Source organism: Juglans microcarpa x Juglans regia, chromosome 4D (assembly GCF_004785595.1).
Source record: "Juglans microcarpa x Juglans regia isolate MS1-56 chromosome 4D, Jm3101_v1.0, whole genome shotgun sequence".
NCBI lineage: Eukaryota > Viridiplantae > Streptophyta > Magnoliopsida > Fagales > Juglandaceae > Juglans > Juglans microcarpa x Juglans regia.
The window spans coordinates 32,045,808-32,276,030 of NC_054600.1; the positions used below are offsets into that span (position 1 = coordinate 32,045,808).

At 35.6% G+C, this 230,223-nt stretch overlaps 13 protein-coding genes and 2 long non-coding RNA genes across 21 annotated transcripts; 8 read left to right on the plus strand and 7 right to left on the minus strand.

Annotated features, from left to right (window-relative positions):
- The first annotated feature begins 16,355 nt into the window (after window positions 1–16,355).
- On the plus strand, window positions 16,356–20,823 carry LOC121261092 (protein SMAX1-LIKE 4-like). The gene is given in 5 exon segments (XM_041163266.1): window positions 16,356–17,938; window positions 18,742–18,952; window positions 19,130–20,615; window positions 20,618–20,646; window positions 20,649–20,823. Coding segments are annotated over 5 exon segments (3,090 nt in total). The 5' UTR covers window positions 16,356–16,658; the 3' UTR covers window positions 20,733–20,823.
- A 3,283-nt stretch (window positions 20,824–24,106) lies between these two features.
- On the minus strand, window positions 24,107–35,163 carry LOC121261093 (protein TRANSPARENT TESTA 9). The gene is made up of 21 exons (XM_041163267.1): window positions 34,722–35,163; window positions 33,450–33,501; window positions 33,282–33,358; window positions 33,066–33,199; window positions 32,857–32,953; window positions 32,659–32,716; window positions 32,408–32,516; window positions 32,172–32,295; window positions 31,898–32,084; window positions 31,412–31,734; window positions 30,661–30,749; window positions 30,515–30,585; window positions 29,961–30,071; window positions 28,476–28,541; window positions 27,158–27,295; window positions 26,472–26,577; window positions 26,308–26,379; window positions 26,145–26,203; window positions 25,746–25,905; window positions 25,047–25,213; window positions 24,107–24,792 (listed from the first exon to the last, which is right to left on the minus strand). The coding sequence occupies exons 1-21, from the start codon at window positions 34,772–34,774 to the stop codon at window positions 24,463–24,465; spliced, it is 2,583 nt and encodes an 860-aa protein (XP_041019201.1). The 5' UTR covers window positions 34,775–35,163; the 3' UTR covers window positions 24,107–24,462.
- Window positions 35,164–40,540: 5,377 nt separating this feature from the next.
- Window positions 40,541–41,103, plus strand: LOC121261094. Its single transcript, XM_041163268.1, has one exon. The coding sequence runs from the start codon at window positions 40,682–40,684 to the stop codon at window positions 40,892–40,894; it is 213 nt and encodes a 70-aa protein (XP_041019202.1). The 5' UTR covers window positions 40,541–40,681; the 3' UTR covers window positions 40,895–41,103.
- Window positions 41,104–46,628: 5,525 nt separating this feature from the next.
- On the minus strand, window positions 46,629–50,252 carry LOC121261095 (60S ribosomal protein L7-2-like). The gene is made up of 7 exons (XM_041163269.1): window positions 49,990–50,252; window positions 48,912–49,101; window positions 48,718–48,815; window positions 48,580–48,637; window positions 47,352–47,431; window positions 47,149–47,251; window positions 46,629–47,075 (listed from the first exon to the last, which is right to left on the minus strand). Exons 2-7 carry the CDS (start codon window positions 49,095–49,097, stop codon window positions 46,860–46,862), a joined length of 741 nt encoding a protein of 246 aa, XP_041019203.1. The 5' UTR covers window positions 49,098–49,101; window positions 49,990–50,252; the 3' UTR covers window positions 46,629–46,859.
- Window positions 50,253–52,158: 1,906 nt separating this feature from the next.
- On the plus strand, window positions 52,159–59,138 carry LOC121261096 (suppressor protein SRP40). Its single transcript, XM_041163270.1, has 8 exons — window positions 52,159–52,490; window positions 53,003–53,067; window positions 53,629–53,669; window positions 53,850–54,532; window positions 54,611–54,688; window positions 57,518–57,607; window positions 57,692–57,753; window positions 58,799–59,138. Exons 1-8 carry the CDS (start codon window positions 52,344–52,346, stop codon window positions 58,902–58,904), a joined length of 1,272 nt encoding a protein of 423 aa, XP_041019204.1. The 5' UTR covers window positions 52,159–52,343; the 3' UTR covers window positions 58,905–59,138.
- Window positions 59,139–83,647: 24,509 nt separating this feature from the next.
- LOC121261099 (calcium-transporting ATPase 10, plasma membrane-type-like) lies at window positions 83,648–110,325 on the plus strand. 3 transcript variants are annotated; one of them, XM_041163278.1, is made up of 39 exons: window positions 83,648–83,804; window positions 84,006–84,168; window positions 87,001–87,003; window positions 88,412–88,480; window positions 89,964–90,130; window positions 91,239–91,355; window positions 91,480–91,519; window positions 92,392–92,504; window positions 92,610–92,741; window positions 92,872–92,961; window positions 94,370–94,439; window positions 95,170–95,240; window positions 95,341–95,424; window positions 95,756–95,833; window positions 95,917–95,988; window positions 96,438–96,521; window positions 96,599–96,681; window positions 96,771–96,879; window positions 96,964–97,019; window positions 97,604–97,646; window positions 97,773–97,856; window positions 98,105–98,239; window positions 98,325–98,390; window positions 98,477–98,575; window positions 99,350–99,460; window positions 99,733–99,895; window positions 100,558–100,631; window positions 102,786–102,950; window positions 103,067–103,183; window positions 103,781–103,879; window positions 104,160–104,297; window positions 104,385–104,485; window positions 105,203–105,248; window positions 105,352–105,486; window positions 106,355–106,462; window positions 106,543–106,648; window positions 106,908–107,002; window positions 107,099–108,300; window positions 109,735–110,325. In XM_041163278.1, the coding sequence occupies exons 5-37, from the start codon at window positions 89,966–89,968 to the stop codon at window positions 106,916–106,918; spliced, it is 3,165 nt and encodes a 1,054-aa protein (XP_041019212.1). In that variant the 5' UTR covers window positions 83,648–83,804; window positions 84,006–84,168; window positions 87,001–87,003; window positions 88,412–88,480; window positions 89,964–89,965; the 3' UTR covers window positions 106,919–107,002; window positions 107,099–108,300; window positions 109,735–110,325. The 3 variants fall into 3 exon arrangements, with proteins under 3 accessions (XP_041019212.1, XP_041019211.1, XP_041019210.1); XM_041163277.1 differs by having other exon boundaries at window positions 83,649–83,804; window positions 99,733–99,903; window positions 100,572–100,631; window positions 106,543–106,634; XM_041163276.1 differs by having other exon boundaries at window positions 83,649–83,804; window positions 106,543–106,634.
- Window positions 110,326–111,243: 918 nt separating this feature from the next.
- Window positions 111,244–120,439, minus strand: LOC121261105. The gene is made up of 2 exons (XR_005939826.1): window positions 120,331–120,439; window positions 111,244–111,468 (listed from the first exon to the last, which is right to left on the minus strand). It is a non-coding gene; the product is annotated as an uncharacterized LOC121261105 (long non-coding RNA).
- LOC121261106 lies at window positions 112,499–113,581 on the minus strand. The gene is made up of 2 exons (XR_005939827.1): window positions 112,712–113,581; window positions 112,499–112,639 (listed from the first exon to the last, which is right to left on the minus strand). It is a non-coding gene; the product is annotated as an uncharacterized LOC121261106 (long non-coding RNA).
- Window positions 120,440–120,830: 391 nt separating the features above from the next.
- Window positions 120,831–186,559, plus strand: LOC121261098 (calcium-transporting ATPase 10, plasma membrane-type-like). Of its 4 annotated transcripts, XM_041163274.1 has the most exons (38): window positions 120,831–120,841; window positions 127,345–127,348; window positions 153,484–153,517; window positions 154,079–154,242; window positions 160,616–160,732; window positions 160,819–160,858; window positions 161,891–162,000; window positions 162,099–162,230; window positions 162,378–162,467; window positions 163,513–163,582; window positions 169,967–170,037; window positions 170,137–170,220; window positions 170,310–170,387; window positions 170,464–170,535; window positions 171,538–171,621; window positions 171,705–171,787; window positions 171,861–171,969; window positions 172,080–172,135; window positions 172,759–172,801; window positions 172,907–172,990; window positions 173,480–173,617; window positions 173,702–173,767; window positions 173,852–173,950; window positions 179,920–180,030; window positions 180,286–180,456; window positions 181,063–181,122; window positions 181,977–182,141; window positions 182,229–182,345; window positions 182,929–183,027; window positions 183,416–183,553; window positions 183,634–183,734; window positions 184,212–184,257; window positions 184,401–184,535; window positions 185,360–185,467; window positions 185,550–185,641; window positions 185,969–186,063; window positions 186,189–186,310; window positions 186,349–186,559. In XM_041163274.1, the coding sequence occupies exons 4-36, from the start codon at window positions 154,081–154,083 to the stop codon at window positions 186,060–186,062; spliced, it is 3,225 nt and encodes a 1,074-aa protein (XP_041019208.1). In that variant the 5' UTR covers window positions 120,831–120,841; window positions 127,345–127,348; window positions 153,484–153,517; window positions 154,079–154,080; the 3' UTR covers window position 186,063; window positions 186,189–186,310; window positions 186,349–186,559. The 4 variants fall into 4 exon arrangements, with proteins under 4 accessions (XP_041019208.1, XP_041019207.1, XP_041019206.1 ...); XM_041163273.1 differs by lacking the exons at window positions 120,831–120,841; window positions 127,345–127,348 and adding an exon at window positions 147,768–147,859 and having other exon boundaries at window positions 153,400–153,517; XM_041163272.1 differs by lacking the exons at window positions 120,831–120,841; window positions 127,345–127,348 and adding an exon at window positions 153,123–153,218 and having other exon boundaries at window positions 153,306–153,517.
- LOC121261101 (choline monooxygenase, chloroplastic) lies at window positions 179,581–191,549 on the minus strand. The gene is made up of 11 exons (XM_041163280.1): window positions 191,034–191,549; window positions 190,574–190,619; window positions 190,181–190,316; window positions 189,029–189,103; window positions 188,713–188,925; window positions 188,268–188,363; window positions 187,951–188,072; window positions 187,751–187,844; window positions 186,937–186,987; window positions 186,680–186,841; window positions 179,581–179,591 (listed from the first exon to the last, which is right to left on the minus strand). Exons 1-10 carry the CDS (start codon window positions 191,341–191,343, stop codon window positions 186,692–186,694), a joined length of 1,293 nt encoding a protein of 430 aa, XP_041019214.1. The 5' UTR covers window positions 191,344–191,549; the 3' UTR covers window positions 179,581–179,591; window positions 186,680–186,691.
- A 3,865-nt stretch (window positions 191,550–195,414) lies between these two features.
- On the plus strand, window positions 195,415–199,055 carry LOC121261103 (plant intracellular Ras-group-related LRR protein 6-like). Its single transcript, XM_041163283.1, has 3 exons — window positions 195,415–195,749; window positions 196,499–196,668; window positions 197,977–199,055. The coding sequence occupies exons 1-3, from the start codon at window positions 195,570–195,572 to the stop codon at window positions 198,659–198,661; spliced, it is 1,035 nt and encodes a 344-aa protein (XP_041019217.1). The 5' UTR covers window positions 195,415–195,569; the 3' UTR covers window positions 198,662–199,055.
- Window positions 199,056–200,717: 1,662 nt separating this feature from the next.
- On the minus strand, window positions 200,718–203,261 carry LOC121261104 (oligosaccharyltransferase complex subunit ostc-like). The gene is made up of 2 exons (XM_041163285.1): window positions 203,128–203,261; window positions 200,718–201,588 (listed from the first exon to the last, which is right to left on the minus strand). The coding sequence occupies exon 2, from the start codon at window positions 201,409–201,411 to the stop codon at window positions 200,890–200,892; it is 522 nt and encodes a 173-aa protein (XP_041019219.1). The 5' UTR covers window positions 201,412–201,588; window positions 203,128–203,261; the 3' UTR covers window positions 200,718–200,889.
- A 177-nt stretch (window positions 203,262–203,438) lies between these two features.
- LOC121261102 (nucleotide-sugar uncharacterized transporter 1-like) lies at window positions 203,439–206,829 on the plus strand. Of its 2 annotated transcripts, XM_041163282.1 has the most exons (8): window positions 203,440–203,578; window positions 204,044–204,111; window positions 204,273–204,424; window positions 204,531–204,739; window positions 204,813–204,906; window positions 205,188–205,354; window positions 205,472–205,642; window positions 206,247–206,829. In XM_041163282.1, exons 3-8 carry the CDS (start codon window positions 204,413–204,415, stop codon window positions 206,530–206,532), a joined length of 939 nt encoding a protein of 312 aa, XP_041019216.1. In that variant the 5' UTR covers window positions 203,440–203,578; window positions 204,044–204,111; window positions 204,273–204,412; the 3' UTR covers window positions 206,533–206,829. The 2 variants fall into 2 exon arrangements, with proteins under 2 accessions (XP_041019215.1, XP_041019216.1); XM_041163281.1 differs by lacking the exon at window positions 204,044–204,111 and having other exon boundaries at window positions 203,439–203,578.
- A 2,977-nt stretch (window positions 206,830–209,806) lies between these two features.
- Window positions 209,807–213,604, minus strand: LOC121261100 (auxin efflux carrier component 2). The gene is made up of 6 exons (XM_041163279.1): window positions 212,167–213,604; window positions 211,649–211,940; window positions 210,999–211,084; window positions 210,538–210,695; window positions 210,294–210,370; window positions 209,807–210,188 (listed from the first exon to the last, which is right to left on the minus strand). The coding sequence occupies exons 1-6, from the start codon at window positions 213,410–213,412 to the stop codon at window positions 210,122–210,124; spliced, it is 1,926 nt and encodes a 641-aa protein (XP_041019213.1). The 5' UTR covers window positions 213,413–213,604; the 3' UTR covers window positions 209,807–210,121.
- A 6,317-nt stretch (window positions 213,605–219,921) lies between these two features.
- LOC121261107 (probable WRKY transcription factor 17) lies at window positions 219,922–221,456 on the plus strand. Its single transcript, XM_041163286.1, has 3 exons — window positions 219,922–220,682; window positions 220,787–220,912; window positions 221,046–221,456. Exons 1-3 carry the CDS (start codon window positions 220,042–220,044, stop codon window positions 221,206–221,208), a joined length of 930 nt encoding a protein of 309 aa, XP_041019220.1. The 5' UTR covers window positions 219,922–220,041; the 3' UTR covers window positions 221,209–221,456.
- The last annotated feature ends 8,767 nt before the right edge of the window (window positions 221,457–230,223 follow it).

The following is a 230,223-nucleotide window of genomic DNA, read 5'->3' on the forward strand; positions in this document are numbered from 1 at the left end:
GGTGATGGGTTTTTCAGTGGCAAAGAGAATCCATGTTGGAGCTTAAAAAGGTGAGCCACGAGAGAGAGAGATGGTAAGGTTTTATTTGTTTGTGTGTGGTGGGTGTCAGCTTGGTAGGGGCATGCGTTCTTCAAACTTCCAAGGGAGTTACTTGTTGCATCAGACACCAAGGAATTTTATGGCATTGGCGTTTCTTTGCTTTTGGCGTTTTCCCACATACCCTTCTATTCTCATTTGTCAAGCCCCAGGCTTATTCCATTATTCTTTCCATCTTTATGATCTATATTTTATTATTTGATGTGTGCAGTCTTTGGGTATAAACACTCAAATCAACAAACAAATCCCCTTACTCTGTCTTCTTAGTGGGAATTCTTTGTTTTTCGTGTTTGAGAGAGAGAGAGAGAGAGAATTAAGTTGGCAGTAAGAGGCCAATAGAGCCTCAAAGACATAAATGTGAGATACGAAAAGAACTTTTCTTGATACGATCCTCAATCCAATGATTTAAATTCTTAAACAAATTCCTCTTTACCGAATAAAGCCATCCATAAAAGGTGTAAAAGGTGGAGAAAACTTTTGACCATAATAGTGGTGTGCGTAGTGTCTACACTCAACTTTTTCTCTTAAATTTATTAATGTGACTTCCGAAGCTTTTTCCTCAAAGTTATTGCAAATGTGCAAGTACTACTGCTAGCTAGCTCTCCAAACAAAGATCAGCTCTCTCTCTCTCCCTCTGATCTCTCATTTTTTTTCCTTCCCTTTTTCTTTCTCTTTCAGGGCTGGGCGGGGGACAAACCACAGAGACGCTTGAAATCATTATATATTGTTCGTTGTGTTATATTTCCGGGAGACATGTAAGAGCTTCATTGGTTTCAAGTACTAATTTCTTCACAGTATGTTTCGATGGAGGAATTGGAAAGAAAACAGAGGATTAGTTGGCCAGTGTTTGATAAGGAGTACTCAAGAATACCCTTTTTTTATATTCGTAATTAAACTTACTCCATGATATTATTTTAACACTACGTCAAGAATGGCCTCCATGCATGCATGCATTGGATTCATTTGATATTCGGTTTTTGTTAAAGACCTAACCATTGATCCAAAAGTTTTAGAACTGTTGAATACTAATTTGGTTAAACCTTCAACCTCTGAATCCGACTTCCACAGCGGCTCACTCTATCAACACTGATCCGGTGGTAGCCATTTCCCTTTTGGCAGCTTAACTCATCTATCGACATTTAATGACTTAACACTATGTCCATATAAAGTACCAAGACATTTTAATCTAGCCTATAGGTCGCTCCCTTCATGACATGGTCCTTGCTCTGATATCAATTGTTAAAAACTCAACCATTGATCCAAAAGATTTAGGATTATTGAATACTAATTTGGTTAAACCTTTAACCCTCAGGATTATAACTATTTTTGGCTCTTCCACCTTTGTACATATACACCCATTTTCTAGCAACTGTTCTTAACATCCGACCTAATTTAGGATACCAATTAGATCTGATACTTTTTTGTTCTCGGCAAAAAAGGGTTGGAAGGGGCGACCAGAGATGACTTCCCTACCAGGACGTGACCATAGTAGCACCCAACCCGCTGGGGAGCTAGACAGGAGGGGCATTGTGATACCCTATATGATAAGGATAAGGGTAGGTGGTGTATGAGATCCCACATTACTTGGGAATGAGAAGTTGTTGCTCTTTATAAGGTTTCAATGAGGCTCCAATTATATCATTGACTAGTCTTTTTAGAGTATAGGCTATGTGGTTTGGGCCTTCTATTGGGACATTACAAATTGTATCAGAGTCTATCCCAACTAGAAATATGGGACTTGAGCTGTGTCATCTATGACGGACTGGCCCGACAAGAACGTCGGGAATTTAAAGGGGTTAGATTGCGATACCCCATATGATAGGATAATGATAGGTAGTGTATGAGGTCTCACACTGCTTGGGAAGGAGAATTTTTTGCTTTTTATTGGATTCTAATGAGACTTCAATTGTATCATTGACTAATCCTTTTAGAATATAGGACCATGTGGTTTGAGTTTTCCATTGGGACATTACAGGCCTAGACGGTGAGAACCACAGACGTTCCCTACAAGCCAAAATTTAGCCATAGCTTGACTGCAGAACCACGAAGGCATCAATAGTCTATGAGCCAATATTGAGTCACCAATAATTCTGAATGTTTCTCGTTGCGGGATTCGACCCCAAGACCTAGTGCCCACTGTCAAACTCATGGATCACTGAGCCACCACCCTCAATGGTGGATTAGATCTGGTACTTGATTAATAATATTTGCATATTAATTTCCCCATATATTAAAACTAATCTCATTATAGAGTGAGAAAATAAAAGAAAAATGTTACTTTGCCTACTTAACTTGCTCTCTCGTTTTGACACCTCATGTATTTTAATTTTTTTTAAATTTTTTTTCTTTACTTAATAGTTAAGGAAGTGACTATTAGTGTATTGATATATTTTTATATTTTAAAAAATATTTTAAAATGATAAAAAATTAAAAAAAATAAAAAAATAAATTTGGCCTAGCGGTAACTTGCAGCTAGCTACTCTGAGCACCGCTCAAAATAAAAACATAATTTACCTTGAAATTTATTACGTACCTCTTGATTAACCAAGTATTTCAAATTTGAAAATAAATTAAGATTTTCACATGTATCGACGGTGTGATTCATTAATTATTAATATTTATGTCAATGAAATGATACGACTAATTAATTTCAGGATTCCCTTAGTCAGGTATAATAATAAGTCAACATGCAGGAATCATGCACCCTAATGGCAGTACAAGTACAAATTATTGCTATTTTCCCTTACTGATCATGAAGCAGTACCCGATCGCGATGAGGCCAGTGAATATATATATATATATATATATATATATATATATATATATATATATATATACGTACAACGTGCATGCAAGTTCTTATTCCCAAACGGAGATTGAAATATTTCACTTCTTGTCTCTGTTTTTCTTCCTTTACGTACGTAATTCTTCATGATCTGCTAGCTTCTTTCATTTCACACACTTAGATTGAGAAGAAAGAAAGTATGATATGGCATATGCATTGGGATGTTGCAGCAAACACAACTGGCATATCACATGCACTCGGAATATATCCATATTTTATATACCTCTAATTATAAGTTTATTACTTCATTTTTTTTGGAGAAAAACAAAAACCAAATGGTCTTAATTAATCTTAGATAAATGTATTTATATATTGGGCGCTTTAATGAGTCGAGCCAAGGTGCAGAAGCAATATATAATTAAAAGCCCGTATATTTCTTAAATATTCTGACAAATAATAATTAATTAACCAACCAGATATATATAATTTTGAAATCATCAACATCTTACGAGTAAAAACTTGATCCTTTGGTTAGAAATTTCATACTGTGGTTCTTAAATCTTTGAACTGGGCAATGAATGTGGGACAAAAGTGGCTGCTAATTGTATACAAGTGCATATATATATATATATATATAGATCATGTGCAGATGCATGCATGCGACAATTCGCAGTTTGTCAAGCATCTAAGCAGAGTGAAGGTTTGTGAGAAGTCTATTCCAAAACCAGCAGTACTGAAAAGGGCATTGTCCAAGAGTACTCTAATATTTGAAACCCAGGCCAGCCATCATCACTCGCAGGCAGTTTGAAGAGTCTATTTTAAACCCAACACAATACCCAGTCAGGTTTTGTTTGTTTCGGCCCTAGCTAGCATGCAGCTGGTACTTATTCTGGCCTTTCTTTCTTTGTTTGTTTCCTTCTTTCTTTCTCATACGATATGCTAGCTACTGGCCTGCAGCTTCTCTCTGCCAAAGTACCCCCAGAGTTATTTTGAAAGGCAAAGCCTTTTGTCCATCAATAATATCAAGCTCAGTGTAAGCTTTATTCCATCAATTATCAGCTCCCTTCATATCCGGACATATATATACGAACGTGACCACATCTCTGTGTAATTATAATATATAATGCTTCCTTTCCCGTCAGAATAAAAGGAAGAAAGGATTGCCTGATAGAGAATAAAACAGTCACGACCGGAAGGACAATTATTAAGGAAAAAAATAAAATAAAGAGAGATCAGAACAAAACATGTTGCCTGGTTTTACAATCTGAATTCACTTCGGGTACTCCGATGCTTTTACTTTCTTTTAATTAACGTTTAATATATTAATTCTTAGAATTAGCTAGCCCACCAGCCTGCAGACTGACATGATTCTGGAACTTCCAGACAATAGAAACCAGCTGCTTGGAATTACTTGAATTTAGTATATATGGGTAACAAATTAACAATATGTGTACCTGTGGGATCTCAAGAAATGATCAGATATATTAATTGCTATATCTAGCTAGCTAGCTCGAGCTACTCTTCAACTTAATTAGAAGAAAGGCACCAAATATATAGGCAGGAACGACGAAGGAACTGGCCGGCCGGGGAACAAAACAACTTTGATCGTACTGATCTTTCATATGTATCACGTGTCTAACCATGAACTTTTTTAAAGATATCTTTAATATTTAAGGCCTAAAAGGAAAAAGAGAATAAAAAGATATTATATATACAGTAACTAATTGGTTTGGCTAATATATATAAAGGTATCGTACGTTCTGGGCTCTGGTCATGATCAGCCAATAGCAAGTTAAAATATATTATTATTAGATATATAGAGTACCTCTAATATTGCAATCCATAAAATTATTATAAGCAGATGTTTAAACTGCAGCGATCCACTCCCCTGCAGATTCCACAGTGAATTATAATTTTGAGTACGTACTCGATGTATCTGAAATCAATGAAGAAAATAATGGAGCGCTGCAGTGGAAGCATGCTGGTGGGTCATAATTTTCATGGGATATTTTTATCCAGGGCTTTGGTTACTCGTACTATTTTCCCGCAATGCCATGATTAGAAACTTCATCTTCTTGATTGGTACGTAGGAATTAATCAGAGGAGGATTGTAATGAATGTGGAGTCTGTTGGGGTCGAGACTGTTTTTGAAGTTGAAAAATTGAGAAACAGTAAGTTCGCTCGACCGTCGCTTAATCTAGTACTCGAGTGAAACTCAACCGTGAGTTCGCTCGATATACGCTAGACAGTGGACTCAGGCGAAACTCAACCAATGAATTCGCTCGAGTTTCAATCGACAGTAGGATCGAGCAAGACACAAACCCTAATATTCGCTTGAGCCATGCTTGAGCCAATGTTGATTGACTATTCACTCGACACGCAGCTCGAGTGAAGGACGTATTTTTGCTAGAATTAGGATTTTTAGCGTTGTTTACTATAAGATTGTTCGGCTGATCTTGTCCAGAACAGTGACACACAATGTCAGTAAGGAGAGAACTATATTGGATCTCATGACGGCTTTATCAGTTATGCATGAAAAGTCGTCAACGAATAAAAAAGTACACATGATGAAGAAATTGTTTAATCTAACTATCTAAGGATGTCAGAAGGTATATCTGTGGCCCAACATTTGAATGAATTTAATACGATCACAAAATCAACTGTCTTCTGTAGAGATTGAGTTTGATGATGAGATCATAGTGTTGATTCTATTGGCATCATTGCCAAAGAGTTAGAAGGCCATGAGGATGGTTGTGAGTAGTTCACCTGACAAGATGAAACTGAACTACGGCGACGTACGTGACATAATTCTTGCTGAAAAGGTACGTAGAAGAGACTCGTGTGAGTTCTCGGATTTGGAATTGGCCTTGAAAGTTGACAATTGGGACAGAGGACATGACAGGTCAAGCTCTAAAAGCAGAGAGAATAGCAAGATGAGAAGATCACGTGCTAAAGTTGTGGCAAGCCGGATCACATCAAGAGAAACTGCAGGAATCCAGAAAGTGGATGATGCGGTGAATGTAGTGGCTGAAGAAATACATGATGCCCTAACTCTTGCAGTGCACAATTCGATTGATGACTGGGTGGTTGACCTAGAGGCTTCGTTCTATAGCACTTCACATCGAGAGATCATGCAAAACTATGTTGCTGGTGATTTTGGAAAGATGTATGTGGCTGGTGGAGAGGCACTGGATGTAGTGAGAGTGGGTGATGTGCGCATCACACTTCCAAATAGGAGCATGTGGGCTTTATAGCAAGTCAAACACGTTCCAAATCTGAAGAAAAACTTGATCTCTGTGGGAAGCTTGATGACAACAATTATGTAGTAGCATTCTCTGGAGGAGCTATGCATGACAGTGCAAATTGGGTAAAAGATATTAGCACAAATTAGCACTTTCTTCCTGATCTGTGGTATTTGATCTAGGAGAGAGAAACATGTCAAATAGATCCCATAATATTTATTAAATCTTTAATAAATATAACAATTTCCAAAATAAGACGTAAGTGATTATACAGCCTCTAAAATAAGCATTAATAATAATAATTGAAAGAGAAAAAAAGCAATATATATATATATATATATATATATATTTTATCCGAGGTCAAGTGATCATTATCGGCCCTAAGCTTCAAACTTAAGGGAGCCCATGCAACGGGTTATTCAGCCCACATATAGTAAGTAGTACTGTGTGCCATCGACAACGATACAGAAAACACAGCACTACTAATGACCTTTGTGGCTAGTCATGTGTAGCTTTGGTTCCAAACGGCATGGCTTTAAAAGATCAGTACGCACCTTCAACCATTGAAATTCCTTACACCGCGAGAGTACTATATACATATACATATATATATATATATATATATATAACAGCATTAATACTTTTATGCATAAATTCATGTTATGCATATAAATATATATCAGCATTAATAAATTATTAATAATTAATGCAAAATTAGGGAAAAAGTGTGATTAAAAAAATGAAGGAAAAGAGTGAGTAAATAAAAATCAGCTACATGCAATAACTCGTCGTCGACATGCATTAATTAATGATTTTTCAAAAGATTTTATGGTTAGATCTTTTATATTGCTTAATTATATATAATTATTACACTTAGTAAATGTGCAATATTCACCAGCTTGGAGATCTTAACTCTATGGATCGATCGAGTTGATCTTCCTTTTCGATCTTTTTTTTTCTTTTTCTTTTTTTTTTACTAATTTGTATAATATATAATTAGAGAGTTTCTAATTTTCTTGTTCAAAATTGTGGTTCTTATAAAGTTGAGAAAGAGATTCATGTTCATGGGGATTAGAGAACAAAGACAGTGGCAGTAATGATGGGTTAGGTTGTCATTGTATTGCATGCAATAGGAAAGAGCGAAAGAAAGGAACATACTTTCATACCCTTTTCCTTTTCCCTGTTTCTTTCACTTTCTTGCTTTGCGGTGACCACTTTAATCAGACTCTTAGATTTCAGTAACAAAAGCTTCCCTCCTCTTTTTCCTTTACCACCTTTACACTGTCAATTGATCTGTCTACCACCGGTACAATGCATTAAATTCTAACTGGCCCGCCCGGTCATATATATATATATATATATATATGTATAATCAACTAGAAATTGCTTAAAAAAAAAACTAGAAATTGCTTCTAATACATTTGCCATAAATTGCTAATTAACTTCGAATCATGTAATGCAGCGTATAATTAATGTGCATAACCTCATGATGTATACTGGGTTTTTCTAGAGAGGTCAATTAGCATGCAAGACGATAAGCTTCGTTTGAAGAATGCAAAGTGGGTTTCGAAATGAGAGTCATCGGATTGCCATTACGATGATATATAAAGGCCGACTAAAGCCATTCTTAGGGACCTCCTCCACTACTAGTACTACGTACCACTGCTAGAAATTAAGCATATCGACCGACGGACAAGTTTCTTTCGAAAACTTGGAGGATTAATTGTGGGTTCGGTTTTAAAATGAGGGTCAGGTTGTGTTTTAAGTAAATGATCATGAGAATGAAAATGCGGAATTGAATAGGATAGCAGATCATCATCCATGGGATCAGCAGGATTAATGACAACTACCATCCATATACATATATATATATATATGTGTGTGTGTGTGATTATATATATTTGCTGCATGCTTTAATTGTTGATCATTGCAGACGTATTTGGGTAATGATTTTGGTAAATCATGTACGGCAATGAGATGCGGAGTCTATCGATCATTCATTTGCCTGTCAGTGTGATTATTGCAACACCCCCCACATCGCAATAAAGAAGTGTAATTCAATCATTTAGACGAGGGAAAAGGTCAGAATAATTGCACAGCCCCACAAAAAAAAAAAATTTGCAATGTAACCTTATCAATATTGTACTTGAAAGATATTGTTCATGTCATGAGTAACGAGTGGATTTTGTAGTATATAAGTCCGATGGTTGTGAAATAGATGACATATTTATTTTTGTAGATAAATAATTTTATATTACTTGTAGACAAGGTCTTAGACATGTTTATAAATAATAAACAATCATCTCTTGTTGAAACGGTTTTATGAAATGAGTTAAACCCTTGAATTTTTTCATGATATCATAACCTACCACGGGACTAATGGAGCCTATTACACTACTTATCTCGTGACAAAGATCGAAAAAAATATTAACCTACACATGAGGGAGGGTGTTGAAGAATAATCTCACATTATCTATAAATAAGGTCTTAAATATATTTATAAAAAATAAATAATTATCTCTTATTAAATCGACTTTATAAAATGAGTTAAGTCCTTAACTTTCTTCCGTTTTCGTTATATCACTTTCAAGAAAAATAAATAATTGGTTGCTCTCAAATTAAATTTTCCCTTCATTAATGGTGGGTTCATGACTAGTGTACTTAAAATACGATCTACTACTCCACACGTCTAAAACAATTCATTTTAATTTATTTATTATTTATTTTTTCGTCATATATGATATTAGATAATAAATTTATAAATAAAATATAATAAATAATTTTTAATAATATAATATCACATTATAAAATAATAAAAAAATAATAAAAATTAAGATGATGAATAATATTATTTATAAATATATATTTATATCACATATTTTAATTGATAAAAATAAGAAAAGAAGCGGCAGTCCCCGAGGAGAAAAAGAGGACTTGGAATGTTAGAAGGGGAATTGGTTTTGGGAAAAGAAAAGCAAGCAAAGCAAAGGCAACAAAAAAAATAAAAAATAAATAAATAAATAGAGAGAGAAGAAAACATATCATATGATAGGATGCGTGTCTGGGGACATTTATTGTATAAAGTTGCACGCTATGCTTTCTTTTCACCTCCCCAAAAAATCTCTCTCTCTCTTTTTGAGTCAGGTGTGACTGGGAATTTTTGATGACCAGAGGACTAGTGTACGGGAGGTGTGTGTGAGTGTGAATGAAGGGGATATTTTTAGACCGAATTTTGCAGCTTGTTGGGGGACCCGCTGAGCCAGTCCTCGTCATTGTAGGACCCATGCAACGACGTCCCTTTGCTTTCTTTTCCTCACATTCCCCCCCTTTCCCTAAAAAAGGTAAGAGTTTACCTTTTGATCATCATCATCCATCCATCTCGTTCAAACATTTCATATTGCTTACATCAAGTATCTTGAGATCATTATCCACTCTATGAGAAAGATGTACGTGTGAAATCCGTTTTGATTTTCAGTTGACAGGATTAATATTTCATGCATATATAAAAAATAATAATTACAATTGTGAGTATATAAATATTATGTAATTATTTTAAAAAAATAAAGAAATATGAGATTCATATAAAAAAAAATTTTTTTTAATAGTAGACTCCACTCTTTTTCAAAACGATTACACGGCGTTTACATATTCACGACTGCATGTAACATTTCTCTTTATATATATATATATATATATATATATATAAAAGGTTAGCATCGTACGTACGTGTATGGTGATAATTATTGAAAAATAAATTAGATTAATTAGTTTACGTACTGATCAGAGTTCAGATTCTAATTGGGTATATATATATATATATATATATATAATACTATAACTCTCCAAATCTCCTCACTTTTCTCCCATTTCGTTTTTCTTTCCCAATATATATGTAAAAGGGAAATTGGGTAAGGAGGGAGTCGTAGCAACACAATATGATGATGGTAGTTTATTAATTATACGTATAATATACTTACTTGATCAGTATGAAAAATTAATCTATTATCTATATATATCATCCATGCACCTATTTTTCTGCATTCTTATGAATCGACGTCTTGATCTCTACATGGAATATATATATATAGGTTTTATACACCATGTGTGTATATATATATATGGATCATGTCTTCTAATTTATGTTTATGCCTTTTTCTCCCTTATGAATGAGAAAAAACATATATACCAACGCATACGTACGCTTGTTCAAACGTACAATAATTAGTACGTCGATCGATAATGCCATGCAAAATAAAAATAAAAATAATAATAATAATAATAATAATAATAATAATAATAATAGTAATAAAGAAATGAAATCCCATTCACATAATATTTACGTATAATTTCACTATTAAGCTTCAGTTTGAGTACTAGTATTTTTTTTTTTTTTAAATAAATAAATAACCTGACACGTTGAACCGGTGTATCCAAAAAAGCGATTCTTGACTAGTACTAGTACGGTGGGGGTATTCTCATGAAGATCATTATGGTTCGTTGTTAATTAATCAAGTTATTAAACTTGAAAATTAATGGAAACTCTCTTACCAAATTAATGTGTCATGGAAAGATCGATCATTTATTCCGTCTATAATATTTATTCAATAGATTCTAGAATTTATCTGTTAATAATTTATCAATGCATGAGCATGATTAATTCGGAGCTAGCCCCCAGGCCAAGTACTATTAATGGTCGGAAATCATGAGAGGTCATTAATTTGACTACAAAATATATAATTATTATTAACCGAACCACAATTAATAATTATATATATATATGAGAGAAAAATGTTAAATATATTTAAAAAAAACTTATAAAATATTTATTTCTTCACACGTCAGCTATATCAGATCATCTTAAGAGAAGTCTAAAATAAACATTGGTAATTCATAAATATATATTAAATATTAATTAGAAAGATCGTAATTAAACATTAATAGATAGATATGAGGGCTTTATTGGAAGGAAAATATTTTGTCTTGGGAGTATAGTATATAAATCCTGCAAGCAAGCTAGCTATGATCTCAGCTCATCTTTGTCAGCTCTGTGCATACAAATTAAGAGAGCTTAACCAACATGATTAATTTCCCTTATTCAACATCTCACGGTCAAATGTATTTATCTTTGACACATGCTCCATCTGATAGATCTGTATCTTTTGGTACGCCTTTATCCTTAATTTGATACCATAGGGGCCGACATAATCATTACTCTTCACATCTACATATAATATATATATATATATATATTATATATACTGTACACTCCATATATCGATCGTATCTATATATCTATGTTCTAACAGTACTACTTTATTATACTGATCATGTGCATGTTATGTCCACCAATATTACATGACATGATCTGTATATATATATAATATATATATATAGATCTATATGCATGCAATTAATTATATTAATTATTGCTTCGAGGGTTAATTTAAACTTTATTAATGCTTGCACAGTACTTATGAATTTATTCGATCCACATACTCATGAGCATAACAACATCATGAATAATATCGTCAATATCGCTTATATTTCCTGCAAAGTTCGATCGTACGGTTTTCACCGTTTGATCATGAATATCTATGCTTTGGCTCCAGAAAGAGCGCCTTTATCGGATCCATGGTCTGATGCACTCGCGCAGAGACAGTTTCATTATTGTTGGTTCTTAATTATAACTAGCAACGTACGTATAACAGGCCGGTTATGATTTTCTTTTCAAAGGCGGATCGATGGCCGAGATCAACCGAGAGGCGCCATATATATATATATATATAGCTAGGTGATCGATGATAATTAGTCTTTAATTTGTATAGTGAAAAGCTAGAAAACATATATATATATATATATATATATATATATATATATATATATATATATACACGCTCACGATCGAAGACCAATAATACTAATAAAGGACAAAATAACTTTGATCTATTTAATTTAATTTAGATGAATTTGTATAATTTCAAAGCAAAACATGGTAAACGAGGTTACTATCAAGGTAAGACCATGACGTTCCTGGCCTAAGCTAGCTAGTAATTGGCTTTTTCTTTGTGGGCCTCCAGCTTGTTCCGTATAATGTAGTTTGTGATTTTTATTTTTTCCACTTTGTTGAAAATTTGTTAGGCAAAATGTAAACTCAATCATTCACTCCGAAAGATCACGACACATTCATTCATTTTCACAAAAGAATCTGCGTACAATCTCATGAATTAGTTCATAAAGGGATACTTTTCTTCTAAGTAGAGAAACCCTAGCTATTCTCTCTTTAATTTGCTCGATGATCCGGCCATGATCACTTTTTAACTTTGGAATATAATGTTCCAATGATTTGGGCACCTCCTTTGAAAGGAAAAGAAAAAAAACCCAACACGATGATCATGATCATCTCTTTAATTAGATCAGTGCATGCACAATGAACCAGCTCATTATTGTCTAAGCATTAAGAAGAAGAAGTGCTCGATCCACTCGTATATATAAAATAAATAAGCTAGCTAGCTAGCAAGGGTGCTCTCAGAGAACAAACAAAAATGCCCTCGACTCATCACATTATGATGATGTTACGTACTGTTTTTGCTTTTTATCCTTTTCACAGTAAACAATAGACTATGAAGCTTTCAATCATGAGAATATATATATATGTAAATGAAAAAGAGTCACTACTTAAAAGCATGATCACATAATTGATTAGAGAAATTATATTTGCAATCCCCACTTGGGGATTGTATGTGCAGGCCTTTTATTAAATGAAAAAAAGTATCATTTTATGAGAGATATTTTTGTAATTTTAAAAAATTTTAAAGATAAAATTGCCTAGGCTTGTATTGCAATCCACATTTGGGGACTGTATGTAGCATTGCTCAATTGATTAATTTGATACTAATCTACTTTGCAGTACTGTTATTAACTTGGACGATATCTCTGACTATGACTCATGCAAAATTGCTCGATCCATTTAATGTTTAGCGAAGCCCTAAAACATTTATAATTAGAAAAATTCTAGACATAAACTCTACATTCCTGTACACCACTTAAAAATATATGATTTTACTCTTTTACCCTTATATTTTATGAAATATAAAGATAACAAAGTAAAATCACATATTTAATTGGTATGCAGGAATGTAAGGCTTTTGTGTAGTATGGCTCTTGTAATTAATAGGCAATGTTATGTACAGTCCTTAAATATGTAGTTCATCCCCGCATACTCCCTTAGAAAAAAGTAGAGGTCACTATTAAAAAAATAACTTTTTTATGTGAGTCTTGGATTTATCACTTTTTTTAAAGAGAGTGTAGAGATTGAACACTCTATGACTGTAAATATAATTTCTCATAATTAATTAATGAAGAAATCCATGACAATAATCAGCACCCATGCATTACTGTTTGGGGATATATTATATATAAATGCAGATAATAAACTTCTAATTAGACCTTGTTTGAATGCGAAATATATAATGGGCACAACTTTGTTCGATCCTGATTAATGCTTCTGGTGCATGCTTCTGAAGTTTTAAAATTTGAAATTACTCCTTTTAATTAGCAGTACTGGCTAGCTTCAGCAAAATAAAGCCTCCGCTCGTGTTTGATCCCATTCCGAAATTGAATTCAAGTTCAAAGGTCAAGCTAGCTTAAGTGATTGATATTCGCATTACAAATTGAAGCCCCATGATTAATGCACTGTGTACAGTCAGCGGTCAAATTTGTGTTACTACATCAGGTCCCACTTCTGTTTACAGAAGGTCAAAATTATGGTGCAATCTTAAAAGGACAATGCTACTTGGTCGTGCATGCCTAGTAATGTACATATATATATATATATATATATATGATCATACATATACTTAGCTTGGGAGGATCTGGACATCACATATATGTTAGACGTTTATCATGAGTCTACTGCATGCATGCATGGTAAAAAGTGATCATCCATAGAACATAAAACAGTCAAAAGAACGTAAACAGTCTTCTGAATTGGTCTTCTGATCAAATATTCTGAAAGAAAAAGGTTAATCTTAAAGGCTTCTATAGCTAAACTTTCGTTTCTATATCAGAAAGAAGCTTAGCATATCTACATATATATTCTCACATATTTTCAGATGCAAGCCTGTAAGAGCTTTTACTCACATCATGTTTACAAAGGTGATTAAATGGCGAGAAAAAAACAGAAAACAAAGGAAACTGGAGTCTGGAATTTGGACAATTGGTGGTTAAAGTTCAGATGAAAGTGTAAAAACAAAAAAAAAAAAAAAGTAAGTTGCTGAAAGTCCATTATTAAACTCATGCAGAACAATGTTTTCTGGTCTTCAAAAAATGACAAACCGTGATACACAAGCCCTACAGGAACCACCATATGTTTGAACGCAATCCTGGTCCATTCAATCTGTAGATCATGTCTGTTTTACTTCCTTTATTGGTAACAAAAAGAGGTTATTAAGTGGGTTGTTGGAAATGAGATGGGATTATAAGACAAAAGGTTTTTGCAGTTTGCAGATAGAGAGAGAGAAGCTGAAAAAGTGCCAATAATGCTATGTAGGATAGCAGACAGAGGGTTGCTTTTTGGGTACTTCGCGAATAAAATTCTGTCTCTCTACGAGGAATGGCGTGATGAGAGAGACTCCTTTATCCCTTGACTACAAGCCAATTTTGTACATATATACATTTTTTTTTTTAAAAAAAAATTACAAATGATAAACATGGGAAAGGAAATTTTATCCTCTCATATTTTATGATATGATATTAAATAAGTTTATAAATAAAATATAATAAATAATTTTTAATCATTTAATATTAATATTTAATCCTCTAGTATTACATCGTAACGATAAAAAATGGTAAAAAACAAATGATAGTAGCACTTTTTTTTTTTTTTCTTTTCTCACTCACACACTCTGGCTTGCACCTTTTCCCTTTATTTTTTTGAAATTCTGCTGCTCTTGTCTGTCCATTCAAAGGGTGACGTGGAAAAGGAAAGACGCGCTGTGATTCTGAATGAAAATATTTTGAATTAGAATAATGCTAGAGTCATGGGTTCCAGGTTTTTTTTAGTTTTTTTTTTTATATAGATTTTTTTAATCATTTTTAATATTTTTTAAAAATAAAAACAATTCATAAAATTATTAAAAAATATTTTCTTAATCACTAAATAAAATAAAAAATTATAAAAAAATATTTTTTATTTTACTTTGTGATTAAAAAAATATTTTTTAATGATTTTTTTAACTTTCTAATTAAAGAAGTATTTTTAATAATGTTTTAAATTTATTTTATTTTTTAAAATACTAAAATATATTAAAAAAACTCTATGTAAAAAATAAGTTAAAAAAAAAACACATGCTAAAGTTAATGGGAGCTCTAAGCGAGCTCCAAGTAGTAGCTTTAGCATTGTCCCTAAATTAAATGCCAAGTGGCAAGACCACATCATTCGGTAGAACTCTTCGGTAGTAAATCCTCGGTGGCCGTAGCGCTTTGCCCTTTGAATTATGGCACATTTGTGGACCCTTATTATTATTATTATTTTTTTATAAAAATCCATTAACATTAAAATAACACATTGAAAAGGACTGGAGACCCTTACTGTATATATAAGAATCATATCGTTTTGGTTTTGGAATATTTTATGATTTAACAGTACTTTGCTGCAGATTAATTAAAAAAAGTGTGGCAATAGATCATCAAAATCTTCTTTTTAGCTTTTCAGCATAGTAAGAAAAATTTATCTGATAGGTGCACCATGCCATCAAAGTTCTTCTATTTATATTATTTTTTGCAAGTCCCAACAAAAATAATATAATTATTAAAAGCAACCTTTTTAGATTTTAATTGTGATCACGACAAAATTAATCAAGTGAAACATTAGATTAGTATATACCCTTCAATAAAATAAAACGATTCGAACAATTAATGGTGTGGCGATAATTAATGCATGTAATAAAATATATAATATATAGATAACAGGCAATTAATCATCATTTTATTTTATAACGTGAAATTAAATAATTAAATTTTATTTATCACGTTTTATTATTTATTAATTATTAATATCACATTAAGTTTTTTATGGTCTTATTAGCCATCTAAATTTTTAGTTTATCGTAACAAAAGTTGAAAAAAAAAAAGAAGTTATACAGGATTTCTTTAAACAAAAATTTTTTTAAAAAAAAAACGACAATGAGATGTATAAAGAAGGTAGTTCGTTCCAGTCTGGTATTTCTAAAGCTGAGCTAAGCTCCCAAAGCTCTCAAGGCTCTTCCTTCAAAAACCTGACCATCTATTTCCTCTTGAGGTAGTGTGATATCATTCAAGCCTTCAAACTCAGGTGGGTAGTTTCTGTTTCCTCTAAGCACAAGAGAGGAAGGAAACCAGTTTTTCCTAAAGCTTCTCAGGTTTAGAGTGAACGGGGGAAGGGGGTGGTGTTGAGGAAGAGGAAAAAACATAAGAAAAGAAAGAAGAACAAGAAGTTTAGTCCTTAAAAGAAAGAGGTCTAAAACAGGGGGTGGTGGGGGGTGGGTTTTGGTCAAGTGATGCGCTCAGGAGCTTGTGCGGCGCCGCAGACCCTCACAGCAGAGGCTGCTTCAGTCTTGAAGCACTCTCTCAGCTTGGCAAGGAGGAGGGGCCATGCTCAGGTCACTCCTCTCCATGTGGCTGCCACTTTGCTGAGTTCAAGGGCCAGTCTATTGAGAAGGGCTTGCCTCAAATCTCAGCCTCACCAGACATCACATCCTCTCCAATGCAGAGCTCTTGAGCTCTGCTTCAACGTGGCTCTGAATAGGCTGCCAACCACGCCTGGTCCTCTGCTACATGGCCAGCCTTCTCTCTCCAATGCTCTGATCGCGGCACTCAAAAGAGCACAGGCACATCAAAGAAGAGGTTGCATAGAACAACAGCAACAGCAGCCACTTTTAACCATAAAGGTCGAGTTAGAACAGCTTATCATATCCATCTTAGATGACCCTAGTGTCAGCAGGGTTATGAGAGAGGCTGGATTCTCTAGCACTGCTGTCAAGAACAACATAGAGGACTCTTCAGCCACTTCTGTGTTTCAGTGTTACAATAGTTCCGGTGGGGTTTTTTCCTCACCTTGTTCACCTTCTCCTACTGAAAATCAGAGAGATATCATCAACCCTAGCACTTTCTGGCAGACGCATTTCTTAACTTACTCTTCTGAACAAAACCCAGTTCTCTTCTCCCCTCAAAAGAAAGTTCCAACCAATCCCAATACAGGTTCAGCCTCCGTGAAGGAAGATATCAAGCTGGTCTTTGAGGTCCTTCTGAGGAAGGATAAGAGAAAGAACACCGTGATCGTTGGTGACTCGGTGCCGATCACTGAGGGCCTGGTAGCAGAGTTCATGTCAAGGCTCGAGAGAGGAGAGGTCCCTGAAGAGCTGAAATCGACCCATTTAATCAAATTTCAGTTTGCACCAGTTTCTTTAAGATTCATGAAGAAGGAAGATGTGGAGATGAGCCTTTCAGAACTGAAAAGGAATGTGGATTCTCTTACATCAGGAGGGAGTGGAGCCATTGTTTACACTGGCGACCTGAAATGGACGGTCGAGACAACTTTTAACGAGAGAGAAGGAGATCAAATGTCAGGTTATAACCCAGTTGATCATCTTGTGGCGGAAATAGGAAGGTTAGTCTCTGGATATGGCAGCTCGAACACAAAGGTATGGTTAATGGCGACTGCAAGTTACCAGACATACATGAGGTGCCAAATAAGGCAACCCCCACTTGAGGTTCAATGGACTCTTCAAGCCGTTTCCGTTCCTTCGGGAGGACTTGGTTTAAGCCTCCACAGTTCCAGGTATTATCTTGCTCTATAATATTGAATGTTAAGATCATTGTTCATTTACAGACATAAATCCGCCAGTGATAGTCTTTCTTGAAGCTTTGTGTTTTGAACCTTTTTGCTGGTTTTAGTCAGTATTAGGCACTGAGAAAAAAGTATGGTTGGTGAGACAGGCATGAAACAGTACTGCTCTGTTTTTATTTGTCTTGTCAGCATGTAGCCACGGATGTTAACAGAATTGAATCAGTAGATATTAACAGTGAAAAAGAAAAGAAAAAAAACTAAGGTATTGAATTGAAAGCTCAAAGCTGGTTTTTTTTTTTTTTTTTTTTTTTTTGAGGAGCAAAACTGATAGATCAACTTTGATTAATCTAGTTTTAGAACTAATTAAACATGGTTTAATTGGTAATGATCCATACGTTCCAACAGTGTCTGGATTTATGAAAGCGATAGATTTGAACTAATTCCACCAGTACAGTACCATAATAACAATATATTGAAATTATTTAAGCTACCAGGAGGATTTAGATTGTGACCAAATGCCCTTTGAAATGAAGGTACCGACCTATACGTGTTATATTTTAGATGGGTCGAGAACAACTTTTGAGATGGGGGTGGGGGCCTGGCCCCACACAAATTCATATTCACGTGTCACACTCCTTTATAGTCTACTTGAATAGTTGAATCTGTCTTTCAATTAATCCTGTAAATTAATGAGGCTCACTATATAAGAGGATTTAATTTAACACAAAATCATGGGCTTGTAAACTGTCTGTCGGAATATTGTTTAATTTATTGCTCGCACTTCTGGTTTGCAGTGTGCTTGATTCAAATATAACATTCTCCAAGAACAAATATCAAGTGCTGGAAACAAAGCCATTTAGTTGCAAGGAGGAACAAGAAGATAAGCTCACTTGCTGTGCAGAATGTGCCTCCAGTTATGAAAAAGAAGCTGATTTGTTCAAAACTAGCCAGCAAAAGCTCTTACCTCCTTGGCTGCAACCTCAGGGAACTGAAGCCCGTCAAAAGGTAACAAATCATGTTCGGGTTTAACTTCCAACCACTGGTCTCATTAGCTTGGGTTCTTTAATTTCATGCATGAGATCTTTCTTGAAACTTTCTTTGTTTCAACGGAAATGACATTTGGGTGTCTCTTATATTCGTAAAATTTGAACTTATAATCTGTGCGTTTTTATGCCTTGCCAGGATGAAATGGTTGAGTTGAGGAGAAAGTGGAACAGGCTATGCCTGAGCCAACACCAGGGCAGGCATTCTCGGAACAACATGACTTCTGCTTTGTACAACAATCAAAGTGTAATTGGAAAGAGCTATACTTCACCCTACCCTTGGTGGCCGAGTCAGAACAGCGTCTTCCCTCACTCGAATTCGATTTCCTTTGCCAATTCAGCTTTGAAATCCACCAACAGCTCCAATCTCGTGCCTAGATTCAGAAGACAACAGTCCTGCAGTACCATTGAATTCAATTTCAATGGTGGTACCCAGAAACACCAATCGGCGGAACCGAGCTTGCATTCTCTAAAAGACACTGATGGGAAGGAAGTAAAGATCACCCTTGCTCTGGGAAATTCTCTTTTCTCTGATTCAGCAAAATTGGTGGAGCAGAAAAGTGAAAGAACAATGCAACGAGCTGATACATGCAAGCTACTACAAGAGAATGTGCCATGGCAATCTGAAACCATTCCTTCAATAGCAGAGGCCATGATCGACTCCAAGCTGGCAAAGCAGGAGACGTGGTTACTGATTCAGGGGGAGGATTCGATAGGAAAAAGAAGGTTGGCACGAGCAATTGCAGAATCCATTTTCGGGTCTGCTGATTTTCTACTCCATATGGACATGAGGAAAAGAGATAATGAATTGATCCCATGTTCTGACATCCTTACGAAAGCCTTGAAGAACCACGGACAGCTCGTCGTCTTGGTGGAAGACATTGATCTGGCCGATACCCAATTCATGAAATTCCTAGCTGATAGATACGAGGCAGGAAAATTCGGAGAATCAAGCAAAAGTGAGAGAAGTTTAGGCCGAGCAATATTCATATTGACTAAAGGTGGTTCAACGAGCTATGAAGATAAGAAGAACGTCCAAGATTTTGTCATCAAGCTGAACTTGGAAATCGATGAAACAAAACCTGTTTTGGGGACACCTAAGTTCGATCTCAAGCGAAAACCTAAGTGGGATTTTTCAAGCAGCACAAAGAGTCCAAGAATAGAAGAAAAGGAAGATGCAACTTCGGCGGCGGGAGAGACAGGCAACGGCAACAAAGACTTCTCTAGGCAATCAAGCTTCAATACCCTTGATCTGAACCTTATTGCCGATGAGAACGATGAAAGCGAGGACAAACCAGGGGAGCATAGCCCCATCTCGAGCGATTTGACTCGTGAAACCACAACCGATCCCCGAAGCCCACATGGGTTCCTTGAGTTGATCGAGAACCGCTATGTTTTCGACCGAAGCCCCGCTCGGGATAGAGAGATGATAGAGCTTTTCATGTCGAAGATCAGAGGGTCATTCGAGGAGGTTTGTGGGAAGCAAAACATGGGAAGTTTTAGCGTAGAAGAGAGGGTGTTAGAGGAGGTGTTAGTTGGGTCTGCTTCTTTCCCCAACAGCTTGTTTGAGAAATGGCTGAAAGACATTTTTCAAACGAGCTTGCAAACGGTCAAATTTGGCGGGAAGAGGGCATTTCTGTTAGGCTGTGTTTGGATATTGGCAAAGGAGGGGGATTTTGGTGGATGGCTTCTTGGGCTCTTGTCTGCCTAAGAAAATCCAAGTTTCTAATTATATGGACTAATTAATTAAGTGGGTGGGTTTCTTTTTATTTTTCCCTCTGTAAAATCTTTCACAAATGGAAAATGCATGGCAAGAGTATCCTTATCATGTAACTGCTCATTTTCGTAATAGGATGTGTTTTTTTTTTTCCTCTTTATTTTCCATTTCTCGATCTCTCATTTAGATTAATTAATATTCTCTCTTCTCTCCTCCTACATAAAATGCCCAAAAACATAGTAACTTAAGTCCAGAAATTATAATATATATGAGTAATGCTACTCATCATCTTAATTTTTATCATCCTCTCATCATCTGACATTAGATAGTTAGAGACTATTTATTATAATTCACTCGTGAATCTATTATCTAATACTACATCATAGATAATGAAATGATGATGAATAGATTTTTTTCTATATATATATATTACAAATTTAAAGTCGTAAGAAACTAACAACTTAGGTCAAGAACATGATAATAAGAACCTAAGCATAATTTCTCTGATTATTGCTAACATATATATCAAATTGGTAAGATGACTTGTAACAAATCTATGATGATGACATGCCTAAACAATAATCATAACACGTCGACTTTCATATTTAGTATCGTGTCATCAATCAAGAAAGGTCCTAGCGATCCATTCCATTATGATTATCTAATAATAAGGTGTTTTTGGTTCCAATCACTTTTTAAGGCATCTAATAATATTTATATATAGTCGGTATATATACACAAACAACTTATAGTTATTCTTTAAAATTTATGTACTTGCAATACTTTCTTATTGGTGGCATTTAGCGTGTTTAACTCTCTTTAGAATCTTGGAATTTAGATTCCTAGAATGAGAGAGTAATCATATAAAGTAAATCATCCAATATTTATTACTCTTTGTATGAATCTCTCAAACGTCATTTAATACTCAATAAATAGTGTGAGGCTCATTTTATTTGTCTATATGTCTCCAATTATAGGCTTAAAATTTGGACAATAATTCTATAAAATCATAATCTTGAATTCTAGATAATCCAACTTGAGTCAAATCCTGAAATTTCTTATTTACGGAAAAGAAAATAGTTATTTGTTTTTTTTTTTTTTCCTGTTCAATACTCTCAATTGAATCTATAACTCTAGCATGCCCTCCAACATGATAAGTGGAATCATCCATCGGATGATCATTCCACCATATACTTTTCAATGGTACTTCCTAATAATAAATAATAATAATAATTTGATAGTCAAGTGAAAGAGTAAAATTGCGTTTGGGTAGTGAGGTATTCAGTATTTTGAGGTATTCTGTGAATAGTTGTGAAAAGTAGATGAAAAATAATAAATAATAATAATAATTTAATAGTCAAGTAAAAGAGTAAAGTTGCGTTTGGGTAGTGAGGTATTCAGTATTTTGAGGTATTCTGTGAATAGTAGTGAAAAGTAGGTGAAAAGTAATAAATAATAATAATAATTTGATAGTCAAGTGAAAGAGTAAGGTTGCGTTTGGGTAGTGAGGTATTCAGTATTTTGAGGTATTCTGTAAATAGTAGTGAAAAGTAGGTAAAAAATAATAATAATATAATGAATAGTAGTGAGGTATTCTCATCGGTACGACCTTAAATAGGTAGAGGTCTTTTCCAAACAATAATTATCATTTGACGCATTAAAACCTAAACAAATCCCTTATAACTTTTATTTTTTTTTTAATTTTTTGGTTGGTTTCTTTGCCAAAGTAACTGCAAGAAGATAGTGAATATATAAATCATGATGAGCTACAAATAAAGAAAAATTCAATAGAGGGAAGTGGAAGATTATAGTAAAGGGAGGAGGTGGAAGTGGAACTCACTCACCACAAATTAAAAAGGTTTCTAAAAAACCTTTTCCTAAACAATGCTATCCCCATTATTGTTTATCCTTGAATTCAAACACTTTTGACTGCAATCGAAGGCCACGACGGATATATGACTCACAATAATTAATTAATACAAAATTCATGTGGCTTCCATGAAGATAATAAAACACACCCTCCCCTCCACTAAAGCCAATGACCCTTTTTGGTTCAAATGTCTTGTTTATATATATATATATATATATATATATATATATATATATATATAATAGAAAATTCAGTATGATTACTTTGACCTAAAAGAGTCAATAATAGCAAAAGATAATAATTGAATCAAACGGCGGAAGTGGGTCCTGTCTTCCCATGATAGAACATCATCATGATTTTCCATGTTTGTGTGTTAGCTCTCTCAAGTGTCCTAATTTATTAGGTAAAGTTTGGTCTATGATAGGGGAATGATGCACATTGTTATCATTTCATCGTATTTTCAACATCGATACTCAAATGGCCCAATTAAATTCCTTTTTTTCGGCCATATATGGCCCATTTTAATTGATGGATCTTAGTGCACAAAATTTAAATATTCTTAACGTTGATAAAAATATTTTTCTATCATTTGAAAAAGATAAAAAAATATATATATATTAAAAAAATAATGTGAGTCATTTTCTTGCTGATCATCTACCTCCACCATACTAAAAAGGCGTGCGAATGGCCACAAAAGCAGCTCTGAAGAAGAATTTCTTCGGGTTTGAGGTTTCATCATGATGAGCACCATTTTTCTCTGGTGTCAAGAGACTCATTTTCAGTAGTCGAGAGCCCTTGCTTTTCGTGCAATTAGTGCTAAAAAAGAGCCATCGATTTTACTTCTTCAATAAGGGATACTGTTTAAGAAAGGCAACAATTACAACAAAATTAATGGAATAAAGGCATTAGAATCATTGTTTCTGTAATCTATGTATATCTTGCATTTTAAAAATTAAAAAACAAATGATTATACCCTCCGTGGAAATAGATATCTATAAATTCCAACAATAATTTTCACGAAAGCCATCGATTCTTCTCCTAATTTATTTAAAGCATTCTAGCAAAGACATCTTCTTCCATGGATCCGATTTGCTCCCCAGATTCAGATTTTCGGGAATATGAACTCTAGAAATCCGTTTTTATGGAAATTTACTCAGGTCCTGTTTGGCTATATTATAAATATAACAAGATTTTCAAGAATTTAAATTCCTGTAACTGATAGGATTTTGTTTTTTCAAAATATATGCGTGCACATAAAAAAATCCATTCTTATTGGTAATAAAAATATCAGATGAAAATAGTGATATCATATCTGAAAAATTTAAGGTTGTTGGAATATATAGACATCCTTGATCCATCTCTTGTTTTCTTGAAAAAACGAAAAAAGGTCTCTTGGGACTCCAAATTCGGAGTTCAATTAGATATTTGCAACAAAACAAGAAAACATTCAAGAATCCTTAGGTTGGGAAAGGTGACCCAAAAACCAAGGAAGAAATTTTGAATGGGAAAGATTGGGAAGTATGTTGTCATTGCAGAGATCAAAAGAAAAAAAACTTGCACTATGGGATCGCCTCAAATATACAACGTTTTTACACAGCTTACAAATAAAGGAAAGAAATAATTTTTTTTTTCTTTTTTTTTTTTCCAAAAAAAGGCCTAGGGTTAGAACTGCCAAAGAATGAGAGCAAAAAAAGGCTGAAAACATACAAACCAGGGCAAGGGAACCTAGTATACAAAGAATGGAACTAAATTCTGGTTCTAATCTAAATTTTTGGGTATTTCTAAGGTTGCCTGAACCTATACACGAGGGTGACTAGATATAATATATTGCCACCCCATGAATAAAGCAAACTATAAATGGAAAAGAGCAAAGTAATTGGGGGACTTAACACGAATTCAACGGTGTTTCACCTGAAGAGGAAGCCTGAGGACGACTAACAGAAAGCTTTGAAGATTCCACAGATTTTTCAAGGTCAAATAAAGGTTTCAGTCTTCTCTCCACCTCATCACTTTGTCGCTTAGTCTCGTCAAGAATCATAGACAAGGCAGACTTGCAAGATTCCTCGTCCCTGAATGCGAGGGTCCATCTCCCATCAACCAAAGCTTTCGCCTTCACTTTTCCATAAGCACCAGATTTGACGGGATCCAGAAAAGGTAAAGTGGATGGTCGGATCCTCAAGTGCAACCATCTTGAATACTTATCATCAATTTTGGGCTGAAGGCAGAAAACATGATTAAAATTAACAAACATATATCATCTTGAACATGCATATATCAACAAAGTACCAATATTCAACAACAAGGCATGTTGCCTGTACTAATAGGAACAGAAATAAATTACACATGGAAAAAGTTGCATCAATGCCATAAATTTTCTAAGCAAGCATAATTCTATAAAGAAAATCAGCATGGAAGCCCAGCCACCATGAAAAAAGAAAAGGAGCAAGGAAGCATCATAGCTATACTTACATTGGAGCCAGCCAAAGGTGCAGTAACACGAACAACTCCAAAATGATGCTTCAGGGGTAATTCTTCTGCAAGCACAAGCCACCCAGATGCTCCCACAGAGATTGCTAGAAAACAAAAATGACGCTCTTTACCCCTTTCAAATGCAATTCGACATGGCACAGCATCAGCTGCAAATGGCAGAGACCAGAATATTGAACCACAAAATACTTGAACCATGTAACTCTTAAGATAAAATTAGTATCTCTAAAAATATTGACCAGTATAAAATCCATCTTTTTACAATTTGAAGAGAATGGTATAACATTAGTTCAAGAAAATATAGAGACTGGCACCATTGTGGAGCCTTGCCCTTTTATATGAATTCATGGAATCATTGTAAAACAAAAATATTCATAAAAATATAAATATGGATTAAGCAAAAAAATGTTCCATAATTTCCAGTCAAAATCTTGTGTACAACAAAACAAAAAGATTTGTTCATTTTTTAAGAGGAGTACCATTAGATTGATACCTTTTACTTCGTTAGCACTTTAAAAGAGGTTCTCACTTATATCAAATGGCTTAAATTGTAATAAAGCCCCACCAGTTTATAAATTGAGGAAACCCAACAAATCTTGATATGCCACCCCACTATCCAACTGTTCTGATATACCGGATCATTTAATAGGGGAATCAGTAAGTTCAGGATAGAAGACTGACCAAGTCTTAGTTCAGTGCCAAGCTTTGGATCTGAAGCATTGAGACCAGCAGTTTTGGCACGTGAAATTTCAGGAAAATTGGCTGGTGGAAATATAGGAGGTTGGTCGGGCAAAGCTCTACCAAGGGAGAATATTTGAAGTTGATGTAGAAGTACAAACACCTAAATTTGAAAGATAATAACAACAGAAACAATTGATAAGTAATCACCATAAAGTGCTGGCAGAGATAAATGCATGATGTGTAAAATTGTTATTTTGTTTCCTTTTTGGGTTGAAGTACAACATATGCTTCCTATTTTTCCCAAGGATTTACACGTCAGTGATAATGTTTTACTAACTCTATCTGAAACTTCTCAAACAAGGTAAGAAGAGATCGATATTAAAAAGTACACATACAAACCTTCACCAACTCGCACATTCTTTCACCAGCAGCAAATGATGATTCAGATGGAATAACATCTGTAAGTTCAACACTTACATCAATTGAAAGAAAAAAAGGAGGACCAAATCCAATGAACAAACAAGAGTTTATTTTGAAACTTAAAATAACCAATTAATAATACCGTCATAACAGGACTTCTGTGATGGCAAGAGAATGCACTTGGGCTCTTTCTGAGGAGATGAGGCTTCAATTGCTACATGTAGAAATTGTCATTGTGCAATTATATCATAAAAACATTTAACATGCCAATTTAACAGCCATAAAATCAAATACTGATATCAATACCTCTTTTGCACTTCTTCCACTCATCACAAAGGACTGTAATAAGTAGATCAGGCCAGAGTCCTCTAGTTTCTTGTTGAAGAGCACTAGAACAGTTCTTGTATGAACCCTGTGTGAGGAGGATAATAAATAAAAGTTTTGATAACATAATAAGTGATTGCAATAGAAGATGTGAAAAGTGTAGGGATGGTACAAGGATGGAATGAGAAACAATTGTTCATGGATGCTTATTCAAAAAAAAAAAAAAACAATGATCCATGGATGTGATGACAGTTGAAAACCACAACTTTATTTTATTTTATTTTATCTTTTGATAAACAAACGCCACAATTTTTTAATGTTAAGTTTCTACACTGTTATTTTATAATTTACAGCTCCTAGCATAAGTTTTCATACTGTCTTCACCCCACAACTCCCCATTTCTCCGTAAAAATGATCTTATGTGAGAATGCTTTGTATATATTCTATGCTCTCATATTTTGATCACGGCACTCCATGAGACAAGTTGCATTAGACCAATTTCTTTTTCCCTAAAATTTACACACATATATTTGTATATGTTCCATCAGTATAGGAGCGTGAAAATGCCATGGAAACTTTGACCGATAAAAAATAACTTAACAATAAATAAATTGAAAGGTGCCGTGAGATTTTAAAAATCTATTGAATCACCTTAAGTTTTAACTTACCCTCAACAAATTAAGGTGATGGCTATTAAATTCAGCCTCACTGTAAGGGAGCAACTGCCGCAAAAGCCAACCACCATCCCACAAGGTCTCTGCAGATATATTCGAACGGCAAAAGAGGTTGACCAGTGCATCGAGCACCTAAAATTGGCATTCCCATTTTTAAAAATAATAACTAAGTTTCAAATTGACAGAAATTTGGAATCTCTAACTTGAAGAAAATGCATCCAAACCAATTGTACAAAGTAAATAAAGATCAGAAGCAAGCAGTCTCCATCCATATCGTTAAAGAAGCTTATTTTATAGCACTCTTGCACAGTGCAAATTATGTTGCCTAAATGTGCAGTGAAGCTAGGGATAGCAATTGTAGAAAGTGGGGGGTGGGGGGGTGGTTGTTGCCTTCCCCATTCCCCAGCTCCAAGTGTAAAGCCTCCCTCCATTCCCACCGCAATCAAGAGCAGCGCGCAAAATAGTAATCCTCATCCCAGTCCCATTCAAAATTTTCAATGCCCAACCCAACACTCTTGCCTCATTTAGAACATCATGATAGAGGTAAAAGTGAACAATAAAATAAAGCAAAACATCAAAAAACCTTGACGATGCGTTGTACATCTTGTACTAGAGATAATCCAGAACACATTCTTCCTTCTTGAAAAAAAAAACAACAAAACAGAAAAACAGAAAAAATTCTACATCAATAAATTAAGAGGCAAAAGAAATTTTATATTTAAAAGATCTAGAAACCAAAGCTGCAGCTGAGAAATAGATCAAGAAGTAAAAAGCACCATAACAATTTAGATCACTCCCATAAATGGCATTAAAGAAAATAACCTTGGAAAAAGATGGAGATCTGCGTGTATGTGTAAGGGAACACAAAAAAATTTTTAGCTTAGGCCTTGTTTGTTTTCACAAACATTCTCATCTCATCTTATCTAATTATTACAACTTTCTCAAATTCCCACACAAAATAAAATAAACAATTCAACTTTTTTTTTTTTTTATAAACAACAATTCAACTTTTTCAAATCTCAAAACAAAAATAATATTAAAAAAATATATTATAACAATATTTTATTCAACTTTCAACTTTTATCTCAACTCGTCTCATCGAAAACAAACGAGGCCTTAAGCACCAACTTCATTGGGCACTTCATACACCAGCAATCAGAAGTGAAATATCCAACATATATTTAATAACTTTTTTTTTGAGATATCCAACATATAATTAATAACTTGAAAACACAAGCTTGAATAAAAATTTGCCCATAAAATAGAGAACTCTAAACCTAGAATAGATTGGTATCCACCATACAGAAAGTACCTGAAATCTATATACACGAGGGCTTGTTTCCACTTCTGGAGAAGAATACAACACTCCATACTGCTCCTATTAACATAAGGAAAAAAACCAGCATATCAGGCAAACTACAAGTAAGTGACACTTGAAACAAGCTAAAAACTTGCACAACAACAGAAAAATAAAAATAAATAAATAAACAATTGAGCTTCTATATTTTTTTCGATAAGTAAAAATATTATATATATATATATATTAAAATGAGTAACCAAGTACACTGAATGTATAGAAGAGAACACATTGCCCATAATAGAAAGCCCCTAATAACCCAAAAAGCCTGTGAAAAATAACCCAAAATACACAAAGCCCGACCCTGACCCGTTGCTTTCTGTAGAACTAAAACTCTACCCAAAAACCCCACCCCAACCCCTTGTTTTCCCGTCTTCAAAATGCCCTCCCTTTAGACTTTCGTCTAGATGAGCTACCACCCTTAGCGTCGTAGTTGATTCCCGAAAAAAGACGACGTAACTCCCTGCTTTTTTTGAAAATTGATTTGGTTTCAAGCGCGTAGCTTGCCTCGATCGCCGTAATTAGTTCTTTAAATTGGTCTTCACATCCTCCATGTGAAATTCTCACAAACTGCTGAATCTCGTTAACTTTAGGTAGAATCCAATCCGCTATTGAAGGAAGAGAGACCAGGGGAGCCACAATATCCCCAGACACAGTATCCAACTGCACCAACGCCAAATCCATATTCAAATCCTGTACCTCCTCAGCAACTCCATTGGTTCTCTCCAATGGTATGACATCAAGTCCCTTTACTCTGGTGACCCTTCATGTGCAACTTCAGCGGGTCCCTTTACCAATGGTATGAGACCATTTTCCTTCAACTCCGATGAGGGAGCCATAGTCTCTTCGAGTACAGAAGTCACCTAAGGCGAATGACATTCCATTGCAGATGTCTCTACGCCGATACCCGACGTAGAACCCACTTCAAACAACAATTGAGCTTCTATATTTTTAATTATGAAATGATAATTCAGAAGTTTTGTTCAATCTGAAGCCATGAACTTTGTCAAGCATCATTACAAGTCAAGCCCATGTAAACTTGAATAGGTATACTTCCAATTGGATTGGAATACTATACATGCAGGCAAGCAACAAAGGAATTTCTCATTTCCTGAGAAAATATAAACCTTTCTCAAGTGGCAAAAGGGATGGTGGTGTGGAGCGAGAGAGAGTGAGAAAGTTCAAAAAATTTATCCACAAATTGTCCATCCAAGAGCATAAAATGTTTCTCTGGGTGTTTATTCTTGAAGATCCATTGAATTCAACCTTAGCCATATTGGCAACAAATCTAATTTTGCTTACTAACATCAATTCATGTATGATACAGATACTTTAAAAGCTACTTTCCTTTCTTCTTAGGTCTTTTCTGTCATCAACAAATTAGCATTCCTCCATGTGGCAAGTCAGAGAGGGAGCGGGTGAGAGAAATTGCATCATTACCTTAAGCTTTTGGAGATATCCATCAAGCTCACTGCCAATACCATCTCTTATTGATCTACTTTCAGAAGAAAAAAGCTGCTCTTCACCTGAGCCCTCACCAACCAAAGCTTGCTGGAGGAATAAAACAAAGAAAGTACAATATTGCAATTATCCAGGAATGAACACGACAGTCTTTTTCTGAAGCTTATAAAGAAGAAAGGATACCATTCAATTGATAATAGGACTCGTGAAAATCACAACCATCATCTCATAGTTGACATTAAGTTATCACTTGTAATTAACCAATAGATGACAGATAGTTCTCAACAAAGGGGAAAATAATAAAATAATATATATATATGGCATGTGTGGGCCCCTGATTATGCAGAGGAACAAATTCCAGGCAGTATCTCAGATTCAGATGTACAGTTTGCCAGCATACACACCACAATAACATCTGCTAATTTACAGAGAAAAAGGTACCAAACAATCCTGTTAAAGCATTATAGAACATTCCAAATGCTACTTAAATTTCACAACCAATAACAGGTTTTTAATTTTTACAAGTTATGTACCAGTAGGAGTTTCTTGTGCTGTTTGCGTTGAGGAAGAATTCCAAGGGCATCTAGCATTGATTCGTCCAGTTCTACAGAATCAAATACTCAATAAGTAAACAGTAAAAGAAACAGTGGTTTAGGGAGCCAAATTTCAGTAAGATAACCTTTTGTTTGCAACAAGGTAGACAGCACGCCCAAACAACCCAATACCAGTGCATCATCCCCACTTGAGAGGCAAGAGAGCAAAGCCTCCCTACACAAAGGACAACTATGGTGATGAAAAAGAACACAACATTGATGAGATGATGATCTCTGTAATAGACCATAATAGAGACAAGACAACTAGCGATTAAAGAATTTAATTCTGAGTCAATGGCTGAATGCACATAACTCATAAGAGTAAGGTTGGGATTTCTTATTATGTTATAAATTTATAACCCTGGCACTACGTCATCTTCAGTCAATTATGATGAGGGACTTTTCATTGGACAAGTGATCTGGACAGGATTTTTAATGGAGGGTCCTACTAAATTAACTTCAAGTGACACAAGTAGGAATAGTCGAACTGGTTCAAATATCCTAAAATGTAGATAAAGGCTAGGCTATATTGGATCATTGCCTTTTGAAAATGAGATCAAACCTAGTTCAGAGACAATGGGAAAGCAGAAAGATGTAATGTAGTGAAAGGCGAGCTGGGTGCTGCTTTGCAAAGGCACCTTAACAAAGCAAGAGCAACTTGTGATGGTTGAGACAAGGCTTTTTTATTGAGAGAAAGGGTCTTGGTGAAGAATAGTGTTATTAAGAAGACTATCTTCTAACCAACATTGAACATGCAAAATTTGTGAACTCGTCATATAACAACCCCAGAAACAAAGTCTGAAGTTAGCAGTGAAGTGATTGCAATCAATATCTTACCTCAAACACAAATGGGAACCAATACAACCATTTTGAGCAATAACTGCTGCATGAATATGTGAAGAGCTAGACAAGTTTGCCACATCAACTGTTAAGTGCCCGGTATCAACCTCGTTTAGATTTTCATCTCCTGGAGGTTGACTTTCATGTACAAAACCAGGACCAGGCATGTATCCATTAAGTTTAGATTCAGAGTTGTGTTTGAAGGCCTCCACTGGAAAGAAAAGAGCAGCAGCAATGGTATTTGCTAAATCTTTGATCTTGACAATGTGCAAAATGCAGCAAATTAAATATAGAGAAGTCACAGCACCAATTTGTAGTTCCTGGATTTATAATCCACCAACATTAATCAGGAACAAAGTGCATTGAAAAAAGGTTCGATAAAAAGTTGATAAAAAGGACAAGTGACAGAAAGAACTAAAGAGTTGCCCCCTTCCTCTCAAAGTATAAAACGAAAGAGAAAATGGAAAAGAATAAATTACATACATCAACAGCTTCTATCCTTAGAGAAGGAAGCAGCAACGGAAATATCAATAGCTGCAAAATGTTGTCTGTTATTAACCTTCCAACATCAGGAATCCCAGCAGAAATAACGTCACTAAAATAGTAGAGATTGTCCTCAATCTCATCTACAGCAGCAAGAATTGTAGACGTTGAGTCGTGCCCCGGGTTTCTGTCTCAGTAACCAGAAGATACTTTTTAGGGCAAAGAAACATATACTGCTCATTGTTATAATTCAAAACTGTATTCTGATTCTTACTTCACAGCACCAGAGACCAATCCAGTTAGAGTGACGCACTGCTTATGGAAAAATGTAACCAAGTTTGAAAAATAATCCGCATGAATGGCACTGGTCACATATCTATTTACACCATCATCACCAACTGAAGAATGAGAACAACTATATTATTATTTTTTTCCAAATACGTAATCACATAGAGGACAAAAAGAAAATAAGACAAGAACATAAAAAGAGAGAGAATAATAGAAACTCACCATGATAAACATTTAGTGTCAGTGCACGTACTGCAGTGCGGATCATGTTCTCCTCATGAAAAGCATATCGTATTGCCTCAACATACAATGGAAACGAAACAACTTCATCCTAGACACATGAGAGAGAACAGAATTATTCAAATAACACAGCAGGCAGAGAACAGGATAATTAATGGATATTAAATCAAGGTTATCCACCTGTAAAAGAATATCAAATAAATCGAGCATACATAAAAGAGCAGAAAGCTTACATTCTGAGTCTTCACAAGCAGAGAGATCGTGTTCTTGTTCAACTTTCCACTTATTGCTCTTCAGAAACGATAATACAGACAATTGAAATACCACAGTCAACAATAGAAGATCAGGTAATATTAGGGTTGCAGAGAAACAGTGTTGATAAAGGAGAATCATCAATTATAATGAGGAAATAAAATTAGCTAAAAACAAACCTCAAGAAGGATATATAGTAAGACAACAACTCTTCATTGCTGAAGTCAAATGAATAAGTTATTAAATAGTTCATGTGTTCATTACTGAACATATAGTCTGCAAAATTCCAAGAGGGTAGATCGTTAAATACATCCAAAATAGCTCTAGCTTGTAACTAACTGGAGAAAGTACCTACAAACTTAGGTTCACTCCTTAAGAGTCAACTTACATATAGCATGTTCCCCTTTTAGGTTCTGAATCATAATGCTAATTGTCTGCAGCAGCTGAAGTGAAACAGTCACAGTTCTGCTGATCTTTAGTATGCGTACAAACTCCCCCATGACTTGCTTCTCCATGAAAAACCTGCCAAGACCCAGTATCACAAAAAATTGGTTACAACAAAACAAAGGTATATCAAGGAACTCAAAGCGTTGAGAATTCTCACTCGAAAAAAGACGAGTCATGCTGGTCACCATATGTAATCAACTCTGCTATTGATCTCAGAGCCTCAATAACAAAGTCCTTCACGAAGAAACACCATTAGTAATATTGGTGCATAAAAGGAAATGACAGCATTCAGCTAAAGTACGCTACAGAAAATTAATATCAGTACCTTGTTGACTTCATTCACAATTTGAACTTTCGCAAGCTGCTCAGTTAAATACCTGTACTTAACAAACAATCAGTCGATGGAAAAATAAAGATGAAGGGAATTTTTCACTAGCACCATCACATATCACATTTTTCAATGAATTTTTAAGATGCTGCCAGCCCAGAAATGATGCAGTACTTCTAAAGCACAAGAACTGTTCTCGGGGTGGCTTGCCATTTAAGCCTCAATCAGAAATTGAATAGTATGATATTAGTGAAGGGAAAATCTGCAGTATACCATTATACATCATGCACATCCTTTGTTCAAAAGGATCGGTTCACATTCAGTATGATCTATTCATGTTTTCCATTTCTGAAAAATATAGATTGGCCGGCTAACATAAATACTGTTTCATCAAATTCAGCCTCAAATGTTTTATTTTTTCTTACCAAAGCCCCTTATATTTTTTCTTTTCTCGTAAGAAAGTCAGATGGTCATAATTTTGAAGTTTAAATTTTGGCATAGAAACTCCTCCAACCAAGAACATACATTTTCTTTCGCAGATAAATTACACGGAGACAGTAAATCTTGAACCCCATAACTTCTCCCTCCACCCTGCTCTTACAAGGATAGGAGATGCAATTTGAAGCCCTTAGGCATAGAAACTACCCAATACCCATGTCCGAACCTAAAAGCTCATGGCCCCTAACACCCTAGTCACTCAACTAAAGTGCAACTCGCAAATGCTAGAACTGAAAACTCGAGGTCCCTGACTTTCTTTTGCACACGCCAACAGGCTCAAACGATTGAGACAATATACACATATGATACTTGTTCGCACTACTTCATTCCTAGGCAGTGCTAAACTACAAGTTTAAAGTTCTCTCTCTCCCATAATTTCACCGAAATCAAAGGGAGGTTAGCGTCTATGACAATGACACATATCATTTAAAAAAATAATAATCCCACCAAACTTCCAAAACCAGAAAATGGCTTTGGTCTATTATTAATCAGTATTCTAAAGGGAAGAAAAAAAAAAGAGAGAGAAGAAAAGAAATTGACTTTTTGGTCTTTTCCTAAAGTTTTCAACACCAATTGACTCCAAAAGTCTAAAACTGAAAATTCCCAGTCGCAGTACACTCAAATTGATCGGTCCGAAAGCGTAACACCCTTTCTAGCACATAACTACCCTAATTTGAAATTAGTTTAAGCCTACAGATAAAATAAGCGACAGAAACACGAGAATTCGACAAATTTAAACAGAGTTCAGAATAATCGAGAGGCTAATCAGACCTGAGTTCGTCCAAGGAGAACCGATCCCTTGATCTCCAGAAGGAACGCCACATGATGGGGGGGGGGAATCAGAAACCTGAATTAAGCTCACTGGAATTCATTCTGAGCCGCAATCGCAAGTAATTCCTGGGACGAAAACTAAGAGTGATTCCAATTGGATCGGAGCGGCTTCAGAAAGAAGCAGAAAAACGTGTACACACACGCTCCGAGAGAGAGGGAGTATAGCGTCTGTTTTGTCGTGATCGCAGTGGGGGGCGCGGGGGGTGGGTGTGAAGTGTGTTGGGAAATTAGGGAAACACACTATCTCTGTATTGCGGAAGTAAGAACAAATGATTGGTACGGTTTGTTGATGGAACGAGAGTGGACGTGAAACAGAGAGGAATTACCAGGAAAGCACGGTGAAGGCATTGATGGAGGTGGAGTTAGAGCTGGCAACGTCATGTGATGTCAGGATGTGGGCACGGCCTCGGTCGATTATGGGCTCGGGTCGGGTTGAATTTGGTCTCGCACCAAAGAATTGGACATAAAGCCCGGTACGAGACTTATGTCCAACCCATTCACGAAAGAGAAAATATATTTATAATTATGAATTATGTAACTGTCGTGTAATCATTTTAAAAAAAGTAAATAAAATATAAGATTCACATGAAAAAATAATAATTTTTTAATAGTGAACATCATTTTTTTCAATACGATTACGCAACGTTTACGCATTTCACGTTTGTATGTAGAATTACTCTTCACAAAATATGACTGAAAGGTCCAAAACCAGACAAATGATCCCAAGCCGATAGAATTTGATCTATAATGAGCGGTGTTGAAGTTATTAGAATAGAAAATAGGCATAGTCAAGTATGTTTACAAAGGTATTAAATATCTCAAGAGTTATGGATGATATGGTATTCAGTATTCACATCATATCATATCAAACGATGTCGTATGAATCATAAAAATAGCACATAGTCCTACTCTTAAAATTATTTAAGAACTACTCGATATGTTCGAGAAACTCTGTATCTTCGAGACAGGGTTGTTGCACTTGCACTAGTCAATTGAACTTTATATAGTTTTTAAACCAAGCTTCCGTATCTTTAAATGTTAGAATTATCAGATTCTTTTTTAATGGTGCATGAAGGGTAATTCGGCCTCATAGTATCAAGAGAGGCATATGTCTTCATTTTTGGTTTTATGGCCATTTATATTTTAAAAAATATTGAATGATGTTGGGCCGACTGGTGGATCAAAGGGTAATTAATGGGCCAGATGTTAAAAGGCCAATAAGTAAGTTAAATGACCCGAATACAAAGTTGGTACCCAGCTTTTCAAATTTGATTCAAAGATATACAGTATTCTCCATGACTCAACGGATAAAAGGCCCACCAATCTTCCAGAATGAAAGGTCTCGGGGGAAGTAGTTGAAGTTTGAACTCAACGTGTCACTAAGATAGATTAGTAATGAAATAGTTTATAAATAATAGTGAAATTATTTTAAGTTAAAATATTTTGTAGAATTTTGGAAAAGAATAGATAAAAAATTAATAAAAAAACTATAATTTTATATTTTTATTTTTATTTTGTAATTTGAAAATTTTGAATTATTATCTTTTTTTTCTAAAAGTTTAAAAAATATGTAATAATTAAGTAATAATTAGGTGAAATTTTTAAAAAATTAAAATTAAAATATATTCGTATTTATAATATTTAAATATTAAAATGAGATGACAGTAATTTACCATCCAAATAAGGCCAAAACCTCCCGAGAAAAACGTTGCAAAAGAGCACTATAGAAGGCAGCACCAGATAGTTAAAAAGGATCCTGAGAAATCCTTTCCCAAGAAACACGTGACATAGAAACGGTAGACGTAGAGGCAGAATCTTATTACAGTATTTCTTTTATTTTATAATCATACTTTAAAAATGACATCAATCTTGTGCACTCACGGGAACCACCCGGATTTTGTTTTATATGTGCACCGGAATTAGTCAGAATTTTGTTGTTGATCATCCGGTGACAAAAAATAAAAAAATAAAAAATGCTACATATCAATCTATCACAGGATTGTAAAAGGAATATAAATTAAGCTCATCCATTAAATTAGAATCCGAGTTATTTTATATACAGTTATTTTTATATATTTTTTGTATATTTTATTAATGTGATTAGTTAAAATAATTATTTTATATTAAAAAAATGACGTAATCAATTATATTAGTAGAATATGTACACAATACGCAAAAATTACTGCACAGAAGTTTTTGTTAGAACCCAAACACCAACCAGAAAAAAAGTTTCTGGAAACAATAATATTTGCATTCTACGGAGTGGAAAGCAAGCTTTGTTTACTTCTATTGAAGTGAAGAATAATGTTACTCCCATCCAGAGTGGGATTAGAAAAAAGTTATTGATGGTGTTTTTTTTTTTTTTTTTAAATCTCAATAGTTAAAAAAGTATTTTTTAATAAATTTATGATTTTTTTAATGTTTTAGTGGATTTAAAAAGTGTTTAGGAAAAAAAATTACACCATCCATAAGAGATAGGTTGTGGCATTACCCTTGATGCGAATTCAGCTAAAAGAAATTGGGGAGAGGTGGGCCTCAAGCTTTCCAAGCGGTCAAAAACGTGCAATTAACATGATTTTCACGATGTTAATGAAGACATAATGAGTTTCACGATGTCAATTAACATCTTGACTTCTGAATTACCGAATATTCCCTCCCCTTTTTGACCCAATCAAAATCGTCTAACAAAACTTGAAACGGAAGAAATGAAGACATAATGGTTATTGATGAAAAAAAAGAAGAAGAAGACATAATGGTTACAGGGCTTCTCTTGAACAAAGGCAACAAAAATGAAAAGGATAGACGGGATTTAAGGAATTTTTTTTGTGTTTTTAGACATTATTTTGTTTTAAATATATATTTTTAAAATTTTTAATAAGCCACAGGCCAAGCCAAGAGATAAAGCGAGAGCATTACTTTTTATTTTATCTCATTTTCATATAATTTTTTTATAAATAAAAATCAATGATATGTATTCAGTCACAATTAAAAATAATAAAGATATATATAATCCTCAAATTCTATCTTCATTCTTCTCTCTTCTCCATCTCATTTTTTATTTTGCTTTTACTTTCTATCAACATGGGCTCAAATATTCAATTGAGCCTGCCTTTTTAGACCTCGTTTGTATTTAAAATCTACCTCAACCCACTTCAACTCATCTTATCTCATTATTATAACTTTTTCAAATTCTCACACAAAATATAATAAACAATTCAATTTTTTTAAATTCTAAAACAATTTTCTTAAATTTTTACTCAAAATATAATAAATAATTCAACTTTTATTTTACTATTCACAAACTATCTTAATCCATTTAAATGCATCTTTCTAACATTATCGTTGGGCTGAAATCATGTTTGGTGTTTTGTTCTTCCAATGTGACCTCGCGACTGTTGTTGAAGAAGGAAGGAAAATGCTCTTGATTATAAAATATAATTTTAAAAAAAAGTTGCAAATAATTTTGTCAAGGAAAAAATGTTACGCCGTTCACTTTAATGCGTGGAGGAATATAATATATGGTATTTATATGTCAAGACTTTCATCCTGAGAAGGTAAAGATAAAGACATTTTTACTACTTCTTCGACTTTGTCCTTTGAATTATTTTTCAACGGCAGCGGTAGTATGAAGAGAGCTTATTGTAGGGAGAAATATTATAAAAGAATCTTATGCCATACACTTTCATATTACTAATATGTAATGTATTATTTTTATCATTTTATTTAAATATATATATTTCATTTTTATTCTATTGTCGTTCTCAGTTTCCATTAAGGCCCATGACATGGGCCTTATATCCGAAAGGGTCATCAGTCCTAACTCGTTTCTACTTAATTGGATGTTTTCAATATAAATTAGTTGGATTGATCCAACTAACTATTTTGATTCATTTAACACATTCTTCTATCTTATAAGCACAACGAACAAAATCAACATTGATAATTATAATGAATAAAGGTAACCTAACTTATCAATACATATATAACTAAAATAATATTAAAATCAAACAATTTTTGTCGAACACAATCAAACACACACGACAACTAAACGACGTTTAAATTTAAGATTAAAACCTGTAAAAACATAATTTATAATATATTCAGAGTTATACAATATTAATTGTATTGAATTTAGTCTGACATATTTTTATCTGACCTAATAACACCGAACTATAATTATTTAATTTGAAGTTGAAAATTCGTATCGAATTGATGAATCTTGTGACTGACTAGTCCCATCGTTACTCATCATGAAGAGTCCGAAGTGATAGTAATTTAATAAAAATAATGCTCCGTGAAGTGGGTACATATTGCCTAATCGTTTTGAATTAGTCTAGCTTAACTTGTTTATTTTTACGACACATTTTATTTTATCTAATAATTATAATTTTTTCTAAACTTTCATATAAAATAAGATAAAATAAATAATTTAATTTGTTTAATCTCAAAATGATAATAATATTAAAAATATATATTATAATAATATTTTATTTTATTTTTAATTTTTATCTTAACTTATTTTATATATAAAAATAAACGAGGTAAATCAAGGATAGAATCTTCCTCTTTATGTAAAAAAGAAAAGAAAATTTTGAATTAAATTTTAAAAATTAATAAAAGAAAAGGAAAAAAAGAGATGTATAATCCAGATTCGGTGGGGCCAGACGCCGACGTGGCCGTCGTGATTTTACTGGGGGCGGGCGTTGCCGCGTTAAATTGGGGCTAAGCGGCGAGCGATGGCGTCAACCTTTCTTTGTTGTGATGCTTTTAACGTGCCGTGTAAAGGCATCATTCTGAACATGCATACTGTTTATGTTTTTAGCTACCCTTTAGATTTGGAGATAAATTGAAATAATTTTATTTTATTTTATAATCTTATTATTATTTTAAAATTTTAAAAAATTAAATTAGTTATTATATTTTATGTAAAAAATTTTAAAAAATAATGATAAAATAAAATTAACTGAAATAAGTTTTCAATCAAATCGAGGCCAGTCGTTTTCACCCTCTCTCTGTCTCTACTCTTTGAACGCCTAGGTAGAGGCAACTGCATTCAAATATCTGCAACATGTACAGGGGACCAGTAGGCTGCGTCATTTTTCTTTTTATTTTGTTTTCTACAACATGTTTGATAAATTCTGGATTCAGAACAAAAAGCATCATCCGTTGATGTCCCACACACCCTTTTTCTATGGCCCCTACTTTTATTGGAATCCACTTTTTCTATGGCCCTACATATTATTATAATATATTTTTACTCTTCTAGAACATTTCTCACCTCATTTATATAATATTTATTATCCTCTCTTGTAAAAATTTAAAATAGGTTTATTATTTTCTTATTATCTTTTTACTGTTTTTTTAATGTATTTAAAATTTAAAATTTTTTGATTATTTTATTTTAAATATTTTTTTATCATCTTTAATCATTAAAAAAATATACAACTTCATTAATAATTAATTTCTTAACCATTAATTAAAAAAATACAAATGATAATAAAAATAATAAGTCTATCATTATCTATTTCTATAAATATACTTAACATAATAAATTAAAAATATTTTGAATTATAATACGTTTTTACATGAATAAATAATGTGTACTTTAAGCAACATTTTTTTTTTTAATTGGGTAGGCTAATTTTTATTTGTTTTTTAGAATTTTACTTTTTACTTTGAAATCGAAAGAAAAACCTAGAACTTTGTCCTGGGAATATTCTTTCCAAATAATCACGCCTACTCTATAAATAGTTTCTTGACACAGGCTTCACTTTCCCAGCCTCAATCCAACTTATTATAAATCTCAGTTCCAAGCAAGAAAATCAAAGGCTGCCCCATCTATCTAAGGTTGGTCAAAGAGGGTTGAGTCGACAGTGAAAGAAAGTAAAAGCGAGAAGGGAATGTGGTTTCTGTTCGTGTGCGCCGACGAGGAAGAGAGGGAGTTGGGCAGGCAGCAAGCTCCAGGATCATGTCCTCACTGTGCAGGTAAAGTGCAGGCCTTGGACGTCGAGAGACAGTGGAAGTTCTGTTTCCTCCCCATATGTTTCAAGGTCAAGAGGAAATATATCTGTACTCTGTGTTCCAGGCGCTTGGAACTCTGTATTACTAGCTAGTTCCGGAACCTAAATAAATATATAGCTAGCTTCAAAACCCAGAAGAAGAGCTGCTTTTGCCGCTGAGGATGAGTCTGTCGATGCTTCACTCGCTCGAGGAAACAGGGTTTTTTGTATATTTATGATTTGTTTTTTAGCAGATTTTCTTGAATGGATTAGGGTTTCAGTGCCATTGGATGCTCTAATATATCGGACCTTCATGAATTGTAGATGAAGATGCCCCTGTTTTTAGTGTTGGATTTGTGAAAATACCAGAATTTTTCGTTTGAAATTAAACCGGATTTTCCAAGAAAGATGAGAGACTCAAAGATTGGTTTTATTTTTTGGTCTCTCTTCTGCTCTTTTCATTTTTTAATTGTATGCATGAATGCCAAATGTCAAATGTTGGGAGCTGTCCTTACTAAAGTCGGATACCGGCAATTAATAGATAGAGTTCTGCTGGGGTGCGGCCAGAAGACTGCTGGCGTCCTACGCTAAATTTTACTTTTTTAAATCTTTTTATAAAGTAAAAAATATTAATACATTAATAATAATTTATTTAATTATTAAATTAAAAAAAATTAAATATATTAACGGTAAAAAATGAATTGACAAAAATAAAAAGCATTCTATCATTTTCCTAATTGGTATTTTTTCTTTTTTTTTTTAAAAAAAGGGAGGTTTTGCTTGCGATATTTTGAAAATAAACCAAGACAATTTTTCTACCCATATTTTTCTACTTAATTGTGTAATCTGTTTTTCAAATATTTTTAAAATTTTTTAAAAATAAAAAAATTATTAAATTATTAAAAAAATACTTTTTTAATATTAACAAATGGTTTGAATTCAGAAATTAGTTGAGATGAGTTGAGATGGATTAAGATGGTTTGTGAATAGTAAAATAAAAGTTAAATTATTTATTATATTTTGTATGAAAATTTAGAAAAATTATTTTATAATTTGAAAAAGTTGTAATAATGAGATGAAGAGTGTGTTTGGATGTTGAAGTGAGTTGAGTTGATAAAATATTATTAGAATATTATTTATTATTATTATTGTTGTTTTGAGATTTAAAAAAATTGAATTGTTTAGTATATTTTGTATTGGGATTTGAAAAAGTTGTAATGATGAGTTGAGATAAGTTATATTTCCAAACGAAGTCAAAATGAGTTGAGATGAATTGAGGTGTATTTTTAATACAAACAAGTAATAAAATTTTAAAAATTAATAAAAAAAAAATTCAGTACAAAGTGTCACGGATGTACCATTTCTCTTATTGTAATGCTATTAAAAGAAAATAAACAAATATAAATTAACTAAAAGTACTATTTTTTTTTATGGCTAAATTACCTTCGTTGATTATCGAAGAAGCGAGAGAGATTGAAAAAACAATATTAATGGAGTGATTTGATGGGAAACCTTGAATAAAATTCAAGATTCCAGATCATGGGGCCTAGGCTGTTACATCATGGCCCCCATTAAGTATCCAATAATAATCCCTCGCCCAACACCTCTACCAGATTCCCAACACGTTTGCCCAGTCGGAAAATGTTGTCCCGATTAAAGGTTCCAACCGATTTATTTATTTATTTATTAATTAAAAAAGTATTTTTTAATGATATTGAAAGTTTTTTAAATATTGAAGGGATTAAAAAATAAATAAAACTACTCTTCCCTCCACTTTTGACCGCTTTACTTGACTGCTGGTCAATATTTTTTTTATTTAATAATTAAGAAAGTGATTTTACGTATATTAATGTATTTTTTTATTTTTTAAAAATATTTAAATATATTAAAAAATTTTGAAAAAAAAGGCCGCTGGATAAGAGTGGGGCGGCAGAGTAGCCCCACTCTTAAGAAAATACATGAAAAAAAATACACTGATGGAAATAATTCTTCAAAAATTCTCGATAGATGTAGTGCCCAACTTTTCCAATCTCATATCTTCTGTTCTCGTTCCCAACTAATGTTCAATCATTTGGTTAAGAAGGAAACAATGAAATATTCGAATTTAAGTGAATTGGGGATGTCTTTGGGCCGGTCTGCATATGCATACTATGATTCTGTTAATAAGGAGATCTCCCCCGTTCACATCCTTGAAAGTGTCTCACCCTCTTTTATCAAGGAGATTCATAAAAACCATATATTTCAAAGAGACCACGCCTACACATTCGGATAGACAGAGTACCTCCAAACTCTATTATTTTGGTAATCCCCACAATTGTTCTGGAAAAGAGGAGAAATTTGGGATCAACACAGTGATCCTAATCCTATAGTATTTTGGAGCCAATAATAAGGAGAATATAATAATATCTTGTGCCTGAAAATCCCTCCATTTTATTTTCCGATCTTGTTTCGTTTCTTTAGGTAATATTTCTGTTACGATCTCTCATCGACTAAATGTGAGATTGGTTAATGGTTTATAAGTCTCTAGACACCCTTCTCTTATAAACCAGTTTTTAAGTATAAGTTCTATCTAGTAGATTCATAATAAATGGTATTAAAGTCACTCAACGTCTAAGATCATGTTGCGATGGTTGCAATTGTGCGGTACAGAAAGTGATGCTGGCATAGCAGTGTTCGTCTGGGGTCAGGAAAGACATAGCGCATAGCTAGCCCATGTGAGCACTGTGACCGCCGTGGATGTCAGCTGCAAAGCGTGATGGTTGTTACGATCCCACATTAACTAAGTATGAGATTGGTTGATAATTTATAAACTCTTAAGTACCATTCTCTTATAAGGTAATTTTTAATGATGGATTCTATTTAACGAGCTCATAACACTTAGAAATTCTAAGTGCCAAAGTCCTACATGTTTATTGTAAAGCTCCAATGTACCACATGCTTTTACACCTAACAGTAATTCATTATTTACACTGCTATCACATGCTTTTCACACCTAACAATGCTTCCATCATTCATAACACTGCCGTCGACACTTCGCAATGATTCCAAAGATGGATCTTTCTAGCCATTTCAGGAAGTGTTCTGTTTCGTTTGGGAACGGACCCAATCGGATTCGCGTTAGGTTGTGCTCTCTATCCAAATACGAGATAAATTGGATCTAAATTAGTTCTTTTCTATCCAGGAAGTTCTTATCCCCTTATCTTCTTGATTACGTGTTCACGAAATATTGCTGAAAGGAAGTGTTAAACTATACTTAAGATGTTGATGTCTGAGCTGTCTCATGTGCGGTTTAAATAGTAAAATAAGATGAGATAGTTTTAGATAAAAATTAAAAATTAAATAAAATATTATTAAAATATTATTTTTTTATATTATTATTATTATTATTATTTTGAGATTTAAAAAAATTAAATTATTTATTATATTTTTTATAAAAATTTAAAAATATTATAATAATAAAAGAAAATAAAGTGAAATAAGGCGAGAGGAGAAACTTTTCCTATCGAAACGGGCTTCAATGTGTTTGAGAAGTTCACGATGTTGCCTTTATTGATGTGATGCCATTTCGTTTCAAATTGAGTGTTTTGCGGAATTAATGTTCATCACCTCAAAAATTTGGCCTGAAACGATTTTCTGTTTTCTCTCTCTTTTATTTATTTATTTATTTATTATTATTTGGAAAATGTTTTTAATTTTCATCAAATAATAAACTAAGGGATCCACTCCCGAAGTTGCATGATGATTTCTGGTAGTTCAAGAACCTTTTGTATTCATGAGTGAACATTATGGGACCATAATGTTTGGCCACAAATTCGGTTGGGCACATATTTTCTTCCAGAAGGTTTTGTTTATATCTATAATTCATCTCAACTCATTATTATAATTTTTTTAAATTTCAATATAAAATATAATAAATAATTTAACTTTCTCAAATTTCAAAATAATAATAATATTAAAAAATAATATTCTAACAATATTTTATTATCTCAACTCAACTCAACTCACTTTAATATCCAAACTCAACCTAAAAGGATTAGGGATCCCAGACATCCTTTCCCTTTTTTCATATTCCGACTGAGTTGAGTAGTTTCATTCTTGTCTATGAGGAGAATAAACGGGATTCAGTGTCACAAAATTTTAGATTTAAGTAATATAAATGGGTGAAATTATAAACATGCGCATGTTCCAAGAACAACCACTCTTGATAGAAACAATGGCGTCTTGCTCTCATTTTCATGTCCGAGTCTGACACATTCAATTAACAAGGAGTGTAATCACCCCGTCCAGTAATTTTAAAATTGAAAAATTGATAATTTTTATTAATCCTAAATTATATTTAATAGATTATATTAGATAAACTTACGAGTAATAAATTAAAAAAATTAATTAAAAGTTTTAATTAAACTTAATAACTAAGTTAAATTTTATTTATTATTTATTTAACAAGTTATACTCATTTAAGAATTTAAAGATTGGTTATTAAAAATTTATTTCAATTTAAAATCATTACTGATCGAAGTTTTCTACGGGCCTACGCAATTTCAGTCACTACCAATCTTACATTAAATGAACTACTAGATCATGTTTTAAAATTCAAACTCTATTTTTAGATAATCACGATTGAGTGTTCAGTAGATTAGTGTCACTACATGTATTAACTAAGTCCAACTCAAACTCGTCGACACCATCTCCTAAATCTCTCTATAAATATATCATTTTCGTATGTTATTTGAAAAAAAATATAAACCTCCATAAGTACAACTACCTATCCCAAAATACCCAATCTAGCATCGTGCGTGTCTCAAATTCACCACGCCAATAGCTGACTACCTTATTCCTCTCACAACACATCCCTCACGTTTTCCCTCTTCTTCAGGCTCATGTGATTGATTTCATGCTAAAAATATTTGATTAGCGCTGCAAGGTAAATAGTTTGATCATAAATTACCATTAACATATGTTAGCTAGTTATATATATTATTATTAAAGCCAGTTCTTTAAAGACCAATGTTTATGTACCACGCATATCATAATATTTACAAGCACGTCATTCATCATGTTTTATTCTACATATTATAGTTATGTATGTATTATGCATTTCACGTTGCATAAGATACATAAACTTTCATAAGATCAAGTGTAAGATAAGCTCTTAATAGTTAATCAGATAGTCATTCAGATGCATGATACCAATGTGATTTATGAGTGGATGTACAAGCTACGGACCTAAACATAGTCCACCATAGTATGCTATAATACTATTAGTAACTCCCATTGAGGCCGCGAGATGTGGAGCAGGTGAACAACCTTACACATAAGGTTAAGTGTATAGACTAGTATAATAAGTAAAATAAGTCATATAAGCCAATATAAATCATGCATGTCATAGCATGCATATAAACAGTCATAATTTTAAGTTTTCGACATGATATATTTTATAAAAGAAATCTAATATTAAGTATATTTACGTTATGATGAATTTCTTATTGATTCATCAACTCATTTTAAACCACTCCAAATCAGAATATTTACGAAGTTAAGAGCTACAGGATAGAACTTAGTTCAAGGAGAAATAACGGTAGCCTAGATCATGTATACAAATATTACATAGAAATTTTAATAAATGATTTTTCATTCTCTTTTATGATTTCTGTATTTTTAATAAAGAATTACTGTATTATAAGGAATTTTTGTATCCTTTAGAATAAAAGAAAATATTTTTAAGTCAATTTCAGTAGTAGCACTCCAACTCTCCAGATTTTTAAAAAAATTACTTTATTATTAAATGTGGGGAGTGGGCAATGGGTGCCACAATCACTGCAAAAAATATGCAAACCAAATATATATAAGAGGAAACCAATGTAAATTATCAATAGAAATTAAACCCGAATACCATGCATGTCAAAACTAACAAACTGTAATGTGCCTTTGCGGACACAATCCTGTCTGGTTGGCTAAAGATAGGGAACTTAAGTCTTATAAATTCGTTGAACAGAAAACATGGCAGCAAGAAACTCAATTTTTTTATAAGTAGGTAGAACCTCAAAATTTTGAGAGGATAATATCCTGCTGCATGGACCTAATTCATCCTCCGGATGAGCTCATTGATGTAATCTTCACGGTTTCCGGCATCACCTCCTTCAACATAGTGATTTCTCTTCTTCTTCAAACCACCCAGGGGTGCCTTAAGCTTGAATGGCCATAAGAAATTGTTTGCCTCCTTGAAGTGGGGTCCAACCGTCATAATCTCATGGATAAGATCTTCCGTGCAAATGATTCCTTGCTTACCCAAAGCCTGTTATTGCGAGTAAGGCGTAAACATGGTGTAACATACATATTTATTTCCTCCAATCAAAATGGCCACAAACCTGTTCAACGATGGAATTATCAGTCAAAGCAATTCTCTGCTTGTTGAGTTTTCCATATCCCCTTTTGTAAATCAATTCTTTGACACTCTTCAAATTCGGATACCTGAAATAATATCCTTCTATTAACAAGACATTTGAGTATTATAAGATGGGCACTGATGTTCTACAAACAAAAACAAAAGGGAAGGAATACAACTGCATACCCGTAGGTCACATAAGGCTCAACTCTGTGCAGCATATTCATCGTTGCCTTGTTTACTTTCAGAAAGACACCATTGAATATCTACAACCATAAAAAGGTCTGTGTAATTCGATATGACTAATTGTTATTTGTTTAAAACAACAAATATTAGAGAAGGGGCAACAAAAATGAGGGAGGAGATTCCATCCAATATGAAAAGTGAATATAAAAATGCCAAAAAACCATCAAAGGCAAACTCCTAATACATGCATCCTCAAATGTGGATAGCATTGCTTAACATCCCAAAAAAGATCATAATGCATTGCACCAAAACACTAAGGCCCCGTTTGGATAGTGAAAGTGTTTCATCTCATTTCATCATTACAATTTTTTCAAATTCACACCAAATATAATAAACAATTCAACTTTTTCAAATCTAAAAAAAATAATAATATTTTATTCAACTTTTATCTAAAACTATCTTATACGATCTCACTATCCAAACCACACCTAACTATAGAGTCTAAAGACCAAAAAACAATATTGGTCTATACTCCCCGTTTAGCCCAGGTCCCTCAAAGCACAAAATCTGATTCTTGCCATCCTATTTAAAAGCTTAACATAATAAGGGGGTTAATTACTGTGAAGCCTAGGGGTGGAAAATCGTATTAATGGGTTGTGTTCGTGTCGTGCCAAATCGTGTATATTATAAGATATGAGTCAACCCAAACACGACCCATTAAGCTTACCGGACCAGATTTTCAAACCCTAACACAACTCATTAAAATAACGAGTTGACACGACACATTTTGACCTGTTATGAATTAATTAAAAATGTATTGACAAGACACGTTTCGACTCGTGTCAATCCGTTTATGAAAATGGGTTGAATTGACCCAAATAATCTATTTGATCTAATTAACATAATTTCACATCAAAGTTAAAAAGGATATACTTGTAATTTTGAGTAAAAAATTTAACGGGTCTAAATTGGTTAAGCAGGTTGACCCGTTAATGAATAGCGTATTAACAAATCAATCAGCTTTGACCCGAAATCGTTAACGTTAAACTCAAACCTGCTAATTTCGTCTCGTGTTCATGCTGGATTAACGGGTCGTGTCGCATATTGCCACCCCCGGGGGTTATAGCAATGCTACATAATTACTCTTTTAAATACATTCCATATACTGAAATTTCTGACAGAAAAAAGAAAAAAAAAAACCTAATAATAATTTGAATTGCAGTGTTACCTGTCTCAAACGCAGAAGCTGCAAAATCTTCCTGGTCTTTGGGTGCATTGCATTGATACTGAGGTTTCACAATTTACAATAATTAGAATCAACATTCTGGTATCAACAACAAGAATTGCAGGACTGTAGATGACATACCCACGGATCCTGATAATGAACAAGAGCTTAGCTTGTGGGTCAACATAAAACCCTCCCTTGAGTTTTGCCTCACGCTTCAATCGAATAAGCTCTTTTTGCTAATGAAAAATATTTGTAGAACCATTTCAGCAAAACATAACACCACGACAGACATTGAATAACCTATCAAGCACTTATGATTACTATGTCTTCACCTGCTCATCATACTCCTTTGCATAGAGTTTAGCTCTGCAATAAATCAGCTTACGGCTTTCAACTCTTTTTTTCTTCGCAGCTTCGAGCTCCTGCTTCTTTGCCAGAGCCCATTCCTCATTCCTTTTCTGCTTCTTCAATACCGACTCTGGAACCACGGGTCCTCCCTTGACTTCCTCTTCACCCATCTTTCTGTAGCCAAAAAGAGACCGCACCAAATTGTGATGAGCTAAAACACTCGAGAGCTTTAACTTCATAACAAGCTACAATGCTGGTACAAAAATATTTACCACAACACCGTTTGTTTTGAGAGAAAATTCTCCCACAAACCACAAGTTCTTCTAGCAAGACTTATTACCCTTGTCCATTTATCTTCGTGAAAGCAAAATAGGCAAAAATAGCCAAACAAAGACAGATAAACAGGACTAAGTTCGAAATAAAATCCATGTCAATTTGTTTGGATCCAAACATATGGTTCCCTTAGGACTAAAAAGAATAGGACTTGAGGTTTTAGTTCCCGGGTAGTTAACCAAAGTTCAAATACAACTTTTTCAGAATACAACTAAAAAGACGTCACCATCTTTCAAGTTTAAGATGCTTTCATTTCCATTCCTAAGCACAACCCAGAAAACAGAGAGACAAGCATCTCCGGGAAATATTCTCAATGAATTACCTTCCAAAGAAACTAGCATGCATTGCTTTCTATTAAACAGCACAAACCCTTCAAGGGTCTGTCATTTCTCTCATAAACAACAAACTAAGATCCCGAGGGCCGTGACTTCATTTCACATAAAGGACCGGTTTGGGTGCTCAGATAACTAAACACATATTTTCTTTATATATAACCAGATATGAATTTCGTAAGATCAAAGCATCCATCTGAATGAAAAGAAAAGAACTCGCATGTAGCAATGACAGTACACAAACCCTTAAGAGTAATTTTGTATAACCAACTGAAAGCCCATTTCTAGCTTACAAAAACAGATTTTATTCGGAAAGCAGGAGGAGCGATTCAGAAATTCAAACAGAACTATCGCAATAAAAGAAACGCAGGAGATGTGAGAGTGGAATGAGAGTTACTTTTGGATCGTTGCCGCTTAAGGTCTTTGGGAGTGCTGGTAGGTTTCGCCGCTCAGAGAAGCTTGACCGAGCGAGAGAGGCCGCTTGATATAAGATTGAGAATTAGGGTTTTTGGAGGTCGCTTGAGATTGTTGATCCTATCGACGGTCCAAGTCGGCTACGATTCTATAATAAATCCAAGCCGTTGGCGTGCAGCAAATGACGAGTTTGGCCTAGCTTAAGGTACAGTTTGGATACACGAAATTATTTTATTTTATTATTATAAATTTTTTAAATTTCTATTCAAAATATAATAATAAATTCAATTTTTTTAAATCTTAAAATAAAAATTATATTAAAAAATTATATTCAAATAATATTGTATTTAACTTTCAACAAAACATCTCATCTAAACTGCATAACCAAACGTTTTCGCTATATTTTTAGAGAAGCTAATATGATGGCTGTTTTTTTTAGCTAAGCAAGGATGCAAAGGGTCAATTCAGATTTTGGTGACAATACATCCATTCAAGGCCCTATTCGAAAAATTATTCGTATGGACAAACTTAACATCCCTTATCTTAGACATTGATGATTTATTGGTTTTGGGGGGTGTTTTGTTGGGTTTTTTCTGGGATTTTTTTGATACCTGAGGGTTTTATCATTATGTTCTTAGGGGCTATGTTTTATGGTATTCTTCCACCATAAGTAAGGGTTTTGTTAATAAAATTAGAAATTTATTACTATTGTATATGTGACCTTAGCTCTTTAAAAAAAAAAAAAAAAAAAACTGCGTAACAAAACTAGACCTAAGTGTGGTTAGGGGGCTATTTGGGAAACATGTACTCCGATACAAAATTTTTATATTAAGTCAATATTTATTGGGTTAAATCGTTGATATGTAATTTTTTTTTCTAAGAAAGTAAATTATCATTCAAATATTGAAAAACAAGATACTTGAGGAGGGGGTGAGGTTTCCTAACAAATATCTCATTACAACAACCACGACGTTAAATTGAAGAAAAAAAGGGTATTAGAACCAAATACTTGGTTTCACCCATGCCCTACAAAAAGAGTACCATCTTAAAAAATGATATTTTACATTTTGTATAGTCATGAGAACTATGGAGCAACCGCTGAAGTCAATGGAAGTTGAAAGTGCATTGCGGTTTGTTATCTTGAGATGTTTCTTTGAGAGATCCATATTTCTTTTTTCGAGATTATCAGTTAGGGAAAGTGAAAACATAGTAGGAAGACCGGCATTGGATGGATTTGACTGTAGCGAGCCAAATTTCTTCATGCACACTTGTGGTGGCGCGTGGAGACCACGCGTGGTGAATTCGAGATGAGGTGGGGCATATCTAAATTATCTTAAAGAAGAAAATCTACTAGTGCGATGCGTGTAGTCGGCATACTCATTACGATGTGGAGCGCGTGAAGGCCAAATAGGAAACAAGTCGCGCATGATGGTCATGTGTAGAATAAGCCGCGTGTGAGGGCCAGACGTTGAGAATTTTGCTGCAGTTTCGCTTCATCCCGACAGATAGGCGGTTGAAGAGTTGCGTGTCAACAGGCAGTTGCCGTAGTGCGGTAGATCTAACCAAAATTGAACTAATGAAAAATGAGCGGAAAAAAAGTATCACCATGAAAGCATATACACAAAACAATACTAAAAAATAAACAAATAGGAGAGTGGGAGGGCGGAAACACTCCAAAAAGATTGAGTTTTTCTAGAGAGAATGATAAGCTTCTCTTTCTAAAAACCAGACTGATTGGTATGCGTGAAATATGGTTGCCTTGAAGTTCGATTGTTAATATTGTTATACCTCAATAAGTAATAATAAATGATAGAGCGAAGTCGTGAATTATAATTTAGATAAAAAAAAAAAAAAAAAAGAAAGAAAAGAAATGAATGCACTACCTCAATTTACCATATGATACACGACATTCTAGTATTTTTACTGTAATTCGTGAATTTGGCACAAACTCTACGTGCAAAATTATTAATAATAATTTCGAGTGAAAAATCTATTTTCATTTGATTTTTCCATTTAGTATATGCTTATAAGAGTTTAGAGATTAGCAAAAGAATTGCGTTTTTACTGTCATTTCACATGAAATGTTCAAGGTGGATTAAAGAAATACATATCTGACTATATGTTTTTTCTGAGATGGTTAATGCTATATATTTTCCTCAATTAAATTTCTGAGGCTGCGGACAGTTTTTCGGAAAAGGAACTGTGGCGACTGGCGAGTTCAATCGCTCGCGTGCCCAAGGGCCAAAACCCTAGTAAGTCACAACCCAGACGTGGACCCTACCCTTTATATTGCCCTTGCTGCTGCCTCGCCTGCTTCTGCCTGCGAACCCAAACACCATGACGAAGCCCAGCTCCGACAAGGCCGCCTCCGGTTCCTTAACTGTGGACCAGAAGGCCTTTCTCCACGAGGCCGTGGCTCAGTTCTTGGACCGCAACGGGTTCTCCAAGACGCTCAAGAAGTTTCGATCCGAAGCTAAAGTCGAGGTATGCGGATATAAGGTTCTGTTTGCTTGCCAGTAAAGCGAAGGGGAGAATAGATGATGCCATATGCACTACTCATGTTATTTTAATTCTTAATGGAGAGTTCAAATTCAAGGTTTTCTTAATGGCAATAGAAAAAGCTCCTGTTTTGTAGCGGTGAGTTCAGTGGGGTGGAAAAATGGAGGAAAGTTTGTGAAAACCTTAAACTATATATTACTGCTACATATAGTAAGCTTCGCTTACTATCCGTCTTATCAAGTAAAATCATTGTTAACATTCTGGACTTAATTATGTAAGTCACACGAATTTCTTTCTTGATAGGCCTGCGCTCCGTATTACAAAGTGAGCAAACATCATTGCATTGTAGTCAGTGAAATTGTGTTTCCATATGGTTTATATCCTCTATTCTTTACTGATGGCGTCGCATTAAAAAGTTGTTCATTCTTTTACGGCATATCTATGTGGTTCAAATTCAAACCCACGTGTCAATATATTGGTCTTTTTTATTGCTGCAGAAAGATTGTTTGAAGGGCTCGACTTTGGATTTGGAAGAGATGTACTATAAGTATTTGGAGACGTGGTATGATAAGAAATTTTCCGTTCTTATGTGTTTGTTATGATGCACAGACACACAAATTAGTCTATTATGGTATTTTCATTTCTAACGGCTCCAGCATACTATCTTTGAAGCCTTTTAATAATGAATCATCCGTCTGGAGTTTGCAGCAAGATTATTGTTTTGCTGTTCCTTTCAGCCAAATATCCCTTGGTCTGTTGATTATTCCAAGTTCTGTTTACATTTCATTAATTCACCTTTAAGTAGATATAGCCTGGGTGCGGAATTGCAGTGCATTAAAAAGTTTTGAAAAGCCTTAAAAAGCCACCACATCTCTCACTATCATATCAATAACGATCTCCTGAATGGGATCTGATGAACAGACTTTTTTTTTGATAGGTAGGATCTGATGAACAGAATGACCCTACCACCTGCTAGCTGCCAATCTACCTTTTGCATCTTGTATTTGACACAAACACACTCACGCCCATATATATGTTTTTTGCATGTTATGCTATTTTTTTCCGTAGAACATTGGATTCAAGTTTCTATGCTCATGTTATTTGAGCTTTCTTTTTTATGTAGGAATCATCCCAACACTAAAGTCAAGAACCAGAATGAGCAACGTATGATGAAATTTCTTTCATGCATTGCTTTCTGACATTTAATGATTTCAGAGGCAGTTATTGCTTTCCTCCTCTCCCTCTTCCTCTCTCTCTCCCTCCCACACTGACACACTTTGGTGGCAGGATTGACTTCATTGTATATTCTTGATAATCTAATATTCTAGTTCTGTTAAATTTCAGATACAAAGAACAATGACGTGGGTCAAAGAGATGGAGAAGGGGACTCCACTGTGGCCGTGGAAACAGGGAGTAAGAAAAATAAGAAAAGTAGCGAGAGTGATAAATGTAATGTTGTCAGTCAATTCGGAGCCACTGTTGAACTTCTTGATTCTAAAAACTCCAAGGAGCAAATAACAAATGGTGCAACTCCAGAATCAAATGTAAAAGACTCTGAATTGCATATGGAGGAACATGATAAGAAAAACAAGGAGAAAAAGAAAAAGAAAACAACTGAAGAAAAATCTAAAGAGATGGTAGCTTCAGAAGGCCAAAGTGTTGGTGGTTCTGACACGGGGAAGAGGGCAAAGGATAAGAAGAAAAAGAAAGATAAGCCTATTTATGATATACCTGATGATGCTAAGCAATGCAACTTGGATGATAAGCTAGGGGAAGTTTCTGCAAGGTTTAAGGATGTGGAGTGTTCAAGAGATCCTCAAATCAAGAATCATGGCTCCACATTGGAAGAGAGTACAACACTAGATGCAGATGCAGCTAACAACAAGAAGAAAAGTTCCAAAAAAAGAAAACGATTGGCTTCTGAGGAAAGTAATTTCCAGCTTGTTGACAAAGAAACATCTGAAGCACTGAAATGTACGAAGGCAGAAGGTTTGGAAGAATCCAAGAGAAGTGAGCAGCAAGCAAAGGTGAATGCCAAGGTGAAAGTGTTTTAAGGTACTTCAAAAGATTTTTGAAAGCCCTCTAACAAACAGATTAATGAGCAGGCAAATGGAAATCTCGAGGAAAGTGGAGAGAAACCTGCCTTTCAGAAAAGCAAGAAGCAACGTAATGGTTCGGTGGAGGTATGGTTCTAACTACTCCTAATCAATATTACCACACGAGTGAAAAGGGCACAAGTAAACCACCTTCAAAATTAAAAGACATATCCTTCAATTAATCAAATGCCTCCCGAGGTTTAATCTGTTCCCATGATACTATCTCATTACATATCCTTTCTCTAGGAACCATCATGAGCATAATGTGTGGCTTTATCTAGTAAGCATGAGACTATTTAAAGTGTCAAATTTTCATCATTTGCAACATGCATATGCACAGTTATAAGGACACCTCATTTTATCTGTTTTGCAAAGTGGAATTGTTACTCTAAGTTCGACTCAATATGTTACCAACCATCCACTTCGTCAACAAAAGCATCTTGTTAAATATCTACCATAACACATGAGAGAATCGTTTATCTAGAAGGAGAAAAAATACAAGAAAAACATGAAGCCCTTTTAAAGTCTAAAAGGTGTTTGTTGATATTGCTAAACTTTGGATGCAATGTGCTCCTTACATCGCACGTATTTGTAAAATGTATTTCATGTGTAATGATCCTAAATATAGAAACTAGTTAATCAGTTTTGATTTATGTTTCTGCTTATCTGAACTTTGCAGAATTCAGATTTTAGGTTTTTTCGAAAATATAGCTGCACCGAATGTGCAAAAACAACAAACCAAGAACCTTTTCTGTATCACAAAATTTAGTTAGCAAAAAAATTTGTAAAACCAGTTGCTCTATGTACAGGCGGCCTGGTTCTTTAATTTGTTGAACATCTCCCTATTTGTAATAGTAAACATCGTTTACCTAGTTTTAGAAAGGCGGTAGGTTGACTTTGATTAAAAGCACTCTTTCAAACTTACCCACTTATTTTCTATCTTTGTTCCTGCTTCCCACAAAGGTGGCTAACCACATTGAGAAGTTACAAAGGGATTTCTTATGGAGTGGATTGGAGGATGAGTTCAAATTCCATTTGGTTAATTAGTCAACAGTTTGTACCCCAATTTTTGGGGGAGGGTTGGGATTTGCCACTTGATGAAATTCAATTAAGCTCTTTTGGGTAAGTGGTTGTGGAGGTACCAAAATGAAAGGGAGGCCTTTTGGAAGTCTGTTATAGACTCGTAGTTTGGGAAAACTTGGGGAGGATGGTGCTCGAATGAGGTACGAGGCACTCATGGAGTGGGTTTGTGGAAAAACACTAGGAGCCTTTGGGGGACCTTCCGAGGACATGGACATTTTATTATAGGCGATGGTTCGCGTGTCCCTTTTTGGTTTGATATATGGTGTGGTAACCTTTGTCTACGAGATATCTTCCCTGACATCTTTGCGCTTGCTAGAGTAAAGTAGGCATCGATTACCAAACTTCTGGTCTTTTCAAATGGCACCCCTCAATGGAATATTGACTTCATTAGGGCAGCTCATGATTGGTAGTTGGAGTCTATTACAGAGTTCTTTGCGATATTTTTTTTTTGATCGGCAAACAAAATTTTATTGATCAAAAGTAGGCAAAAAGCCCAAGTACACGGGACATATACAAGAGCAACGCCTGTGCGTACTAGTTTAGAGATCGGAGTTCTTTGCGACATTATATTCTGCAAGTATTCCAGAGGGCACCGGGGACAAGATGCTTTGAAATCATTCTAAGAAAGGTATTTTCTCTGTCAGTTCTTTTTATCTAAAGCTCGTGAACTCCGGATTGTCTATGTTTCCGTGAAAGAGCATTTAGAAGATGAAAGCTCCCTCAAAAGCAACTTTCTTTGTCTGGACAACATCTTTGGACAAGATTCTCACTACAGATAATTTGAGGAACTGACGGGTTATTGTCCTAGATTGGTGTTGTATGTGTAAGAAGTATGGGGAGTCAGTTGATCATATGCTTTTACACTGCGAGATGACCAAGGTTATATGGGATGATTTGTTCTCAAGAGTCGGATTGTCTTGGGTTATGCCTTGTAGATTGGTGGATTTCCTCGCAAGCTGGAGAGGACTATACGGCGATTCTCAGGTAGCGGCAATTTGGAGATTGGTACCAATATGCTTGTATTGGTGTATTTGGAGGGAGAGAAATGCTCGATGTTTCGATGATCAAGAGAGAACAATGGATGAGTTTAAAATTTTCTTTTTTAAGTCATTGTTCTTATGGGCGGGGGGCTATAATTTCTAACAGACTTAGTGTCCATGATCTTCTTCTTTCTATTGTAACCGCTAGGCGGTTTTCATGTATACTTCCTGTGTACTTAGGCTTTGCCTATTTCTATGAATACAATATCTTTGATTACCTATTAAAAAAAAAAAAGAAGGCTTGGAGATATATGCTTTCATGGCATTATAGCTTGGTTTCGGGAAGATGATTGGAGGCATTGCTGCAAGGTTTAGGGAAGTTTGAGACTTATTCACTTATTTAGAAAAGGGACTTATTTGCTGCAAGTTGGGAGCATATTTTGTAGGATGCTGTGATGATGACAGTTTTTTTTTTTTTTTTTGTAGCACAGATTCCCACTATGGGTTGTTTGGTTTCTATTTCTCTTATATTTAAGTTGTTATTCAATCAATTATAAAAAAAAAAAAAAAAAAAAAGAAGAAGTTGTTATTCAATCAACACACTGGTTTTGGGCTTGATGGTTTTTACTATTTCCTTTCCTCTCTTTTCCTGTTTCATTCCCCCCCCCCCCCCCCCCCCCCCCCCCCCCCCCCCCCCCCTCTTCTTTCATGATTGAGGTTGTTGCTCCTGCTGCTTGGATTGGTGATATAGTTTGCTGATGTTTGTGGTTCGTTTGTCTTTTATATTGAGTGTGATGATGAGGATGCTTGTAGATTCCTTTGATATTCATATTGATGGTTTATTTTATTGCAGCCAAAGACAGTTAATGCATTTCAGCGGGTAAAAGCTGATGAGGTGGTATTCACTGATGACAGGCTTAAAGATAATTCATACTGGGCAAAGGTGTGATAAACTGGTACTTTTATTGTCCGTTCCCTTGTTTATATGTATTATATATGGACCATGTTGATTGTCAATTCTCTGCAGGATGGTGCAGAAAGTGGCTATGGTGCAAAAGCACAAGAAATTCTTGGGCAAGTTAGGGGACGGTATGTTTGCTTTATTTGCTTCTATATATAAATGTTTGTTCCCCTCTTAGATAGATGTTACCTCTTGTTTCCTCTTGTATACCATCTTGTGTACTTTGGGCTATGCCTCTTCTATTAATACAATCGTTTACTTATAAAAAAGAAGAAGATAGGTGTTACCTCTTGTATACCATCTTGTGTACTTGGGCTATGCCTATTCTTATTAATACAATTGTTGAATTCTAAAAAAAAATATATATAATGTTTGTCGGAGTTGGGAATAACAGTATCATTTTTTCAGTTGTGTAAATGATTTAGTTAAAAGCCGTCTTAATGCTGTTCTGCCAATATCATTGTTGGGAACTAAGCCGAGGTTAAGCTATTTACATGCTATCCAGTTGGCAGTTCACTTGGTCTCCCCTATTTACATGCTGTCCAGTTGGCAGTTCACCTGGGCTCCCCTTTTCTTCCCCTCCTTTTTTTTGTTATCAAACAGTTAGCTGTATTTCTGGCGTTTCAGATGACCTCATATATAGAAAGTTCAAGCGGGTGAGCACATAGATGCTAGTGCAAGGCTTGGCAAAGTTTACCAATACCCTTCTCATGTGGACCGTTTCTATAGACTTTAATTGACTGGATTTGCATGATGTTCTTGTATCTTTTCTTATTTTAGACAGGGGCCTCTCTTGTATACTTTCCATGTACTCGGGTTGCACCTTTCGTGTTTTTTCATTTATTTTCCTTGCGAAAAAATAAGGTGTGACCCTAGGCATCTGTTGAGGAGATGGCCTTTTGCACCTAGGAGAGTGTCTGTCAAAGTTACTTTCCTTCTAGCGTTACTTCTCTAGCATAATTCAAGGACTGCAAAATCAATGTGCTCTGCAACAAATTTTCCAAAAACTATTGAAGATGCTCTCTTTCTGTGTGATCAGTGATGTTTCTCGTTGAGGGATTCAGGCTTCAAGAGTGTGATTGCAAATGAGCATCAGCATTAGAATTTTTTGGTTGTATAGAGAAGCAGCCTAACTCCTCTCTCTCTCTCTCTCTCTCTCTCTCTCTCTCTCAGGGATTTTCGGCATGAAAAGACCAAGAAGAAGCGTGGGACTTACAGGGGAGGGCTGATTGATTTGCAATCACACTCGGTTAAGTTCAATTATTCGGATGATGAATGACCAGAAAATTTCTTTGCGAGACAAGTCCTTGCTTTTGGCCCTCATTGCTTTTGAGCACATAAATGGGAGCACTATTTTTTTCTAAGAACTACAGTAATTTTATGTCGCTGTGTTCTCCTGCCTTACTGCTCCATATTCAAACAAATGTTGAGTTAATTCAGGACACGTACATCTTTATTTAAAACAATTTTGGAACTTTGTATCATCCACCCACTTTAGTGCTTTTTTTCTTTTTCATCTTTTCTGCACATAAGCTTTGAACTTCCACAATTATAGAGGTTTTATTTTTATTTCTTGGTAAACAGTTGCCTACAACTATCACCTGTCATTGCTCAGTGGATTTTGGAGTAAATTTTCTTGGCAGGGAAGAAAGGAGATAAGGTTGGGAATCTAGATTCTATGCTGATTAAGAAAAGGTCATCATCAGATGCTCTGATTGTGGTGGCGAATAATTGCAATTAGCCACAGGGTTGGCACAATGTTTATATGCCCAGTTGGCATTTTTTTTATTGAACATTATTTGAAGGTGGAATTGTGTATAGATTTTCCCTTTTCCTGAAGGTCGGACAACAGCATGACCGAAGTGGTGACGGTGTCTTTGCATCTTACTCTGGCCCAGTAAGATATTGGGGTCAAGGTTGATTACTTTATATGGGGACCACAGATTGAATTTGTTGTGAAAACAAGACCAATTCTTCCAGGCTCGTTCGTGATTTTCAATCAAAAAGATTATGGGCCAGACTTGAAATTCCAAAGCCACTTAACTTGGTAGGTGGCAGACAAATTTCTCAAAAGAAAAACGATAACGTGATTGGCATATTCCGAAATCTGGAACATCAAGGGCAATGAAACTGCCATATTATCAATGTATTGATTCGAACCCCAAGCATTAGGAGTACAACTGCAATGATTATGATATGGGTCGTGCTATTGTGCCACTCATTTGTTACTGCTGAGCAATACCGCTAGTTCATTTTGTTTTTTTTTTTTAAATGTTAGAAAAAACATATAAATTAATTAGTGGTAATTTTTTAAAACATTTAAATAAAAAAAATACACTACCGGGGTGGGGGTGGGGAACTAGCATTATTCTTATGATATTCACTTGCAATATTATCTAGTGGAGAGAGAAATACACCAATATTATCTTGCAATATTTATTGTCACTAGTCATGTAATTTTTTTAAATAGCATTAAATACTGCATAACTTATTTTATATCATTTCTAATTATCTCTCACTTGAAGCCTTCAAATTTGAATAATAGTGCGAGAAAATCTTGATCTTGTTGGATTTGTTCTATCATTTATCATCGAGACGATTCATGCACCCATCTTTCTTTTTTTGGCACCTCGAGAAAAGGACTCATCGATCGACTTTCTTGCCACATGGTTTGAAAACCTGAGCCGCACTCGCCGAAAGCAAAAGAAACAAAGGTGAAAAGAGGGTGAAAAGAAAGGCAAACCCACCCACCGAAAGATGGATGAATTATGACATGATAATGTACACCTTTAGGACTATATTACCAGCAAATAAATCAGATAGAACTTCAAGCCACAGGATTCATGGCTCTATCTTCTTGAGCCCTCATTTCCTTTTTCAGATTTTGTAAGTTTTTCCGAAATTGTACGACTCAGATATCACCAAAAATGGTGTCTTTAGATGATCTTTCAAATCCAGTTTCGGGAAGATTAATCAACGCGTGTCAGTGCCATATTTCAGGTGACAAACAAGAAATCAATGATCTTGACTTGTGCAAGTGCCATCTCTCCAGTAACAATCTTGAGATTTCATGCCAACCTCGCAAAGGTAGAAGAGAAACATCTTTTGCATTAGACACGGTATCTGTCACTAGAGGTTACAAAATGGGGGCTGAAATACTGGAGAACAAGAGAAGGGATGTGCCTACCGACATTACCAGCACTAAGAATGCCGGCCACTGAGAATGTCCGGTTCCTGCAGTTGCTCTGCCAAGTGAAATGGGGGATCATGTAACGTTCATGTTGTTGATATTATTCAGATCGCATCAGCCACTTAGTGTAGTGTGCAAGTAATTAAGAGTACTTTTGGAATTAGTTATTTTGTGTTTCCATGTGTGGAAAGATTTCTCAAAATTATGATAATTACCGCTGGAGCTAGTTAAAGTTGATGGCAAGTACGTAATTTAGTCTACGTTTACAGGCCAAATGTACCAACATCAGCCAGCATCTTGCAATCTTGCTCTCCGGCATAGCCAGGACCTCCATGCTCTTTCAACTAAGAAGATTGGAGATCCTCAGTAATCGCTTCAACTCGATCGGTCTTCTACAACGTACATGCAAGTCCTGTTGTGCCAAGTTCTGATGACCTTAAACATGAGTACTACTTCTGACGTCTCTTCCAAGTTCCAAGCTGTTAACAATAGTTCAAGATAAAGAGTAATGTATTGTACAAATTCTAAAGACTTATTAAAAAGATAGATCTCACTTTAAAAAATTGTAAAAAAAAAAAAAAACTATTATTTATTAGTGAAACTCACTTTTTTATTAAAAGATTGCATGCGATTTATCTATTTGAAACTTGTACTTAGCATTACTCGTAAATTAGAAAAATTAAACATGCCTCTGTCTACCTCAGTTATTAAAGTTGCACATAACTAGCGATTGGCATGGTAGGCCTTTATCTACTTTCTTCATGAAATCAAGATCTTGAGGATTAAAAGTTTAACCAAATTAGTATTCAACAGTTTTAAGACTTTTGGATCAATGGTTGAGTCTTTAACAATTGGTATCAGAGCAAGGAGTACGTCACGAATTCAAGTCACAGAAGAGGTGACCTATAGGCTGAATTAAAATGTCTTAGTACTATGTATGAGCATGGTGTTAAGTCATTGAATATGGATTAATGAGTGAAGCCGCCAAAAGGAAAAGGGTTACCACCAGGTTAGTGTCGATACAGTGGATCGTCATGGAGGTCGGATTTGGAAGCATGATGGAATATTATGATCCTGAGGGATAAAGGTTTAACCAAATTAGTATCCAACAGTTTTGAGACTTTTGGATCAATAGTTGGGTTTTTAACACATGCATTTATCTTCAAGTTTGACAGCATCAAAATCACTGAGAACCCAGAAAACCAGCATCCCAGTTGGTCAGTATATATATGAATAAGAAATTAGTCCTGTAGCCGCGGCAACAATAGCGACAAAGCTGGCCTTAAAAAGTAAGAAATGTGGTTGTATGTCTGAGGTATGGAGTTTTGCAGAGAGCATCGTCGAATTATCGGCCATAATTCCAGTAAGGGAGTGTTTGCAATTGAATATCAATAAAGATAGAACAATACTGATATCATCGGCAGAACTACCTTCAGTCTAGCCCCCCCGCCCTCCCAAAAATAATAAATAAAAAACTAATAATTATTATTCAATCTCAAATAAAATTTGGTAAAAAGAATATTGATTATATAAAATTTGAAAACTTCTTGAAATCTTTTAAAATATGAAAGATCCTCTTTTAACCCGATCTAAAACTCTTGAATCTTCTTAAAAGTATGAAAAAAAACAGTTTCTATATTTCTTAAAGTCCATAAATCTTTCCTCCAAAATATAAAAAAGAATATATATACATATATTAAAAAAATAAAAAAATATGCCTCCAAAAATTAAAAAACTCGAAGATATGAGTTAAAAAATACCCAAAATTTGTGGCTAAAGTATGAATATATATATATTTATAAAACTTAAAAGTCCTTTAGTTATAAAAAAAAATTAAAGCGTCTATTTTAAACCTTTAAACATTTGCATATCATCTCCTATATTCCTTCAATCAATGTTTACTTAATGAAAAATACAGAACAAAAAAATAGTATGATTTTTTTATTTTATTTGGATTACAAATTTTAATATAACCTATTATTGAGTTGGATAAAACATGTTTGTTATAGATTGAGAAAATAGGAAACGAAATTGCCCCTATAATGCATTTTTTTTAATAATTATAAAAACAAAACGTACACATAATATAAACTCATATGCATATATGAATGTATGCAATCGCTTAAAAAAAAAAAAAAAAATGTATGCAATCATCGACGTCAAGGATACGGCTCCCCAAAGTCGAATCTCTGCTCTGTCACAGACTGATGAAGTGATACATCTTATTCACCGGTTGTTGTCATGTCACCTCTTAGCAATAAATCACTTGTCACCTCTGCAGAGAAATGTCGCATCCATGAGTGTTAATTGATCGTGTGCTGACATTAGTATGCATGTGCTTGACAACTACGTATCGCTCGAATATGAATTTAACCTAAAACTACAAACTAAAAATTTTGAAAATTTTAAAGACTTTTCCTCTCATCATTTTAATTTTTATATAAAATAAAATAAATAATTTAATTTTTTTAAATCTTAAAATAAAAATAATATTAAAAAATATATTCTTACAATTTTTTATTTAATTTTTTAATTTTAATCTCTACTCATCTCATCTTATTTTTAATAAGAGATCTTAAACATTTAATTTATAATTTGAAAACAATTGCAGATCGAATTCATCCCCCATGAATGGCGCTGTTTCGCACAACAATATCGTCGAAGAAAAACGTCCGAGTAAGTGTTAAAATGCTCATATAATTTACATGGATGCATATGCATGGGCTCATGATATGGGTGTAATTAGAGAAATATTTTAACTAAAAAAATTATATAAAAATAAATTTATAAATTAATATGCATGACTTAATACATATTATAACTAAGGAGACTAAAAACTAAAATAGATAAATTGAAAAGTCTAAGAATTGGAAATCTATAATACTCAAAAGTTCAACAATCAAGATAAATCCAAACTCAAACTCTAACGGTTCAAATCATTCATACCTTCTGTCTGAGAGAGAGATTGAGACACCGAGAGTGATAACTGAGAGGGCTGAGACTGCGAGAGGATTGAGTGCGAGAGGCGGTGTGTGAGAGGGTTAGGTGCGAGAGTGCGAGAGGCAGTGTACGAGAAGGCTGAGACTCCCTTTTGATAATGGCTGACTCGTTTTCTTTATCTTTTGTAACGTCCCTTTACAATTTGTCAATAAAAATAAGACTAATTAACAAAAATATTTAGCAACAGAAAAGTCTTATATATATTTATTATCTCTATTACAAATCCCGAGATAATTTCTTCAAATAACTATGCTGCGTTTAGATGTTGAAGTGAGTTGAGTTGAGATGATAAAATATTGTTAGGATATTATTTTTTAATATTATTATTATTTTGAGATTTGAAAAAGTTAAATTATTTATTATATTTTATGTTAAAATTTAAAAAAAAATTATAATGATAAGTTGAAATGAATTGAGATAAATTTAACTTCCAAACGAAGCCAAGTGTACGCGGTTCAAATGAAATTAATATTTGAACTAAAATAGAAAAGTAGAACTAGCCAAAGAGTTTTACTATTAGGTCATCTAAAATTTTCCTGTTCAGATGTCCTAATCTTGATATGGCACCACCATAATTTATTATAAAAATATATATATTTAAAAAAAAGCATCCGAAAATATAAATTAAATAGAAAGGTTGAAATCTTAAATTTACTCTCTCCCTTTTGCATTTATATTATTTTATTTTTTAAACACTTGAAGAGAGCTAAGGTAGCATTATTCATTGGTCAAAACTTCACTCTCCACTTGCTCTTTTCTTTTCTCCCTCAGAACTAAAGTTGTCGGGAAGTAAGACTTTCATACATAGAAGAATCTCGCTCTTATCTCTCTCTCCCCTATGCAACTCTCTCTATTCTTCCAGAAGAATCTTGTAGCTAGGGAAACAGACCAAAAACCACTTTGATCGGTTTCCTCCTCCTTATTGACCGGTTACGGTCAGTTGTTTCATCTAATTTTCTCTCATCGGTCGGCATTAATTTTGCCCAAAAATCATACCGAAAGGTTCGGTTTTCACCCCTACCTTTCTTTTCCCCCTCTTTTCATCTTTATTTTTTTTGCTTTCAGTGAGTGCGGCTTAGGTATTCAAACCATATGGCAAGAGAGTCGATCAATCCTTTTCTTAAGGGAAAAAACTACTTTGCCTCCTAAATTTGAAGCTCAAGTTGACCGCTTGATAATTTTTTTTACTTAATGATTAAAGAAATGATTTTAAGTGTATTAGAGTATTTTTTTATTTTTAAAAAATATTTAAAAATATTAAAAAAATCCAAAAACAATAAGCGGTCTTGAGCGGGCTACTCTGGGTGGCAGAGTAGCCCGACTCTTTCTGAAGGTGCTCTCATCGTCAACTCCCCGACAAAAAGAAAGATGGGTGCATGAATTGTTTCGATGATAAATGATAGAACAAATCCAACAAGATCAAGATTTTCTCGCACTATTATTCAAATTTGAAGGCTTCAAGTGAGAGAAAATTAGATATGATATAAAATAAATTATGCAGTATCATTTAAATATCTCCCTATATACAATGTCATATAATTATGTACTATTTTAAATTAATCTAAATTTATAAGCTAAACCAAAATATAAATTAATTTAAAAAATAAAAATAAGAGATTATATAATGAAAATATCTTCAAAATATATTATGAGAATATTCATTCTCGATAATTGTTATTTTATTAATTAATAAGTGATATGTAAGACTCAATTTTATTAAATATCACCACTAACCAAATAATTGATATCCACATTATTAAAAATATTACCATTCCAACACTTGCCTAGACGACGAGAATCTGATGATATGTGAACTTATCAACATGGAAGCATATTCCAACACTTGCGGCTTCCTCCAGATTCCTCTAGATATGTGAGAAATTAATTAAAAAGGTTTACAAGCATGAACAGGTTACTGCAGATGTAGCGGCTTCTTGTAGTAAAATGTAAAATATTTTTAAAATAGAAGATCCAATGGAAGGTAACTTTAGTAGCATTTCTTTATATATGTATATTTTTTAAAAATACATTATAGAGCATCTATTTGGGAGTGCTCTTAGTTGGATGCAAATATTTCAAAAAGAAAGACCTCCTGTCTGAAGTCCTCCATTTTAATAGGGCGGTGCTACTGTGCCGCTTGCACATTACCGCTATAAATCACAGCCTGACATGGCAGGTCACTTGGCATAATTTTAATTAAAAAAAAAGAGAGAGAAAAGTGGCTTAATGAAATCAGGCGGACGAGCGGAGGCAGAATCCTCGTGGGTGCATCGCCCTCCACTCGTCGTCCCGTCGCCGTCTCGTTGTCGTACCGTCGCCGTCACGTCTTCTTCCCGTCCTGAAATTATTCACCATTTTCCTGAAATATTGATGTTCAATGGGATCTTATCAAAACTTGGTTCATGCATGCACTTGTCAAAATCTAATCAGATTGTATATATGTTTGCTAGCTGTTTGCTCTTGGTTTTGGAATAATTAAATAAAATTATTCAGGATCAAAACTACTCATTCTGTGTTAAACGGAGCCATAAAAAATGATGGAATCTTCTTTTGGTCGTCAAAAAGCATTGCATTATGTGATGAGATTGAACAGAAGGTTTACTTTAGCCTTCATTTTTTCCCTAATATTTTTAAATATAGATGAAGATGGATGGATTTGGGAGAATAATGTCTGCAATGATATAAAATAAAAGCGGATATATTTGATACTAAATGTATATGAGGTCAAATCTCGCATTGACCAAAAGTAGTGGTTTTAGATATGAAAATAAATAATCGGTGAATTGAGAAGAGAACATGAACCAGCATGTATGTGGAGTTCTGTCGGTGCTCGATTGTCGGTGAGGTGGATGGATTTATGCTCAATTGTTGGTAATTGCTGCACTAGGTTTTTTCAGTGAAGGACCAAATCGAATGCTTTACACCCAGCAGATTGACCCACCAAATCGACTGTTGAAATTCTTTTTTTCGGTGAGGTAAGTGTTGCTGCTAAAATCTCCGGTAAGTGCTGCAGTTGTGTTAGGCCCCCACGTAGAGTGGCCCCTAAGGAAGACGCACATGCCCTATGCATGGTGGGGGGAGACACCTTGGCTAGCCCTCAACCATGCCTTGGCCCGTGGGAGACCACCCACGGGGCGCCCAGCATGCGGGCTAGCAAGGCCAGTGGGTCAATGCCCGCGCGCACAGCCATGCACAGGCCCGCGCGCGCGCTAGCAAGCCATGAGGCCCTGCGCGCAGCCATGCGCGCAGCGCAGCACGCACGCACAGACCAAACCGCGCGCGCAGCCATGCGCGCAGAAGACATCATGAACCGCGCGCGCGCTAGCGAGCCACGAGGCCCTGCGCGCGCCCAAGTGCCGCAAGGCCATGCGCGCACCATTGGGCGGCATGGCCAGACCTGCCAGGCCAGTCCCGCGCGCGCGCGCACATGCCACCTGCATGCCGCACGCCAGCACCAGCCCGAGTCACCTGCATGCCGCACGCCAGCACCAGCTCGAGCCACCCAGCCGCACGCCAGCGAGGTTAGTGGCATGCCTTCCAGGCATGCCATCCAGCGCACGGCCCCAGCCCGTGCCTTGCAGAGCAGGCCAGTGGCATGCCCCCAGGCATGCCATCCAGCGCACGGCCCCAGCCCGTGCCATGCAGAGCAGGCCAGTGGCATGCCCACCAGGCATGCCATCCAGCACCATGCAGCCAACCACACGGCACCAAGAGACCCTGGCCAGACCGAGACAACCATGCATCACCCAGCCAGCATGGGCCATGCATGCCACGGCTAAGGCCTGACCCGTGAACACCCACTTGAGTTAGCATACATTTTATCTTAAGTTAATTTATTTTAGGAAAGGGACCCCATGGGGGGTTTCCGAATTGTCTTTAGTATAAATAGAACATTATACATTTGACCTAGCATCTTTTAGCAAACACTCATAGAGAGAACACTTGTGAGAGATCACTCCTTCGGTGCAAGGGCACTTGGGCAAGTAGAGGTGCAATCCGTGAATCCTCTTCTTGAGTTATCAAACCTTCGGTGCAATAGCACTTGGACAAGTTGGGGTGCAATTCGTGAATCCCCACTTGGATTATCTAACCTTGTAAGTATCAACTCTTGTGCAATCCGTGAATCAAGAGTGGATTAAGTTTGTGGACATTTTTATTATTGAAGTGAAACTTTGCTCTAGTCGTGTTCTTGAAGTTCTACATTTCTTAATATTGAAGTGCAAATATTAATCTATCCGAGTTCTTGAAGTTCTTCATTGTTCATAATTATTTTCCTGCATTTCACCATTTCAATCCGAGCTACCCTAGCCTACGGCTAGCAAAAGGTGTTGGACACTTTCCCAAAGTGTCCCCAACACCATTAGGGAAACCCTAGCCGCCCCCCACACCTGCCCAAAGTGGACAACCTGCCACCCACTTTATTGTCCCCTGCCCATTTCGGCAGCCTTAACCGCCCACCACCTTACCACTTTTAGCCAAACCTCCATCTACTTTCTTGTCCCCCTTTCCCTTTTAGCAAACCCTAGCCGCCACTACCATTCCCAAGGAGGCCGTATCTTCATCCCTACCAATTGCCTCCTTTCCATCTTAGGACAACCTAGCCTACACCTAACTACACCTTTCGACCAGCCCTAGCCACACCTAATAACCCATTTCGGACAACCATAATTTATACAAGTGCCGAGCTTCCCAACACACTACCAAGCCGTGCACTATCTCCATCCATCTCCTTCCTTCCAACACCCATAATACCCTAAACCCTTAACCTCACATTACCTTAGTGGTCACCTTGACCATCCTTGGACGAGGACCAAGCAAGAGAGGAACCATCACTCGGTCACCTTGAGACAAGCTTCGGATTGGAGAGGCAAATGTTTAGGGACTAGACCGGGGTCCCTAACATTTATGGTGCTTTCATTGAGAGGATTCTTGTTTGGTTAAGTTTGAGAAGTGCTCACTTCTCCAAGAGGTAAACAACGCGTTAACTTAAACCTTTGTGAATTTGTTGGGGGAGACCCTCGTTGGATCCCATATATATTGTATTGTTTGTGAACTTGAAGTTTGGGGGTTGAGGTAGAGGACGGAGTAGAGTTCTTGAAGGGATCGACCACCCTTGAAGGTGGAGGATCCAAGGTTGGACCGTGTGTGTGCAAGAGGAGTTGCCCATCCTTGAAGGTGGACAACTCAAGGTTGGACTTGGTGGAACCATCCTATCGACCAAGAGAAGTGCACAAGCTGTCCAAGCTACTCCAACCAGAATTTTTCAGTTTGCAAGCACCCTCAAGACTAGTTTGCAAGCACCCTCAAGACTAGTTTGCAAGCGTCATGACTACAAGCCATCAAGAAACCGAAGGGCTCAACAACTCCAACCGGGAGCGTATTGAAAGGCTTGAAGAGCAAAGTGCAAGAGTTTTGGACATCTTAAGTGAGGTCAATACCAATATGGCCGAACTTAGAATGGCCATGAATGTCACTACCCGTGATAGTGAAGAACAAAGGAGGACCATGGAAGCCTTGAGGAGAGAGACTCATGAGAACATTGAAAGAATAGAAAGGAGGATTGTAGAGGGCCAAGCTTCACGACAAGAGGCTAATGGACAAAGGCATGATGCCTTGGTGGATGGAAGAGAGACTAGTGTGTCCGGATCAATGCATGAGCCTAGACATGAGCCCCCAAGACACGAGTATAGAAGAGAGGGGAGGATTGAGAATGATCATATTGCCGTGGAGAGGTGGGCCCGTGATGATGGCCACCACTCTAGAAGCCCGAGTACACGAGGGGAACATCAAGAAGTGAGGTTTGAAATGCCAAGGTATGAAGAAAGGCATGAGGCCGAATATGGCATGGCCCATGGAAGACCGAATGGGTATGATGACCAAGATCATAGGAGGCACCACAACCATGAAAGGAGAAGGGGCCATAGAAATGAATGGCATGAGGAAGACCACTATGACAATAGGAATGGAAACCGGGCACATGACCGGGGACCAAGGAGGCCAAAGGTGGACTTTCCCAAGTTTAACGGTGGGGATCCTTATGAATGGTTAGACAAGGTAGACCATTACTTCCGTGTGTATGAAGTCCCGAGAGATGAGAGGGTTTCTACGGCATGTTTCCATCTTGAAGGAAGAGCAAGCAAGTGGTGGCGTTGGCTACGTGACCAATATGACCAAGATAGGAGGCGCCTTGGATGGACGGCCTTTGAGAAGGAGTTCTTGATGCAATTTGGCCCATCACCCATTGTCAATCATCATGGGCAATTGGCCAAGTTAAAACAAGAAGGAAAGGTCCACCATTATGTGGATGAATTTCGGCAACTCCAAACTATGGTGAGGGGTTGGTCCGAAGAGGCCTTAATTGGCACTTTTGTAGATGGGTTGAAGCCTTGGCTTGCCAAGGAGATAAAGTTGAAGCAACCCACAAGGTTACAAGAGGTGATGAGAATGGCGGAGATTTTGGAAGAAAGCACTCGCATGGACAAGAACCATTCCAAGGAAGGGGGGAGCAAATTTTCTAAACCTTTGCAAACCAAAATTCCTTGGAAAGGCAAGGAGGTAGAAGGAAGTAGTTCTAAACCGAAGCCTTATGAAGTCAAGAAGTTATCAAGGGAAGAGGTCCAAGAGAGGATCAAGAAGGGACTTTGCTTCAAATGTGGTGACAAATGGAGCAAGGAACACAAGTGTAAGGCCGGTCAAGCATATGTGTTGCTTGAGGATGAACCAAATGAAGAAGAGGAAGATGATAGCAATGAAGAGACAACTAGTGAAGAGACGGATCGTGAAGAGGCCAAATCTAATGACCCAATAGAGGAGGCCGAATTGTCCTTGAATGCCATTTCGGGTATTCCTAGACCTACATCCATGAAAGTGATGGCATGGGTAGGGAAATTTGAAGTCACTCTTCTAGTGGATAGTGGATCCACTCACAATTTCATCAATGCCAATGTTGTGAACAAGATTGGATTGAAGCCGTGTGCCATTGAACCATTTGAAGTGAAGGTAGCCAACGGGAACAAGCTTAAATGTGAAGCTCTTGTGAAGGAAGTGAGGATGAATGTACAAGGTGTGAGAATAGTAGCCGATCTTCATGTTCTAGCACTTGTTGGCCTTGATGTAGTAATTGGCAATGCATGGCTTAAGGGCCTTGGAAGGGTCATTCATGATTACCAAAACATGACCATGGAATTCAAGCTTGGGTCCAAGAAAAGAATATGGAAGGCTTTGACAACGAAGGAAGTGAAAGCTTGTGAGGCCATCATGTTTGAGAAGTTGTGCAAAGGAGGAGCTTATTGCTTTGCCATTGTAATGGCCAAGGAAGAGTCCTTATGTAATGTGGAGAAGAGTGGAAGTGAAGGCGACAAAGATGAATTAGAGGGGCTGCCCGTGGAGGTAAGAGAGGTATTGGAGAGCCATCGGGGAGTACTAGAGGTGCCTTCCACATTGCCACCATCTAGACCCTTTGACCACCGAATTGTGCTTGTGGATGAGACCAAACCGGTGAATGTACCACCCTATAGATATGCCCATTTCCAAAAAGGGGAGATTGAGAGGCAAGTGGATGACATGTTGAAGAATGGGTTGATAAGGCCAAGCACTAGTCCATTTTCTTCTCCCGTTCTCTTAGTGAGGAAGAAAGATGGGACATGGAGGTTTTGCACCGACTATAGGGCTTTGAATGAGGCCACGGTGAAGGATAGATTTCCTATTCCAACCGTGGATGAAATGATTGATGAATTGCATGGGGCAACGGTGTTTTCCAAGTTGGACTTGAGGGCGGGTTATCACCAAGTGAGGATGAGAAGTGAAGACATTCACAAGACGGCCTTTAGAACACATTCCGGGCACTTTGAGTATCTTGTGATGCCTTTTGGATTGTGCAATGCTCCATCCACCTTCCAAGCCGCCATGAACACCGTTTTCAAACCATTCTTAAGAAAGTTTGTGTTAGTGTTCTTTGACGACATCTTGGTTTATTCTAAGACCAAGGAAGAGCACAAAGCCCATTTGAGGATAGTGATGGGAATTTTGGAAGAGCACCACTTCTTCATTAAGGCTTCCAAATGTGCCTTTATGGAGGAGGAACTTGAGTACCTTGGTCACTACATCTCGGGTGAAGGAGTGAAAGTGGACCAAAGGAAGATTGAGGCCATGGTCGATTGGCCTCTACCTAGTGACATCTCGGCACTAAGGGGCTTCTTGGGGTTAACCGGCTACTATAGGCGGTTTGTGAAGAATTATGGGCTTATTGCAAAGCCACTTACATCCTTATTGAAGAAGGATAATTTCACATGGACTCAAGAAGCAAGAGATGCTTTTGAGGAGTTGAAGAAGGCTATGACCACCACCCCCGTGCTTGCCTTACCAAACTTTGAGAAACCGTTTGAGGTATATACCGACGCAAGTGGGGAGGGCATAGGGGCTGTTTTGGCTCAAGAAAGAAGACCGATAGCCTTTATTTCCAAGGCACTTGGACCCATGAAGAAAGCTTGGAGCACATATGCTAGGGAAATGCTTGCGGTGGTACATGCCGTGAAGGTATGGAGACCATATTTGTTGGGAAGAAAGTTCACCATTATCACGGATCAACAAGCTTTGAGGCATTTGCTCCAACAAAAAATAGTGACACCCGAGCAACAAAAGTTCCTAGTGAAACTACTTGGGTTCGAGTATGACATTGTTTACCAACCGGGCAAAGAGAACAAGGTGGCGGATGCCTTAAGTAGGAAAGAGGGGAGTTCTCTTTTGTGGTTGGTACATGAAGAAGAAGGACCATCCGTGTTGGCCTTGAGTGGAGCCGAATGGCAAGTGTGGGACAAGATTCGGGAAGCCACAAGAATAGATGCAAGGGCCATTGAAATAGTAGAACTCCTTGAAGCCGAAGGTGATGGGGTTGTGGGGTTCAAAGTGAATGATGGGTTGATCTACTACAAGGGGCATGTGTATGTGCCGAATGTCCCTAACTTGAGGAAGGAGATCCTTGATCATTTCCACAATAGCAAGGAAGGAGGTCATTCGGGTTGGCTAAGAACCTACATTAGGATCAAACATTTCTTCTATTGGGAAGGAATAAAAGGGGAAGTGAAGAGACTTGTAGCGGAATGTGATGTATGCCAGAAAACCAAGTATGAGACCAAGGCCCCATCCGGGTTATTACAACCATTGCCCATTCCCAAGTTGATTTGGGAAGACTTGAGCATGGATTTTGTGGAGGGGCTACCCACTAGTGGAGGTTATGAGGTAATACTTGTAGTGGTGGATAGATTGAGCAAGTATGGGCATTTCATTCCACTCACCCATCCTTACACGGCCAAGGGTGTGGCCAAGGCATTTGTTGAAAATGTGGTGAAGCTCCATGGGTTCCCAAAGAGCATACTCTCGGATCGGGATAGGGTATTCATGAGCTCCTTTTGGAAAGAGTTGTTTGAGCTCCAAGGAAGCAAGTTGAAAGCAAGCTCATCGTATCATCCTCAAACCGATGGGCAAACCGAAGTGGTGAATAGAACACTAGAGCAATATTTGAGGTGTTTTTGCCACGAAGAACAAAAAAGGTGGGGAAGTTACTTGCCTTGGGCGGAGTATTGGTACAACACTTCTTTCCATGCTTCCATACAAAAGAGTCCATTTGAGGTGGTCTATGGGAGGACGCCCCCCACATTGGTGAACTATGAGAGGGGCACGGCCAAGAATGAGGAGGTGGAGCAAGAACTCATCACTAGAGACGAGGTCTTAGCCAAGGTGAAGAAGGAACTTGCTAGGGCCCAACAAAGGATGAAAAAGTATTATGATGAAGGGAGGAGGATGGTTACCTTTGAAATAGGGGACTATGTGTACTTGAAGTTGCAACCTTTTGGCCAAAAGACCTTGAGGAAAAAACTTAACTTGAAATTGGCCAAGAGGTATTATGGTCCCTTTAAGGTACTTGAGAGGTTGGGAGAAGTGGCTTATAGGTTGGAACTTCCCCCAACTTCCAAACTACATCCGGTTTTTCACGTCACGGTGCTCAAAAGAAGAATTGGGGACCCTAACCTCATTGTGCAAGAGCTACCCAAATTTGATGATGAAGGGCGGATGCTCTTACAACCCAAAGAGGCCATTCACTATAGGGTCATCCCAAGGGGAAGAAAAAGGCAAAGCGTATGGCAAGTGCTAGTTAAATGGAGTAAAGCTCCAAGAGAGGAGGCTACATGGGAAGATTATGATGACATGAGGGCAAGGTTCCCGGAATTTATCCTTGAGGGCAAGGATATACTTGAAGAGAGGGGGATTGTTAGGCCCCCACGTAGAGTGGCCCCTAAGGAAGACGCACATGCCCTATGCATGGTGGGGGAGACACCTTGGCTAGCCCTCAACCATGCCTTGGCCCGTGGGAGACCACCCACGGGGCGCCCAGCATGCGGGCTAGCAAGGCCAGTGGGTCAATGCCCGCGCGCACAGCCATGCACAGGCCCGCGCGCGCGCTAGCAAGCCATGAGGCCCTGCGCGCAGCCATGCGCGCAGCGCAGCACGCATGCACAGACCAAACCGCGCGCGCAGCCATGCGCGCAGAAGACATCATGAACCGCGCGCGCGCTAGCGAGCCACGAGGCCCTGCGCGCGCCCAAGTGCCGCAAGGCCATGCGCGCACCATTGGGCGGCATGGCCAGACCTGCCAGGCCAGTCCCGCGCGCGCGCGCACATGCCACCTGCATGCCGCACGCCAGCACCAGCCCGAGTCACCTGCATGCCGCACGCCAGCACCAGCTCGAGCCACCCAGCCGCACGCCAGCGAGGTTAGTGGCATGCCTTCCAGGCATGCCATCCAGCGCACGGCCCCAGCCCGTGCCTTGCAGAGCAGGCCAGTGGCATGCCCCCAGGCATGCCATCCAGCGCACGGCCCCAGCCCGTGCCATGCAGAGCAGGCCAGTGGCATGCCCACCAGGCATGCCATCCAGCACCATGCAGCCAACCACACGGCACCAAGAGACCCTGGCCAGACCGAGACAACCATGCATCACCCAGCCAGCATGGGCCATGCATGCCACGGCTAAGGCCTGACCCGTGAACACCCACTTGAGTTAGCATACATTTTATCTTAAGTTAATTTATTTTAGGAAAGGGACCCCATGGGGGGTTTCCGAATTGTCTTTAGTATAAATAGAACATTATACATTTGACCTAGCATCTTTTAGCAAACACTCATAGAGAGAACACTTGTGAGAGATCACTCCTTCGGTGCAAGGGCACTTGGGCAAGTAGAGGTGCAATCCGTGAATCCTCTTCTTGAGTTATCAAACCTTCGGTGCAATAGCACTTGGACAAGTTGGGGTGCAATTCGTGAATCCCCACTTGGATTATCTAACCTTGTAAGTATCAACTCTTGTGCAATCCGTGAATCAAGAGTGGATTAAGTTTGTGGACATTTTTATTATTGAAGTGAAACTTTGCTCTAGTCGTGTTCTTGAAGTTCTACATTTCTTAATATTGAAGTGCAAATATTAATCTATCCGAGTTCTTGAAGTTCTTCATTGTTCATAATTATTTTCCTGCATTTCACCATTTCAATCCGAGCTACCCTAGCCTACGGCTAGCAAAAGGTGTTGGACACTTTCCCAAAGTGTCCCCAACACCATTAGGGAAACCCTAGCCGCCCCCCACACCTGCCCAAAGTGGACAACCTGCCACCCACTTTATTGTCCCCTGCCCATTTCGGCAGCCTTAACCGCCCACCACCTTACCACTTTTAGCCAAACCTCCATCTACTTTCTTGTCCCCCTTTCCCTTTTAGCAAACCCTAGCCGCCACTACCATTCCCAAGGAGGCCGTATCTTCATCCCTACCAATTGCCTCCTTTCCATCTTAGGACAACCTAGCCTACACCTAACTACACCTTTCGACCAGCCCTAGCCATCACCTAATAACCCATTTCGGACAACCATAATTTATACAAGTGCCGAGCTTCCCAACACACTACCAAGCCGTGCACTATCTCCATCCATCTCCTTCCTTCCAACACCCATAATACCCTAAACCCTTAACCTCACATTACCTTAGTGGTCACCTTGACCATCCTTGGACGAGGACCAAGCAAGAGAGGAACCATCACTCGATCACCTTGAGACAAGCTTCGGATTGGAGAGGCAAATGTTTAGGGACTAGACCGGGGTCCCTAACAAGTTGTCAGTGGTCGACGTCGTGAGGAAGGGTGGCAGGTGGATGGAAGATTGGGGTTAGGGGTTTGGTTCAGTCTTCACTCTTCACAGTTCACACACAGAGTCAGGGACTCGGATACGAGTCACGTGAATCCCTCTAATTTTTTTTGTCTTTACATGCCATATAGAATCATTATGTCAGCTACCACGTCAAGCGGTCATATGAAGCGGACATATTGAAGCGGTAGACTAGCATTTCCCATTTTAATAATGGCTGACGTGAATCATGCCGTAAACAAGATGCACGATCAAACCACTACTGACAAACAAATTAAGACTTCATACATGGAAGTCTTTTTTTTTCCCTAATTTTTGTTACCGAATAATCATCGGCATGTGATTTTCGTGTCTTTGACGAGAATTGATCGAGCACATGTGATCTTACATTGCGAATTATGACAACCGGGAAAGAGTACTACTACAGCATTTTCCTTCAAATATTTCAAAGCACGAGTGATCTTACATGCATGCATGCACTTAGCGTGTTTTCTTTTCTTGCTTCCTGTTTTTAGTCTTCACTGTAAAAATATACTGAATATTTTTCAGTTAATGATTAACGAAAGGATTTTAAGTATATTGGAGTCTTTTTTTTTTAATATTTAAAAATATTAAAAAAAATCCAAAAACAATAAGCGGTGCTCTCATCGTCAACTCCCTGACAAAAAAAAAAAAGAAAAATAATACTTGCAATTGTGAGTGTGCAAGTACCGTATAATCGTTTTAAAAAAATAAATAAATATAGGACTCACATGAAAAAAAATTAATTTTTTAATAATAGATTTTACTTTTTTTCAAAATAACTGTACAATATTTATGTATTTCATGATTGTACGTAATATTATTAAAAAAAAAAAAAAAAAAAAAAAGATGGGTGCATGAATCGTCTCGATGATAAATGATGGTACAAATCCAACAAGATCAAGATTTTCTCGCACTATCATTCAAATTTGAAGGGCCCAGTAATTTGATGCGTTTCATGTGGGAGACAATGACATATGGGTCCCACCACCGGACCACGACAACTCTTTCTCCTTCAGCAAAATTAAAAATTAAAAAATAACAGCACTTGTCCTTTTTATCCAACTGCTTACGTCGCATATTTATTGTTATTTTAATTTTTTAAATTAATTGAATTATTTTACTTATCGTTTATATATTATATACTTTATTAATATATATTATATATATAATTCAAACTTAAACGAAAAATAGCAATATAATAACAAAAAAATAAAATATAACAATATTCTCCAAATACTCATAATATTTTTTTTTAATATAATCTATTTCTATTTTTATAAAAGTTGAAAAAAATTATTATTCTTTTATGACTATTTTTTTCTTTCATATAATCTTATTTGAGATATTTTTTGTTAATTTTAAATTATTCTTTATTCAGGATATATCTTTAGACATCGATTACTCATCCTACCATCTAGTATATCTGATGAATTCTCAAAACTTGTTTGAACTGAAATTAACAAATTATGACTCTCAGAATACGTGATTCTAAAAAATTACTACTTTCTCAATTAGTCAGTATGGCAGATGGAAGATGTCAGGAATATTATCTCCTCAAAAGATTGGTGTCAAAATTTTAAGATTTATTCCGAAAGATTGATGTAAGAACATATCTAAATGTATGATAATTAGATGGTATTGAAAAAAAAATAATGTGAAAAAGATCTTCTAAAAAATTAAAAAATTATTTAAACTGTTTCATCTACTTTTTAATCTAGAAATAACTAATAGAATTATTCTATTCAAAATATCCACGAGAAGAGAGCTAACTGCTGCTCCCTATATGGGCAGTCCATATGTAGAGGGCAAACTACTGTGCCCATAAATCGGGCACAAATGGCTGATTGCAAACTTCGTTAGATTACTTCCAATAAGTTTTTCGTCCTATATTTTAAAATGCATCATTATTTTTTTTATTTTACATATATATTAACTTTTACAATATATCATATATCAATTTATCTATTTTTTTATCTTATTTAAATATTATATTTTTTATTCATTTAAAATATTTTCTCTAACTACCAATGATATCTTCATATTTTTTTTTTTATATTTACAATATCTCCTTATACACAATATCATATAATTATATACTATTTTAAATTAATCTAAATTTATAAGCTAAACCAAAATATAAATTAATTCAAAAAATAAAAAAAAGATTAGATAATAAAAATATATTCAAAGTATATTATGAAAATATTCATTCTCGATAATTGTCACATTTTATTAATATATATGTAAGACTCAATTTTATTAAAATATCACCGCTAACCAAATAATCGATATCCACGTTATTAAAAGTATTACCATTCCAACACTTGCCTAGAATATTCCAACACTTGCGGCTTCCTCCAGGTTCCTCTAGATATGTGAGAAATTAATTAAAAAGGTTTACAAGCATGAACAGGTTACTGTAGATGTAGCGGCTTCCTGTAGCAAAATGTAAAATATTTTTAAAATAGAAGATCCAATAGAAGGAAACTTTAGTAGCATTTCTTTATATAATTTTTTTTTAAAAAAATACATTATAGAGCATCTATTGGTAATGCTCTTAGTTGGATGCAAATATTTCAAAAAAGAAAGACCTCCTGTCTGAAGTCCACCATTTTGATAATGGCTGACGTGAATCATGCCGTAAACAAGATGCACGATCAAACCACTACTGACAAACAAATTAAGACTTCATTGAAGTCTTTTTCCTTTTCTTTCCTTCTTCTTCTTCTTCTTCCTCTTTTTTTTTTTTTTTTTTTAACCGAATAATCATCGGCATGTGATTTTCGTGTCTTTGACGAGAATTGATCGAGCACATGTGATCTTACATTGCGAATTATGACACTGGGAAAGAGTAGTACTACTACAGCATTTTCCTTCAAATATTTCTAAGCACAAGTGATCTTACATGCATGCTTGCACTTAGCGTGTTTTCTTTTCTTGCTTCCTGTTTTTAGTCTGTAAAAATATACTTAATACTGAATATTAAGGAGTTTTAAATGCATAATCATGCACTGACCATTAGAGAAGGCATGCATGCATGCAACTGAATTATATAAAAGAATGGCACATATAATATATATGATGAATATATAATGGCACGTGCATTTTATTAAGTTATGCAGTACGCATATAAACATTGACACACTTAATTCGTACGGATAATGTCATTGACCACGAGAGAAGTCTTCAGTCCAGTTTGTAATTAAGATCAGGAGATTCATGATTAATTACTCTCACATTATAGCCTAATGGCTGTGAAAAATGATCGACATATTTGTTGTCCCTCACTTTTCGTTGGGTTGTTTAAGGTTTTAAAAAAATACTAATGCCTTTAGCCACAAGGGGATCTCAAAAAAAAAAAAAAATCTACAAATTAACGTAACTTAATGTGATACATTAGATAATAAAATTATTTTTATTGTAAAATAAATCTAACATATCATCATATAAAGTCACATTAATTTGTATGTTTATTTTTATAGGATCTCTTTATGGCTGTAGTATTTATCCAAGTGTGCGCAACGAGCCTATATTGAGCTTGAGGACAGTTTAAGCACTTGGTCCAAGTACTCCCTGTCAATAAATTAAGAAAAATAAGTAGACAACAAAAAGAGGTGCAATATTATAGAGTTTGAAGGCAGTTTTGTTGGGTTTTTAGAGCTTGGTTTATTATCCCGTCAGCCCGATTTGATGACCATACCTAACAATGATGCATTATGATTTTTTTTTGTAGATTTTCAACGAGGCTTTCGGCACTGTTTGTGAATGAGAAAGCGCCATATAGAAATTTTGTACGACGTTCGTGCGGCATGTTGCCCGGACGAAACTCAAGTAAAGAGTTCGCTCGACATATCGCTTGAATGAATGTCAAATAGAGAGTACGCTCGAGCGAATAATGTAAAAAAGTAAAAATTAAAACTTTCACCGTATAATCTTATAAACATACATGTTATGAATAATATAGCCTTTTGAATAGCGTATTTTCGCCCAACGTGTATTTCGTCATTCATGATCATAATAAAATCCTTTGTAGTCTACAACTTTGTAACATAAAGACATTGCTGAACCATGCACGTTAATTTTGCATCATCGTGTGATTGTTTACTTGTTTACCTTTTACTTTTCTATCATGATGGTTTTCACAAGAAGTTTCACCCATGCATTTTGGTTTCATACAGGTGTAGATTTACTTTTGCGATTAATTCAACAATTAGCTGAAAATTAATTTTAAAGTTGTCGGCAGGTACTTTGAGCATTGCCTCCCTTACAAGCAATGCTTGGTACGTGTAATTCAAAAAAATCTGACACATTTCATCATCTTCCATTTTTTGTCTTTCGTTGACCACAGTGTCGATCGTGACCATTATTTTGTGTGGAGAAAAACGTTAGTCAAATTTACTCCTTGAAACATCATAGCTAGCGGGCAACAAACATATCTTGGACAAGAAATTAACCAGATCTAGTTTTTTTTTTTTTTTTTAATGAAAAGATTAGAGCTGGCAGCTGGCAATCTGTAGATCATCAAAATGTTTTACGTACTGGCAGTAAAAAAGTACGCGTGATGCAGTTCTGATAATGCTTTAAAAAAGGGACAAACCGCACATGGATCTTCTTGACCAATTACAGCGACTGCAAAGGAGAAGGAAAGATGATGATGTTCACTGTAAAATGGACCATTCTATAGCCTAATTTCCTAGTCTATCATACAATTTCGGTGGATATTAATGCTACCAGCTAGCTGTAGATCATTGATCATATTAATTAGTACCACGACCATGATTTTTTTTAATCTTTAATTTGTGTTTTTGTGTTCGGAGATTCTCATGAATTATATATAGAATAAACCAAATTCTGAAAATGATCAGGCATGCAAGCAAACATATTGAATCATTCGAACCATGCACGCAAAAAGGGCGCGCAGCTAAACCCAGAATTAAGCTAGCTTATACATATATAATACTATATACACGATTCTGTGCACGCAAAACCCCATTTAAGTCACTCGAATATAGTGTGATGTATGTTAACTGAAGTATCCCATATATAAGCTACTAACTATTTATTCTTCTTTCTAATTATACCACTAATGGCATCAAATAATTAAATTCAGGCGTGTAATAAAAACTTATCACTGATCAATTAATTAAATATTTTACGAATTAAGCAACGGATGGATCTTGTTCACAAAATTAGCCAAACACAAGTCGTGCATGCAGCACTTTGCACCAAGATCGAACAGCAACCAATACCACATGAACAGCACAAAGCAGCACTAATCTAACTAGAATAAGGGTACAAACTAATTGGCAGGCAGCTTAATAACCGTACAACATGTAGTAGTTTTTGCGGCAACTAGTTTTTGCCGCAAAATACCTTTTGTGGCCAAAATATGTGGCTGAAGAATTGTTTTATAATTTTCGTCTCAAAAGCTCATTTTTAGTAGCCGCTAACATTTTCTAACAAAAACTTTCGTTGCAAGTAGTACTAAAAAGTTGGTAAAAAAAGAGGGCTCATGCTTATTTATTTCCGTATAAATGAGATGAGTTGACATAAAAGTTGAATAAAATATTGTTAAAATATATTTATTATTATTAATATTATTTTTAGATTTGAAAAAATTAAATTACTTATTTTATTTTGTATAAAAATTTGATAAAATATTTATAATAATTAAATGAAATAAATTGAGAAAAATTATAAAAACAAACGAGATAACAGGTTGTACCCAATCGCTGCGGGTCGTGCTAATACTCCTACGGGCTATTGTCAAGGGCTTGTTCAACCCACAGGCGAGTATGGCACATGCGCGCGGTTAGGACTTGATTGCCGGAACCCAGCACAATATTTTTCAAAACACGAGTAAAGTATTGATTCAAAAGGTAACTTGCAAGAATCGCACAATATATAATATGGTGGCAGCACTAGAAAGGCATACAGTACTGATTGGAAGCTTCATTCAGGTTAGATTCTCTTCAAAAGTAAAAAGAAGTGGAGGAGGAAATTTCAGCGAAACTTTACTCTCAATAGAATTTATTCCCAATAGCGCCCTAGATATACATGCATAATTCTATTATATTATACCTCTGCTTTATATCACTTGATCAGCGTTTTGTTCTATTGGAAATTAAAAAAAATTTAAAAAAATATATTCAAAATAAAATGACAATCGAATATATAAAAAGATAAAAATTAAAATCCGAGATTCCCTCTATATATTCTTTTATTATGTTTATATCTTTAATTTTTTATGTTTATTAAATACAATCCAATTACCTCATTCAGTACTCTTTTTTCTATCAGCATCGACCGATCGATGTTAATTCTTGGTTGCCGTAACTAGCAGATACCTGATCAACTTTGCCCAGAAAAAATCCTGGGAAAAAAATGTCCTCGTTAGCTTATGTCTACGTATGGGATTTATATCCGAAAATTGCAGGTAATCATGACTAGTCCATATCATCGAATAAATATTGCATCTATTTTATGAAAAAAATATTAATAAATCAACAAATAAAACAATAAAGAGTACTCGTCAATAAAATGCCCTTAAAAAATGAAGGTCCCTAGCTAGCTAGATTAGATACAACTACCACATGCAAGACCTAAATAATTAACACGAAAAATAGACATGCAATATAGAGTAGTGCTATAGAGCAGCTATTGTAACTGTGCACACATTGCACACACTACATGGCTGCTTCTCATCCTTTTGTTTTTTTTTTTTTTTTTTGCAAAACGCACCAGACGACTTATACCTCTCTCTCTCATCATCTCTCTCTCCATTGTCTCTCTCATCAGCTCTCTCTCTCATCTCTCTCATCAGTGGCTCTGTCATCAGCTCTTTCTCTCTCCTCGACTCTCTCTCCTTCGGTTCTCTCTCTCCTCGACTCTCTCTCTCATCTCGGTCTTTCTCTCTCGTCATCACTCTCTCTCTCATCTCCGCTCTCTCTCATTTTGGTCTCTCTTTCATCTCGATCTCTCATCGTCTCTCATCTCCGCTCTCTCTCTCATTGCCGCTCTCTCTCATCAGCTCTCTCTCATCGTCTCTCTCTAATTTCGAATTTAAGAGATGTATGGTTTAGACGATGCCATGTAAGGTGTGCAAAAATGGTTGCTCCCAATAGTGACTACTCCCAATATTTTTCCATGCGGTATATATAATAGAAAAAATTTACACAATCTTTTACTATTCACACAATCTCCACACACTATCTATTTTTAATTTTAATTTTTATTTTCCTTTATCAAATATTTAATATATAAATAATGAATAGAATAATTGAATTAGTTTAAAAAATAAACTCAAAATAGAAATTTTAAAAAATATTAAAAATTTTAAAAAATATGACGTGTGAAAGTTGAGATGGTTTCATAGCATTGCTCCATATAATATAATTGATGGTTCTGAGAATTCCATGTGCGCGCATGAAGTTTCTGGGAAATTTCGTTAGTCAACCCCACAGCCAAGTCGTACGTATAACGTAATTATTAGGAATCTGAACAAGCGTGTGTATGATCGCGAGCTAGTCTGCGGTCTGTGTCATTACTAGTAGTAGTACTACTACCACCATGCAGTATATTTTATTTAAAAAAAAAAACTGCATGATATATGCATATATATAATATATTATCATGTATGCATTATACATCAATTCACAAAATGAAACTTCTTCATCGTCATGAGTTTATATATTCAGATGATGTTGTAAGTTATTGATCCGTTTCAAGGGGCCGTATTATAAACAGATGAAGCTCGTTGTATGGGCCGGGATTTACGTACGTACGTATTCGAATCTGCTAGCTCTGATAATATATATATATATATATATATATATATATATATATATATGCTTTTGCAATCTGTGAATATTGCTAGATATACATGCATGCTATATTATATCTTGTTCTTATTCCTCGATAGTCGATCGATCTCTCGACGAACATGAATGATTTTGACAGCACGCGCGTACTTCTTAATTAGATTATTGAAGTCGATAATCTCTCAATTCCGGGGCGCCGCCGGGTATGCAGCTACCACTAGACTTGTACGTACGTAGATTCGACCAGTTTCTTTGATATATAATTGCAGATCAGCTGGATATATCTCTTTCCTTCGAGCTTTCCTACTTTTCGTTCTTGTCAAGGTAAGCATCTTTATTAATTTGCATTATTTTAAGTAAATATATGTGTGTGTGTGTGTATCCCTTTTTGCATTCTGGCATGTTAGCTGATGATCTCCACCTTCAACCTCCTAGCCAGTTTCCCTGGCATCTGATCTCTAAATGCTTGGAGAAGAATAAAATCAATCGTATTCACTACTACAGATTTATAATTAAGTTCGTCCTGACGATCTTTTGATTGAACATCACTACCTAAAAGAAAGAAGAATCAAGATGGAGGTTTTTTAACGTCGTTACTGCAAGTAATTTAGAGAGTAGTACTGAATTTTTCGTGTTTCGTTTATTATTTTGCACGAAGATTGTTTTTCCAAGCTGGATATATATTTGTGGATATACGTGTGTTTAACGAAGTTAAAACCTGCACAACCAAAAATAAATAAATAAATAAAGCTGAACAGAAAAGAAAACTTAACAGTACTAAACAAACATATGATTATGTACAAATAAAATACATGACCACATATATGCGTGAAACGGCCAATAACTTCGGTCATATGAACAGGATCAAACTCAAAGCAAGCGTGGGAAAGGTAGATAAAGTACGGGGTCTGTATACATATGACATAAAGATAAGGGTGGCTCTATGGCTACCGTTGGGGCTCTGTGTATTTTAGATTTTTATTTTTTTATTTTTTTTCACATGTATTTTTTTAATACTTTTAATTTTTTTTTAAAAAAATAAAAAATTTAGAACATTATTAAAAAATACTTCATTAATCACTAAGTAAAAAGAAATAAAAAATAAAAAATCCCAACGGAGCCGGCCCAGCGGAGCTCCAACGGGAAGATCAGCATTTTCCTAAAGATAAAGACCAGTCAAAAAAACAAAAATGATAAAGACCACCGTACTATTGGAAAGCCAATGCGTCGCCCAATTATCTCTCTTTCAGGTGTCCAAAAACGTTTCATTTTTCATTTAAACATATTTCAAACACTAATAAAGTTTTCAAACATACGTAAAATACTGATTTCTTTTTCTTTTTCTTTTTTAAAAAGAGACGGATTGTTCAAGGTTTATTGATTGCTCTCACCTTTAACAGAGGATTAATGCCTGTACGTGATAAACATATTTCGAAATATTGTAAAAACAATAAGAAAGTGCTTGGATAGAAAAATTAATTAAAGAAAATTTCAAACTAAAATTAAATGAGTCATACATGCAAAACATTTCATATTTAAAAATCTTATAGAGACAACAATAAATATTATAAGAATCACTTCATATATCTATTTTTCTCATGAAAACAGTATATTAATGCCAATAATATTCCATTAGATGAAATGGAATCGATGAAAATTAAGAAATAATAAATATCAGATAAAGGAAAATGTTATATATTATTAGTTAGATATTCATCCCATTTTAATTTTTCATAGTAATTTGTAATTGAGTTTGTATAATATGAGTCATGCCACGTAAATACGTAAACTGAAATAAAGATAAGAGGAGATACTATATAGAGAGAGTATTTGTTGCTAGTTGGGAGATACTCACCATATATATAGCTACTTTAAAAAAATGTGTGCAATATACCAAATCTCCCCGTTTAATACGTAACGCTAGCTTTGAACTAAAGGCAAAGAATGGGATAAGATATATAAGAATATGTAAGCTTTTCTCAAAAGATAAGAATATGTAAATTGCCATGAACTTTCCTAGCCGGCGTGGTCGACAGGATCGATGTTCAGTTTTAAGAAGATAAGAATATGACGTACAGTACTGACTTATATAATTTGCCAAGGAAAGAGATTTTTTTGGTCATAAGAAATCTTATTCTATTTTATTTACGTATTTCAACGTATCAATAACTGATATGTTAATACATATTGTTATATAATCGCGTAAAAAATATAGATACAGATTGTATTATATATAATTTCTGCGAGGGAAAAATTGTTGTCCTCCAAAACTATAATTTTGTTAATCATTTAGAATATAAATCTAAAATGTGACTTTAACTTTTTCTTAAATCCTCGTTGATTTATTTTGTAATGCCTAAATATTCATTTAATTAATTCGGACGTCAAAGTTATATAAACTGTAAAGGGGTCGATTAGTTGGAAAAAGGTTGCCCTGATCATGCCAAACAAGCTACCTAAAGTACTTTAATTAGGAGCTCGAGCGAGATCAAAGGCGCCATTCACGCTTTTGCTTTTGCTATACAGTCAATGCATGCTTAGGTTCTTCCAAGTCACTTTTTCTTTTGCTATATATTATCTGGTTTTTGAAACGAATGTTACCTACTTTTTTTCACCGAGGAAAAGTATTTAGTTGTTTTCCTTTCAACGAATCGAAGTATTCGGATTTGAAAATACAACTGTTTGAATATATTTTAAAACTATTTCATTATTATTTACAAACAGTTTATTAATATTTGAGATACTCACACTTTCACTCAAAAGGAGCCGTAATTTTCTTCCTAATTATTTTTTCCTTCTATTATACTTCCGTAAGCAAAAATGACGGGCAACAATCGTGAGCATGCTCTTTTGCTTCTTTCGAACAATGAAAATGATCTGATCACTTTGAAGTTAATACCGATCGAGTCATGCATAGCCTCTTTAATTTGCTTTTTATGTGGAGAAGGAATTAGCAGTACTCTTTCAGTTCAGGCATAGTTTACACTGTGCTCTTGTTTATACAGATGTGAGATGTCCGAAACCTAGATAATGTGGATTTATATTAAGTTGGTTTGCTTTCTGTCCGAAACCTATGCAGATGTGAATGCAGTACTGCGATCCTGTCCAGGCATGCATATAATATATATATATATATATATATATATATATATATAGGACGTTATATTTACTACACACACATATACATGGCTTTAAAGCGTCGAAGCTGTTCATAATTTCTTTATTGAGGAAAACACACAAGGACGGAGAAGTTTCGCATTATCTCTGATAGGTAGAATCTGTGGGCTTGATCTATATTATATATATCTTGGTCTTTGAATATATCCTAGAAAGAGCGCGCAGCCAATAGGCAAGGACGCTGCATGCATGCATCGCAAGCTAGCTTGATGCTTTTAAAAGATCATGTATTCATTAAAGGACATCGATGCTCAGAACATTACCGGTCAAAAAAACTTGCACGTTAAAGCGTAAAGCCATCGAATAAAAGAAAGCTCATTTAAAATAGAAGACAAGAGACATGACTGAGATCGTGATCTTCTTCTTCTTAAATAAGAGATACAAGCTGGAGAGATCAGGGAGTGATAGAAAAACTCAGTTTGTTATATTATTTTTCATTGACAGTAATTAATTAGAAAACGTCTCACCTTCAACTGCGCATTAAGATCAACAATTTATTTCCATTTTATCTAAATAGTTATCTAAAAAAAAAAAAAAAAGTGATGATCGTGTTGACGATAGTGATTTCAACGGCCTATTGCTTCTGATCTATTCCTTGCTTGAACCTCATCCAATAAAAGTATTCAAATAAAAAGAATAGAGAGTGTTAGAAACGCTTTAACATGGGACTAAAGGCATGATATCTTTCGTACGTTCTCCATCTTTTACTTTTTCCGAATTAGGTCTCAGCTGGTTCCTGTAGTACTCTATATAATATGGTTTTTCGCGAGGCGTTATAAGGTGCGCGCGGCTCGAAACAGCTCATTGTACGTTCTAACCTCTGCGGATGTGCGATCGAGCAGCAGTAACCTTTAATTCCCTTCCCTGTTCTAAACTAAGTCTTGTCGATCGATCGGCACCAAATAGAAAAGCAAAATACTTGAACGTGGTCATTAAGTACGTATTATTCTTTTCGCGGGAATTAATATTTATGTTGGTGACAAAATATGTCGATCGGGCCGACACTAATATCCAATTCCATCTATTCTAGCTAGTACGGTATATATATATAATTTCTTGTGCGTGTAAGTTCCGTGTGAATCTCCTTCTTTTTGCAATATTGTCAGCAAACTTTAATTAATTTCTTTCTTTAATGCGAGCATTTTAAGATCATATATATATGGGTGCATGCACTCATGGTTTTCCGATCATTTACATCGACTACCTCCCATTTAAGAGCAGTAACTAGGTAGCTAGCTATATTGGATTTTTGCAAATATATATATATATATATATATCTTGAGCATGAGATCAATTTTCATGATGAAGAATATATAATATACATGCATGCATGCTGGATTGCTAAAGAGGAAGAACTTTGATCTTAATTATGAGATATTTTCTGATGCAGGGGTTTTACTAAGTCGTCTTTTTTTACCAACGATCGAAGATAATCAATTCAAGCATCTGAAATCTCTTGGTACGTCTTTTTCTGGATTTTGTTTTTTTATGTGTGTTGCTCTAATCAGCTAATTTCCAAAGAAGATAATTATCAGTTCTATTAATGTCTAGTCGTCATGAGTTCCATTACCAGATCAAACCCATGTTTCTGATCTCCCTTTAACGGTGGACATAGAAATTATGAGCTGCGGGAGATCTTCGATCCTAGTAATGTTCAACGTTGTACATGCCGATCGAATAGGATAGATCACCTTGGATCGATAGTTTTCCTATAAAAAGTTATGTTTTGGGTACTCGTAGAACTGCTAGCTACTTAACCGCGTAATGATCAATATGACTACTGAATTTATGCAGATTTTCTCAAAACTCATTTTCCTTTTTTTTTTTTCCCCTCACTTTTCATCATTTTATATTAACTATTTCTTTATTCATATAAAATTCAAAAAAAAAAAAAAAATATCGATATAAATTCAGGCATAATTTGTTTGCTATTAAGTAGTATGCTCCAGCTTCCAATCTTTAGTACTGCCTCAAAAGGGAAGGGAGCGCTTTAATTTGCACCATTTAATGACATTTTTGTGTTAGAGATAGCCCAAGATCGATGGTAATTAAATAGAAGTCATGACGTGGAGTTTGATATTCATGTACGTTCACTGGGCCTCTACGTAAATATACCTGATACCCCTTAAAAAACTTATCAATCATCTGCAATAAAAAAAAATTTATTCATTATTTATTTTTTAATATAATATAATATTAGATGATAGATATAGAAAAAATATAATAAATAATTTTTAATTATTTAATAAAAAAATAATAAGAATTAGAATAATCAATACCATTCTTTGCAATAAATGGTATAGTTCTCCATATTTTGAAGAGAAATATTTTGAGTCCCGAATTCAGATTCAAAATGTGTCCCCAATTATTTTTTATTTTATTTTTTATCTTAATAATTAACAAAGTATTTTTAAATAATATTGTAAATTTTTTATTTTTTAAAAATATTTATAATAATTAAATACATAAAAAAAAATGCGATTTTCGAGACACCTATTCAGAACATTTTTTGAGTGCATACATTAGCCGCACTCTCTACATATATATATATATATATATTTTTTTTTTTTTTGAACTCACGTGGTGTGATGTGGCTCAAAGCTGACGTAAGTTTTTTTATTGGCCCTTTGCTGAAATATAAAGTCTGACTGCTGAAATATTCATTTCTTGTGAGCAAGATAGTGAGGAATTCTGAGGAGTTTTCTCCCCCGGGAAACAAGAACGTTTGTAAAGATGTAGTTAATAGAGAAAAGAGGCAGAAAAAATAAATCTGAGAGAAGAGTTTTTGAAAGCGAATGTCCGAAAGGAGGAGTTTTAATTGGATTGTGTTGAAGCGACAACTTGAGATTCTGTGAGAGGGATCGTTTGTTGATTTTGTTTTTTCTATGCGTGTTGAGAAGAGAGGGAATTAGAGTGTGACGGTGTCATCTCTCCTGCGACAGAAATGAGTTTCTTCCACAATTCGCCGCGCCATCGGCGCGACAACGATATGGAGGCCGGACCAAGCCGCTCCGGTGTCGGCATGAACGGTGGCGATGAATCGTCTTCGGATCCTTTCGATATTACCAGCACCAAGAATGCCTCAATCGAGCGTCTCCGCCGCTGGAGGGTACGTTTCCCTTTTCAATCCTCTCTTTCTCTCTGTTTTTACTTTTCATTTAGTTCTCCCTGAATTGTCTGTTCTTCAAGATGTTTTGACTATGTTTTCTGCTTTGGTGGGTTCTTGATCTTTTTGTTCTGCGTTTCTATTTCTTTCAACTGTCGAGGTGGTGTTTAAGAACAAAATTTCGTTAGAATTATAAAACTAGAGAACAGGAGCTGCTGTGCATAACCTTCCAAATATATAGAGAATTAAACATAATGGTTCTTAATTCAAACATTGTCGTTTGAAATCTTCAATTGGTCGTGTATTATGTTCCCGCCAAATACACCCCATCAACCACAAAGGGACCATCCTCCACATCTCTAATTTGCTACGACTACCAAATGGACTTGGCCAAAAGCTAACAAACCCACCATTTTCAGGGCATGGTTCTTAAATCAATGCCCATAAATTCCTAGCCATTTCAGAGTGAAGCAAAAGATGATCAATACTTTCACCACGCTGCTTACACACAGTTTCAATCTTTTACTTCAAAATGCCTCTTTATGAGGTTATCCAACTTTGAAATCTTCCCTAAACTTGTTGTCCAGGCAAAAAATGTGACCCTCAAAGGTGCCCTATTTCTCTAAATAGTTTTTATTTTTATTTTTATAAGTTTTCTATAAATATTCTTCCAAGGAATAGAATAGCCAACTCGAGGGAAGAGCCCATTGTAGAAGGATTTGACCTAGAATGTCTGTCCTATGAAAAGAATCCAACAAAGTTTATCATCACCACCTCCTCTCAATCTGAAAGAGTACAAGCAATTAAAGAATGAAGAGATCAAACATTTAAACTTCACTTTGCAATCAATTACTATTGACCGACATATTTTGTCCACACCAAATATTGAAATTTGTAAATATTTGACGTCAAAATAAGTGCAGCATTAATTTCATCATGTAATCTTACTATGTTCAGCATAATGACAAGTATAACACTGCATTTCTAATGTTATGTAATGTTCAGTGGCCGTTATAGTGAATATTGTTTCTGTTACTTGAGTCACTATGTTGTAATTTTGAAGATAAGGCTGCTTATAATGTTTGGCTTATCTCAACTTTGTCATATGTAGCAAGCGGCATTCGTGTTAAATGCCTCTCGTCGATTTCGTTACACCTTGGACTTGAACAGGGAAGCAGAGAGGAAGCAAAGTATAAGGACTTACAAAGCGCATGTTCAAGCCATACAAGTAACATTCTTTCTTGTACCTGATTTTTTGGGCACTCTGATGACTTAACAAAAAGAAAAAAAGTTTCTTGTGCACTCTTTATAGCTTGAATGTATTTTCTAATTCATGAAATTGGAAATGTTAGGCTGCATATCGTTTCAAGGCAGCTGGGGCAAAAAAAAATGGTACTTCTGCATCTGTTCTTTCTTGTGAAGATCATTTCCATGTCATTCTGGGTTTTAGAACTATCTCGCTCTGTTGTTATGTGATTTGTGCTTGTGGACATGAATCTTCAATGCATTTTTTTTTGTGTGTTTGAGCTGTACTGTCACATAAAATATTATATTTTCATGTCTGATACCGCAATGCAGTTTTTTTCTCAGCTGTTTTATACTTCTTCTTTCTTCTTTTCCTTTTAAATATTCACCAACTCATAACCTATTACTCACAAGCATTGTTAAATTTCTGCATAGAGGGTAGTTCTGTATACTTGAAATTATTTTTAATGAAGTGACACAATTACATCCATTAGTTGTAAATTGAGTTGTAAAATAGTTGTAGGTGCATCATTACCCTATATTTAATCTGACCTATAATATTTAATGAAGGTTTGGTTTTAACTACTTTGATTCTGTTGGTTTTTGTTGTAGGGTACATTAGTCCAATACATCTTCTTTCCCATGCTGGTTTAAGATGTTTTGTTTGTTGGCTTGCAGCCGATCGTATGCCCTTGCTCAAGTTTATGTTCAGCTAACATCTATGCTTGACATGTTCTCTGAACTTTTTTAATTAGTTGTTGCTCTAATCCTGTGTACTTGGGCTATACCTCTTACATTTTCTATTAATTTAGTTTTCTAGTACTTTTTTGAAAAAACACATTCTTTGAAATTTATGGGTGTGTTTTATGCCATGATGTTATTTTATCATTTTGTAAGTACCTTTTTTTAATACTGTGATTTGTGGAATACATCACGACTTTTTAATTGCATTCTTGTGGCATGGATAGTTGATTTAAAAATGTTAACATGATGATTTGTGTGCTGCGTTCAACTAACAGAAACGCTGAGACCACCTCCACCCCCCACTGGCGATTTTGCAATTGGACAAGAACAACTTGCTTTGTTAACAAGAAATCACGATGTTTTAGCTTTGCACCAGGAATATGGGGGGGCAAGTTTTCCTTCAAATTATCTTTCCTTTCTCTGATTTATGTATTATTTGTAAACAGTATGTATAATTTTTAACCTATTATATACTTCCCTACCTTTTCATCAGGTTAATGGGCTATCAAATTTGTTAAAAACAAACTTAGAGAAGGGGATTCAAGGAGATGATCCTGATTTACTGAAGAGGAGTGCTGCATTTGGATCGAACAAAATTCCTCTGAAAAAAGGGAGGAGTTTTTGGGTAAATTTAATTGCAAATTTGATCGTTAATAACACATTTGTTTTATTAATAGTATTTTCTTTTCCTTGGTTGAAGATGAGAGAATGAACTACTCTATTTACTTATTCTTTTTTATTGCTGTTTCTCCTAGATGTTTCTCTGGGAATCTTGGCAAGACCTCACACTGATTATATTGATGATAGCTGCGGTGGCCTCTTTGGTTCTGGGTATAAAGACTGAGGTGAGCTTGGGCAGGGGGCATGATACCTTATGCCTTCTGGTTCTTGTATTGCTGTAGAATGTGACTAGTGTATTACTTACGATGATCTTCTTTCATTGCAAGGAAATAGCCTTTGTTTTGATAAAAGACATCATTTTATTTGAGCCACATCCTCTTTTGCTTATGAAGAAATCAAATGTTTTTTTACAAAAGCTAAGAGTTGGCTATGCATGATTGGCTTTGGAGACAAAATACATCTTTATGCCATGTGACTACAATGTGGCAAGACACTGAAATTGACGTTTGACTCATTAAGTTGGACAAATGCTCCAGTCACATGTGATGATGATCTAAAAATTTGAATTATAACGTGGATAGCTTTCTTTGTATAGACAACGGCTCAAGATAAGATCTTGACCATGGAAAACTTAAGGAAGAGAGGCATCTTATGGTCAAGGATTGGCGTTCTATGTGCAAGAAGGGTGGGGAAACTATCAACAATTTGTTGCTCATTGTAATTCGACTAGGGCTTTGTGGGCATCTATTTTTCATCACCTTCTTGAAATTGAGTAGGCGATTCTGCAGAGTGGTGGAGTTATTGGCGCTTTGGGGAGGTAAACTGGGAGACAATTCGAACATAGATATTTGGTATGGCTCTTATGTGCTTAACGTGGTGCATTTGGACTGCACACAGTGCCCGCAATTTTGAAGGCCATGAGAGAACGCTACCAGAGCTGAAAACCTCTATGGTCAAGTCTTTGTATGAATTGTTAACAGTCCATGACAATACTAAGTTTCTTCTTTTGTGATTCTCTTGTTCTCTTTTCCCTTCTTAGCTAGGTGTTTTCCTACGTATTTTCTCAGTGTACATGAGTAAGGCCCCTTACGCTTTTTTTTTTCCTAATAAAATTTTAGTGTCATTCCTTATATAGCCAACTGAGGATGTGGTTTTCTTTCATTCTCCTGTCATAAGAATCTTGTAAAGTAGTACTAGTAGCCTATTACAAGTTGAATCCTATGGCTTTCACTTTAACCCACGTTCTCGATAGTTTGTAAGATTTAGGTTATATGTCACTGAGGATGAGATTTTGTTCCGACAACAAGAGGTGTGGAGGCAGAATAGTAGTGCAGAAGCCATCCTTCCTGCCTATTGCTGTTCTACTTTTCCTTCTGTACCCACGGGTTGTGCCCCTCTGCTAAAGTCTGAATAGATAAAGAGTCATTTTCAGTGCTTCTGGCTATATCTGTTGTGGTTTTGATCACTGTTTGTTAGTGAGATTCACTTTCTGGTTTGATTTTATTTCAGATTTGCTTTCCTTTCTCTCTTAACCTTGTGTTCTTACACTGCTTTTCTCTTAAAATATCTGAGACAAGATCTTTTTGCTTATCTCATGACATTATGCCTTATTCTTCATTTTTTGTACTATAGGGTATCAAGGAAGGGTGGTATGATGGAGGAAGTATAGCTTTTGCAGTTATTCTTGTCATTGTTGTTACAGGTATTGAATTAAATGTTTGATCAAAGTTTTATTTCCTTCAACGATTGTTCTATTTTTTGTGAGTAACTTAGATATGGTGTATTGTTACACCCGTAGTTTGCTCAACTGTACGGAGTTTTATTATTATTTCTTCTTTATTGTTTTTAGACATTATTCCTTATTTTTGGACAAGATCTTGGTAGGGACATGCAAACAAGAGTACTTTTTTTTTTTTTACAAGTATAAACAAGAGGACCTGAAAGCCGTGTAATTATCTTTGTAATCATGGGCCTAGGATAAATATAGCTGATAAAAGAACTAATCCGACGCCATGCATTGAGCTTTTTAAGATCTTGTTGGCCAAAAAAAGGGTAAATATTTAAGTAGTATTTGTTGACATATGCACATTTTACTTACCTGGTCGTGTATCGTTTATTTGAGAGCTTTATTTTTATGGCATGTTATAAATTCCCTCATGTGCAATATTGCTCTATGTATAATTTCTTAAGTAAAAGTTATTACCTGAATGCCTGAGAGCTGTTATAATTAAGTATTTAAATCTTAGTCTGTTCTACTTTGATGTACTGTATCTGAAATTCTCTATGAATCTTTAATTCTCAACCTGATTGTGAAATGTCATTTATTTATTCTTTACAACTCGGAGGGATTTAAGAATTGTGTCATTGTGGTCTCCTTTATTTGCATTATTTTAAGTTCTGGCCCATTGTCTTTGTAATTCTTTCTTATACAGCTATAAGTGATTACAAACAATCTCTTCAGTTCCAAAATTTAAATCAGGAGAAAAGAAATATCCATATGGAGGTATACTTTATGGCTTTATGTGCTTTATTCTTCTCTTTTTCATTTTCACATTGCTTGGTTATTTTGTCTTAGAATTTTTATTTGAAGATTCACTTTATAGGTTATTAGAGGTGGCAGAAGAATTGAGATATCTATATATGACATTGTTGTTGGTGATGTTGTACCTCTTAACATTGGTAATCAGGTACATGTTTCTTTTTTGTTGTTCTTATTATATATATATTTCGTTGGAGCTTTGAAAATCGGGAACGCTCTTTGGATGATTTTAGATGTTTCTTCTTTCACACCCTATTCCTTTGGGCTTCTGTTATTGTCCCCAATGGGGCTAGTTTTCATGATTCTCTTGTATTCATATCTAGCTCCTAACTTGTAACTAGGTGTTCTCTTTGTGTACTTCCTGTGTACTTGGGCTTTGCCTAATTACTTTATTCAGTAAAATTTTGTTTTTACCAATAAAAAATAATATATTACCATTGTTATTTAAAGTTGACTTGACCTTCTAAATCTTTCTGCAGGTCCCTGCCGATGGAATTTTAATTTCTGGTCATTCTCTCGCAGTTGATGAATCAAGTATGACTGGAGAGAGCAAGATTGTGAGCATTCCTACCCGTCTTTTCGTTTTAATTTATCAATTAATATTTCTTTTTTCTTTTTTGAAGAGTGAACTTTTTTCCAGGCTCACAAGGATTCCAGAAATCCGTTTCTGATGTCTGGCTGCAAAATTGCAGATGGTAGTGGCACCATGCTGGTAATATAGGATTTTCTTAGCTTTTTTAGCAAGTATATCTTATATATATTCTAATATCTATTAGTACCATATAAAAGATAGTGGGATATGAAACATTGATGCAATTGCCTAGATTAAACAATTTTCGGGAAAAGGGAAGCTTGTTTTGAAAAAAAAAACGTTATGTTGGAGTTTATTTTTATCCCCTGAAAGCATAAGTGTATAATTTTCATATATGGATCAGTTATTTTGATGTCTTTATATTTCATAAATGATTGTTTTCACTTTTATAAAAAATGCTGTTCTTTTTAGGGTTTACCTTTCTCTTGCTGGAGATGGAAACCACTTTTCTTTATGAATCTATACATGTATTTGAAACCTTTTATATATGGTTAGACTCTCACATTGAGCCAACTTGCTTTGTGGTATACCCATGTTATATATGTTGCTTTTATTTGTTTATGTACTAGGTGACTAGTGTTGGGATGAATACTGAGTGGGGATTGCTCATGTCTAGTATTTCAGAAGACACTGGTGAAGAGACACCATTGCAGGTCTGCTATCTTTTCGATGTTTTCTCTTGAAACTCATATTTTGCACATTATGTTTACTTTTAAATCATTTGTTTTAGGTACGCCTAAATGGGGTTGCAACTCTCATTGGTATAGTTGGACTTTCAGTAGCTGTCTCTGTCTTGATTGTTCTTTTGGTCAGGTAAATTAAACTTGGGACTGCTCTCTCTCTCTCTCTCTCTCTCTGATAGTGAATTATTGTGGATGACCTCATAAATTGAATATATACAGATATTTTACTGGCCATACCAAAAACTCAGTTGGACATCCTCAGTTTATAGCAGGCAAAACAAAAGCTAGTGATGCCATTGATGCTGCCATTAAAATTGCTACTGTTGCTGTATGTGTTTCTCTGTATGTAGATATATATTTATTATTGTGTGGAGAATTTTATTTTCCCATTACCTTTGTTGAAATCTTGTAGGTCACCATAGTAGTAGTTGCAGTACCCGAAGGGCTTCCCTTGGCTGTTACCTTAACGTAAGTTTGCCTGGCCTGATATATAATTTTGTTCAAATTCTTGACCTTCTTAATCTCTCCTACATGTCAATCCATGTCCTTTCATTTTATTATTTTCTTTCCGTAGTTCTTGTATTACCTTCAATTTATATATAGCTCAGATTGTTATTACCAACATCACCAATTTCTCCGTGGCTCAAGCAGTTGAGATATTCTAAGCCTACTTTCCCATTAACTTGCAGATGGTGCTGCTTCAAATTTCTTATTAGTGCAAACCATATCGATGTGCATATTGGAATGTATATACTTATATATCGGAGTTGGAAAATGATGAACGTTTTTGTAAAATAAAATAACATAAAAATATTCTTAAAGTTCCTTTAGGCTGTTACTTGGGATATTAAATGGTCAAATATTCTAATTTTAAACCCATTTATTTTCTGGCAGGAGTGTAATTCTTATACATGTATTCCCACAGTCTTGGCTACTTATTTCTTGTTTATCATCTTAGACATTATTATTGATTGTGTGGCTGAAAATGTTTTAATTTTTCAATGTTCCCATATGTTACCACGGACTTATTATTTGTTTTTACTATGATACAGCCTTGCCTATTCCATGAGAAAAATGATGGCAGACAAGGCCCTGGTATGTAATGTTGGGGATTTTCCATCCTTGTGCTTATGGGAGACCTTACTCACAGACGCTGAGGCACACACACATGCCTGTTGTGCGATTGGAAGTATACTGTTCATAACCGAAGTTATGCTGCAGGTGCGAAGGCTCTCTGCATGTGAGACCATGGGCTCTGCCACAACTATTTGCAGTGATAAGACCGGAACCTTAACTTTAAATCAGGTGAATTATTGGTATGCTTGTTTTGGCTGATAGTTAATTGTAGATGTTGGGAGTGCACATAATGTTGTGTGGGCCTGATGGTAGGGAACTACTCTGAGTGCTAGCTGGATGTTTTGGGGAAAAAAGCTCAACTAGATCCTTCTTTCCTTGTTCCCCACTTTTGTTTTTTTGGAGGAGGGGGAGTTATCACTTTTCTTTTTCTTTCAGTTATGCATTTTTTTAATTGTGACATTTCCTTTTATTGATAGATGACTGTGGTTGAGGCTTATGTTGGTGAGAAAAAAATTGATCCTTCTGATAAGTCACAGTTTTCTCCCATGCTTTCCACTTTACTTATTGAAGGCATTGCACAGAACACAACTGGCAGTGTGTATATGCCTGAGGTATGCTTTTTCTTGATAAATTATCCTGGAAAAACAAGTAGCAATCAGCACACAGTATGATGATTCTGTTGCTGGTTCCCTGCAGGGTGGTGGTGAAGTGGAGGTTTCTGGATCGCCAACAGAAAAGGCCCTTCTTTTTTGGGGAGTCAAGGTACATTTTCTAACCGCACACCATTTTCCAGTTCTCAGGTAAATTTATTTATCTTAGACTAACAAAACTGGTCTCTTTCTTCACAGCTGGGGATGAATTTCGAGGCTGTCAGATCTGAATCTTCAGTTATTCATGTCTTCCCATTCAACTCAGAGAAAAAACGAGGTGGCATTGCGCTTCAGCTGGTAATGTGAATGCACAGTCCTTTGTGTCTAGTGATCATAGAAGTATTGCAATCTCAATGGTGATGGTATCACTAGAAAGTGATCTTTCTATTTCTAGTTTTGATGTCATTTTTGAGACTCAGAATTTCTTTACCGGGAAGTAAAGCTTGGAATCTTTCTGTTGTTGCTTTCCTTAATCTTCCTTTATTCTTATCTCTGACTTTGGGGTTTGAATTTATGGGTGAGTAGATTTAAGGATTTGCAGATTGGTTTTGTCTCAACGTCGGAGTTATTACCTTGAAAGGTCAAGGTTATGATGCTGAGAGAAATCAAGGCAGAAACTGGATCAAATATCTCTTGTTTGAACTGCACTAATGCACCACATGTATTGCTGCCTGCGTGATAAAATATTTTGGTTGCTAGAGTTTGGATTTCACTTCAGTAGCAAGAATTTTAAGATGTTTAGTTTTGTTAAATCAACTGTATAATTTTAAGTTTGTTTCATATTGAATAGAATCAAATTTTATGTAGCTGATTTATATTATTAATATTTATTGACCTTTATTGCATCTAGGCTAGGTGAGTAATTCCCTTGACATTTATTTTTTTGCTTTCATTGTTATTTTCTCAATAAAAGAGTGATTGCTTCATACAGCTGAACCAGTAAAACTACTTTCTTGGTCCTTAATTTTTGAGAGTCAGGAATCTTTGTTAGGAGGTTCAGAAAGAAGTCTAGATATACTGTGTTTCGTATATTCAATGAAATGTTATTAATTTTCTTTGCCATATTTTCAGCCTGATGGTCAAGTTCATATTCACTGGAAGGGGGCAGCTGAAATAGTTTTGGCATCATGCACAATGTATATTGATGCAACTGATCGGGTGGTAATGATGGATGAAGATAAGGTATGACAGTGTAATAGCTTTTCAAGTACAGTTTGTATTTTAGTAGTTAACTGGGTTTTACCTTTGTGTCTCTTTCCCTTTTTTCTTTTACCAGCTTGGTATTGTCCTGGCATGTTATAATATGTATATCTTGAAAGAAATGTTTCTAAGAGTTTTATCTACAGATATAATAATACTTTTGCTTTTCTTAGTGTATATTCTGTGCTAGAATGCAAAACCTGCATGTATGCTTGTAGTCAAAGTATTTTAGTTAAATTCGATTTGTTTTGCAGATGATGTTTTTTAAAAATGCTATTGAAAACATGGCCACTGGTAGCTTGCGTTGTGTTGCCATTGCATATAGATCATATGAATCAGAGGAGGTTCCATCTGATGAAGAACAACTAGCTCAGTGGGCGTTGCCTGAGAATGATCTTGTACTGCTGGCTATTGTAGGTATCAAGGTAGAATTTCCTCAGAAATTCAATATAGATTCATATTGAGAGAGTTATAATGTCTGTATTTGGTTGTAGTTTCTAGATTTTGACATCATTTGGCCTTGTGCATTATTTCTCTAATGAATTTGGTTGCAGTTTCTTCTTGATTTTACATAATTGTTTCTTTTCATAGTTTTACATCCTTCTTGGCCAATTGGCTTTAGATCCATTGGCACCTTCTCCCCTATAATGATGGGTGAGGGGCTGGTTTTTAGTTCAGGATCCACTGGGTGGGTACATGGAGCAAAAAGACACATTCTATATCATTATCGGGATTGTATGGTCGGAGACATTGGATGAGATATAGGCATGCCAATTTGTTGTTATTCCCACTCACAGGCTTTGCACTCTGCCTTGAGGAGTTGCGTTAATATCAATTTTGTAGAATTCGTATCTATATTTATTTCATCTCTTCCCTTCTGTGTAATACATTTATGTAATTTGGCTGCATTGCTTTATTGTGGTGCTCTTAATGTTCAAAGTCCAACAATGATCTTGACACTTAGGTATGTCTACTTAAAGGGCTTGCCTTTGGGTCATTATCTGATATTTCTGGAGAAAATTTCACTCTGGCATCATTTTTTGAAAGTTAATCTTGTCTTGGTTTTTTCACTCATGTAGACAATGTAATGCAGGATCCTTGTCGGCCCGGTGTCAAAGATGCTGTGCGATTATGCCAAAATGCTGGTGTTAAGGTACCTTTTGAGTTCTAAACTTTTAGTTGCTGGTGATTTTTTTCTTTAAAAAAAAAAAAAAAAAAAAAAAACGTATTGATAAGCACTAGGGTGCAACCCAAGTACTACTTGTTGAAGGTCCGTTTCTGCAATCGATCCTGTAGTTGACACTATCATTGCCAATCTTTAGAGTCCTAGTGTGGGATAAATATGTTGCATTTCATTGTCATTTGGGATCTTCAATGTTATAAAAGAAATGCATGTGTCAGTTTCTTGTGATATTGCTTGCAGGTGAAATCATTCGTCTTGGGGCAAGCAAGTTTATTCCTCTGTAAAGAAAATATGCAATAAATTGGCAGTGCCCATAATATATAACTTGGTAATGCTAAAGGGGGAGCATTGGTACTTCCTTTCATATCCACCACCTCAAGTAAATCGGAATCGTCTTCCATAATGTTGCTGTGCTAACTCTGAAAATTCCATAAAGTTCTTGCTAACTCATGATGCGGTAAGAAATAATAAACAGATTTCCCAATTCTCATACACATACAACACTATTTGACCATCGTGACATGATGCTTTTGTATCTTGTCCAAGACCATGTATTGCCATCCAAGCAAAGAAAGCGGCGCTCAAGGGAGCCTCTCTCTTCCAAATCGTCTTCCATGGAAAGTAGTGCTGTTTTTAGAGGCCATGACATTACCTCTTTGATAAACTCCTATGCATCGTGTCTACCCCACCCAGTCTTAGTTGAAGAGAATACAGCTTAGCATACAAGGAGATGAATTAGTCTACCTCTTAATCTTATGGCACTCAAACAAGCTCCACTTCCGATTCAGGGGGGAGTCATTGGATAGATGTGAGTTGTCTGCCACCGATGTGTTCTTCTCCCTAGCTGTATTCAGCATCTGAGGAAGCCCATTTGAGAGGCTTACTGTCGCACCATACACTATCCCATTCCTTTATCTTGTTTCCATTCTCCATCTCATATCTGATGTGTCAAGAAAATTTCTTTCAGGCCTATGGCAAAGTCCTACTAACTCATCCCATCTCATCTCATATTGTGATTTGCATCCCATCTCATCTCAATATCCAAACACCAAAAACACAAATACTTTTCAATTTCAAATCTTCAACTTTTTTGTCTAATCATTACCTAATCATTACAACTTTGTCAAACTTCCAAACAAAATACAAAAAACAATTCAACTTTTTCAAATCCAAAAAAAAAAAAAAACTAATATCAAAAAATTATATTCTAATAATATTTTAACTCTATAATATTTTTATTCAACTTTTTCTCTCTCATTTCTCAAAACCCATAAAACATATTAATTCAAACCATTTTACCACTATTCACAAACCATTCCACTACTAGTCACATCTCATCTCATGTCACTATCCAAACGAGGCCTCAGTTTCCTTGAACATTCTTCCATAATTCAACCCCTAATTCCCAATCACCTCGTTGGATCTGCAAACACCCCACTAATAGTTAGATGATAGTTTTACCGCATTACAGCCCCCATTTGGACTGCAAATCCTACTTAGTTCGAACTCTAATTGGATTGTAGTACCAAACCCTTATACCGACATCTACATTGATGACTTGAATTCTAATTCATTCACTCTCTTTTTACAAATCTCGTATTACCTTCTACAGGAATTTTTCGCTTGATTATTTTTGTTGTTTTTTTAATGTGGGATTTAGTGGAATTTGATAAATTTAGTTCACATATTGAAATAATTACGTATAGAATACTTGCACTATGTCTGAGCACATTGTTTGTATGAAATCCTCAGGTTCTCAGTTTCGGTTCATATAGTGTTTTTATTTATCTAGAGGTATTTTTATACACAATGGTTTCTCATAATACTATCCATATGTATTATTATGATACATTACCTTACCTTCTAAAACAATGGCAATGCTTCATATAAATAGGTTAAAATTCTGGTCTAAGGATTTCTGTAGCAGAAAATATGTGAGACTACTCTAGTTTTATCTATCAAATTATTTTTTTTGTTGCTTACTTTTAAAGTGGTTCATTGAAAGATTTTTTTCTTTTTCTTTTTTTTCCAACGCTTGGTGCTGTTTTTGGTCTTCATTTTCTTGATAACTGTTGATTATTGCAGTACACTGTGTGAACAATTTTTTTTTTTCCTGACCTGTAGGTGCGGATGGTCACTGGTGATAATGTTCAAACTGCGAAAGCAATTGCCTTGGAATCTGGAATACTGGGTTTGGATGCAGATGCTACCGAACCAAATCTCATTGAAGGAAAAACATTTCGTGACTATTCAGATACCCAAAGAGAAGAAATTGCAGAGAAGATATCTGTACGATCTGCTACATTTGCATAATCACTAGATTAAATTCTTTTTTATGTTTACAATGACTAATTAAATTCTTGTGGGAAAACTGATAGAAAGAACCTTTCTTGTCCAATATATAGGTGATGGGACGGTCGTCTCCCAATGACAAGCTTTTGCTCGTGCAAGCATTGAGAAGGAAAGGACATGTAGTTGCTGTAACTGGGGATGGCACTAATGATGCTCCTGCTCTACATGAGGTTTGACAACTAATTTTCCTATTTCCTTTATCTCTTCTTATTTTCTTTTCTTTTCTTTTTGTTTTATGGAGTCATAAGTTTGGCCATGTCCTTTGCTTTAGTTTTTCCTACTTGTAGTGTCGTCTGTAGTTTTAACATACATGTGATGAAGTCTGTAGTGTTAAGATACATGTGATGAAGTCTGTAGTGTTAAGATACATGTGATGAAGCCTGTAGTGAATCTAATTGATCGTACATATGTTGATACTGCTGTGGCATAGACCATTCAATGCTGTCTGCTTGAGTGGTTCCCTATCCTCAAAATGCCTTGTTTAAATGTGCTTTTTCTTCAATGAAGGAGAAAAGGGATCCTTTGAAACTTTGATCATGTTGACTATGGGAGTGGAATAAACTAATTGTGGATCCAGGTGGCTGTTTCCATCATGCGATGGTGATTTGGCTGTAAAACCTGTACCTGCTGGTTTGAGTCTTGTTGTCTTGCCTGTAAACTTTGAAATTTATTAGAAATGAAATAATCTCCTTTTTATTTTCTAGAACACAATTTTCTATTTTGTTAGTCTTGATTGGTGTTCACTGTTCAATTATTTTGGAGTTCAGGCAGACATTGGTCTTGCAATGGGTATTGCTGGCACAGAGGTTGCTAAAGAGAGCTCCGATATCATTATCTTGGATGACAATTTTGCTTCTGTTGTGAAGGTATGTCTTGTCCTCTAGTGCCTCTTTAGGGTAAATGATGTTGCTTTAGTTTGTGTTTGTAGTCACTGACTTTTCTTCTTATAGAAGGTTCTTCTAATTAATCTGAAAGATTCTCTTATGTTTGTTGCTAAAGACACAATTGCATTGACAGGGACCCTAATCTGTGACCCTACTTATTTGGCATGCATGTATTTGAGATTATCCTGGTCGCTATATAATCAATTTTGCCTTTTTTATTTTTAAGAGGAGAATTATTATTTTTTTCTTCCTACTAATGTAGGTTGTCAGGTGGGGCCGATCTGTATATGCAAATATTCAGAAATTCATTCAGTTCCAACTTACAGTGAACGTAGCAGCTCTAATTATAAATGTTGTGGCAGCTGTTTCCTCTGGTGATGTCCCACTAAATGCTGTCCAGGTTTGCTCTCTCTCTCTCTCTTCCTCTCTCTCTGCACATTGGTTGTGTACAATACTGATGGCTTGACATTCTTTGCTCTTTGTATAGCTTCTCTGGGTTAATCTTATCATGGATACTCTTGGAGCTCTAGCATTGGCTACAGAACCACCAACTGATCACCTGATGCAGAGGCCACCAATTGGTCGAAGGTAGTAATTTTTCGATTATGGGAGCTTTTATTTTATTCTGGTTTTCTTCAAAACAGATTTACCCAGTACTTTTTCTCAATTTTAAGCATCATGCTATGCTGATCTGGCCATCTTGGAAAAGCTATGCTTTCCTTGGGAGTGGGAAAGAATTTCGATGTTGTAATGTCATTTAAGTTATATACTCAAATTTTCAATTATGGGGGCTTTTATTCTATTCTGGTTTACTTCAAAACAGATTTTACCCAGTATTTTATCTCAATTGAGTCTCATGCTATGCTGATCTGGCCATCTTTGAAAAGCTATGCTTTCCTTGGAAGTGGGAATGGATGTTGATGCTGTAATGTCATTTAATTTATGTACTCAATTCATCTAGAAGTTCACTAACTAGTTCTCGATGGTATATCAAATAAGGTTTTATTAATAATCAAATATTTTTAAAAAAACGTTGAAGGCATAGCCTAAGAACTCAGGAAAATGATAGATCAAACTTCTATAGTGGTCATATTGACCAACAGCTTTTTAAGACCGGCCTGGAATTGTGCTCCCTTTTCTATCCTTTCTTTTCTCTATCAACTTCATTCAGAGCCTGTCAAATTTTCCTTGTCCGGCATGGCTCCTGTATCTTGAACTTGTATCTGAAAATAATTAGATTGAGTATCTTGTGCTTGCTTCTTTGATAGTTTTGTGAAATATACTGATGACTTGTGTGTTTCCCAGAGAGTCTCTTATAACAAATATCATGTGGAGGAACTTGCTGATACAGGTACAAGGCTTTTCATGTTTCTTTTGTGGTCTGTAGTTCATTAGCAGTGTGTTTCAGCTGTCAGTGATGTATGCCGTCGATAATGGTGGTTGGGAAATTGTAGGCTCTATATCAAGTGACCATCCTGCTTGTTCTCCATTTCGGAGGTAGGAGTGTGCTGAATTTGAAGGGTGACACAATGGAGCATGCCAACAAAGTGAAGAACACTTTAATATTCAATTCCTTTGTTTTCTGTCAGGTAAGTTTTAACACGTGAAATTAATAGGGAAAGAAATTTAAATAATTTAATTTCTCTTACTTTGATTGTTTGATCTTTATATATTTTTTGGTACTTAAATTTATTTAAAACAACATTATCATTAGACTTCGTGGCTGACTGGATCTGGTCTTTTAGAGAAGTGAGATGAGATGGATTCACTCTTGCCTTCCTAGGTGAAGTTCTTCCTCATGCGTTTAAAAGTCTTTCATGCTTCATTTGAAGTGATCAGACAGATGTTGATCAAATCTTTCTTTATAAATAAAAATAGTTCTTTTGTTGCTAAGGAAAAGGCTGCTCTTGTAATTCCTTTTCTTATTTTGTGTATATCTCCTCCTCCTCCTCCTCCTCCTCCTCCTCCTCCTCCTCCTCCTCTCTCTCTCTCTCTCTCTCTCTCTCTCTCTCTCTCTCTCTCTCTCTCTCTCTCTCTCTATTCTTTTACACAAGCTTGAAGTCAGAAGTTAGTTGCCACTGACTAGCCTGTGAAGCTGTGCATTACGTAATGCATACTTGCATTACGTGAATACCGTACAGGTCATTGAAAGCTTCTTAGGGTATTGATGGCACAGTGCTGTGCTTCTGCCAAAACTCCATTCGCAATCCAATCAAGTACTTTTAGCAATTTTACTTGTTTGGGAAAACTGTCTAGACTTTTTTTCATTGTTATGCATGGTAGTTTTCCAGTATGATTCGTTTATGCCTTTAAATTTTACTGGCTAAGCTGATCTCACTCCCAGGGGATGGTGAACTTGTTCTTTTTTACTGATAAACTTTGGGTGGCATGTTGCTATGTCATGACGTTATCTTTTAACATTTAAGCACATGAATGACATGATTGGTCCAACTGCAGGTTTTCAATGAATTTAATGCTCGGAAGCCGGATGAATTTAATGTATTCAAAGGAATTACTAAAAACTATCTTTTTATAGGAATAGTTGGATTAACGGTTGTGCTTCAGGTGAGATTTGTATGATATTTTTATTTGCTGGTTATGCTTTACTATCTTGCTTGGACTAAGTATTTGTTGCTGTTCTTTAGGTGATTATCATTGAGTTTCTTGGGAAGTTTTCCTCAACAGTAAAGTTGAGCTGGTCAAAGTGGCTGATCTCCATTGTTATTGGTTTTATGAGGTCAGTTTGTTATGGTATGAATAGTTAAGAGGTAGTACTTCCAAGATGTTTTTGAGCGTCTTGAATCTCAACCTCTGTTTGTTTGGGAACTTTGCCCTCAAAGTGAATTTTTTTTGCTTGATGATCATTAGCAGAATTGGAAGGTCTAACCAAAAACTTTGAAAGACTTGTCCATGTGAAAACATAGGCTGTCTGATTATAGATTAAAGACCTTATCTCTACGTTTTCCCCTTATGGCTGACAGAACTAACTCTCTCTCTCTCTCTCTCTCAGTTGGCCCCTAGCTGTTATTGGAAAACTGATACCTGTACCAGAAACTCCCTTAAGTAAGTTTTTCCCAAGATTCCAGCGACGATGAATGTCTCAAGGTACGAAAGCGTAACTATTTATGTTCATGGTCTTTATATGTTCCGATCAAAGTCAGCTTCTTAGATTTGGTTAATTTTCTCTTTCTTGACTTACAGGTTAATGTTAGTTGATAGAATGCTTTAAGGAGTCTGAGCAATGCCTCTTCCACTGAACCCAAAAAAGTGCATCTCGCAAAAATTCTCTTCTCCACCATTTTTATTGACCCTACCAATTTCACACTAAAACGACGTATGAAATCTTTCTCATCCTAAACATATTTTCAACCAGCTCCAGCTCTTTCACAAAACTCCCAGAACAACAAATCTGCAATATTTTGTAACAAATAATATAAAATTGAAAACTTTTCACATCCCAACATGGCCTAAAATTTTCAAGAAGGAAACAGCAAAGGATGCGGCCCCATAATCAAATGTAAGATGTGAAGGCACAAAAAAGAGCAAGAAAATTTGTAATTTCTTGCGCAAGGAAATGAGTCTTTTATTGGGAAACCTGATAAGAAAAGCAAGTGGGATGGATTCTGGATCTTTTATAAATACCATTGGATGTCCCCAATTGGAATCAATGCCCTACGAACTTGAGAATAATTTAAAGAAAATGGTACTTCCAGAAGGCCAAGTTTTGGTTGTTCTGTCACATTGAAGAGGTTGAAGCAATTACAAGAAAAAAGAAATATAAGTCAATTTCTGATTCTGTAGATGATGCCAAGCAATGCAGCTTGGATGATAAGCAAGGGGCAGTTATATCTAAATTTAAGGATGTGGAGTGGTGGGAGATCCCTGAAACCAATAGTTTTGGCACCACTCCAGAAAGGGGCGGTGTCAAATCTAAAATTTAGATGAGGATGGTTCAGTTCTGAAAGTTCACTTGCTGGAATTTTGGAGGATCTCATAAAAGAGAATTCAGAGAATATTGAGATAAGAGATGTAAATGGAAACAGTTCTAAAAAGAATGAATGTAAGGAACCAGATCAGAATGTGGGTAACAACAGGGAAAAAAGGTCCCAAGAAAATAAATTTTCCAGGCTACCGACAGAAATGCCCCCAAAGAACTGAAACTCAACAGAAGGTTTGGAATCATACGAGAGAAATGAGCAACAAATGATGGTGAATGCATCACTTGGAAGTAATGGGAGTGCTGTTAAGTTAGGTCAAGGTGAAAGTGGTCAAGTTAGTTCAGAAGATTTTCTAAAGCCATCTAACTGACAGATTAATGGGCAGGCAAATGGAAACCTTGAGAAGCAAATGGAGAGAAACCTGTCTTTGCGCAATTGAAGAGGCAACGTGGTGGTTCTGTTGAGGTATTTCTGACTACCTTCTCAATCAATCTTACTATATGAGTGAAGCACATAAGTGGGCCCTCTTCAAATTAAAAAGAAAATCCTTGAATTTATTTGTTGCCACCACAGTTTGATTTGTTCCCTGAATACTAACAACACCTCCTTAGTAACCGTCTTGAGCATAAGATGTGCCTTTATCTAGCATGCATGAGAGACTATTTACTGTATCAAATTTCCACTGTTTGTAGTATGCACTTGCAGTCACAAGGGCACCTCATTTATATATTGTGCACACATAGGAGTGGTTACTTGGAATTAGGTTCAAAATGTTTCTGATCATCTTCTCCATCAAGAAAAGTATTTTGTTATTTCCACTGTTACGTACGCAAAGTGGTTGGGAATGATATTTCCACGTTTCACATCAGTTTCATTTAGGTGTCCTTTCAGTTATGTAATAATAATTAACTCAATTAAGCCTTTGTCTTAATTAAATTGAGGTTGATTTTATTGACCATTTTTCAACTAATTGAGCTTGTGATATGTTATCCAATATCATATATTATGCCTTATCTCTGTTTGTCGTACCCTTCTTCACCATGTTTACCCACATTGTTTTAGACTTTCTTCTTCTCTATCATACTTCCTGTATATTTAAGATACCCATCACATCAATTGTTAATGTAGGTAGGGGTTTATCTTTATCTATGGAATTCAAGGTGCATCTGAAAATTAATGCACATTTTACTCACTGCTAAAGATTATGATTGGTAGTATGTGGAAAAGAGAGGTATAGTAAATGTAAAATTCATGGATTCTAATCTTTGCATCCAAAACTGACAACAAACTGTGAAGGTTATGATTGGAAGTATGTGGAAAAGAGAACCCTTTCCTTGTTGCAAAATTCTTGAAAACAAATTTAGAACTGGTTGCACTATTTATGGTAATTCTATAATTTGCCGAAAACGGAACACCTCCCTATATGTAATCCTTAAGCCGTTAAAGATCTTTTTTACCTAGTTTTAGAATGCCTTCGAGATCCTATGATTTTATGGCCACATAGCCATCTTTAGGGAAGATGGTTGAGGAAGTGGAGAATATTTACTTTTGTTAAAAATGGACCTATTTACTGCCAAGTTGGGTGCATATTCTGTAGGATGTTATGACGACTGAGAGTTGTTCTTTTAGCATGGATCTCTTCTGGTGGGTTGTTTGGCATCAATTTATTTTATATTTGAATTTCAATATTCAATTGGTGCACTGGTTTTGTGCTTGATGTTCGTTTCTATTTCCTTTCCTCTTCAGTTTTATTTCATTTTCTTTTTTCTCCTTCCTTATTCCTTTCTGGTTATGATAGAGGTTCATGTTGGTCTTGTTGCTGGGTTTGATATGGTTTTCTTGATGTTTGTGGTTCACTGATTTTCTTTCTGATGTTTTTTATGATAATGATATTTGTAGATTCATGATAATATTCATGTTGATGGGTTATTTTATCACGACAAAGACTGTTGATGCATTTCGGCTGGTAAAAGCTAATGAGATGTGGTATTCGCTGATGCGAGGCTTATAAATGTATTCTGGCGAAGGTGTGATGAGCTGAAACTTCCTTGGAGGAAGACGATGGAAATTGGTGTTTTTATTTTGCCCTGGGTCCAGTAAATTGTTATTGTCGCGGTTGGAGCACAGATTGAGCTTTTTGTCACTGCATGACCAAGTTGTCCACGCCGTTGCTGATAATTGCAGCACCCCTTCTGGAAGGCAGATATGCGAGGTGGAGGAGGTGGTGCATGAAGATGGCTATGTTTAGCATCTTCCTTGGAGAAAGACGATCAAATATAATTGTCATTCAAAATAAAATGACAATGGTTTGCTGGGGCCAATGGTATTTAACATCCCAAAATAAAATGTGTCCCGACCGAAAATATGTGTCACAAGTACCCCCTCATCTCGGCTGCTACTGAAGTCTTGCGTGCACGTTTAAAGTAGATTGGATTGTACTGGACTTCCGAGATTTACCATTTAGATATTAAAAGTATATCAAATTATCTAGTGAAATAGTTTGTGAATAACAATAAAATAATATTTAATGGTTTGTAAATAATAATTAAGTAGTCTTAGAATATTTGAGAATAATTCAATTTCTTAAAAGATCTTAAAAATTTTCTGTATCGTTCTTTTTAGAGGAAGAGAGGTTTTGATTTTTGAGGGATAAATCTTTCTTGTTCTCACTTGTGATTGAATACAAAGTATTGGTCTCTATTTATGAGGAAATTGATTTGATGTTATCTTCAATATTGTTGAAATCTTGAGCTTGAGATATGATGAAAGTGGTGTTGGTGATTAAGTAATCAGCATTTGAAATATTGAATTAGGAGCTATGGTCAATAACGTGTTAATAATGAGCCAAAGCTAAGAAAGGATTAACAATACGTCGAAAGATTAAACCACCAATCGGCTATATATGGCCTTGGTCAACAATAGGACCAAAATTAAAAGATAAAAATGGATTTGAAGTCCTAAACAGTACTCACAACAAATCAAAATTCAATAAAAAAAATGGCCAAAATTAAAAGCTAAAAATGGATTTGAAGTCTTAAACAGTACTAACAACAAACCAAAATTCAATAAATAAAAAAGGCTCTAAGTTAGTGCATTGATCTGAGATGAAATATGGTTAAACAATGATGAAAATTTGTGGATGCAAAGCTTGCGAAATTTTCTAAAAGAAATAGTTAACAAAAACAAGTCTAATGTTAGTCAATGGCTTTGATACCATGCTAAAAATATAATTGTGACGCATTCAACCTCTGCTTGGGATGGAACAGAGATTTAGAGCATCAAGACATGCAATACAAAGTTACATACCCCCGTACATGATAGTTAATATGCAATACATCCTAATATGCAACTAGTAGTATGCAATAATCGTAGCAAAAATAAAGGTAAAAGTATAACTTATGCGAGAATAACTAAAAACATCTCAATTCATTAGTGATCATCAAATTCAAAGTACCAAATGTAGCATAATCTTAGTATAACTAAAGGTCAAAGTCAAATCATCCGCTTCATACGTTCTAGAGCATGAAGGACTTGAGCTATATACATAAGGATCAAATCTCGTCTCATCTCAAGGTCCGGCTCATCCTCAATCAGTTGGATCCGGTGCTCCATCTAGCTCGTCCTCCTCGAGATCTGATACAACTTCTACAATTTCGAGTGGAATGATAGTGATACCACAAGGAGTGAGATTTACTCGAAATCTCAGTAAGTTAAACAATCAACGTACACAAATATAAGTTAAGCATGAAAAATGATAAATATGCAATGTAGAAAATCAATATGCATGTCTCTCATCTAGATTCCTTAACATTTTTAGAAAAACAGAGACGCATGTTTTCATTCAGTGAACATTTTTACTTCCATTGTTGAAGACATGACTTCATCATAAACTTTCATCATTAATAGCAATTCATATTTAATTGTAACATCATAACATGTGGTAATGTCACAGTTCACCATGTGCGTAGTGAGTACCTGTCAGTGACTGTAGTACAACTCATGTTAAGACTACGTTGTTTGCAGATTCGTTCTCAATGCATAATATAACATCATCATAACATATACACTCATCAGTATTAGGTATCATAACATTTGATATTGCTCCGGCGTTCTTTAAAAAGAACCCATTCGAAACTTGTTGACTGTTCTTCGTCAACCCAGGGGTTACTGTTAACGTATATCACTTAGGAAGTTATACAATTTTGGACTCCTCTTTTAATATTAGCTATACAGATATATTACCGTATATATAGGTTGATTATTAGGAATCAATTAGATGTTTTCCCGTGTATAGCATATTATCCATTTTCCTTATAAGCATTTTTTTACGTTGTGAATGGGAAGGCTGAAATCAGATAGCCAGTTTTTTCCAAATATTCTTTGTTTTCTGAAGTGTTTTGATATGATATCGAGAGCAAGGTTCATAGTTTTGAATGTTTTTTTACCTTTTATGCGTTATTGGCGCTGTCTGAGTTCGTGTTCTTGGCTATCGGCGCTGTCTAAGTTTTCTTCTAGGGTTCTTATGGGTTTCGGCGCCATCTGAGTGGATTTTGGAGATTGTCGGCACCATCTGAGTTTGAGCTTGTGGATTTTTGGATTTTCGTTGGTGTGTTTGTAGCTTTCAGCAATTTCTGTGGGTGCCTTTGTGGGTTTCGATTTTTCTGTTTCTGGGGTTGTGGGTATCGGCGCCATCTGTTGTTGTTTTTGGTATTTCTGGTCGTGTTCTGCACTTCGGTGTACTCTGTCGTGTTGCTAAGGAGAGGTTTCTGGCCTCTATTGCTGTTTATGGCCTTTTGTCGGTGCCCTCTGTCACGATTTCTGGCTTCTTCAGTCTCAGTGCCTCTGTTTTACGTTTGGCTTCTACATGTTTTGGTACAATTTTTTTTTTTCTATTTCTTACGTGGGTCACTTTTTCGACAACTTTGTTTGTCTTTTCTGGTTGGGTGTTCTCAGCACTATATATATTTCTTCTCTGGGTTGCATCATGTCATCTGATAAGTTAGAATCGTTTCATATTCAATTTACTAGCAAAAATTATTCTGCTTAGGCATTTCAATTTCAATTATTTGTCAAAAGGAAAGAATTGTGAGGTCATATTGATGGGAGTGATCCCGCACTTCGCGATGTCAAGACTTTGTCAAAGTGGGAAATCAAGGATGCTAGAGTCATGACCTGGATCCTTGGCTCTGTTGAGCCTCGGCTTGTTCTTAACCTGCGGCCTTATAAAACTGTTGCTGACATGTGGAATTATCTCAACACGGTTTACAATCAAGATCACTCCGCTAGGCGATTTCAATTGGAATATGAGATGACTAATTTCACATAAGGAAGTCTTTCCATTGAGGAATATTATTCTAGTTTTCAAAACGTTTGGGCTGACTATTTTAATATTGTTTATACTAGTGTTTCCGTTGAAGCTCTCACTGCTGTTCAAGCAGTGCATGCAACCAGCAAGAGAGATCAATTCTTGATGAAGCTACGACCTGACTTTGACATTACACGTTCTAATCTGATTAATCATGATCCTATTCCATCTTTGGATGCTTGTTTTAGTGAAATTCTTCGTGAGGAGCAGCTTCTACTCACTCACACTTTCTTGGCACATCAGGCTCCTGCTAGTGCACCTGTTACTGTGGCTTATGCAACACAGGGGAGGAATAAGGGTAAAGACATGTGTGTTGTGCAGTGCTTTTGTTGTAAAACTTTTGGTCATATTGCTCGGGATTGTCCCAAGAAGTTCTGTAACTATTGCAAAAAGCAGGTCATATCATCTCTGCTTGTCCCATTCGACCTGAAAGGAAGCAGGGTACTGCTTATCATGCCTCTGTTTTTTTCTTTTTTCTATTTTTGGGCTCTCAAGCAATCATAAAGTTTCTTCTAAGCCATGATATTTTGCCTCTGGAGCCTCTTACTATATGACTAATACTATTGTTTCTCTTTCCAATATCAAAAATTATGATGGAAATATGAAAATTAACATCGCTGATGGCAGTTTTCTGCCTATCAGTGTTGTTGGTGATCTTTCCTCTTCCTTAACTGATGTTTTTGTGCCTCCTGACCTCTTCACAAATCTTATTTTTGTTGGTCAATTAGTTGATAATAATTGTAATGTTCATTTCTCCCGTTCTAGTTGTGTTGTGCATGATCAAGTGCTAGGGAAGATGATCGCGAAGAGGCCTAAAGTGGGACGACTATTTCCTCTTCACGATTCTCCTTCCACCATTATTCCTAGTTTTCTTTTATTTTCCTTTGCATGTAATGTTATTGGTTTTGGAAATAAGATGTGGCATATACGTCTAAGCCACCCAAACTCTTATGTACTTCATACTTTGTTTAATTCTGATTTCTTAGGAATAAAACATATTCTTTTCTTGATCTTTCTTTTGAGTGTACATCATGCAAACTTGACAAAAGTAAAGTTCTACATTTTCCTCTTCGTGCATCACAATGCTTCGATCTTATTCATAGTGATGTTCGGGGGATTGCACATGTTGTTTCTCATGCGCATTACAAATACTTTGTTACTTTCATTGATGACTTTAGTTGTTTTACTTGGGTTTACTTCCTATAGGCTAGGCCAAAGTTTTTCAATATTTAAGCACTTTCTTACACTTCTTAAGACTCAATTCTTTGCCAACATCAAGGTATTGCGCTCTGATTTTGGCGGCAAATACATGTCTAATGAGTTTCAGGACTTTCTTCAAAGCAAATGGATTATCTCTCAGCTTTCTTGTCCTTCGACACCGCAACAAAATGGTGTTGCTGAGAGGAAAAATCATCACCTTCTTGATGTGGTAAGAACCCTTTTACTTGAATCATTTGTTTCTCCTCATTTTTGGTGTGAAACACTTTCTACTTCGGTTCATTTGATCAATCACTTACCATCTCCTACGTTACATCATGTTTCTCCCTTCTTTAAGTTGTTTGGTCATTCTCCTTCATATTCTGATCTTCGAAAATTTAGTTGTGTTTGTTTTGTGCATCTCCCTGCTCATGAACGATATAAACTTACTGCTCAATTTGTTAAGTGTGCTTATCTTGGTTATGCAATACCTTAAAGGAGTTATGTTTGTTATGATCCCTATGCTCGTCGTATACGTGTTTCTAAGAATGTGGTATTGTTTGAAAATCAATATTTCTTTCCATCTCATGTTAAGCTGCTATCTGCATCTATATCTCTTCTGCCTAGCTTTTATGATTCTCCAGCAATTGTAGAAAGGTTCGAACCTGGTTTTGTGTATAAAAGACGTAGTCGACATAAGTGTGGTTCCACTTCTTCTATGCTTTCTCATGATCTTGACCTAGTGCCTGATCCTACTATTGTTTCCACCACTCTTCGTCAGTCTACTCGCCCTTCTCAACTTTGTAATTGGTATGGTTTTTTCTCCCATGTCTCTCTTGTGGCTACTTTATCCTCTATTTACATTCCCTCTTGCTACAAACAGGCCATGGAACATGAGTGCTGGCAAAATGCAATGCAAACAAAATTTCAAGCACTTGAAGAGAATCATACTTGGGATATTGTTCCTTATCCCCTACAGTCAAGTCTATTGGGAGTAAATGAATTTTCTCTGTAAAGCTTCGTTCTGATAGCTCTTTGGACCGGTACAAAGCTTGCCTAGTAGCTCTGGGAAACAAATAGGAGTATGGGGTTGATTTTGAGGAGACATTTGCTCATGTTGCCAAAATGACCACAGTTCGAATCATCTTAACTATTGCCGCTTCCCAGTCGTGGCAATTGCATCATATGGGTGTCAAGAACATCTTTCTTCATAGTGATATCCAAAAAGAGATCTACATGAAACTTCCATCTGGTATGACTACTTCTTCTCCTCATGATGTCTGTAAGCTAAAGCGTTCTCTATATGGGCTCAAGCAGGCTCCCCTGGCTTGGTTTAAGAAGTTTTGTAGTACATTTCTTTCCTTGAGTTTTACACAAAGTCAATATTATTCTTCTCTCTTCTTCTAAAAGTCTGCATCGGGTATAGTGTTTCTCTTGGTTTATGTGGATGATATTATCATTACTGGCACTGACTGTGGTTTGATCATTAAGCTTCAACAGTTGTTGCATGCGACTTTCCATATGAAAGATCTTGGCCGGCTATACTTCTTAAGACTGGAAGTACATCATCGGGCCAATGGTATTTTCTTGAACCAGCATAAGTATATTCAAAATCTTATTACCTTGACTGGTTTGGAGGACACTTCTTCTGTTGATACTCCTATGGAGGTAAATGTCAAATACAGAAAAGATGAAGGAGACATTCTGGATGATCCTACTCTCTATTGGCGTCTAGTTGGGAGTCTTATCTACTTGACCACTACTCGCCCCGATATCTCTTATGATGGCATCAGGTCAGTCAGTTTATGTCTTCTCATCGGCATCTCCATCTTGCTGCAGTTCGAGCATCATCCACTATCTTCGAGGTTTGCCTACTCGTGAGTTATTCTTTCCTACAAGCTCATCTCTTCAACTTGTTGCCTATAGTGATGCTGATTGGGCTGGATGTTCAGATACGCATCGATCTACTACGGATTGGTATATGTTTTTAGCTTATGCCTTAATTTCTTGGAGATGTAAGAAACATTATCGTGTTTCTAAATCCTCTATTGAGGCCTAGTATTGTGTCATGTCTACTGCTTATTTTGAAATTGTATGGCTACGTGGTCTTCTTGAGGAGCTTGGATTTCCTCAGACTACTTCTACCCTCTTCATGCTGATAACACTAGTGCTATTCAGATTGTCACCAATCCCATTTTCCATGAATGGACCAAGCACATTGAAATTGATTGTCATTCTATCCGAGAGACCTTGAAAAGTCAGGTGATATCTCTTCCTTACATTTCTTCGGATCTCCAAGTGGTCGATGTCTTCACAAAGCAATGACTCGACAGCGGCATCAATTTCTAGTTGGCAAATTGTTACTGATTGACTTACCAGCATCAATTTAAGGGGGATGTTAATGTATATCATTTAGGAAGTTATTCAATTTAGGACTCCTCTTTTAATATTAGCTGTATAGATATATTACCATGTATATAAGTTGATTATTAGGAATTAGTTAGATGTTTTCCCGTGTATAGCATATTATTCATTTTCCTTGTATAGCGGTTTTTTAACGTTGTGAATGGGAAGGCTGAAATCAGAGAGCTTGGTTTTTTCCAAATATTCTTGGTTTTCTGAAGTGTCTTGACATTACCACTTCATTTTTACTCACTCCAGAATGGATAGAGGAGTTCCACTACGATAATTCCTCATCCTAGACTTTGAGGTCATGACAAAATTCATTTTCATGCTATGATTGAAAAATGTATTTCATGACATGTGCATATGTAGCAAGTTTTTCATGTGAAAAATGAGATTTATATGCAATATGCTAAAAATGGTAAAACTTTCACATGTCATATAAGTATGCACTCAATGTATCATATAACATGATATTTTATGCTCAAAATGACATTTAATATGAATGAAACATTTATCAATAATTAATAAATAATCTATCAAGGTGTAAATTAGAAACCAACTTATAAACTTCCTGAGTAATCGAAAAAAATGTCGTAACTGCTGAAATCAAGTGTGTACTAAGTTATGATTAATACTACTATGGGTGAGGTTTATAAACAAATGTTTCAAAAATGAGTATTTACAAAAATACCCCTAATCTTTCAAAAATTGTCGCTAAGGCCCTAATTTTTCACTAATTGCAAACGAATTTCAAATTCAGCCAAAATTCATAGGCTCCATATTTTTGGCATTCTAAAACCATCTATACCCTTGAAATTTTAAAAATCAAAGTGGAATTAGCTCAAACAGTCTCAAACCCGTGGCATGCACACTAATTGATGTCTAAGTGTGTTTTCAACTATTGATCCCTATGAATGCATGCATATGAAATTTTTTTTAATATAAACCAATCACTAAAGTCATTAATGACATGTTGAAGGCTAATTCTTAGATAATCAATTTCATCCTAAAACTTAATCATGGATAAGAATCCGTAATCTCCAACTTATTCAAAATCGATACATGTTTTGATGATTAAAACACGATAAAGTTAATGCCTATCATGACATGCTTTTAATAAAAAATTAAACCTTCCATAATCATTCTAAGACAATGATAAATCATATCAAATGATACTTAAAACATGTCATAGCTATACTGAATTATGTACTCACTTAACTATATTTTCCATTTAAAATCATCTAAACACTCAAACCATCTTTTAATGACCCGATTTTGAAGTCAGCAAGATAATCTTCTCTAAACTAAACTAAAAATTACTCCAACACTTAAAACCTCAACTTTACATGTAAACTAAGATCAAGGACAAGAAAACTTACAGATTTCATAACCTTCGAAGCTCTTAAGACAACCTTGTTCAAGAACACTCAAGAACTTACAAAAGTCTACTTGGTTTCACTCTATTGCTCTCTAAATGGGAGAAGTGCTCTCAAGACTCAAGAGAAAACTTGGAGTTGAGGTGTGGAGGAAATGAAAAAGTAAGGGAGGTATTTATAGGTGACCAAGGGCGTGGAGACTTTGGCCTTGGTCTAAGGTGATTGGTGGAGGTGGGCGGTATGTAAGAGGCTGAATTTTCCAGCTTGCCTTCCTCAGCTTATGCCACCTTGTGCAGGAGAAATAGTGACATGAAACTATCATGATTTCCTCCTTACTGTGGCTACAATGGTCCTATAAAGGCGGATAGGTCTTGGGGCATGATTCAGTTGACAAAAAGTCAAGCAAACCACCTATACTAACTGGTAGGTTCAAGTGGTTTCACTTGGTAGTTTTGGGGCTTCAATTTTGGTTAGGTGGGAAAACTGAGTCAAATTTCTCATGATGGCCATGGGGCCTCTTGGGGATTGGGTGTGATAAGGGTGGCGTGGGGTGGTGGCTCAACCAAGGCAGATAGTTGGTTAAATCTTAACTCAACCGGTTCCCACACAATTAGCCTAAGGGTGCAATCGGTTTAGTCTCTTGAATTGGTTTGTGAAACCAATTTCGTCCAAGGCTTAGTCTGGGATTGAAGGAGTCTTATGAGGTGTCTAAGGACCATATTATCCATAAAGAAATGGCACAAAAATATTGGGTCTAAGGGTAAAACAGTCTATGCACTCAAAGGAAATACATATGAGCCGATTGATGCAAGTTTGGGGTTTCATATGTCATTTCCCTTAATGACATTTGGGGAGGTTTATCTAGGGTATTAGTAAGGTCTAAGTATGATGAAATGGAATAATAAATCAAGGAAATTTTGGATTAAAAGGTTAAGAAAAGATTAAAACAAAATTAAGTTTCAAAACATGGCATAAAGATCACTAATCTCATGCATGTTGATTAATGGTCTGAGCCAACTTTCAAAACTTAATTTGGGCATTTAGGGTATGATATCGGCTTAAGGAAACCCATAGTATGGTGTATTGGGCTTTCAACTTGAATAGTGAAATAAACCCAAACATGACTTTGGGCCTTGTGGGCTTAAGAGGGCCAAGTGTGTGGGTTGATGGCTTATAGGTTTTTGGGCTTGAATGAGAGGGGGTCTTATTTCCAAATTTTGAGGGATTAAAAGAGACCTCAAAATCCACTAAGATTGGCTTGACTTGACCTAATTGGGTCATGGGTCAACTTTTTACCAAGTTTGGCCCAAAGGCCTTGAGCCTTCCTTATGTTTGGGTCAAAGCTAGCTACTAAGTCTTGAATTCTATAAGGGTTTAGTTCAAGGCTTCTTGGGTTAGACCCATGAATATTCTAAGGTCCTAAAAGTCTCACTAAATTCACTAATGGACTTGCTTCTCTAATCATTTGCTTAATGATACTAAGTGCCAAGGTTAAGACTAACCTCATTATCAACATTGATGTAAGTAATAAATAAAAATTCAAACTAAAATTAAAAACTTAATCTAAAGCGTTGAGGGTTTAATTCTAATGGTTAATTAGGAGGGAGAGAAACTTTGATGGCTACATTTTTCTTATTCTCAAGTGTGATTAAATATAAAACATAAGATGTGGATTAGTGCAAAAGTTTAAGATTTACTTTTGTAAATATTTATGAAAGTCATGATGAAATATATGGATTAATGCAAACTAATTGGTGAGTTATCTCGTTAAAATTGGATAGAATCATGTGCGTAGTATTTCCATTGTTAACATATACATGCATGAAGATATGGGTATTTGATTGAAATTTTAGTAAGTGTGGGATTGTTGCAATTATTGAAATTTTTAATATGGGCGTATTATATATTCTTGTGAAATCATTATAACAATTCAGATGCACGGCCTAGTAGTGAAAGTGTGTTGATCTTGAGGGCATGGATTCGAAACTTCATTGTCGCACTTTGTCTTTATTTTATGAAATAAATGATGTGTTGGACTTGGGACATGGACCAAAGTCCAAACAACCACAATGCTTAGGCGGATCATACACCTCAAAGCTGCATGTAATTTTTTACTCAAAGTTGGGGGAAAAGGATTGATTGATCTCTTACCGAATGGTTTGAAAGAACCGAAAAGGAAAAAAAGAATGGGGAAAAGCAAATCCGGCACGGAAAGATATGTTAGTAACATGTCTGTGCTACATTCAACGTTGAAAGGAATGAGAAGGAACATCAAGCCACCAGATTAATGGCTTTATGATTCATCTAATTCTTTGAGCCAGCTAGCATGTATCAATTATAAATCCCGCACGTGGGTTGACGTGTGCGTGAGTTGGGCACACCGGTGCATGCTTGCGTGCATGGCATGCACCTGATCACAACCTAGCAACAATCTCATGTGAACGGAATAGAAGATCACGTGATGCACGTGGCTTCACAGGTGAGCTTTGTTGTCAGTTTTAGGTGAAAAGTTCGGTAAAGAGGTATTGAGATTTCTAAAGTTACAGGGCCGGGGGGAAGGGGGCCATCAAGTATCATTATCAAGAGAAATGGCAGGTAGACCGACCAGCATTTCGAGTGCATTTTATTTTATTTTATTTTATTTTTTAAAAGGGATTTAATTGTTTTTAAATTATACGTAAGGTCTCGTTTTCACAACTATTGTCATGATATTTTATTTTATCTAATCATTATAATTTTTTTAAAATTTTTATTTAAAATAAAATAACAATTCAAATTTTTTAAATTCTAAAATAAAATAATATTAAAAATATATATTTTTTAATAATTTTTTATTCAATTTTTTATTTTTATTTTACTTCGTAAAATCTTATCTGTAAAAATATACGCCCAGTTTAAATGAACCATTCTATCGCCCAGTTGAGTTTATGAATATCGTGGCAAAACTGAATGCAGGGTAAAGCATTATGAGTTAGGTACAAAAATGGCCCATGTTACCAGCCGTAGACATATTGATCATAGTCATCTTTATCTTTACTCTCACTCATATATATATATATATATATATATATATATATATATATATATATATATATAAATGTTTGATTTCTTTTGATGTATATTGAAAGGCATAGAATTTGAGATCGTGTGAATTCAAAGAGGACCACCAAATTATGGAAGAGTAATGTTATGGATCAGCTTCTGTTCACGACTGATCCGTAGCATACCTTATGTGTCACAGTTTTTTTTTTTTTTTTTTAAATCTGAAAACCCTTTTTTCTCTTCTCACCCATTTCCTCCTCTCATTCTCGTTTCTCTTTTCTCACCCGTGTCCCCATCGCAGCCCAGATCCTCCGTTGCCGCCGATTTGGCCTCTCTCAGCAGCCATCGACCACTGCCACTGAGCTTGTCCTCCTCCCCTAGCCCAAGGCCTGTAGCTCCTTCGCACGCATGCCCGTAGCCCAACCCTATGCACCCACATCGCGGCTCACATTCTACCACCTATAGCCGCGTGTCGCCGCCCACAAGCACGCCGGACGTCCACCCCTTGGCCATATCCTCCTTCCCCAGCCCACACCGACCGTTTCTCTCTCCCTCACATGCCCTCTCTCTCACAGGTCCTATCTCCTTCATGGCCAAATCCACCACTGGACTACTGACTATCTGCCGCCATCTCGACAGTCGCCGCCACCTTGACAGTCGACGCCCGAGGATGGGCAAGGGGCGGGAGGCCTTGGCGAGGGGGGAAGAAGTGGTAGGAACCCATGTGTTGTGGCCCGTGGCCAAGCCAGTAGCCATGCCCATGGCCCATGCCATGGGCTAACCTAGCCCACCCATGGGCTCATGCATGTCATGGGTCAATTTGGCCCATGCCAACTATGTTATTTTTTATTATTTATTTTTATTTAATTATTTATTTTTTAAGGGACCTATTAGGGGTTTTCAAGTTGTAATCCTTATAAATAGGACCCTTAGTCTTTGCATTTACATCTTTTGGCAAATTCCCTAGTGGGTAGACTATTTTGTTCTTGAGATCACCATTCGGTACTAAGGCACTTGGGCTCTTTGGGGTGCAATACCTGAATCCCTTAAAAGAGGATCACATCTTGCAATTCGTGAATAGGTGTGGTTCAATCTATCTTGCTCTTGCAACCTGGTGCAATTCGTGAATCCAAGTTGTTGTTCTCTTTGCTATTTTCAAGTTCATCAATAAAGAGGTTTATTTCATCTATGTGCAATTTGTGAATCATAGTTGAATTGACTATCTTTTGTTCACTTTGTTCTTGATTATTTATTACTTGTTCTTTGTGTTCTTCATTTATTCTTGGTGTTCATCCATTCCATTGCACATTTGATCAATTCCATATCACATACTCAACCACCATAGTGTTTGTCATCATTTCCATAAGTTTGTCAACTTACCATAAATTGTTCCCTCCATACACTTTGCCCTAGCCGAAATACACATAGCCTCCACTCCCACATACACCATTCAGCCATCCTAAAGCCATCCACCATAAACCCTAGCCGCCCAACACTCTTACCCTAAGTCCAAAACCCTAATTCTAAACTCTAGCCGTCTATCATCATCTTCCCAACACTAAACCCTCAACTCAAGTGGCGCCAACCCTAGTGTTCCCATCTTTCCATCTTTGCCACTTACCATAAATAGCCCCATCATCCACATAAGCCCTAGCCATCCACCTCAAGGCTCCATAAGGTGATTCTTTCCTACTAGGAGTCTTGCCTCCAACATCCATTGACCTAGCCATCCATCAAGAGTCCCTCTTGAGTCAACTTCCTTAATTTTAGGAAAGTTGATTCATCCCAATCACATCCCTAAAATCTCTCCATCCCCTTATCATATTCAAATTCAAATTCAAAACCATATTCAAATTCAAATTCAAAACCATATTCAAATTCAAATTCAAATTCAAATCCTTTAATTTAAGGAATTGCAAATCCTCTTCAATTCCTTAAATCACTCTTCCTACAATCTCTCTAAGTCAACTATTGACTTGTCATCTTAATTCAAATTCAAATTCTCATTTCACTCAAAGATTTCTTCCATCTTACAAACTTCTCATATCCACTCCTAAACCAACCAAATCTAGCCAATCTTCTTAAGACCAAGTTAATCTCAATCCGCCCAGCTTAGCCACCAAACCCTAGCCTCACTCTTCCATCTCATTCACAAACCCTAGCATCATCCTAAACTTCAACCCTAAGCCAACTCTTGCAAATCTCGAAATCCACCCTAGCCACGCCACAAAACCCTAGCTACACTACACCATACCTACCCTAATCACCATCCAAGTGGCACAAACATCAAGGGCAACCCTTAAGCTATTCTCATTGCATCAAACACCCATAATCCTAAATCATTTTTCCAAGACCACGCCTACCCTAATCCCACCATAGTCCACGGCAACCCTAGTTGCCTCCAACCCGAACCCTAACCTCATATCATCATTTAACCCTAGCCTCCATCATCTTGGCACTTCACTCAAGAACAAGTCTAGCCACCCACATTGATTTGCCTTAGCCTAAACACTTAGCCTTCCCAAATGCATCATCATTCCATCACTTAAACACCATCCTTTTGTGGAAGGCCAAGCAAGTTGGCAAGATCACTCGGTCGTCATCTTCACCAAGGCAAGCTCGTGGACCTTAGTGTTAGGGACAAGATCGGGGTCCCTAACAAGAAGACCTTGGGCGACACGGGTGGTGGGGAGAGGAAGTAAAAATGAAATTTGAAATGAGAGGGAAGTGAGTTTTGTTGTATGTGTTTTTGGTCATTTTATTATGGTGTGTTTTGGATGATTCCAAACAGTGGGCTAATGCCAATATTTTTTCATTATAGAAAATGAAAAAAAAAAAAAGAGGAATCTGGGCGCAACTGAAATAGGAAGCTGTTGTTTTACCTTAGAGTTAGTTTACATACAATCTCCATTTGGAAACTGCTCATACAAGTCCATACAATTATATTTAAAAAAAAAATTTAAAATTACAATAATATTATTTTTAAAATCATTTTTCCTCTTTTATCCTCATTTACCAATGGGACTGCACACGCAATCTCCAACTCAGCACCGACTTTTCCATTAGGCAAGTCAGGCAATTGCCTAAGGCCCCTAGTGGAAGAAGGCCCCCAGAAAAAAAAAAAATATATATATATATATAATTGTTTAAATAGAAAAAATATCTAATTAAAAAAATTAATTAACTCAATGAGAATATCCAAAATATCAAATAAATATAATATCATTATTAGTTTTGAAAGTATCCCACATAATAATTATTTCATGTACTCTCATTCTAAGAATAGACTTCTTTTTTGTCATTTTTAGTTTAATTTATAATGTAAAAATTATAAATAGAAAAATCTAATTTTTGAGTGTTCATAAAATTTTTTCGTATAATTCTTTGTAGAGGCAAGGGCCCACTTTTCCCAAATATGTAGGTTATTTATATAACTTTATTGATAATAATGATTATAATTGCTTTTATGGCTCATTTGGATACTAAGAATATATTAGGATATCTATGAATAGTAATAAAATAGTTTATAAATAGTAATGAAATAGTTTGAGTTAAGGTGTTTTATTGAATTTTAAAAAATGAGAGAGAAAAAAGTAGAATTTGAGAACATCTGATAATAGCTGACAACAATTATCTTCTCAAGGGCTCCAAGAGTCTAAAGCACGTATTGTAAAACTAGATTTGATAAAATCCTCTCTAAATCGAAAGTTTTCTAATAAAGATTAAGTCGGTTATTAGTTAAAAAGGTATTATAAAATCTTAATCAGTAATTTTACTTTGCCAAATGATATAAATTATTTTTAAATAAAAATATAATATAAAAATTAAAATTAATATATTTATTATATTAAAAAAATTAATATATTAAAAATTAATTTTACTTTTTTCTAAAAAGCCTCAATCAAGATTTTAGCCTTAGCCCCTGAACCTATTGAGCCGGCCCTGTCCCCATTCAAGACTACAAATATAATTTCTCTTTACTTTATTATTATTATTATTATTATTAGTTTTGTGAATATGCAAAGATCATGTGCAAACTTTATTCACGCGCGTATCGAAAACCATTGCCCGATCCCGTGTACCGTGTTTGGGAAGATTTTCCTGTTTTCCCGGCCTGGCCTTTTTGTTTTCCGTTAAGTTTATGTTAAAATTAAAACTGGTTTTCCGTTAATTAAAACATTTCTTAAAAAATACGAAAAAAAAACCACAATATCTCGACTTTCTTTTTACCAACCACAATAAAACTGGTTTTCTCTCCTTATGTTTTATCTTTTGGGCTTTTTAATTGGCTTGTAATATATATAAATTAAGTCTTTGTACTTGTAAGCCCATACAGAAAATACGCCATGAATATATATATATATATATACACACACTAGATTGAAGCAACGTACAAAACACGTTTGTTTTGTTGGGTAAGACAAGATTCTTAATAAAAAAAAAATATGAGTTTTTACCAAAAAAAAAAAAAACTAATTAATGCATAATTTAATGCATAAAAAAAAGTAAGTTTTAATTAGAAATATCTTTGGACAATAATAAGTTAGTGAAGTTTAATAATTCATGTTTTGATACATTAGAAAACAAAAATATCTGTTCAAATCCTTGTTCAAAAGAAAACAAAAGATTTGATCATTCAATCTTCTATGGGATTAACTGAGAGCACATTCATTTTTTTGTGGCGTTGTTGCTTGAGTTGATCAATGTCTGCACCAAGCTGAATCCCTTATTCTCTTTGTGAAGTTTGTGTTGCAATGTTCTTCAAATATGTTAATTTTATATAAGTTTATTGCCGGCCACTTTTGTGCATTATGCAATGCAGCACATTAACTTCGAAACTTAGTAATCATGTGATCACAATAACTTTTGTTAAATAATGTCACTTATAACAGATAAAAAGTGTATTCAATTATGAGTTAAATTTCGAAATGCTATTTATTGATCAATGATATATTAGATGGGACTTTCAAACCTTTTTTTCTTGTTTTTAGAAGAATGAGGAGGGAGATGCAACGTAAAGCTGTATATTCTTCTCATTTCTAGTTTTGAATGGCTTATATTTAATTGTGTGAGTTAGGGGTATTCCCATAGTTTATATATTTCTTTGTTTGACAGGAAATGTTATGTCAAGTTTTATAGAAAACTACCATATATTCACAAAATAAAGTTTTGAACTCATTTTTACTCATCAAAAGTTTGTGCTCCAGAAAATATCTCTCAAAAGGCTAAAAAAGAGTTTGGTACTACCAAATGCAGCCATCATTTTAAAACACCCAGATTACAATATATTCACAAACACTGACTCAAGAAAGAAAACTCAGCCACTCATAAATTAAAAACATGTCATCCAGATTAACATTAAACTCTCTTCTATTCAATCGTGAAGCCAAAATTCTATCATGTAACTCTGGTGGATGGACAACCCTAGTGTAATTGTTTGAAAGAATCCATTGATGGTTTCATGTAAATGTTGCTCAGCCTACTATCCTAAAAAAATTAAATAAAAAGTGGTACCTACGGGCTTAATTTCAAGAAAGGCACTTGAATAAAGAGAGCAAGTGGAAAAGAATAAAGTAAAAAAATAATGACTTTTTGCTTGTTGACATGAATCACACACAAGTGATATTTATTGGACTAAGGGGTAAATTAAATTGGAGACAATTTGACGAACGATGCGAAATGTGAGACCCCAAAAATTAATGTGTTTTAATTTATTTATTAGTATTTTTATTGTTTATTTGATTTTATTTTTATTAATCATTTTTTAGGTTTGGGCCTTTTGTGTAGTGGGTTAGGATAGGGTTTTCTTGTGTTGTGATCTGTTTTGGGCCAAAGCAGGTGGAGAACAAGCCCAGCCCCTATCTTCCCTCTCTCTCCCCTTTCTTCTTCCTACTGCAGAGAACCCTGCACTCCATCCACCGCCGCACCTCACCTCTGCACCCCTACCCCACCTCGTCCTCTTCCGTCTCCCCGCAAGTCTCTCTCTCTCTCTCTCTCTCTCTCTCTCTCTCTCTCGGCTTGACCCCGTGGAACCCAGTGCCATCGTAGCCAACCCACGCCGACAGCGTCACCAGCTTCCCTCGCCAACCTCATCCCTTTCTCCCAATCACTGTGCAAACATAGAAATGTTAAAATAATAAGCACCTAAGAAGTGCTTACAAAATAAGTGCTTGCAAAATTTAAATGGTCCTCTTGCTCAACTAAAGGGCAGATAACATAAGAATCTGGTCAATAGTAGCTAGGCCATGGTGTGCACGGTGTGGCCCTTGGGGTTATAGGTCAATTGCTTCACATCTTATTCACTATTACACGTTAACGGAAAAACTAAAGTTAACAGAAGGAGAATGAAAATTAACAGAAAAACTAAAAAAAAAAAAAAATCACTACAGTTAGATAGCCACTTGTTAAAATATAAAATAAATAATAAAATCTACCTCTTCCCATTAGCTTAAGCTTTTGGGACAAGTGGTGATTTCACATGGTATCAGAGCAGAGGTCTTGAGTTCGAACTCTGACTCTACACTCTATTCCATTTAATTAAATATTTCATATGTTGGGTCACCCATTGAGGGGAGTCTGACCCACACGTGAGGGAGAGTGTTAAAATATAAAATAAATAATAAAATCTACTTTTTCTCATTAGTTTAAGCTTTTGAGACAAGTGGTGATTTCACACTACTTATTATAATAGAGTAGATATATATATTAACATGGTATGTAGCATTGATTTGAAAAATAAATCTAATTTAAACCTCTCTAATAATTCAAATTCTTCGTATGTCTGTGTTAACAGTATAAATGTAAAATGGTACGTACATTCTTCACTCTTATTTATTAACATAATTTTTTAAAAAGATCATTCACAGTAATTAGCAGTCGGCAATGAGTCATTTTAGTAAAGGAAATGTTAAGTGAACCGAGGTTACTTTTCCCTTCGTCGGTTCCTTTTGTCAATCCTGTTTGAAGGTTCTTTTGGTGAAGAGTCGGAGTCCGTTATACTTAATCGATAGTTATTTTTTGTAATTTTTTTTATTTTTTTTAATATATTTAAATACATCAATACACTTAAAATTACTTCTTTAATTATTAAATAAAATTTTTTTCCCAAACAGTCGAGTAGAACAATCATATTTGGCGGGTAAACTAACTTTTTTCCTTTGGTGAAAAGGTAAATGCTATATAGTCACCACAAAAACTGCCAAAAATTTCTACTATATCTATTTTAAATATTTTTAAAATTTCTTAAACATTTTAAAAATAAAATGATAGAGTTATTGACAATTGGGTCCCAAGTCTCGATACTTTTTTTATTCTTAGTGATTATGAATTTTTTTTTAATGATGTAATTTTAAAAAATATATTTAAAGCTATAAAAAATATATATAACAAAAAAAAAATTATTTGGTCTCTCGCGAACCCCTCAGATGTAATACTATTAAAAAAAATCACAAATTTATTAAAAAATATTTCTTTAACCATTATATAAAAATTCCAATCAATGGTCGTGGGTAACCTTCTAGATGGAAATATCATTTACCTCTGTTGAATATATGCATTTTCAATCAGTGTCGATAGAAGGTCGGTGAGTAAGAAAAACGCAAATTAAAGAAGATAAATAAAGGCACAGTCACACCACACATCAATTTTAGCCCCCACCGGCCGCCATGCGCCATGCTGTAATTAATGGACGTGTCATGTCGACTCTTCATTTAGATCAACCGGAATAATGGTATCATCAACTGGCCAGGACTAGTCGGCAATGCATTACGCACTACTTTCTATCGTGTAGTCTTTTCATTATCACTTCCATAATATTCATTAGTTTCGATACTTTAATTTTATCTTGTTTCATTCTTCCTTCTTGGCGTTCGAGATGTTACTGCTTCTTTACTCATTTATAACATTTATTGTTAAGGCGATTTACGTCAATTGACAACACTTTAATTTTTTATTAAGAGAATTAATAATCGAATCATTTATATATATATATATATATATATATAAAATTATAAGATTTAAATTTTTTAATTTTTTAAAAAATTAAATTATATAACACTTTAATTTTTTTTATTAAGAGAACTAATGGCTGAATTTTCCCTCTTCGTGTATAAAAAAAATTATAAAAAAAAAAAGGGACTGATTTTTTTTTTAATTATACATAAGGTCTCGTTTTTATAACTATTATCATCTTATGCATGCCATTTTATTTCATTTAGTCATTATAATTTTTTAAATTTTTATATAAAATAAAATAAAAATTTAATTTTTTAAAATAAAAATAATATTAAAAATATATATTTTAATAATATTTTATTTAATTTTTAATTTTTATATTAATTCATCAAATTTTATCTGCAAATATAAATTAGGCCCAGTTTAAATGAACCATCCTGTGGCCCAGTTGAGTTGATGAATATCGTGGCAAAACTGAATGCAAGGTAAAGCGTCATGAGTTGGGTACAAAAATGGTCCATGCTACCAGCTGTAGACATATTGATCAAAGTCATCTTTATCTTTCCTCTCACTCATATATATATATATATATATATATATATATATATATATATATAAATTCTTGATTTCTTTTGATGTGTGTTGAAAGGCATAGAATTTGAGATCATGTAAATTCAGAGAGGACCACCAAATTATGAAAAATGATAAGGTTATTATTCTTCAACTACCTATTTATTATTCTTTTGTATTTGATTTTTTTTTATTTTTAATTTTATTTATTGGTTAAGAAAGTGACTATTAGTAAAATTATATATTTTTTTAATTTTTTCTTAATGATTAAGGATGCTACAAAAATATTTTAAAGAAAATGGTAAAAAAAATAAATAACTTCCAATAAACTATAAGTACTAAATAGATAATAATAAAGTCGTAAACCTATCACTGACCCAAATTATACACTGATAAAGAAAGGAAAAATCTAATTGTAAGCGATTTTGAGTACTAATACGTGCACCCATTCAATATGATTGGTTAGAAAGTAGATTTTATTACAAAATAATATTAATTTAAATTTTGAATATGAAGACAACAACATTAATACATAAATTAGTATGTAAAGTTACTTTTACATAGCAAAACTCGTAAAGAAATTCCAGTAAACATTAAGTTTACTTTGGAGAAGCTTCATCGTAATGCTAACTGCAGAAGCTTATATAGTACACTCCTGTCAGGAATGAGGATAGGTAAGAGCACTCTTAATGGATTAGCTAAAATCAAACTTCACTTTTAGCTAATATGAGATGAATTTGACTTTGACTATTCCATTCACATCAAATTCTCACATTGGATTATTCATTTTTTCATTATATAACAATAAAATAATATGAGATGAATTTGACTTAAGTTATTATATTCACATCAAATCTTCATATTGAATTATTTATTTATTCATTATATAGTAATAAAACAATATTAATTTCAAAAAATAATTAATTTTTTTAATTATTAATTTATTTAATTTTATCATATTTTATAATTCTACTTATTATATGATTATACGTTAAATAGTAGTCATATTCTAATTTATTTAATTGGTTAATGGAAATGTATTACATAGTTCGTGAAAATATGGGCATAACGTGCACACATAAAAGTAAAAAAGAATTAAAGCATGCCCAAAAGAAGGTATTTATTTTGTTGTCCTAATAGCTAAAAAGTATATTTATTTTACATTTAGCTATTCAATTGAGAATGCTCTAAGAAAGCTACGTCTACCAAAGAGATGTCAAAAACTCATATATTTTAAGTTTAATATTTTTGGGAAACTTCTTGTTTACTTTTGGAGGTTAACGGATCAAATATATTGTAGGCGAGTCCTCCACCGAAAAAGTAGTCCGGAATATTGAATAGTATATTTTTATTTTATTTTTATATATTTTTTAATCTTTATAAATATATTTAAAAAAATAAAAAATTCACAATATTATTAAAAAATACTTTCTAAATCACTAAATAAATAAATAAATAAAAACTCATTCGAAATACTATTTAGATTCTAAATTCAGGACCTAGAGCATTTTTTATTATAGGACATTACACTAAAAAAACCAACAAAATTCATGAAAAACAATTTGTTTTCATTTAAATCCCGTGATACTATTAATTACTTGTTCGGTGTAAAACTTGACAATATGAGGAAATGTCGAAGAAAGAAAAAAGACAATAGAGAATGGACATTAAGACAGAAAAGAGGGGAACAGTCTTCGTTGTCTTCAACTTTTCTTCATCTCCTTTCATGGTATTAGAGTTCAAAAAGAGAGCTTAAAGAGTTTGTATTGAACTCCATCCATTCGTAGTGGAATTTACCTCTCATAGACGCAAGTCATGATACTAGTCACGTTGAGTCACCTTAAATTTTTGTGCATCTTCCATTTTCTATATATAATTACTTATTTACCAAGTCATAAAACTACACCAAAACTACTATGAAAGCAAAATATAACTTATCTAATAAACTGTTAGATACTGTGGCGGAAAAAAAATATAAATAATGCTAAAGGCAACTATCGCTCTCAATATTATTTTAGTGAGAGATGATATATATATATATATATATATAAAAGTTCTAAATGCACAAATATCACACAAATTTTTTATCAAAAAGTAGATCCTATCGTAACAAAATGTAAAAAACTCACTTTTTCTTAATTAGACTCACATTTTTGCAAAGCATTTATACATTTGAAACTTGTATTTAAAGTTACTTCATTTAGATCTACTACGCGTTAATAATGGTATCAACTGGCCAGTACTAATCGGCCATGCAGTACGCACTACTATCTATCGTGTAGTCTTTTCATTATCACTTCCATAATATTCATTAGTTTCGATACTTTATCGCAGTTAATGGAACTTAGGCGCATGAGTGATCATTCTTTTCATTGAAAACTCAGCTTCCACTGCGCAATATTACTAAATATTGGGATATTATAACCTTCATTGCATATGATCAAGACGTACGCTGAGAAGGCAGCTTCATATACACATCATATTTATGGTTTTAATTTCATTTTCCTCCCAAGGGACAATCGGCAACGAATCCCTTCTAGCAAAGCTGTAAATCTACTGAGTCGTCGTCTCAACGGATCGAAATGGATACAGTCGACATATTAATATATTATGCCAGCTGCTCACCTCATTATTATTAGAAAAAAACAATTTAAAAAAAATGAAGAGGTGTGTCATTACTAATGATCAATGACTGTTTGCCAATGGTAAGGCTGCATTTGGTTACAAGATTCAATTGAGTTCAGTCTAATTTTAAGTTGAGTCTAACATCTAAAAACTCAACTCTCAAATTATTAATCTCAACTCAAAATTTCCTTACATGTGAGATTCACAACCTTTATCAACTTTCTATAAAAAGTATTAAATTCATTTTAACATTTAAATATATTTTAAACTCAGTTTAGATGGATCTTATATAATTCTCTTTATTATTTAATTCACTATTATTCATAAAGAGTTTAACTCAACTTAACATCTAAACACAACTTGCTGACGTAATATTCCCACGGATTACTTTAGACCAATTTTATGTTTTTCTCCAAGTTTGTATGGAGTAACAAGCTGGAGTACTGATAAATAGGCAATAAGCTGGCATGCCCCGGGGGGGGGGGGGGGGGGGGGGGGGGGGGGGGGGGGGGGGGGGGGGGGGGGGGGGGGGATACTAATTAATAAAACAATATTAATTTAAGGCCGAACGAAAATAATACAGATAGGATTGTACTGGACTACTTCCTAGATTTACAGTTTAAATATTAAAAATATATTAACTTATCTATAAATAATAATAAAATAGTTTCTGAATAACAATAAAATAATAGTTAATGGTTTGAGAATAATAATTAAATAATATTAGAATATTTGAGAACAGTTCAATTTCTAAAAAGATCCCAAAAATTTTGTTTAGGAGTTTGTAATTTTTCTATATTGTCGCGTTCTTTTTATAGGAGGAGAGGTTTTGACTTTTGAGGTATAAATCTTTCTTGTTCTCACGTGTGATTGTTCTCACCTATGATTGAATACAGTATTGGTCTTTATTTATGAGGAAATTGATTTGATGTTATCTTCAATATTGTTGAAATCTTGAAATCCTCAAATTTAAGATAGAGAATTTTGAAATCTTGAATTTGAGATACAATGAAAGTGGTATTGGTGATTAAGTAATCAGCAGTTAAAATATTGAATCTAGAGCTATGGCAATAATGTGTTGATAATGAGCCAAAGTTAAGAGAGGATTAACAATATGTCAAAAGATTAAGCTAACAATCGGCTATATATGGTCTTGGTCAACTATAGGGTCAAAATTAAAAGCAAAAAATGGATTTGAAGTCTTAAACAATACTCACAATAAACCAAAATCCAATAAAAAAAAAGGCTCACAATTAATGTATTGATTTGAGATGAAATATGGTTAGACAATGATGAAAATTTGTGGGATGCAAAGCTTGCGAAATTTTTTAAAAGAAATATTTAACAGGAACAAATCTAATATTAGTCAATGACTCTGATACCATGATAGAAATATAATATAATAGAATAGAAGATGGAAAAGAGAGAAAGAGGGAGAGAGACTTTGATGGATTCAAATCGGTCCCGTTTGGATTCAAAGATCAGTTGAGATGGTTTTAGATGAGTCGAATAAAATATTGTTATAATATTATTTTTAATATTATTATTATTTTAAGATTTGAAAAAAATGAATTGTTTATTATATTTTGTGTGAAAATTTAAAAAAATTGTAATGATGAGATGAGTTTATGTGAGTTTTGAATCCAAACGGGCCTGAATATAAAGCATAAGATGTGGATTAGTGCAAAAGTTCAAGATTTACTTTTGTAAATATTTATGAAAGTCATGATGAAATACATAGATTAATGCAAACTAATTGGTGAGGTGAATAATTATCTCGCTAAAATTAGATAGAATCATGTGTGTTAACGTCGTGTTTCGCACACATTTGGGCCAAGCTACAACAACTCATGTCTTTGAAAATGGGCCCTGCACAAGGTAGAAAATACTGCAACTTTGATAGGGCGGCCTTATGGTTGGAGAGCCTCCAATGTCTAAGTTAGTATATATTATTGAAGTGTAGTAATAAGTAAGAGAGTTTAGGGATCAAAGAAACTTTCGTCTTACTTGGGATCAACTATTTATACTATCAGTTGAGAGGGCAAATCATACCCGCTTCCGTGAGGGTCATATTCCTTACACTATTCATTTTGTCATAATCTTTAAATGTGGTGTGGATTTGAGACGGCGTCATTAATGGGGTGCGGCTCTGTAACTGTGCCATTAATGTGGCGCATTTGCCTGGGTGGTGGAAGTGACCATAAATGCGGCGTAGCTCTTCAGTCCCTCTTTTCGGTCTGCATTCCCTTTGGTCCGTCCATGCCTCTCCTGTCAGTATATCAATGATTCTCCGAATATCACGCCTACCATGTGGGTAGGCACTCAAAGACTGGATACTATCCGAAGGGTCTCTAGATCGACGTGTCTCATCTCTTGCAGCACCACTCCTTCTACAAGCCATTGCAAAGGATTCTTCTAAGAGGCTGGATTCGTGGGCCGAGCTTGATGGGGCCTTTGTGGGCCTTGAGGAGAAAATCTCCATACAATGTGTATTGTATTTCCATTGTTAACATATATATGCATGAAGATATCGATATTTGATTGAAATTTTAGTAAGTGTGGGATTGTTGCAATTATTGAAATTTTTAATATGGGCGTATTATATATTCTTGTGAAATCATTACAACAATTCAGATGCATGGCCTAGTAGTGAAAGTATGTTAATTTTGAGGGCATGGGTTGGAAACTTTATTATAGCACTTTGTCTTTATTTTATGAAATAAATGATGTGTTGGACTTGGGACATGGGCCAAACAACCACAATGTTTAGGCAGATCATACACCTTAAAGTTGCATTTATTTTTTTAAATAAAGACAAAGTGCTATAATAAAGTTTCGAACCCATGCCAAAAAGGGCGGGTTGACACTTGAAGTTCACTCTCTTCAAACAAAAGCTCAGAAACCCTAGCGTCTATTTGCATGCCCCAACGCCGTTGCTGAAAGATGAGCTTTGAGCCTTACCACCTCATCATCGTCCAAGATGGTGATCCTTCGAAGACCATCAACGTCCCTAATGGCTTCGATTACGAGCTCTATAACCGCAACGACATCAACATGATTCTGAGTCCCAAAGACTCCTGCATTTCCTTCAAGGACTCTGTTTGCCGCTGCTTTGGGTGTCTAAGAAGAAGTATATTTTCAGAATTGACGACGACTGCTTTGTAAGTTCTTTGATTTATGGTGCTAATGGGTTTGGTTTTCTGGTGTGAAGGTGCAAATCTTGCACGTTGCTTGTTTTGAGAATTTTAGCTTGCTTTCTCGGCTTTGATTTTCCTTTATTTTCCCTAGAAAATTTGAAGTGATGGGGTGAGAATGCTTTCAAGTTGTCTGTAATAGTGGGTGTTGGTTAAATTTGAAAATTTAGGAAAGGGATTGTATAGGAATTTGTAAGGTTTTTTTTTATCTGCTTGTACACGATTCGGGCTCCCATTTCCTGCTTCCAATGTCGGGTCGGGTCGGCCCATAGCAGTTTGACCCTTTTTAAAGTCAGATCAGGTCGGATCGGGCCCAAACATGGATCGGGTTGGTCGGGTTGCAGCCCTACTGACAATGAATGCACTATAAGAAAGGATGGATGGATCTCTTACCGAATGGTTTGAAAGAACCGAAAAGGAAAAAAAGAATGGGGAAAAGAAGGCAAAAGGTGAAAAGCAAATCCAGCACGGAAAGATATGTTAGTAACATGTCTGTGCTGCTACTGTGCTACATTCAACGTTGAAAGCAATGAGACGATTCATCTAATATTTTTTGAGTCCCCCTTCGGTTCTCATGATCACCTAACGTCCGCCGCATGGCCACCCTTTTTTCTCTATTGTCGTCTTTTCGAGCAGTACTCAACCATCGCCACGGCCCCCATATGATTTACGCATGCATGAGCCAGCTAGCACGTACCAATTATAAATCCCGCACTTGGGTTGACGTGTGAGTGGGTTGGGCACGCCGGTGCATGCTTGCTGGTCACAGCCTAGCAACAATCTCATGTGAACGGAAGACAGGACAAGAGAAGATCACGTGATGCACGTGGCTTCCCGGGTCAGTTTAGGTGAAAAGTTTGGTAAAGAGGGGTTGAGATTCTTAAGTTTGGTAAAAGTTTGTTGTCAGTTTAAGTCATGTTCATTTCATTAATATGTTTTCCCACTTTCGATAGTTGTAAATTGTAATAGGCTTTTGCTTAGAATATTAATGATGATAATAAAATGTTGTAAGATACAGTTCAGCTTGATGTTTTGTTTTTCCCTTGAACGTGATGACCAATCTTTATTCTGGCCGACAGATCACATGCAGTACCATTGCCGGATTAAACAGCCACCTCGAACAAGAAAACGTACAGAGGTCTTATAATAAGAGAACAGGTAATCAGTTCCGCATGTAATCTTAGGGTTGTTATATTGCGCATGCAGCTGATCTAATAATCACGCATATATATATATATATATATATATATACACACACACCTAATTCCAGCTACTCATGCAGGAAAATTAAGAAAGCTGATCTTCATCATCCTCTTAACAGTAAATGAACCATTCTATGGCCCAGTTGAGTTGATGAATATCGTGGTAACTGCATGCGGGGTATATGCATTATGATCAGTTAGGTACAAAAATGGCCCATGCTACCAGCTAGCTGTAGACATATTGATATCTTTATCTTTAGTCTCACTCATATATATATATATATATATATATATATATATATATATATATATAAAGTCATGATTTCTTTTGGTGTGTGTTGAAAGGCATATATAGAATTTGAGATCATGGATCGGAGTCAGGACAGGTAAGAAAGCTATGTCTACCAAAGCCACCCACAAAAGCGAGCTTTTATTTTTACTTAAATCACAAAAACATTTCACAAAAATAAATTTATAAATTGATACCATATTAAATTTACTCTATAATAAAAAGATCGATTCGATTAATTTATAATCTAATATATACTACAAGTTACAACAAATTATTATATCAGTTTATGAATTTACTAATTACGTAAACTAATTTCATAAATTTAATATTTTATATGTATGTATATATGGAGGACAAGTTCAGGTATCCTACAAAACAAAAACAAAAACAATAAAACAGATGGTAAAGCTGCGTGCAAAAGAGTAACAAAAATATAAACCAGCAGCTGCAAAATTAAATTAAATAAAAAGAGCAACATCAGTCAATATAATTTATCTAAAATCGGACCAATTACACCTTTAGAGGTACCTAAAAGTGTCATTCGTATTCTTATTTGATATTCCATGTACATTTTTCTATGAATACCGATACAGAATTCCAGATCATAAAAGTAATCTATGATCTAAATTTATGGTAGATTTTGTAACAATCTATCTTTTGATGTACAACAACAAAGAGTTAATTAGTCAAAAACTAGTATATTTTAAATTTAATATTTTTTGGAAACTTCTTGTCTACTTTTAGAGGTTGATGGATCAAATATATTCTAGGCTTTAGATTACAAACTCATCTCATCATACAATCTTTTTCAAATTTATATATAAAATATAATAAACAATTCAACTTTTTTAAATTTTTAAATAATAATAATATTAAAAATTAAATATTTTAATAATATTTAATTCAATTCATTTAAAACCATTTCAATTCATTTCTAAATCCAAACGTATATTTGACCAAGAGTAGTTGCGAGGAAATTTCGTGGGGTCTACAACCACAAACGCGATTAATGATCATCAGCTCAACTAATTGCTCCATGCCAACAGCATAACGCCGAACCCAAAATTAATGAAAATACTATGATCATCGTGTTTGTTGAAGCGGTGCTACTACTTAATTGTTCTTTCTATATCGGTACTTCATTACTTTGTTCTGTGTTTTGACAGTACTTTGGATTTTTCCAGAGTCCGGCAGCTGAAAATCATAGATTCTCGTGATCAGTTTCTTTGGGATGAATCGGAAACAAGTGCAGAGCCGATCGATGTTTCATGGTGGCGCGGGCTTTCAATCAGGTATTTGCAAATTCTTTTACATGATTTGTATGATCTATCTAGCTAACTATTCCCTTTCCATATCCTCATCGATCGTCATGTTCATTAATTTCTACAATCTCAGTTCCTATTCCACCTTCATTGAAAATCCTTAATTCCCCAGTACTCTAAATGGTGGGAGAAAGAATAAAATCATATATATATATATATATATATATATATATATTACCATGACAACTTGATCATCATCCTCCTCTTTGATTCTGGGCATCGGTACCACGTCTAACCCAAAAAATAATAATAATAATAAAATAAAAATAAAAAATATATATTAAAAAAGCAGAGGAATCTGGACGCAACCGAAATAGATAGCTGTTGTTTTACCTTATTATTATTATTAGTTTTGTCGAATATGCAAAGATCATGTGCAAACTTTCCCGTACGTGGTGGGTCTGAAACGTATATGAACCACGTACGTCCATATGACATAAAAGATCATAAAGACCTGCACATCATTGAAAAGCATTGCCCTAACCCGTGTTTTCCCGGCCTGGCCTTTTTGGGCTTTCTTTTTGCCAACCACAATAAAACTGGTTTTCTCTCCTTTGCTTTATCTTTTGGGCTCTTTAATTGGTTTTTCTTTGTATTTGTAAGCCCATACGGAAAATACGTCATGATCTATATATATATTAACATGGTATATATGTAGCATTCATTTGAAAAATAAATCTAATTTAAAGTACGTATGTCTGTGTTTTAACGGTATAAATAGTACGTATATTCTTCACTCTGATTTATTAACATAATTTCTTAAAAAGATCATTCACAGTAATTAATTAGCAGTCGGCAATGAGTCATTTTAGTGAAGGAAAATGCATGTTAAGTGAACCGAGGTTACTTTTCCCTTCGTCGATTCCTTTTGTCGGTCCTGTTAATAGACGTGTGTTGACTCTTCGTTTAGATCTACTACGCGTTAATAATGGTATCAACTGGCCAGTACTAGTCGGCCATGCAGTACGCACTACTATCTATCGTGTAGTCTTTTCATTAGCACTTCCATAATATTCATTAGTTTCGATACTTTAATTTTATCTTGTTCATTCTTCCTGCTTTTTTAATTTTAAAAAAAATTAAATTATATAATTTCATCGATTAGAAAGTCAGTTTTCTACGCCGAGTCATAATCTCATGAGTCATGGGTTGGGTATGAACGCCGAGGTAATATCACAGCACCGAATTATGTCGGCCGAATGTCGGCAATCTATCCTTCAATCAATCCGAATTTGCGGTATATATCCTTTTTCTTTATGCTTTTATTTTCTAACACTTCCGTTCTTTTCAGATTGCATGAATCTACACACACGCAAGTTCTATTCGATCCAGCCCCGAATCCAGCTTCAACTTTTTTGACTGCTATATTTTGGGTTGTCAATTATATCAGTTCGTTCGTCGACGCTCTGTTTCACTGCACCGGACGATCGAGAATACATATTTGAAAGTCTAGCTAGCTAGTGAAAAACTTGTTGACGGCGGTCGAGGGCTAGCTTACCTTCAGGTAGCATGCAGCTGGCCGGCTAGCTTGTGCTAGCTAATTCTTCTTCCTGATCAGCAGCTTTTGATCTGCTCATGCACGTACCGACGTTCCTTAGTTGTTAAAATTTAAGACTTTCGACAAGAAAAAGAGAAAAGTCGCGACGTCGTCTGACCCGTCGGCCTCGTTCACTCTCTTGAAAAAGGTTAGCTTCATTTAATTATTGCTGCCTTATCAATTATGTGCTATAGTTCAATCTTGATCTTTTCGAGTTTTTAGCAGTACTAGTATATGTATTTATAATTTTACTAATTTTATGACTTTTTTTATTTTAAATTTTAAATTTTAAATTTTATAATTTTCAATATATATCAATAACTGATATGTACGAATAATAAATTTTTATTAAATATATTTAGCATTTTTTTTCTTAATACACCAACCATTATGTCTTGAACCAAGCCATGCATGCATGCATATGTACTACGCGTACGTGCAAGATGATAAATGCATGCAAGGTTTTACAGATGAATGGCATGTGTTTATCTGAACATATGCAGATGGTTAGGCAACTGGTCTGTGATCACGAAGAAATTAAATTATCACAATTGGAACTTGGGCGCATGAGTGATCATTCTTTTCATTGAAAACTCTTTTTTTTTTTTTTTTTTTTAAGAAGAGCCGATAGCCACACATATAGCGACTTCGTCCCGAGTTTATTAATAAACCCTTACTTATGGCGGAGAAAAATCATAATAACATCATTACACTTAGAGGCTTACAGGATAAAACGTTATAAACTAACCCAAAATCAAGTGTCAAAATAAGCAAAAACCAAAACAAATTCTAACAAGCCTAAGCCAAACGTGTAATCAACGTGACATAAATCATCGTGAATGCAAACACAGCTGACCAATGTGAATGCAAATTAGTATAGACGCAGCTTATTCTGAAGACCTAATCTATCCACCTGTAAAATACCTTTGAGCTTCCACGAAACATCATCAAAATTTATCCACGTACCAGACTGATGATTCGAAGCCATACGAGCAAGAAAATCAACTCTTGAATTTCCTTCTCTATAAACATGGTTGATCTTGACTTGCAAAATCGACAAAACCTCTTGGATTTCATTCCAATAGTCTTCAAGATACCACATGCCACATCTCCCTTTTGCCAACTAGTTAACAAAAAGTAAAGAGTCAAGCTCAATCTCAATTCTTTGCAAACCCAACTCCTTGCAGTGTTTCAGCCCATAATAAAGAGCTAATAGTTCCACTTCGTTATTAGAGCCATGAGCCAACTCCTTAGCAAAAGCCAACCTCAAATAGCCCGATCATCCCGAATAAGGCCCCTCGCCCCCATGCAACCTGGACTGCCTAACGAACTCCCATCAACTTAAACCACCCCATATTTGGCTTACACCACTTTACCAAACAAATCGGCTTACATAAAGGAGCTTTAACCGGTATTGAGAAGGCCTCCAATATTCTAGCGTCACCATTATCCAAGTTTTTACTCACCCTCAAATGTAATCCTACCCATGCAATTGCCGCTTTGATCGCACTCCACCACAACTGCACAGAACCATGTTTCCCTTTCATACGAGCCTTACACCGCCACACCGAAAGAGACCACGTTAAAATAATGGGAATCAAATCAAGCAACGTACCTTTTTGGGATGAATGTGAGGCCCGTCGAAACCAAAGCTCCATAGTATTCTTCCAAGGCCTAGATGGGTCATAAGGCGTCCCCAAACTCAAAGACGCCCTATGCCAAATTTTCGCTGCTAAAGTACCTGTGGCCAGGACATGATCCTGATTTTCCAGACAACTCCGTACACAACATTCACATTTAGAAACCACTGGAATGCCCAACTTTTTAATACACGTGATGGTTCTTGTTTATCATCCCCAGAGGCTATTCATGCTGGGGCTATGGAATTCGTAAGTGATTTTCTGAAGATAAGACCAAGGAGGGATACCTCGGATTTATCCTTGTTTATGCATAATGTTGTTACAAAAGAGGAAAACAATACTCTTCTACAGCTCCCTTCAATCCAAGAGGTTAAAGAGGCTATGTTTTCTATTTCGGTGGATAGTAGTCCAGGCCCAAACAAGATCTCACAAGAGTCTATAATAGCACCTGATGACAACCGATTATCCTTCCAAAAAGAGACATGACCATCCCTTACCTTCCACACGGCATTACTCAACACCTTAGGTAACACTGCTACTATTTGTTTCCAGAATAACGAGCTTTTACTAGCCTCAATCAAAGAGATATACCTCTCTTTGACGTATTTTGCCTTAAAAAAATTAACCTAAACGGAATCTTGAGTTAGAAGCTTTCAAGCAAATTTCATAAAGAGCGACACCTGCACATTTTCAAAATTTCGAAGACCCATACCCCTTCAAGAATAGGAGTACACACTCTAGTCCAAAAAACCCACTTCCTTTTTTGTTTACCATTGTAGGAGCCCAAAAAAAAATTACTCATGAGTCGATTAAGACTTGCCACCACAGCCTTAGGCGCATGCAAAACAGAAAAGAGCTGTATCGGTAAACTTGCCACAATATGATGCCTCAACAACAAAATGCGACCACCAGACGTTAGGAACTTTGTTTGCCATCCTTCAAGCTGGCTCCGAATCTGATGCATTAGCCCATCAAAATGAATCACTTTCAGCTTTCCTAAAACCAACGGTGCACCTAAATATTTCACCGGAAAGGAGCCCTCTGAGAAAGATGTAATTCTCAAGGCACTCATTTTTTGAGCACTCGTAAAATGTTGAGGAAAGAAAATAGAAAACTTCTCTTTACTCACCACCTGACCAGACCAATCTTCATACTGAGCAAATACAACCCTGATAGCACGGAGCGAGGACTTCCCACCATTAGCAAACTAGGCCCACTGGGAAAGAATCCTGTCATTGTGCCATTCATATCCACAGAGAACCATAGAGTAGAAATATAATATTTGATCAACGCACAAAATCAAGGGCCAAAAACCAAAAGAGGACATGACATGTAATAAGAAATCCCAGTCAACACTGTCATATGCTTTAGCCATATCCACTTTAATTATGACATTACCACCACGGGCATGCTTATTCAATAAATGAATCAACTTTTGAGCCAACGTAATATTCTCAAAGATGCTTCGTCCAGGTAAGAAGGTGCCCTGCTCCGGAGAAATAATCTTATTTAAAATAGGTGACAATCTACGAACCAAAATTTTGGAGCATACCTTGTAAACCACAGAACACAGATTGTTGGGTCTAAATTTGTCAAACCCAGTAGGGTTTGGCACCTTTGGATGGAGCACAATGTAAGATGCCGAGTAGAATTTGGGTAAAGTGGCACCACTAAAGAACTCCCAAACTGCGGCCACCACATCAGCCTCCACAATATCCTAACACGAACAATAGAATCCAGACTTAAACCCGTCTGGGCCTGGACTACTATCAGCCGGAATAGAAAACATAGACTCTTTAACCTCTTGGATTGAAGGGAGCTGAAGAAGAGTATTGTTTTCCTCTTCTATAACGAAATTTTGCACAAACAAGAATAAATCTGGGATAGCCCTCCTTGGTCTTGCCTTTAGAAAATCACTTAGGAATTCCACAGCCCTAGCATGAATAGCCTCCAGGGATGATAAACAAGAACCTTCACGTAGTCGCATTTCTTGCACCATCGGCTTATTAACAAAAGCAAAAGTTCTAAAAAATTGAGTGGAGGCCTCACCCTTCTCCATCCACCTAATTTTGGTCTGCTGACATAACCGAGTCTCCTCTTTGAGAAGCCACACCGCAAGCTCTTCCTTGGCAATTAGTAATTCTGACTCAACCTCTTCGGAAAAGCTAGCCTGCAATTGACCATCAATTCTTTCTATCTGCTTCTCCAATTCACAAATATTTTTTTCCGTATGCCCAAAAGCTCTACGATTCCGATGGAGCCTGCCAAGCGCCTTGCACAACCTCTCTAAAATTCGCATGAGACACCCACTTTGTTGGAACTTAAAAGACGATGGACCATATCTACATGCCTGAGACTTTAAAACAAAGAGCATAGGAGCATGATCCGACGTCGAGCTAGGCAAATAATTATACAAAGCAATAGGTAATAAATCCATAGCCAGGGGATTTAGGAGACATTTGTCGAGTTTTGACCAGCTTCTAACCCAACCTCGCTGCCCATTACACCAAGAAAACTTGGCCCCCATTGACTTCATTACCATTAACCCACATGCCTTAATAAAATCATTAAATTCATCCATTGCCGTTTTCGACCGGGGTCTACCACCTCTACGTTCCTCATCCCCACGAATACTATTGAAATCACCAAGACAAAACCAGGGGATATCTTGCACGGCATCCAACTGTAACAACCTCCAAAGATCACGCCTCTCCATATGGTTACATTTTGCATAAACCACAGAAACCATAACAGAATGAGAGGCATCCTTCAGCAAGACAGACACATGCTGAGCACTAAATTGACTAACCGAAACCTCTAACTCATCTTTCCATAACAACCATAGTTTTCCACCAACACTTTGATTAGAAAAACCATAATCAAACTTCAACCAATTTTTTAAAACATCCAACTGACTTTCATCAACAAAAGGTTTAGCTAACATAATAAAATTAACTTGAAACTTCCTTACCAACTTACATATACGTCTCTGGGATGTTTGAATACCACGGATATTCTAAAAAAGAGGCGTACAGATCATAAATTCATCCGAGCGAGCTTGCTAGGAACTTGAGATGAGCTACTGAGAGTTCGTCCACCCTTACTTGCATCTTTTGCCGCTATAGCATCCCATTAGACGGATACTCTTTAATTTTGCGTAGGTGCTTTATCCTGTTTTCATCGGGTTCTGAAACGTAATCCTCAACCATTCCATTAGAGGGGTAAGTCTTTTTTTTTACACAGATGTTCTGCTCTTTCTTCATCTGGCTCCGAGACATAATCTTCAACCACTCCATCCTTTGGTAACTCATCTACTGGGGTCACAACAGTCAACGAAACCATCTCATCTATAGGACCATGCAACACCCCCTCCTTTGCCACCGTCTCAACTAACACATCATGCATCATCATTCCACATGGTTCCATCACCATTGGATGACACCTTAAATTAAAACCACTTCATAGCTTGCGTCCACAATACTTGACTTAACCAATTATGTTTCCGATTCCTTAAGACCTACACCACAAATCTGCACTTCCGAATTACTAGGAACCTCCATAGTGATATCTACATTTTCAGCCACTAAACCATTCACAAAAGATACTTTAGCGTGCAACTCAACATCTCGTAAGTCACTCATGCACATGAGAGCATGGCCTCCTTCCATCATGTCCTGACTACCCATCATAGGTAATTCTTTAGCATCGCAAACTTCATTAGAGTCCTGCAATTTAAAGTAACTAGGACCAGCCAAGTCTTTATCTACCTCTGCATCCATTCCCACATTAACCACAGCAGGCTTCACAAGCAATTCAGGTTGCGAATCCTCCCAAATTTCACCTGTAATTAAATTTGTGTTTATCAGCACCATATTTTCTTCTAGTCTGTCCTAACGGCCCTTACGCACCCATTTCTTTCCACCAATATTCAGATTCAAGATGATTTTCTCCCCTCCTAATTTACAATTCTTCTCATTATGCCCCTGTTTCTTACACTTTGTGCACAAAGCAGGGAGAGTTTCAAAAACTACTTCATGATACCAGCTAGCAGAGGCCCCGGGAGAACCAATCCAGAAAAAGCTCGGAGGAGTCTTCGCTGCATCCATCTCCACGCACACACAAGCATCATCTGTTCTGGTTGCGCATCGTGTTGTATTGTCACAACAAATGTATTTTCCAAACGGGGCAGTGAAAATCTTCAGAAAAGAGGAATGATAAAAGTGTGGTGGGAGACCTGGAAGGGAAACCCAATCCGGAACCAGAGGCGGGTCCTCGTCCTCCTTGAACTCAGTTGACCAACGAAAAACTCGATAATGCACTCCATCCACCTCAGTTGCTTCCGGGGCCATGGCCTTGTTTAAGTCATCCTCCGATTGAAACCGAATAAACACATTATGGGGTCTGCTCATCGTTGAAGCTACCGGAATGCTAGCCAAGCCCCAACGAGTGCGAATGAAAGAACGAATCGCGTCCAGTGACGATCGACACTTGAGGAACTTAAGAACAATAGAGACTCGAAATGGTTCTGCAAACCTTTTAATTTCATCATTTGAGAACAAAAAGCAGAGCTCACCTTCAATGACTTTCGGAACTCTAAACGGTACATCAAATTTCGAAAGCGGCTGTGGGGCTGCTGAAACGAGGTCTACGAACGTCCGAGGACGGCTTTGCGGAACTGCTGGCCCATCAACGGTGGCCATAGGGAGGCAGCCGCTCCCAAAATGGCAACCCAGTGGCATCAACCTAATCGCCTAAATCGCTTAGGTCGTGGAGAGCAAAAGGGCAAAATTTCACACCGATTAAGACTCAACTGAGCTCAGTCTAATTTTAAGCTGAGTCTAATATTCAAACACCAAACTCTCAAATTATTAAACTAAACTCAACTCAAAACCTCATTACATATGTGATTCATGACATTTTTTAACTTAACACATCTTTATACGTGAGACTCATAATGTTTTTTAACTTCTTTTAAAAAGTACTAAATTCATCTTAACATTTAAATACATTTTAAACTCAGTTTAGATGAGTCTTATATAATTCCCGCCACTACTCAATTTATTATTATTCATAAAAGGATTAATTTAACTCAACATCTAAATACAACTTATCAACGATAATATTCCCACGGATTACTTTAGACCAATTTTATGTTTTTCTCCAAACTTGTACGGAGTAACAAGCTGGAGTGATAAATAGGCGATAAGGCATGCCAACCAAAAAAAAAAAAAAAAAATTAGAAAAAAAAGGGGGTGACGACGGCTCTAGGACGGCAGATAAAGAGTTATGAGATATCCCATAGATACTAATTAATAAAACAATATTAATTTAAGGCCGAACGAAAATAATAGCTACCTAGTGCATGCGCGCCGAATATAAAGAAAGCTAGCTGGAGAGAGGGTCTGAATTTAGTAGCTACCTAGTGCGCGCCAAATATAGAATAATGTTAGATGTATTTACAGTTTTATTTATATTTTTATTTATAATATTTATTTTGTTAGTTTTTTTTTTTAAATTCAAATTTTGATTTTTAGATTTTATAATTTTTAATGTATCAATAACTGATACGTAGATAAGTAAATTTTTCTTAAATATATTTAATATTATATATATATGCTCGCGCTTTGTCTATATATTGTAAGTTTCGACGGAACCTACTCATCGGCAGCTTTCTTGTTGCAAGTGTGATAAAGCGCGCACGCGTCTACATATATTCGGTCGTAGATCATGCATTCACGTATATTATATGATCGATCTATATAATGTATTAATTTTTCTCCTCGATCGTCGGCAAGATGCACGCGTCTTGGCAAATATTATATATATGTAAAGAACAACTAACTAACTATATATATATATATATATAATATATATATATATATGAGTCGGGCTATTTTGCCGCCTAGAGTAGCCTGCTCCACTTGACCGATAGTGCATTTTACAAGTTTTTTTTTTTAATTTTTCTATTCACATTTTTTTAATATATTTAAATATATTTAAAAAATAAAAAAATACCAATATACTTAAAATCACTTCTTCAATCATTAAGTAAAAATAAAAAATAACTTTTTTTTTTTCCAAACGGTCACATTTGGTGGGCAAACTAGTTTTTTCCATATATATATATGTGCTGGATATATGTAAGTACTGAGACCAGGAAGAGCCATCTTATGATTTGATCTCATGAATTCTTGGTGATGCAGAGGCGGCTATTCTAAATTTCCAACTGCCTAGCTAGCTCATTCGAGTCTTTCACAATCATCAGGATAATCAACTCAAGCTAGCATCGATCAAAATCTCTCGGTACGTTCCTTTATGGACTTTTTTCTTTGCTCTATTAATCTTCCTTTCCAAATTAAGCCAGTAAGGGTACTTGACACGATGATGAGTACCAATGGAGAGGGAAGGTAGGAGTAAAAATACACATATATTTCTTTCTTTAATATATGAAACTTGAGCTAGCTGGGAGGAAAAGCTATAGATCAAACTATATATTGCAATTGATGTGCTTCATTATTTTCCACGTTCTATTTCGGTTTTGTGCACATAATACTTCCATTCAATCTGTTTTTTTTAAGCAAACGCAATGGTAGGTATAAGTTTGAGACGTGAAAGTCCCAAAATTAAACACTAGTACTATAGAGTACCCTTTAAAAATAATGGGATCCGCTTTAAGAATTACTTCTTTTTTTTTTTTAAGTTGATCTCACTTTTTTTCATAGACATTGCACTGGATTTACATGTTCTACGCTTATATAAATTTCATTTTCTTTTTAATAATTGAGTAACGATATATGTATAACTTTTATTTTTTATTTTTTTACAATGATCATATATTAAAATGAGGGTATTTTTATAAAGTGATGTTGCTTTTATATTATATTACAAAAATATCACTAATTTAAACATAATTATATACAAATTCTAAAAAATTTCTAAAGTATATCCTTTTACTTAATTTATAATCTTTCTTCTATAATTGATAGACGTACCTTTATTCGTGTATCTAGTTGACGTACACACTTATAGTACGGTCTCAAGTAGTCAGGGATGGTCCCCATAATTTTTTGGTACTAGCAGAAAACAAGAAAACTAGAAGGAAAAAACAAAAACCAAAAGCCCAACGCAATTTTCTTCTTCTTCTCCGATACTGGTTTGGAGCCTAGGCCGTCTAAATGGAACTTATATATCGACAGAGAAATTTGCAATGAAAAAAAATCTATCTATAGGTCATTCATGAGAAACAAATGAAGATGAGAAAGGCCAGAGCTCTTTTTGCTACCCACCCCATATATGCCTTCCACCTCTCCTTGTGCTTGGCCCTGCCTGTCCCATATCAATTCTTTTACATATAGTCGAGGGCATAACTGCAACTAGACCCACAATTCTCAAAGACGTCTAGTCTAGGTTCGTTTGGTTCCGATCTTTGAATTTTATGGCCGAAAAGTAAATAGAGAAAGATGTTAAAAACTACCTAGGGTTGTACATCGATGGGTCCGACGTCAGTTTTGACGCAAAACCGAGACATCACAGATGTCTGCCATGGGTCTATTGAACCGGCCGAAACCATAGGTCTGGGGAGAGAAAACCGATCATATCGGTCTCGATGTGCATTGGTGCGGTCTTCGGTCCACCGTCGACATCTTCTGTGAAGGAGGAGGAACTAAGGAATAAGGAAGAAGCGTCGCGCCGTCGCTGGCATGGAAGAATAATAGAGTTGCAAAGAGGAAGAAAATGATGCGGGGAAGAAGAATAGGGGTGGGGTTGGGGGGTTATTAATACATTTTGAAACGGTGCCTAAAGCCAAATGACGTCGTTCTATTATGTATATCTTTTTTGAACTTTTAGGCTCTAAAACGACGTCGTTTCACTTATTTAAGTGAAACAGCGCCGTTATTCAAACCGATGTCGAACCATCGATATCGATTTTCCCTCAATTCCTCTCGACCGCCGACCGGTTCCGTGCTCCTCGTCTAATCGGTTTACGGCCAGTTTCGATGGTTCCTGTATATCGCTAAAACTACCCATTAATTTTGTTTCATTTCTCCAAAAGATTTGCAGCTCTCGGGACTAACCAACATCTTGGGCGTTCTCAGATTATCATAATTAAGTTATTAATGACGTCGCCATTCATGTCGACCTCCAAAGGCAGTCTTAAACATTTTATTAGGTCCTTTATGAACATCAGCCACTCGAAGAATTTAGATCAGAGGCGATGTTTTTGTTCCATCGCGGCTCTCGATGCATCATTGTCGTTGGTCCCTAATTTCGTCAATGGACTAAGTGGTCTCGGATTTTCTCTCAGGAGCTTGTTTCATAATAGTCACACTGTCCAAACGAGGCCATTTCATTTTCCACGTGGGCATTGACTCCCCGCAGTTATGCCTCCCCCATGCAGATAGCTTTTTTTGTCGCATATATGGTGATGAGGTGGATTGGGTTGAGCAGCCTATCGTCCATATCTGGCCTCCTAGCTAGTACTATCCCCCGACAATAAACATTAAAAAAAAAAAAACCTAAAAATGATATGAACATATGAACCCAAGTGAAGTGAAATCAACCCGTGACTGGGTGTACATATGAGATGCTAAAGATAAAGTAGAGATCTAGAGTCATAACCATAGTCACTACAGGTCTCTTTTTAAGGGGTTGTTTAGATTGAAAGAACATCAATTTATTTTATCTAATTATTATAATATTTTTAAACTACTACATAAAATATAATAAATAATTTAAATTTTAAAATAAAAATAATATTTTATTTAACTATTAATTTTTATATCATTTTAACTTATCATTAACTTTCAAAAACTTTTTGAGGGAATATGAGGTGGAGGAGGGTGTGCTGCTAAGAAGCATCTATATTTATGATTTTTTTTTATTTAAATTTATACTAGTACTTAGATATGTCACCCGTTGGCAGACACACTAAGAGAAGATGATAGGGTGTACGGATGAGAGACATATAGATCAAGGATTTTTCAATTTATATGAAGGCAGACACCTGTCCCCTAGTGATAGGAAATTCGACAGGCGAGGTCATCCATAGGTCCAAATGACCCTGCAGGCTTCAGGCTTCCACCCAATATTTTAAATATCGTACTAAAAAGTCATATCGGTTAAGATACTGTAATAAAATATTTTAATATTGATATTATTTTGTATACTATTTTAAAATAATTAATATATAAATAAATTATAAATAATTTAATTTGAATTGAAGATTAAAAAATAAGTTTATAGTTTAAGAAAATAAAAAAATTAAAAGTTGAAATATCGGATTGAAATTGAGACCGATACAATTAGTATTTAAACTAATACGAAACGTATATAGTATCAACAGTCGATGTACCAACCGGTCTGGTATAAAATTGAAAACAGTGCTTCCACACCGTATTAGTAACTTGCAAGAATATTTGGTCAACTTTATGTCCAGCTCTTTTCCCCAAACTTCAAAGCCACTTATTACGAGACTGGTCACTCTAATTATGAAAGAGACCAGAACATAAATATTTATTTAGAGTATTGTCAATAAATAAATTACTTACGAATTGATCTTTTCTTTTATCATAGGTAAAGATATGTTAATTTTATTAATAATAATAAAATAATTTATGAATAGTAATTAATAATTTGAATTAATATATTTTATTAAATTTTGAGAAATGAACGAAAAAAATTTAAATAAAAATATTATAAAGTTAAAAAAATTATTTGAATATAATTTTTATTTTGAAATTTAAAAAATTTGTATTATTTATTTGTATTTTTTTTTTGAAAGTCTAAAAAAATTGTAATAATTAGATAAAAATATTAAATATTTTTAATTAATTAATTTTATTTAAATAATGTTTAAACATTGAAATGACATGAAATAACTCATATTAAAGTCAAACAAATTACTCTTATTTTGTATCTCTCCTTTCAAATATTCTCTATGGAGGCTCCCGGGAGGCGGGAGGGGCCCAGCCCTAGTACTGTCCTAGCAATTGGGAAAATATCCAGACAATTATTAGCCACGACCCACGTACTTTTTTCCTTTTCAAGTTATTTATTGTGATTATTATTATGAAAAATGATAGGATTACTGCTATTTTATTATTTATTTATATTTATTTTTTTAAAATTTTTAATTTTATTTACGAATAGTTTGAATTCATACATGAGTTGATATGAGTTGAGATAGTTTGTGAATAATAGAATAAAAATTGAATTGTTTATTATATTTTGTGTGAAAATTTAAAAAAGTCGTAATGCTGAGATAATATGAGTTGATGTGAATTTTAAATGTAAATGAGGTTTTAATGGTTAAGGAAGTGACTATTAGTAAAATTATATATATTTTTAATTTTTTTTAATGATTAAGAATGTTAAAAAAATATGTTAAAAAAATGATAACAAATAAAAAATTTCAAATATAACATAAATAATAAATAATAAAGGAATAGTAAACAAGTTGCCAGGGTGTCATTACCCTGTTATTATTATTAATTCGAAAAGTGACTCAGGGTAACAACAGCATATGCGGCGAGTGGTTGCAAAGATACGGCCTTGACGTTGAAAAGGAAGAGATAGAGATCGTTGTCAAGGGGATTCCTTCGATTTTTGTGCTGCATACATGCTTGGCCAGATTTGGATATAAAAAATATTTTATTTTATTTTGTTTAATTATTATAATTTTTTAAGATTTCATATAAAATATCATAAACAATTTAATTTTTTTAAATTTTAAAATAATAATAATAATATTATAAAAATTAAATTTTAATAATATTTTAATTAATTTTATACTCATTTCATCTCATCTTTACTCACTATCCAAACTTAGTAGCATTTCTCATCAATGTGGGTGGGGGCAAATTAAACTTCGCGCGGAGACGAAACTGATAACGCTATTGTGCATCATGTGATTCGCAATAAATAAAGAAAAGAAAGGGAACTAAAAAACGCATTGCCGACCAATTGACGAAGAAATATACGTTATGATTGGGACAACAAAAGATCAATTCACAACAAAAATTACAAAAAATAAAATAAAATAATGTCAAAATGGAACTTTCAGAAGATTAAATGAAGAATTCTGATAGAAATAGAGAGGGGTCAAAATACACCTGACGATTAGAGGGAGGGGAGAGAGGGAGAAAGCGATGGAGAAGATATATCTGAGAGAAACTGCCGACAATCAGTTCTAAATTATTTTATAAAAAAGGAAAGATATTTGTAGCATTCCTCTTTATAAAAAATTTTTCTGTAGAATTACTCTTTATAAAAAGGGTATACTTGTAGCAATATTACTAGAGAATTCGTTAAGACTCGTCGTAAAGTTTTTCTCAAAAAGTAATATTAGAGATAAATTATTATAACAGTATATACTTTACATTTACTATATAGTTGATTCTAATTGATTATTCTCAATATTCATTTAAAAAAATATATAATTTAAATGATGTCACATTATGAATATAAAATAGATATTTTTAATAATAATTTATATTTATATTTATTCTTTTTCAAAAGAAAAATATCTCTTTCTTTGAGAACAGAAAGAAAAATATCTCTTTCTTTTAAGAACAGAATAAAGACGAAATCCACGTTACGAGAACAAGATATGCACGGCATTCCAAACCAATCGGTAGTTGAGTCGTGTAGTGGAAAAAGCATAGTCCCTTGGGCAAGAAAATTTATAAAACAATATTTCTACAAGAGAAATCAGATAAATCTTTATAGAACATCTTTCACCATAAAATAGATCTGAATCTAGACGTGTTTATCAAGATCTTGATTTTCTGCGAGATTTTTCAAGACAGTTTCTTGTATTTTTATTAGCTAATTATTTTCAGCAGGATATTGCAAAGATAACTGAAGGAAGAGGAAGACAAAAAGAAGACTGAGGAAGACGGAGGGAGACTCTGTAGGGCCAGAAGAAGACTTTGGTCATCGCTCTTTCAACTAAGGACAGAGGTACTACTCGACCTTACAAATTTTTATTTGTGCTTCTAATTTTATCTATCTTGGACCTTTTACTATGAAACCCTAATATCTATCTGGGCCTCGTTTCTGGCGAACGAGATAATGACAAAATTTGAAGATTTTTGTCCTCATCGAGAGAGAATCAACTATGAATCTTTTGGATTTTTTTAAAGCGGTAAATAAACTGTGATGTCAGTTTGAGAGGAAAAAAATGTCTAGAGGCAAAAGGTCAGACAAGATCTGTAGAAAGTGTAATTTTTCAAACGCAGAACGGGGTTTGTTGAGTCTGTTGACTCTTGTGTCCCGTGATTATTGTTCAAGTCAAAAGAAAAAACAACAAAAAGGGACCCGCAGACTGGCAGTGGATTTGAAATAAAAGAACGGCCAATTTTTTCTTTTGTTTTTTTGTTTTGAACAATTTTTTTTTAAAAGAAAGAGAAGGATTGCCGGTACTGGAGCGTGCTGAAGTGAGTCAAGAGACCGTTGAGATTGAGAAAGAGAAGTACTGATTATAGACAGATTAGACTGACTGTACCATCTCTCCTGCGACAGAAATGAGTTTTCACAAGAGCTCGTCTCCCGGCCCACCTAACAACGATTTGGAGGCCGGGGGAAGCCGTTCCGGAGGCCACCAAAACCGCGACGAGGAGTCGGGTGGTCCTTTCGATATTACCAGCACTAAGAATGCCTCAATCGAGCGTCTCCGCCGGTGGAGGGTACGTTTTCGCATTTCAGTCCTCTCTGTGTATTTTTCATTTATCTTCTCTGATCTGCCTTTTCATCAAGATGTTTGCCTATTGTTGTGTACCTTATCGGTTTATTATTGACATCTGCTACTTTGCTGGGTTTCTAGTTTGGATTTTTGTCAACCGATTGTTTTTGAAACCAGAATGCCCCGGTCCCGTTTGGATGGTCTCAATCCATCTCATCTCTAACATTAAGCTACGTTTGAATGTTTAGATGAGTTGATTTATGAATAGTAATATTTTGTGAATGGATTTAACATTTTTAGATTGAGATGAGTTTAACTTTTTAAGTTAAAATGTATAAAATAGGTTGAGATGAGTTTAACTTTTCTATAAGAAATTAAAAAAGTAATGTATCTTATCAATGATTGGTTTGATATGAGTTAGTTTGATTTAACAACTAAACACAACCTCAAACACCACTCAACACAAAAAATTTTAATTTCAAAATTTCAACATTTTCATTTAATAATTATCTAACCATCACAATTTTCCAAAACTTCTAAATAAAATACAAAAAATAATTCATTTTTTTCAAATTTAAAATAAAAATTATATTAAAAAATTAAATTCTAATTTTTTCTCACATTTCTTAAAATCTCATAAAACATTTTAATTCAACCAATTTTTTATTACTATTTGCATACTATTTTAATATTATTTATAAATTTTTTATCTCATCTCATCTCAATATCTAACAATGCCTAAAGCAGCATTATACTTGGAATCAAGAAATGTACAGTGTGTGTCACTAGCAGTAATTTGTTTTTTTTTCAATAATTGTTCACATATAGCGGAATAATTATTTTTAATTCAGTCCCATCAAAGTCAAACAATTCAAATAAATTAAAAATAATATATTTTATTGAATTTATGCAGAACTTGTAAAATAATTGCGTCTATATTATTTTTGTTTGACTTGTAGTGACCAAACTTTTGGTTTCTTAGTTTAGTACACTCCAATAAAGGTACGTATTTTTTTTTTGATTGGTCCAATAAGGTATGTATAAACTAGTAAGGGCTTTAATACTGTGACGCCATGCTAGTGTCTATGGGAGGCTTGGTCCTTTGGATAGTGAGTTTAAATGAGATGAGATGAAAGTATTGTGCAAACACATACCAACGATGACAATCAAAGTAAACAAGCACAAGATCAAACAAACACAACACAATTTACGTGATTTGACAACTTGCCTACGTTCATAAAGCTGCAGAAATCTTACTAACTAGAGGAGATTACAATTACTCAATCTCAACTCACACTCTCTAGGGCTTTTACTCTCTCACACAATATGCACTCGCTTGACTATTGTTCTTCTTGAAAAATATGCTGAAAATTGTACACAATAAGTCAAATATTACATATTTATAGTAAATGGTGCTGAAAATCCTAATTGGAAAAAACTGGGTGCTTCGCTCAAGCGGCATATCGAGTGCGCCTCAAGCAAACAACCAATCAACATTAGCTCGAGCAAACGATAGGGTTTGTGTCTCACTCGAACTCACTGTCATACGAGACTAGCAAACTCTTGGGTTGACTGTCATACGAGACTAGCAAACTCTTGGGTTGAGCTTCGCTCTAACTCATTGTCGAGTGCACCTCGAGCAAACTCACGGGTTGAGCGACAGTCGAGCGAACTATCTGTTTCTCAATTTTCTGTTCACAAACCAGGATTCACATACAACCCAACAATCTCTCACTTGGAGGCTGGTTCTCCACATGCCACCCACAGTTTCTAGCCCAAGCCCTACCACCTCTGTAACTCATAGATCCTGTTTTCAAGCCATAAGGCACACTGAGTCTCTTACGTACATCACCCTTAGTTAACATATCCATTGAGCGATTCACAACTTCCATTGCACTAGGAGTATCCTCTTGAACCGATCTTGACAATGTCAGCCAACTTCCCCAGGTTTACATGAGGAACGACAAAACTGATTCTCTTGGTTTTCTCATATATTTCACGTGATCAATCTTGCATTTTTGCACTCTTGTATTTCCCCTCACATCACTGGACTCTAATGTTAAATACAAAGAGTTAGATCTCGTACCATGCGCTAAGACTGACACACCCTTAGTGATCTTCCAAGCTCTTTCAGAGATCGCTACTGCATAACCGCTTGTCATAAAGTTGTCCCACAAAGATTAGGTTTTTCTTCATATTTGGAACATGTCTGACTTGTTGTAAAGTCCATACCCTTGTTTGGATTCTGGAAAGTGTGATGCGCACATCACCCACTCCCACTACATTAAGTACCTCTCCACCAGCTGCGTACATCTTTCCAAGATCACCAACAACATAGTTTTGCATGATCTCTCGATATGAGGTGCTATGGGACCAAGCCCCTGAGCCCAACACCCAATTGTCAATTAGACTGTGCACTGCAAGAGTTAGGGCATCATATATTTCTTTAGCCACTGCACTCACCGCATCATCCTCATCACTTTCTTGATTCTTGCAATTTCTCTTGATGTGGCCCGGCTTGCCAGAACTCCATCACGTGATCTACTGCCCAGATCTCGTCTTGCTCTTCCTCCTGTTTTTGGAGCTTGACTTATCATATCCTCTTCCCCGATTGTCAACATTTAGGGCCGATCCTGAACCCGAGAACTCACCTGAGTCTCTTGTACGTACCTCTTCAACAAGGATCATGTCACGTACATCGTCGTAGTCCAGTTTTATCTTACCAGTTGAACTACTCACAACCACCATTCTCATGGCCTCCTAACTATTTGGCAGCGATGCCAACAGAATCAACGCTCTGATCTCATTATTAAACTCAATCTCTACAAAAGATAGTTGATTTGTGATCGTATTGAATTCATTCAAGTGTTGGGTCATAGACATACCTTCTGACATCCTCAGATTGAACTTCTTCATCAGGTGCACTTTTTTATTCGCTGACGGCTTTTCATACATACTTGACAAAGCCGCCATGAGATCCGTCGTGATTCTCTCCTTATTGACATTTGTGCCGCTGTTCTGAACAAAGTTAGCCAAACAAGCCCTAGAATCTATCGATCTAACAAGGTCAACTCAGTATCATCCATACTCTCCGACTTCCTTTCCAATAATAGTAGAAGGAGCCTCTTTCCATAGAGATAGTCATCGATCTGCATTTTCCAGTACCCAAAATCAGTGTCGTCAAACTTCTCGATCCCGAGTGCTTTCACTTTGTCTCCAACCGTCGTTCTCCTTCAGATCCGACCTTGGCTCTTGATATCAAGTGTTGTGCAAACACACACACCAACGATAACAACCAAAGTAAACAAGCACACGATCAAGCAAACACAGCACATAATTTACGTGGTTCAGCAACTTGTCTACGTCGACAGATCTGCATAAATCTTATTAACCAGGGAAAATTACAATCATTCAATCTCAACTCACTCTCTCTAGGGTTTTTACTCTCAAACACAATATGCACTCACTTGACTATTGTTTTCTTTGAAAAATATGTTGAAAATCGTACACAATAAGTTAAATATTACATATTTATGGTAAATGGCTTTCGGAAACCCTAATTGGAAAAAACTGGGTCCTTCGCTCGAGTGGTATGTCGAGCGCGCCTTGAGCGAACAACCAATCAACATTGGCTCGAGCGGTGTGTAGAGCGTAGCTCGAGCGAACACTAGGGTTTGTGTCTCGCTCGAGTGAACACTAGGGTTTGTATCTCACTCGAGTCCACAGTCACGCGAGACTCGAGTGGACTCTCGAGTTGAGTTTCGCTCGAGCCCACTATCGAGTGAACCTCAAGGAACTCACGGGTTGAGTTTCACTCGAGTGCTAGGTTGAGTGACAGTCAAGCGAACTCTATGTTTCTCGATTTTTTGCTCACAAACCATTCTCCACATACAACCCAATAGAAAATTGAATAAAATATTGTTAGAATAATATTTTTTAATATTATATTTGTTTTGGAATTTGAAAAAAGTTGAATTGTTTATTACATTTTATGTGGGAGTTTAAGAAAATTGTACTGATTAGATGAGATGAGATGAAATGAGTAAACAAGGCCTAAGTCTAAGTCTATTAATAGACTGTTTTATCATCAGATGATTGTGTGCGCGGCAAACTATACCTTTTCTATATATCAATAATTTTCTTTTTACCGCTAATGTTAAACACCGAAAACTATACTTTTTCTTTGTTTGGAAAGGTTGTGTTGCCCTAGCATTGAAAGATAGGTTGTCTGATTTTGGTGGCATGTTTGAAAAATTTTCAAACTTTCCCCTCCTTTGGTGGGCGTTTCCCTCGTCTTTTCTTATTTATTTGGGTTTTCATTAGTAAAGAATAAGATATTTGAACTGGGAGCCACATGAAAGTGACTGGAAATCGCTGTATCCTGCAGCAGAAAACTAAAAAGAAACGAAAATTTAACTCTCCACCACATCAGCAACTGTAAAGTTTACACAAACACCATATTTGACCAACTCTGACCGTCACAAAGCAAAACCAACCGCCACAATCAGATCTTAAAACCAAAGCTAGAAATTTCTTCTTAATTACACACCCATATGTTGCTTCAAATCCACAATCTTCACAAAGAAATTTATTCCCAAAGAAATCTTCACAAAGAAATTATTTCAAGACTTTTTGTGGGAGGTGTAGGGGAGGAAGCTAAGTTTCATTTGGTTAGTTGGGATAAGATTTGTACTCCTTTGTCATGCGGTGGGCTGGGGTTTCAGAAGTTGAGTATTTTTAATAAGGCTTTACCAGGAAAGTGGTTGTTGAGGTATCTCTGTGGAGAGCTGTGATTGATTCTAAATATGGGAGTGCTTGGGGGGATGGAGTTTTAAGGAGGCAAGAGGTACTTATGGTGTGGGGGTGTGGGAAAATATTAGAAGAGGTTGGGATGCTTTTGTTAAACATGTTATTTTTGTGGTTGGAGACGGTTCTAGAATTCGTTTTTGGCATGATCCGTGGTGTGGTGGTAGGGCTCTTTGTGCTGCTTTTCCAGATCTTTTTCATATTTCTCAAAATCTGGAAGCTCCTGTGGCTGACTTTTTGGAGTGTTCTAGTGAATCTTCTCATAGGAATGTTCTATTTTCTAGAGCTGTGAATGATTGGGAAATGGGGGCTGTTCCTGAATTGTTTGGTTTATCGTATGCTACTCAGATTGAGAGGGATTTGAGGGATAACATGGTCTGGATGCCTACTGGTAACAAGAAGTTTTCAGTTCATTCTTGGTATAAGACGCTGTCTAGGCTGAATGGGGTTCACTCTTTTCCTTGGAAGAGTATTTGGAAGAGTAAGGTGCCTTCAAAGGTTGCGTTCTTTGGCTAGTCTGCTTCTTTAGGGAAGATTTTGACTTTGGATAATCTCAGGATGCGTGGATCATCTGTTATTACATCGTGATGTGACCAGGTTGTTATGGTATGAAGTATTCAATAGTTGTGGTTTGGCTTGGGTGATGCCTAGGAGGGTGGTGGACCTTTTTGCTTACTAGAGAGGTTCACTGAAATAAGGAAATAAAGAAAAAAACATCGAAGTTCATCAACCAACCGTTCCTTATCTTCCAAGCATCGACCATTCCTCTCAATCCAAATACACCACACAAGGTATTTAATGGAACTACCGTCCATTATTTTCTTCTTTCTTTTTCTAGCTCCTGACTTGTAATAGGTTCAATTTTTGTATACTTCTTGTGTACTTGGTTTTTGCCGGGTTACTTGTCTCAATAAAATTTATATTCATAAAAAAAAAAAATTCTTCCCACACAGACCCCCTTCAGGTCACAAAACTGTACACAAAACTAACATTAGATGCCACAAATAGACAATTAGACAATTGATGAAAATGAAGTCAACAACCTTGTTGACTTCCACTCCCAGATTGGGCTTAACTTGACTGCCGAAGCTTACGGTTTGCTCGGATGTAGGGAAATCCTTGTTGCAGCTGTTGGAGTCGGTGGTGTAGATGTAGCCGTTGCATTCAGTCACAAATTGAGATGCTTGGTTGGGTCAGTGGTCTAGGGGCGCAATTGGATGGGAATGATGGGCACAAATATTCGGAAGATTACACCGTTTCTAGGGTTGGTGTGTAATTTTTATGCCGACTCGTAAATCATTTGCTGCTTGACCAAAATTTTTTGCCCGCTCCAAATCTTGGAATTAGAGAAAAATATTTTACTCCCAAGATAAATTCAGCCTAAATCTCATTATGTAATATAGTTGTATTGGGCATAATGACAAGTCTAGTGCTGCAGTTATCATATTTTTTCTAATGTTCAATGGTTGTTAACTGAGAATTTTCTCAGGATTAGTCAGTTCACTGTGTTGTAATCTGAAGACATCATTGCTTTTATAATGCTTGGACTAACTCAACTTTGTCATCTGTAGCAAGCGGCACTTGTTCTAAACGCTTCTCGACGATTTCGTTACACTTTGGATTTGAAAAAGGAAGAAGAGAGGACGCAAATAATAAGGACTGTTAAAGCAAATATTCAAGCCATACAAGTAATAGAGTTCCTTAGACCTCATTTTTCTTGTGCTCTTTTTATTGCTGGAATATATCTCTGAATCTATGAAATTTGCTATATCAGGCTGCATATCGTTTCAAGAAGGTCTTGTCTCAAGAAAATGGTACTTGTACATCTGTATCGCTTGTCCTTTATTTTTATAATTTTTAATGAAATCTGAAAGCGAGCTCATTTTGTTGGTTCTCTTGTCACCAGATTTGTGCTCTTGTGTACGTGACATTATGATATTCATCATGTTTGAGCTGTGGTTACACAAAATTTTACAGTTTCATGTCTTCTACTATGATGTATTTTTTGGTTTTTATCAGCAGTTTACTTCTGTTTCCTTTCAAATATTTACCGACTCATAACCTGTTACAATAATTATAAAATTTCCATCGTTATTGTTCTTGTTGGTTTTGTATCTTCTCTCAGTTTACTCTTAATATATGAGCCCATATCGTTCTGCTTTAGCATTGTTGCTTCTTGACAAAGGTACAAAATTACAAAACACTGCCAACCATTTAATGTGGAGTAACAAGTAGAGTCTGCTCGGCAGTTGATCATAAATGTAATTATTGAAACTGAAAACCTTGCTTCATTTTTTTCTTTTCTCAATAGACAGATCCCTGCTTCCATTGCTTGGATTTGGCTTTACAAATCCATCCTGAAATTTTCCCCTACTTTTGTCCATTTTTCTCGTAGTCTGTGCTATTGAGGTCCTTGTTAGCTGTATTGCTGTCGGCATTTCTTTCTTTTGGAATTCAACCTTCTTTTGGGGTGTTGTTTGTATCTTATATGATATTACTTGTATTCTTCCGTGACTTTTTTCTAATAACTATCTTGATTCTGTTGGTCTTGCTTCCTCTATCCTATGCTGGTTGGAGATGTTTTAATTGCAGCCTGATCACGTGCTGTTGCAGGGTTGAAGTTTAAGCTTAAGGATCATCTATGTTGGACATGTTCTTTGAACTTTTGATTCATTTTTTTATGCTCATCCTTTTTAATCGTTTTAACTATTTTACCTGTTTGTGAACTGTGATTTGTGGTACAGAACGGCTTTTTAATTGCATTCTTGTGGTGTGGTCATTCATCTGAAAATGTTATATGTGCTGTTTGTACTTGTGATGATTTACATCCTGCATTCAACTGTTAGGAACATTGAAACCACCTTTACCCCCCAATGGCGATTTTGCAATTGGACAAGAACAACTTGGTTTATTGTCAAGGGATCATGATGTTTCAACTCTGGAACAATATGGAAGGGCAAGTTTTCCATTTTTTTTTTTTGGCTCTGATTTCTGTCTTGTTGGTTCTCAATATGTGTAGTTTCTTATGTATCTTTTGTCTCTACTTTACACCAGGTTAGTGGGCTATCAGATTTGCTAAAAACAAGCTTAGAGAATGGGATTCAAGGAGATGAGGCTGATTTACTGAAGCGGAGGAATGCATTCGGATCAAACACATATCCCCGGAAAAAAGGGAGAAGTTTTTGGGTAAAGTTCATCAGAAATTTGATCTTTTAAAACTTGTGTATTATAAGTACTATTATTACCTTTCCACTGATAAAAAAAAAGTACTATTATTACCTTTCCTTTGTTGGAGAAGCGAATATAAAATATCCTTTTTATTGTTTCTCTTAGATGTTTCTTTGGGAAGCTTGGCAAGACCTCACATTAATCATATTGATGATAGCAGCAGTGGCCTCTTTGGCACTGGGTATAAAGACTGAGGTGAGCTTCGGCAGGGACATGATTGATTATGCCTTCTGGTCTTTGACTCTTTGCATTGCAGGAGAATGCTACGAGGGTCTGAATCATTAACTTCTGTAACTTGTGGTGCTCTTCTTTCCTTGCAAGATGATAGTCTTTAAAAAAAAATGAAAGACTTGTTTTTTTTATCTATATCCTTTTTCCTTTGTAAACAAACCAAGTGTTTTTCATAAAGGAGTATAGTTGGATCTGTATGATCGGCTTCACATAACTTTTTTTTTTACAAGGAAACTGAGCATTTTTTTTTTTTTTTATAGAAGCAGAGAGTTGGCTACTTTAACTCCAATGCTGGCTAAGATATTACAATTTTATGAAAGCAGAGTATTTTTTTTTCTAAGGAAATGCAAGATATCTCTGTGCTACATGACACTGGCTAAGACATTACAATTTTAGGATGAATGCTGTCTTTCATCATAAATATGTTTAGATGTTTTAGATCATAATTTTTGTATGAACTGAAGCATTTCTACAACTCAATGAGTTATAATATTGCATAGGGATACTTTTTATGCTCAAGTCAGATTGCAGTTTGTGTTTGATGATTTATGCAATTTAGATTGTCATCTTGTTTTGTGAACCTGCAATGATAAAAAGCCTATTACGATTTGAATCTTGTGGCTTTCACTTTCTTTGACGGTTTATATGATTTAGGTTGGATGTCAGGATACTTCAAAAGTATAGTTGAAAGCCAACCTGCCTGCCCGACACTGTTCTATAATTCCTCCTGTGCTGATGGATTGTGCTCCTTTAGTATTCTTAATAGTGTGTAGTTCATAGAATAGATCTAGATTCATTTTAAGAGTTGCTAGATGGCTATGTCTGCTGTGCTTTTGACCACTGTTTGTTTCTGAAACTCCCTCTCTGGTTTTATTTTCTTTCGGATTTGCTTTCCCTTTCTTTTTAAGCCTTTTGTTCTGATACTGGTTTTCTCTTATCAAATATATTAGCCATCTCTATCTTTATTTATCTCAAGATAATATGCCAATTCTTCATTTTTCTATTATAGGGTATTAAGGAAGGGTGGTATGATGGAGGGAGTATTGCTTTTGCAGTGATTCTTGTGATTGTTGTTACAGGTATTGAATTGAATGCTTCAGCAAAAGTATTTCCTTGAATTGTTGTTCCATTTTCAACGGATAACTTTATTTTGTTGGAGGGGTACACCTGTAGTTTATGTAGTTTACTTTGAACGTAAAGTTTTCTCAACTGTAGCAGGTTTTATTATTTCTTCTTCATTGTTGAATTTAGACATTCTTTTAGTGATACAAAAATTTAGACATTCTTCCTTCTTTACTTGCTCGTATAAGATTGGTTTAAGTTTTTTTTTCTTAATTTATTGAAATTTAAAATTCTCCCATTTGCATTCTTATTGGTTTTGACATTGACATTCTTGCTGGATATTTAATGGAGCCTAAGCTGGTGGTCATGTCTTGAAGTTCTGGTTTGTGGGGATGGTTTCGTGTGGATTGGTCTTGAAGCTAGAACATTTTGATTGGTGTTTTCTTGATGGGCTTTGGGCGGTTTTAGCTTTATGGGATTGGATGGTGGATAAATAGTGTGCAGGGTAGTTTATTTTTCTAGTTTTGTGTTTATTGTCCTTTTTCTGCCTAGGTGTTTGGTTCTATTGTATAAATCTGTGTATTTGGTGTCTGTTCTGGACATCCAGTGCCAATCAGAATTCTTTGTAGTTGGTGTGCTTTTGATTTATAATGAATTTCAATTACTTGTCATAAAAATATGATAGTTGCTGATGTAATTATTTCTTCCTTCTTGATAGGTGTTTCGCTTGTATACTTCCTTTGTGCTTGGGTAGTGCCTTTTGCACATTAATAAATTTTACTTGTCAAAAGATGAAATGAAATTGCTGTTGTGAAAATTTGTCCAAATGTTTGGTACCGTTTATAATTGAGTTATAAATCTTACTCCTTTACTCTGTGATGCTTTGTGTCATAAATTTTCCCTGAGTTTTTTGAAACTATAAGCAAAAACTACTTTTCTACTTGGCCAATGCTTTTCTCCTCCATACAACCAAAATTAGATGATGAAAAATGACTTTTTTTTCTCCGATGATGCTTGGTGGCCTGTGACAGAGGGACTACAGTTGAGTTTAGTGGTCAGGATGGGATTTAAAAAAGATTTAGTGATAAGAGTCAAAAGTTTTTTCATTAGAGAAGGATGGCAACCTCTTGCTTATTACTGAGAGAAGCTAGAAGGTGATGAATAGGCTGACTTTGGGGTCAACCTCGATGCGGTGGTTGGCTAAAGCACTGGAAGACAGTTTGAAGGGAGAGGAAGGATTTTTACACTATGGTTAGGGAAAGCAATCGCAGCTTCATAGCGCAGCGGTGCTTGAATTCTCGAGGCCGATATATGGCTTTGGTGGAATATGGTGGTGGTGGTAGGGATAGTTTCATTTTTATACCTGAAGAAAAGGAAGGCAATGGATGGAGGAGGATGGGGGAGGCACTGTGGGAGTTTGACAAAGATAGAAGCAACTACAGAGGAGGAGCACTGGTTAGACCATCGGCAGTGGTGTTTCAGTTGCAAAAAGGTTCCTATAGGGAGGCTCTGGCACCTGTGCACGAAACTAGAAAAGGGGAAGGTGGCTGCATGGAAGCTCATAGGGGTGTCTACGCAAGAAAGGGCAATGGACACGGTATTGGCAAAGCTCCTCGCATTGCACAGTGGAAGGGTGGCGGTGACAGGCCTGGTGTCGGCTTGGCAAAGGGAGACGTGCTTGGTATGATGCTGGACGTGAAGACATAGCTGGGGATGCTTCAGCATAAAGTAGAATGGATGATACGGTGTGTAGAGGGTAGAGTATCAGGTGAGAGCTTGGAAATAAATGGGCTTGGTTTAGGCTTGGGTGGGGAGGAAACTAGAGCTAAGAGGGGTGTAGGCCCAGATGGTGCAAGATCCAGCATTGGTGTGATGAATCAGGGCTCCTCGTATGGACCTAGCAAGGTGGGCCATCCTGTTGGGCCTCAGCCAGTGGGAATCAACGGGGGAACTGAGAGGCTCGGGAGACAACCCATATGGAGAATTCGAAAGAGGAAGGGGAGGGGAGGGCCTCGACCCCTTATCAGGGGGAGCCTCACAGACTTGCCGGAGAGGTGTACGGGAGCATCATGACGAGTTGAGGAACCACCGACGGGGGCCCAAAGGGCGACGAAGACGGTAGTGGAGCCGACGACAATAGGCTATGCAACAGTTGGAACAGTAGAATGAGACATAGGAAGTAGGGGAATCTTTTGCCGATGCACAGTTTGATGCTCTCTCCCTCTTTAGCAGCGACAAGGAAAATGTTCTTGGGCTAGCAAAAGTGAGTATCCTAATGCAGGGAGCTTCTGACTGGGAATGTAGGTATCTCTTCATAGAGGGGGTGATGGGGACGCCAATGGTATCACAGTGGGTTACTAGAGAGGGGGAGCCCATACCCCTAAATTGTATGTTACCCAACAAGGCTGTGTCTGATTGGGTTCTTCTTAAGGTGAAGGAAATTCAACATTGTGTGGGGATGGATTGTGAGGGCTTTAAGGAACAATTTATGGCTTTACTTACTACCATAGACGTGGGTCATACTCGGCTTAAGAAACCTGGGTCTAAAAAAAACTGAGGGAGCTAAAGAGACTTCGTGGTCTTTGAATTATGAGGGTAGCTCAAGTTGAGATAGATCCAAAGGGAAGGGGATAGTATATCCTATATGAAGCCAAAAATTGTATTTTGGAATGTCCGTAGGCTTAACAAGGCAAACAAGCGCCTTTGTATAAAAAATTTGCTTCGTGAGTGGAAGGCAGACCTAGTATGCTTACAAGAAACCAAGCTGAAATTTATTCCAAGAAGAATAGTGCGAAGTATTTGGAGCTGTCCATATGTGGATTTGGTGTATCTTGCATCGAATTGGGCTTCAGGAGGAGTATTGGTGATGTGAGATAAAAGGGTGGTGGAAAAATGGAGGACTTCATAGGGGAGTATACAGTGGCATGCTCCTTTAAGAGTGTGGAAGACAATTTCTTGTGGGCTTTTGTAGGTATCTATGGGTGGAATTTAGACAGTACCAGAAGATTATTATGGGTAGAATTTGTACATAGCTGGTGGGAACTTCCTTGGTGCATAGGTGGTGATTTTAATGTCATAAGGTTCCCAAGTGAATGCTTTGGAGATGGTAGACTGCGTCCAGTAATGACAGAATTCTCAGAGTATACTTTCGACTGGAATCTAATGGACCTTCCTCTCATGGGGGGTACTTTCACATGGTCTAATACTCAGACTTGGTCCCGTTTAGATAGATTTTTAGTCTCATCGGAATGGGTAATGCATTATCTAGATGTTTGCCAAAAGAGATTGCCTTGTATTTGGTCGGACCATTTTCCCATCTTGTTGGATTGTGGTGGTATCCAAAGAGGGTGTCGTTATTTTAAGTTCAAAAACATGTGGCTGAAAACTGAAGGCTTTGTGGATAGAGCAAGGCAATGGTGGTCCTCAAGTCAGTTTCAAGGCACCCCCAGTCTCATCCTTGCAGGCAAACTAAAAGCTCTAAAGAATGATTTAAAGTTTTGAAATACTCTATCCTTTGGAGACATAGGGGAACACAAGAAAACCTTGTTGGAGGAGTTACAGGAGTTAAGAGATGATACATGAGGAAAGGGTTCTTTCTCCAAAAGAGGTATCTAGAAAGACAGAGATGGTTTCAGAATTAGAGAGGGTAATCTCTCTAGAGGAGATCTCATGGCGCCAAAAATCAAGAGCATTGTGGTTGAAAGAAGGGGACCGAAGTGCGAAGTTCTTTCATAGAGTAGCTAACTCTCATAGGCGAACTAATACCATTAAGATTCTAAATATCGATGGTGTAGATTGTATGGAGGCCCCCGTGATTTGGGAACATGTTGATTTTTTGAACATTTGCTTACAGAACAAGTGGGGTGGGGGCCAAAGCTTGATGGAATAGGTTTCGAGTCTATTGAGCCGCAAAACGCCTCTAAGTTGGAGAGGCCTTTTGAGGAGGTGGAGGTTTATGGTGTAGTAAGGAAAATGGTCAAAGACAAAGCGCCTGGCCCGGACGGTTTCTCTATGGGATTCTTTCAATCTTGTTGGGAGGTAGTGAAGGAGGATATAATGAAGGTGTTCCATGAACTATTCTCGGTTGGAAAATTTGAAAAAAGTCTAAATGACACGTTTATTACATTGATTCCTAAGAAGATTGGGGCATCGAAGGTAAAGGATTTTAAGCCCATTAGTCTCGTCAATGGGGTATACAAGATAATCTCCATGGTGCTTGCAAATCGCTTAGGGGAGGTCTTGGGAAAAATCATCACGAAACTACAAAATGCATTTGTAAGGGGTAGGCAAATTTTGGACTCAGTTCTTATCGCCAATGAATGTGTGGATAGTAGATTAAAATCTGGCACCATAGGGATCCTATGTAAGTTGGATATGGAGAAGGCCTACGATCACGTAAACTAGGACTTCCTACTTACTGGGGAGGTGCGGATTTGGAGAGAGGCCTAAGACAAGGGTATCCGTTGTCTCCACTCCTCTTTGTCACTATTATGGAAGCGCTGAGTAGGATGATATCGACTTTGGTCATGAATGGCTTTGTGGCCAGCTTCTCTGTGGCTGATTCCATTAGGGGTCTTATTAACATTTCTCACTTATTGTTTGCAGATGACACATTAACATTTTGTGAGGCAGACCAAAACCAGATACGGGCATTGAAGGCACTTTTACTCTGTTTTGAAGCATCGTCCGGTTTGAGAGTGAACTTTGATAAATCAGAGTTAGTGCAAGTCGGAAGCAACATTCGGCAATTGGTAGCATGCTTGGATGTAAGGTTTCTTCTCTTCCAATGGATTATCTTGGACTTCCATTGGGAGTTGCCTCAAGGGCTATATCAATCTAGGATACAATGATCGAGAAGATAGAACGAAGATTGACAGGATGGAAGAGGTTGTACTTGTCGAAAGGTGGCCAGATTACCTTAATTAAGAGTACTCTTTCTAATTTACCTACTTATTTTGTCTCTATTTCCTATTCTAGCTAACGTGGCGGCCTGGATTGAAAAACTTAATCGTGATTTCTTATAGAGTGGTATGGGGATAAAATTAAATTCCATCTAGTCTGTTGGGACAAGGTATACACTTCAATCTCCTCTGGTGGGTTGAGAATTAGAAATATGAGAATTTTCAATCAGGCCTTACTTGGAAAATGGTTATAGAGATATAACATGGAATCGGACGCCCTATGGAAGTTGGTGGTTGATTGCAAATATGGAAATATGTGGGGGCTGGTGTACTAAAGAAGTGAAGGGGGGCTTATGGAGTGGGAGTTTGGAAGCACATCAAACGAGGGTGTGGAGGGTTTTTACTCGCCATACTAAACTTGTGTTGGGAGTGGGCTCTAGAATAAAATTTTGGAGCGACATTTGGTGTGAAAATAATGCACTAAAGGACTCATTTCCTTCAGTTTTCCGGGTTGGGTTGCAGGTGACCAAGAAGCTTCAGTGGCGGATCTTTTGGTGTTATCGGGAACATCATGTTCAATAGGGCAGCACAAGATTGGGAAGTTAGCAGCTTTTAAGGACTTTTTTAGCCTATTGTATTCCGCAAAACTAAGTAGCCAACAAGCTGACACGGTGTGATGGGTACCCGCAGGTAAGGGCATATTCTCGATTCAATCCTTCTACAAGTCCCTCACACACTTACCGAATAATCAGTTTCCATGGAGAAGGATTTGGCGGAATAAGACACCTCCTAAAGCGGCATTCTTTATTTGGATAGCTTTCCAGGGAAGATTTTGACAAAAGATACCCTGAGGAAGCGTAGGGTGATTATACTACATTGGTGTTGCATGTGCAAGAAATCCGGAGAGACTGTAGACCATCTCTTGCTACACTACGAGGTTGCTAGAGCGTTGTGGAATGAAGTGTTTGGCCGTGTAAAGGTTGGGTTATGTCCGCCACAATGGTTGACCTTTTGGTTAGCTGGGCACATCCAGGAGGTATTCTACAAATCAAAGCTATGTGGAAGATGGTACTTATCTGTATTATTTGGTACTTGTGGCATGAGCGTAATGACTGGACATTTGAAGATAAGGAGCGGTCAATAGAGGAACTTAGATTTTTCTTTTTTAGAACTTTATTCTTATGGGCCATAGCTGTAAACTTTAATGACCTAGATTTCCATGATTTTCTTGCTTCCGTTGCTGCGACCTAGTTTTTTTTCTCTTGTATACCAACTTAATCGTTTACTTATAAAAAGAAAAAAAAACTACTTTTCTAGTAACTGGTTCAAAGCAAGAAACAGTTACCAACAAAGTCTCTAATTCCCAATCAATTATTATGTGTCATTTCTTTATTCTTTACTACCTGGTGGGATTAAGAATCGCCATAGTGGCCGCCTCTGCATTCACTTTTTAGTATTTTAATCTTTGGCCCATTTTCTTCTTAATTCTTTGTTACACAGCCTTGAGTGATTACAAACAATCTCTTCAGTTCCAAAACCTAAATGAGGAGAAGAGAAATATCCGTATGGAGGTATTTTTTTATAGCTTTATGTGCTCTATACTTAGCTTCACTTTTACCTTTTTTGGTTGTTCTCATTTTGGATTTATATTCGAAAAACTACTTTTATAGGTTATTAGGGGTGGCAGAAGAATTGAGATATCTATATTTGATATTGTTGTCGGCGACGTCTTGCCTCTCAACATTGGTGATCAGGTACATGTTTCTCTTTTGTTCTTCTTGTTATGTGTTTACAATTGTGCTTTAAAGTTTTAGTATATGTGACCTTCTAACTCTTTCTCTAGGTCCCTGCTGACGGAGTAGTAATTTCTGGTCACTCTCTCGCAGTTGATGAATCAAGTATGACTGGAGAGAGCAAGATTGTGAGCATTCCTACCGATCCTGTAGTTTTAATTTATAAATCTATTTTTTTCTTTTTTCAAGCGTACTTTTTTGCAGGTTCACAAGAATTCTGGACATCCATTTCTGATGTCTGGCTGCAAAATTGCAGATGGTAGTGGCACCATGCTGGTAAAATAAGATTTACTTAGCTCTTTCATTTTCTTTGTTTATTACTATCATGATATTCTTAATTGTGTTGTGTTAATCTTCTCAAGCCATATGTGAAGTCGCAATGAGCTCTTTTAATTAGTTTATGTTGTATGTCCTAATAACTTTTTTTCCAGTATACTTGGCTACGCCTATTAATATAATTTTTACTTGTCAAGAAAAAAAATGTCCTAATAACTTTTAGGACCATCAACAAGATAGTTTGATGTGGAACAATGGTGCAATATCCATATCAAACCATTTATAGAAAAATAAAAGTCTTCAGTTTCCTAAAAAGTCTGACAATTAAAAGCTGCTCTATCAATCACCCTCTATGTTTGGATGGCTACATGCATTTCCTTTTTATGAAGCCATACGTATATCATGATCTCACGTGGATGAGCGGTTTTAGCTTCTATATATTTTATATATGATTGGTCTTATTCTCTTAAAGAGCGGCATGGCTGTTCATTTTAGAAACCACTTCTAAAATTAAATATCTAGTTATATTTGCCATTCCGAACAATGAAACCTTTTTAGTAGGGTGTGAAATTGACGCTATCGGCCCGGTTTTTTACCAAAACTGACGCCGACCGATGGAGGGGACTTGCATGGAACAACTGACTATACCGGTCGATGGGGAGGAGAAATACCGGCCGCATCGACGCCGGAGATTCTCTGGCGGTTCTCGGTCCCCCTAGCGACGATGTTCTCTGGCGGTCGCATCGACGCCGGAGATTCTCTGGCGGTTCTCGGTCCCCCTAGCGACAATGTTCTCTGGCGGCCGGGCTCCATCGGCGTAGGTCGGTCCGGCCGGTTCCTGTTCACCCCTACTTTTTAGTTGACTTGCTAAAGTAAATTTTTTTGATAAGTTCAATTTGCTGAAATAAAATATCTTGTCATTCTCCCTTTTTCTGTCAGCTTGCTTCGCCTCCTACATATTTTATATTTTCCTTTTTATTTAATTATTTATATATGTTTTAGGTAACAAGTGTTGGGATAAATACTGAGTGGGGATTGCTCATGGCCAGTATTTCAGAAGACACTGGTGAAGAGACGCCATTGCAGGTCTGCTATTTTATCTAATTTTTGTTTTTTCTCATAACTGCATCCTTTGCATGTTTTGTTTACTTTTAAATGACTTGCTATAGGTACGCCTAAATGGTGTTGCGACTTTCATTGGTATGATTGGACTTTCGGTAGCTGTTTTTGTCCTGGTTGTACTTTTAGTCAGGTAAACATTGGGACTGATTTCTCTCTCTGATAGTGAAGTATAATGGATGACCTCTTAAATTAAATGTATGCAGATATTTTACCGGCCATACCAAAACCACAAATGGAACTGTTCAGTTTAAAGCAGGCAAAACAAAACTTGGTGATGCAGTAGATGGGGCCATTAAGATTGTTACTGTTGCTGTATGTGTGTTTTTCTATTTTTCCAATTTTTAGTGTTTCATGGGTAAATATGTACTTATAAAATGTATAGAGAAATTTATTGATCTATAACATATGTTTCAATGTTGTAGGTCACCATCGTAGTAGTTGCAGTGCCTGAAGGGCTTCCGTTAGCTGTTACGTTAACGTAAATCCGCCTGGCCTTCATTTATGTGTAACCTGGTTTCGTTTGTTTTCCATATTTGTGGGAGTTATATCACTTCCAGCTCAGAATGCCTCATATTATTTATCTAGTTCCTTTTCTCTAATCATTGCCTTTTTAATCTTTCCTTCATCTCGACCCATGCTCTTTATATATTTTTCCTCAATCCTTTTGTGCCTTCCAATTACGATATATAACAGCTTGCTAATGCCGACATCGCCCATTTTCTTCTTGGCTCATGTTGTTGACATAGTCTAAGCCTAATTTCCCATCAACTAGCAGATGCTGCTGCTTTTAGTTTCCTATTGGTGCAACCTATATAAACGTGCATATTGGAAACTACTCCCTGCATTTCTAAATAAAATTTTGTTCTGATATTTGTTTTTTCAAAAAACTACAAAAGCATGCTTTTTGCACACCAAAAATTTTGTGCTATACGCATTCTTTTGGTGACTGAAGCACTTTGGCCTTGGCACTTTGTGCTTAAGTATGCTTCAACTAACATTGCACAACTCAACCTCCCTTTTCAACATATCAGAAGTTCAGCCTTTCTTTTCCTCTTCCCAAATTTTGCAACTAACGTATTGTTTTCTTTGACTATGACACAGCCTTGCCTATTCAATGAGAAAAATGATGGCAGATAAAGCCTTGGTATGCAATGATGGAATTTTCCATGCTTGTGCTTACGTTATATTTTTCACGAAACACCTGTTGTGTGATTGTTAGTATATTTTCATAACAGAAGTCATGTTTCAGGTGCGAAGGCTTTCTGCATGTGAGACCATGGGCTCTGCCACAACTATTTGCAGTGATAAGACGGGAACCTTAACTTTGAATCAGGTGAATTATTAAGTAGTTGGTACCTATTAAATAAGAATTATTAACCTGTGTGATTTCATCTATTACTGCTCAGAAGTGCCTTTTGGTGGTAGAATTGTTTTGGTTGATAGTTAATTATAGACTTTTGGAGTGCACTGGATCTGTGGGATCAGACAGAGTTGAAATGTCGAAATACTTTGAGATGGGGAACGTCTAAGTACTTAAATTACAAGGCCAAAGAAAGATAGATATAAGTTAATGTTGGATGGTGTGGAGATAGGAAACTACTGAGTGCCGGCTGGATGTTTTGGGAGGAGAGGTAAGAAAGATAGATATAAGTTAATGTTGGATGGTGTGGAGATAGGAAACTACTGAGTGCCGGCTGGATGTTTTGGGAGGAAAACCTCTCCTCGATCTTTTCTTTTTTCCAAGTAGCCCCAATCTTTTTTTGGGCGGTGGTTATTAATTTTTTTCATGTCTTTTAATTCTGACCTCTCCTTTTATTAATAGATGACTGTGGTTGAGGCTTATGTTGGTGAGAAAAAAATTGATTCTGCTGAGAACAACTCAGAGTTGTCTCCCATGCTATCTTCTTTACTTATCGAAGGCATTGCACAGAATACCAATGGCAGTGTGTATGGGCCTGAGGTATGTTTTTTTTTAATAATTCTGCAGAAACTATAGTAGGAAATCTGTCAACAGTATGATAATGCTGTCAATGGCACCTTGCAGAGTGGTGGAGATGTGGAGGTTTCTGGATCACCAACTGAAAAGGCCATTCTTTTCTGGGGAGTCAAGGTTCATTTTTCTAACTATACTTTTTGCCACTTTTCAGGTAAATTTTTTTCTTTTAAGACTAATGATGGATATCTTTCTTCACAGCTAGGGATGAATTTTGGGGTCATCAGATCCAAATCTTCAGTTATGCAAGTCTTCCCATTCAACTCAGAGAAAAAACGAGGTGGCGTCGCACTTAAAATGGTAATGTGAATGCATGGTCGTTTGTGTCTATAATCATAGTAGTATTGCTAGGTACTCAATGGTGATTGTATTACTAGTACATGAACTTTTCTGTTTTTTATTTCGACATGGAGACCAAAGTTTGATGGGCTGGTGTTTGAGCCCATTGATCAATTGAGTGTAGATTGGTTGGAGAGAACTTTCGGGGAAGAAGAAGTTCGTGATGTGGTTAGAGGCATGACTAAGGACAAGGCTCCGGGCCCGGATGGTTTTTCCATGGTTTTTTCCAAGCATGTTGGGACATCGTGAAGGATGACATTATGAAAGTTTTTGGTGAATTCCACCCGTTTCTCAAATTTGAGAAAAGTATCAATACTACATTCATTGCTCTCATCCCTAAAAAGGCGGGTGCAGTGGAGATGAGGGATTTTCACCCTATTAGCTTGGTAAATGGGGTGTCTAAAATCATTGCTAAGGTGTTAGCCAATCGTATTAGCGTGGTTATGGACAAGATTATATCAAAGTCTCAGAATCGTTTGAGGAGAACCCTTATCTCCTTTCCTTTTTGTAATAGTGATGGATGCTTTGAGTTGTATGCTTGAAAGCGGCTGTTGAAGGAAGATTTATGTCAGGTTTTATGGTGGGTGATGAGACTCGGGATAGTATTTCAGTATCACATTTGCTTTTTGCAGACGACACTCTGATTCTATGTGATAACAATTGGGATCACCTTCGTGTTTTGAGAGCCTTAGGTGTCGTTTGAATAATGAATTGAGATGAAAGTTGAAAGTTGAATAAAATATTATTAGAATATTATTTTTTAATATTATTATTGTTTTGAGATTTGAAAATGTTGAATTGTTTATTATATTTTGTGTGAAAGTTGTAATGATGAGATGAGATGAGTTGAGATCACTTCTCAATCCAAACAGGGCCTTACTGTTATGCTTCGAAGCTGTTTCTCGATTAAGAATTAATCTTTTCAAGTCTGAAATTGTTCCAGTGGGTACGGTCAGAAATATTTTGGATCTGGCCAATATTTTGGGATGTAAGGTAGCTTCGTTACCTATGAGATACCTTGGACTACCTTTGGGTACTCCTCACAAATCAGTTTCTATTTGGGATGGGGTGATTAAGAAGATTAAGAGGAGGTTAGCTGGGCTGGAAAAAATTATACTCTAAAGGTGGAAGAGTTACCTTGATTAAGAGCACATTGACTAATCTCCCCTCTTATTTCCTCTCTCTCTTTCCTTTACCAGCTGGGGTTGCTAAAAGAATTGAGAGGATTTATAGGAATTTTCTGTGGGATGGTAATGGGGAGGAAAGAAAGTTTCATTTGGTGAGTTGGAATAAGGTTTGTCTTTCGGTTTCCTGTGGAGGGTTGGGAGTGCAAAATTTAAGACTTTTCAACTAAGCTCTCATTGGGAAATGGCTTTGGAGGTATCATAATGAGAGTAATGCATTTTAGAGAAATATTGTGGATGTTAAATATGGGAGGATGTGGGGGAGTTGGTGTACAAATGAAGTCACAGAGATGTTTGGGGTGGGTTGTGAAAGTCTATTCGGCTGGGGTGGGGGGACTTTGCCAAGAATACTAAATTCAAGGTGGGGGATGGGGCAAAGATCTACTTTTGGCGTGACACTTGGTGTGGGGATTCACCTCTTAAGGTGTTTTCCCTAATCTCTTCAGGATTTCTAGAGATAAAGGGGCTGCAGTGGCTGATTCCTATCACTTTTCTAACAATCTGATTTGCTAGATTGTGGAATTTACTAGAAATGTGCAGGATTGGGAAGTATGTGAAGTTTCAGATTTATTAGGAAGATTATATGAGATGAAGCTGTCAAAACACACAGAAAATCAAGAATATTTTGGAAAAACCAGCTCTATGATTTCAGCAGCCTCATTCATAATGTAAACAGCCGCTATACAAGGAAAATTATAAACGGAAAAACCCCCAACTGATTCCTAATAATCAGCCTATATATTAAAGAGGAGTCCTAAATGGTATACGTTAACATCCCCCCTCAAATTGATGCTAGTAAGTCAACTAGTAACAATTTGCCAATCAGAAATTGATGCTGTTGTCGAGTCATTGCTTTGGTGAAGACATCGGCCACTTGGAGCTCTGAAGAAATGTAAAGAAGAGATATCACCCGATTTTCCAAGGTATCTCGAATAGAATGACAATCAACCTCAATGTGCTTAGTCCGTTCATGGAAAACGGGATTGGTGGCAATTTGAATAGCACTAGTATTATCAGCATGAAGAGGGGTAGAAGTAGTCTGAGGAAACCCAAGCTCCTCAAGAAGACCGCGTAGCCATACAATTTCAGAACAAGCAGTAGATATGGCATGATACTCGGCCTCAGTAGAGGATTTAGAAACACGATCCTATTTCTTACATCTCCAAGAAATTAAGGCATCACCTAAAAACATACACCAACATCACCTAAAAACATACACCAACCCGTAGTAGATTGACGCGTATCCGGACACCCAGCCCAATCAACATCACTATAGGCAACAAGTTGAAGAGATAAGCCTGTAGGAAAGAATAACCAATGAATAGGCGAACCTCGAAGATAACGGATGATGCGTCGAACTGCAGCAAGATGGAGATGCCGAGGAGAAGACATAAATTGACTAACCTGATGAACAACATAAGAGATATCAGGGCGAGTAGTGATCAAGTAGATAAGACTCCCAACCAGGTGCCGATAGAGAGTAGGATCATCCAGAAGGTCCCCTTCATTTTTCCTGTATTTGACATTTACCTCCATAGGAGTATCAACAGAAGAAGTGTCCTCCAAACCAGCCAAGGTAATAAGATCTTTAATATACTTATGGTGGTTAAAGAAAATACCATTGGCCCTAGAGAGTAGGATCATCCAGAAGGTCCCCATCATTTTTCCTGTATTTGACATTTACCTCCATAGGAGGTATCAACAGAAGAAGTGTTCTCCAAACCAGCCAAGGTAATAAGATCTTTAATATACTTATGGTGGTTCAAGAAAATACCATTGGCCCGATGATGTACTTCCAGTCCTAAGAAGTATGTGAGCTGGCCAAGATCTTTTATATGGAAAGTCGCATGCAACAGCTGCTGAAGCTTAGTGATCAAACCACAGTCAGTACCAGTAATGATAATATCATCCACATAAACCAAGAGAAGGACTATACCCGATGCAGACTTGTGGAAGAAGAGAGAAGAATCATACTGACTTTGTGTAAAACTAAAGGTAAGCTGCGAAACTTCTCAAACCAAGCCTAGGGAGCCTGCTTGAGCCCATACAGAGAACGCCTTAGCTTACAAACGTCATGAGGAGAAGAAGTAGTCATACCAAAGGGAAGCTTCATGTAGATCTCCTGCTCTTGATACCATGTCAAAACACTCAGAAAATCAAGAATATTTTGGAAAAACCATCTGTATGATTTCAGCAGCCTCATTCATAACGTAAACAGCCGCTATACAAGGAAAATAGATAAAATGCTATACACGGGAAAACCCCTAACTGATTCCTAATAATTAGCCTATATACATGGTAATATATCTGTACAACTAATATTAAAGAGGAGTCCTAAATTGTATAACTTCCTAAATGGTATACGTTAACAGAAGCTTGATCAGAACAGGGAGGACAGTTTGCTGTGGGTGCATACAGTTAATTCTAGATTTTCAGTGAGTTCTTTTTACAAGGCGTTAACCAGTCATGGGGTCAAAGAAATGTATTTGGAGAGCCAAGGTGTTGCTTTCTTCTGCTGGCTGGTGTCCTTTGGGAAAATATTAACCATATACAACTTGAGGAAGAGAGGTTTTCTGGTGGCTGAATGGTGTTTTATGTGTAAGAAAGATGATGAATCTATTGATCATCTTTTCCTTCATTGTGAGGTGGTGACATCTTTGTGGAATGAAATTTTTGCAAAGGTTGGCATTTTCTGGGTGATGCCTATGCATGTGGTGGATTTTTTTTGCATGCTGGCAAGGTATTGAGGGGAGAAGTAACAACACTGCAGTGTTGAAGATGATCCCGTGTTTACTTTGGTGTTTATGGTTAAGAACATGAGGTGCTTTGATAACTGTGAACGTTCTATAGGGGAAATTTGGGAGTTTTTCCTTATTACTTTAATTAAGCTTTTGGGTGAAGAATCTGGCAAGGAATGGGAATGATTGTAATGTTTTGCTTTATTTGAATTCTGTCTTAGCTTGTAAGTAGGTGTTCTCATTTGTGTACATCCTGCGTACTTAGGCTATGCCTATTTCTCTTATTAATTATCAAAAAAACTTTGGATTTCTTTGGTGTTGGATAGAATTAATTTGCTGGTTAGATATATTCTCCTGTCCATAGATTAATCATATTGAAATTTGCACTTGATATGTGATTTGGATCTTATCACTTTGGAAGTAAAGCTTGGAATCTTTTTCTCGTTAGCCTCCTTATTATCTTGCATTCTAAGCTCTGACTTTGCGTTTTGAATTTTTTTAGGGATGAGTAGTTTTTTTTTTTAACAAATAAGTTGTGGCAATAATCAAGAAAAGTGAACCAAGGCATTATTGAGTTACACCGGGAGTAGATTTAAGGATTTGTGTTCACTCATGCGTAGGTGTCCCTCTATTATATGCGCTGTGTACTTGGGCTATGCCTATCAATATCATCAATAAGTTTTTGTTTACCGATATATTAAAAAAAAAAAAAAATTTAAGGATTTGTAAACTTTTTTCCCTCGCCATGATATCTTTTGAGTTATGACCTCGAGAAATCAAGGGTATGATGCTCAGAAAATCATGCCAGCAGCTGGATTAAATATAGGACCTTTTTTGGGTTCTTTAAAATTCTTATATTTCTAGGGAAGATTTTCATTTCCATCCAAGCATCTTTGAGCACTAAAATATTATTTGACAAAAAACAATTCACAAAAACTCACAAAAGCTGTCTTCCCTAGCATGGTTTCAGTTGACCCCACCCACATCCAAAAAAATTCTCTCTCTCCAAACTTATTTCCACGGGCCTTACCACTTTCAATTTGAGATGTGTCATCTTGGGAAGTTGATTACTGGTTACGCAATTCTGTGTGTGTTTGTGCTTGCATATGGACGCATGTCAGTAGAAAAAATGGTAGTCGTTGACTTTCTTGTTTTATCCTATAACTACTTTCTTATAAACCAGTGTAATTCTCTTCTGCACTATTTATACTAATAAGATCCCTGAAACAAAATGCTATATTATTCTTTTTATTGGTAAAATCCTATATTATTTATTCTCTTTAGCAATATTTATAAATACAGTAGATTGCAGGTAGCTGATTAAATTATTAGTATTTTTTTTTTTTTTTACTTGTGTTTCATCTGGGCTTGATGAGTAATTCCCTTTGACATTTTTTTTATTGGCACCGGGTGTCCGAGAACAGCGTCCCGACTAATCTCATTCCCTCTGACATTTATTGTCATTTCACCTTTTGTGGTTGCTTATTACTATATTTCCCTAGAGAAAATGTATAACTACCATTTTCATCCCAATTCTGGATGAGACTTGTTTAGGGTAGCTTGACTTTATGTTTTATACATCTTAGTTATACAACTAAGTTGTATATACAACTTAGATATTGTGATATCAAGCATCATTAGAGAAAGTAGTGAATATACAACTTAGTAATTCCTAACATGCTTGATGCATGCTTTCTTATAAAAAGTCTAGAAGATTACAATAAGCAATTGGCTTATGAAAGTAGTGCAATGGAGAAGACTCAATAACTTTGCTTATGCTGGATAAGAAATGTGTCTCAGAATTGTGTCCTGGATAAGCTCTACTTGCGAAAGTAGTATCAAAATCTAGGCCATGCTTCATGAGGAATGTCCACAATTGAATCTGTAAAATCACACTCTTGGTCCAAAAAATTGTCATTCAGGAAATCCTTGTGTAAATTCACATTTGTTGCATCTACGATGAAATATAATTACTAGTGACTTATCATTTTCTTTGTCGTCTTTGCAGCCTGATGCTCAAGTTCATATTCACTGGAAAGGGGCCGCTGAAATAGTTTTAGCATTGTGCACACAGTACATTGATGCAACTGATCAGTTGGTACCGATGGATGAAGATAAGGTTTGAGAGCGAATTTTCTCTCTTTTTCCTTTTTTCCTTTTCAGCTTGGGTAATAGTTGGATGTCTTATAGAATCTACACTCGAAAGATATGCTGTTAAGTGAAGAATTTTACCTAGAGATCTAGTTGCAACTTTGCTTTTCTTAACGTATATACTATGTAGTGCATAGACCTGTTTTTTAGCTGGTAGTACAAGTATTTTGCATGTTTCTGTTATAGCTTTGATCCTCTTAGTGAAATTCAATTTGGTTTGCAGGTGATATTTTTTAAGAAAGCAATTGAGAATATGGCAGCTGGTAGTTTGCGTTGTGTTGCCATAGCATATAGAACATATAAATTGGAAGAGGTTCCATCTGGTGAAGACCAACTAGATCAGTGGGCATTACCTGAGAATGATCTTGTATTGCTGGCTCTTGTGGGCATCAAGGTATAACTTTTCACAGAAATCATACACTCACATATTGCAAGGTTTGTATTTGGTGCCATTTACTTGTTTGTGAAATAATTTGACCTTGTGAATAATATCTGTAATTGACTTGGTCACAGTTCTTTCTAAATTCTCCATTTTTGTAGTTTTACGTTCTTGTTGGACATTGAGCTTTAACTCAATTGGCACCGTCTCCCCAATAACTATGGGGTGAGGGAAAATTTGTTGGTTCGGGATCCACTGGGTGGGTATGTGGAGCAAAACAGAAAAAAGAAATTGTATCATTTTTTGGGCCTGAGTTATGTTAATGCCATTGTGCTGTAATGCCTCTTGCTCTGCGTATCTTCTGTAGAATTCTTGTCTAAATTTATTTCACCTCTTTCCCCCGTGTTTCATTTTTTTTTTTTTAATTTGTCCACATAGCTTTGTTGTAGTGCTTTTAATGGTTCACAAAGTCCAACAACAATTTTGACTCAGTTTTTCTATTTAGAGAGCTTGTCTTGGGGCATCATCCAAAATTTCTGGAGAAAATATTACTCTAGTATTGTCTTTTTGAAAGTTAATCCCTTCTTAGTTTCTGTACTTACTGTAGACAATGCAATGCAGGATCCTTGTCGACCTGGTGTGAAAGATGCTGTGCAACTATGCCAAAATGCTGGTGTTAAGGTACTTTCTGTGTTTTAAAATTTAAGTTGCTTGTAATGTTGAAGACCTGTTAACGCAATCAATCATTTTTTTGAGATGCAAGTTTATTCCTCTGTAAAGAAGCTGTACAATAAATTGGGCAGTGCCCATAATATACAACCTGATTACACTTGGGGGAGGGCATTGGTCTCCTCTCCTGCACAACTACCAAAACCCCAGAAACTCTCTCAGCCACAAGCCCCCTTACAATTAGCAACACTCTGACCTCTTCATGATAGAATTACTACATTGCATCCTCTATTTGGACCTCAACTCCTACTTGGTTCAAACTCCAAATGGACCGAAGTCTCCAAACCCTTAGTACCAATATCTACAATGAAGGCTTGAATCATAACTCAATACTCTATTTCAATTGCCATATTCTTCTATATTAAGAATTATGCACTTGCTTACTTTTCTATCCTTTTTTGTTCTGTGGTATTTAGTGAAACTTGATTAACATAATACACACACATAAATAAGTACATAGAATTTATCCACTGTCTATGAACACAGTACATTTCAATAGTATAATACCCAATGTCTTAAGCAGTGCTTTATTTGTATTTCATATCCGGAACATTTCATAATATGATGTTAAAGTTCTGGTCTAAAGATTGCTGTAACAGCAAATATGTTAAAATTCTGCTAGCTGTATCAGTTATGTGAATTTATTGCTGTGTACTTTTGAAGAGGTTCGTTAAAAACCTTTGTTTCCCATGTTTGGTGCTGTTTATGGTTTTCATTTTCTTGACAGGTCTACGTTGATCATGGTGGTATGAGTGTGTACTGTGATACCTGTTGTGAAAGAAGTAACCTTTTCTTCTGACCTATAGGTGCGCATGGTCACTGGTGACAATCTTCAAACTGCAAAAGCAATTGCCTTGGAATCTGGAATACTGGGTTCCGATGCAGATTCCAGTGAGCCCAATCTCATTGAAGGAAAGGCATTCCGTGCCTTGTCAGATAAAGAAAGAGAAGAAATTGCAGATAAGATATCTGTATGTTCTACTACATGTTCAGAATTGTTGGTTTAACTTCTCTAAGGCAAACTGGTATAAAGATTAACCTTCTTGTGTAATATATAGGTGATGGGGCGATCTTCTCCCACTGACAAGCTTTTGCTTGTGCAAGCATTGAGAAAGAAGGGGCATGTAGTTGCCGTAACTGGGGATGGCACTAATGATGCCCCTGCTCTACATGAGGTTTGACAACATCTTCTATATCTTCCTTTTCTTGTCTTATATTTGCCCTTTGATATACCTGTTTCTATTACAAGTAGTATTATTAATAGTGGAATTTGTGGTGGATGATGGATCCAAGATCAGATTTTGGTATGATTTGTGGGGATCAGTATTTGAAACAGCTTTCCTAGTGTTGTTTAGTTTCTCTTGCTACCAGGAGAATTTGGTAGCAAAGCTTATGCTGTTTATTGGTAATGATAAAGTAGAATGCCTCCTTTATTATACCAGTGCATGATTTGGGGATGGAGTCAATTTCTTCATTCTTTCATCTTTTGTATTTTCTCAAGTGAGAAGAGGTGGCGAGGATAAATTCTCACGGTCAAATCTTTTTACCATGCCTTGTCATGACCATCTAAGTTTCAGAGTGGAACAAAGTAACTGTGGATACAAGTGGCTGTTTCCATCATGCAACAGCAGTTTGAGCCCTGTTGTGTTGCCTGTATCTTTGAAACGTGTTAGACATAAAATAATATCCTCTCAATTTTGAGAACTTAATTTTCTATTTTATTGGTCTTGATTGGTGTTCTATTATTTTGGAGTTTAGGCAGACATTGGTCTTGCAATGGGCATTTCAGGGACAGAGGTTGCAAAAGAGAGCTCAGATATCATCATCTTGGATGACAATTTTGCTTCTGTTGTGAAGGTTAGTTTTGTCCTCCAAGTTCCTTTCTTGGGGTAAATGACGTTGTGTTAGTTTGTGTTCGTGATCAGTGACTTTTGTTCTGTTTGAAGGTTCTTGTAATTAAACAATAAGATTCTCCAATATGTCTGTTAAAAGTCACTTGAATGGAACTGGGACCCACTAGTTCATGAGCTTGTCTTTGATATTATCCTGGCCACAAGATCATTAATTTCAAATTTGTTATTCTCAAAAAGCAGAATGGTATTTTGTGGTTGTGCAAACCAAAGAGAATGATGACCTTGGGTTGCACCAAGTCTGAAAACAAGTGGATTTATTTTGTGCCCCATATTTCAGGGAGAGTTTTCTCCTCGTGAATGATTTTTTTATTTTTCATTTCTACTGAATGTAGGTTGTCAGATGGGGCCGATCCGTATATGCAAATATTCAAAAATTCATTCAGTTCCAACTTACAGTGAACGTAGCAGCTCTGATTATAAATGTTGTGGCAGCTGTTTCCTCTGGTGCTGTCCCACTAAATGCTGTGCAGGTTTGTGCTCTCTGTCTCTGTCTGTCTGTCTGTCTGTCTCTCTCTCTCTGATGGCTTGACATTCCTTTCTCTTTGTATAGCTTCTATGGGTTAATCTTATCATGGATACTCTTGGAGCTCTAGCATTAGCTACAGAACCACCAACTGATCACCTGATGCACCGGTCACCAGTAGGCCGAAGGTAGTTTTTCGGTTATGGGAGCTTTAATTTTATTCTGGTTATCTTTAAACTAATTGTAAACTCATAAATTAAATGGCATTGCAACTTCATGATCATTTCTTACTCCCGAGGAAGCTCTGAGGTGGTGCCATGCTATGCCAATCTGGCCACCTTGGGAAAGCTTCCTTGGGAGTAAGAAATGATTTTGAAGTTATAATTCCATTAATTTATGCCCTTAGTAATTCCTTTTTAATGGTGTATGAAATTTCTGTAGTGCCGATATGGACCGATAGCGTTTCAGGACCAGCCTGGAAGTGTTATCTTTTTTCATTTATTTTCTCTGATAATGTTATTCATAGCTTGTCAATTTTTTATTGGCTGGTATGTCTCCTTTATTTTTCAGCTTTTATATGAAAATAATCAATTAGGTATCATTTATTTGCTTTGATGGTTTTCTGAAATACTCTGATGATTTATCGTGTTTTTTTTTTTTTCCAGAGAACCTCTTATAACAAATATCATGTGGAGGAATTTGCTGATACAGGTAATGCTTCTTTTTTTCTTTTGTGGCTATAGTTCACTCGCAGTGTGTTTCAGCTGTCTGCAGTGTTAATGTCTTTGGCTTCACCTATTGTAATAAAGTTCTTATTTACTGATAAAAAAAAAATGTTGATTGGAAAATTGCAGGCTCTATATCAAGTGACTGTCTTGCTTATTCTCCATTTCCAAGGTAGGAGTCTACTGAATTTGGATGATTCCAACCCCGACCGTGCCAACAAAGTGAAGAATAGTTTAATATTCAATTCCTTTGTCCTTTGTCAGGTAACCTTTAACTCGCTAAATTTATAGGACAAGCAAGTTAAATTATTTAAGCTTCTGTGTCTTTGACTATCTTAAGTTTTTATTGGTATTTGGTTATTTCATGGAAACATTATTACCATACGGTCCTATAGCTAAGTTCTCATAGATCTACAATCAAGTTTTATTACATACAAGTTGAAAGGGCCATCAAACTAGGGGAATTTCTCCTTAAATTATCCGAGGTGCACTGCAGGAAACTCCTTGCCGAGGGCCTGTGCACTCCCGGGATTAGTTTGTATTGTGTTCTCGGACACCCGGTACAAAAACAAAAAAACTCTAGTTCTGAGTTGTTGTTAGGTATTTTCTTTGTATACTTCATGAGTACTCCTTTTTGCTAATAAAATCTTAATTTTACTTATCAGAAAAATAAAATAAAAAATAAATAAGAGAAAGAAAAAAGATATGGTCGTAGCTTTGAAGGTAGTGCAAAGACAATGGAGGAACTCAAATCTTTCTTTCCTTCAATACACTGGTATTGGATGGCTGCCCATTTATGTTTCCCTAGCGTCTGCTTCCAGTAATTGTTTGATATTTTTTAACGTTTTATAACTAGGTGTATATGTATGCCTTGTGCACTTGGATAGTGCCCTTTTGATCATTAATCATCTTGCTTGTCAAAAAGTTTTCCATTTTCTTTCATTTGTGCCCATAAAGCTGTCAGAACAATCAGAGCTCACTACCATGGGATAGTAAATTTTTCTTAGATGTGTCATAGGGTAGTAAATTTCTATACACTGATATGTTAGAGATTAAGCATGCGAATGATATGATTGGTCCAACTGCAGGTTTTTAATGAATTTAATGCTCGGAAGCCAGATGAATATAACATCTTCAAAGGAATTACGAAAAACTATCTTTTCGTAGGGATAGTAGGACTAACTGTTATTCTTCAGGTGATGCTCATGTAGGCTTTTTTTATTTGCTTTGTTCACTTTATTTTCTTCCTTGGACTAAGCATTTCTTCTTCTTGTTTAGGTTATTATCATTGAGTTTCTAGGGAAGTTTACTTCGACAGTGAAGTTGAATTGGTCACAGTGGCTGATATCCGTCATTATTGGTTTTTTGAGGTGAGTTGGTAATGGTATGAAGTGGTTTAGGGGGTCGTACTCCCAAGATGTTTTGGTGCATTTTGCATCTCAACCATGTTTGTTTGGGATTTTCCTTCAAAGTGAATTTTTTAAGATGTGATTTTCACGGTCATTAGCTATCTTGGAAGGCCTATCTACCGATCAAAAAAATCTTGGAAGGTCTATCTGACACTACTTGGAAAAGATTCGTCCTTGTGAAAACTATAGATAGGCATGCATCATTACTGGTTAAAGAGCTAACCTTCATCTTTCCCCTTAAAACTAATGGAACTCTCTCTCTCTCTCTCTCTCTCTCTCTCCATTCAGTTGGCCCCTAGCTGTCCTTGGGAAACTGATACCTGTTCCAGAAACTCCGTTCCACAAGTTTTGTCCAAGATGCAGACGAGGACAAACTTCTTGAAGTAAGAAAGCTATCTTTATCGCCTTAATAGGATGCATTCAAACTCTTTAACGGATTTTTAGATTTGGTTAATTCTCTTTTTTGTTACTTATATTTGGAAAAAAATAACTATTTCTCCTCTTGCAGGCTAGTGTTAGTTGGTAGAGGGTTTGAGGAGTTGTCTGCCCCGCTTGTAGATTTGCTTTTGTGGGATTCTTCTCTTTTTTGGTTTCTAGGATGACAGTGATTTACGTTTTTGATGGAACATAGCGTTGATAATGAGCTATCCGCTTCTTTTACCGGAATTGTCTTGAATAATTCTGACAAGAATGAGCGTGGAATGCTTTTGCTACTTTTGCTGACATGGATCTACACCTGTAGTTGTGTTTCTGAATGAAAAGGTCACTTTCCCCGGTGGGACGTTTTGGGACTAGTGGATCTTATACTGTTATACATGATTGGAACTTGTAAGTGTAATTCGTGAAGTACATAACTGCAATAAATTATTATTGTTATTATACTTTTGCATATTAGCTTGTTTCCATTGATCTGATGCTTGGCAAACGTGCTTTTAAACCTCTAAAATAATGTATGCACACAATTCCCATGAAAGAACCGTGAAAATAAAGAGGGTAAACAATTGGTATCTACTAAACCGGGCAATCATTTGTTAGGTTCTGATGAAGTAGACCATGAAAATGGTACATGGCCTTCTCAACCGTAGGAGCAAATCTGCCAGTAGAATATGCCGGTGAGTCTAGGCCCTTTTGAACACCTTCGCATAGCACAATATCTTCTATCTGCACGTTTTTTTTTCAAATAAATTGCATCAGGCTAAAACATTGTTGCACCAGAAATGATATCCAATTTGATGGACTTGACATATTGTTTGTACCTGTACCCTTTCACTATCTTCTAAACTTTTTTCTATGAAAGCTTTGTCATCCTGCGGTGGGGGGAAAAAAGGTTTAGCTCATTAGGGTACATTGCAATCCTTTTCGTATATAAAACAGACTTGCAACCTTTTCTTTTCTTGGTTTTGGCCAACGTTCCTAAAAAGGTTATGAGCACTGAATGTCCCCTGGCAAAAGCCACACGCAACAGAAAACAAATAGTTTTACCTAAGCATTTCACATAAATTTCACGCTGGTCTCTGTTTGAACAGACTAAGCTCATACTCGACAATCCATCCCCAGAAGACGGCTATGCCGGACACTACTACAGATTTACCTATCTCAGCTTTTTGAGAACACATTTAATATAACATTACTGGTAAGGTAAAATGTATAAAGCATGTAGTGTTTCAACTGGGGAACCTGAACACAATGAACTCAATCTGATGTGTGAAACACAGCGGGCAACATGGACTCAGATACATTAAAAAATATCATGCCTCGAGAATTAAAGATTTTTCTGAAAAATAAAATTTAAAGACTACCCCCCCCCCCCCCCCCCCCCCCCCCCCCCCCCCCCCCCCCCCCCCCCCCCACAAAAAAAAAAAAAGGCGCATGCGGGAAAAAACAACTCAGTATCCGATATAATACAGGACATAGCAGAGCCAATGCCTGTGAAGAGATAAACATCTATGGGCTCGGGAAGAACCAACTTACTACATGCCATCATGGATTTTAGATGTAACTTTCTTCAATTTATACATACTAGTGCGAATTATGGATAAGCAATAGTCTATTTGAAGATTAAGAGAGTACCTTACGAGAAGCTTCAATAAAGTAGTCAAATACCACTTTACATTTCCTGGGTCCTAGTGGAAGAACTAGATTGGTATCCATCCAAGGTCCATATCTAAGAACACAGATAGACCCCAAATTATAAGAGAAAACAGACTAGCTGAACCAATCCATGGAAGTAACAAATAGATCAACCATTACTTATAATGACTATACAGTACCTATTGATCATAAAATTTGGATAAACGAAAGCATATAGAGCTTTTGATCCAAGCCTATCATACTCATCTTTCCTCTCCACTGTGCCACCTTCACAACTTTGAATGCTAACATTTTCGAAAATCTATCTCATCAACAGCAAACCATTAGATAAAAAGACTACCATCAATAAGCCTGAATAATTAAACAACCATTGCTAGAAGCTTCAAATAAATAATTCAGAGAGCATGTGACGGTCTTCATGACTTTGAGAAGCATACTGCCATATTTTTTAAAACATGAGTACAATTTCCAGAAGGTAATAAATGATGAATCATACTGTAGTGGAGTAGGATTGAAGCTGAAGACCAAATGCTAGGCCTTTATGTGCATATGGCACATGATATCCACCATCTAAGTAGTTGTCACAAAACACCTACAATAATGAACCAATTAAAAATACTGAAGAGTCTGTATCAAAAATACTGTGAGTCTGTGTAAAATGTCATCAAACTGAACAGAGTAGATATAGATCCCTTATAATCTCTGAACCATTTAATATTAGAATCTTAATATTGGAAAGACTAAACCTTCGTCAAGAGTCTAGAATAAAAAATTAACCACCACATCAAAGAACTAAAATTGAAAATGGTTTCTTAACACTTACGAGCATCTACCATGCATTAGAAGTTGGACTGTTGGAGACATCATAAGAGGCCAAGTTTCCAAAAGACACTCATGTTTTTGGAGCCTAATTTCAAAGTAATATTGATAGAGGAACAGACCTTCCAGTTACATTCAATGGTGTATTCACGTCTACAAACATAACTGAGTAAAGAATCAACTCCATTAGTGCTCAGTATCTCTGAACAGCTACCAAGCCATTCATCTGCCACAGTATCACTATCAGCTTCTCTCAGAGGAGATATCTGTTTGTCCAAGTTGAGAAGAATAAATGGCCCCCAAGTAGCTACTTTTATTGGTATAAGGCCAAACTCCTACCCTCCGCAGCCAGAGAAATGAACCAAATTACCCCTCAGCTTGGAAGATCAATAACAAGAATTGGAATGCAATAACTACAACAGGAATTTCACAGCATACATTTACATTGAAATTCTGAATTCCCATTATCCTAGTAGCCTTGATGAGGTGTCCATCTAACCCATATGTCCATGCCTGTCAAAAAGATTAGGGTTTCCTGTTAAAATTAGCCAATAAAATCTAGAATAAACAAAATACTCTATCGTGAATTGCATTGATAGCATGAGTTTCTGGGTTAAAAGAAAGACTGCGGATTGAAGTCTTAGTATGAGTTTTTGGGTTCAAAGAGACGAAAGAAAGGCTAAAAGTTTGAAATTTATTTTAGGTGATGAAGACTGCATACCAGTGTCTCAAAAGACTCTTCACACCATCCACATGGTAAGCCTACAATTTCACTTGATTATAAATGAATCCTTTTAATCTGACGTCCTTGTTGTCTCATCCTACTTACATTAAGCCCTTCAATATGGAGATTAAGGATTTGGAGTTGAGACAACATAAAAAACAAAGAACCTAGATAAATTGTTGGAATCTTCTATTATTATTCAAAGTGGGATATGCTGGGGCTTCTAGGTAAAACTCCTAGAAGCCTTGGTAAGACTCAAAAGGTTTGCATGTGTTTGGGCGGAATTGTTTTAATCTTAGGCTTGCCATTTCACCCATAACCACACACCTTTTGTGCATTAGGTGCCCTTATTTCTTGCACTTCGCTTTAGGGATAAAGAAATGCTTATCTCTGGAGCCTGCCTTTGCACTTTAAGCGAGCCTATGCAAGCTTTTAACAATAATCATCTTAATGGAGTCTCTCACCACAGAAATTAAGAATGATGTGCTAAATCTTGTTAACCAAAATTCTCCAACTAGATATGATCAAATGATTGTTTCTCGTTGGTAGGAAAAAAAATTAAGTTGGAGAGTTAATTATTGTCCTGAATCACATAATGTTACGCTTTTTAAGGAGTACCTTTTTTGGTCACACATCTTTAATCTACATTTTGAATGATGTTATCAGACGTGACAAGGGTTGAAATTTGCCATTGCCATTATAGATAACAGAAGTGCAAATAAATGTCATTTAAACGGCTATGCAGCCCTCTAGGAACCCAGTGGTGTTGTAGCATAAGTGAGTGTCACTAGCTTTTCTTTAATAGAGAATCCAAGGTAATAACAATAGTAAAAATAGGGCTTTCCTCAGAAATACACGAAACTTACATGATAAGGGCACACAAAGCATGACTTCTGCCCGCTTCCTGATGCAAGCAGAGAGGCATGATGGCGACAAACATTGTGAAAAGCATGAATCTTCCCACTATCATCTCGACAAACCACAAATTCTACATCTCCCAATCTGCTAATATTAATTCCTCCATTTGGTTCTCAGAAACAATGAAGAAAGGAAAGGAAAATGATAAAATCTTTACAAAAGAAAGCTACTCTTAAGCATATTCCTTTCCTCTTCCAAGAACCAAATGGAGGCTAAGTAATCAGCAAACTCCTAGTGGCAACATGTTCGAGAAATAGAGGATGAAAAAGAGGAGAGTTTCAACCAAACAAAACATTAGCGTATACAGGATAGAAAAATGTTGACAAAATAATAGTGTGTACCTGCCAGTGAAAAAGTCATGCGGATCTTTTATTTGTTGAATGTATCCTAAAAAAAAGAGCCAAAGCAAAGCAGATGATAATCATCGGTGACAAATAACACCCTATACATAATAAAACTTGGAGATGCAATACAAGAAGTATTGTGAATGTTCATACCGTAAGGTTTACTTGACCTCGCTTTAATTTCTTAAAAACAAAATGGATTTTTTTTTTAAACCTTCAAACTTGTTTTCTTTTCTGACTCCCTTTTACTACATCCAATCTTTCTATCCACCAAACAAATATAGGTGGCAAAATTTACCCTAAGATTTCTCACTATTTGACATCCTTCCCCCCCACTCCCCCAAAGGAGAAGGAAAAAAACTTCCATTAAAGCAGTGTTCAAATTAGACAAGCTAACATAAGAATCAGCTATTGCATCAAATTATAGTCATGAAAAAAAATGAAAATACAGACGAACCTACGGCCTGCCAGCCCCTGTAGAAGACGCGGTGGAGTTCGAGCTCGAGAAAGGAAGGGTGTGTGTACCATGAGCTGGGCGGGGTTACGGCCTCTTCTATAGGAACTTTAGGGTCGAACTGATTGACCATTTTTTGAGCTTGGTGAAGTGAGATATCCTCGGAAGAAGAGTTTGGTCCGTGGATAGAGCAGGGGGCTGCGGTGAGAGGCCGATGATGATGTTTGTGTTTACAGGAGTGGATATTGGGATTTGGGTATTTGGGTCGTCGGATGATGAGGTGTGTGCCGATGGGTTTGAGGATCATCGCCATCTTCGTCTTCGTCGTCAGTGTGAGGCAAGGCAGGACTATTTTACATGCAAATGATTATTTTTTCTCCCTTTCTCTTTGTTTTTTCCAAGTCGATGATACGATATGTTTATTTTCTCGTTCGTTTCGGATGTATATATTATTAAACTAATTTCGCACCACCGTTCCATCGTTTCTACTGTTCGGAATTTATGAAGCCGGAGAGGAACTTCCCGATAATCCTGGCTCAAACCTTCTATAAAGCTCAGATGTTTTATTTCATTTTATTTTATTATTATTATTTTTTTAAAATTTTTATATAAAATATAATAAATAATTCAATCATTTTTCAATTTCATAATAATAATAATATTAAAAAATAATATTTTATTCAACTTTTAACTTTTATCTAAAATCATCTCATCTCACTGCTCAGAACCAAAATCACAGTGTATTTTTTTTGCATCAACTCTATAATTGTGAATAAATAAAACGATTGATATTATAAATTATGCATGTAGCCAATCATATACATAGGATGAGTTGTTATTATTATTTATTTTTTTGGCATTTTTAAGGGACTAAAAGGGATTTTTGAAGCAACCTGTATTAGAAAACTTCTCAAAACACTTCAATTTTATTTTTTATTTTTTAAAATGTTTTGGGACTGTGTTGTTCTATCATTGTTGGAAGAAATATCCAAAGTCCTCAATATTTTATTTCTGAAGTTAAATTTTGGGTAATTCAGTTGGTACCTTCTATCTTTATATTAATAATAAAGGTAAATGATAAATAGTTAAAAAAAAAAAAAAACAAAATACATACTACGAGGCAAAAACCCTTTAAAAGAACGTATGCTAAAATGTGGGGCCAACGGCTAAAACCAACTAAACTAATTGACAATAAACATTAAAAAAAACAAACCTTTTAATTTACACTACTCATAAATGTACGTTGCTCAATTTGGGTTTGGGGTGGGTGGGGGGAATAGGACGAATCTAAGGGTCTGGACCTCCCAAAAAAATATGGTAGAAAAAATTACACGATGGGGTATCCATTTACCATATCTGTTTCTCATTTTTTTTGAAAAAATTCTATATTTTATATTATCTTCTCACTATATAAAATGTAATATATTTATTATCATTGAATAATTTTTAATAGATGATTATTTATTATCTAATAACGATTAATATATCATATCTTACATAATAAAATAAAAGTCAAATAAGAATATGACATATAACATTATTCTTTTTATCAAGTTATTTATGCTACATGTACGGAAATAAAGCAAAAGAAAAAATTGACAATTCTTTAGTATTTAGGTACCATTAATGATTGTTATTGTTCATATATTAGTCATTATTTATGTACTCTTAAGTCTAGTTTCATTTTACAAATTTTTTAAATTATTTTATCTCATTTCATTTTAGTATTCAAACACAATTTAAATATAAATATTTTTAAACTTTAACTTTTCAACTTTTTCATTTAATTATTATAATTTTTTTTCTAAAATTTCAATCAAAATATAAAAAATAATTCAACTTTTTCAAATATCAAAATAAAAATAATATTAAAAAATTAACTTTATAATTTTTTATTAAACTTCTTCTCTTTCCTTCTCTAAAATTCTATGAAAATATTAACCCAGATAATTTGACTATTATTTATAAATTATTTTACTATTATTTATAAATTTTTCATATATAACCAAACGAACAATACATGAATAATAACAAAAGGGTTGGAGGACCCTTTTTTCATTTTTGCTTCCCCCCATGCACTTATCATTGTTCTTCTTTTTTTTTTTTTTTTTTTTTTTTTTTTTTTTTTTTTTTTTATCTAGATGTGTAGCTGCCCCTAGTCTTAAGTTTTTTTAGTAAATGCCCAACTTTTTAACCATGCAAATGGTCTTATTTTATCTCATTAATCTGTTCTAATCATCATAATTTTTTTAAATTCTTACAAAAAATATAATAAATAATATTTCAACTTTCTTCAAATTTTAAAATTATATTTAAATTATATTTTATTTAATTTTAAATTTTTATTTCATCCCATCTTACCTAACCAAACAGACGTTGAAAGTAAAGTGATGGTGAGTCATGTGACTTTCAAAAGTCATCTTCCATCGAGGGGGAGTTCTAATTAATTCTCCCAATATTTTTCCGGAATACACGATGACTTAAAAAGAAAACATATTACACAACCCCTCAATTATACAGGCACACAGCTGACAGAAGTAAATGGCCGAGACGATTTTCTTTGACATTATCAGACGGTGAATGAGTTAATTTGTACGTATCATGTGAATATTGTCATGACATTAATGTTGATAAATAAAATTATTAATATAGTTAATACGAATCATGTTATAATTTTTTTTATGAAAATATGTCGACTTCAATTTTATTTTTTATTTATTTATAAGTTTTTCTCTTATATATATAACTCCTTACGTGTATTAATTCAGCTAGCTAGGCGCTCCTTAGACAACATTAATCCTAAACTTGTCCCTGCAGATGCAGATGATCAGAGCAATATCCTTGTCAAATGGCTCCACATGCAGTTACACCAAATTATATAGTGATCTCTGAAATGATTTTTGTCGTGGAGCGGAAAATAAAATGGGTGATTTTAACCTAATATATATAATATAGAAGATCATTTTAAATGAAAATTAAAAATCAAGATCTTCATTTCGACCTGTTTGTCCTGTTCTTTGCTAGCTACTTTGTTCTCATCATGCGCAGCAGTACTGCATGCGTTGCTACATTCAGATTTCTAGTCTTGCATGGTTAGGTCTGGGGGATATCATGTCATGTTCTTTGGTAATTAAGCTGTTGAATCAGAACCAAATTTAAATGGCTGATGGTGCTTACGAATGTCCAAAGAAAAACAATTTTCAAATGAGAAGATAATCATCATCATGAACATGAAGCCCTTTTAGTCAAATTTTGCAGCTGTCATATATATTCTCAATATTCCTTTTCAATTTCGACAAGCAAAGCATATCTTCATGTCCCCATTCTGCATGAAGGGTCCTTCTCGATCGCAGTGATGAAATCTAGCCCCCGGCCGGCCCCAGCTTCCAACATTATTTGTCTGCTGTGATGAAATCTACCTCTTCCTAGTTCTCGATATTTCTTACTCTTTTGTTAATCCTGATATATATTGTTATTACTCAAAACGCTAATGATCTGTGTTCGTAGCCTTATGTTCGTGCCTGCAAGCTGGAAGATCTGAATAAATTTATATACAATGGAATTAAGCATCTCGACCGTATTTCATAAGCTATCTCTTTTATCAACCTTAAATTAATTAGCATGTTGTCCATATATATCTTTTATTTTGGCGATCGAATAGGTTTGATGAGATTGATCAGATCTAATGCTCCTTAGAATCTGTTGGAAATGCATGCATGCAGTATCTTTTTTAAGTGGTGGAAAATGTCAAGACTAGAATGATGACCTTTCGAAACCTTCATGTGATGACTAGCTATATCTGTTTTCCATGATAGTGATCATGTTACTTCGCTTCAAAAAAAATAAAAATAAATAAATAAAATAAAATAAAATAAAGGAAATTGCCATTCATGATTCCTTCTTGATCATGTTACTTCACTTCAAAAGCTTCAAATATTCTGCAAAAAGATAATGCCGGCCGGCCATTATTAAAAGGAAAGAGGACTACTCTTGTCATCGTCGATCTGCTTACAACTCCCTAGTTGTCTTGTTGGCAAAATGAATGAATAAGTAAAAGAATTACAAGTTGGATTTAGTCTTGACACAAAATAATTGCAGAGAGCAGAAAAGTAGGGCGAGATTCGCGTGCGGCCGACGGGTTGTGGAAGGAGTTTCAACTTTTCGACACAAAAGGAGGGGTTGACTTAATCAAGTGGGAAACATGGCCACGCAACTCCTTGTTATACGGTCTTGTACTTCCAAACCCCCCCCCCCCCCCCCCCCCCCCCCCCCCCCCCCCCCCCCCCAAAACAAACGTCAGGCTTACGTGGCGGCTACCTAAGGATCTCAATCCCGTACGTCCTTACAGTCCTTCCCTTTGTTTGAATATAATCACCTTCTTTCTTCCCAAACAAACGCATACAAACTAAGGTAAGGTAGACCATTTCTCTCTGTCTCTCTTCCTAATTGGGCTCTTGTATAAGAATTTTGAGTCCTTTTCTAGGGGGATAAAAAAAAAAAAAAAAAGAGAGAGAAAAAAATCTTGGTGGGTTTATAAGGATGATGTACGAACAACAGCAGCAGCATATGAGGAACAGGATGGAGAGAAGGAAATCCATAGAGGAAGATCAGAGATCGGAAATAGTGGATTTGAGTGGCATGTCCTTGGAGTCTCTCCCTACTCCTTCCCTTAGTTTAGGCACTATTTGTAATCTCAACCTTTCTAACAACAATCTTCAGGTATTTTCGGCAGCTATTTTGGCCCAAATTCTAGAGATTTTCCTTCACCAATATTCTATTCTTTATTCTTTACCTTTTATAACGGTAGAGCCGACGGTACATGAGGAGTTACAGTACTTCAAGATATATATATATATATATATATATATATATATATATATATATATGCTTCTGTACTGTGTTTCGAAGTAGACAAATTGTAGTATGACAAGCCTTCTAGTTACTGGAAATAATCAACATGAATAGAAAGCTCAAATTCTTTTGTTTTCCTCTGGTACGTACGAATATCTCTTTTCATCTGAAGCAAGTAGGATAATATATATGGCTCCAGTATTTTCCTCCCTTAACTCGCATGAGACTGAATTCCATCTTCTCCGTCTTGTTTTGGCATCCTTTTCCCTTACTATGCATGTGTTAAGACTTAAGCTCCACCTCTCTCTCGCTCTCTCTCTCTCTCTCTCTCTCTCTTCTCTCTCTCTGATCGATTGAGCAATCTCTAAAGGAGAAAAAAGGGACCACGTACAAAATTAAGGATTATAGTTTATTGTTTTGTGCAATACTCTTGTTAAGAATCTGGTAAAACCAGATGCTCCATCGCTTGCAAAACTCCACTAAGTTATGTTATGGCTCGAGTACTGGAGCCTGGAGAAGATTGATAAAAAATAAAATTTATTTGGAACTTCTTAATCTTTATCCGAGACTTCTAACTTCTATGAGCTAATTATATTTTGTTGATCTATATTTTACAGAGCATACCGGAGTCCTTAATTGCGAGACTGCTTAATCTGATGATATTGGACGTGCACTCAAATCAGCTTAAGTCGCTCCCAAATTCGATCGGTTGTCTTTCTAAGCTCAAGGTTCTGAATGTCTCCGGCAACCTTATTGATTCCCTACCAAAAACCATTGAAAACTGCAGGTTTGTCCTTTCATCGTGAGCTTTTAACATGCGGCACGTCAAGTAATTTTATTATAGGATCAACCGTAAATATTAATGGACAATAAAGATCATTAAAGACTGGGAAAAAAAAAAAAAAAAAGCTGCAGAAATGACAGCTGCAAACTTGTCTCTAAGATATTTCATGGATAAGGACTCGTATATAAGAAACTGATAAAAAAATATCAGGACAGCGAGGCCGGAAGACATTTTTTTTCTTCCTGGGCAGGCTCAACGACATGCAGTTAGACGAATGAAATTAATGGCTGGCTGTGAATAAATATTCAGATGGGGCTTCTGTTGACTTTTACAAAGCATACATTTACTGGCATTCGATCTGCTCCATTGACTCTTTCCTTCCCTCGGATAAAGTAGTTATTAATGACGACAGAGATGCACCAGTAAATTATCTTTAATTTTACTTAAGGCAGCATTTGTCTCGTATGCCGCGTACAAATTAGCATGATCGATCGAAGTCCACATATATATTAGAAAAACAAAAACGAAAAAAGCTAGAAAGATATTTTCCTCTTCACTACATCATGAATATATATTCTGAGCTTATTAAATATGATTACATATATACATAAAAACAGCTTAATTACTTCTCATAGGGAAACATGATTTTCTAAAGACTCTGCATGTACCATTAAGAGTAGGTTATTTTTCTTAGAGAACATATATATAATTGTTTGGGAAGAACATATAGATATATATATATATATATATATGGGTTGCTTTCATAATTTTTGTCGTGTGAACTATAAATCATATCCTAGCATTTATTGTTGAAAATTCTTCGTTTTGGGTGTGATAAACGTTTATCACACGTTAACGGTACATATATATATATATATATATATATATATATATATATATGACTCTTTCGAATATGACTTTCAGGACTACAAATTAGAAAGTCAAAAAAAAAAAAAATTATTGTTGTATGAATATCTAGCCATTTAACAAGTGGCTCTTTTTAGATCTAGCATCTTGAGATCTTCCAATCTGCAACGAGCACGGGATAGATTAGAGTTGCTTAAAGATGTGACAACTTAATAGGCTTTTTCTTTTTTTTTTTTTTTTTTTTTTTTTTTTTTAAGGAGGGTTTCCATCCTAAATATCATTGGTTAATAGAAATCTTGATGTTGAAAATATGTTTCTAATTCTTGGATGCAAATATATATATTTTGGGAGACTCGTCCGATTGGTTAAAAGTCGATCGGTATAATTTACATTACATTTGTATGACTTTTTGTCCGCTGACATTTTTGTATTTTCACCTACCAGATCCTTGGAAGAACTGAATGCCAACTTTAACAAGTTGATGAAGCTCCCAGACACCATTGGCTTTGAGCTTATTAACCTCAAGAAGCTCTCTGTCAACTCAAACAAGTTGGTCTTTCTCCCAAGCTCCACCTCCCACCTGACCTCCCTGCGCGTCTTGGATGCCCGCCTCAATTGCCTCAGATCCCTCCCCACAGACCTCGAGAACCTCCTCAACCTCGAAGTCCTTAATGTAAGCCAAAACTTCCAGTACCTCGACACCTTACCCTATTCCATAGGCCTTCTCATCAACCTTGTCGAGCTGGATGTCAGCTATAACAAGATTACAACCCTGCCTGACTCCATGGGTTGTCTCAAGAAGCTCCAGAAGCTCAGTGTGGATGGGAACCCGCTCACTTCACCTCCTAGTGACGTGGTGGAACAAGGAATGCATGCTGTGAGAGAGTATCTAAGTGAGAAGATGAATGCCGGTCACAAGAGCCCACAAAAGAAGAAATCATCGTGGGTTGGGAAGTTGGTAAAGTATGGGACCTTCAGTGGGAACACAAGACATCATGGCCCTCGCGAAGAGCGTGATGGGTTCATCATGCCCGACTATCGGTCCATTGATGGCCTTGCTTCGCCAAGGTATATGGGGATGTTCTCCCCACGTCGCCTCTTCTCTCCCCGGACATACTTTACTAGATAAGGTGCAATCAACAGTGTCTTTGGAACACACAAAACCCTTAATTTCTGAGTTAAGTTTCACTGTAAATGTTTTATTTGGGGTTTGATTGTAGTGATGTAGTTTTTTTGCAGACTGTAATTAGTGTGTGTGGCTCGGAAAGATGGGTGGGGCTGCTTCACTGTATCATCTACTACGCTGCTATGCAAGACGGTTATCATGTTGGGGACACCAAATAAACATCATGATTATTAGTTTCCCTTTGAATGCTGTTTTTATGAATATTAAGCCCTTTTCTAAGTAATGAAGATATTAAATTTTCTTCCCATACTATCAAAACTAGCACTTTCGCCCTCAGACTATCAAATTTGGATAAATAATACTCTCTTTTACATATTTTTTACATCAAGATGAGTGACATATATAATCTTAAACATTGATCCTAAACGGGAGAGGCACGTTCTAATTTTTAACTACTCTTTAGTACCTTGTCTCGGTTTTGATAAATAGAGAGTGCAACGCAAATTTTACCCTAAAAGAATAGGTGACAAAAGAATAAATAGTGCCTACGAGAGACACTCTAAATGATAACGATCAGCAGAACCGCAGGTACAAAGGGTTTTGACTTTTGAACCTATGCTTTTCGAAACTGTCAGTCTAGAAGTATTGATAGCAACGAGATACCGCTGCTGTAAAAATTGCTAAGCAGCGCTCACGAGAAAATGAGGCAAATTTTCAGCAATTTGAAACTAAAAGAGCAGAATTTAAGTCCCAAGAATAAATCCCTAATAGAACCTTGCATGAGCAGCACCTCTAGCTGGCCTAATGTGCGCTATAGATATTGAAAAAGATGGGGCAAGTAATTAACAATGAAATAAGAAAGTGATGCCTTTTACTTTAAAAAAATAAAAAAAAGTGATGTCTGTTGAGGAAAGCTTAAAAGAATGAATGGTGATCAAGAGGAAACTAATGCAAAAACATGCATGCATGACAAGCTCTGGAGCACACAAGTGGTAATAAAATCAGCACGAAGCACCCCATCAACACACATGCGCACATAAATACACACTCAAAATTCAATTCCTGGTCACACGTCACATTCTACCATTTCGATTTTAAAACAATTGCCTAAATTTTAAATATTATATCAAAACAGTCAACTATATTTAGCTTTCGATAGGTCACGATATGAGAATGAGGAATCAAGCAAATGCAATGTTAACAAAAAGCAAATTACCATAAATGCAGTCAGACATCACTATATGTTTTGGTTCAAAAGAGTATACTCCTTTCATGCTGCTTTTGGTGTCCTCAGCCCACCCCTTCACCAGTCACCAATTCAATCAAAGCTCAAGATATACCCATAATGGCTTCCATTAACACACATACGCACACACGCACAAGAATAGAGACTTAAACTCTGCAACATTGTCACAATCCCCATTTTCCGATCAAGACAGCTTTTTAAATTCATGAATACTATTATACAGTAATTCCCACCCAATTAGGATTAGAATTTTATGTTTTCATCTGTTTATTAGTACAGAGTATGCTTGCCTCTATTGTTTATGACTTGCATTATGCCTTGTTGGCCCCGAGGGACTGCCATTGAATCCTAAGGAAACTCACATGCACATTCACAAACTAGCCATTCGTAGACCAAAAAAATATGAAAATAAGAACGAAGCATGGCATCTCATGTTCAAACTTTATATTATATTTGGGCAAGCAGAAATACAGATACTAACTCTGACACAACACACACAGAAGCTATTGATCTAGCCCAGAAATGCAGCATTATAGCTCATGCATAAACTTAAATCTTATACAGGGTTTCGGGTAGGGGTAACAAAATGGAGCTTGACTAATCATGTCACAACATCAAGCAATCAGTTCGCATCATTTGAAGGAGGAACGTTAAATCCCAGAACTAAAACGTTACATTTATTCCTACATAAACAAATAAACAGGAAATGAGAACTGAATATATGATTCAAACCATGGTCCTGTCGTCCGGATATGCACAGATGTTCTACCCAAGCAGATCACGTGCTAATAGATAATGGCAACATCCAACACAACCACGATAATGGTAATGATTCATAAATAGGAAAAACCTAACAAGTAGCGCTATTGAGTTAAGAAGACATCCATGATCCATACAAAAACTTCATCTCAAGAAATCAACCTAGAATAGAATCCCACGGAACATAGAAGAAACATATATGATGCCAAACCGAATTGCGAAAAGTTCAACTAAGATAAGCCGGGATCTTGATCCGAATAAATAGCATACTCATCACGTAAGCAATTACCACGGAGGAGATCCCCGCGGTGGCGTAGGAGACCTTGACGGATTTGGCGCGGTTGCGGTCGAGCGCGAGGTCCATGAGGATGATGCCGACGCCTCCAAGCACGAACATGAACCCAGACGAGAGGCCCTCGACGATGTACTGGCCGTTAACGCGTCCGGGAAGGAAGACGACGGGTCGTACAGAGCCGGTGGCGCGGTCCTGGGTGGATCCTATGCCGGGGGGCTCGACGATGACGTCGTATACAATGCCGGAGACCACCATGAAGTAGGTAAGCAGGACGAGGGCGTAGACGGTCATCGGGGAGGGGAGGGTTAGGGTTGGGAGCTTGAGGCGGAGCTTGGGCAGGCGGAGGAAGCTGAAGGGGAGGATCCGAAGGAGGTGAAAGATCGGGTCCACCGAGCCGGACGACAGCGGCTCCATCGAAGCGCTGAAGGTTTGTGTTTCGGGTTTGGAGCGCATTTTAGGTGGGTGGGTCGGGTTGAGCAGAGGAATGGAATCTCAAATTTCAGGACGAAGCGTGGCTGTTCTTGTGTAGGGGCCGGTTTGGGTTTGGTTGACTAAAGTCAAGTACGGGCGTTTGGTTATAGGAAGAAGGATGCCACAGTTTTTGGTTAGGACGGTGCTATGCCACTCCCGCTTTATCTCATCCAAGAGAGAATAAATAAATAAATAAAAGGAATTCTAAAACGTTTGGTATAGGAATTAAAATGCAGAGAGAATATATGAATAAATATCTTCGTTTTATTCTTAATATGATGTCCATAAATTTCGAATTTTTATGAACCTTACTAAAATCACATTCGAAGTCGAATGAACACGAATCTGGATTTTTATGTCCGCATTATTTCTATGTATCTACTATAAATTATTGATTTATTCATATATATATATATATAAGTATTTTTCTTTATTTTGTATCTTTCTTTTTTAAACATATATATATAATTAAATATTACGATAGAATGATAAAAATAATAAATTAAATGCTAATAAAGTAGAGGTATATGGTGTATTTGAGTAAAGGCTTTATGTAGAATTTTACAATTTATACTATTTATTTTGTCTTCTTTATGTGATACCAAAAATATGATATTACGTGATTTATTAAAAAAAAATTTAAAAATATATATTCAAAACAGCATAACTTCTAATCCTAAATTTCTTATACTACTTCGTGTTTATGTTTTAAATTTTTTTAACATGAAATGTGGCATATGGTGCCATATCAAGGGGCATTTATTTTGGGGAGTAATTCTCAATGTTTTAAATTTCGTACTGTACTGTTTGATACGGTCGAAATTTTTCGTTTCGGCCGTTCGGCCGGTACTCGTTGTTCCGGCCTAAATTTCGGCCTGTATCGGCCTATATTTCGGCCGGTACCGGCCGATATTTCGGCTTGTGTTTTTTTTTTTTTCATTTTTTCAAACTACAAGCTTATTTTTTAACTCCAAATTCAGACTAGACTATTTATAATTTATATATATATATGTATTTATATATAATTTATTTATATATAGACTATTATTTTGAAATATAATTTTTATATATATTTATATATATAATTTATTTATATATCGACTATCCCGAAACGTTATACCGAAACGCTATCTCGAAACGGTACCAGTAACGAAATATTTCGTTCTAGTGCCTTGACCAGTACGACTTCCAGTACGGTATTCAAAACATTGGTAATTCCGGCTCGCATTAAATATTAAATCCATAGCTGAATTCGAAAAACATGTGTCTTTTTCATAAAAGGTCCATCCACCGTCGATCATGGTCCCCACACGCATTATACTATACGAGCATTGCTACACAATCTCTCTAACTTTTGTATACTATATTTTTTTAAATTTTTAAATTTTTTAATATTTTTTTAAAATTTTTTTGAGTTTATTCTTTTTAAATTAATTTAATTTTTTTTATTCATTATTCATATATTAAATTTTTGATAAAAGAAGAAAAATTAAAAATTAAAAAAAATGTGGTGTGTAGAAGTTATGTAGATTTTTTGATACTATATTATTACCAAAATTAAAATTATATATAATATAATATAATATATATATACCCGATGAATAAGAAGTTAAGAACAGTAACACCATTAATTCACAAAAAAAAAAAAAAAAAAGAACAGTAACACCATGTTACAAACTTAGTACCTCGCAGGCTCGCCTCGCCTTGCTGTCGGTTGGCTCTTCCGTAATCCGTGATTTGCTCTAACTATCTGCCCGACAGCTTTTCCTTTCCGTCATCATCGCTCTCCTCGCTCTACATGTTCCCCCTCTTTCCTCTTTTTTCACACTCACAGATGCGGTTTGCCTTTGGTTAATGCGCTTCTGTATTCTATTTGTCTTTTTGGCCTGTCTCTCGAAGTCTTCCTTTTGAATTGTGAACTAAAACTGAGCCTGTCTGCTTCCCCTCTCTCACTTTTTATGTGTCCCTTTCTGCTTCTGATGCGGCGTTCTTCTCTTCTCTAGGGTTTTTGAGAAGCGAACCCCATTTTGATTTCTCAGAGAAAGAGAGTGAGAGTGAATACCGTGTAGCTGTAAAATGTTCAATTTCTTAGTAAGGAAAGATGTCAGGAAGATTCTTAAGCGCAAGGATAGTGATGCTGGCGAAAAAGGTAACTACTTTTGATACGATTCATGTTTTTTTTACTGAGCCTTCCTCTATTTCTAGTACAATTGGAACTGTAATAATTTTTGAAACTACTCTGCCTTGGCTACGAAGGGTTTCTTAGATTTTTTGATCTGGTTCTCACTGAAGCTTTTGGTTAACGAGTATTGCGAATAATATAATCGTGTGCAGTATTAGTTATTGTTGCATCTGCTAATTCATGGTAAACCGACTTCAACCTGTTGCTTTGTTCTACTGTTTGGTGTTTTACCATTATTATTGTTGTTATCATGATCTTTTTCCTATATTTTTACTCGAGTGGTGGTATAATTGGAGAAGACATCCCTGCTTCAATCTGTTAAGACAGCAAGACCATTGTCGTCGTTGTCTTTACCATATTTTTACTATTGGAGATGGGTTTTTTTACTACTATTATTGTCGTTACCATCATCTTCCCATGTACTCTTTTCAGGCTTCTTTGCAATAATGGGGCTTTCTTTGATGTCATTATTCAATTACTTGTTTAATTGGCACTTTCAGGTGCTTAACAATAAGTTTTTCTGTAGATTTTTTCAGTATTGGACATAATGATTATATGCGGATATAGAATGTACCAAGTAGATTGTGATTTTTGAGATTCGAAAATATTTGTCCCCAAGATATGATTTAGTTTTCTCCTTTTTTTGTTATCCTCAACACAGGAAAAGCTCTGGAAGAGTTGCGAGCGTCTCTTTTTAATGAATTTCGCTTGTCTGAAGGAGCAAGGCGTCAACGGCAATGTAGATGTGGCCCCATTGCTGCCCTTACCTTCAATTTTGTGGTTGCTGTTGGTATTATTTTCATGAATAAATTGGTTGGTATAGAACCTTTCTGTATATCATTTCCAGCTAAATAGTGCCATATTGAATTTGTAGTCACTGCTTTCCAGTTGTCTTATCCAGCATCATTTGTTTTTTCAGGTGCTTAATCAAGTTAAATTCAAGTTCCCTATCCTTCTCACTTTTATTCACTATGTTATAAGCTGGTTATTAATGGCTGTGCTAAAGGCCTTTTCTATCCTCCCTGCATCTCCTTCCTCAAAACTGACACGTTTGTCTACTTTAATTGCTCTGGGCACCGTTATGTCGCTATCTACTGGGCTTGCTAATGTCAGCTTAAAATACAATAGGTGAGATATGTTATTTCTTATTTCCACAATCAAGTATTCCGTTTCTGACAGAGTTTATTACCTATTTTTTCAGTGTGGGATTTTATCAGATGTCTAAGATCGCTGTAACACCGTCAATTGTTCTGGCAGAATTCATTTTGTATAAGAAGAGAGTTTCTTGCTCCAAGGTAGCTGCTTGTAGTCTCTCTTCTAGAATTGCTCTTTAATTGCTCCAAAAACATTGTGATTCGTCTTTTTCTTTTTGTTCTTCAGCCATTCATAAGCTTTGTGTGCACATTACTCAGTAGGTGCTTATAAAGTTCTGGGTACATTGAGTGTCAAGTTTGTCTTTTTTGTTAGAGATGTAATTTCTTGTTGAACCAGTCTCTGACTGTATGAAAATTTATTTGATCTGCCTATGTTTGTTACATTCTGATGTGGTTGAAATCTTGCCAATGAAATCTTCTAGGTACTTGCACTTACAGTTGTATCTATTGGTGTTGCTGTGGCTACGGTCACTGATCTCCAATTTGACCTCTTCGGTGCTTGTATAGCATTGGCATGGATAATACCTAGTGCAGTCAACAAGATCCTCTGGTCCAGTTTGCAGCAGCAGGAGAATTGGACTGCCTTGGCGTAAGTTTCAATCTTTTTCAAATGTCTCTCTTTCTCTCTATAACTTTCCTCTATTTTTATTTGCTTTGAGAAAAGTCACAGTTTACATCTTACCAAGAGTCTGAAATCATTGAACAGCTTGATGTGGAAGACAACACCGATCACCCTGTTATTTCTGGTTGCTTTGATTCCTCTGTTAGATCCACCCGGTGCTCTCTCATTTGATTGGAATTTTAATAGCACATTGGCTATTCTCACATCAGCAGTTCTTGGCTTCTTGCTTCAATGGTCAGGTGCTTTAGCACTTGGGTAAGTAACCTCTATTCATGCCATAGCCTGTTTGGTCCAATGGCTTGAAATATTTAGTTTTCAGTCTCTTACTTTGTTGCTTTTCATCATTCTCACTCTAGAGAGTAAAGTTTGCAGGACATGTAGCCTTATAGTGGCAAATCGTTTTCCTTAATTACTCCTAGAATTCCGAAGGCATCACGCCTCATGGACCGTTTTGCTCTTATACGAAAATGACATAGGATGGAAGTCAGCGTTCTTCCACTGGCATAGAACTGGGATCGCTTTTACCAAATTCGACATAAAATGAATGTCCTTTTTGGTGCCAAGCCGACATAGAACAGCAATAAATAATTCCATATCGGGCATGGATATAGACTTTAATGGATTAAATCATGACAGTTGTTTGGTACTGGAATATATGATTAAGAGAATCAGATTTTAGGATTTTTTTTGGAGCATGTACTTCTAAGGATTTAGGGTCCTATGCTTGAAATTTGGTACGATCAGTAATAACATTTTGGTTTTGCCAGCGTGTGACTTTAAGAATGGTATCTTGTTTGATTTTGGTTGGTCTGGTCCTTGGTCCTAATTCTGCTTTCATTTTATTTCTCTGAACTCACAGGGCTACATCTGCCATCACCCATGTTGTTCTTGGGCAGTTCAAAACATGTGTTCTTCTTCTAGGAAACTTCTATCTCTTTGGTTCAAATCAGGGAAAAACTAGTATTTGTGGAGCATTCACGGCAATTGCTGGTATGTCTTATTACACTTACCTTAACCTGAAGCAGAAATCAAGCAAAACATCTCCTCGACAAGCCTCCTCCTTACCCATATCCAGACTGAGCAAAGAAAATGGCAGCGTAAATGATGGAAACTATGGTGGGGAATCAGTCAAACAAGATACCTAAACTTTTGATATGAAGATTAATGAAAAGATGAAATTCTTGAGTTACATTAATTCAACTTGACATAACTTCTCCAATTTCAACAATTTTCTGAGTTCAGAGAAGTAGAGCTCTTTCTGTCACGTGTCATTGTTTATAGACGACTGGGTTGCTACAGTTAACATTAGAATATTGTAATGCCTTCTCCAGGGGGCTTGTGCAGATCATGTGGAGTAATTTGCTAATCGTTTCTGCAAACTGAACACTGTATATATGAATGATTTGAGAATTCTTTACTTGAATACAATTTTATTTGGCTTTCTTTTTCGATATGTGTGTGTATATATATATATATATATATATATATATATATAGCATTTGTCAAATCAATTAAAATGGAAAGGCGTGCCAGTGCTGTTGATTTTTTGTCTTGGATGAGCCAAAAGTATAATGTAGTTTTTCATACACATGGGTTGGCAGCTTGGCATCTAAGACCAAAGCTTGGAGAAGTTGATGTAAACGTCTCTCTGATTTATATTACAGTGCAATTTGTGGGTGATTTATATTAATTGGGAACAGCTACTGGAACTGTTTGACTTATTCAAATGTAAATAATAAAATAATATGGAATTAAAATACTTTATTCTCGATATGGATTCTGCATAATTGGTTTTCATCAATCGCTATAAGATAATATTTTTGTAAATCAAATTCATAATACTATTTGTCAATCTTTTTGACTTGAACGAACTAAACTTGTCTAAAGATGGACCTGCGGTACCTTGGAAATTGAAACTCGTGAACAAAAATAAGTATTGATTTTCATAGATGAATAATGCTAGCATCTCAATAGTTCATGTATTTAAATATTTTTTTTACATATTAATGAAGTGACTATTAAGTTCTGTTTAGATACAGAAATAATTTTATATCATCTTATTATTATAATTTTTTTAAAATTTTACATAAAAATAATAAGTAATTTAATTTTTTTAAATTTCAAAATAATAATAATATTAAAAAATAATATTTTATTGAACTTCTAATTTTTATTTAAAATTATATCATCTTATTTCATCTCATCTCATTATTCAAACATGATTTTAATATATTAAATTTTTTTAATTTTTAAAAATGTTTAAAAATATGTTTAAAAAAAGTTGCAATTTACATTCGTGGACTAAATGGGGAAGCATAGTACCAACCACTGATAGATTGATTCACACATGCAGACTCACGGCCACGCAGAGAAAAAGAGTCACGTGTGGTGTGAAAGAGTTGTTGGTGTCGGTAGATGCATGGTGTCGGTCCAAGGTTAAACAGGAATTGTTCAGTTGTTGTTTGTTTATTGCAGAGATGTCTGAGAGATGGCAATCAGATCAATCAGAACTAGTAAGCTAGCCCTATTCATGTGCAACGCCAGACTCCTCCAAAGCTTTTGGCTGCCCACGTGGCAGACTATTGCAGTACTAATACGCAGCAATTGTCTGAAAAATTATACAAATTAATAAATAGCATAATGTTGCTGATTCCAAATGATAGCATCACTCTTTATTATATGTGTTCAATTGAAGAGAAGGAGTACAGCTTGACTCCTAATAATAAAGGTTGATTACAGCCATTCATCCCAATCTATAGACTATTTCATTAACTTAGATCTAATTCTGATTTCAATAAGCCAACTCCAAGCTGAGATATTGTAAAAAAAAATGGCATTGGAACACAGTAACGTGCGTCCTGTCATTGCATGCCCGAAGAAAAACTGTGGGCTCTTACCATTCTGCATGCAGTAGATAGAAACCAATTTTGTCGTCAACTCCACTATATATAGGTAGAACTATAGCTATCGAGAGATTCTCCCTATGAGTGCAATCCTTGTTTTTTTTTTTTTTTTCATATATTTCTTAATGATCTTTAACATTTAAAAAACATCACAATATTATTAAAAAAATACTTCTTTAACTACTAAATAAAAAATAAAAATAAAATAAAAAACTTTTATCCGAACACACCATCGGAATATAAAGCATTCTCCTTTTATATATATATATATATATATATGAAAGAGTAGGTCAATGAGACTTCGGCCTCTTTTATTTTCACAACCACGTACTCTCGACCCATCTCATCTCATTTTATTTAAGTATTATAAATTTCTTAAATTTTTACATAAAATAAAATAAATAATTCAACTTTTTCAAATCTCAAAATAAAAATATATTTCAACAATATTTTATTCAACATTTAATTTTAATCTCAACTCATTTCATTTCATCTCATATACGAAAACAAACGAAATTTTAGGCTCCGTTTAGATGTTGAGTTAAATTGAGATGAGTTAAGTTCTTTATGAATAGTAGTCATGAGTTGAGATGGTAGAGTAAGTTTTGTGGAATTTACCTAAAATGAGTTTAGATGTGTAAATGTGAGTTTGTATATATTTATGAGAAGTTAAAAAAAGTTGTAGGTCGTGCGTATAAAAATATGTTGAATTAAAAAAAGTTATATACCTCACATATAAAAAAGTTTTGAATTAAGATAAATTTAATGATTTGAGAATTGTATATTTAAACGTAGGATTAAGTGACTGAACAATTCAGTCCAAATGACAAACGGCCTTAAAATCCAAATTTAAACTTGAAGATCAAAACAGGCCGCCTATCCGATCAGTAGGTCACATGCATGCTTCAGCGTTTTAACAGCACAAAAATATAGTTAATGCATGGATCGAGTATCATGACCAGTACGTAAAGCCATCATAATACTTTTAAAAGCTTAAGGTTTGGAACAATACGTTGAAGCTGCCCTTTAATTTGAACCGCCAGTACTACTCATGTGCTATATTAATTACTTGCAAACCCAACCATTCACGTGCAGATTAATTTTAATAATAATTTGATGAAATGAAACCGACAAATTCAAGGCTGTACGTGTTTGATCATAATTTTCTTTATCTCACTTCTCAAGATGAGATCTCAGGATCCAAGGTTCTGCATGCATGCTAGCTAATGGCAATATTGTCGACATTTTGAGTGACATGTTACGCATATGCGCGCGGTGTCGTTAAATATGATCTCTACGTGTTTGTGATATGAATATGTTTATGTTTGATCATATTCAAGATCAGTACTGATGCATGCATGATCTTAAGATTCTCTAAATTTGCTGCACCCGAACATGCATCGAATAAACCAATAAGCTAGCTAGCTAGTAAACTGAATATTAAAGCATGCATGCAGTTAGATTGGAGCAAAATGAACTGGCCTTTTTGAGTCAACTTGAAGAAATTAAAGAGCTTCTTTGAAATTGGTGAAGCAAAAACCCGGCCAAGCAACTACATCAAACGTATAAATTTGACTTTGCCTATTGGTCTATCTGGATTACTTTCTGGCTACCACCTAACTCATGTATAACAGGGTAATTAAATAGAAGAAAAACAAAAGTACATAAATGACATTGATGAAAGATCTTGAGATTGAAGGAAATTAAACAAAACCCAAAAGCATTTTTTCCCTGGACATTGCATCTGCCATATCCATCCACCTAAACCTAATATTTGGAAGGATTTACAGTAGTATGTTTGCTTTCCCTTGCCTTTGTTGTCCAGAAGTACTCAGAGGCCGAGAAGTATGTAGTAAAGAATTGTTATGGGCAAGGCGACCAGCATTCCAAATATAACTCTGCAATGCCATGCACATCAAATTATGTTAACCTTTTTATGTTTTTTTAACATCCTCAATCTGTATATATGTAGTTCTTAACCTGGGAAATTTTAAATTACTTACGCAGTGCTAAGTACGTTGGCATGGACGTTGTACTCCTTGGCAAATACAAAGGGAACAATCCCTTGGGGAAGAGCAGCCTGCGGACAGGAAGTACTACTCATTAATGTCAATTATTTTGCGCGTTTAGTTCGTAGAAATTCGTAAACGAAACCAGGGTAAATGCTTTAAGCTAGCAGCTTTCTCATTAATTTTGAGCATATATAGCTTTAGTTATATTTCTTGAAATTTATGAATGGTGCAGTACCTGAACGATTGCAACATGCAAAAGAACACCGCGAAGACCGACTGCGATGGAGGTAGCAGCAATTACAGCGGGGCCAGTCAAGAACCTAACAGCCATTGAAAATGTTGCCACGGATTTTCCACAAGCAATTATCTTTGGTTGTAAAGCCATGAACAGACCTGATTGAGCAAAAATTTTACAGATCAGCCATCATTTTCATTTGCAACAAAAATGGGGCCAGTACTATTTTAGTAGTAAATTTACTTACGAGTAATGTTGCTCATCATCTTCCCATCATCCTATGATGTGGTATTAGGTGATTGAAAATTATTTATTACATTTTACTTATAAGCCTATCATTTAATGCCACATCATAAGATGATTGAAGGATAATAAGAGTTAGGATGATGAATAGATTTTTTCTTTACTTATATATGAATAGAAAAGCAATTTTTGTGACTTGGTTAGTCAAGAAAACGTACCTAGACTGAACATAGCCATTCCCAAACCCGCATCGGATAATATTGAAATGGATCCTTTGATGATGGACGGCATTTGGATATGATATCTAAGGACAAACCAGATCAGTCAAATTAATTAAACCATGGTTTAATTAGTTACTTGTGTCATTGAATGTTTATATTTAAACAAGTGGTACATTTATAAAAAGATTTTATAAAAATAAATTTATAAATTGACGTGACTTCATATAATATATTAAATATACTTTACAATAAAAATATATTTATAGATAGCTAAAAAGAATTCTTATATTTATTAGACAATAAAGAAGAACTAATTAGAATATATAATGACTAAATTTAATAATCGAAAAATAATCTTCCCAAAAACCACAGAATATAGATACTAATCTAGGGAGACAAAGGAACATTAATCCATATTTTATGTTAGAGAATCGGAGAGCTAGCATCAAAGTTTGAGTCCTGCATACAGCTTAATTTCTAGTCATGTGACATGATCATGCAGTAAAAAGTGTGCATTGATCCACATAACAGTGCCGGCATGATCATGCAGTAAAAAGTGTGCATTAATATGGATAGAAAACCAACAGATGCATCGGAAATATATATTCATAAGAACAAGTACAGTACGTAATTAGTGGGCTAGCTACCTGAATGAAACGAGAGACCATGTAACGCCCAAAAGACTTGAGTAGGTGTTGGGGTTTCTTATAAGCTTCCTCCAAACCATGATAAGTACAAGCCTAGTCATTACACTTGCCGGAGGCATTTGGTGCTTCTTTGCTCCAATATTAAGATCTCCTTGATCTTCCATGTCCATTTTTTTCTGGCATGTGTAAGGAGACCCGCTTGTGGGGAACTTCAAACCTTCCACCATATCAAGCTCCCTATCCCCATTCATTTTTCTTGCTGCGCTCAAATTTTCATCTAAATCGTGCATTCCTGTACATGAAAGTTACCTCAAACATTACATATAAGACATGCACAGCAGCTAATGCAACAAAATACACTGATACTTATCTTGACATGTATTAATAATGCTTTAAGAACTTGGACCGATCGATGGATATGACGTCATTAAGAAAAGTTGGATATTATCAAATAATTTCCAAGTAAATCACAGAGAGACAAGTAGTACTGTTGGTTCTGAGATTAATAACTTGATTACCTCTTGTAGCAGCATTTTCATGTTGAGGAGCAGCGCCCTTGGAAGGATCAATGACACCAAAGTCCGTGGAGGAAGCTGCATTAACTGCATGTCTTAGGTTCCCTTCCGAAACTGGAGATGCACTCGAGCTCCAAACAAACATGTGAAGCTCCTTGTTAGGCACTGCACCACCGCCAGAACTATCCTTCTTCCTTAGGCCACCACTAGTAGACCCCGACAACATAGGGTTTGGAGGCGGGTACGATGAAACGAAACCGCCATTAAACAACTCGCCGCTCATGCTCCGCCCTCCCGGCCTCTTCTTCCCAATCTTAAACATCTCCTCGTCAAAATTTGAAGCCCTTGGTGTTGCTCCTTTTGAAGACTGCAATGAGTAAACATCGCCGCCTAAACCCCCTTGGAAACTATTTGTGTATCCATGTTTTGGACTGGGTGCCTTGCTAGCAAACATGGCATAAAAATCTGTCTGGTTAAAGCTGGAAGCCCTTGGAGTGGGTTCTCGAGAAGATTGTACCGAATAGATCTCAACACCGGTGAGGTTCGATGCCCGTGGGGTCATGGAAGTTAACGAGTTTAGTCCATTGGATTTGTTGAAAGAAGAAATCATAGATGCTGTAGCCGATCTTCTTACTACTACGTGAAGCTTTCCATCGTCACCGATCTCAGCATCAGCCTGCAATGGCTCACGACCGTTTAGTGACACGACGTCTGAATCAACTTTGAAGGAGGTGATGGATCCAGCAGTCTCAGGGAATTGCTCAGCAATGAGGAGCTTTGCACCTCTGAACTCAAACAGGAAGAGCATGAGAGTATACCAAATTATACTCTGCAAAACCACAATCTGGACCATAAGGTCTCCGGAGAAATCTCCATACATGGCCTTCAAGAGTGGGATTCCCATGACAAGTGTGTTTGGGAGAGTGGAAAGTGAGAACAGCGTGATCATCCACTCAAGATTGCCATTTTTGCTGAAGGTTTGCCACAGGAAGAGAGCAATAAGAACGACGATTTTCTGGAGGGAGTCAGCTGCAATGAATCGATAGTTCATGGCATAAGGGTCATTGGTAGAAATGAAATGGAAGGAAAGCAATGGAACTGCAAACACAGCCACAAAGCGGTTGATGCCGGAGCACTGGTCAGGTGTAAAGATTTTCCACCACTTGACGGAGCCATATGCCAATAGCATTGCAACATACAAAGGCACAATGGCCGCAAACACATCGTACATGTCTTTACCAGTAATCATGGTTATAAACTGGACAAAAGAAGCACACACACACTCAGAGAGAGAGAGAGGGAAGAGAGAAGAAAGAGTGAGATGGTTACATCCTCTCTTATAGAAGGGAATTCTGTTTTTTTTTTTTTTTTACATTATTTTCTATTAATATTGGTATACGGCAAGAGATTCGTTAAATAACTTAATTTTAATGGCTTTTGTGTGAATGACGAAATGGGATTGATGCAGAAGCAGCCTCGACAACAAAGCAGAGAGAAAATGTTTTTCAAATGAGAACCTGTAGGCTGTCCTGAGAAGGAAAATGAAAATTAAAAAAAATGGATCGGAGATTAGATTTTGGGTTAAGCATGGATATGTATGGCTTAGATCTTACGTAAATCATGACTTTCTACCTCGCCACTCTACTCGTTTTATGCACATGAGTTGAGGGAGCACTTCTGGCAGCAAGATTCTCTCGCAGCTTGCGGGAACTTGGGCCTTGACTTGAGATTTTTTTATTTTTTCTTTCAATATATAATTTTAATTGCAGAAACATATTCAGCAAATGGAAAACAAAGAAAAACAATGTCAGGATGAACGCATTCTTTATTTTCCCTCATGTGTCTCATAATTAAACGACTTAATTCTCACTATAATAAAATTGTTTATATGCAGCTAGTTATTTATAATAAAAATTATTCTTTACATATTGTTTTTATTGCAAATAACTCGTTATAATTAAATAATCGTTTTTCTTAAAGGAAATTTGTTGCTTCTATATATACTCATGATTGCTCGACTAGACTAAAATCCAGGTTACTGTAGATAAATTATCAGCTATATCAATAAGAAAGTAAGCTTAATTATATATATATATATATATATACATTCTGAATTATTTATAGATTGACTTTAATTAACTATCAATAACTAATTTGTCAAATATTAAGTACAAAGAAAACCACTCTCAAATTATTATTATTTTTTTTTCATTTTCTATTAGATTTGTTTCTATATATTAAGTACTCTTTGGTGACCTGCATGCATGCGACAGGAGTCAGGATAGCTGAATGTTAATGCTAATATGATGGAACATGTAAATTAAGCCCAAAACTCTTGATCAATATATAGGTTGTAGGGTTTCTTAATTAATTAGAAGCTAATTCCCGGCCCCCAAACCGTACTAATCGAGAATTGAAGTAGATCAAGCCTCTTTACTACAACTGATCAGGGTATATACCTTAACAGAATTAATTAATGATCATTTGATAATAAAGTCAGCAGAAAAGTGCCGCCCGAGTTATATCTAAATAATTATTACAAATTATTAATTAAGTCACAGACATGAATGAATTATTAGGGACAAGATGCAGATGGCGACATCATATATATATATATATATATATATATATATATATATATAATGTATATATACCTGCAAATACGTCGTACAAGATAGACCAGCTTGCAACACCACGTACGTACAATTTGGACCATGATATTTCCGGGTGAAAATGGCTCTCAAGACCTGGAGATCATTCCCATGCATGCAATATTAAAAATGTTCGGAAGGGTGGAGACTGAAAATTTGGTGATCATGTTAATTCCATGCACTAGCAGTCGAGGCTGCCATTAATTTTTACTGACGATGGCAGCATTAATACCGTTAATATCATGCTTCAAAGGCGTCAAGGAAATGCAAGCATGCAAGAACACATAACGCGCACATGAATATGGATTCCCAGAGTTCCGAATATTAGAGACTTTAAAGTAAGAGAGATAAAAATACATAAAGTATAACTTATATATAGGCCACATGTAGCATTTATTAATCATTTATGACTATTCATCCGGGTTAAAATTCGGAAACCCGAATATACCTGAACTGGAACCCGGGTTTCAAATCCAGGCCGGAATCCGGAGCGAGACGTTAGCATGGGTCAGACCTAGATGAATCTGGACTTTTTAAAATCTGGGTTCCAGGTTGAACTTTTTTTTTTTTTTTTTTTTTTTTTTTTTTTTTTACATTGTTTATAAATTTTTGGAGAAGTGATAGGCAGGCCGGCCAAGCACTTTTACTCCTATATATTTTAATTTGTTTTAAAGACACTTTACTATCTACTGGAAGCAGAAAAGCTTTCCCTTTTTCTCAGCAGATTTGCTTGCAAGAATTTCGGTAATTCAGATGAATAATCTCTCTAGCTCCCTCATGTATACACCTCACAAACATTAATATTAAGAATATTTATCTTTTTTTTTTTTTACATTGCTTATAAATTTTTAGAGAAGTAATAGGCAGGCCAAGCATTGATGCTACTTTGCAAAACAAAGTGATAAAGTGATCAAAGAAATCGATTGACCCATATATGTACCGAAGAGAAATCGATTGACCCATAAATGTACTGAAGATCAGAATGAACACCATCAAATTAAACCAAACCATTACAAAAACCAACACTCTGTAGTCCAAGATAGAACAAAATGCAGATGAAATTACACAAAAATGTATATATTCAGCATTCAATGCAGCCAACTTGTTTATCATAGAAGGCTAACTGCATACATGCCCATATGCATCTCCCTACATTCTAACAACATGGGATTCATACTATTTACTAGAAACTGATGCTCAAGCATTTTCTTTGTAGTGTGTTAAAACCGAGAGGAATGTGGAGAAGAAAAAGTTGGCCCAGAGAAATCTAGCTACAAGCCAACAAAATTCAGAACAACAGCTTAAACCAGCACGAATAAAAAAAAGCATGTGTTAGCTCAAAAAAAAAACTTATAGGCCAACAATTTCCAGATGAAGAAGAGATGGACAAGTCGACAATGCCCCACAAAGAAAAGAACCAAAAAAAAAAAAAAAAATCAAAACATTCAAACATTCAAATTGGAAAAAAAAAAAAAAAGGTTCTAAGTTGTAAACCCTTTACCTGGATCGGGTGTACTCAGTTTTGCAACCCGAGTTCTAGTCGGGTTAGGAACTAGAATCTAATTTTTTAGATTTCGGACCGAGTTAGGAGAAATCTTGTCCGAATGAACAGTCATATTTAATATTATTTAAGAAATTCATTGGATCAGTTATAAATGTTATGTGGTCATGAGGCAGCTACTTTTCATGCGTATATCTCTCACTTTGGTCCTAAATTTCATTAACAAATCTAAAAAATTCAAATTCAAAATACAAATGAATCTATTTGACGGTAGTTTTCTTACCAAAATATGTGAAATATGTACATCCTGGACATGTGCTATTTGCTAGGGGTGGGTAGCGGGGGCCCGCCCCCAGCTACCCCGTCCCCGTCTGCCCCGTCCATGCATGGGCAAGCAGGCTACCCCGCACCTAGCTCCTCACAATCTCAAAAATAATAAAAAAATTATTTTTTATATTTATATAAATATATATTGTATATAAATATATACAATTTATTAAATATTTGAATTCAAGTTAATGGATTGCCATGGTCTCCTAGGCCAAGACAATCTAAAATACAACTCTAATGAGTTTATATTTTTTTGAATAAAATTTATAATTATATTATATTATAATTCGGGTTTAAATTTTTATTTAAACTCAAAAAAAAATATAGATCTAGTGAATTACTGAATTGAGCGGGGGCGGGGCAGGGTGCGGTTTCAACTCAACCCCCTGCTACTGAGGCTGGGGGCCCTGCCCCCACCCCGCCTTCTAGGGGCGGGGTGGGGGGTTGAAACCACACCCCCTGCATGGTGCGGGGCAGGGTGCGGGGACGGGGTGCCCCCACCCTGTACCATGCAAGTAGCACCTCTACTACTTGCTATAGAACGGCCAGTTGCCCAAGTGCAATAGCCCTAGCGTATTGTGTCCTTTTTTTTTTCTTTTCGATTTTTCCTTGAACATATATAGAGTACTCAATGAGTTAATGTTTCTTTCTTTTTCATTTTTATATTTTACAAAAATAAAATAAAATGATTTTAAAATAAAACTAACCCACTATTTCGTATATATCTTGGTACAAATTGATCTTCAATTTTTCTTTTTACCCTAAGCTTTTTTCTTTTGTGTGTAAGAGAGGAAAACGGAAAGGCGATGCAAAATGATAAATAGATATCACTTTTTACAACATTTATGTGATATCATTTTAGGTTTATTTTTGTAAAATATCTTATAAAAATAATATTATTTATAAAATATATTTATTTTACAGAATAATGTTAAGTATAAGTCTCAAATAGACAAGTCATGTGCAAGTCCTTTGTAAAAAAGTAGGTCTCACTAATAAGGAATATTTTTTTTTATACTTTTTCAAAGCGAGATTCACTTTTTTACAAAGTCTTGCACGCGAGTTGTCTATTTGAGATTTATACAAATTATTTCTCTATTTTGCACGAGCATATATTGTGAAATATGTTATGAAATATATTGTGTGAATATTATTAATTTTTAAAGATATTTTTGTTAGGAGAATTTTGCCCATAAGCTCTCCAGTTTTCCTTTTAAAATAATTTTCAAAACTTTTAACTCTTTCTTTCAAAAATACCTGGCATGTTTAGGAGTTAGATGAGACATAAAATTCTCATCTCATTTTACTTCATCATTATACTTTTTTCAAATCCTCATACAAAATCTAATAAACAATTCAACTTTTTCAAATTTAAATTCAACTTTTTCAAATCTCAAAATAATAATAATATTAAAATATAATATTTTAAACTTTTAAATAAAATACAAAATTCTCATCTTAGCCCCCAAACCTACCCGACTACAAAAGTGAAGTGACATTCCAGAGACTTTCCGGGTGGTAGCCGGGGAAATGGAGAGAGCCAAGCCTGTGATCACCCATATATGCATCTTTGAAAAGAATATTTTGATGGGGATAATCTTACCTTGTGGTTTCCTAAGAATTCCGGCCTCCACTAAGATTATCCTTTCTCAAATTTGTTGTCTCACACACATATATAAATATATATATATATATATCTTTAAAACTAAATCAAAATAGATTGATATCATGGCTGATATATTAATTATTAATTCTATATTGGTCCACTACCTTCATGGAATATCAATCTCTTTAGAGATCTCAAAGATCTAAAAGATCCGAGCCTTGGGTGGAACAAAGCAAGCACCTTTTTCCCCCACTCTCATTCATTTCTTATTACCTCTCTTCTCAAGAAATGACATAGTTTTCCACTAAATTACAATTAAACATTAAAAAAAATAAAAAATTCTTTTATTTTGAGCTACTCATGTGTTGTTGATTTAAAATGTAAGCCGGCTCGGTTGGATTAGTACCCAAAGGAGGATCGGTTCAACTTATTGGGCCTTTGACTTAATCCGGATCAGTTGCTAACCCCCACGTGTCCGAAACTAGAATAACACACGTCAACCCATTTGACATTACTAAGCCCTAAAGGATTTATTTTTATTTTTGTTATATTCTGAGGTCAACTTCGATGAACTCCATGTAGCGGTGGGATCAGTGGAGACTCATCCAACCGCCACAAATGGCTCCCGGCAACGTCAAGTTGAGGATGATCACTAAAGGAAATATACAAAGTCGGTCAACAGTTTCACTGATTTTTATTATTTATTTTTGTAACTAAAACAAAATAAAAATGTAGTTTTATTTAATATGCGTCCGGCATTAATGTGTCAAACAGTCAATTTCTAGATAAAAATTAAAAAACATTTTCGTTGTTGCAGCAACGTAGACCAACAACAACGTCATGCAAAGCTCTTTGATCCAGAAAAACATTTCCATTGTAATTTCTAGTAATTTTTTTTTTAAAAAAAAGAAAAAAGAAAAAAGCAAGGTATGAAAGCCCCAAGGAGAAGTACTGTACAAGTCTCGGATTAACCCAAAAACCAAAAAGAACAAATTATAGTGAAAATTAAAGGAAATTGCTTTTGACTGTATAAACCATTGAATATTTAGTTGGAACCATGGTTTGACGTGGTCCTTAGAAAAAAAGGGAACCATGGTTTTGAAATTGGGAGACAGAACTGGCTTTGTTCCATTTTCACGGTAAAACATTTGCCAAAAGACACGTCTCGGTGAACAACTGCGGGAATCCAAATATGTTGACCTTCTGCTACATTTACATACACGTATCATAGATCTCGAGAAAGAAAGAGAGAAAGAGATAGAGATAGAGATAGAGATATGCCGTTGATTATACGATACCCAACTTTATTCATTTTTTTTAGTAATTTGCATTGATCCCATCGACGAAATTACGGGTCAATGTCATCTCAAGTATGACAATTCATCGACGACTTTTCAAAAGCCAACTCAATTTTACTGTGAAATATTCAAAGGCCAGCCAGCGCGTATTTATTTTATCAAACCTTGGGCGGGACCCACCACCAACTCTCTCTTTTGACTTTTACAGTAACCTAATTCGTCCTCTCCTCTTTTTCTTATTTTTTTTTTTCCGAAGAAATAAAAGATTAAATAGATTTAATTAAAGTCCAACTAATCTCCATCCATATTCCATCCTTGGATTGACGAAATCTCTTTGACTTTGCATCCTCCGTCTCTTTTATAACCACCCCCTCTCCCCCACTCTCTTCTCCTCACAATATCTCTTTACTCTATATTCCTCCTCTTCTTCTTCTTCTTCTTCTTATCTTCTAGCTTCTCTGCTTTTGCTGTGGTTCTTTCTGATCTCCTGCTATGGCGATAGATCTGGTCCCGTACTCCAAGATGAAGGATCCGATGGCTATACAAGAAGAAGCATCGGCTGGGTTGAAGAGTATGGAGCACCTGATTTGCCTACTCTCCCATCAAGCCCCTCGCGACAACCACCTTGACTGCCGAGAAATCACCGACTTCACCGTTTCCAAATTCAAGAAGGTAATCTCCATCCTAAACCGGACCGGCCACGCCCGCTTCCGCCGCGGACCTTCGAACCCTCCTTCATCTTATAGCGGACCGACAAACCCCGTCGAACGCCGTTCAGTCCCAGATCCGGTCCGGCCTGAGATACAGTCCCAGACCTTCACGCTTGATTTCTCGAAACCTAGAACTGCTTCCGGGTCGCGACCGGTGTTGTCGGTAAATCAGCAGTCTAAGGAGAGCTTCAGCATATCTCCACCCGTTTCCTCCACGACCTCGTCGCTTATGTCATCTGTTACCGGAGACGGCAGCGTTTCGAATGGTAAACAAGGTTCCTCTCTCCTAATAGCTCCGACCACCACCATGTCGGCCGGGAAACCACCTCTTTCTTCGTCTCAGCGTAAAAAGTGCAGCGTAAATCATTCTCTCTCTGCTGCGAATGTCTCCTCGTCTGACCGTTGCCATTGCTCCAAGAAAAGGTAGGCATCGGAAATATATATTTTACCAATAATTTTGATATTGAAACTTTCAGGAATTTACAAGTAATTCTTTTACTAATCTACACTTTTTTATGCGTTTTTAGGAAATCCAGAGTGAAGAGGGCTGTCAGAGTTGCAGCAATAAGCTCGAAGATCGCGGATATACCGTCGGACGAGTTCTCGTGGAGAAAATACGGTCAAAAGCCGATAAAGGGCTCACCTTACCCAAGGTAGAATCATATCTTCTTTCACCGCAGAATCGTAGATCACGTTGGGATGTGTAGAAGTCAAAAACGAATCTCGTGGCACACGCGAGACTTTAAAGTATTTTTCTAATTATTTGTTATTTTTTAAATTGTGCAGAGGGTATTACAGATGCAGTAGCGTGAAAGGGTGCCCAGCGAGAAAGCACGTGGAAAGAGCACAAGACGATCCAAATATGCTGATCGTAACATATGAAGGAGAGCACCGTCACCCGCACCCTCCGATTCCGGCTGCGAGTTTCGCCCCTCAGTCGTCGGCGTGAAATGGACGTTGGGGACCAGGACCTGAAATTGAAATCCCCAATCATCCTTTATCGAACGGCAGGCCAGCCTGTCACCGGAGACCGTTGACGGTAATTTTGCAGTTGAAATGGTCAAAAGATTCGAAGGAAGAAAGAAAAGAACAAAGTCAACTGTACTGGTCGGAACGGCTTTTATTTATTTATTTTTGTAAAGTTGCTTAAAGTTAGGGGACTACAAGATGAAATTAAATACTAGCATTGTTTTTTTTTATCTCGTGGGTATAGAAAATTGGAAAAAAATCAAACAATAACTTCAAAATCATGCGTCTCGCCTACAAAAAAAAAATGTTAATGCTCGTAGTGATAATAAATGCGTAAAATTTTGGACTCTGCGATTGGAAAAATGTGATGGGGGCCCAAAGCGTGAGCGTTGGGGGCAAGGGGAATCAGAATTTCTGTAGTGGCGCGGTTTCACGTGCATAGAGTCAATGGAGCCAATGTGGGTGGGTCCCATGCCAGCTATTTCACCTTAAGTTTGTTCGTTGACTCTGGGATTTGTGCTATTTCTGTTTCTGTTTCTACGGTGTGATCTACACTACTCCATAACCTGTCCTTTTATTATTTAGCTTTCTTATTCATAAAATAATAATTAAATTCTATTCTTTTTAAAATAATTAATTTTTTCTCTTCATCATTCATATACAATACATTTAATTTTTAGTTTGAGAAAAAAATAACAAAAATAATGATTTGTGACGTGTGAGACTATGAATATAATTTTTCTTTATTATTTTTGTTATTGTTATTAGAGACCGATCTGACTCTTCTTTCCACTTACCCCACAAGAAGATTATTTTTTTTTTAGTTAAACATGCATTTAGAGAAGACCTAAATAGTGTAAATACCAAAATCATTCCTGGGTTACGAATTTTTTTCCCTGCCCCCTTCCCACGTTATTTCTCTGCCAATGGCCTCTTCATGTTTGCCACCGTTTGGGACCGTTGGCAAGATCCCGGCCACGATCGACCCACCGCATTCGGAGAACGTGAAGATAAACAGTTGTTGAAAATAAAAAAGCAGCCACTAATCAACAAAGAGGAGAGCGAGTTTGAGTAGCCCCTATAGAGGCCGAGACAGAAGGTCACTCTGCATCTTTGGGGGTTAGACTCACATGGAATCGGTGGGCTTCTTCATGCCCAGAAAGTCATGGAACATTGTCTTAGATAATTGTCCTTGTTGGGTGTGGCTTGTGTTGTTACCACTAGTGTTGGTACTGGCATTGTTGGGCATAGTGTGATGCTGAGCCATTATTTGCACGGCCATTTCTGCTCCATCCCCATATTGCTATTTTGCATAACTTCTCTAGAGAAACTAGAGAGAGAGAGACAGCACGATTTTCTGAAAATGATTAAAAAAAATAGAGAGGGATTTCTAAAGGGAGGCTTCGGACTCGACATTCAGGGAGGGAGAGGCTTCACCAGAGAGGGACTGGTTGATTTCTGAAAGGAGGTTTCATTCATGGAGGGAGAGACTTCACAAGAGAGGGAAAGTTCAGGAAGTTGGACCGGACATGTTGTTGATTCGGTTTGCCACGTGGTGGGTTTCATGTGGCATGTGATAACCCAAACTGGACTACGAATAGATTTTCTCTTGATATTATTACCTCAATTCTATTCTCTCTCTCTTTTTTTTTTATTTATTGGAACCAAGATTAAATAATATGAAATTAGTGGAAGAAAGTAAATTTCTTAATTTTAGCTATTTAAAATATTCAATTTTTACTGATTATTTTGTACATTCAGTTACAAAAGAAAATAAACACGATTATCTGTTTATTAATTTAAAAAAAAATTAAAATATACCGATGGTTTAAACTTTAAAGGCATTGGTTTTATTCTTTGTAGTTTTAAATTGATAAAATAATGCAACTCATAAATAATTGGACTCCCGAAATAATGATTACGTACAAATTACAATATTAATGATATTCTATGTGCTTGGACTTAGTGGAAATGTGTTGGGCTTTGCCTTGTAGGGCTAATAGCAAAATCTAGCCCAAACTGGAAAGAAGTTTATAATATTTAGGCCCGGTTTGTATTCATAATTCATCTCAACTCATCTCAATTCATCTCAACTCATCTTATTACAATTCATTACTATTCATCAACTTTAACTCACAAATCACACTACTATCCACAACTCATTTCATTATTATTAATAATTCATCTCAACTTATCTTCGAATTCAAACGACACCTTAATCTTTCTCTAGCAGTGAGAAATGATAGAGATATAAAATGGGTAATGATAAAAGAATATTTTGATATCTATATAATGCCAAAGATTTATTTAAAAATAGAAGAAAAGCATTGTAAATAAGACACTACACCCACCAACCTCGCTCATAGGAAGGAACACCCAATGAAATTGAGTAAGAAATGGGCCTTTAATGACTGGACAAAGGCCCAATTATAGCGACGTCATGGGTACAGGAGAATTTAAAGACCCACTTTGCTTACGAGTTCTTTATAAACTTAGGCAACGAAGTTCAATTACCGATTGCATATTGTTAATCATGTAACACATAATTAAATGGTTGTACAAATATGCCTTAACAGTACGTGTGATTGAAACCGATAAGAAATTAATTAAATAAAGAAAAGCGTTGCTCTTAATGTATGTATGCAGTTATATTAGCGAACATTATAGATACAGTGGTTACAATTATGGTGAACATTTCGGGCAGGTGTTGCACGTAGGAAATTGGTGTTGAAAATTTCTGATGAGTAGAATAATTCAATTTATATTGTCCATAAGATACGATACAAGTGGGTAAATTATTTTTCCTTTGTTTTGCAGTGCATGTTAGTTTGTATTAATGTTTTGAATTTCGTATCGTACTGACCAGTATTTAGCGTACCTGAGTAGTGACTAATACAAGAATTGTATGTGTTTCGTACCAGGTCAAATACCGATCATACCGGTATGTTTTGGTCAATACTGGCCGATTTTCGATGTACCAATTGATTTTTTTTTTTTTTTTGTAATTAATGTAAAAATTCCAATTTTTTCATAATTCCCACTCCAATTCTCATATCTGAATATTATTTTCATAATTTTTGTAATCCCTTTTTTCCGAGGATTTAAAATTAAATCCCTACTTCAATTTTCGTGATGAAGATGAATAATTATTTTTTAAAATAGTTGGACTGGGAACTTAGAACTATTATTAAGTTTTATAAATATATGTTTTAACTTTTTAAGTGTTACATTGATATTATTTTGAAATATAATTTATACATATATAATTAATTTATTATATATAGACTATTTTAAAACAGTACTGATAATAAAATATTTAATTCTAGTGCCTTAATCAAAACCGTTGCCGAAACTATATTTAAAATATTGGTTTGTACCGCTCATATTGTTGATCACATGCATCCAACTTTTACTCCCAAAAAAGATTCTCTTCCTCTCACAATCATTCTTCATTCAATAGGCCGGAAAGGTGACAAATTAGTCAACAAAATGAGTAACTCTTGCACATAACAAACGAAACAAAACAAAACAAAGAATAACTTGTCCTTGTTATATATATTTCAATGGATTTTCATGTTTTTATAAATTTCAACATTCACAATAATAATACTTAAATTTTAAAAATCTAATTACAATTATATACTTCTATTAATCTGCTGTTAATTTTTAAATTAAGATGAGTGAATATATCAAATTACAATGATACCTGAGTTTGATTTTTCTTTATTATTATGTATCCCTAAGATGTCTTACTGTAATTATAATTTTTCTCCTCTACAAGTGAGAGTTATTAATAAAATTGAAGTACCATCTTCTTTTTTTTTTTAAAAAAAAAAAAAAAAAACCATTAAAGACTGTAGTTAGCTAGTTTTGAATCTTTCAATCTATAAAAACATAAAAACTCAAATACAAATTTCTCGTTTGTAGATTTCGTACGATTGGAAACCCCATCTCATATATATGTTATATATCTTAAATGCGGCTGAGTTTATATATGGATAATAATATTCTGTGAGGGAGAGAGAGAAGTGTTTGATACTTACAAAAACAATGGCATAAAAGATTAATGTCATATCATGCATGCATGCAACCTTTATATATTATATATATAGATAGTCACAAGACTCGTTAATTTTGGTGGAGAGGTTTATAATATATGGTGAGGCTACACATGCTAGCTAGTTTGAACCGACTGCAACTCTGTTTTGTAGGCATTATCATTATAACACTATAAAAAAATTGTTTATTTATGACTAGCTATTTATTTTAAAAATAATTATTTTACGTTAAAATGAATTTTTTTTTCGTGGTAAATAGTTATCTTTGTTATAAATAATCTGTCATAAATTCTCATTTTTTTTTTGTAGTGCGAGAAATTTAATTTGTAAACTTTTTAGAACTTTTTTTGTATAAGTTTTTGCGTGCTTTTTTTTTTTTAAGTCAAAAAGTTAATTAGCATGGTCCAATAATCAAAAGCGACCGGATAATCATCACGTTTAATTCTTGTTTATAATTAATAAATAATATATATTATATAAACGAGATAGAGGTAGTACTGCATGCTCGACGTGGTGAATATTATATATATATATAGAGAGAGAGAGAGAGAGAGAGAGAGAGAGTTAATTATTAATTTGTGAGCTCGTGACAACACATGCCATATAACTAAATGTATATTCAAACTGTAGTCTTCAAACAAATTAAAATCATAAGATCAAAATCATCAAAAAAATATATAAATCTCGTGCATCGACGACGTTTGAACGCCTTGAAATTATATTGTAAATATTGTTTTGCCAAATTTACTTTATAATATATAAAAAAAAAAATTAGGATGTATCATAATATTTGTAAAAGATTGTAACATTAATTAAAGGAAAAGATGATGAAAGGTCTCTATATATAAAATGAATGATCTTAGTTGGAAGAATAATTTATGACCATGGGACCATGATCTATATATGTCCGTTTCACGTGGGCGATGACAATATCCATGTGGGAAAGCATGTGATGGGTTTCAAGCAACAACCATCAATCGATTTGTTTAATCTATTTTGATATTTTATAAAGTTCATCGGATGCCTTGAAAGTCTACATCATCGTCTTCTATTATTATAATTTGCTGCAAGTAAACAAAAAGGCCCTACTCTTTCTCTATTAAATCTCATCTATTTTTTTTTTTTTAAATCTCAATAATATTATATACAGTTTTAAAATATGTAAATCTCGTATGTAATACTTAGAGCTCACGTCTCTCAGTCCAACGAGTTCTCATGAGCCCTAAGGGTGCCAACGTTGGACGATCAGGTGGCCTACCTAGCTTACCATTGCTGATCATGTGTTGCATTTACATAGGATGCTCCTCTGATTACAACTCAACAATTAGCCAACCATGGAGATAGATATCATGCATGTGTGTGTTTGTGTTTTTGTTTTTGTTTTTATTTTCAACAAATAGGTCATTAATTACGTCATGCATTGCGTTAATTATTTGTGGCAGTAATTTCTCTATAGTTTAATTTTGCTTGTGGAAATTCTATGTTATTTTGAGATCGATGCGGCTAGCATGATCGATATTTAATTACAAACTTGGTATTAAAAACTCGATGATCTCACCTCTTATAAATAATTTCTTCTATATTTATAATTATTTATATATTTTCTGATAACGTCATAAAATATATATTCAATCACTTAATTTCAAGTGATATTCAAGTAATTACTAACAAGTTTTAACTGTCGGAGATAATTATTATTTGTCAATAAATAAGGGCGCCCCAGTACTCCATCGTTAATTTTGTTGACTTCAGTAACTGTGAATAAGATCGATCGATCTCTAATGGCCAAGTTATGATGACTTTAATTAGGTTAGTGGTTACCACGTAAAGACCTAACTTTTGTTGACTTTTATCTATTCCATTCACACACATATAGTTGTTTGTAATATCTCCTATATCTTAAAAGCGTCTATTCTCATATGAACAGTAAGATGAACAGTAATAAATAGTATTTTTTTGGAACACGTTTTATTCCGCATATACTCCCATATAACTAACTATTATTACAATTGTACCATTTTAGGTATTCAGTTTTACAAAAAAGTATATAAATACCTTACTATAATTACAAAAATTGCCATTAAAAGCGTCTATCCTCATATGAATAGTAAGATGAACAATAATGAATAGTATTTTTTTTTACACTTTTTATTCCGCATATATCCTTATGTAACTGACTATTATTATAAGTGTGCCATTTTAGGTCTTCAGTTTTACAAAAGAGTAATTCTATATACAACCGTGAAGTGTGTAAACGTCGCGTAATCGTTTTGAAAAAGAGTGGGGTACACTATTAAAAAATTAATTTTTTTCATTGTGATTCCATGTTTTATTCACTTTTTTCAAAACGATTACGCGATGGTTGCACAATTCACAGTTGTAAATATATTTTCTCATCTTCTAAAGGTTTTGAACTCTTTTAGTATATTGACAAAAAATTACCCTGACTTTTTTAGACGGGTTGGCGTGCGTGCAATATGACATAATCACGTAAGCTCATACATATATCTATATATATATATATACTAGGCAGACACAATTTTTTTTGGAAAATGTTAGTCTTCCTGCTGCCTCCCTCTGAATTTTTTTTTATATTTATTTTTATTTGGTAATTAAAAAAATATTTTTTAATGATGTTGTCTATTTAAAAAAAAAATATTGAAAAATGTTAAAAAAATGCATGTGAAGAAAAGAAAAAAAAAAGCACATGAAATACACTAGCAGGAGCCCTCAACAAAGCAGCGGTGGCTGTAGAGCCACTCTTTTTCTTTTTTTTTTTGAAAATTGAAGCCAGTGAAAAAGCAAACAAAAAAAAAAACACATGAAATACGCTAGCAGGAGCCCTCAACAAAGCAGCGGTGGCTGTAGAGCCACTTTTTTTTTTTTTTTTTTGAAAATTGCAGCCAATGAATAATATGTCTTGTTAAGAATAACGCTAGCTATATTATCATGTATATATTTATGGAGAAGAGTCCAAATTAAATTAGAAAAAGCTGGCTAGTTAGCATATAATTATGTATATCATGTGGTGACGATCAAATCATGCAGCTAGCTAGTTAGCATGCACGAAATTGGTGAGTGAAACCAAATTATTTATTTCATGTTGCATTATTACTTGATCTCTATCTTATTTACATTTCTATCCTTTCTACCCTGCCCTGTAGATCGTCATTTGCAGCGTCGATCGGTTTATTAATCTGACTTATACTACACGACTCACTAATCTTATTTCTATTCGATTCTTTTATTGAACAAACAAATTTGGATTCGTCGACTTTTAGTTCCTACATACTGTACGACATTATACGCATGCTGCCATGCATATATTGGATAATTATATTTGATTGTAACTTCAACATGCATTATTATTATTATTATTATTATGTTGTTGTTGTTGCTTATAAACTTGATAATATTTATGTAAAAAATTGTGTTTATAAACTTGGTAATTTTAAATATGCAATTCTCATGAACTTGTCAATTGAATTGTGATTTTATATGTTGGTCTATTTACATAAATAATGGTGTTTTTAATTAGATATTGTTCAAAATCTACTTTTAAAGAGCTTTTATTTAATTAATAAATTGTTACTATTGTATGCTTTTACAAATAGATTTTTTTTTTGTATAGATTTTTTTTTTCCACCAACCAGACGCTACGTACAAGGGGCATACGTGCCTTGCACGTAGCCTAGCCTCTTACTAGTATTTGTGTGTGTATATATATATATATGTTTATTATTAACCTTCTTAATTCCTGGTCATTCACAATGTCCATCAATGCTAGCTTCTGATCTTCCATTTTTTTATTATTTTTTGTTTTTATATTCGCGATATTGCTTGGCCCGTCCAACATGAGCCAATTTATATATATATATATATATATATATATATATATAAAAGAAATAATTTAGAACTCATCATTTTAATGGATTTAGAAGAACGCACGAGTATGCATATATATATATATATATTATTACAAGAAAAATGAGTATTTATGACAGATTATATGTGATAAAAATGATGATTTACGATAAAAAGAAACTCATTTAAGTAAGAAATAATTATTTTTATAGGAGATAACTGATCATAAATAAATAATTTTCTTATAGTGTATATGGAGAGAGGAAGATCAGGTACGAAAATTATATATATTATGGAATATCTAAATACAGGCCTATACTGATATCAGCAGTATACGTGGGAAAGAAGATCATTTTTTTTTCTTTATTATAGCACTATAGTTTTCTAATATCATGTGGTACGTACTGTGACAGAGGAAACATAATTTGAATAGAACCACGCATGAAATGTACGTTTCACATTGTTTTAAGATCATTGTCATGATACGGGGGGGAGGGGACAAAAACCATGCATACAGTGGTGAGAATCATGATGATGAATATGGCAGTCAGTCCAAAGCACTCAATAATTTAGGTACATTTTTCACACATTCCTTTATTCCCACGTAAACTATGCTGGATGGCTAGATCCGATCGACACGCAGGCCAATTTAATTCTCCTTTTAATTAATTTCCTCCTCCACAAGCAGCTAGCATGGTTTTTAGTCTGGCAAAAGCAATCCCCCACATGTCATCCACTTTGTTACGTACATTCCTAGCTATCTAACTGCTAGCTGTTGGTGATTGAATCACCAGATTACACATGACCAGAGAGAGATAGAGAGAGAGAGTAAAATAAATACTTGGCCTAAAAATCATGTGAGTCCAGCAGCTTTTGCATGCCTCTCATGAACTTTAAAATATATATATATATATATATATATATATATATATAAAATTAGGTTTGGATCCTAAGCAATCTTTTCTTACCTTCATTATAAGTTGGATTATAGTAATCATTAATTAAGGGCAATATATAAGCTCATTCATTCCCACTTTTCTTTAACTTTGCCGCGCGGGATCGATCGATGATGA

Coding starts and splice junctions, on each gene's coding strand:
- LOC121261093 (XM_041163267.1), bottom strand. CDS start 34,774: ATGTGGCGTTCCTTCTGGAGATCAAGGGATCGGTTCTCCTTGGACGAA. Junction 33,359..33,449: donor TTGTGAATGAAGTCAACAAG/GTACTGATATTA, acceptor TTCTTCGTGAAG/GACTTTGTTATTGAGGCTCT. Junction 25,214..25,745: donor TGGCACTGAACTAAGACTTG/GTCAGTCTTCTA, acceptor TGCCATTTGCAG/CTGATGCTGTGCCATGTCGA.
- LOC121261094 (XM_041163268.1), top strand. CDS start 40,682: ATGTGGTTTCTGTTCGTGTGCGCCGACGAGGAAGAGAGGGAGTTGGGC.
- LOC121261095 (XM_041163269.1), bottom strand. CDS start 49,097: ATGGGTGAAGAGGAAGTCAAGGGAGGACCCGTGGTTCCAGAGTCGGTA. Junction 48,816..48,911: donor CAAAGGAGTATGATGAGCAG/GTGAAGACATAG, acceptor ATTTTTCATTAG/CAAAAAGAGCTTATTCGATT. Junction 47,076..47,148: donor ATAATTCCATCGTTGAACAG/GTTTGTGGCCAT, acceptor TCGCAATAACAG/GCTTTGGGTAAGCAAGGAAT.
- LOC121261096 (XM_041163270.1), top strand. CDS start 52,344: ATGACGAAGCCCAGCTCCGACAAGGCCGCCTCCGGTTCCTTAACTGTG. Junction 53,670..53,849: donor CAAGAACCAGAATGAGCAAC/GTATGATGAAAT, acceptor GTTAAATTTCAG/ATACAAAGAACAATGACGTG. Junction 54,533..54,610: donor GAAGTGAGCAGCAAGCAAAG/GTGAATGCCAAG, acceptor ATTAATGAGCAG/GCAAATGGAAATCTCGAGGA.
- LOC121261099 (XM_041163276.1), top strand. CDS start 89,966: ATGAGTTTCTTCCACAATTCGCCGCGCCATCGGCGCGACAACGATATG. Junction 92,742..92,871: donor AAAAAGGGAGGAGTTTTTGG/GTAAATTTAATT, acceptor TGTTTCTCCTAG/ATGTTTCTCTGGGAATCTTG. Junction 95,425..95,755: donor CTCTTAACATTGGTAATCAG/GTACATGTTTCT, acceptor ATCTTTCTGCAG/GTCCCTGCCGATGGAATTTT.
- LOC121261098 (XM_041163274.1), top strand. CDS start 154,081: ATGAGTTTTCACAAGAGCTCGTCTCCCGGCCCACCTAACAACGATTTG. Junction 180,031..180,285: donor TACCGATGGATGAAGATAAG/GTTTGAGAGCGA, acceptor TTTGGTTTGCAG/GTGATATTTTTTAAGAAAGC. Junction 180,457..181,062: donor TGGCTCTTGTGGGCATCAAG/GTATAACTTTTC, acceptor AATGCAATGCAG/GATCCTTGTCGACCTGGTGT.
- LOC121261101 (XM_041163280.1), bottom strand. CDS start 191,343: ATGGCGATGATCCTCAAACCCATCGGCACACACCTCATCATCCGACGA. Junction 188,364..188,712: donor CCATTGAATGTAACTGGAAG/GTCTGTTCCTCT, acceptor TCATTATTGTAG/GTGTTTTGTGACAACTACTT. Junction 186,842..186,936: donor AAGATAGTGAAAGGGTACAG/GTACAAACAATA, acceptor AAAAACGTGCAG/ATAGAAGATATTGTGCTATG.
- LOC121261103 (XM_041163283.1), top strand. CDS start 195,570: ATGATGTACGAACAACAGCAGCAGCATATGAGGAACAGGATGGAGAGA. Junction 195,750..196,498: donor TTTCTAACAACAATCTTCAG/GTATTTTCGGCA, acceptor TATATTTTACAG/AGCATACCGGAGTCCTTAAT. Junction 196,669..197,976: donor AAAACCATTGAAAACTGCAG/GTTTGTCCTTTC, acceptor TTCACCTACCAG/ATCCTTGGAAGAACTGAATG.
- LOC121261104 (XM_041163285.1), bottom strand. CDS start 201,411: ATGCGCTCCAAACCCGAAACACAAACCTTCAGCGCTTCGATGGAGCCG.
- LOC121261102 (XM_041163281.1), top strand. CDS start 203,506: ATGTTCAATTTCTTAGTAAGGAAAGATGTCAGGAAGATTCTTAAGCGC. Junction 203,579..204,272: donor TAGTGATGCTGGCGAAAAAG/GTAACTACTTTT, acceptor TCCTCAACACAG/GAAAAGCTCTGGAAGAGTTG. Junction 205,355..205,471: donor GAGAATTGGACTGCCTTGGC/GTAAGTTTCAAT, acceptor ATCATTGAACAG/CTTGATGTGGAAGACAACAC.
- LOC121261100 (XM_041163279.1), bottom strand. CDS start 213,412: ATGATTACTGGTAAAGACATGTACGATGTGTTTGCGGCCATTGTGCCT. Junction 211,941..212,166: donor TGAAAATGCTGCTACAAGAG/GTAATCAAGTTA, acceptor TTTCATGTACAG/GAATGCACGATTTAGATGAA. Junction 210,189..210,293: donor GCCAACGTACTTAGCACTGC/GTAAGTAATTTA, acceptor ATGGCATTGCAG/AGTTATATTTGGAATGCTGG.
- LOC121261107 (XM_041163286.1), top strand. CDS start 220,042: ATGGCGATAGATCTGGTCCCGTACTCCAAGATGAAGGATCCGATGGCT. Junction 220,683..220,786: donor TGCCATTGCTCCAAGAAAAG/GTAGGCATCGGA, acceptor ATGCGTTTTTAG/GAAATCCAGAGTGAAGAGGG. Junction 220,913..221,045: donor AAGGGCTCACCTTACCCAAG/GTAGAATCATAT, acceptor TAAATTGTGCAG/AGGGTATTACAGATGCAGTA.